Source organism: Schistocerca cancellata, chromosome 9 (genome assembly GCF_023864275.1).
Source record: "Schistocerca cancellata isolate TAMUIC-IGC-003103 chromosome 9, iqSchCanc2.1, whole genome shotgun sequence".
Taxonomy (NCBI): domain Eukaryota; kingdom Metazoa; phylum Arthropoda; class Insecta; order Orthoptera; family Acrididae; genus Schistocerca; species Schistocerca cancellata.
Window position 1 is genome coordinate 26,038,114 of NC_064634.1, and position 261,382 is coordinate 26,299,495.

Genomic DNA, 261,382 nt, shown 5'->3' on the forward strand with positions numbered 1-261,382 from the left:
TTAGTGGGGTATTTTTACATTGCATCTCGTTGCCTTATTTTTTACGCCACTCTTGTGTTTTTATCTGCCAGATTCATTGCTTCTTTTAGATTATATTTTTCTTTTCTGCACCCTCATTTTTGTTTTCCATTTCAGATTTTATTTTCAGTTGATCTCCCAATCTTTCTGGTTAGTTATCTTCATGTTCCATGCTTCATTTGTGCAATGTGGAACAAGTCATTTCACATACACATCACAACTGAATTTTTAAGTATGGCTACTTGCTGAACATATATAAAGATTTTTATGATACTTTAGATAAGTCAGACATAAGTAATCTCAAGAGAAGTGCTGTATGAGCTTTCCCTGATGAAAATTAAGTTAATAGTCAGGATTTTGTTCATTAGACTTGAAAATTACTATTTCTCAATTTGTTATTAAATTGTGGTGAAAATTTGAGTTCCTTGCCTCTTATCCTGAGATGTAGATTTTCATTGACTGTACATTGATCTATTGGATAGAAAGAAGTTATTATAAATACTGAAGATGATGTAATGAAAGGGTACAAATTTAGCAAATGTAAATAAAAGAAACTTTACATCATCTTTCAAAATTCTCTGTATTGTTGGGTCCAGTTTAACCGCACATAGCCTAAGTAAACAATGAAGATGGCATCTAACATTGTCTTATTTAGATATCAGTGGCCACCTTAACAAAAAATGAAAATTGTTTGTACCCCAATTTCTGTTTAATATATTGGGAGGGGGAGGGACCATCTGATCACTTTGTACTAGGGGAAAAAAGTTCAAAAACTGTTGTACTGTTATGCTTGCACTTCTGAAAATTTTCAGAAACTAAGTTCTTTCAGGTTTGTTTAATTATATCAGTTTATCTTGGAAACACAGGAGGAATTTGTTTGAGACTTACGTGTTAGATGTAAAGTTGTAATTGTTTCTATTGACTTATCTTAGTATATTTCCTGAAGTGCAGAAGAAAATCAGATTGTGCATAGGTGTAAGAATTTCTGCAGTATATACTATCTGTATACACTGCAGGACCCAGACCAGAAACTATGTTGCTACATGACTTATACTTTTTATCAGTTCAAGATGAAAACGTGACTAATCACTTAGTAGAAATTAAATTGGATTTAATGTTTGTTGCTTAGTGTACAAAACATTCATGTGGCTCACACATGAGGATTTATGGCTGTATGTTTATTTTACTTGGAACTATGAATCATTTAGTGTACACACTTGTGTCTGTTTTTCTGTGTATAAGAAATGATTCATAAACGGAGAAGAAAATTTAGTTGAGGAAAGTTAATACATTTTTGTTCCTAGTCTAACTATGAGGCACCCCATTTAATTGCTGACAAAGGTTGTCAAGATTCCTAAGTTTATCAGACATACAGGGGATACTAATGACAGTTTATATATCGACACTTATACAAATTGGATTAGTGGTGGTGTGATTGTATGCATAAATGTGTCTTATCCTGACATGCCTGTGGATACACTACACCTCGTCTGAGATATTTATTAAATCTGGCTGAATATGATCTTTGAATATTCTAATTTATAGTCTTAGGAACAACACACAATCACAGTGAATTTGGAGATAAAATGCTAGCCTCAAATTTCTGGACTAGTTGAAATTTCTTTCCAGTATCATAGGTGTTTGTGAATACATATCAACAGCTTGTTGAGTGGTTCCCACAATAGGAACTAGTGACTGTAAAAGATTTTTACATATTCATGAAAACTTTATATGTTTTGCTATGGATAAGTGAGAAACATTGTGCAAACTGAAATCTGTTTTAAGCTTACCTAAAGATAGGAGCACAGACATTACTCAGAGCATTACAGTGGCACCTATCATCATAAAAAAGGATTTAAAAAAGTTTTGCTCTGTGGTTCACATGTGTTCCATATTATGGAATAAGCATAAAATGAAGTGCACCAAGATTTACAAATGGAATTGTCAGATGGATTATTGTGATTCTCTGATTTCACATTCTGTAGATTCATTGCTTGTGTGTTGAAAGAAATGGGCCTAAACCATTAATGGAATGTTAATTCTAAGGAGAACCATTTTTCATATTCTGAAATCTTAGGGCACATACAACTTTAATGACTGCTAATAAGTTTCTAATGCTCTTTACCAGCTAGCCTTATGGTAATAGCTCCTTAAAATATCTTAATTTAACATTGTTTAACTAAAGACAAAATTATTCTGCAATCATGAACTTAAAATTGTGTAACTTTAACAACTGGTGGTTTTTTCCTCATCTAAATTAATAAATAATTGTAATGATAAATTTAAACATTATCACCTCATACTGCAGCTCCAAATGCACTGTTTAAAAAGAAATAAGTAATCTATCGTTTTTACAAAAGCAGAGTAGAAATGTTCAGAAAGTGGAAGAAATAAACATTGTCTGAATTCATTGTGTAATTTACACAGCTATTGCATACCCAATAATGTGATTTTAGTATGAAGATGTGTAGATAATAACTCTATGACTGATGTCATTAGCAAAGTTCTTTTGTGTTATGCTATTCATAGTTAAAGCTTCAACCTTTAAAAGGTTAGTATATATTATTTTTTTCTGTTTAATGTTGAATCTCTCTAAAATATGACATAATTCTGGCACAAACAAATGCTATACATTTATAAAGTAAACAAATTTCTTATTATTCATTATTGCAGAGACATTGTTTTCCTCAAAACTCTCTCTCTCTCTCTCTCTCTCTCTCTCTCTTCTCTGTGTGTGTGTGTGTGTGTGTGTGTGTGTGTGTGTGTGTGTGTGTGTGTGTGTCTTGTGTGTGTGGGCGCGCGCATGCATGCGTGTGTGTGTGTGTGTGTGTGTGTGTGTGTGTGTGTGTGTGTGTAAATTTTCAATAACAACAGCATTCCCTATGTACACAATCTTCTGAAATGGACACCCACACATTAAAATTGTAATCATAATGTGTGTTACTGTGTAATACATGAATATTTCTGTGATATATTCTGATTTCTTAAATTACTGACTATATGTGAATAATATATATCTTTTTATTACAATTTTGCCTATGAACACTACAGTGAGCACAATCTGCAATTATTTTTGTCAGTGATATTTACCGTATATATTTACAACATTGTCAAATAGTTTATTCTAAAAGTATTATCAAACATATCTCAAGTAAGTTAAACTACTGTGATGTATTACAATCCCATGTATTAAATAGCATATGCCTTACAAATGTTGCCAATGCGTATTCTTTGTGCCTTATTATTCAGACAGTAAAGATATGAGATTTCTCATTTGAAACAGTTACTTTGTACTTGTCACTGATACATTGTTAGAAAATTTTAAACAGTGGTTTGGTTCTGTCTCTGATTAACCTTCTGATCATAGGAGGTTAAAAAAAATGAAATTACAGTAGTCTAGCAACCAAGAACCAGGGTTTTGGCCCTAATAATGCGAAATTCATTCCAATGTTAACTTTAATACTCATTCTGTTTTCTCCTCTCAGACAAGCTGACTGCAACATTTAAAATCTCGACATCACAAACTTGTCTGTTGTTGGCAGTTCATGATCCTTTTTCCTCTCACCTTTCTTGCCATGGCTCCCTTTACACAATATCTTAGATGCATCCATAAAGATTTTCAAAATCTGAATTGCATTTACCACATGTGTTCCATAGGTCAAAGTGTGGAATGTTACATTGCCTAATCCCAAAAGTAGATTAGAGAACATATGAAGAGAAATGGATATGTTAAGTTAGATGTAGTAGGAAATAGTAAATTTCAGTTGCTGGAAAAACAGGATTTCTAATTAAATAAGTAAATGAAACAACATTATGAAAAGGATATGCTACTCACCATATAGCGGAGATGCTGAGTCGCAGATAGGCGCAACAAAAAGACTGTAATGAAATAAGCTTTTGGCCAACAAAGCCTTTGGGGGGCAGGGGGGGGGGGACAACTTCCAGAGACTGTGGTCATGTGTGTGTGAGCTGCATTTACGTGTGTGTGTGTTTTGTCAATTTTTTACAGAGGCTTTGTTGGCCAAAAGTTTATTTTGTGGCAGTCTGTTTGTTGTGCCTATCTGCAACTCAGCATCTCCACTATGTGGTGAGTAGCAACTATCGTTTTTATAATATCATTAAATGAGTAAATGGTTATCAAAGCAAATCAAATAAAGATAATACACAAGTATTTGTGCTAATGAACAAGTTAAAAGGAATGTGAGTGAACTACTGTAAACAGCTTAGTGAAATGGTCATCATCATCATCATCATCATCATCATCATCTTCATCAAGATATACACAAAGGCACAACTCATCACACTGTTACAAGTGCAGTGTGTTTCATGTATGACACAGAGCTGTAGCCAGTGTTGTGCAGGAAACGACACTGTTGACATGCGCTCTGATTGCTGCATAATCTCTGTACTCTGGACTTCGGCAAGTGGAGTGTGGGTTTTAGACAAACCAGACAAGTTACAAGTGGTCTTGGAAAAAAGGTCAAGGTAATTTGTCTGCCGTGTAGCACTTCAGCCTAGTGTGTAAGCAGTGTCAGTCATAAAATTGTTTGCAGATTTAAACTGAAACCTCAAAAAGTGTTGGTAGTGTATTTACTTACCAGTGCAGATACTGTAGCTCTCTGTCCATACTGAAACTGGCTGTTACAGTCTGTACAAGATGGAGAGGTTGCTCTTGAAATTCTCTTTTTTTTATGATTAAGCTTGGGTGCATTTATTGGAACATGTGAACTCACTGAAGAGTTGATGCAGGAGTTCTGAAAATCCTAATAAACAGTATGGTTTGTGACATAGCCAGGACAATGTTTTATGTACTAGCCACAATTACCGGCACAATGTTGATTGAGTTGACCCGTACATTGCTGTTTTGGCCAGAGAAGCTGCTAGAGGTACTGCCAATCCAAAACCTAACATATCTAAACAATCCTTAAACCCAGATATCCTCTGCTCATCAGATCAACTAATAACATCTTAAAAAGGGTGGATTTCTGTAGAATAGATGTTGCAACACATCCAACAGTATCACAAGAAGCAACATAACTAGGTTATGAGCATAAGCATTTCGGCTAGTGGTACTGTAGTGATTTTGGTCGCCATTTGTATAATACAAGTTTATTACAGTGAAGAACTGTACAATGCCCAGAATTACCTGTTCATCAGATACCTGTTGCTTGATTTACTGGTATAACAGGAAATACTAAGGAATAATTTAATTTGAATCCTAGAACTAAAAATACGAGTAAAGAATTGATTATAATAATAGTTAGGGGATTCGGATTTGTGAAATTAGCTTTAATTTAAAAATGGGCATATGACATGAAAGGTGAGTTAACATGTACTAGATATCAAAGTGGAAACGTTTGAGGAGGAATTTTATAAAGAATAATGGAATGTCGCATGGCAGAATAGTAATTAAATGTAAGAATAAAATTTTGTTGTAATCGACTTGGATGATGGTACATGGAGTATGCCCGTTAAATATGCTGTGATGGCGTGTTAACACTTTGAGGACCTGAATTACAAAAATTCAGTGAGCTCATTGCCTCAGACTGTGTGAGAGAGAATGGCAGGAACATCTGATTTATATGACAGTGTTGAGCAGATACAGTGCTCTTCTGTAATGGGGCTATATGTAGTAACTTCACATAGGAATGACACAAGAACAAGCTTTGCATAAAGGAATGCTGTGAAGCCCTGAAGTTCAATAGTTGGTTAGCCAGGAGCATATTTGGACATCAGTACATGGTAAACATGTTATCAGCTGTTATACAACCCTCATCCTCCATCTACTTGCTCTCAGAGTCTGGCTGCTCCATTTGCATCACATATACTGGTGGAAGGCTAGCTCTATTAGTTGCAAGATGACTAGATGAACACGAAGAAGTGTCACCAACCACCGTCAGCTTGGGGTCCAGGCTCTGAGTCTGCAGCCATCCAGCTATGGAGAGACTTTAACTCTGCAAGCTGTATTCTTTCTGGCCACACTTGTGACTACCTGAATGTGAGGACCAGGCCAATCTGTGAATGAAGAACTGATCTGCCCATCTACAAGCTGTTCATCTAGGAAGCAGGGCACCTGTGTCACCACTCCTGGGCAGTACAAGTGCCACCTTACCAGCTGCATACTGGGACTGCCTCTCAGACTGTTCTTTGTTTTGCTGTTAGGTTACTACCTACCTGCCATCTTGATAACCGACAACAGGGGCATGCGGATTTCTGGGGCCAAGCCTGAGCACAGCTTCACTCAACGAGAGTGCTGAGGCTCCGACAGACGTCTGCAGCTACACCAAGTTGCAGCGAAGTGCTCGCCACTGTATCATCCTATGACAAGGTTGCAGCATTCACCTCAGACAACAGGGGCCTGCACCAGCAAATTCCTCATTGTGAACTGATGTACTATCTCACGGGTCCGTGCAATGTGGGCTGAGCATGGCCACCATCAGGTCACACTGAGAAGATGACAGAATGATTGTAAAACTCTCAGAAATAAATGACTGTTAATTGTACAATGTCTCATTAGTGTCCCAGTACTCCACCACTGCTCCCCACAAGACTATTGTACACTCACATAGGAGTCTGCATCTGGCAGATTCCTACAGTATTACATGTATAGATGTCAAGGTGAAAAACATATGAAGGTGTAGAATTACATTGCCCACTTTTACTGTTTAGTTTTGGTGTCAATGAACATAATGTTCATGCTCTTCTCTTCTGAATCCTCAAATGAATTGATTACTGCGTGGCATTGAATAAATAATTATCTGTGTTTGTCCTTGCTTCCATCCACACGATATTTCTGTATTATCATGAAATTCTATTTGTATGTGGCACAGCAATGCATGTAATGCAGTCAGTTTCGAGATGCAAAGTGTTTGACATCTCCCTGTTTTATGACATATGGTGCATGGTTGATTTCCAATTATTTTTTATGCCATTGAAATAAGTTTTTGGTATATAAACTGTAAAAGTAAGCATTTTCTTCATTTGTATTCTGGGGGAAATTTAATCATGTGGAAAATTTACTCATGCTATATGCTGCATAAGTGAAAACTAATACCACTAGCTTTGTTGACTTTGCATTGAGGTTATATAACACCTGCATTAACAGCCCCCCTTCCATGCTGGTAAGCTTCAAAAATGAAAAATCTAATTAAATCTAATAGAATGCCTTAAATATAGATGACCTGAAAGGTTACATTAGAAAGTATCTGGAGATAATGCTACATAAAAACCAAATATGCTCACATCTCTCGTCTGAGGGCTCTTATATGTGTTTTGCTACATAGCTGCTCCTAGCACAGCTAATAATTGGAAACATTGTTGCAAGTATTTGGCAACCCTGTGATAGTGCATTTGCTTCTGCAAGGGGTCCTGAATTGTTCCACTAAATTCACTTTGTGTTCCCTTTCCACTTCAATGATTTGTGCTACATAAACCTCATGTAAGATGAGATGCTGAGACAGAAAATTTAATTTGTGGGCTCCAGGAATGCTGTTCGTCTCATAAGTGACAGTTGTTTTTATCTTTACCATTGCATTATTAGACTCATTGACAATTATTGCAATGAGCTATCGCTCCCAGTAGTGTCTTGTTAGCTCAGTAGCTTTGCAATCTCTTGTGATGCACAGGCAGTGTAAGTTGTCAGTTCTTGTTGTCATGCTGCCCATTGCAGTCTAAGCTCTAATTTTCTGCTTTATTTAATAGAGGAGCAAATTGCTTGAAGATATTCTTTAACAAAAACTGAAGGACACCTTTACACTAAATGAAACAACAAGTTTACTGTTACCAGTCACAGTTTTATTTATTTTCACGACGCATTTCAAAGGTTTAAACCTCCATCATCAGGTGGATTTACATTACTTAGTATGACATTTGTGTGTGTGTGTGTGTGTGTGTGTGTGTGTGTGTGTGTGTGTGTGTGTGTGTTGTGTTGTGTTACAATTTTTTGGAGGAACTTGTGGCACTGCCTAGTGGAGAAACAAGACGCTATTTCAGAACATGGTTTTGGATTTCTTCTGTCAAAAAATTAAACTGATATCTAATGGTTGGTTGGTTGGTTTGGGGAAGGAGACCAGACAGCATGGTCATCGGTCTCATCGGATTAGGGAAGGATTGGGAAGGAAGTCGGCCGTGCCCTTTCAGAGGAACCATCCTGGCATTTGCCTGGAGTGATTTAGGGAAATCACGGAAAACCTAAATCAGGATGGCCGGATGCGGGATTGAACCGTCGTCCTCCCGAATGCGAGTCCAGTGTCTAACCACTGCGCCACCCTGCTCGGTGATATTTGATGGTAAACATAAAATAAGGAAACAGTGAATAAATAAAACGGTGACTGTTAACAGTAAACTTGTTGTTTCATTTAACGTCAATAACAGTCACAGTAAAGCCTAACCTAACATGTTCGCATTTAAACACCTTTACACATTAAGTCTTCTCACAAGCTCAGTTCAGAAAGCTGTATTAATGGTCATAGATACCTGCTTTGTGAAAACTAAACTTTTTCTCTATAGAAATGTCTCAGAAGAGCTTTGGCTTGGCCATCAACAATATGAATTAAGAGTTCTGTTTGTCATGTAGGATCCATATGTCAAGGGAAGAGTTATCAAGTGAATACAGTACCTCTGTGAAAAATTTGTGTAACAGCTATTGGACACTCCTTTTGCTGACACTTGTGTTAGCAACTTTCTTCCACTCTGGGTAGATTCAAAAAAATGGCCAATTTTCTTGGTTTACATCTAATTGAATACCTTGAATATCACTTTTGATCAGCTTTATGCACTGCAAGGTATTCACACAGTTTATCACATTCGTTTACCATAAGAAATCAAACAACAATAGTAAAACACATTAAACCACTATTACTCACTGTGGTTTGATGAAAACATATGAATTACTGATGAAAAAATTGAATGAAGGATTGCTTCTAAAAGGGAAAAGCAATGAAATATAAAGTATTATTAATAATAATAACATTAAACAACATAGACTGGTATTCTAATTTGATCACAAACTATAAAATTAATTTGGAGTAATACTCATGCCTTGCATATTAGTGAAATGCAGTACTCGTTGTATTAAAATGGGTCATCTGCCTCCATTGCTGTTGAGTGTGAAATGCATATCGTAGACTTTTTGTGGAGTATCACTCAACAATAGTAAAGCATTTTATACTGTCCAGAGCAACGAGTGGTAGCTGGCACTTTCAGCAAAGGGTGAGGGAATACAGTGCCGCAGCCACTGCTGGTTACCAGAAAATTGTTCCCAGAGAGCTGTGGCACATGAGCCTGTTCAAAGGCGACAGTCTGCTGAGAAATTTTTCAAAGAAATGTTATGGGACAGATCTGTTATTAGTGATGTGTCAGAAATACATTTTAGCTGTGCTATCATTACACTCGGGTTTCCAGAGCCCAGGCAATAGGAGCTATTAAAATATAGGCAATGAGTGATTTCGACCGCTAGATATTGTGATGAGACATCACGCCCTTTGCCGCTGGACCATGGGTGTAGATGTAGCAGAACAGCTCAAACAGAAGACAAGGCTTCCTACAGGAACTGTTGTGGCATACAGTGTAGCCAGTTTGTGCAGATAGCCATGTTATTTGTCTCATGATGTGACTGCTGCAGAATTAGACTCTGCAGTCTCTGGACAATGCACAGGTTTTATGTCAAAGAATGTACAGCAGGATCACTGCAATGTATTGAGGTAATTCGTGTTTGGCAAACTGAGACAAAGAGAAATGAATAATTTGATGCACAGTTTTACATAGCAGTGCTGAGAATTCAGTGGTAGACATGATAAGAAACAAGGAGATCCATCACAGAATTGGTGCAGAAAGGAGTATGAGGAAATCACTGACTCGAAGAAGTGACAGATTGATAAAACATGTGTAAAGACGCTAGAGAAATACTTTCATGGTACAAGAGGGGGCCAAAGAAGACAATAATAGTAGGAGAAGATAGAAGTTGGAATATATTTAACAAATAATCAGGCATGTTAGGTGCAAATGCTACTCTAACATGAAGAGTTTGGCACAGGAGATCAAGCTATATGTCAGATGGATGTGTAATATTTCTAGCTTTACAGCCATCATATTTGACTACAAGAAGCTCTTTTTAGAGCAGTGGCAAGATGACATAATGTGGTGTGAAGTACCGATGACAGGTGGTTTTGTTTGGTACAGGTATTGTGAGGAAGACCACATAAATTGTGGTCCTTCTCCACGATTGGCTGCTGCATGAGGAAGTTGTGTGCCAAAAAGTTAATCTTCTATTATTAATATTAGAAAAACTAAACAGTGTATTTACTTGAATTTCAAATTAAAGCATCTCTTAATAGCATGCCATCATTCCATTATTTCACAAGTATTAATAACCAGCAGAATAATAAACAACTGCTAAATGAAAGGGCAGATGATGTACTTTGGATCACACCTAACTTGGTTGGCGGGCAAGGTGGTTCAGCTGTAAGATCAGACCTGGTTCAGAAGCCTCTGAGGACAGACATGTTGTATGCCATGGTAGGTGTCAGATTAAGACTTTATTAGCAAGTATGGTTTTATGGACATGTGGCTGAGAATAGTGTGATTGTCATTGCAGACATATGCAGTTCATTAATTTGTTGAAGAATAGAAAATATTTGTGACTTTAAAGTAGATGTAATTGTGCAGTTCCTCGTGTTCTGCTAATAAAAAGCAAATGGCATCCCATATAAACAAACTGATTGGAAATTTAATTATTTCTAAAATATCAGTTCCCCATACCTTCAGGATAACAGATTCACAATCTACATGCTGTTTTCTGTGCAAGGGACAGCAGCTGTAAAAGACTGCAGGTTGGTGTATATTTATTAGAACTCGCATTCCACTCAGAGCGGTGGAAGCAAATAGGCACCTCATGTGTACTGCATTCTTAGTACAAATTACATCAGTAACATGTCATCTGTGGTAACACAGAGGAGTTATGAAGGAGAGACACATTTTTGAGGGAAGGGGTTTATAATATGCACATATATATCACCCTATCTCTCACTCTCTTTTTCAACTTGCCATGATGATGCTGCTGAGGATATCATGTGCCATTATAGTAAGAAAATAAGTGACATATGCCAGCTTTTCTACATTTATGATACTTATGACAATAAGGAAAGGATTAGACTGCTACTCACGACATAAAGGAGGCACTGAGTCGCAGACAGGCACATTAAAATAGACTGCTAAAATAATTAAGCTTTAAGGCACAGTCCTACTTCCAAAGCAGAAAAAAACACCCACATTACACAAGAACAACTCTCACAAACATGGCCAATGTCTCTGTGCAGTGGAGCTGACATGCAACTGTGTCTGGCCTGGGGCATAGAGGGGGTGGGATAGCAGAGTAAGGGCGGAGGAAGAGGCCCTGCTGCCTGTGGGAATGTGCAGGGGTATGGTGGAGGGTTGACGGGTGCAGTGTTGTGAGGTGGTGGTAGGGGATGGGTACAGGGGAAGGGGGGGGGGACAGTAGCTGGAGAGAAGAGAAGCAGCAAATGAGAAAAAACTAGTAGCTGCATTGGTAGGATAGAAAATGTGTCTAGTGCTGGAGTGGAAGCAGCTGTAGTCCGTGCAGAATGCCATGGCCAGTAGATGCACAGACAGCCATATGAGTGGGGAGAGCTGTAGTGGTGGGGGTTATGGGCAGGCGTGGCAAGGGAAATGCTTTTCTAAACTGAACCCTATGCTCACGTTTTTTGTAAATATTAAGTGGGCCCCTCCACGCCTACACTTACATGGTGACCATTCAAAAATATCTACTGTCACATCTGCTTTCATTAGTATCTAGAAAGAATGTTGCTGAAAATGCAATGCTTTATTTTTGCCTGCTTTGTTAACTATTTGTATCTTTCAGAGACACATTTCTGTGGTTGCCATTTTAAAATTTGCTTCTTTTGTCAAAACAAGTGGAGTTTACACAGTCTCATCTCCTAACATGTGCAGACACAGTTGTGAGAGACTTGTGAAACCATGGGTTATTAAGTGAGGAAAAGTAAGGTCAGTATCTTATGAAAAAGTACACCCAAAAAAAAAAAAATTGTAATGTCTTCACTTAAATTGTTTCAAAACCCATAGTATTTCTCATTGCCCAGCTGTTGATGGCCGTTAAATATTACATTCTTTCATTGAAAAACTCTGTAATTAGTGGAATAACATGGTAGATAATGAAGTTTTATCATATTAACAGAATCTTCTGTCGGTTCTTGGTAGAACAACATTATAATAAATCAAAAGCACTAGTTTGCTTTCGTTCTACAATATTACTTTTATTGTAGAACAAAAGCAAACTGGTGCTTTTCAATTATTATAATGAAGTTTTACATAATAATACCATGGTAAAATACTCTCCTCTTTGTGTGCTATCATTTGCCTTAATCTCATTTTGATATGTGAGACCATTTATGAAATATGAGGAATGTTGTGGATATTTCACTCTGGTCGCTGGCACAGCATGATTACAAATGAGTGTTTTACATCTGATCAATTTACTCGAGATTGATGACAGATACCTCTACCCAAGTTTGAAGAAATATTCAGTATGAAACTTCCTGGCAGATTAAAACTGTGTGCCCAACCAAGACTTGAACTCGGGACCTTTGCCTTTCGCGGGCAAGTGCTCTACCATCTGAGCTACCGAAGCACGACTCACGCCCAGTCCTCACAGCTTTACTTCTGTCAGTATCTCATCTCCTACCTTCCAAACTTTACAGGAGCTCTCCTGCGAACCTTGCAGCACTAGCACTCCTGAAAGAAAGGATACTGCGGAGACATGGCTTAGCCACAGCCTGGGGGATGTTTCCAGAATGAGATTTTCACTCTGCAGCGGAGTGTGCGCTGATATGAAACTTCCTGGCAGATGAAAACTGTGTGCCCGACCGAGACTCGAACTCAGGACCTTTGCCTTTCGCGGGCAAGTGCTCTACCATCTGAGCTACCGAAGCACGACTCACGCCCGGTCCTCACAGCTTTACTTCTGCCAGTATCTCGTCTCCTACCTTTCCATGATCTAGATGACAACACAGGAGCAGCAATTGTGCCTGGTTTGGCTAGGGATAAGGAAACTTTTCTGTATTGGCGCAGCTGGAAGGAGCAAGGATCCGCAGTGGAGGGTAAAAAGGTATAAAAATATGTGTGGAAAAATCACAAAAAGGACAAAATGGATGAAGGTAGGGAAAAAAGATGAAGCTGGAGGGATTGTAGCATACAGTGAAAGATGAAAATGAACTAAAATTAACGTGAAAACACAATGAGATCAAAGAGAAAAATAAATAAAAGACCTTAATCGTTGGCTCAGGTCACTGGGTGGATATGCTCGAAGAGAGGGAGCATTGGTTGTAACTGGATTAAGTGAGCTCAGTAAGTGTGTGCTGGAACACAAAATGAGGGAAAGAGGGAAAAGTGGGCGGGGGGGGGGATTGAGGGTAAGGTGCAAGGTTCAACGAAGTTTCACTGAATGGTACAGAAAAACAGATAAGGGTGAGGGAGTAAGAGTGATTTACACTTACATCCCCAAAGCCCCCATGGTCTACCTGCTATTGAACACTACCTTTCCTAAAGTCTGGCAGACTCCAAACCTGCAACCTCATTCCTGCTCGCCATGACAAACTGTATCCTCACCCAAAACTACTACTCCATTGCAGGCATCACCTACAAACAAATCTGTTGTCGTAGTGGCCCTTATCAGTTAGAGGGCCTGCACAACAGACAAGCAAGGTGGGCTGCCGACTTCCCTTCAAGAGCTCAGATCAAAACATTGCCACTGGATCTAAACATCAACAGATTTTCTGCATAAACATGACACTACTTTGTGAAAAGCCATGTGACAGAGATCCACCAGTTGGAACTAATGTGTCTACGTGTAGCACTCGCCAAATTGGTGTAATAAGCACACCAGCAGAGTCCAACTGGCAGTGTGTACCCACAGCTGGGACAGCTCCAGCCAAAACCTATGCCGGCACTGGCCTTGTAGACACTCGCTGAAACATTCAGCAGAAAGTTGTGTCTGTGATTGTGTAGCGTAGTATTTTTGTTGTTATTTTCTTTTCATTGTCTTGTACTCTTATCTGGCTTTTGCCACCACAAGAATTGTTGTGCTTATTAGTGTTCTTGCATTTGGAAATTAGTGCATGCCAAGAAGGTGTTTTAGTTAAAATAAACTGTATTCAAACTTGATCGTAAGTTCTTTCCTGCCGACTGCAGGACACTACATTTCCTGGCAACAAGGATAAAAACTTTCATTTTTGGACGAAATGAATTCCTTATGTAACACAATGGATCATTCTGTAGAGCAACGGTGCACTATCAAATTTTGCGTTAAACTTGGGAAGTCCGCCACCGAAACGTTTCCATTACTTCAGCATGCCTTTGGGAATGATTGCTTATCCAAATCACAAGTTTTCTGATGGCACAAGTTGTTCATGGAGGGCCAAGAGGAGATCACCGACAAACCTCACAGTGGATGGCCATCAACCGCACAAGACGATGAAAATGTGATGCGTGTGCACGATTGTTTGAACTCTGACAGATGGCTGAGCCTTCAATTGATAGCACAAACTCTGAACAAGTCAAAAACCACCATTTTCCGCATTGTGACCAAAGATTTGAACGTGAGAAAGGTGTGTGCCAAACTCGTCCCAAAAATGTTGACTGACGAACACAAGCACATATGAGTGCTTCGGTGCCAATAAATGTTGGAAATGTGTGTAAATGATCCTCATTTTTTAAACTCAGTTATCACTGGTGATGAGTCTTGGATTTTTGAGTACGGCCCTGAGACAAAAAGGCAGAGTTCAGAGTGGCACACCCCATTGTCACCTCATCCCAAGAAGGCACGCATGAGCAAGTCCAGGATCAAAACCATGCTCATTGTCTTCTTTGACATCAGAGGCATTGTCCATCACATATTTGTACCTACCGGGACTGCAGTGAACTCAGCTTTCTACTTGGATGTGCTCAAAAGACTGAAAAGAAGGGTCTCGCGCTGTCGAAACAACATCAAGGACACGTGGAAAGTTCACCACGACAATGCGCCGAGTCACAGTGCTTTCATTGTCAACGACTTCCTGGCTAGGACCAAGACCACATTGGTTTCCCAGTCTCCCCACAGTCCTGACCTGGCTCCCGCTGACTTTTTTTTGTTTCCTGGGTTAAAAGGCGTCATGAAAGGTAAACATCGGGACACGATTGAAAGCATCCAGGCGTATGTTACATCAGCTCTAAAGGACATTCCAGAAAAGGCATTCCAGGATGCCTTACAGGCATGAAAACACTGCCTCCACAAGCATATTGATGCAAGAGGGTGCTATTTTGAAATTTTTTGATTATTTGTATGAATATATTCAATAAATGATTTTTATGAATTTGGTCGCATTAATTATGGAACGCACGTTGTAGCTCATAGAGTTGATTCCATTGCATGTAAACTGAACACTTTGCACATGGCGCCACTGACGTTTCTGGCTTTCGATATGTCTGTCAAACCACGGTCAAATTATGTCGAACGGTTGGAACAATATTTACTGGCACAGGGGACCCACGATGAAAATCGAAGTCATGCTTTTTTTTTTTTTTTTTTTTTTTAAGCAACAGCCGATCCACAGGTGTATCATTTAATTCAACAATTGAACCCTGAGCAGTGACCTTGAGATCTCTCATTTGCCCATATTAAGGTCTGCCCTTTTGAGTACTTTGACACATAAATAAACATCACCTCCACCCATCAGACTTTATTTTTTTGTTGAAAGTCCCCAGGTCAGACATATCAGGAATGGATAACGACACTCTAGGGTCTCTCCCGTGATTGCAAATTCCAGTGTGCCAACGTTGCCTGCAAGCAGTCTTATGCCTCTTCATTGATTCATGATATGATGGTGTTTCACACACCAGACGAGGGTCTTTGGGCTGATATTTTGAAGTTACAGGTCTCATCCCTCGACACCTGTCTGCCAGTCATTTGCGTGTTTGAACAGTCCCACCAGCTACAACTGCCGCATCTTGATCTGGCTGTTTTTGTGGCTCGCCAGTTGCCTAGCACCGAGTGGGAGTCATGTTGGTCCGTTGGTACATCCCGTGACAGAAAGTCTTTTGCCCGTTCTCCATCACGTCCAGACTGTTTCTGGACTCACCAATAGTTGTAGTGCCCCCACCGGCGAGCAAGGTGCACGGCTTGCAGCCAAACAGGTCATATCGCCATTGTGTGTCAGGCTTCCTGCGGATGCAGTGGCTCATCACAAATCATCACCGCAGCACTTGGACGCCTTGCATTCCATTGATGAACGACTATCTCCGTCATTCCCCAGTTGGGAGCCTCTTTCTTCCTTACCTTGGAGGTTGCGCATATTCCTGTGCTCTTCCAAATTGACACGGCATCTTCCGTTTCTATTGTGGATGGTGCCACGTACCAACGCTTGGGCTTGCCAGCTTTGTCTCCATACATTCGCGCCTTGCGTAGTTCCAGTAATCACCATATATCTCCTACAGTGGTCGTTCCTTCACCACTCAGTTTTTGGTGGTCAGCTCTCCCGGTGCTACTAACCTTCTGGGTGTGGACATTTTTGGTTGTCTGGGTTTATCAGTGCAGGACAAAGTACAGGGGGTTTTGATCCCCTCCTTTGATACCCTCCTTGCCCCGTTGCTCAGCAGGAAGTGTTGTTCTCATCCTCCACACCAGGAGTGAAGGGTTTCACCATGCATGTTCAGCTACTTCCTTCAGCTGTCCCTCGTGTTTTTAAGGCCAACCTGGTCCCCTCTGCTCTCCGAGACAGACTCCAGGTGGAACTTCGCCACTTACAAGACAAAGGCATCCTTTCTCCCATCGCACACAGTCGCTGGGCAATACCTATTGTGTTAATCGAGAAGCTGAACAGTGCTTTACGCATCTGAGATGATTTTAAGGTCACGGTAAATTCTCAGTCCATCATTGATGAACATCTTGTCCCATATGTGGACGACATACTCACACATCTTACAGGCTCCACCGTCTCTGCCACAATTGATTTGCGCGATGCGTATTTGTAGCTGCTGTTGGACGAGGAATCGCAGCAGATCCTAGTAATCAATACCCCGTGAGGCCTTTTCCAGTAAAACCACCTCCTGTTTGGAATTGCAAGCGCCCCAGCTATTTCACAAAGTTATTTTGAACACCTCAAAAGGCAGGGGCCTGGTGCAGCAAATTATCTGGTTGATGTCATCATTGGCGGGTCATCCATGGTGGACCTCGTGGTCAAGCTGGATAAGCTGTTTCAGGGTCTTCCTGAGACTAACCTGTATGCTGGAAAGAAAAGTATGACTTTTTTGAGTGTGAGGTCAGTTATCTCAGGTTCAAGATTGACGCCCGCGGCCTCCATGCCTCTAAGGAGTGCGTCGAGGTGATTCAGAACCTGCCTCCTCCCACCAACGTGAAGCAACTGCAATCAATCCTCAGTCAAATCAACTATTATTGGCGTTTTATATCCCACGCCACAGAGATTTCGTCGCCCTGACCGGGTTGTCGCACAAGGGTGTGCGCTGGGTTTGGGACGCGGCATGTGGGCAGGCTTTCATGAGACTCAAGTCGGCTCTCTCCCGCCCTCTTTGTCTGGCCACTTGTGACCTTTCCCTGCCCCTCATCGTCCCCACCAATGCATCGGACTCTGGCCTGGGTGTGGTCCTCTCGCAAGTGGTCAATGGCATTGAGGGGCCATTGGCTTTCATATCAAAAAATTGACCAAACGCTCAAACCAAATATAGTCAAATTGAAAAGGAAGCTTGGCACTGGTTTTCACCCTGACGAAATTCTACGACTTTGTGTATGGTCGTCTTTTCACTCTGAAGCCCAACCACAAACCTTTGGTCTCTTTGTTTCACTTGGGTGCCGCAGTGCCCACCTGGACAGCATACTGCCTCCAGCGTTGGGCGCTCTTCCTGGCAACATTCGACTTTGATATTGTCTATAACACCTCTGAACAGCATGAAAATGCTGATTTTCTTTCCCGGTTGTGTGCCAGAGTGGATCCTTAGTTTGACACCTCCCCCTTGGTATGTTTCCATGTGGAACCGGACATCGTCGCAGCTCTGGACGCGCTTCGGTTGGATGCCGATGGGTTCCGGCAGGCCACTGCTCTGGATCAGACACTGCAAGCATTCTGCTGCCAAATTGCTGTGGGTTGGCCAGCCAGCCATTGTGGCATCCGTGATGCAGGGGTCCAGCATTTTTAGGATCATCAGCACAGTGGCGTCATCCTCTTTCTTAGTGCTTCAGACATTCCCCAGGTGGTCATACTGCATGCACTGAGCCACCATGCCCTTGACCTCCTCCATGCGAGCCATTGGGAAATCGTCCTCACCAAACAGCTGTCCCGCCGACACATTTATTGGTGCAGTTTGGATAAAGACATTGCCTCCCTCATGTCGGCCTACACCATGAACCAAACATGTCAGGCAGCACCCCTGTGCCAGTATTTTTCGTGTCCAGATGCAGCTGCTCTGTGGGAACGTCTCCACTTGGATTTCACAGGGCCATTTCATGGTTCCCAGTCACTCATACTGATCGGCTCTGGATCAGAATCCCTTACATATCATGCATTGTGAACACCACTTCTGCTGAGACTGTCAAAATTCTCTGACATCTTTGCTGTTGAGGGACTCCCTAAAATGATCGTTACAGATAATGGTCCACAACTGACTTCAACTGAGTTTAAGCAATTCTGCGCAGCCAATGGGATTTCCCTCATCCACACCGCCCTGTTTCACCCTGCGTCAAACGGCCGGGCAGAAAGTTTTGTGCAGACGTTCAAGACCCAGCTCGATAAGCTGCTGAGCCATCACCTGCTGGCTACATACCGCGCCACCCCCCATGCCGGTAAAATTCCAGCAGAGGTATCTCACGGTCGACCATTCCGCTCTCCCTTGTCTGTCCTAGTTCCCGAGACTTCTCACCCTCCTGCCTGCACTCCAGTACATTCCTTCCACGTCGGGCAGGAGGTCTAGGTGCGGATCTTCTCTCATCCAAGGGCACGCTGTGCGCCTACCGTCACCACCGAGCTCTGCGATCAGGTGATGGTATCTCTCCGGTGGGCCGATGGTTCCACCGTCCACAGGCACCTCAGCCAACTCTGCCCCATCTGGTGGACCATGACGCCCCAGGGGATGTGCCAGTGCCTGTCACCAGCCACCCTGTGGCGGAACCTCTGCTTCCACCTCTGCCTCAGCTGGTGCCTTCACCACCAGCTGCCCCTACTGCATCACTGTCTCCAGCCCCTGCCGGCCACAAACCTATGGACGTCAACCAGGACCCTCCTCCTCCTATGGACATTTGTGGAGGGCCCACACAATGGACAACCAAGATGGGCTGCTGACCTCCCTTCAAGAGCTCGGCTCAAAACATTGACAGTTGATGTAAACATCAACAGACTTTCTGCATAAACACAGCATTACTTCATGAAAAGCCGTGTGACTGAGATCCTCCTATTGGAACTAATGTGACTACATGTAGCACTCAGCATTATAAGCATGTCAGCAGAGTCAGACCGGCAGTGTGTACCTACAGCTAGGATCTCTGGCCAGTACCTATGCCAGCTCTAGCCTGGTAGACACTCGTCGTAACCTTCAGTAGAAAGTTGTGTCTTTGTAATTGTGTAGAGTAGTATTTTTGTTGTTATTTTGTTTTCATTGTCTTGTACTCCTATCTGTCTTTTGCCACCACAAGAATTGTTGTGCTTCTTGTTGTCATTGCATTTGGAAATTAGTGCATGCCAAGAAGGCATTTTAGTTAAAATAAAGAGTGTTCAAACTTGATCACTAGTTCTTTCCTGCTGACTGCAGGACACTACATCTGTGGCACAGCAATAGACACCTGCATGGTACCGTCCTATGCCAACCTATTCATAGGCCATTTAGAGGAATCCTTCCTAACCACCCTGAATCCCAAACCTCATATGTGGTTCAAATTAATTGATGAAATCTTTTTTATGTGGACCTACCCACATTCCTCTAAAACATCAGCACCTCCCCCAATCATTTCACCTTGTCCTCCTCAACCTAACAGGCCACCTTTCTCAATGTTGATCTCCACTTCAAGGATGGCTACATCAGTACCTCCATCCACATCAAACCTATCAACCACCAACAATACCTCCAGTTTGACAGCTGCCACTCAATCCATATCAAGAAGACCCTTCCATAAAACCCAGCTACTTGTGGCTGTTGCTTCTGTAGTGGCAGGCAATCCCTCTTCAAATATGCTAAGTGTCTCACAGAGGCGTTCATGGACTGAAATTACCCTACCAACCTTTTCCAGAAACAGATCTCCCAAACCTTGTCTCTCTAGTCACCTCCCTCCTCCCCAAACACAGGAGCATTGTTCTTGTGACGCAATACTGCCCAGGACTGGACCAACTGAATGACATTCTCTGTCAGTCTTTCAGCTATACCACATTGTGCCCTGAAATTAGAAATATCCTCCCCACTATCCTTCCCATCTATCCCATAGTGGTAGTCCACCCTAGTAGTGTAGGACTGTGTCCAAAATGTTAATCATTTCAGCAGTCTTTTTCATTGTGCCATCTGCACCTTAGCACCTCCTTTATGTGGTGAACAGCTATCTGTCCTTTCCATATTGTTGTTATCCCACCCTGAACTTTCTACTGCTTTATGTCACTTATGATTGACAACATTCATATTGGCATTTCATAGAGTTCTATGATAAGCTTTTGCAACTGAGTATAATCTTAATCCCAAGAATTTAAGATTGCCAACCAGTTACTACCTGTGTGTTGTTAAACTTTATGCATATACTGGCTTGAAACCATGCCCAGATTTTTTTCCCCGTCTCATGATAATAAACTGACTGTGAACCAATTGTTCATGAAATGTCATTAATGTAAATAACAGAAGACAATGGGCCTAAGACAAGGCCTTGTGAGATGCCAAATGTAATTTGTTCGGAATCAGATGAAGACTGATAGCTCAGTGCAGAACTCTTCCATTGACACTCCTTGTTTTCTCTTGCATGGATATTACTTGAAATTTTTCAGGAATTTGATGAAATTTCTTAGTCCCCTTTCTCTTTCAGGACTTAATCCAATCAACTGCAGTTAAACTTTTTTGGATATTTGGTCAAGTAGTCATATGTTGTTCAAACCAGCATTGTGGCCATTGTTCCAAGTCTTATGGCCATATGATGCCTACTTGTTCCTCCAACAACCCTACGATGATTCCATTCTGCAGCTCCCAACCCATTCCCACACCTTATTTGTAAATTATATTCAAACTCTGCTTTGGTGTTATTAACAGATGTCTTCGCTACAGTATCATGAATGAAGATATTGTAATAACTGTTCACATGGTTGGAAAGGCCGCTGCTATTTAGGAATTTGTCCTTGATTTTTCATTTTACTGTGTAATGGTTACACAGATGTCTGTAAAAACTGCATGACCCAGGATGAGTGGCCCAAATGAACCTGTGGATAGTAAATTGTTAGTTATATTCTATGTGATGTTTATATTCTTTGATTAAGCATATTGTCTCTGAACTTTGAACAAATGAATTATACATGGATGGTATTTGCAGTTTATTGTTACATCTCCATCTATACCAAACAAGCCATCTTATGGTCTGTGGCCAAAGATACTTCTCATACCTCTATCATTCATGCATCCCCCTCTTTCCTGTGTGGGAAAAACAAGTGTTGTTAAACATTTCTATGAGCTGTAATTTTTCCGATTTTCTCATGGTCATTTCCAAGACATATGTGAAGGAAGTAATTTGTTGTCAGTATTATTGTGCAATTAATATTGAGCATGTGAGGGCCCCTTTAGTGACTGACGGATGAAAATATGTCTTTGGAATGATTCCTAAGTGGCTTTACCAATGCACAAGAAATCCTGCCACCTCAACACAAGAGTGGAAACTATTTCCCAATTTCAGTAGCTCCCTGCACTCTGCAAACTATGCTGTTTCTTGTGCTTGACAGTTTTTTTTTCTACAGTCATGCATTGTTGGCAGTGCCTCTCAATAAATTTCTAAAACATTTGCCTAAACCAGGAACCATGTTGTTGTGAACCGAGGAAAAGAAAGCCTCCTGCATTATTAATTCATCCTCTTCCTGATGTGCCTCTTAACAGTTATTGTAGACACACCGTCAACTGCCATAGGACTTATATTACAACAGTGAGTACAACATTTTGTTTTCTAAAAAATATATCACCATTGCAAGCAGTTTTATCCATGTATGACCATGGGCTGTATGTGGACTATGTCCTCAGTCAAAAAGTTCACACACAGGTTTGAAAGTAGATGTTTCACTCTTGTCACAGACCATAAGCCACTCATTTTCACCTTCTGTCAGAAGACAGATGAGGCGTGAATGAAGTGCACATTTCACTACAGGTATTCAACTTGTTGAATGCAAAATGAGCCAGTAGACACAGTGTCTCACATTGACACTATTGTGAAGGAACTAGAATTCATAGCACTTACCAACACTCAAGAAGGAGACAGCAAACTGATGTCCCTCAAAGCATCATCACGCTCTGATGTAGTCAAATACCACGCTCGAAAGTAGCACTACAGTGTGACATATCGATGTCATGAGCATGACCATTTGGTACAGCAAATTTCTGGCAGCAAGCAGTTACATCTCTCCTCAACCTCTCTCATCCAGGAATCAGAGGTACTACGTGACTAGTGAAAAGGACACTTGTTTGGCAAATTTCTGAAAGAATGCAAGGCATTTGTCTATCAGTGCAACAAAATACAGCTCTGGTAGATACTTTCATTCCACTGAGTCAGTGATTTGAGAATGTCCATATCGACATCATTGCCACCCCCCCCACCCCCCCTACCACTGTCAGAAGGATTCCAACACTCCCTGACAGCAACAGTCCATTTCTCTCATTAGCTTAAATTGTATCGGAAAAAAAAAAAAAAATGTAACAGCAACAACTGTAGCCAAGACATTTTACTGTGAGTGGATTGTCCAATTTGGCATACTCTTTGCATCCTATTTATCAGGGCAAACACTTCAGATCAAACCTTTTAAAAGCACTCTCAACATTGCTTGGCAGGAACGTGGATCAGGCTTGTACATACCTTCCTTCTCGTAAGTGTCTCATCAAATGGTGCCACTGACAAAGGCTTTGCTCAGACACCTTGTCACAGAGATTTGAAATGTCAGCCTCTCTATAATTCTATGAGATCTCTGAGGAGCTTTCAAAGATGTTCTAAATTAGTATATGGACAAACACTTTGGCTTGTCACGAGAATTCTTCACCAACATGCCAAACAATATAATTGAAGCATCACACTTTGCACAAACATCTCCACTTTCAGATCCACAAGTCCCACCCAGCTGTTTCTAAAAAACATACTATCCAGTGACTATTTATTCCTACAACTTGCATGCCTGTGAAGAGGTTTTAATCTGACACATTACCATTTGAATACTGCACCAGCAACCATATGTTGGCCCACACAAAGTACTAACATACCATGACAGAATGCACAATGTTGACATCAATGATAGTTTCTGTCATAATATCCATTAACTCTTATAAATGACAATTACCCTAACTGAAATTCACACTGGTTCAGAGGCATCAGCTAACACCAAGACATTATATACATGTGATTTTGTGAGGGGACCAGATGCACCCAGCTTTCCCCACCTATGACTCTGCCAGTTGATCTTTGTAGACAAGTCTTTCATAATACTGGAGTGGTCTCTAAACTCTGTGAAAGACTCTTGTATATAGGTATGTATATAATAGATCTGAAAGAAGAAAAGTGTTGATATTTTTCTGTAGAAAAATATGAATTTATATCAAGCTTCAGTTCATTACTCATTTAATTTATGTATAATCTATGAATATTAACATGAATTTCTATTGAACGCATACCTTCAAATGCCACTGACAGTGTCACATTGCTATTGGTGGAAATGACAGGTGGAGAAAATTGATCAAGACCCTTTCCATGTCTATAATTTTACTTCAGCTATAATGAAAATCTTTTATTTTTCGAGGAGAGTGGCCCTTATTTGCTACTGGGAGAAACAATAATTGGCTCTGAGCACTATGGGACTGAACATCTGTGGTCATCAGTCCCCTAGAACTTAGAACTACTTAAACCTAAGGACATCACACACATCCATGCCCTAGGCAGGATTCGAACCTGCGACCGTAGCAGTCTCGCGGTTCCGGACTGAGCGCCTAGAACCGCTAGACCACCGCGGCCGGCGGAGAAACAATAGTGTGTGTGTGTGTGTGTGTGTGTGTGTGTGTGTGTGAGAGAGAGAGAGAGAGAGAGAGAGAGAGAGAGAGAGATTTGTTGCTTTACTATTTAGATTTGACCAGTTTTACATGGTATCATGTTTGACAGTACACTTAACATGTCAGTCTATTTGTGGCAATTAAAGCATTGGGTGCTGGCAGGATGAATGGTGATAATGTTCTCGTTGATATGGTTATGTATTTTTAGAGACAGATCCATGAGCCCAAATTAGACTACTTCCTTTCCACATATGTAAAACCTCAGAGAAGTGTCTAGATTATGGGCTACTTCTCTCTCAGCAGCATATTCTCAGGAGCTGCAACCATGTTCTTCACTACAATGTCCTTATCTGCCTGTAGTTCAAGACAAGTATCTTACACACCTCCTTTTTCTCATTCTGCTTGAAAAACAAGGACAGTTTGCTGTAAGCCATTATAACAATAGCAGCCCTCACATGGATGCTCCTAACCATGCGACTGAGCGGGGCAATCTGCGTGCGCGACTGAACGTGCGCTGGACTGTGGTGCTCAGGTGCATGGAGGGAAGTTTAGGAACATGCTCTTGCGCACGCACAAGTCAGCATTCAGGAGTTCCCCATGCAGGGGTCTGCATGTAAACTGTGAAACACGCGCGCAAGCGTGGCGCATGGAGTTTTGTCAGTTTGAAAATCTTGCTCTAGTTGCAGCCATGTTTCGTGCGAAAGAGGAATGAAGAAGTATTGCTCTCGCTACTACAGCAGTAGGTATTGCAGCCATGAGCATGACCATAAATTAAAAAAAAAAATTAAAAAGAAATTGGTACTTGGGTTAAGGAATATAGGTACTGTCACAACCATACTTCCTTGATTAAAGAACTACGAGACAATTATCCAGATGACTTTTGAAACTATTTAAGAATGGACAGTGGAACATTTGATGCATTGCTGGACAACATCAAGCAGAAAATCAGCCGGAGGGACACTGTGATGAGAAAAAGCATTTCTGTAGAGGAACATCTTACAGCTACTCTCCGATTTTTAGCAACGGGTTGCTCTCTTGAAGATTTAAAATTTGCCACAGGAATTTCTGCACTGTCATTGTCAAATATAATTCCAGAGACATGCAAAGCAATTTATGAAACACTTCGGCCAGAGGTCATGAAGGTAAGCAATTAAAAATATTGACGATGTGCTAGTAATTATTATTTCAGAAGTACCTGTAGCTTATTATTACGTGGTACGAAACTCACAAAAACATGCTGGAACCATTGCTTAAAAAATTAGAAAAAAATCACCACTGTTACTAATCTCTGGTCATATAATGACCATATTGATCGTAATAAGTGTTAATGGAAACAGTGCCTTGATCTGTAACAGAAGTTTGAGACCCTGCTGATGTAGAAGGAGATGAAGCAGAAATAGGTGTAGAAGCTTGGGATGGTGCTGACAATAGCCTGACTTTACAGATGTCATTATCACACAAATCAGTGTGTGGGGTCAAAGTTTTCAGCAAACCTCATGTTAACACTACATTAATTAATGATTCAGCATATATTGCTTGTATGGGCTCCATCTATTCTAATTTATTCGCCACCTTGATACCTGTAGCTTCATGTTCCTTCATATCATCTCTTCCTATCTGCTGCAAAGCACTGGTGCACGTTTGCATCATCTCATATGTGGCCGATGCTATATTACGCTTCTGTTTCCTTTTTCTTTTTTGGCATCTCTGGCAAAGACATACATGTAGGTTGTGTTTGTTCTTGTTCTCCCTGTAAGAGGAGAAATATTAAATTACTATTTTTGGTTTTGCTTCAGTTTCCTAAAAAAATGAGTGTAAAATCTTATGGGAATTAACTGCTAAGGTTATCAGTACCTAAGCTTACCACACTACTTAACCTAAATTATCCTAAGGACAAATACACTCCCATGCCTGAGGGAGGACTCAAACCTCCGCCGGGACCAGCCACACAATCCATGACTGCAATGCCTTAGACCACTCGGCTAATCCCGCGCAGCACAGTTTCCTACAGCAAAAGTAGAATGGATAGACATAGCGAAAGGATTTGAAAAAAAGTAGCAATTTATAAACTGCAGAGGAGCAATAGATGGAAAACATATACGCATTGTGCCACCATCTCACTCCGGAGCCCATTACTTCAACTACAAGAACTTCTACAGTGTCATTTTACTCACTTTGGTAAATGCACATTATGAATTCGTATTTGTTGATGTGGGGAAAAATGGAAGAATGTCTGATGGAGGAATTCTTGAATACACAGAATTCTTTCATGCACTGCTGAACAAACATTTAAATTTGCCAAGTAATGATGAAACTATAAAGAATTTAAATTTTGTGTTTTTGGGTGATGAAGCTTTTTCATTGAAAGAGAAATTCTTAAAACCTTATTCTCAAAGAGAATTAGATCACGACAAAAGAATTTTTAACTACAGATTATTATGTGCTCACAATGTTGTAGAAAATGTTTTTGGTATAATAACATCACAATTTAGAATTCTCCACACACCAATCAACATGAAGATCGAAAAGATAAAGTACATTATTTTGGCCATATGTGCATTACACAATTTTTTACGTAGATGAAGTAAAGGATATATTACAGTTACAGCATTGGACACGGGAGATTTGGTAGACTGTACATTACATGAGGTTGACTGGCGAAAGGGTTTACAGTCTACAGTGTCAAGAAATCTGTCTATACAAGCAAAAGACAATCAAGAAGCATATAAGAAGTATTTTGTATCAGAAGGAAGTGTGCCCTGGCAGGAAGACATGTTTCGTGCTGGAAGAGCGTTATTTGTTTCATTACATGGGAACTGTATAGTAAAAGATATAATATTGTTCTAACATTTTTCTGGAAGTTCTATTGCTATAAAATACACTCAAGTAACTGTTCTCTTAACAATATAAATACACAACCGTTAACTCACTTTTTCAAGTTGTCGTTCATTGTGTTGACTTCCACCATCAATCATAACCTCGTTGACCTCATCACTGTCTTCATTGTCAATTCCATTGTCATCTTCACAGTCAGAGATACCGCTCTGCACACCCACAGAGATATCCATGTTCAAACAACTCGCACTTGGCAGCTCTTGATCTACAGTAAATAAAAGCAAATCGTAGTACCCCGAAGTTGGTACATAAATGTCGTCAAGAGAACTGCCACTGCGCTTACTGTCACAAACTTTCTTCAGCTCCTTTCTAAATGAGCCCCGTAAGCTTTGTATTTTTCTTGCAACAAAGTTGCCGTTCACTTCAGGAAAAACTAGTTTACAAAACACAACCAATCTATCATAAACTTCATTCTTTAAATTCTTATTTATGTAGTCTTTTGATCTCACTTTCCACAAGCACTGTTACTCTTTGTAGATGTTTATAAATTTCGTCAAAAAGTCCTTCGTCCAGCAATGGGAATCTGCCATGATCGTGTCGAGAACTGTCTGTTACTGACAACAACCAGTGGGAGAGCGCACAATAATTCACGTTGCTGTAGGCAGCTAAGGGAAGCACAAGCAGCACAAGTGAGAACGCCACACGCCAGGCGTGTAAGTTTGAATTCGCTGGCTGTCAAGAGTGGGGCGCATCTAACCACCGGCTTGACCGCTCACCTGCGTCTTGAATTTACCTGCAATCACACGGGCGCTCTTGCATGCGGAACTGCGTGGTGCATCCTAAATTGCGCGGTTAGGAGCATCCCTCATGCTCTCCTGTGGTGAAATGTTGTGAGATGTCAGGCATACATATTTGTTTATTTGTCCATATAAATCTCTTTTTCAGTACATATATCGTACACAGGATATTGGACAGAAAACCTTTTTAGTTATTGGTTTTTCAAATGTCAAACATACGTTATTTAAATTTTTATAACAAATTGGATCTATATAGTTAATAATTACAATTTTTTTTAAAATACTTTATATTTATAACTTATTTCTCAATTAAAGATACAAATAATATTTTTTAAAAACAAAGATTCCATGACTTACCAAACGGGAAAGCGCTGGTAGATAGGCACAATAAAAAACCACACAAACACACACACAAAATTTCAAGCTTTCGCAACCCACGGTTGCTTCGTCAGGAAAGAGGGAAGGAGAGGGAAAGATGAAAGGAATATTTTTTCTTGCATAAGATACTGTGAGATTGAATAGTAGCACTTTTTCAGAAGGTAGGCTGTCGCAGACTTTTAAAGCTCTGTACTTCAGGAAGAGATTTTATATGTCTTGGCAATCTGTTGTATAGTTTTGTTCCTGCATGATATACACCTTTTTGGCTGGCATGATGTGGTGTTACAATGATTAAAATGTATGTCACTGTCTGACCTGGTACTGTAATCACGGACACTTTTGTTTTGAGAAAAAAGGTTTTCTTTTCTCAGTACACTTTTTTTTATATGCATGACTACTTCCAGTATATAAATGCAGGGAAGGTTTAGGATCTTTAGATCTTTAAAGAAAGGTTTTTTTGCATGGTTTTTCTCCTGCTCACTTGTTTCATTATTCTTATAATTGCCTTTTGTTTCCTGAAAATTGTTATTGCCTGGTGTACATTTCCCCAGAAAATGATACCAAACTTCAGTACTGAATGTACATGAGCAAAGTATACAGCCCCACCTGTTTCTGCACTAGTATTGTTGCTAAGAATTCTTACTACATAGCTCATTTTTGCTAGTTTTGAATTTAGGGATGTGATATGACTGATCCATTTAAGATTTTCCTGGATATGAATCCCAAGAAATTTAGCTTCATTGACAGCACTAATGTTTTGATTATCTATACGTATTATGGGTTTTGTCGCATTTTTATTTTGATTGGTGTGGAAATTCATGAGTACCATTTTTTAGGGATTAACTATTAGCCTGTTTCTGGAAACCACTCAGACACTCCTTTTGTAATATCTTTTGCAGATGTAGTAAGATTTTCTTCTTTATTCCCTTCAATCAATAGACTGGTGTCATCTGCAAACAGTACTGGTTCAGAATCCTTAAAGTGTGATGGGAAATCATTAATGTACACCAAAAAAAGAAAGGGGCCTAAAATGGAGCCCTGTGGAACACCATGATTTGGTCCATATGGTTCTGAAAGGTGTACCTGGAGTTCATTTCCTTCCATGTACTTAATTTCAGTTACCTGAGAGTGGTATTCCAAATATGATTTAATCCATTGATTTGGCACATGATACTGTTAAAGCTTCCACAGGAGCACAGAATGATCAATCACATCAAAAGCTTTTGTTAGGTCCAAGAATAAACCTGAGATATTATGTAGTTGTCCACTGAATTTAAGACATGGTTTATCAGATTGAAAGTGGCTGTTTCAATTGATCGCTGTAGTCTGAAGCCATGTTGACATCCAGAAATAATATTATTGTCAAAGAATGTAGTTAGTTTTGAAAGGAACAGTAGAGACACAGGCCAATAGTTACCCACACATTGATGATCACCATTTTTTATATAGGGGTATTACTTTTGCCATTTTCAGTTGCTGTGGGAAGACACCACATGATAAGGATGAATTGCATATGTCCAATAAAGGCAAAAGTATTTATCTTGCTGTTATTTTTATAATATTATCTGGACTATCATCAATATCAGTTGAACAATTACTCTTCAGTGAATTAATGGTATTTAGGAGCTCTGTTGGGCCTATTGGACTGAGGAACATGGATATATTATTTATTTCAATAGATGAAAGTTCTTTCCATGTTATATAAGGTGGATTACCAAATTTTTCCTTCACAAATTTTCCAGCAACAGCTGCATAATAGGAACTGAAACTGTTTGCAACTACTCTAGGGTCAGTGACATTCTTGCCATCGTGTGATATCACAATATTTTTGTGAGTTGTCTTCTTCCCCATAAGATCCTGCACAGCTTTCCACATGGACTTAGTTTTATTGGATGACTTCATTATATATTGGTCATTTTCCTTAATTTTTGCCTCTTTTATGACAAGTTTCAAAACTGTCTTGTATTTTTTGAAATAACTAAGAAATTCTGGACTGCTGTCAGTTTTTGACTGCAGAAAAAGTTCCTGCTTCCTTTTACAAGATACTCTAATTCCTGATGTAATCCAGTTTTTGAATCTATCTGTGCTTTTGGAAATCACTTTCCTTTGTGGAAAAGTTATGTCAAAGTTATGCATGAAAATGTTCAAAAATTTTTCCATCTTTTCGTTGGTAATAGAGGTATCATATACTTCCTCCAAGACTGTTCGCTGATTAGATACTGGAAGTATTCAATATTTTTCCTGCTATAAATCCTTTTATGGATAATATTTTGTACACTTGTCGAAATGTGATGTACAGGTATGGTTAGTAATTGTGAAAGGTGGTCACTATAGCAGGTATCGAATTCCGACTGTACAGCCGCTCATTCCTTCCGCAGTACTGTCTGCGCCTGCCATGCCAGCCTTCCGCGTCATTTCTGAAGTGGACAATTTAAGTACTGTGCCTTTAACCTCCGATCCAGTTTACGGGCCTACCTCACGCGCCACTCACCCATTCGTTCCCACGGTACTAACCATGTCTGCTGCGTCGTGCTTCCATGACTCATCAGGGACATTGCAAAAGGCCGTAGTTTGGGACCTGTTTGCTAGTAACATGCCCACGCCAGTAGTGCCAGGTTACAGGACAGCCTATCCTACCACAGGACACCAGGCCTTCCAAGATACACTTGTCACCCTCACCAGCTGTCTGCTGAAGCTACCTCCTTTATATGAGGACAACCACATTTCATGGTTCGTGCTTGTGGAGCACCTTTTCGAGTTACATCAGGTGACTGAAGACAACTCTAAATTTCTATGTCTCATCACACACCACCATGACCACTCAGATTTAAATTGTGACCTCCTCCTTTCGCCACCGCTGCTGCCAAAATACAAGTTCACCAAGAAGACAATATTGGACTGACTCGCCCACTAGCCACAGGAGTTAATAATCAAGATCGTGTACAAGGAACATCTGGGGCCTGCACTCCGTCACAATTCTGGCGCCGCCTTCGGCTACTTGTGAGTGAACACACAATGCCGGATGTTACCCTGTGGGCAGTATGGTCTGCCAAGTTACATACTGACCTGCAGATACACCTGCTATTGCACTGCTTTGAGTCTATTGGCTCTCGCCTTCGCATCACAGATCAGCTGTATGCACTATTCCAACAAAAACAACCAGCACACCTCTCACCTCCGGTTGGCACTACGCCACCTGTTTACCGGCCGTCTGCAAGCAGAGGCAGGGCTTGTTCCACCTCCACGCCATCTACACAACCAGGCAGTACTCGTTCGCTCTCTCCTCTTTCCGAGCACTCAAGAATCGTACACACACCATATGTCCCTGTTTACATTCTGGAACAGATCAACAAGGACAAACCTCCTCTGCTGTCACAATCACCGCCACCGCCACATCCGGCTCATCTGTACTGTTGGTACCACAAGATTTTCAGTGATGAGGCCAAGAAGTGCAGGTTACCTCGACAGCACCCAATCGCCGACCACAGGATCTAAAAGACGCCGAGTCCTGCGGGGAACTTCACAGGCGTCCTCAAACATTGCACTCTGTCCACTCGTCCCCTCTTGGCCGACCACTCATTTATATGTGACATTTCCTCACGGCTTGTTTTCCTAGTCGACACAGGCACTGACGTATCCATCATACCTACATCGTTGGCTCCTCCCATTCCACCGACGAAATCACTTCTGTGTGCTGTCAACGAATAAACATTAGAAACTGTCGGCTCTGCTAAAGTTATGGTGCATCTATCTCCTACTCTACGTTTCCCGTGGAATTTTTACAACGCCGAGATTGACGAACCAATTCTCGGTATGGATTTCTTGCCCCATTACAAACTCTCCCTGAACATAGTCCAAGGTTCAGAGCTACACCACCCTTCTGACATCCAGATAAGTGCTCAGGCACTTGTGCTCGTCATTCCGGTTCCATCGCGACATGTGATTTGGTTTGCGAGTGCTCCACTCTTGCGGACAAAATTGTGACCTGCGTCACTAATCTACTGTCAGAGTACGACGCTGCGGCACAACTCTGTCAGAAAAATGACGAGTTGAAACAACGCATTGCTCACACTTTCAACGAGCTCACTGTGGCTCGTACTTCGCCTGATCGACCTTCATCAGCAGATACCAGCACGGACACTCATCAGGTTAGTTCAAAAACATTCATTGTGTGTGACGATTTGTGTTCAGTGATCTCTGCACCCGCCACACGTCCACTACGTAGAGTCCCACGTGTTTCAAACAGCGTTCTAATGACAGTTGCGCGTGTGATGCAAACATGCCCACAGCGCAGGCAGCCACCCCACGTGTTGGTAAACATTCCCCCTCTCTCACGCGCCAACCACGTGATTTGTCGGCCATCGCCGTTTCCCGCACGATGCCAGTGCTTCTCTCGCCCACGCAAGTTACTCGAGGCAAAGCTAACAACAGAAGGTTGCTGCGCGCCCTGATCCGCTCCGTGCTGCACGCGCTGCTGACCTCTCCAAATAAGCACGTGCCACACTCACGTAACAGGCATGTGACTTTCGTGCTGCCTTTTCCCACTTGCGCTAACGGCTACACCTCATCGCGCCCCATTCGTCCCAAAACGTCACGTCAGGATGTTACTCAGCCTTGTGTGCAGTTCTCAATCTCTTCCATCAGAGACGGATTGACACACAAGATAATTATCCCTGCTGGCCCTCCTATTAGGCACAAGGTTAGATGCCTCAACCCCATTAAGTTGCACACGGCCCGGCAGCAAATTAACGAACTTATGGAGGCAGGCATTCTAGAGCCATTGGGCAGCAATTGGTCTTCACCGATTCACCTTGTCACCAAACACAACAGTTCTTTTCAAATGTGTGGTGGTTACAGACGCTTAAATGCTCATACTGTCATAGATCTTTATCCAGTGCCGAACATAAACGATTTCACCCATATATTATCGCGCGCCACAATCTTCAGTGTGATTGACTGTAAACATGCCTATCATCAGATTCCTGTAGTGCTGGAAGACATTCCAAAGACTGCTATCATCACGCTGTTTGGTTTGTTACAACAGAACTTCATGCCATTCGGTTTAAAGAATGTGGTACAAATGTGGCAACGTTTCATTGACTCAATCTTACGACAGTTCGAGTTCTGTTTTGCATACCTGGATGACATCTACATTTTCAGCAAGTCGACTGAGGACCATGAAGACCATTTATGCTAGGTCCTCCAGACCTTGAACTCAAATGGTGTCGAGGTCAACAAAGATAAATTCCAATTGTGCCAGTCTCCTGTGAAATTTTTGGGCTACACCGCCTCCACAGACAGAATACAGCCTCTCAAATCCCGCGTGCAGGCTATCACGTCATTGCCACCCCCGGCTGCATACAAAGAACTCTGATGTTTCTTGGGTACTATAAATTACTAATGCCGACATCTACCTTCTGTCGCTGCAGTGCAGGCCCTGCTGATGGGCTCGCTGTCTGGCAAATAGACCTCAGGCCTTAAGCCAGTCTGTTGGACTGCACCTATGCTAGAGGCCTTCAGGGCTCTAAAGACAGCGTTAGCTCATGCCGTCATACTTGCCCACCCCGATCTGTCTCCCGAGTTGTTTATCACTACGGACACCACCGACATCACGGTTGGGGCAGTATTAAAGCAACGCAAAGGTGACATGGTTTCACCCCTTCATTTCTTCTCTAAAAAACTGTCTACAGCACAGAAGAAATATTCCACTTTTGATAGAGAACTTCTGGGCGTCTATGAAGCCGTCAAACACTTTCGCCCTGACATTGAGGGTCGTTCTTTCTTCATCCTTACTGACCACAAACCATTGGTGGACGCCTTCTGCAACCCTCCCGAGAACCCATCCCCTCGGCATTTCCGCCACTTTGACCTGGTCTCTCAATTTATTACAGACGTATGCTACATCAAAGCATGAATTTTGAACTCTAACTGCTCTGATGAGCCACCATGTTAATGTTCCAGTCAGCCTTTGTACCTTGTACAGTGTACACAAGTATCTTTCATTGTGCTGAACTATATGTGTGTATAGACATTTATGGAAACAGTTTGTTGCGTATACAGTGATCCGTATTCCTGTTTCCCATATATTGAAAATACTCATTTTGTAACCAATGCTAACAAAACATAAAACTGACACATCTTTCCATTCACTATTGAGGAGTATATTTATTTCATCAACTTTGTTTGTTAATTACTGTACATTCTGGTGTACACTCATCAGTGTGTATTTGCAATTTAATTCTGCATCACATTTTTTTTGTGATACAGTCTACTTCCCTAAAAAAAGTCTTTTGCCCTTTTTATAAGACATCGTATCTTTCTTTATGACCCATATTATGCCTCTTGTGACACAAATTTGCTAAATGACAGATTTCTTCAACCAAAAATTGTTTCCCACTGTGATTAAATGAAGGCCATGGCTGGTATGCATGGACCTGTCCAACGTGCTTACATTTATGAAGTTCACTTACAGAAATTTTTTGCATACATAATCTATCTCTTTGTCTACTCTTCCTATTAATTTATTTACACATGACCAAGGAGGTAGGTCGTATCTGTGTGGTTGGTGTTGCCTAATTTGAAGAATAGTGATGAGTTCACTACCTTTATCTCTGGCAACATCATGTGCAGCTGCACAAAATACGGCCGGCCAGTGTGGCCGTGCGGTTCTAGGCGCTTCAGTCTGGAACCACGTGACCGCTACGGTCGCAGGTTCGAATCCTGCCTCGGGCATGGATGTGTGTGATGTCCTTAGGTTAGTTAGGTTTAAGTAGTTCTAAGTCCTAGGGGACTGATGACCACAGATGTTAAGTCCCATAGTGCTCAGAGCCATTTAAACCATTTTGCACAAAATACGATACAGTCTTTTGGGTTAAGGTTTTCACACGATTTTACCACTGTTTGTGTCACTTCTGCAATGCCTGCTCCTGGTTTGACAAAGGTTTGGACATTGTTTGTGTATCTGCTACTTTTTCTGCTATCTGACATCCATGATTATCAGCAAAAATTAAGACTTTTATTTTTTAATCATATTTCATTGTTAACAATATGACAAGCACAAAAAATTTACAGTGCACGGCTGTTGTTGTTTGTAATTATTATCTGGACTCATATGTTTCTGAGTGACATTGTTCGTAGAATCATGTTTGTCATTATAACTATTTGATGCACTTACTTTATTATTTCCAAGTGTTGTGCTGGTTTCCACAGTCGTTCTTTCTTTGATTATATCTCCGGTAGCCGATATTTCTGTTTGATGAGTTTTACAACCAAGATGTTGCAGCTGTTTCTCCAGTGAGACTACAGTCCTTTTAAGTTCACTGATTTACATATAGATGTCATTGAATTTACATTTGCCATGGTTTTTCCACTAGATTATGATTTTGTAGTAATGATTTTGTTTGCATTTTTCGATTTAACTTCGCAGCTGTAACATTTTCCAGGTAAAACCACGATACTTTTTTTGCACTGAGTACATAAAGACTCATTCTTTTTTGCGTTTTTCGTGGAACTCAATTTTCGTGTACCTTTTTTCACCACCATCTTACTGTGGGAAGTCTTGTCAGATTTAGTGTCGTCAGAAGTCCTGTGTACCACTTATCATAGGGCTGTGGTTGTCTTTACTCATTTTTTATTTATTTATTTTCATCTTGGAATTTCCAGGAACTCAATAATATGTGTTCATTAAACATAGGAGACGTGACTTCTGTCAGATAGAGACAAACAGTTCTATTAGTAGAATAACCAAAACTATAAGGTGCCTGGGCATTTAGTTTCATGGAGGAGCCCCGCCGCAACACTGTGACAGCCTATGAATTAAGGGGAACTATAAATATGACTAAAAAACACACATACAAGATCAGCAATAATATGTACATGGTATATCACAGTATGCTAGATGATGTATTTTTATGGATAAACTTTACATTGTACAAATTATGCTAGTTGAAGGTGTTGATACATTTTTTGGTTAGCTCGATTAACTGGTGGGTATGAAAATGTCTGCTCCTTATGCTTCCCATACATTTATTTAAGTAAGTTTCATACATGCATAACTCTGTCATTATCCCATTCCTGTTCAACACCAACTGACATTATGTTACAGTGTGTAATAATTACTTCTTAATATTCTTAAATATATTGTAACAATATTATGAAAAGGATAATTGTGACTCACCATATAGCAGAGATGGATTATGTTTTTCACATTGTATTGGATACTCTTACAGAGTATTCTCAGTGAGTTTGCTGCCTGATGTGATGTTGCTGTTTCAATTGGATATGGAATGAAAAATGTTTTTTGAAAATACCTTTCATACTCCTCATTGTAAAAAACACATTCTGGAATACAATATGAGATATGTTATTACTATTTCCTTTTATTGTTGATAATGCATCAATCCAAGGACTACATATTTGAGTCCTCTTACGATGGTGGCTGTTGGTTTTCCCTGGACGCGTGACCAAATTGCTGGGGCTTATTTTAAAATATAAATCTGTGAGTTCCATGAGAAGATAAGAAAACATAAAGTAACTCAGGCAGAATGTTGAGTGCCTAAGTAAGCCTGACACAATTGGAGTGTAGGTGGTGCTTCTGAGATCGTCCATTAATACATTTATTACCTCATCAGTCACCCATTCCATCAGCATATAGCACACAATAAGTATGTATAATTGTTGCAGGAAATTTCTGGTGGGAGGCAAATAAAAGCAGAAGTGTTGAGTTGTCAAAAAGACGGACACAAAAAGAAAGATAACTTGCTAGTTTTCAGAGTAAATTCATTGTCAAGACTACAGACATACTGGAAAATATTGCCTACAATTTGATGATTAGGTTTCAAACAATGACCGAGCAAACCACAGGAAGACAGCAGGTAAAACTTCTTCAAATACTGTGACGCCAACTGCTAGCAAAAGTGTGTTACAGATAGTGAAACACAATGACACAAAATGTCATCCTAGCAATGAATTAAGTGCAGCCATGTTGGACTGTTGTGTATTAACCACCATTTTCTGAGAAAATGAAAGAAATAATGTGTGGATTTTGGACAGTCAAACAACAGATTAAATGACTTACATGAAAAATTTGTCACTTTCACTGAGTGTGAGGAGTCAGTAAAAGTAATTGGTGGTTGACATTTGTAAAGTACTAGTTTGGCATTGTATCAGAATAATGGGTAAGACAAACAGTCAGCTTGTACAATATGTTGTACATTCCAGGCATCATGCGTAGTTTTATATTAGTGTCTCAGATGACTGATGAAAGAGAGATGTTATCTTTAATAAAAGCTGAAGCCAGAATCATAAAACAAAGTAAGAAAATATTTATAAAAGCTCCAAAGAAAGGCAATGCATACTACTTTAGGGAAGACAACTCGAGAATTTCACTGCATGGATGTGGCCGTGTGTCAAATCTTATCACTAGTCGGGAAATGGATTTATGGCACCAAGGGCTAAGCCATGTATACATTCATATGCTAAGAAACATGTAAAATGTAGTGGAATAACTCTCAAAGCATCAGATGGCCGAATAAATCTGTTTGTACTGTTTGCGTTGGGGGGCAAGATGAAAGCCAAGCCTTTTCCAAATCAACGAGTTTAAATTTAATAGAGCGGGTAACATTCAAGTTACAGCACTCCTTGTGGCAACTAAAGTTAATTCGGCTGCCATATTTATGGTGGCCAGAACACTGAGAAAAGCCAGCCTATTGTTTATCTGTATGGAAAGTGAATTGCTTTATTTGGTGAATCATTTAATTTTTTGTTGCAATTTGTTTAATGAAATATGAATTAAACATGCCAATTGCATGAATCAAAATGACAGGAGCTACTGAAGAGATGGGTTAAAAATATGAAATGGGACAAACGGTTTCCGACTACAATGAACTACATCTGCCCACATCACTTTGAAGACACATGAGGTCAGAGGTACATTTTGTGCAGCAATCCCAACTCTCTTTTATTTTCCACAACATAATTAAAAGAAAGAAAGAAAAAATTGCTCAGCCAGGGCCCAGAAAGTGAACTTTTAACAATTTAGTCAATAAAATTCTTAATGAGTCATGAGTAGCACATAGTAAGTATGTAATTTAATATTTACACTGCTTGTACATACACTCCTGGAAATGGAAAAAAGAACACATTGACACCGGTGTGTCAGACCCACCATACTTGCTCCGGACACTGCGAGAGGGCTGTACAAGCAATGATCACACGCACGGCACAGCGGACACACCAGGAACCGCGGTGTTGGCCGTCGAATGGCGCTAGCTGCGCAGCATTTATGCACCGCCGCCGTCAGTGTCAGCCAGTTTGCCGTGGCATACGGAGCTCCATCGCAGTCTTTAACACTGGTAGCATGCCGCGACAGCGTGGACGTGAACCATATGTGCAGTTGACGGACTTTGAGCGAGGGCGTATAGTGGGCATGCGGGAGGCCGGGTGGACGTACCGCTGAATTGCTCAACACGTGGGGCATGAGGTCTCCACAGTACATCGATGTTGTCGCCAGTGGTCGGCGGAAGGTGCACGTGCCCGTCGACCTGGGACCGGATCGCAGCGACGCACGGATGCACGCCAAGACCGTAGGATCCTATGCAGTGCCGTAGGGAACCGCACCGCCACTTCCCAGCAAATTAGGGACACTGTTGCTCCTGGGGTATCGGCGAGGACCATTCGCAACCGTCTCCATGAAGCTGGGCTACGGTCCCGCACACCGTTAGGCCGTCTTCCGCTCACGCCCCAACATCGTGCAGCCCGCCTCCAGTGGTGTCGCGACAGGTGTGAATGGAGGGACGAATGGAGTCGTGTCGTCTTCAGCGATGAGAGTCGCTTCTGCCTTGGTGCCAATGATGGTCGTATGCGTGTTTGGCGCCGTGCAGGTGAGCACCACAATCAGGACTGCATACGACCGAGGCACACAGGGCCAACACCCGGCATCATGGTGTGGGGAGCGATCTCCTACACTGGCCGTACACCACTGGTGATCGTCGAGGGGACACTGAATAGTGCACGGTACATCCAAACCGTCATCGAACCCATCGTTCTACCATTCCTAGACCGGCAAGGGAACTTGCTGTTCCAACAGGACAATGCACATCCGCATGTATCCCGTGCCACCCAACGTGCTCTAGAAGGTGTAAGTCAACTACCCTGGCCAGCAAGATCTCCGGATCTGTCCCCCATTGAGCATGTTTGGGACTGGATGAAGTGTCGTCTCACGCAGTCTGCACGTCCAGCACGAACGCTGGTCCAACTGAGGCGCCAGGTGGAAATGGCATGGCAAGCCGTTCCACAGGACTACATCCAGCATCTCTACGATCGTCTCCATGGGAGAATAGCAGCCTGCATTGCTGCGAAAGGTGGATATACACTGTACTAGTGCCGACATTGTGCATGCTCTGTTGCCTGTGTCTATGTGCCTGTGGTTCTGTCAGTGTGATCATGTGATGTATCTGACCCCAGGAATGTGTCAATAAAGTTTCCCCTTCCTGGGACAATGCATTCACGGTGTTCTTATTTCAATTTTCAGGAGTGTATTTTCATACAAACGAAGGTACAGAATTTCAGCACCAGTCACCATTTCTACTAGCTAACCACAATGCGTTTTGAATTTACTCCAAAATCTTCTGGTGGTACCTGATAAAATTGCATTAATTTACATTCAATTTGGGCGCAACAAGAAGTTATTGTGATGGATGAAAATATTTTAAGTCATCTTGCAATTCTACCTACAGCGAAAAGTTTATTCACATTTCTACTAATACTTTCCCTGTTGCTGCTACTGTACACAAAAATCACTGCTGGTTAAAGTTGTTTTGAGAAAAAAATAAAGCTAGCATGAACTGTTTGAGGTTAGTCAATTTCAAGAGATTATGATGCAGCAGACACCCTTGATTACAGATAAAATGGCAAATGAGAATTCAATTTGCTTCAGATATGGAGAATGTGTAGCCACTCTATGAAATTCAAACTCATTGCCCCAAATGGACTGAAAACAGAACAAATGAACCTTTATGTTTGATACACACTGAAGTAATGTCTCTCTCTGGTCACAATCACTTGGTGGAGTGAAATGTTGTTACTTTCATTGACGATTATTCAAAATAAACTAGTAGTATTTGCTTTTAACTAGAAGTCAAGAGTGAAGTGTTCCAGTCATTCAAAAATTACAGTGTGTATGCAGAAAATTTTCAGCAGAAAAGAGTAAGAATGCTATGTATGGACACTGGAGGTCAATGTATGAGAAAAGACTTCATGCATCATCTGCTGTAAGAAGGAATTCAGAGGCAGTTGACTGTCTCTGACACATCTCAGTAAAATGGTTTTGCAGAACAGTTCAACCAAACCCTTGAAATAGTGCACGATGTATGCTGTTGGAGGGAGAACATCACAAAACTTCAAGGACAAAGCAATAGCAATGGGAAATTACCTGCGAAATAGATGTCTGACAACAGCAAATGATAAAGTCCCTACAAATGATGGCATGGATAACAAACATACACTGATTGTCTATCTGCAATTATTTGGATGTCATGGGAAACAGATGTGGAAAATTTGAACCAAAAGGGCAACTTCATGTAATGGTTGGATATTCAAAAATCATTAACTATGTAGTGATTGCCAGGGATGCTGTATTTGATTAAAAATCTTTCCTGCAAAATCGAACAAATATGTTATTTATTTATTTAGATACCATAAATGCAATACAGTGAGACATTCACATGGATGTAGGACGTGTCAGATTATTACAAATTATACAAAAGGGACACACAAAGAACCCTCTTACAAGAGGCAATATAGATATAAGACAAAATACACGTATATGCGGATGGATATGTGTGTGTGTATGTGTGTGCGAGTGTATACCTGTCCTTTTTTCCCCCTAAGGTAAGTCTTTCCGCTCGCGGGATTGGAATGACTCCTTACCCTCTCCCTTAAAACCCAAATCCTTTCGTCTTTCCGTCTCCTTCCCTCTTTCCTGACGAGGCAACCGTTGGTTGCGAAAGCTAGAATTTTGTGTGTTTGTTTGTGTGTCTATCGACCTGCCAGCGCTTTTGTTTGGTAAGTCTCATCATCTTTCTTTTTACATATATTTTTTCCACGTGGAATGTTTCCCTCTATTATATACAAAATACACATTAGTAGACATAGACAAAATTACACTTAAAGATGTTAAAACAAAAGTAGATCTTAATAGCTACATAAAAGGCATAGAAATGTTAACAATGATTCCAACTATCTTAATGAATAAAAGTACATTACATTTAATTAAAAGAAAAATCAATTAGAGTTAACGCATTTGGAATATTCTTCAACTGAATAAAAGGAATTATCTATTAGATAGCATTTGAGCTGTTTGGGAAGCTTGTGGACAAGTGATTTCAGTGATGGGGGGAGAGCATTGAACATCTTGCAGCTCATGTAATGGTCTCCTTTTTGTACAATACTACAATTTTTTAATTCATAATGGAGATCCATTTTCCTCCTCGTATTGTATGGGATGGATCATTGGTTTTGTATAGTTGCTCATTTTTACCAATCAAACATAACAGGAAGTAGATATATTGATATGCAGTTGTCAGGATCCCTAATTTTCTAAAAAGGTTTCTACATGAATGTTTAGGCTAGACTCCACTCATTATCCTAATTACTATATTTTGGGCAATGAATATTTTTTTTGGAACGTGGCTGATTACCCCAGATAACTATGCCATACAACAACAGCACATGGAAGTAACTAAAATAAGCAGTTTTTTAGTATCTCGGTGACAGACAGTGGAAATAAAATGAATAGTGAATGTTGCTGAGCTGAGTTTTTTGAGAAGTTGTAAAATATGTTCAGACCATTTTAGATTGCTGTCAATGGGTACACCCAGGAGCCTGGAGGATTCAACTTGTAGTAACTCACTACCATTACATTTAATACTTATTTGAGCCTCCACTTTTTAAGTTACTTGGAAATGAACAAACTGGGTTTTGTTAACATTTAGTGATAACCCATTATTTTCAAACCAATTAAGTACTTCATTAAAGACAATATTGGCTGATTCCTCAAGATTGTTGTTGGGAGTTTTGTTGATGAGGATGGAGGTGTCATAAGCAAAAAGAGTAAAATGAGTTTTAAAGCTAGTATACAAGGGAAGGTCATTGTAAAGATGAGGAACACCACAACCAGTAGAGCCCCAGCTAGATTACACAGAGTGCCCCTCAGATTCATTCAACATGACCATCCGCTTTCTTCCAGTGAGGTAGGATTTAATCCATGAGCCAGCTGATCCACTTATACCATAATATTCAGCCTTTGCTAGGAGGATTTCATGGTTAACAGTATCAAAGGCCTTACAAGGGTCACAGAAGATACCAACAGGAGATAATTTTTTATTAAGAGACACAAGGAGAAAATAGCTGTTAAAACACCCTGTTGAAATCCAAACTGGCTACTGTTTAACACCTTATAATGAATGAGGTGCTCAATAAGTCTTTTGTGAACCAATTTTTCATGAATTTTAGATAAGGTTGTTAAAAGGGATGTAGGCCAATAGTTGGTAATATCAGTTTTATTATCTTTTTTAAAGAGAGGTTTGACATTAGCATACTTTAATCTCTCAGGAACAGTCCCTTGCTGGATGGATTCATCGAATATATGGCACAGCATTTTGCTCATTGGCTGATAGCATTCCTTCAGTAATCTTGAAGAGATATCATCAGTACCAACAGAATTCTTGCTTTTCATCTCTCTAATTATATTCTCAATTTCATGTACTGTGACAGGAGACATTTTGATCTCCTTTTTTTAAAAATAGCATTTTGAAGGGATAACATGGTTTCATTAAGGGAACATGTTTTTTCCAGTTTGGGCTGCTGGTTCCAAAAAGTGGTTGTTAAAAATGTCAGTAATTATTTCAGCAATTTTATGAATGATATCATTTGTTTTAATTTCTATGATGTTTTCTCCAGCAGGGATTTTACCTGTTTCCCTTTTTATTATATCCCATGTGGTTTTAATTTTATTATTAGAGAATTTTTTCCTTTTCTAGGCTATACCTGGATTTGAGTGAGACACACGGATTCCTTTTCCTTCTGCAGGAGGTTTTGATGCCCAATGTTAACCAGTTTTTATTAGAATGGGTTTCACGTCTGAATTTGGCAGTCCTTTTAGGAAAGGCCACTGTGAATAGGCAGATAAATTCATTTAGAAAAGCATTGTACTTGTCATTAACGTTGTCAAAGAGCTCAAACTGGTCGCAGTCAACTTCTTGTAGGGAATTACAGAAGGTATTGATAGATTGTGTGTCAATTACTCTGAGGGTTTTACTGCAGGAATTGTTCTTACTAAGAGGGCTAACACCTTCAATTGAAAGTAGCTGACCACCATGGTCTGAGAGCCCATTTAATATACTCATATGTTTTACAGTTACGTTTAGATTTCTGCTTCTGTCTAAGATATTGCCAATTCGACTCATGAAATTAGGTGTGACTCTAGTGGGAAAATCCACCAGTGCTGTTAAACTAAAAAGTTCATTAAATGTGGTAAGTCATTTCTTCCCATGTTATCAGTAAGAAAGTCAACATTAAAATCACATAAAATTATAATATCTTTTGTTTTTGCAAAAAAATGAGTTAACAGAGATTCCAACTGTTTTAGGAACATACAAATTTTGCCTCTAGAAGCCCTGTAAAATCAGAAGTCAGTAATTTCAGAAAGTCATTACAGATTGCAGCTCCACAGACCTCACAATGTTGATCAATACAGTACTCACTCAAGTCTAAATATCTATAAGCTATTTTGTTCTTAACATAAATCGCCACTCCATCTTTATCTAAAGTATGTCTACAATAAAGAGCTGCTGGGTTATACTTATTCAGCTGCAGAGTGTCAGAACCAAGTTTCATAGTGTTCAGTAAAATAGATTACATCAGATTATTAATAAAGTCCTTGTCTAGAATGTTATGGATAGCTTATCTAGTTTACTTAATAAGCCTTGAATGCTCTGATGGAAAACAGTGAATTTATTAGCACTGTCTGGAGATTTGAGATGGTTGACTGGGTACTCTCTCTTAAAGTATTAACATTAGGCTTACTTGAAAATGTAGTTGTGACACCATTTTCCTTTCCTTTGAATGATACCATAAAAATTTCTCACTGGGTACTGTGGATTTTTTGGGCCTCTGGCTCCTTCTTCCTGCAGGTGTCCCTTCTCCTTGGGATGGTGAGGAACTCTTGTCTGATGGTTCTGCTAGAGCTGCCACTGATACTCTGGGTGCTAATGGTGCTTCATCTTTCGGCTCTGGAACTATTCTTGACGAGAATATATCCTCCTGAGGTGGTGCTGGGGAAGCCTCTTCTGCTTGTGGGAGTGATGAAATCTCGTGATCTTCTTCTGAAATTGTTGGTAGATCTATTTTACAGATACTGAAATAATTTCTTGAATAAGCAGCTGCAGCTTACAAAAGTGATTGATCTGAAGGCAGCAACTATCACAGATGATGAAGCATTATTACAGAATGTAGATTTTAAGGAAATGGGAGAAGCACCTAACATCAGACAAAGTGATGATTTGTAAATGTGTGGCTCTGAACACACTGAATAGGAATAGGGGACTGAAAGGGAAGACGCGAGCACTGAGAGTGATAACTTCACAAAAATTGATGATAATACCTGTGAAATACAGGAACCTACAATCAAAGAGAACTACACAACATGTTCAAGGTGACAAGTCAAACAACTACAAGACAGATGAAAAGGAGAAAGTATGCACAGTTGAAAAGGAGAATACACCAACAGAAAAAGATATGTGAAGTGTATAGGAAGCCATGTCAGCTGATGATATAGAAAAATGGCAAGAATTGGAAACTCTAACATGAAACCAATGTGGACATTTGTAGCACATACTAACAACACAAAGACAGTATGAACAAAATGGTTTTCAGCAACAATATGGTGAAAATGCAAGAACTGCCGGACACAGAGTGCAAATGGTAGCTTTTGATAATGAGCAACGACCAGGAAGTGATATTGACAAATTTTACAGTCTAGTTGTACAAATGAAAACTATGTGACTACTTATGGGAATAGCAATTAAATGAGATTGATAATTCACTATTTAGATATTGTTGCGGCATATTTGATGGCTGACATAAAAAATCAAGTCTATGTGGAATTGCCCATTGGTTTCACAGTTGCCACTTGAGAAACTACAAAGAAAATTCAATAGCATACCAGATCAAGAGGAACTGAACAAAGGTGACTGGATAAGAGGACTGGAAAGTACATGTATGGGCTGCACCAGTCAGGCAGAAGATGGAATGAAACACTTGATGAATTCCTTCGCAAACGAGGGATCCTGTCATCAGTAGCTGACCCATGTGTTTGTTGTTGTTATGGTCTTCAGTCCAGAGACTGGTTTGAAACAGCTCTCCATGCTCCTCTATCCTGTGCAAGCTTCTTCATTTCCAAGTACTTACTGCAACCTACATCCTTCTGAATCTGCTTAGTGTATTCATCTTTTGGTCTCCCTCTACGATTTTTACCCCCCACATTGCCCTCCAATACTAAATTAGTGATCCCTTGACTGTCTCAGAACATGTCCTACCAACCATTCCCTTCTTCTAGTCAAGTTGTGCCACAAATTCCTCTTCTCCCCAATTCTATACAGTACCTTGTCATTAGTTGTGTGATCTACCCATATAGTCCTCAGCATTCTTCTGTAGCACCACATTTCAAAAGCTTTTATTCTCTTCTTATCTATACTATTTATCGTCCATGTTTTGCTTCCATACATGGCTATCTTCATACAAATACTTTCAGAAAAGGCTTCCTGACACTTAAATCTGTACTCGATGTTAACAAATTTTTCTTCTTCAGAAACGCTTTCCTTACCATAGCCAGTCTACATTTTATATCCTCTCTACTTTGACCATCATCAATTATTTTGCTACCCAAACAGCAAAACCCATGTACTATTTTAAGTGTCTCAGTTCCTAACCTAATTCCCTCAGCCTCACCTGATTTAATTCGACTACATTCCATTATCTTCATTTTGCTTTTGCTGATGTTCATCTTATATCCTCCTTTCAAGACACTGTCCATTCCGTTCAGCTGCTCTTCCAGGTCCTTTGCTGTCTCTGACAGAATTACAATGTCATCGGCAAACCTCAAAGTTTTTATTTATTCTCCATGGATTTTAATTCCCAATCCAATTTTTTTCTTCTGTTTCCTTTACTGCTTGCTCAATATATAGAGTGAATAACATTGGGAATAGGCTACAAACCTGTCTCACTCCTTTCCCAACCACTGCTTCCCTTTCATGCCCCTTGACTCTTATCACTGCCATCTGGTTTCTTTACAAATTGTAAATAGCCTTCGCTCCCTGTATTTTACCCCTGCCACCTTCATAATTTGAAAGAGAGTATTCCAGTCAACATTGTCAAAAGCTTTCTCCAAGTCTACAAATGCTAGAAATGTAGGTTTGCCTTGTCTTGATCTATCTTCTAAGATAAGTCATAGGCTCAGTATTGCATCATGTGTTCAACATTTCTATGGATCCAAACTTATCTTCCCCAAGGTCGGCTTCTACCAGTTTTTCCATTCGTCTGTAAAGAATTCATGTTAGTATTTTGCAGCCGTGCCTTATTAAACTGATAGTTCAGTAATTTTCACACCTGTCAACACCTGCTTTCTGTGGGATTGGAATTATTATATTCTTCTTGAAGTCTGAGGGTATTTCGCCTGTCTCTTACATCTTGCCCACCAGATGAAAGAGTTTTGTTATGGCTGGATCTCCCAAGGCTATGAATAGTTCTAATGGAATGTTGTCTACCCCTGGGGCCTTGTTTTAACTTAGGTCTTTCAGTGCTCTGTCAAACTCTTCAGCAGTATCATATCTCCCATTTCATCTTCATCTGTGTCCTCTTTCATTTCCATAATATTGCCCTCAAGTACATCACCTGTGTATAGAGCCTCTATATACTTCTTAAGTGTTTCTGCCTTCCCTTCTTTGCTTAGAACTGGTTTTCCATCTGAGCTCTTGATATTCATACAAGCGGTTCTCTTTTCTCCAAAGGTCTCTTTAATTTTCCTCTTACCCTAGTGATATATGCCTGTACATCCTTACATTTGTCCTATAGCCATCCCTGCTTAGCCATTTTGAACTTCCTGTCAATCTCATTTTTGAGACTTTTGTGTTTGTTTTTGCTGGCTTCATTTACTGCATTTTTATATTTTCTCCTTTCATCAATTAAATTCAATATCTCTTCTGTTACACAAGGATTTCTACTAGCCCTAGTCTTTTTGCCTACTTGATCCTCTGTTGCCTTCACTATTTCATCTCTCAAAGCTACTTATTCTTCTCCTGCTGTATTTCTTTCCCCTGTTCTTGTCAGTTGTTTACTAATGCTTTCTCTGAAACTCTCTTCAACCTCTGGCTATTTCAGTTTATCAAGTCCCATCTCCTTAAATTCCTGCCTTTTTGCAGTTTCTTCAGTTATAATCTACAGTTCATAACCAATAGATAGTGGTCAGAGTCCACATCAGCCCCTGGAAATGTCTTACAATTTAAAACCTGGTTCCTAAATATCTGTCTAACCATTATATAATCTATATGAAACCTTCCAGTGTCTCCAGCCTCATCCATGTATACAACCTTCTTTCATGATTCTTAAACCAAGTGTTAGCTATGATTAAGTTTTGCTCTGTGCAAAATTCTACGAGGCGTATTCCTCTTTCATTCCTTATCCCCATTCCATATTCACCTACTACGTTTTCTTCTCTTCCTTTCCCTACTATCGAATTCCAGCATCCCATGACTATTAAATTTTCATTTCTCTTCACTATCTGAATAATTTCTTTTATCTCATCGTTCATTTCTTCAATCTCTTTACTATGAGCTACAGCATGAACTCATAGCGATTGCATATGTGGATGATATAATGTTGTGTGAAGAGATGCCAACAAGCTCAGTGGACAGGGTGTATCAAAACGCAGAACCATAATTGGAAGTCTTCTATACTTGGCTACGGGTACAAGGCCATATTTAGCCCATCCAACAACTTATTTAATGCTGGTACGACAGCAATCCAAGGGAGAAGCACTTGTGTGTCATCAAACACATATTATGTTATTTGTTAGAACAATAATGATGCAAATGGTTACCGCAAGATGGGTAAGAAAATTGAAATGCATATCAGTGCAGACTGCGGAGCTGATCCAAATCATCATAAATCCTTTAGTGGATATTTGACAGGTTTTGGGAGTGCAGCTGTAAGTTGGAGCATCAGAAACACTGAACAGTGGCTCTAAGCACAAGCACTGTCGAATCAGAGTTTGTTGTTCTGAATGAATGTGTAGCAGAAATGAAGTGGATGAACAGATTTTCAGTAAGAATGGTCAAGACTGTTTTCTGTCTCATTGTATGAAGATTTTCACCGACAATGATGAAGCGAGGTAACTTGCCGTAAATCGTGTTGAACTCATCGGAAGTTAATGGGGACCAATGACCAAGGGGAGCATTAGTGATGTTGACTACCTTGCTAACTCTGGAGTTCTCACTGCTGTCTTCTTGTTATGATGTATTGTAAAGGGAGAAATCTGTATATACGTTAAAATAAATGCGTACTTTCAACTGTGAAGTGCTGTGCATTTGTGCACGCTCCTGCCATTTTCCTAAAGACGATTTCTGAATGGCAGCCTTCATGCTCGCTACAGCGAGCTACAGAATACATTTACCACAAAAATTTCTGAAGGATTGTATATTTTGTTAAAAAAAATTAATTTAAATTACAGGATTGGTCACAATACATGAAAGTGTCAATCACAATACTCTTTTCCCTCAAAACAGAATATATCTTTGAATGTTATTTATGCACCTTTTGAATTTAAATTCACTCATTCTAAACATTTTAATTCTAAGAATGATACAGTCAAGAACTCATTAATAGTCTATTCACTTGTCATACACTGAGGTAACATCCTGAATAAACTCAAGAGAATACTGTCTTCCCAAGACTTTATTGCAAGATAATTGTGTGACAGTGACTTGCAAACAACAATGGTAGCAAACATAAAAGAAAATATGAAACAAAGGGACAAACTGTTGCGAACCATAGTTGATGATTTACCCCTTCTTCATTTGACCGTGCTGCTTTCTGTAATCCTACCTTGTACTCACATTTCTGTGGATTTTACAATGTTTGCAATTAAAAGTAAATGTTTGTGAAAAAGACTGTACGGCGTTGACAATAGCAAGAGAACAATATAATCATGAAAAAGATAATAAGCTTTTAAATTAATTGATGGAAAAAAAAGTAGTGGTTTGGAGATAAAAAGGTAGCAAGAAGAAGGCTTACTGTAGTGCTTTTTTACAAAAACATAAGGTTATAGGGTGGTGGGGTTTTGGGTTCTGCTAAATATGTGAGGAATCCATTACACGCAGGAGATGGCTACATAGGTAGTGGGGGTTGTGTGATATTGACTGGGCAGTTTTTTTAGGGTAGAGGATCTCAGGGAAACACAAAAATGCTTCAGTCTCACAGAGTGCAGGTTGAACACAGGAAGAATGTGGATCTAGGAACCATCAGTATAACAGTTGTAAATTGTTGTAGCTGTGTAGAGAAAGAATCAGAGCTCCAAACAGCAATAAAAAACACTGATGCTCAAATCATTATAGGCACAGAAAGTTGGCTAAAGCTGGAGATAAGTTCAGCCAAAATTTTTACAAAGTACCTAATGATGTTAAGAAAGGATAGGCTAAAAACAGTTAGTGATGGTGCATTTGTTGCTGTCAGTAACAGTTTATCTTGTAGTGAAATTGAAGTAGATAGTTCCTGTGAGCTAGTGTGGGGATAAGTCATTCATGGCAACTGGAATGAAATAATGATTGGATCCTTTTACCGATCTCCCAGCGCAGATGATACAATTGCTGGAAGGTGCAAAGAAAACTTGAATCTGATTTCAAACATGTACCTGACACATGCAATTTTAGTCGATGGTGACTTCAATTTACCCTCAATATGCTGGCGAAAATACATATTTCAGTTTGGAAGTACGTATAAAACATTATCCGAAATTGTCCTAAATGCATTCCCTAAAAATTATTTTGAGCAATTAGATCACGAGCCCACTCGAATAGTAAGTGACTGTGAAAACGCATTTGACCTCTTAGCAACAAATAATCCTGAGCTAATAATGAACATCAAAATGGGTACAGGGATCAGTGAATATAGGGTTATTGTAGCGAAACTGAATACTGTAACTCCCCAATACAGCAAAAATAAACGAAAGATATATCTATTCAAAAAGCAAATAAAAATTCACTTGATGCCTTCCTAAGAGATGATCTCCACGCCTTCCAAATTAACAATGTAAGTGCAGACCAGACAACAGAGCTGATACACCATGGAACACGAAACAGGTCAGAACACTGTTGGAGAAAAAATGAAAAAAGCATGCCAAATTTAAATAAATGCAAAATCCCTAGGGCTGGTGATCTTTTACAGAAGCTCAAAATTTAGTGCGGACTTGAATGCGAGATGCTTATTATAATTTCCACACTGAAACTTTGTCTCGAAACCTAGTAGAAAATCCAAAGAAATTCTGCTTGTATGTAAAATATGCTAGTGGCAAGACATAATCAATGCCTTCTCTATGCAATAGCAATGGAAATACTATCGACGACAGTGCTGCTAAGGCAGGGTTACTAAACACAGCCTTCTGAAATTCCTACGCCAAAGATGACGAAGTAAATATTCCAGAATTCAAATCAAGTACAGCTGCCAACATGAGTAACTCGGAAGTACTGAGTTTTCTCATAAGTTATTTTGCTCTTTGTTACAGTGGTATCGCAAAGAATGCCTGGAAATGCACCTCCCCACAGCACAGCAACAACAGAGTGGTTGCCAGCCTGTCTGCTTACACACTTCACACACAAGATCATGCACAATATAAATAAACGAGGCTGTGCAGTATACACCATTATTGTCAAAAATCTATTGCCATTTTCCCTGGAAACTTATAAATGCCATTCTTCCAAATTGTGGGGGGTTTTCATGTTGATGAAGTCTTCAAGGTTCAGTCTGCAGTTCTCCCAGGTGGTAAGGCATTTGCTATTCGGGAAATTATGCAGGGAACAGAATAGATGAAAGTCGGAAGGGGCAAAGTCTGGTGAATACGGGGCTTGAGGTAACACATCCCACTCAAAAGACACAGCTTTTGACAGGACACCATAAATGTATGTGGTCTGGCGGTATTGTAGTGAAAGACAACGTTGTGTCCCAGATCCACTCATTTCTCATCAATGGCTGCCTTCAGATGGTCCAACTGTGAACAGTATTGGGAGTGGTAGTCTCAACCAGAAGAAGTTCTTAATACAGGACACATTTGCAGTCCCACCAGATGCATAGCAGAACCCTTTCTCAGATGCAGCCCAGGTTTAGGAACCAATAATGGTGACTGCCCTGTCTTCTGCCACAATATACTCTTCCATGCGTTGTTATACATGATCCACATCTCAGCTCTTCAGTTATCATCCATTCCAGAAAAGGAGCATTGGGATTGTGTCTCAATAAGGAGTCACAGATGGACATTTGCTGGATCAGTTGCTTCATTCAGTTAATGTGGAATCTATACATCACGAATATATACATAAACCAGCTTCTTAATGTTCCAGGCTACAGTAGCACAAGTGACACTGAGCACCAATGCCAACACCAGCACTGTCATTCATGGTTTGTTGGCTATCATGTCATTAAGCTGTCTACATCTGTAACTGTTAGCTGTCTAGATCGAGGTTTATGTGTTAAGACAAAATTCCCAGCTCTAAACTGACTAAACCACTTTTGACATGAAACTTCCTGGCAGATTAACACTGTGTGCCGGACCGAGACTCGAACTCGGGACCTTTGCCTTTTGCGGGCAAGTGCTCTACCAACTGAGCTACCCAAGCACGACTCACGCCCTGTCCTCACAGCTCAGTCGATAGAGCACTTGCCTGCAAAAGGCAAAGGTCCCGAGTTCGAGTCTCGGTCCGGCACACAGTTTTAATCTGCCAGGAAGTTTCATATCAGCGCACACTCCGCTGTAGAGTGAAAATTTCATTCCACTTTTGACATGGTTGAGCTGTTGCTGCATTGTCCCTATATACAGTGCAAATCTTCTGCCAGCATTGTGAGATGGTTTTCCCCTTATGATAGTAAAATAGCATAAGACGTCGTAAATGTTCTTTCTTGCTTTTCACAGCTTGTAAACACATGTTCATGTTGCTCCATCCAGCGCCAGGCACAAACGCACACTGAAGTATCCAATGGCACATCAGGTTGTAGACCTCTACATCGAAGGGCAGCTAGGCAACTGTGTTAACCTGGGGGCCACAGTGGGTGCAGTGTTTGTATGCATTATAGATGGAACAAGCAAGCGAAACAAACGAACTTAAGAGAGAACCCAATAGATATCCTCAGAGTAGTGAAGCAACTTAAATCACTAAATGAAAGCAAGTCTTCCAATCCAGATTGTATACCAATTAGGTTCCTTTGAGAGTATGCTGATGCAATACCTCCATACTTAACAATCATATACAATTGCTCGCTTTATGAAAGATCGATACCTGAAGAGTGTTAAGTTGCACAGGTTACACCATTATTCAGGAAAGACAATAACAGTAATCCACTAAATAATAGCCCATATCATTAATGTCAATTTGCAACAGGATTTTGGAATATATATTGTGTCCGAACATTATGATTTACCTCAAAGAGAATGGCCTATTGATACACAGTGAACATGGATTTAGAAAACATCGTTCTTGTGAAACGTATAGCTCGTTACACAAAATGTTGGTGCTGTCAACAAGGGATTTCAAATTGATTCTGTATTTCTTGATTACCAGAAGGCTTTTGATACTGTACCTCAGCTTGTATCAAGTTGCTTGCTTATGGAATGTCGTCTCAGTTATGCGACTGGATTTGTGATTTCGTCACTGAGGGGTCGCTGCTCGTAGCATTTTATGGAAAATCATCAAGAGAAACAGAAGTGATTTCTGGCATTCCCCAAGGTAATGTTATAGATCCTCTGCTGTTCCTTATCTACATAAATGATTTATGAGATGATCTGAGTAGCTGCCTTAGGTTGTTTACAGATGATGCTGTCATTTATCTGGTAAAGTCATCAGAAGATCAAAATCAATTACAAAAAGATTTAGATAGGATATATGTATAGTGCAAAAATTGACAATTGACCCTAAATAATGAAAAGTGCGAGGTCATCCACATGCGTGCTGAAAGGAATCCATTAAACTTCAGTTATACGATAAATCAATTAAACCTAAAGGCGATAATTTCAAATAAATACCAAGGAATCACAATTACTAACAACTTGCATTTGGAGAGAACACACAGAAAATGTGGGGAAGGTGAACCAAAGACTGTTTTGTTGGCAGAACACTTAGAAGATGCAACTGATCTGTTAAAGAGACCACCTACACTATGCTCGTCTGTTCTCTTTTGGAGTACTGCTGCGCAGTGTGGGATCCTTACCATATAGGCTTAATGGAGTACATTAAGAAAGTCCAAAGAAGGACAGCACATTTTGTATTATCAAGAAATAGGAGAGAGAGTGTCACAAACATGATACAAGATTTGGGGTGGACCTCATTACAAACAAAGTCGTATCTCATGGGATCTTCTCACGAAATTCCAATCACCAACTTTCTCCTCAGAATGCGAAAATATTTTGTTGATGCCGATCTACTTACGAAGAAATGATCTTCATAATAAAATAAGGGAAATCAGAGCTTGCCGTGCGCTGTTTGAGAGTGGAATAATGGAGAATTAGTGTGAAGGTGGTTCGATGAACCCTCTGCCTGGCACTTCAGTGTGATTTTCAGAGTAGCCATGCAGGTGAATGAAAATCTAGAACAGACTAATATAAATTCTACTTTAAATGTAATGATTCAATCAGTGACATTGAAAAACATAGGGAACCATTACAATGCTCCCTACAATGGTAAAAACAATATCTCTTACAATTTTTGGAAGTGCCATTCAATTACAGTACTTGAGCTGAATGTCAGATGTAGAATTGGCATGTTGTGGTAGTAAGTACAGTAGTTACATTTAACTGAGTATAAAGTTGCTTTGCCAAACAAGTGTTTAGTTGTTGGTAAACAATTTTTCGCAAGATGACTGACTTTGTGTGGAACAGCACTTCTTTATTGTTTCAGCCAATGAATGTCATCTATCCAGAACATTCTTGTTCAGCAGTACTGTTAATTGTTTGCTGATATTAAATTGAAATATGTTATTTTACACATGTAATTTGAGCCACTTTACATATTATGGTAAAAATAGGAAGAGCCACAAAAATGGAAACAGAAATATGAGATGAAATACAACTGAATTCCGGCAATAGTGAATTTGCTGAAGCGGTCACTGAAAATGATAAAACCTCACCTTGTGAAACGGAATCAGTTGCTCAGAGCGAGAAAATTAATGAAACTATCGGCCCCATACAAGATCCAAATACTGCCTTGTATCACAGTTTAGTAGATATGATGGGAACAAGTTTACAACAAATAAGATATGAACTGCCAAAAGAAATATGTATTACACATAATGAAGTGTCATCCAGATATGATGAAATGCCTAATGAAATTTCATCCACTCAAGATGAAATATGAAATGAAATGTCTGCAATGTGTAGTGAAATGTCCACTAAACATAATGAGATGTCATTCAAAGAAGAGGAGATGTCCTCTGAGCCAACAAACTTAACATCCACTGAATCAAATTTCATGTTACAACCTGATGCATTAACTACTGAAACCACCGCATTGAAAACTGTGAATCAAAGCATTCCTGACTTTATAAAACAGTCAACTGACAAACAAGCACAAATGAAAGAATTGTTCTTAAACTAGTTATAAAAGTAGAGGATTTTACTGCTTAACAAGAGACAAAGACAAGTATTCAGTTTGCTGCATGAAGAGAAAGCTTTTCTATAGATTTTTCGAGGTGGTCTTCAATTAAGGAAACAAATATAAATGAATGATTAGATTAAGATCTACTGTGTGTTGGAAAAAAAAAATCATGCAGGTTTGTCATCTATGCACTTATCCTATGGGGTGGGGGCAGTACTTTATTTACAGTCAATTTTGCTACATGAATATCTGTTTGAAAATGAACAAGTTCAGGTGTTCACAACCAGTAAAAATAACAACAGGATGCACTTCACTTCTTTCCGCTGCACATAGAATTTTACAGTTGCGGGCAGATCAAAAGACTATCAAGTCAATCCTGTGGCGTAACTGGCAAAACTCTGTTACGAAATGCTCTACTTGCTAAATGTGGCCCACCTAGTCTTATTAAGATAAGGAGTGATGGTAACAGACCAAACTGGTTACCATTGTGTTGGCGTAGGACAGTGCCAAGGACATGACAAAAACAATCACTGGAATGTAAACAAAACATAATTGCACGAAGGTCATGTTGAAAACCATATGATCGAAGGAAATTGCCAATCACAGAATCCCAACATAAATATTATTGAGATGGAGGAAGAGCCATGCCCCATAATCAAAGATTAACAAATTAAATGTAACAAGAAACTGTAAGCCATGGGGTGGCCCGGGGACAATGTAACTAACTCTGTAAATCTATTACCATACAATGACGTTAGGGAAGAATTCACAACTGACCATTGCACATGCTGTAACCATAGTGAAGAGATTGTTCAAATTACTGTACATGCTATCATAAATATGTGACAACTACAATTGTTCTGGACATGTGTGCTATAGTGAATGTTGAGTTGTGCAGTTTATTCAGTAAGATTTGTGAGGTCACAAAAGTATCCACATTTCCTCCACAGAATTGTAAGATTATTGGAGCTATTGGTGTTACGTCATGAGATGTCAAAATGTAAATACAAGTGGAAGTTGAAATACGAAATGGAGTTATAAAATGCCCATTCCCAATAGTAAGCAGGTTAGTCAGTGAATACATTTTTGGCATTGATTTCCTAAGGGATAAGGGCACAGTGATCAACATCTCAGGAAAATATATATCTGCCCAAACTCTTTGCCTTTACAAATGTCTGCTTGTGTCTGTGTATATGAGGATGGATATGTGTGTGTGTGCGAGTGTATACCTGTCCTTTTTTCCCCCTAAGGTAAGTCTTTCCGCTCCCGGGATTGGAATGACTCCTTACCCTCTCCCTTAAAACCCAAATCCTTTTGTCTTTCCCTCTCCTTCCCTCTTTCCTGACGAGGCAACCATTGGTTGCGAAAGCTAGATTTTGTGTGTATGTTTGTGTTTGTCTGTGTGTCTATCGACCTGCCAGCGCTTTTGTTTGGTAAGTCTCATCATCTTTCTTTTTAAATATATATATATATATATATATATAAAGATGATGTGACTTAATAAAAATAAAAAACACAAAAAAATGAAAAAGTTGTTATATTAACTTAAGTATGTTGTTAAATTAACTTAATTATGTCATGTATTGGAAAATTTGACTCATTCCACATCATTACGAAATATCGTATTCATGATCCATGGAACTAGTATTAATCTAATCTAATAAGAGAAATGCTGAAAGCGTGGGCATCAGTTGCATCGTACATTGAAAATCATCATCCCAATAAAGCAGTACAACGCATATTACAAATTTATTTGATGATATTGCTGTGTCGCATTTTTGCCAAGTGTTGAAGTGTCGAAACAAATGACTATAGACAGCTTCCTAGTAAAAAAGAATTATTTATGTATTGTGAATAATAAAGTACATAATACTGTATGTATAATTCTCTTTGAATAATTGGCACAAATAAGATAATGCGTTTAGTACTTTTTCTGCATGGGACGCATTACCATATTTTACATTAATTTATACGGGATAAATTGTTTCGTTTATAGAGTATTTTGCACCACGAGTTTCTGGAATGAATTATGCTCGCCCTGTGAGGCTGCACTGTAACTATGTACTTACTACCATATGTGTCAATGCTATATCTAATGTTCAGCACAGTGATGTAATTCAATGGCACTTCCAAAATCTAATAGATACTGTCTTTCCCATTAAAGGGGGCATTGCACCAAATCCCTGTTTTTCACAGTTTTGGCAACTGAATCTTTATTTTCAAAGTAGAGCTTATATCTGTGAGGCTTTGCAAGGATTGCTGGGGAAGCAAGTGCCGCAATTACCTCTGCGGCATCTGATACTAATACTGCTTGCAGCAGCACTATTCCACCAGATTGCAATCAAATGATTGGAAAGGTTCCTGAAACTGACAAAGAGGAATCAATGGATAATAGTTTGCACTGAATACCTCACTTGCTGCACTGTCACCAAAGATGTAACTGCTGGAGCTCTGGAAGTTTTAAGGTTCTTTGTAGAAGAAATCATTTCGAAGCTAGGAGCACCCTAAGTGACCTTTGACAATGGAAATGATTTCCAGTCAAGACTATTACAGGAGGTAATTTCATATCACCCGGACCAAACAAGCAAGACAGCTGGTTCACATTTGGTCCCTGGATGCCCAAGGACCAAGCACAATGATGCCAAGAACCAGCCAGTAAGACACAGCTTGGGGACTTGGTGTGGATTTTTACACCTACGCAAAAAGTGGGATTATTGGGAAAGTTAGTAAAACACTACCTTTGGGCCATATACCTTTTGTTGCTTGTCCGACGATGCATACTAAGTCGAGGATTATGACCTTCAACCAGACGACAAAAGTGCAGAGATGTCATCCATGTCCTTGGGTGAATCCCTGAGTCCTGAGGCACGGACCGACGATTAGGGCTTCTCATTCAATGAAGCTGAAGGTCCACTCGATGACTGCGAAGTTGTGACAGTTGGCTATCTTCGATGCTCATCCTAGCAAAGAGGATGCAACAACAAGATCCAAACACCATACAGACAATCAGTGAGAGGATCTAGAAGTAGATGGTTGTAATCAGCTGCAATGATAACTTCAGAAACAGCCAGTCACTGTTTCTTCAGGTGACTGAGTAATGCTGTGCTGTGCTATATGCATTGTGAAGTAGCACTTAAGTGTCACTGGCTGGTGTGTTGTGGGTGACCATTTCAAATATAGTCACCAGCAGGTACTTGTTATTTAGCCTATATCTTTCAAGAAGGTTCTCAAAATTACCTATGTTTGGAAGTTCTGAAATATGTTTTGTTCGTATAAATAGCTGCGCATTGCGTCCATGAGGCAGCTCTGTTGTGCTTGTACATGGATGCATATAATAGATGTGCTTTCAGGATAAGTGTTGTATTTCATTGACGACCCTGTTTTCGGATTTAGTCTCGATTGTGGTTACAATGTGATGATATATGAAAAGACTATTACTCTTGTAATGTTTTAATACTGTTGTTATGTAACACATACCAACACTCAGTGATTTGTTTACACTAACTGCTCCTTTTGCATAAATCTGAAATTTGTGGAATTCTTTAATGGAGTTTTTCAGTTTATACACTGTGGTGATAGATCAAAGTAGGTGTGATGCTTATAACTCACAAATGTTCAGTTTTTGAAGAGGAAAAAGAAGTTCTCTGGAAAAACAATTCACAAAAATGGTTCAAAATACTTCAAACAACATTAACTCATTGCTCTTACTTGTGTACAGATCCTTATTGGGATGTAATAAGTGAGCAGCGACATTTTTTTTATGTGGTGTGTTTGTTTGTTCGGAGTGTGATAAAATTCTTTACTGTTATTTCATTTTGGCACGGAATAGTCCCCTCTGGGATTTCAAGTCCCTTCTTTTCACACTGTTATTTCTAAATAGGAGAGAAATATCAATTAACTATTTTGGACTATGACGTGAGGGAGAAAAGGTTTTATGCTGCACTAAATGATCCCAAAATTATCTTGAGAGACAGCTGTAGCAAGTATATCTTGAAACATTTCCAGTAACTAAGGTTTGATTTTATCTCTATCAAGTTCCTGGTGAGAACAGTGATCCTAAGCTGTTTAGGGAGTACGTCTTGCTCCTCAGTACCAGTCTGTCCATGAACAGTTTCTTACTGAACCGGTTTTGTTGCTGGTGATGCATTTGCATTTTGTCCCAATTGTAAGACGAAAATGCATGTAATTGTGAAACTTCATCTATGCCTACATCCTGTACTCTGCCAGCCACCTTCCTGCAATGTGCAGCACAGGGTACGTCATCTGCCACTATTCCTGTTACTTTTGTGAATGGAGCTTGGGGACAATAACTGTCTTGATCTTCTAAGCACATGCATTCTATAAATTTTATTGATAAACTATCATCAATGCAACTGCCCTTCTTGTGGTGTCTGCCGCCCCCCCCCCCCCCCCCCCCAAAGGATTTTGTAGATTTTCGCCATGACACTCTTACAATGATTGAACAAATCCAATGAGTGTGCAAAGAGCTCTTCTTTAAATCACATTTATTAATACTGTGTAGTTACAGCCTCAGACCATCGAGCAACTCACCAACTGGCTGCATGAGGGATTTCTAAGCTGCGGCTGCTCTTACGGCTAAAGTAAATTTTCTTGCAATTTTTCCAATGAATCTTGGCCTGGCATCTTCCATTCGTACAGGTAGTTTCATTTGGCAGTTCCATCTGAAACTGTTCTAGGTATATCGTTGTGACTATTTCCTGTGACTGATTGCTAACGGTTATCAAACAATGTATCTTACCACCCAATTGTGCATCCCATTTGTTTGTGTTAAGGATCAACTGCCAGTCCCTGTGCAAACTGCTGATCCACTGTGTATCTTACTGCATTTTTCTATACTTTTGTGGTATTGTAAGTTTCCTGAACTGAATACAACAACATCATCTGCAGTCAGCACAATGTGGCTTCTGACATTAATTCCCAGTCCTATGACACTCCTCTAGTGCATATAAAAAGGTCTTTCACATTTGAAGGTTCCTTAACCTCGTATTTTGTCCATTACGCAACTACGTGGGACCTTCGAGGAGTTCAAGAAATAAGCAACACCTTGGTTACCACTGTGTACATATATTGCTGCTTGGACCCCGTATGTAAACAGAGCAGCCTGATGTTTTTCCATAAAATTTTTCTGGATTGTGGACCGCGTCATCTTCTAAAATGATGGAACAATGTCTATCATTACTGCAAATGACCTACATCAATGTTTGTAATAGTATATGAAACAGTTTATCTTTTTATAACAGGACATGTTCTACAACCCGGAAGAATTTTTTGGAAATTGAGCCAGGTAGCAGAAGCCTATGAACAAATGAGAGCATGTCTAGTTTCACAGATCCACTGGTTTTCAAATCCATGGTGACCGCTAGAGGCATTTTTTAAGCTTCAAATACATCATAATGTCTAAGCAAAATGTTTGTTTCATGATTTTGTAGTAGATTATAATCATTGTTAAAAATCTATGGCAATAATCTGTCCCTTTTTCCAACTGCCTTTTCTAAATACAACATGCTACTTTAGTTGAATTAAATATTTAATATGACTAAAGAGTATTACTAACAACACATTCTTTTTTGTTTTATTTTATTTATGAAAAGGGAAGTATTACATTGAACAAATAACTGACTTCAATCTAACAGCCTTTCTTTATTCTTATAAAAAGAAGTAATACTTTCAACAAACAGTAACTCGACAAATAACATAATAGCAAATGAAATGGCTGTCTCAATAAAAGTTGGAATGTCAAACAGCAATAAAATGTCAATTCATAAAATCAACTTATGCAGCAACAAATAAATGACTTCAGCATTTTGGACAATATTTTTTCGTAGTATATGCTATTTAAAAATAGAACAGTCAAATCAAATAATATTCAAATGTCTGTTGCCTACAGCGAAGTAATACTGTAGATAAATGCAAATAGAAGAATGTATACTATGAAAATTTAAACTACAAAACATTGATCATTGCAATATATACACAGAACACATTATACTGTGCTATCTATGTACACAATTATATTTCTGTGCACACAAAACAACAAGTGCAAGAATATAATATTTTCTGTAATAAATAAATTAACTAATACAAGTATTTTGAATAAAGATACATACTTATCTGGAAAGTAAATGATTTTAACAAAATGAAAATAAAATTCAATAGGTACACTTGCTTTGGCTAATTGTGTGTCACATAAAAAAAGCACCAGTATATTCTACACACATAACAGCAGCTACTTTCATAAATTTGTTTTTCGTGGAACGATATGTAACAAAGGTCATTTATGTCAAGGGAAGACACACCTCTAAACTTTTGAGTATCAAAAATAGAAATAATGCTGCCATAAACATCACTTTGCATCTGATACACATTCAATAATACAATTCTATAATACTTCTGAGGATTTGGAAGTGTTCAAAACTTGTTTCCCACTCAAATCCGAAATCTGTTCATTAGAACATCAGTACTTGGTAAAGAAAGTGATTATATTGTTAAAAATTACAGCAAATATATTTAACTTAGGAATATAACCTCAGCTGTATATCTTAAAACACTGCTTAAAATGATTTTTTTTTAAATAAATCATGTCTTCATACACTTCTGATGTTTATTGAAGCTCTTGTTGTTATGCAAAGACATTTCAACATCCAACTTCGTACAATGTCAATAAAAAAAATTTATTCCTTTCACAAAAGTAATGGCAAGTAACACTTTGGCTTAACTAAAGAAATGATTAAAGACAGAATGAAGCTCCTGTCCATCTTTTTTCTGATCTTCCTGTTCTGAATAATTTTAATTAATAAAAAACTAAGTTTGATGTCCTGGTATAAGTTGTATCAATCAGCTGCACATTGAACCTTCTCAAAATTTTCCACCATTGCTTAATGCTGTGAACACTCCAAACCTCTAACTATATATAAATGGATTTAAAAACATTTTATAAAACCTGCATTGTACAGTCTTTCTTCATTAAGGCACAGAATAGAGTAAGTAGTACAGAATTAATAAGTTTTTTGATTGTTTACACATAGTTCTAAGCAGGTGCACAGCAATTTTTGTTTGAGCTCTGCTCTTCAACCTTCACTCTACATGTAGCACAACTATCTTCTTAGGAACACAGTAATATTTTGAACATAACTTAAAATTTAATCCAGGAGAAAAGCAACCAAACTTTATTGGTTCATTGTATTTATTTAAAAAAACAGCGAAATTTAGAGCAGGTACTCAGAAAGATCTTTTTTGTGTTATGCTGTGCGTACCATATTGAACTTATGGAAGTACCTGAATAGTCATGAACAAACCACGGTACGTGAGAAGTATTTTAAAATTTAATTTGCGTTATCTGTCTTCCTCTAATCTGTGACTGATATGACCCTATAATTCTGTCTTGTTTCAAGGAAAACATTAATAGACAACTCACTCTCACATAATTTTAAATACAGCAATGTTTAACAATTCACAAGTCAACAGTTTCTAAACCTCTGTGCACAATGCACATTTTCCCGCATCTTGCAATTTTACAAAAGTACATAGCTGCAAACTCTAATAATGAGTGTTTTGTGCTTTATACTCCATAACATATTTCACAGTACCACACTACAAAACTACTTTTTTATAATTTACACAGAACCTTAGTTTGGAGCATGTGATTTTGATGAGAAACAATGGTTTAGAGCAAAGAGGAGAGATTCATTATTCAACTTCACACTTTTTTTGCTTTTAGGATCATACTTCTAAAAGGACCAAAAAACTGTGAAGCAATACTGAGTATATCATTATCAAAAAATAAGGACTGCACTAGAATACGTGAAAAATGTGGTTCACCTTGAGAATGAATGCAGCATTTACATTTCATGCAGCATTGCACATTTTACATGAAAAACTTTAAAAAGAGTTTGTCTTTTCTGGTACTGCAGTTTCTTGTTATCTCTTGCTTTTGTGACCATTCTCTTGACTTGCACGCCTTTTTGCCAACTGTCGCCTGTGCTCATAATCAAAATCTTCTTCAGAAAGATTCAAGCGCAGTATCTGCAATTAACAAAAAACACATTCTTCACATCTTTTTGCCTCTTTGCATAATGTAGGTTTTAAAGTGAAACACCTTGTCTATTTACAAATCTTACGTGTGGAATTAGTACAATACATTCTTATAGTATTCTGGACCTTAAATGGGTTTCAGACCTACCTGGCTGATCATAAATTCTTCTTCCACGACTTCAATTGGTGGATTGCGTAGTACTTCCAAGGTTTCGTACATAGTTGGGCAACTTTTTATAACACCTGGTCTTCCAAGACTGAATTTCAAAAGTACAAGTGCAGTCTTGAAGATCACCTTAACCCCTGAAACCATAAAAATTCTCCTTATTACACAATAATCAGTAGTTTAAAATATATGAGAAGAATGAACAAAGCGAACTGAAAATAAAATGTTCAATGCCTTTGAATACCTATCCACTTTTACATGTACAGACTTTCCTGGCGATCTGTTGACATCTTTATTTCAGATATTCTCGCAGATATCGGCTTTGTTCTTGCACGATATTTTGACAACATGACCCATTATCATCATCAGGTGCTACCCGAGAACGTTCCTCAAGTGGTAAAGGTCCAGTATTTGTACCTACAATTTTCCTCCTCGAAGGTCAGTTCAAGATGTTATGCCGCCTTCTTCCACCAGCAGTGTTCTTGAACGCTTCCTCTTCGGTCTGGAGCTCTATCTGAGGTTCATTCCCCATATCCACACCCTCAGTAGTTCTTTTTGTGGGGTTTTGTTGCTGACCCCCACTACATTTTCGGCAATTCCAGTGCATAATCCCAGGCTCTACTGAACTTTACCCAGTGTCATGATTCATGAGTTTTTCTGTCAACTTCATCTCTACAGACTCTCTTATAACATTGTCTCAGTATCTGGGGGTCTGTGCCAGAATCCTCATTTCACCACAGATCATGGACTGACTGACAGTTCCAGACAATGCTTCAGTATATCCTCTCTTCTCGTTATCCGGCAGGCCTCAACCTCCGCTAATTTCAAGTTGCCGCCACTCATACCTCACCTGTCTTTCAACAACATCTTTGCCTCTTTACTTCCGCCTCGACTGACATCTCTGCCCAAACTCTTTGCCTTTACAAATGTCTGCTTGTGTGTGTGTGTGTGTGTGTGTGTGTGTGTGTGTGTGTGTGTGTGTGTGTGTGTGTGTCTGTGTGTGCGCGCGCGCGGATGGATATGTGTGTGTGTGTGTGTGTGTGTTTGTGTGTGTGTGTGGCGCGCGCGCGCGCGAGCGATAAGAGTGTACACCTGTCCCCCCCCCCCCCCCCCCCCCCCCCCCCAAGGTAAGTCTTTCCGCTCCCGGGATTGGAATGACTCCTTACGCTCTCCCTTAAAACCCACATCCTTTCATCTTTCCCTCTCCTTCCCTCTTCCCTGATGAAGCAACCGTTTGTTGCGAAAGCTTGAATTTTGTGTGTATGTTTGTGTTTCTTTGTGTGTCTATCGACCCGCCAGCACTTTCGTTTGCTAAGTCGGATCATCTTCGTTTTTAGATATATTTTTCCCACGTGGAATGTTTCCCTCTATTATATTCATATCATTAATTTTACTTAGATTGATATATATTCTATAGGTAATTTTTTGTATGCTTGTTTGCAGATTTTACTGGTTTATGTTGTTCATAAGCTTTCACAAAAAGTAACTGAACATTCTGATGAAATAGTTTAAGGCAAATGTTGTTAAAGTGAGCCAAAATAAAATATAAACTGTTAATATACCAATCACTCTCCCATTTTCACTCACATTCACCCACAAAATCATACTACCATTCAGAATAATGAAACTGTTTACAAGGTCAGTGATTTAATAACCATTAAAATGTTGTCAGAAAGTGAATATATAAGTTGAATAGTACAGTCTGCTACATCATCCACCCTGACAATACATAAAATCTTGTCTCTCATAATTTCAAAAGCAAATTGGACATACCTTAAAAGTACGTCTATCTGCAGTACAGAAGAAAATGGAATGGTAAAGCAAACTATGTTCTCATCTAAATACAAACACTGAGACCAGTGTACTAAAATCCTTACACTACAAGCACATTTGAGCATGAGCCCATCAGTCCCTTGAATATGCTAAATTTTCCGGAATTGTGACACAACCTAGCAGAATGACATTTACTTTCCCAGTGAGTTATGTACTGGATACTCTTGGCTTTTTATCTGCTGGGAACATGTGTTGGATTGACTGAATGAGACTATAGCAGATGCGAGATTCCACATTACGAGTAAATTTCATATGCTCCAGTGTGGTACAGATGATATATAATCCTGCAGCAAAAGCAGATAGCTCATCTGGTACACAACACAGCTACTGATGCCTTTTCATTTTGAGAGACATATATGGTTTTTACCACAAATGTTTTAAAAGGTACCACATTCGTCACAGCAAAGATCACAATGAAACAATGGAAAGTCCAGAATGGAATGCAACAATATTATGAAAAGGATAGGTGCTACTCACCATATAGCGGAGATGCTGAGTCACAGATAAGTACAACAAAAAGACTTTCACAAAATAAGCTTTTGGCCAACAAGGCCTTTGTCAAACACACACACACACGACCACCACAATCTTCGGCAGCTGAAGGCAGACTAATTGCTACAAATATAATATTGTTACAAAGAACATAATCGGAAGATACTCTCCCAAAGTCCTATACCTGTCAAATGTCAATGCTATCAAGAAGATTTATAAAAACTCAAGTTTTAGAGATTAATTCAAGTACAAACTGTGAGAATTCTTGAGCAAGACCACAACAGCCACTTAAAAGAAATATTTACATATTTACAGCTACTTCTCTTTTCACTCCCACTTCCATTTTTTATTTATTTAGACTTTCCACAGAACAGAGGTTCCTTTCCATCACAATAATATCCTTAAAACTTATTAAAATTAGTATTACGCAATAATATCTCTTCAAGATGCTCCTCCTTGTACTTCGGTCTTATGGGTTTTATTCTGTGCCATATTTTCTCATTGTCATCTTTACATTTTGAAGCTAGGTAGTCACTGGTCGTTTCCTTTTTCTTTGTTCAGTTTCCCGCCCCAGTATCAGCTTTGGTACGTATTCTTGTTTTCTCCATTCTTCGGAATGTCTGTACAACTGCAATTTACTTTGATCCGTAACATCACATATTCCTTCTTCCACTCCATCATCATTTCAGTGTTCCCTGCGAGGTCTTTCCTTGAGATCACTGAGGATTTTCTCCAGAAATCAATTTCCATACTTTCAGCTTGTTTTTGTGTGGCTGATTAGGTGTCCATGTCTCTGTTCCAAGCAGGAATGTACTCTACAATATACAGTTCATTTCATAATGAACAACCCGATTTCAAAATTCTATATTTAATGATAAAAACACACCTCACACATGGGGTATATTGCAAAATACTCACAAAATCGAAGTTTTAGCTATGTTACTACAAATGCGCTGTGTGTCCACCACCACCACCACCACCACCACCACCACCACCAGCAGCAGCAGCACGAACAACATCTAGCCAATAGTTACATTGGTCATAAAGTTTACACAATATATCAGCTATTACAGAAGTTATGGCAGCTGTTATTCTGTTGTTCACTACTTCTATGTTACGACGTAAAGGTGAGATGAACACACTTCCCTTCACACAACCCCACAAGAAAACAAATTGTGTGGGACCATGTCTCGCAATACTGGAGGCCAAGAATGCAGGGCAGTATCTTGGAGTCCTATGCACCCTATCCAGTGTTGAGGCAGAGTGTCACTGAGAAACTGATGTATGTTGTTGTGCCAGTGAGGTGGAGCTCCATTCTGTTGGAAAATGAAGTCATAAAAGTCCTTAAGTTATGGAAAAAGCAAATTTTGCAGCATCTGGATACAGCTCAGTTTAGGTGAGTCTTTTTCATGGTCAATAATGTTGTGAGGGTTCTAAAGTTTTTGTATGTGCACGTTTCGTCAGTTTACTTTACCACTAGCAGGAAATGTTGCTTCATCACTGAAAATTAAGTGTGGTAAAAATGTATAATCTTCCACGTTCTTTAGTGAAGCACTGCTGAAGTCAATCTATCACCTTTTATCACCAACTCAAAGAGCTTGCACTAATTGTAGTCTGTATTGTTTACAGTCCAACCGATATCGTAACACTCGCCAGATAGTTATGTAAGGCTATGTCAAATCTCTGCTTGTGTGGCAAGTAGACTTTATGTACTCCACTCAAAAGTTTGCCAAATTCGTTCCACTGTGTCATCAGAAGCCTGAGGTCAACCTGGACTCTCAACTTTGCACAAGCACCCTGTCTCTTCAAATTGGCGATACCAACGACGAATGTTTTTCAGTGCAGTTGATCAATACCAAAACGCCAATAAAAAGAATGCTCGGCTGAAATCATTAACTCGCTCTTTGCGTATTTGCAGCACACAAAAAGTCTTCTGTTGAGTGAATGCCATCTTGCTTCTGACTGACAGCAAACTAAGAAGATCCACTGACTGACATCTAATAGCACTGGTGACATGAGCTTGTAAGAAGTCCTAGCTTGTTCTAAATTACTATGAAAGTATATTACCAGTTCTTATTAGGCATATACACTGATAAGCCAGAACTTTATGATCACTGACCTACTATCGATACAAACCTGTTCCGCTGATAGTCGTGACACCTAACAAGGAATGACTGCTAGCCAGACACGCTCACAGTTGTGCAGTATCAGTGAGTGCTGTCTGTGTGTAGAATGGGGAAGGCATGCGATCTACCCAAGTTTGACTTAGGGCGGATTGTAAGGGGCCGCGGCTCAGTATGAGCATTTCTGAAACTGCACTGCTTGTTGGGTGTTTGAGGAATGCTGCGGTTAGAGTCTTCAATACATGGTGAAACCATGTCCATACAACAGGGGTTGGGCAGCCATCCCTCATTACAGATGTCAGACGTCGTAGGCTGGGCAGACTGGTAAAGCAGGACAGGCAGCAAACTGTGATGGGACTAACATCAGTTTTTAAAGCTGGGCAGAGTACAAGTGTGTCTGAACACACAGTGCACTAAACACTCCTGATGAGGGGCCAGTGCAGCCGACACACCATGCATGTACCAATGTTAACCCCTTGAAATTGGTAACTACGACCGAAATGGGCACGTGACCATTGGCACTTGCCATGGGGGTAGTGGCAGAGCATTGCATGAGCTGCTGAATCCCGATACCTTCTTTATCATGCCAATGAGAGGGTGTGAATACGTCATCTTCCAGGGGAAAAGCTCCTTTACACCTGTACTGTGGGACAGAGAGAAGCTGGCGGCAGCTCCATTGTGCTCTGGGGAACATTCACGTGGGCATCCAAGGGTCTAATGGATCTCATGCAAGGCACCATGACAATTGTAGACTGGTTGCGGTGGCATTTTTCAACAAGATGATGCGCCATGTCACAAGGTCAGAAGTGTGATGGAGTGGCTCGAGGAACACAGCAGCGAGTTACAATTGATGTACTGGCCTCCCAACTCACCAGATCTGAACCCGACCACACACATCAGGGATGCCATGTACAGAATGACTGGGTGTTAAAATTATGAACAACTTCAGTTGGAAAGACCACATAGATAATATTGTGGGGAAGGCGAGCCAAAGGTTGTGTTTCATTGGCAGGAAACTTAGAAGATTCAACAAGTCCACTAAAGAGACAGCTTACACTACACTCTTTCGTCCTCTGTTACAATATTGCTGCGCGGTGTGGGATCCTTACCAGGTGGGATTGACGGAGGAAATCGAAAGGGTGCAAAAAAGGGCAGCTCATTTTGTATTATCACGTAATAGGGGAGAGAGTGTGGCATATATGATACGCGAATTGGGATGGAAGTCATTAAAGCAAAGACGTTTTTCGTCGCGGCGAGATCTATTTACGAAATTTCAGTCACCAACTTTCTCTTCCGAATGCGAAAATATTTTGTTGAGCCCAACATACATAGGTAGGAATGATCATCAAAATAAAATAAGAGAAATCAGAGCTCGAACAGAAAGGTTTAGGTGTTTGTTTTTCCCGCACGCTGTTCGGGAATGGAATGGTAGAGAGATAGTATGATTGTGGTTCGATGAACCCTCTGCCAAGCACTTAAATGTGAATTGCAGAGTTGTCGAGTAGATGTAGATGCGATTGAATGTGGTGTCACAGCTCAAAGCCTCCTGGACATTTACGGGAATCAGGTGACTTACTTGAGGAGATGTGATGCCAACTCCCTCTGGCAACCTAAACCCAGCAGGACCTCCCTGCTTCCATGCCACGATGCATCACCTCTGTTATCTGTGCCAAAAGTGGAGATACTGGCTATTAGGCAGGTGGCCATAATGTTCTGACTGATCATTGTATTACCTTAATACATTTCTTACAGAATTTTTAATTAAGGGATCCTCTGTGTCTGCAATATTTAATGCTTTCTAAAGCTCAGTTTCCTTGGGATGGTATCATATGACTTTTGTAAATCTTTGAAACTAGTCCAATACTCCTTAATTTTTCTCTATACTTTTCCAAAATCTGTCGTAATATGAAAATATGGTTTATAGACGGTCTCCTATCAAACCACATTGTTCTTCTTGGGTCCTAAAATTAGTTTCCTCCCCCCCCCCCCCTCCCCCTGTATTATTATTCTTAAAATTCTCACTAATGAGTGTGTAACAAAAATTTCTTGACAGTTCAATCAAATGTTGCAATCTCCTTTCTTAACTATGGTAGCAGTATAACTTTTCTTCTTTCCTTTGATATTACGTCTCCATTAATGTTTTTTTAAGTAGCTGTGATGCTAAGCTGTTTACTTTCTTTCTTCTCGGTGTGGTTCATTTTTACAGCACTAGTTTTTATTTACTCAGGTTAGTACGGAATTTACAAAATAAAAACTGAGGACTTTTAAGCACCTCTTCTTTACTGACAATAACTGCACTCAATGCTGTAGCAATGTCAAGAATAAAATTAACATGCACAAATAGATGATAACTTCAACATAGTATCACTATAATAAAATTCAACAGTATCAGCTTAATAGACATAAGGCAAATTCTCTAACAACTTACAACAATTTACGTCATTACATGTCTGCTTCATCTTTGATAACGTTTTTTCTTATTGAAGTGGTTAAAGTAAGTACATCACATTTTATAGTCCTCTCTGCAGTTTTCATCCAACAATAAAGCTTAAAAGTAATTCCAATGTGTGAATTTTAACAAAACTGAGAATTGTCAATAAGAAAAACTTATAAACAGTAAAAGATAAATTGATTGATTAAAGAAGCTAATGTCTAGATAATATAAAAAAACAGTAAATCATAACATGTTTTAAGTTTGTCAATTTTTTCCTTAATCTGGGTGTCTAATGCTTGAACCTCTTCTTTCTTTTCATAAGTCTTTTTCCTTATTGCATTATTGTAAGCAGTACGAAATGATTCTTGCCTTTTCTGCAACCTCTGAAAGTTCATCAACAGGTATGTGCAATGAAGGAATGTCAGAACTGAGGTGCATTCTTTTCTGTTGTGAACCTTCCAGTTCCTAACGATAAGCCATGTATTGTGTTCCTTGCAGGAGATGCAGATGCCAACAGATCCTTAGTAAGTTGTACATTTCGCACTCTACCACAAAATTTAAGGTGGTCTTTAACTTGCCGCATAGCAACATAGGATCTTTCTGTTGTGACTCGCCGATTATTCAAAGTGCCGCCGCGCAATTACGCACGTCCTCTACGTGCGGCGCTGTCTGCCAGCCATGCAGCAGCTGCGCCACCTAAGCGGCCAGCCGAGCAGCGGACGCTAGACTGAGACTCAGTGTTTAATCGAATGCCGACTTGTACACAGGTCAAATTACTCAGTGACTTATATGTGTGTTGTGTTGTCCGAAAATTGTGTTAAATTTGAAGATATAAAATTGGCGACGAGGATGGGATTTTTCCTTTTCACCGTTGACTCACAGGGTTCCATGGCTACTGTTGAGCAACTATTGCAAAATCTCCTTGAACAGCAAACGCTTCTAACAGCGGCGATCCGCGATATCGTCGCGGCGTCAAATGCGGGGCGTTTCTCGTCGTTGGCTGTACCTCCTTTTCCACCTTACGACGAGACGGCGGAAGACTGGTCTGATTATGAAAAACGTCTTCGACAGCACTTCTTGGCATTTCATGTCACGAACGAACAACCATGTAAGTCTCTGTTCCTTTCCTGGATTTCACCTCAAATGTATCGGTTGTTGTCGCAATTGGCTCCTTTGAAGGATCCTGCGTCTTTGTCCTTTGCTGAAATGTGCTCCCTTCTGTCTGTCTATTTTCAAACGCAAACGCATGTGGTAGCCTCTCGTGTTGCCTTTTATCATTGTCAAAAACAACCAAATCAGTCCTATCGCACTTGGGCTGCTGAACTTCACGGCCTCAGTCGAAAGTGTCAATTTGTTACTGACGTTCACAAAGAATCCTATGCCGATTCCATGGTACGGGATGCTATTATCCGGTCAGCGCCCGACAAAGAAGTTCGGCAACGTGCCCTTCAGTTGGCGAATCCGACTCTCGATGAAGTTCTCTCCATTGCGCAGTCTTTTGAAATTTCTCGCGCCGCTGGGGCGCAAATAGAGGCGTGGGGTGACGTCGGGGAAATACAACCTCTGTGCGCTGTTGACGACGCGTGCGGCGCGTCCCCGCCGGCCGACGTGGCCGCAGTATGCTCCCACGCGCAGCCGCGGCCTAGCCGTAAACAACCCACTAAGAAACTGCAGCAAAATCCCCGACAACTTCCTTCATGTCCGCGGTGTTTTACGAAACATTCACGCGAGGATTGTTCCCAACGTTGGGCTGTGTGTCACAATTGCAAAAAGAAAGGTCATGTGTGTTCCGTTTGTAAATCCGACCGCATACATGATGTTCATGAACATGACGCTGATTCTGTGTTGTCTGTCAATTGCACTTCTTCCCTTTCAGGGAAATTATTCCTCACTGTCCAAATCCTTGGTCAAGATGTTCGCATGCAAGTGGATACCGGTTCTGCTGCCACTATAATTAATTCTCAGACGTATCTTCAGCTGGGTTCTCCACTCCTGTCCCCTGTCACTCTGCAATTACGGACGTACAATAAACAGAAGATTTCTCTCTTGGGACAGTTTAATGCTGAGATATCTTACAAATCCGTCGTTCGCACTGTTCCCATATTTGTGGTCGACCAGAGCACTGCAGAAAATCTTTTTGGCTTCGATGCCTTTCGCGTTTTTGGGTTCTCCATAGATGACTCTGTCAATATTGTCTCTGATGCTATTCCCTATGCCCAGCTGGATTCCTTGTCGACGACATTTTCGTCCCTTTTTTCTCCTGGGTTAGGCCGTGCAAACGACTTTGAAGTTCATATCACGCTCAAACCCACTGCTCGGCCTAAGTTTTTTCGGGCTCGGCCCATTCCTGTGGCCCTTCGTGATCGGGTAAAACGGGAGTTGGATCGTCTCACTGCTTCAGGGGTCTTGCTTCCTGTCACTTCAAGTGAGTGGTCCTCTCCTGTCATTGTAGTTGCTAAGCCCAATGGTGATATTCGTCTCTGTGGCGATTTCAAAGCCACTGTAAATGCTCAATGCCTCATCGACACTTACCCTATGCCCCGTCCTGAAGAACTGTTCACTAAACTCGCTGGAGGACTGTATTTTTCTAAAATTGACCTGTCGGAAGCTTATCATCAACTTCCTCTCGACGCTACTTCCCGGCAGTTTCTGGTCCTTAACACGCCTTTCGGCCTCTATCAATACCAACACTTGCCATTCGGGGTTGCTAGCGCCCCTGCTCTTTTTCAGCGATTCTTGGAACAATTATTGCTCCCTGTCCCGGGGTGTATCAATTACATGGACGACATTGTTGTCACTGGCTCCACCACTGAAGAACATCTCCAAAATCTCCGCACACTTTTTAATGTCTTACAGACTGCCGATCTTACGTGTAATCTTCAGAAATCACAATTCTTTCAGGCATCTATCACGTACTTGGGGTTTCAACTCTCTCGGGATGGTATTCGTCCGCTTCAACACACTGTTGCTGCGATCGATGCCCTTCCTCGCCCTACATCTGTTAAGGAACTGCAGGCTTTCTTGGGGAAAATAGCATACTATCACAAGTTTTTACCGTCTGCGGCGTCGGTGGCTTAGCCGTTGCATCGCCTGTTGCATAAAAACGTGCCTTTTCACTGGTCCGCATCATGTGACGCGGCTTTCCGGAAATTAAAGACTATGCTGAAACAGGCCCCGTGCCTGGCTACTTATCGACCTGGCCAACATCTTGTTCTTGCCACAGACGCCTCTCAATACGGGGTCGGTGCAGTCCTTGCGCACCGTTTTTCTGACGGTTCGGAACAACCCATCGCTTATGCCTCCAAAACGCTCACGGATGCCCAACAAAAGTATTCTCAAATTGAGAAAGAAGCTTTGGCCATCATTTATGCTCTTCATAAGTTTGGTGTTTTTCTCTATGGCTCAAAATTTCATCTTGTTACGGATCACAAACCGCTTGTTTCCTTGTTTCATCCATCAACATCACTTCCCGACAAGGCTGCCCACCGCCTCCAGCGTTGGGCTCTTTACTTGTCCCGTTTCAATTATGAGATTCATTTCCAGCCAACGGCTCAACATGCGAATGCTGATGCTTTGTCTAGCCTTCCCATGGGTCCTGATCAGGCATTCGATAGGGACGAACTTTTGTGTTTCCACCTGGATGTTGCCGAGCAGCGGGTTGTGGACGGGTTCCCCATCACTGGGGACAGGCTGGCGGCTGCTACGGGTTCTGACCCTACCCTCTCCCGGGTTTTACGCTGTATTCAGAAGGGTTGGCCAGATCGCCCGTCCGCTAAGACTTCTGATCCGTTGCGGAACTACTACACTTTGCGCTACCGCCTCACGGCTAGGGCTGGTGTTATCCTCCTCTCCACTGACAATGCTTCGCCGCGTGTTGTGGTACCTGCGTCTTTGCGTGCTTCGGACTTGCGCCTCCTTCACCAGGGGCACTGGGGTGTGTCTCGCACAAAATCTCTGGCACGCCGTCATGTGTACTGGCCTGGCATCGACTCTGACATCGCACACAAGGTCGCTGCCTGCCGCCCTTGTGCGTCACAGGCCGCTGCCCCGAAGTCATCTTTGTCACCGTGGCCTTCGCCTGAGAAGCCCTGGGAGCGCATTCATGCTGACTTTGCGGGACCCTTTGGATACTTATTGGCTCCTCGTAATTGACGCCTATTTTAACTTTCCTTTCATTGTCCGTTGCACGTCACCTACCACCGCGGCAACCACCAGTGCTCTCGCCCGCATTTTTTCTTTGGAAGGCCTCCCCTCTACTCTTGTTACTGATAATGGTCCGCAATTTGCCTCTTCCGACTTTGCGGATTTTTGTGCTCGTCACGGCGTTACGCATGTCACGGCCCCGCCGTTCCATCCACAATCCAACGGTGAGGCTGAACGACTGGTCCGCACATTTAAGGCTCAGATGCGGAAACTTCTGACTTCTTCTGCTGCTGCTGATGATGCGCTTCTCCAGTTCCTGGCGCCTTACCGTTTCACCCCCATGGGCGATCACAGCCCAGCTGAGCTCTTACATGGCCGACAGCCCCGCACGCTACTTCATCTACTGCGGCCTCCCACCTCACGGCCGCGGGTGCCTTCACTTGGCCGGTTCACCGCCGACGACCTCGTCTGGGTACGGGGATATGGCAGGCAGCCAAAATGGAGCCCGGGCCGCATCTTACGACAACGTGGCAGACGCCTGTATGAAATCCAGACGGACGCGGGTGTTGCAGTGTGTCATTCGGACCAGCTTCGGCCTCGGGTGCCAGCAACGCCTGTTCCGAATGCCGCCACACCACCTTTGGCTCTACCTGATGCTCGGGATCTTGGCATCTCTCAATACTCACAACGCAGCCCTCTCACCGTCATCGCGATGCCAGCACCAGAACGGATGCCACCAGGAGACGTGCCCATGCAGGAACCGGAGGACCGTCCTCTGTCAGAGTACATCTACTCGCCTCCTCCTCCAACAGACGCCGACACATCGCCCATGTCTCCTGTCATATCAACTGGACTTGCCGCAACGGGCAGATTGGTGCAGGGGGCCCCAGCAGATTCAACCCCTACGTCTCCTGTCATCTCGACCCGTTATCATCGGGGACATTTCCGTCCGTACGGGAAGCCTCCTCCTCGAGACTTTACGGCGAGTCAAACAACGCCTATGGACGTTAGCCATCTCCAGGACACCTCCATCAAGACCAGTGCAACAATTTCAAAGGGGGGAAAAGTGTTGTGACTCGCCGATTATTCAAAGTGCCGCCGCGCAATTACGCACGTCCTCTACGTGCGGCGCTGTCTGCCAGCCAGGCAGCAGCTGCGCCACCTAAGCGGCCAGCCGAGCAGCGGCCGCTAGACTGAGACTCAGTGTTTAATCGAATGCCGACTTGTACACAGGTCAACTTACTCAGTGACTTATATGTGTGTTGTGTTGTCCGAAAATTGTGTTAAATTTGAAGATATAAAACTTTCTTTCAAATTTTCTACTTCCAGAGCCTTGTTGATTGAGAATCCACTCTCTACTGCTGCCTGACCATGTGAACAGATTAAAATCTTCTTGCAAACATTCCAATTTTTTTTGAAACTTCTTGAATACATATTCTTGTACAGGAAGCAATTTTGAAATTTTAACATCAAAGTCTCTACATTCTTGATACGGAATTTGCTATGCAAAATCTCAAAACTCCAATCAGAGGGAATCACAATTTCCCACCAAAACATGGCCACTTCCAATCAGACTTGCAGCATTAATTTCGTGCTGATCCTGCAACCATTTTCAAGAATAACTTTTGGATCCAGACATGCTTAATTACCTACAAAGGAATAATAGGCAATGGAGATTTTTCAAAAATACTTTTAACTATTTTCATAATAAATGACTGTGCTTTGTGTTTTAAGGTTAGGACATCTTTCCCGGTAATGTTTTCCTCCTTAACAATGCTAAACAAAATATTGTCTCCAATAGAGCCTAAACCTACTTTACTTAATTCACTGAGTGAAAGATGGTTTCGCTTCATAAGTGCCACGCTTATCTGAGGAATCCATTTTCTTCATATCCTCTTTCTTCAGTATATGAAAACTGAGGAGACAATGGTTTACTAATTTTGTGAGGTCATTTGCAAAGAAAGGTGGTTTGTTGGACTGATATATAGTAAAAAAAGGCTGAACAATCTAGGTCATACCAACGAAAAATTGAGGTTTTATGTTTAGTAACTTATCCTCTACTGCTGATGTAGCAACAGAATTCGAACTGGAAGCTGGCTTGTCAATTTTCCCCTTTTCTACATAAGCAACAAGCAGAGAAATGTCGTCCAAAATTTCCAGAGCCCTTGGAGCTGCAGGGAAGTTTTCTTACCACCTATGGTGGCAAAATTTAGGCCAACTTGCTTTGAATTTGAAAGTTCTATGCACGTTTCAAATTTTGCATGTGAGTCTTGAAATAAACAACACAAACTTTTTAAGGAAATATGTCCCAACCAGAAATTGAGCACCTTTATCAAAAGCTTTATTGGTGTGTGTAACCTGCAGGAGCCTAAATCTAATAATTTCTTTCCACGATACTGTTTCATATTCTTCTGCAGCATCTTAATGATTTTTTTATTTACTGCAGGTCCATCCATACACACTTGCAGATGTTTTTGAAGCTTGATAGTTTCCACAGTAGGCATAAATGAATTTTAATATCCTTTGCTGTTGAACATCCATGATAGAAGAAGTAATGTATCTTGTATGAACCTGATTTAAGTATGTGTTCCAAAATCTAACTGAAGCATCCACCTGCTCAGCCTGGGTGGATTTATTTTAAGTTTCATAAAATAAAACTGTGTACTCACCTACACAATCTAAGTATTTCAACAAACTTTGTTCGAAATGTCGTGTAGTACCAAAACAAATTAGATAAGCACATTTTTTTCTCTCCAGTGTTTTGCTATTTCACTATCAGTAAATATGTTTATAAATAAAGACGAAATATTTGTTCATGACTTGAAAGAATAATTTGATCCACAGAATTTCATTATCTTAATTATTTCAGCTTTCAGACGTTCATTTCCCAATAAATATGATTTTACTGTTAACAAAGATGAAAAGCATGAAGCTTCATTTGTTTCTGAATTTGAGTGCAAGTCTTTATAAGATAAAAGCAAATGGTCCACACTTTGTAATGTTCCTGTGGTAGGGTAAAAAAAACAGTAGCATACTTCCTTGCTGTTTCATCAACACGATGTGTTTCTGTCATTGAAGAAAAATGTGTATTATTTTTTAGTAATACTCTTGGTAATTAATATAAACCACTAAATCAGTTTTTAAAAACAATTATTGGCATGTCTTCAGTTTGCGAGTTACGGCAAATTTCTTCTCTCAGACGCGTGCTACAACTACAAACTATACCTCAAAATCTGTAATTTCGTGAGTACATTCTTTTAACAGCTTCCCTGGAATTGGCGTTTTGCAGGTTTTAGGAGCCTAGAAGTCAAAAAAACATGCCTCCAGCCGGACAATTCGATGCCTTCCTGTCACTGCCAACGTTATATCAAATAGAGGTAATATATCATGTTTTCTGTACAGTCTGCTACACGGTCCCCGCAATATTCTTAAATGTGTGTGTCCTGTAGTGTTCCAGTTTCTGGTTAGATCTGCTGGCGGCACAGCTCTCCTGTCATGTACCCAGCTCCATCCTCATTGGGTCTTGATAGTTGCCATTAAACACTCCAGCTTATGCTATATTGACTTTGAACGATTTGGTCTATAATTCATACTTTTTTATCCGAAATCAACTTGCTATGAGAATTCTACGTCTTTGTGCCCAATGTATATAAAGCAAGTGCTTGCGAGATTACGAGTTTTGCGATATAATTTGTGGGTGTAGCACGCATTAAGTGCAGTGCCCAAGTAATTTACCTCAACCTTTGTTACTTTTATTTTTATTCTTTCAATTGTAAAGTACCTCATCTTTCCGATAAATTTTCACAGTTTCGAGCGATCGTGACTGCACACTAATCTTTTACCATTTGTTTTGTCGTTAATGTTTGTTTCATTTATACCTCACCTCTCCCATATATTTTAACACTCACTTTCTCAGATACTAAATATAATTATTATGCAAGTAGTTACATATGAAACATATTACCAACTCATTAGCCATTCCACATAAGTCAAATCATTCTAATAAAGTTACATATGATGTCAAGTAACATTTACTTTTCATATGGGCTTTTAATTAAACTTCTCCCATCATCCCTGCCACAGTTGGCTAAACGCATGCTTTCCAGGCATTTTAATCACAATTTTAAAAAGAAACCAAATGTGTGTGACAAGTAGGGATGGCTGATAAATTGCAGATTGATACTTTGCCACATATATTTTCTTGTCAGAGGTGTACTATTTAGTTAAGGTTTCCGTGCCCCTTGCCATTTCAGCCAATGTATAGTACCATTGCGGCCTACGTATAGTATTATCCTGTACCGGCACTGCAGTAATGAGTTTACATACAGCAAGCAGTGTCAGTTGCCAGTACCGCATGTAATCATACCCCCACTCTGTTCTACATGCCTGTGGTGGGGCAGCCTGCCCCTCTCGCCCTACATGTCATGCAGCTGAGTGACCACCATAACTGCTTTGACCTTCGACACATGCATCCAACCTTTTTTTCACCTTTTTAACTTCACAAGTTAATCTTTTTTTAAGTATGAATACAATTGCCAAATTGAAAATAACAACCTTTAAGGACTGTAATTTTTTAAAAAAATGGACAAAATAAGCACTTATAAGGACTTTTATAGCACAGTATAAAAATTAAGAGCTTTTAAGGACTTTTAAGAAAGGTACAAACCTTGTTGCTGTTTTCCAAAGCCAGAAACACTTCTTTCTAAGTAAACAGTTACTGAGAAAGACTGAGCTTCACAAGTATTCTCCATAAGCTCTCATATCAGCCACCTCAAAAGTACTTTTTCCTTCAACGGACATACAATCTATTATAGATTCATGCTTTCTGGTATTATGCTACCAAATATATTTGTGAATGTACTTGTAGTAAAAAAAACTGTGTTGACGATTTTTTGATCAGTCATTCTCCATTGTCATTATATACTGCTTATTTGGGTTTTCCCACTATCCTACACGATTCCTCATTCCTACTCTTGCATTCTTCATAATAATCAGTTATTTACTTCCTGAGATTTTTAGTTTTTCTCTGTCTCTCTGAGAGGTTTCCCATTCTTCTGGTCATTTATATCACTCATGTGTGCACATACTGCGATAATTCCAACTTTCCTAGCAAATAGTGTCATTTGAACTATATCAATATGTTGCTAATAAATTACCGATTTCCGATTCTTTACTTTTCTCTATCATAATAGAAACTCCTGCTTTGGTTATATCATTCCAAATGTATACATATTTACCAAGCTCTTTCTCTCCTTTATCTTTCAACTTTGTTTAAGAAAATATAGTAACATCCATTTGTTCTGTGGTTAACTCGTTCAGTTTAGCAGAAATACCTCACATATGCCAGCATCCAAACCATATTTTCTTCATTATTAGACTGTCATCCAAAGTTCCAGCTTTTCCAACGCATTTTATCGGGTTTTTCAGCATTTCATTTTTTTTAGGTGCCGAGAAGCTGGCCTGCTACACAATCGCAAACCTGGAGGACCATGTAATTTACTCTCAAGGCTTTCTTCCTTTAGGCTCGCATAAATGAATATCATATTAGAAAGCAGCAGTTGCTTCTTTTGGTCCACCCTCAGTATTCTATTTCCCTGGTACCCACCATATCGGGCGAGAATTCCCTATCTGCTAGTAGGGGAGGTGCCTGCTGGAAGACTAGGAACTTCGTATATCACTAATGTTATTCCGTAGAGATCTATAACAAATATTGCTCCAAATTTCTGTAGCCTATCCTATTATTTCCAAGCAAAGTGTAGGTTAAAATTAGTTATTATGAACTTAATAAAGGCATATATCAAGTTTTAAGGTGACATTATGGAAACAAATTAATAATTATTTTCTAAGTGGTGCAGCATTTTGTTTGCTTACCTTCACACAAGAACATATCCCACACCCTAAGGATTGTGTCCCATGGAAGTGTTCTTGTAAACACACAAAGAAACCATTCAGTCATGTATAAAATAGGTTCAATTTTTTGCTTTTTCTGTAAAAAAATTGAAAGTAAGTAAATGACATGTATTATCAGACTACGCCATTGCTATGACCAAAAACTGCTATACCATACTTACTATGTGTTTATAAACACTTGGAGAAACTTTTTTAAGTAGTCCAAACAAAATTTCACCATCTAGCTGCAGTGTTTCCTGGAAAAAGCAATGGGTTATCATTCACAATCATACAGCTTTTAATTATTTGCTTTAGCACCTGTAATGTATATGCTGTAATCCTGTAATATATACTGTAATCCTACAGTAGTCAGTATGAAACTTTCTGACTCCACCACTGCTATCAAACGGTTTTTCTCACAATAAGTGGTCTATCAGGGTGTATACAGGGACAAGGAAAAAAAATTCCCGGATTTCTCCCGGATATCCCATTTAAAAAATATGCTTTTTCCCGGACGAAAATACACTTTTTCTGTTCTAAGTGACAGTAGGTTTTCCGTAGATTTTCCCTAGGAACTGAAACTTATCAATCCTTCGAATGGTTAACGTTTTATACAATCGCGTAGAACTTCACAGAAAAAAAAGGAAAGACGGGGCAGAGAAGTTTTGGAGAGACTTTTAATAAAAAAGGAGAGAATTTTTGGAAAGACCTTTGATTTGCAGCAACATATACGCTGCATATTTTCGTATTACGAAAGTATAAATTCGAATTGCACCAAACACAGCGCGTTAGTTTCCAGAGCGTTGAAACCGAGGTTGCGATGTCCTTTTGTAAGCGAGTCATATCTCAAGCCACGAGATCTCGCCAGCCGATGACAGCAGCTATTCAGAGCATAGGACACGTGTTATAGTCAGCCAATAACAAGATCACTGGTTACATGCGAACACGCAAGAGGAAAAGTTAACGGTTTACATTAATGCACACAGTACCGTATATCTACAAGAAAAGCTAAGCTTTCACATATAATATTGGTCTCTAAGATTAACACTCTACAACAGAAGCTAAGCTTTCACATCTAATAATGATCTTTTTTGCGTGTGTTATACTTTAAGATACATCACACAAATGTGCCAGTAAACTTAAATTTATGACATAAATGTCTCGGCTCGAAATTCTTGTAAGTGGCTGGTCCTCAAAAAGTTCAGTTTCGAACGCTCTGTGATTTAGAAATCCATCCCACTTTCTCACACGTAACATAATTCACCTTGCGTAAATAGAAATTTACTTTGAAAGTAACGCTTTTCTAACCACCATTCGCAATACTATCCGGAGACTGTTAGAAATAGGTTCGATTTACCAGTTGCCAGAGAGCGCCAGAAAACAGGCATTATTGTGCGTGTGCAACTACAGTGGTGCAGGAAGCCCGCATGTTCGTGTGTATAAAGCACTAGGAGAGCTTACATTACACAATAAAAGAAACAGGGCATCAGAGGATACTCCAAAGAGCATCGGAATTTCGTAAACCAAACTAAAATGCATAATTCGGCTTGAAGCGCAAATTGGCTTTTTCCAGATTCACAATGAAGTAGGTCCCATCTGATATTTAGCTTTTCAGTGTGGTTTTTGGGATGTAAATTTTCTTGGAGTACCAGTACTCTACGATCTCATTTTTGGTTCTTTATTATGGCATAGTGCCATACATGGCAGACGATGATAACGTGCACTTGAAATTCAGCGAACAGTTGGAACTAGCCAGTACTGTAAAATGAAACACTTCGTTTAAAATAAAATGATTGCCTCAGCGGAAAGATTAATAAAGCCAAATTTCTTTAGCAAACTTGGAAAAATAACTTCATTGTTCTGCAAGGCGATTAATGCTTGACTGCTACTAACTTGGAAATAAAATAAAATCGGAAACCTGAAATTAATAATATATTTTTGTCCTCCGTAATTATGTGAATGTATTCTAACTCACTTGATAGCTCCCGGCCACAGAAATCCGTTTTGTTTTCATTTGACATGGGAGCTGTACACGAAGAGAAGCAACGAAATCACTTAACGTAAACACGGGTCACGTGGAGACTAGCTCCCTCCCCACTACAACTCGGACATCTCTGTGGAAGCGCGAATCTGGCAGCTAGGGCGCGCGAGAAAAATTTTTCTCATTTGCACCTGGCTGCTTGCTGCTACTACCGATACAGGTAACAGCCAAACTTCAAGTAGCGGGAAGTGGGAGAAGGTACTGCTTATACACGAGTCAAACGCGCATGCGCAAAAGACCGCTGGCAACTGGTCAAACGAACCTAATGTGAACAGTTGTGATGTCATGCTCATAGCAAGCAGTTTATTGTTACAAAGAATTACAGTCTGCGCCCTACGGCCTTTGACATATTTTTGCTATTTGCAGACGCTTGTGCATGCACGGTGTTTTGTTGTTGTAAATTGCACATTTCCTTTGCCACTAAAGTTTTATTTTTTTTCCCTCTCGTTTATATTTTATTGCTGCAGTATCATTCTCCAGTAACAGGACACAATAACATTCTTTGCTAGAGAATCAATTCTGCAATCAAAACTACAAAAATTTAACTGAAAGCTAAAACAATGAAAAATTCCCGGAACTCCGAAAAATTCCCGGGTTTTTCCCAGTTTTCTCCCGGATGAAAAAATTCCCGGGTTTTTCCCGGATTTCCCGGGTCGTATACACCCTGTCTGTGTAATAAAACACAACACTTTGGTGAACAATGTCATGTGTAGTTCTATTCTGATAAGCATATTTCCTGATGCTTTCTAGTGTAACATTAAAAATGAAAGCCAAAGAATGGTATCAACAATAGATATAGCCACTGACCCAAAATTAAGTTCTGACGTGGTCCCGACATATTTTTGGCAGTCTCTCCACCTCTACAATTGCAAACACCCCATCACTGAAAATTTCTCCCTTATTGTCTGGATACTTTCATACACTGTACACAAAGTCACTACCCACTACAATGATGACTTTGAAAAGGTTATACAAACAGAATGGATCCTTTCTATCTCCAACAAACTTGTTATATCTACTAATTCTCACATTTATTGCAGTAGTCAAAATTAAAGAAGGAAGAAAAATTAAGGTCTACTGTCCTGTCAACAACATGGTTATCACATATAAAGCAAAAGATGGATTTCAAGAGAATTGGAAAAAGAAACAGGCTGTGTTAGTTTTAAAATTTTAAATTTATGGTATTCACTGAAAATATTGGATGGGGATTTGAAACCTGCTGCTCCTGAATACGAGTTTGAAGTCTAAAACACTGCACTGCCTTAGACGGTAACAGCCAAAATGTAATACCACCTTTGACTTCAACAACTTAAATGCACCATCCTGCAGAAATTAAATTACATTTCGTCACATGATAATTAATTATTACGTTTCTTTCCTTTTTCAGACATTATGTCTGGTTAAAAATGGAAAGTGACGCAGACCTTGATCAAGCGTGACTTCCTTTTAACTGTACAGTATATGTTACATTGCATTTAGCAACTTTCCGGTAATTGAACATGTATCAATAATTACAGGTTTCTGTGGTTGTATATACACATTTGGATGTAGCTGTATTGCGTTGATGTACGAGGTGCATTCAAGTTCTAAGGCCTCTGATTTTTTTTCTCTGGACTGGAAAGAGATAGAAACATGCACATTGTTTTAAAATGAGGCCGCGTTCATTGTCAATATGTCCCAGAGATGGCAGCACCGTACGGCAGATGGAATTTTACTGCCAGCGGCGAGAATGAGAACTGTTTTAAATACTTAAAATGGCGACGTTTTCCTTACTTGAACAGCGGGCAATCATTCGTTTTCTGAATTTGCGTGGTGTGAAACCAATTGAAATTCATTGACAGTTGAAGGAGACATGTGGTGATGGAGTTATGGATGTGTCGAAAGTGGGTTCGTGGGTTGCGACAGTTTAATGAAGGCAGAACATTGTGTGACAACAAACCAAAACAACCTCGGGCTCGCACAAGCCGGTCTGATGACATGATCGAGAAAGTGGAGAGAATTGTTTTGGGGGATCGCCGAATGACTGTTGAACAGATCGCCTCCAGAGTTGGCATTTCTGTGGATTCTGTGCACACAATCCTGCATGACGACCTGAAAATGCGAAAAGTGTCATCCAGGTGGGTGCCACGAATGCTGACGGACGACCACATGGCTGCCCGTGTGGCATGTTGCCAAGCAATGTTGATGCGCAATGACAGCATGAATTGGACTTTCTTTTCGTCGGTTGTGACAATGGATGAGTTGTGGATGCCATTTTTCAATCCAGAAACAAAGAGCCAGTCAGCTCAATGGAAGCACACAGATTCACCGCCACCAAAAAAATTTCGGGTAACCGCCAGTGCTGAAAAAATGATGGTGTCCATGTTCTGGGACAGCGAGGGCGTAATCCTTACCCATTGCGTTCCAAAGGGCGCTACGGTAACAGGTGCATCCTACGAAAATGTTTTGAAGAACAAATTCCTTTCTGCACTGCAACAAAAACGTCCGGGAAGGGCTGCGCGTGTGCTGTTTCACCAAGACAACGCACCCGCACATCGAGCTAACGTTAGGCAACAGTTTCTTCGTGATAACAACTTTGAAGTGATTCCTCATGCTCCCTACTCACCTGACCTGGCTCCTAGTGACTTTTGGCTTTTTCCAACAATGAAAGACACTCTCCGTGGCCGCACATTCACCAGCCATGCTGCTATTGCCTCAGCGATTTTCCAGTGGTCAAAACAGACTCTTAAAGAAGCCTTCGCCGCTGCCATGGAATCATGGCGTCAGCGTTGTGAAAAATGTGTATGTCTGCAGGGCGATTACGTCGAGAAGTAACGCCAGTTTCATCGATTTTGGGCGAGTAGTTAATTAGAAAAAAAAATCGGATGCCTTAGAACTTGAATGCACCTCGTACTGGTGGATATTGTGTGGTATGACTCCTGTAGTTGATAGTATAATTGGTATAATGTCAACTACATCCTGATGCCACATGTCCTTAACTTCCTCAGCCAGTTGGATGTATTTTTCAATTTTTTCTCCTGTTTATGGATATTTCGATTAGTTGTGTTAATTTCTTCTTTTTATTGGCAAGTATGATGTCAGGTTTGTTATGTGGTGGTGTTTTATCTGTTATAATGGTTCTGTTCCAGTATAATTTGTATTCATCATTCTCCAGTACATTTTGTGGTGCATACTTGTATGTGGGAATGTGTTGTTTTATTAATTTATGTTGTATAGCAAGTTGCTGATGTATTATTTTTGCTACCCTGTCATATCTTCTGGTGTATTCTGTATTTGCTAGTATTGTACATCCGCTTGTGATGTGATCTACTGTTTCTATTTGTTGTTTGCAAAGTCTGCATTTATCTGTTGTGGTATTGGGATCTTTAATAATATGCTTGCTGTAATATCTGGTGTTTATCGTTTGATCCTGTATTGCAATCATGAATCCTTCCGTCTCACTGTATATATTGCCTTTTCTTAGCCATGTGTTGGATGCGTCTTGATCGATGTGTGGCTGTGTTAGATGATACGGGTGCTTGCCATGTAGTGTTTTCTTTTTCCAATTTACTTTCTTCGTATCTGTTGATGTTATGTGATCTAAAGGGTTGTAGAAGTGGTTATGAAATTGCAATGGTTTAGCCGATATATTTATATGAGTGATTGCTTTGTGTATTTTGCTAGCTTCTGCACGTTCTATAAAGAATTTTCTTAAATTGTCTACCTGTCTATAATGTAGGTCTTTTTATGTCAATAAATCCCCTTCCTCCTTCCTTTCTGCTTAATGTGAATCTTTCTGTTGCTGAACGTATTCTATATTTGTGGCATTGTGATCGTGTAAGTGTATTGAGTGCTTCTAGGTCTGCGTTACTCCATTTCACTACTCCAAATGAGTAAGTCAATATTGGTATAGCGTAAGTATTTATAGCTTTTGTCTTGTTTCTTGCTGTCAATTCTGTTTTCAGTATTTTTGTTAGTCTTTGGCTATATTTTTCTTTTAGTTCTTCTTTAGTATTTGTATTATCTATTCCTATTTTTTGTCTGTATCCTAGATATTTATAGGCATCTGTTTTTTCCATCGCTTCTATGCAGTCGCTGTGGTTATCCAATATGTAATCTTCTTGTTTAGTGTGTTTTCCCTTGATCATGCTATTTTTCTTACATTTGTCTGTTCCAAAAGCCATATTTATATCATTGCTGAATACTTCCGTTATCTTTCGTAGTTCGTTGAGTTGTTGATTTGTTGCTGCCAGTGGTTTTAGATCATCCATGTATAGCAAATGTGTGATTTTGTGTTGGTATGTTCCAGATTCAGAAGGATGTAGGGTTGCAGTGCCAGTGGTTTTAGATCATCCATGTATAGCAAATGTGTGATTTTGTGTTGGTATGTTCCAGATTCAGAAGGATGTAGGGTTGCAGTAAGTACTGGGAGATGAAGCTTGCACAGGATCGAGTAGCATGGAGAGCTGCATCAAACCAGTCTCAGCATTGAAGACAACAACAACAATGTTCCAGTTATATTATATCCATAATTTGTATTATTTAGCATGTTGGATAGTGGGTTCAGAGCAAGGCAGAACCAGAAAGGACTTAATGAGTCTCCTTGGTATATTCCACGCCCAATCTGTATTGGCTGTGATGTGATATTATTTGAATTTGCTTCGATATTAAGAGTGATTTTCCAATTTTTCATTACTATGTTTAGGAACTGTATCAATTTAGGATCTACTTTGTATATTTCCAATATTTGTAGTAACCATGAGTGGGGTACACTATCAAAAGCATTTTGGTAATCAATGTATGCGTAGTGTAGCAACCTTTGTTTAGTTTTAGCTTGATATGTCACCTCTGCATCTATTATCAGTTGTTCTTTATGTCCTCATGCTCCTTGGCAACAGCCTTTTTGTTCTTCATTTATAATTTTGTTCTGTGTTGTATGTGTCATTAATTTCTGTGTAATGACTGAAGTTAATATTTTGTATATTGTTGGTAGGCAAGTTATGGGGCGATATTTTGCTGGGTTTGCTGTGTCTGCTTGATCTTTTAGGTTTCAGATAAGTTATTCCTTGTGCAAGTGTATCAAGGATTGTGTATGGGTCTGCAATGTAACTGTTAAATAATTTAGTTAGATGTGAATGTGTTGAGGTGAACTTCTTTAGTCAGAAATTTGCTATTTTATCTTTTCCACGGGCTTTCCAATTGTGCACAGAATTAATTGCTCAGGTGACTTCATGTTGCAAAATTATCACTTCAGGCATTTGTGGTATCATCTTGTATGTGTGTGTTTCTGCTTGTATCCACCATGCATGCCTGTCATGTTGTACCGGGTTTGACCATATGTTGCTCCAGAAGTGTTCCATGTCTGTTATGTTTGGTGGATTGTCTATTTGAATGTGTGTGTTATCTATTGTCTGGAAAAATTTCTTTTGGTTTGTGTTGAGTGTTTGGTTTTGTTTCCTTCTATTTTCACTTTTTTCTTTTTGTATCTCCTAAGTCGTTTGGCCAATGCTTGTAATTTCTGCTTCTTTTCATCTAATTGCTCTATCGCTTCTTGTTGTGAGATTTTACCTAACCTTCTTCGTTTTTTGTCTGATATTTCATTTCTTATGAATTGTGTTAGCTGTCCGATGTCTTTTTCTCAGTTTTTCTATTCTGATCTGTAGCCTCTGTTGCCATGCTGGTTTCGTGGGTTTCTTCTGTGTGTTGGTTGGTTCTGATCTCTGCCTAGTGTGTATATTTAGTGTAGTGAGTGCTCCTATATAAACCAGTAGTTGTAACTCTTCCATAGTTGTATTTTCATTTATTTTGTTGTGTATGATTGTGTTGATAGTTGTTACAGTTGTTTCGACTTGTGGGTTATTTGGTGGTCTATGCAAGGATGGTCTAATGTCTGTATTTGTGTCTTTGTATTCTATATATGTCAGCTGAAATTTTTCTTCTATATCTAACATGTGTGTCACTTCGTGTTCTATTTGTGCTTGTTCTGGTGGCTGTCTTAAGATTTTGTTTTTCTCTGATTGTTTAATTGATGCGTGTTGTTCTTTGTTTGTTTGCTCTGGGATGTTTGAGTCCATTACTGTATTTTCTTCTTCTTCTTCTTCTTCTTCTTCTTCTTCTTCTTCTTCTTCTTCTGATTTCACATTATTTTGTTCCAGTATTTGTTGTACTTGTTGTTTGATGTTTTCTAATTCTGACTGGGGTACCCTGTTATTTTTTTTATAATTATTTATTTTTATGTTATTTTTGATTATATTATTATTAATTATTATAATTAACTGAAACCCTCAGCTGCCGACAGATGCTGTCGATATACCTTGATGGGGACAGCTGAAAATGTGTGCCCTGACCGGGACTCTAACCTGGGCTCTCCTGCTTACATGGCAAGACACACTATCCATCTGAGCCATCGAGGACACAGATGAATAGCGCGACTACAGGGATGTATCCCTTGCACGCTTCCCGTGAGACCCACATTCCCAACTGTCCACAATCTACGTACGTAATGTTCCTAATAGATACTTGCCCATTTAATCATTATTCGTGCACACTAAGGTGACGATTCCTGTAAGAGTTCGGGCAACCTGTGCACTTCCTGGCCATTGACCTTCGTCTGTGCAAATGTGCACAGGTTGCTCGAACTCTTACGGGAATTGTCTCCTTAGTGTGCATGAATAATGAGTAGATGGGCAAATATCTATTAAGAACATTACGTATGTAGATTGTGGACAGTTGGGAATGTGGGTCTCACGGGAAGCGTGCAAGGGGTAAGACCCTGCAGTCACGCTATTCATCTCTGTCTTCATATACATTTTGTCACACTCTGAAAGGCTGAGAATATTCTGCCTAATATATTTCTTGCATCCCTAAAATTGTTTATCTGCCTCTCCTCCTCCATACCGTACAATATGCTTATACCCTTTTTGCTTCCAACCCAATGGTCCATTGATCATGTACGTATGAAGAACTTACATCCAAGTCCAGCCCAAGCCATCTACCCACTATCTCTTAAATTTGTCTCGTAACAATTATTTATTACTCTAGCAAATGAAAAGGATCTATTAAAACCACCTTGCACAATGATCCTGTTGTCCATTCCAATTAATGGTCAGTCAAAAAATGTTGCCTGGATATATCAGACCACACCAGAACGCCACTTTCAACTCTTATTTTATGGCTAATACCATCTGGGCATTCCCCATATATTAGCTCTTCTGAACTCTCATCCTGTGTATCGCTTCGTTCCAACAATCATCTAAGCAAACTCCAACGTCCCAACTTTACCTCCTGTCCAATATACTGCCCTAAACTCATCTATCCATGTCTTAAAATATTCCCTCTGCTTGGTTTCTGACTTTGCAAATGCTCTGCTCTTGTTTCATTATTTATTTAATTTCACATAACTTATTCAACTTTGGTTTGTTTTTAGGTTTCTTTTCCTCTGTTGTTACTTCCACTGTATACTTATTATCTGGGCAGCAGTATTTCTCTCCTCAAACTCTCCTGGTTTCCTCAACTCCTCATCCAAGAAGTAAACAAACATATTTGTTGTTCTCCAGGAATAATAAAATTTACATGCCTTCATATGCAGTTATCACAAATTTTTACATTCTTATCCACCACAAATCACTTAACCTAGGAGGTAAGTTGTAGTCTATCTTTTCAATATAACCAGTTCACAACTTTACAGACCTGTTCGTTGGACTACATGAAAAATGTATTTCCTTCGTCACTAATCATGCTTCATGTCACTAAACAGACATTTCAAGAAAGTATCAGCTTATTATTCAAAGCTCTTATAAGCATACTTCATTATTAAACCAAGTTTCAACAAGAATAAGATGTAAAGATATGGAAAGGCCATGTCAAATAATTACGAAAATAAAATTAATCTATGTGCTCATGGTTTAACATGTCCACCCATGTGATCTGCAGCCATAACAGGCTCCAGTGGTGCACTGTACATCATATACACACATTTTGCTTCCAAAAAATGTACACACAGAAATGGATGATTTAACTTCCTTAGTGATTTTCAAAAATGCAACTTCATTAGTGATTTTCAAAAATGCATGAAGGAAAACTAAGAATATTGTTGAGGTGTCTATGGGTTCAAAGGTACTTAACAAATTGGAAAACAGAACTATAAACATATTCAATTTCCTTCTAGATAAATTACTATAGATAATTTATTTGAACACACAGAGAACTTAAAACAATGACAAGAAGTTAAAAATTTTGTGTGTGACTGGGAATCAAACTTAGATCCCCAAATCAAGAAAACTCTCTACCACACATACTATACATTAATGATGTGCTTTTGAGTGTTCTGATGAGTTGTTTCCTTTTTATGCACAGTATCTTTACAACAACTGCAATCTACATGAAAATGCTGTGAGGCGATGCAGCCATTTGGATGTACTTTTGATAACTTTTTCTGAAGTGTTGAGCACACTTTTATTTTTCCAACAACCTTGCATGTTTTGACTTTACATCGTTTTCAAAGGCAGTGTTGTGTCAGTCGTATAAAACTGTTCATTTGATACATTTTATCATATCAACCTTCTTGATTGTGAAACAAGCCCCATCATTTAGTGCATACAATGGAAACTACTATTTGGCAGAACACTCAGAAGCACAACATTAATCAATCATGGTCAGTAAATCTGAGACATCATGTACTATACATGCACATAACAGAGGTGCCATCAAAGTTTCATGTCCATGTCTTCCAAGCTTACAACAAACCAAGCTTTCACTGTTACGTGAGCAGTGGAGATACACACACCATTGGTTGAGTTAAACATTTGGAGAGGTTTATCTTCTCATCCTATACCATCTGTCACTCTCATAACAAACTGTATCGAACACAATGTGATTTCAATGTCTCTCTCTAATGTCCAGTGCCTTAAAACACTATATTTTCATTGTTTACAAATTCTAAAAAGCACCAAATACTGCATGTTAGTTGGATCACAATATAGTATCTGCTCAGTTCAGCCCATAAAGCAGAAAGGCATTTCACACTGTACTGATTTCTGTTTTAAAGCACATTGCTGAAATCCAACAAGACTTCAAGCACCGTTCACATTCATGAATGATTTGTAATGTGAAATTTCATCTTATGACATCACAAAACTTGCTCTGTTCCACAACCTTACTACATTTACGTCTCTTTTGTGGATGGTCCTTATAGTTCCAAAAGCATAAGTAGAACAAATGAAGTGATCACAATACAACACAGTATAAGTGGACTGAAGGACCTGCCTACTACAAAACTAAAAATTATGCCATGGTACAGATGGAAAATTTACTGCCAAAATTTAGCAGTGAAAATTTAAACACTAATGAGATTAATGATCCACAAAGGTTTTTCCACTATGAAACCATGTAATAGTTGTAGCTATAGCATCTCTTGGATACAAAACCACCTAAAAGGCATATCTACTCATTTCTAGAGTGTGCAGCTTCAAGCGAAATCTGAATTATGTAAAGATAATATTTTTGACACTAGCATGGAAATTTTTATTATGATTTGACATTAACGCAGAATTCCCTTTTACAAAACCCAAATCATTGGTGTGCTAGAGGAAAATTGTGATCTAAGCTAGTACTAGATTTATTCTAATCCACTTTAGTTTCCATTCCACACTCCCCCAACCCCACTGGCAAATCCCACACCATTACCTAATGTAACACTAAACTCTGTAGTTAGTCAATGTTATGCATTATCTGCCATACTGTGTTTACAGGACTATCAAAGCCATTTCCTATCTGGTTCTTCCAATTTCCATTCTATCAAGATTCTAAGTCAACATATTCTTCAAAATTTCTCCCTCTTTACCTACAGTTCACTTTTCCATTGTGAAACACAAAATGAATGAAACTTTCTACAGATCAATGAAAGTAATTTTAACTGACAGGCATGGTTGAAAGTTCTACTGAGACACATCCACAACTTATAAAGTTGTTATTTTTATAGTAAATACATGTGCTTTTTCATATTTAATTATCAATGTTGCGTAACACAAGAGCGCATAGTAAATACGTGTGCTTTTTCATATTTAATTATCAATGTTGCATAACACAAGAGTGCGTTTCATGACGATGCAGATTATTCTTTTTCACTTCAATTACAGATTAACACAAGTTCTTTTCAAACTTACTTCATTATCTTCAACACCTTGCTTTTCCATCTCTTATCAGTACCTCTCATGTTTCTTCCTTGGGACTGACTCCAAAACAATCCTCTCCCTTTTCTCAAAAATCTAATGAAACAATTTTCTGCAGATGGTTTCATAGGCGCATTACTGTAATCTGCTAACCTATTCACAGTGTGTGAATCTAAGTCCCCAAATCTTTATTTCCAACATACTTTTAATTTTTGTAAACTCTTTTCTATGCAAGAAGTCTCAGTAGCACTATACATACCATTCCTTGACTGTAGTAGCCCACAAGGTACTTGTCACAAATGGAGACTAGACACCAAAATGCTTGTTCAGCTGGCATGTGCATTAGCAGGAAAGCTGCGATTGGAGCTTGTGCCTGGCAGTAGCCAACAGTTTTGTTCATGATTGAGTATGCCTTCAGTACTTGGAACAGTTCTTGCTGCCTGCAAAATACAAAGGAAATATATGCTACAGCACTCAAAAATTATGTAACACAATGAAAGAAATTGAAAATGTAAATGACTATGCCCTCATTACTTTCCTGCCTAAACAAGAAACACACAAAAAGTACGGTATACATTTAGATGCCAGGGTGGCCATATGATAATTTGTAAGTGGGCTAGACCTGGTTACTTAAGTAGCCACAAAAAAGTTTCAGTTCTAACCCTGTTAAAAACCTACGAAATATACTTTTAAATAATTTTCTTGAAAGATTTTCTTTTTTTTTGGGGGGGGGGGGGCGGGGGGGGGGGGGGGGGGGATGCAGTGGCGGCTCCTGTCTTCTCCTATGGTGGTGCTAAGTTTTTTGTTGTGTGGCATTCTTTGCTCCTAAGAGTTTCCTTTTGTTTTCATGCTTTTACTGTATGAATTATAGCCTAAGTTGACCACAACAGATTACAGGACCAGGTTCGAACATTTCAGGTTGTGATAATTATAGTATTTGTTCACTAGACTATTTTTTTATTTACTAGGATACTTGTGAGACTGCAAGATTTGTGGAATGGCAAACACAACACTTAAGATGAGTTATGACATTCAAAGAAGAAAGAAATGATATGAATATAATAGAGGAAAACATTCCGCGTGGGAAAAATATATCTAAAAACAAAGATTTTGAGACTTACCAAACAAAAGCGCTGGCACGTCGATAGACACACAAACATACACACAAAATTCAAGCTTTCGCAACAAACAGTTGCTTCATCAGGAAAGAGGGAAGGAGAGGGAAAGACGAAAGGATGTGGGTTTTAAGGGAGAGGGTAAGGAGTCATTCCAATCCCGGGAGCGGAAAGACTTACCTCAGGGGGAAAAAAGGACAGGTATACACTCGCGCACACGCACACACACACACACACACACACACACACACACACACACACACACACACACATCCGCACATACACAGACACAAGCAGACATTTGTAAAGACGAAGAGTTTGGGCAGAGATGTCAGTCGAGGCGGAAGTAAAGAAGCAAAGATGTTGTTGAAAGACAGGTGAGGTATGAGTGGCGGCAACTTGAAATTAGCGGAGGTTGAGGCCTGGTGGATAACGAGAAGGGAGGATATACTGAAGGGCAAGTTCCCATCTCCGGAGTTCTGACAGGTTGGTGTTAGTGGGAAGTACCCAGATAACCCGGACTTTTTTTTTTTTTTTTTTGCTTGGGTTTAAGGGCGCTCAACTGCTGAGGTCATTAGCGCCCAGTCACTGTTGTTTGAGCACATGGAATCTGGTAAAACTCAAGGGGATGGAGGGGACACCAGAAGGACCCGACAAAGATGCAGACAAAATAAGTAAAAAGATTAAATGTCCTTGGACAAGCCAGTTAAAGTTATAAAACGCAGAATACGAGCAGCTGCTCGAGCGTCATCAGCTAAAACATCCGGTAAAGTAGATGGCAGGGACAGGACAACACGAAATTGACTAAAACGGGGACACGACAATAAAACATGGCGCACTGTTAATGCCTGACCACAAGGGCACTGCGGGGCTGGGTCACCGGAGAGCAGGTAGCGGTGGCTAAACCGGCAATGCCCAATCCGCAACCTGGTCAGAAGGACCTACTCGTGCCGAGATGGTCGGGAGGATGTTGTCCAAGCAGTTGGTAGCGGTTTTACTGCCCGGAGCTTGTTTCCTTGGAGGGATGACCAAGCATCCCACCACAACGACACAAGCCTCTTACAGACATCCCCACGAACGTCGGATGACGGGACACAATGGGAGGCTGGCCGAGGCAGGAGGACTGCAGCCTTGGCTGCAGCATCCGCAGCCTCATTCCCAGGCACTCCCACATGTCCGGGAACCCACAGAAAGCTGACAGAACCACCGTTATCAGCCAAAGAATGGAGGGACTGCTGTATCCGTTGTATCAAGGGATGGACCGGATAGGGAGCTCCAAGGCTCTGAAGAGCACTGAGTGAGTCAGAGCAGAGTACATATGATGAATGGTGGTGGCGGCGGGCATACTGAACGGCCTGATGGAGAGCAAAAAGCTCGGCCGTAAAGCTGGAACATTGGTCGAGGAGCCTGTATTTAAATGTGGCGGCCCCGACGACAAAGGCACAGCCGACACCATCGTCAGTTTTGGAGCCATCGGTGTAAATAAAGGTGTGACCGGCAAGTCGAGCACGAAGTTCGGCAAACCGTGAGCAATACATTGCAGCCGGAGTACCATCCTTCGGGAGTGAGCTGAGGTCGAGATAAATATGAACCGGAGCCTGGAGCCAAGGTGGTGTCGGGCTCTCACCCTCTCTGAAGGTGGTAGGGAGGGCAAAATCCAATTGTCGAAGCAGGCGACGGAAGCGGACTCCGGGGGGCAGCAGGGCAGACACATACAACCCGTACTGACGGTCGAGAGAATCGGCGAAGAAGGACTTGTAAGAGGGGTGGTCGGGCATAGACGACAGCCGGCAGGCATACCGACACAGCAGTACGTCGCGCCGGTAGGTCAACGGTAACTCGGCAGCTTCAGCATAAAGACTCTCGACAGGACTAGTGTAGAAGGCTCCGGTCGCAAGACGTAACCCCCGATGGTGGATGGAGTTGAGCCGGCATAAAAGGGACGGCCGAGCGGACGAGTAGACGAAGCTCCCATAATCCAGCTTCGATCGGACTATGGACCGATACAAGCAAAGCAGGACAGTGCGATCCGCTCCCCAAGATGAACCGCTAAGAACTCTGAGGACATTAAGGGAACGTGTACAACGGGCCGCCAAATAAGAGACGTGTGGAGACCAACACAGTTTCCTGTCCAACGTGAGCCCTAGAAACTTAGTTGTGTCCACGAATGGGAGAACAACGGGACCGAGATGTAAGGATGGCGGAAGGAACGCTTTATATCGCCAAAAGTTGATACAAACCGTCTTTTCTTCAGAGAACCGGAAGCCATTTGCCACGCTCCATGAGTAGAGGCTGTCTAGACAACGCTGAAGGCAGCGCTCCAGGAGGCATGTTCTCTGGGCACTGCAGTAGATCGCGAAGTCATCGACAAAAAGAGAGCCTGAGACATTAGGTGGAATGCAATCCATAATGGGATTGATCGCGATGGCAAAAAGGGCTACGCTCAAGACGGAGCCCTGAGGCACTCCGTTCTCCTGGAGGAAGACGTCGGACAATACGGAGCCCACACGTACCCTAAACTTTCGATCCGTTAAAAAGGAATCAATAAAAAGGGGCAGGCGACCGCGTAGGCCCCACCTGTGCATAGTGCGGAGGATACCTCCTCTCCAACAGGTGTCATAAGCCTTCTCCAAGTCGAAGAACACGGCTACCGTTTGGCGCCTTCGCAAAAAGTTGTTCATGATGAATGTCGACAAGGTCACGAGGTGGTCAACAGCGGAGCGGCGGCGACGAAAGCCGCATTGGACATTAGTAAGTAGCCGTCGAGATTCAAGAATCCAGACTAACCGAGCATGAACCATGCGCTCCATCACCTTACAGACACAGCTTGTAAGAGAAATGGGGCGGTAACTAGAAGGAAGGTGTCTATCCTTCCCGGGTTTGGGTATAGGAACAACAACGGCGTCACGCCAACGCATGGGGACTTGACCTTCGGTCCAGACGCGATTGTAGGTACGGAGAAGGAAGCTTTTGCCCACCGGAGAAAGGTGTGCCAGCATCTGAACGTGAATGTCATCCGGCCCCGGAGCAGAGGACCGGGACAGTGCAAGCGCACGTTCGAGTTCCCGCATAGTAAAGGGGGCATTATAGGTTTCCAGATTCAGCGAGTGGAAGGAAGGTCGCCGAGCCTCTTCTGCCTCTTCCCTGGGAAGGAAGGCAGGATGGTAATGGGCGGAGCTTGAAACCTCCTCGAAAAAGCGGCAAAAGGCGTTGGCGACAGCCACCGGATCAACAAGGACCGCATTACCTGAGGTCAGGCCAGGTACCGAGGAGTGGGCCTTAATACCCGACAGCCGGCGCAGGCTACCCCAAACGACGGAAGATGGAGTAAAACTGTTAAAGGAGCCGGTGAAAGAGGCCCAACAAGCTTTTTTGCTGTCTTTGATGACTCTACGGCATTGCGCTCGGAGTCGTTTGTATTCAATACAATTCGCCAACGTAGGATGGCGGCGAAAGGTGCGTAAAGCACGTCGTCGAGCACGGATAGCGTCCCTACAAGCCTCGTTCCACCAGGGGACGGAAACGCGACGTGAAGAAGTAGTACGAGGAATGGAACGTTCGGCAGCATGGATGATAACAGCCGTGAGGTATTCGACCTGACTGTCACAACTGGGAAAATCGTGGTCCGGAAAGGTCGCCAGGGATGAGTAAAGTCCCCAGTCAGCTTTCAGTATGTTCCAGCTCGAAGGACGTGGGGATGGGGTGTGGTGCAGGAGACGAACGACACAGGGGAAGTGGTCGCTCGAATAGGTGTCAGAAAGGACATACCACTCGAACCGACGGGCAAGAGTGGTAGAACATATCGAGAGGTCCAAGTGGGAGAAGGTATTGAGGCAGACAAGATTGAGATGGTTGAAGACATCTGCCAAGAGTGAGCCTCTTGGACAGGATGCAGGAGAGCCCCAAAGGGGATGATGGGCATTGAAGTCGCCAAACAATAAAAACGGCGGGGGAAGCTGAACGATCAGGTGCATCATGTCAGCCCGACTAACGGCAGACGACGGTGGAGTGTAGATGGTACAAACTGAAAAAGTAAAAGCAGAAAGAGTAATGCGGACAGCTATTGCTTGGAGTGGGGTGGTCAATGGGATGGGATGGTAATAGACGTCGTCCCGAATGAGCAACATGACCCCACCATGAGCTGGGACACCGTCCACAGGGGTAAGGTCATACCGCTCCGAGGTATAGTGGGTAAAGGCAATACGGTCAGTCGGGCGCAACTTGGTTTCCTGGAGTCCAAGGACGAGCGGACAGTGCAGGCGGAGGAGCAGTTGTAATTCCTCCCGATGAGATCGAATACCTCTTATGTTCCAATGAAACAACGCCATCGCTAGTCAAAAAGTTGGGGGAACGAGACGGGGGAAGAGCTGGTCACCTCGACGGCCGCGGAGGGCCAGGTTGCGAGGGAACAACGCTACAACCGACGGGAGGCGGATCCGGTTCCATCGACTGGTCGCCAGCTGCGGCCGCTGTCCCTGGTTGTGTAGGAGGGGCAGCATCATTCGCCGACGAAAGGCCAGCTGAGCGCCTGGCAGCAGAGCGTCCCGGCGAAACTGAGGACGGCCGGGAGCGGCGACTCACGGATGGAGCGTCAGTCGAAACGCGCCGGGGTGGAGAGGGGGATAGAGACTTCTTCTTGGAGGCCTTCTTGGAAGGCCGAGGAGGCACAGGGATGGTGGGCTGGACCCGAAGAAGGTCCTCACGCGCGGGGTCCGTTTTGGAACGCCGGACCTCGGAAGCCGGGGTCCGGAACATGTCCCCGATGGACGCCTGAGAAGAGGATCGCTTCTCAGGTGGCGTGTGGGGAGAAGGAGGAGGAAGGATGGCCCCTGGGGCAGAGGGGGTGGGGGCCACGGGGGAGGAGGATTTGGAAGGGAGGGATTTGGGAGGCGGAGGCAGAGCCCCCTGATGGGCGGAGGAGGCGGAGGGGGGACAGGAGAGGGGTGAGGATACCGCGGAAGGAGTGGACACAACTGAGGCAAATGAAGTGGTCAATGGCACGGGATGGAGGCGGTCGTACTTCTTCCTGGCCTCAGAATAAGACAGCCGATCCAATGTTTTGATTTCTTGTATCTTCTTCTCCTTCTGATATGCGGGGCAGTCTGAGGATCTAGGCGAGTGGACGCCAGGACAATTAACGCACCGAGGTGGTGGGGTGCATGTATGTTCCTCACGAAGAGGACGGCCACAATCGCCACAGAGGGGCTCAGCCTCACACCGTGACGACATGTGCCCAAAGCGCAAACACCTAAAACAGCGCATAGGAGGCGGAACGTAGGGTCGCACGTCACACCGGTAGCACATTACCTTTACCTTCTCCGGGAGAACGTCCCCCTCGAAGGCGAGGATAAAGGCCCCAGTGTCGATGCGACGGTCTTTGGGGCCGCGCTGGACTCGCCGGACGAAATGCACGCCTCGGCGCTCCAGGTTGGCCCTGAGCTCCTCATCAGATTGTAGCAGGAGGTCATGATGAAAAATAACCCCCTGCGTCCTATTGAGTGCCAGATGTGGGACAATGGAGACTGGGATGTCCCCTAGGCGGTCGCACGCCTGGAGCGCCGCCGACTGTGTGGCGGACGTGGTCTTGATAAGTACGGACCCTGAACGCATCTTGCTGAGAGCCTCGATTTCCCCGAAGATGTCCTCAATGTGCTGAACAAAGAACATGGGCTTGGAGGTGGCGAATGTCCCCCCATCGGTTCGAGAACAGACCAAATAGCGGGGGAAGTACTTCGCTCCAAGCCGGCGGGCCTGTCCCTCCTCTCCCATGGAGTGGCCAAGGGGGAAGGGGCAGGAGAACCAGAACCAGAAACGGTACTTTTTCTTTTGAAAGACTCGGCCGCAGAGCGACCCGATACGTGGTGACGTTTCATCTGCGAAACGTCCGCCCCGATACCACCCACTCCGACCAGGGGCTCTCCCCACGGGCGCCACCCAGCCGCAGCAAGGGCCACCTGGCAGGATGACCATTGCCGGGAGTCCTGATGCCCCAAGGAGACGGGCATCTACTCCTTGGCCGACGTGGGGAGGGTGCAGCTCAGGTATCGGCAGTACGATCCCTGTGTTGTCAGGGGGCTACAACCTAGAGGGTACATGACGACCCCACCACAACGGGCTGGCTACCGTGCTGGACTTCTGGTGCCATGGAAAGTCCATCATGATCGCTGGTGCAGATGGAGACGCACTATGGGCGTAACTGGGACAACCCAAAAGGCGTTGAGGCCCAATTTGAGTAATAGTGGGTATGGTTACAACGCCGGTGCAATGCTGAGTGCCAAGGTCTGAGTGCACTTAGGACCAGTGGTACACCACGTAAAGTGTCCTTCCCCAAAAGGCTCGTACTTCTGTAGAAATTTAGAAAAATGGAGGTCAAACCCCAAGGGGGACCATCACATGGAAGGCCGAAACAGTTGAAACTCCTTTTAGTCGCCTCGTACGACAGGCAGGAATACCTCGGGCCTATTCTTACCCCGGACCCGCAGGGGGGAACCCGGACGGTGTAACACTGTGCCAAGATGTGCTGGCCGGGCACCGAGGCATGTTTAGCCACAGGGTGATCCTCATTACCAACAAACACTGTCTGCCTGTGTCCATTCATTCATGCGAATGGACAGTTTGTTGCTGGTCATTCCCACATAGAAAGCTTCACAGTGTAGGCAGGTCAGTTGGTAAATCACGTGGGTGCTTTCACATGTGGCTCTGCCTTTGATCGTGTACACCTTCCGGGTTACAGGACTGGAGTAGGTGGTGGTGGGAGGGTGCATGGGACTGGTTTTACACCGGGGGCGGTTGCAAGGGTAGGAGCCAGAGGGTAGGGAAGGTGGTTTGGGGATTTCATAGGGATGAACTAAGAGGTTACGAAGGTTAGGTGGACGGCAGAAAGACACTCTTGGTGGAGTGATAAGGATTTCATGAAGGATGGATCTCATTTCAGGGCAGGATTTGAGGAAGTCGTATCCCTGCTGGAGAGCCACATTCAGAGTCTGATCCAGTCCCGGAAAGTATCCTGTCACAAGTGGGGCACTTTTGGGGTTCTTCTGTGGGAGGTTCTGGGTTTGAAGGGATGAGGAAGTGGCTCTGGTTATTTGCTTCTGTACCAGGTCGGGAGGGTAGTTGCGGGATGCGAAAGCTGTTTTCAGGTTGTTGGTGTAATGGTTCAGGGATTCTGGACTGGAGCAGATTCGTTTGCCACAAAGACCTAGGCTGTAGGGAAGGGACCGTTTGATGTGGAATGGGTGGCAGCTGTCGTAATGGAGTTACTGTTGCTTGTTGGTGGGTTTGATGTGGACGGACGTGTGAAGCTGGCAACTGGACAGGTGGAGGTCAACGTCAAGGAAAGTGGCATGGGATTTAGAGTAGGACCAGGTGAATCTGATGGAACCAAAGCAGTTGAGGTTGGAGAGGAAATTCTGGAGTTCTTCTTCACTGTGAGTCCAGATCATGAAGATGTCATCAATAAATCTGTACCAAACTTTGTGTTTGCAGGTCTGGGTAACCAAGAAGGCTTCCTCTAAGCGACCCATGAATAGGTTGGCGTACGAGGGGGCCATCCTGCTACCCATGGCTGTTCCCTTTAATGGTTGGTATGTCTGGCCTTCAAAAGTGAAGAAGTTTTGGGTCAGGATGAAGCTGGCTTAGGTAATGAGGAAATGAAGCTGGCTAAGGTAATGAGGAAAGAGGTTTTAGGTAGGGTGGCAGGTGATCGGCGTGAAAGGAAGTGCTCCATCGCAGCGAGGCCCTGGACTTGCGGAATATTTGTGTATAAGGAAGTGGCATCAATGGTTACAAGGATGGTTTCCGGGGGTAACAGACTGGGTAAGGATTCCAGGCGTTCGAGAAAGTGGTTGGTGTCCTTGATGAAGGATGGGAGACTGCATGTAATGGGTTGAAGGTGTTGATCTACGTAGGCAGAGATACATTCTGTGGGGGCTTGGTAACCAGCTTGTCTGTCGTTTGGCATTACCCCCAAAGGCCTCACACTTAAAGTTCCCATCTCTGGCTGCAACCCTCCTTTCCATCAGTCCCTATACCAGTTCCAAACTGAACAATCCATTGCCCTCACCCACCTAATCCTTCACCTACACATCAACTCAGCCAATGAGCTCACCCGTCAACTCCTATCCTTAGTAAAAGTCCTCAATCTTTCCTCTCCCACATCCACACCGGCTGTTCAGAGCATCCTCCTGCAGGCCAACCGCAAATTAAAACAGCATGCCACCCTCCACCTTAAAAAACTATCCAATCTCCTGGTTTCCCACCTCCGGAAAGGCAACTCACTCACCCTTCACCACCTTTCCAGCAAACCTCAAGCTCCTCTCATTGCACACAAACCCAGTCTCTCCCATCTACTCAATCTCCCACTTCCAGCTCCACTCCCTCCAAAACCTCAAAATTCCAATCAACACAATCTGGAACCACAACACCCTAATTCAGTAGTTAACCTTTCCTCCAAACCTCTCTCCCAATCCGAAACCTCTATCATATCCAAAGGCCTCACCTTCAGCCCCACTCCCAGATTCAACCAAACAGCCCTTGTCAAAGATTTACTGTCCTACACCCTTACTCTCTGCTGGAAATATCACTTTGGCAAGAAGAAAAATGATCCTAATCCTACTCCTATGGATCCAACTCCCCAAGACACTATCCAAATTGAACCCTTCCTGGAACAGTTCCGTCCTCCGTCACAGCGGGACCCACCTCCTCTTCCTCAAAATCACCCCCTCCAAACCTTCCAGGAATTTCTGAATTCCAGCCTTGCCTCTCAATCCTTCATTAAAAACCTTAATCATACTCCCAACATCACCACTGCTGAAGCCCAAGCTATCCGTGATCTGAAGGCTGACGGTTTCATCGTCATTCTTCCGGCGGACAAGGGTTCCACGACAGTGGTACTTGATCGTCGGGAGTATGTGGCTGAGGGACTGCGTCAGCTTTCAGACAACACCACATACAAAGTCTGCCAAGGTAATCCCATTCCTGATGTCCAGGCGGAGCTTCAAGCAATCCTCAGAACCTTAGGCCCCCTACAAAACCTTTCATCTGACTCCATCAACCTCCTGACCCCACCGACACCCCGCACCCCTACCTTCTACCTTCTACCTAAAATTCACAAACCCAATCATCCCGGCTGCCCCATTGTAGCTGGTTATATTCATTACATAAATATTGCACTTGACAAGAAGAATAAATTCTTGAAACATGTCTTCCTAAGTATGAAAAAATATGTTACTAGCGCAGAGTTTAAATCAAGAACATTTGAGGCTTTGAGCAACGAAAACTGGGCAAAGGTGTCAGCTAGTGCTACAAGCGGCCAAACGACAAAACATGCTAAATAAGGTTCAACAAAGATGTCATGATGATCAGAACATCCATGAAGCTGCTCATGCGCAGCAGACAGTTTGGAAATGATTGTGACTGGTCATGATACCTTTATTCGAACAAATGATCCTCGTTACTCCCATCAGCCGCCAAGCTGAGTAGAACTTGGCAGCGGCAGGAGATATGGTACGAATCGTGACCTGTTTATCAGTTCAGATGTGTTGTGTAGAACACGACCTTGGTGTCAGGAAACTTAACTATGCAAAGTTTGTATACGCTGAGTGATGTCCAATGCCACGCCAGCGTCATTTTACATAAGTTATATCAGTTTTTTAGTTGGCGGTCATGTGTGCATGAGGTGTGTTTGCTTGTGTGTATGAATGGTGTCTGTGTCTTTTTTACTGATGAAGAGACGAGAGATTTATTAGCTCTTGTTACATGGAGCAATAAACTATACTTTAGATGCAATAACACACTTCACAGAGTAGACAGTTCCAGTGCTGTAAATGGCCTGTAACAAATCATTAAACAAACACGGGAGAATAAGGACTGCTCACCATTAGTAAAGAAGCAGACCACATTCAGTCATAACAGACAAGAGTCTTATGTCATTATCTCTCACCTGTCTTCATAAATACTGCAGTTCTCCAGCTCTGAATTCAATTGGTCATCAAGATTGATGGCTTTTGTACTGAAGCACTAGATTTAATGATTATTACGGTGTAGTGACACCCATGTATTAGATGTTCCAGCACCTCTCATGAACACAATGCTTGCTGTTTCCAAGATGACAGCATCCAAGTAAGGGTCTTCCAACACCAGTACATCTCACAGTGCTTGCCGCACTAATTTTCTCATCACTGCTGGATAAGAGGGCTCTCTAGTGCCTGTTTCCTGATCACTGCTAAAGGCACTTCTGGGTGTCTTTGTCTACCTGTCCGTTGGGGCCTGGATCAGCCAACTACACAGTTTTCGACAGTGTGATACATCCCAATGATTCACCATGAATCATCATCATTTTCTGGAGCGGGAGTGAGGACAGTAACGACAGTGTGAGGACATAATCTCTTGCTATGGCTTCACCTGCAAACAGCGGATTTCAGGCCTCAAGACTTCGGCCAGATTGTTGGAGCGGAAGCCTTAGCACCTGAGCCTACAACAGGAGTCAACAGAATTCATCTGTGTCACTGACACGAGGCATCAGATGAGGCTGACGAGAAGACACACAACTGTATATCTGAATGAATAAATATTAACTCGCTAACCGTGTTTTATTAGCACTGAAAATACTCTACAGGTTCCACAACACCATCCTGACAACATAGAGCTGTTATCACTCGGGACCACCTACACCTGGTTCAAAATAAACGCATTAAAATAGGCTGTGAACTCCCCTAAAAAGACATATTTCCCCACCACATCATGCTAGTACACAAAGTAATACTTACATCTGTGCAAGTGTAAATGTAAACCATGCCAAAAAGCCTTCACAGATCCTTGCTGGTCACATTGCATGGTAAACACACAGTGATACAAACAGGGGCGGCTTCTGAGGTAGTGCTACTGTGCCGTGGCCCCACTTGTATGAAAAAGAAAGAGAAATCTATACGAATTGCGGGCAGTACACTGTTTCAGAGTATGCATATTCTGATTTGAAAAGGTGCGTTTCTCTGCGCGCGCTCTCACAGTGGTTTTCTGAAGCTTGGAGTCAACTGCACACTGGTACTATCTGCTCTAATACGCACTGTGCGAAAGGATCGGCGGTCGGTTTCTATACACTTCTTATGGCGGTGAATGGAGCCACAGCTGTTCTGGCTCAGAGCTTTATGTTCCTTCTGCCAGAGAGCATTACAGTGCAGAACTATAGAAGCACGATCTGCCATTTAGTGATTACGTTAGAATACATCGGGGTGCAAACTTCTTGTAACCCAGTTCTATAATCTTTCTGCAAGCTAATGCTAAAGCATTCCTAAACACAAATCAATGCTTAATTAAATCAAACACTGAAATAACAAACTTAATTATCATTATAAATAGTTATATACAATGTGAAATAATTATGCCCTTAGATTCTGAAACTAAGAGGCTTTATTTCGATATTGGCATATTTCACAACAGCAGGGCTATAGGAACAAAACAAAAAATCTAACGTATTCACCACCTGTTGAGCATCTGTTTTCCAAACAATGATATAGCATTTCTGTTTATACTCTTTGCGTTCATGTAATACAGTTCTGTCCGAATATGTTGTAGTTATTGTGAGATCATGTAATTGACCGTATATAGCTGTGTGCACAGTGTTACCTGTAAGGGAAAATTCAGTTGACTGTGAAAATAGCAAATGTGAACAAAGTAAATGAGTTATTAAAAATGTCACTTAGCGACAGGACTCTCAGCGAAAAAAATTCAGATAAATACACTAGGTAGGCCATTCCTGAATCTGAATCTGCAGTAGCAAACAAAAAATCGATGCTGTAAGTTCAATCTGAAAATTTACCAAAAAACAAATTGATTCGTGGCTGTGAAGAAAGAAACACTGTTTTCCTTGTGTGTTATTTGGGGGAGATGTTCATTGGGGTAAGACTGAAATAACTGATATCGGGCATATATGGTCTAAAATAAAAGTACATGAAATGTCAAAAGTGACACATGAATAATGTGCTTTTCTTTCATTTCTAGCCAAAACCAACATTCAGCAGAAATTAGATTCGCAATATAGACAGACAACTGACAGCCACAGAAAACATCTAGAAAAGACATATTGAATTTAATTGTAAACTGTATTCAATTCTGTGGTGCTTTTGAACTGGCTCTCAGGGGTCACAATGACTCTGATGCCTCTTGAAATAAGGGTATTTTCAGTGAGCTAATTCACTTCAGTGCAGAACAGGATAGAGATCTTCACATTCATCTTAGTCAAGCATCAGTTTTCAAAGGCATTTCTAACACTCTTCAGAACGAACTACTGCAATGCATGTTGGAAGTGTACCATGATGAAGTTCGTAAAGAGATAAAACATGCTGATTACGTTGCAATCATCGCAGATGAAAATACAGATGTGACTTGCAAATTTTGATTGGTTATTGTTTTGCGTTATAGTGTTGAGGGAAACCTGTTGAAAGATTTTGGAACTTTGTTAACCCAGGAAGTCAGAATGTTCATACTATAGCTGAGAATACTCTGAAAGAAACTGAACCATTAATTGGCGATGACTGAGCAAAACTAATAGCTCACAGCTACGATGGTGCAAACATTACGAGTGGCAAGTCCAATCTCGTTCAGAAACTAATTAAAGACAAATACCGAAATGAAAACTATGTTCATTGTTATGCACATCAGTTCAACTTTATTATATCTATGACAGCCTCTGTTAATCGCAAAGCCTGTATATTTTTTGCACATCTTTCAGGTACTTCTTTTTTTTACTCGCCACAAACATCAAAAGTGTGCATAGCATTATTCAAAAAAGCTTGTCCTGTGTGTGTGTGTCAAGAGATGGAATTACCATTCTGTAGTGGTAAAAGATGTTTTTGAAAACAGGGAAGATAATTCCTCATGCAGACGTACTTTTTAATCAGCTCCAGAAGAAGATAACCGAACTGACCAAAGCAAAACAAGACACCCAGAACTTTGAAGTGGTAATGAAAACAAGAGAGATGACACTGACTTAATCCTTAATGATATTAGTTTCAAAAATGATGAAACGATGCCTGCCAAGAAGCCATGGACTTTTGATGGGCATAAAAAAGAGAGATGCTTTGGAAGTGTGCATTGCCATCCTTTCTGAAACAATATTACATTTTCAGTTCACTGGACACCTCACTGCAGCCAACTTACTTGATGTAAATCAGTTTGACAAATACATCACAGATTTTCCACACAAATGCCTTCAAATTACATACACATATACATTTCTGGAAAAAAAGAAATTAGAGGGGTGAGCTTCAAGTCTTCTATGTTAGCTTGAGTTGAGAGCAGTTTCTGGCATAGTTCCATTTCTTTCGCTGATTCTAGAGGATGAACTTTGTGACACATTCGACGAGACTGTTAAAAAATTTTGAAACTGCTAATAACGACACCTATCTCGACATTAGAAGCTGAGAGATGCTTTTCAATGCTCAAGAGAATTAAAATGTTCCTGTGAAACACCATGAAAGAAGAACGACAGAGTGCCTTAGGGATGCTATACTGTGAAAAGTCATTTGAGGGTAAAACTGAAGATTTCAATTTGAGAAGCTTTTGAAGCTGTTATCCCAAAGTCATGGATTGGTTGGTTGATTTAGACGGGGGCGGGAGGGGGGGGAGGGACCAAACTGATAGGTCACTGGTCCCTTGTTCCGAATAAAACAATGCCACAAGGGTGAGAATAAAACAAATGAGACTTACAACACAAAACGGAATGAAAGGAAAAACCACAAGAATGATGGAAGGGCAACAAAAACTTAAATGGACAAAAAAACCACAGAAACAAAAGAAGCAGGTATAAGATATTAAAACGACGAAGGAGATTACCATGGCTGGTTGACCATAAGAATATAAAGGGAGAAGCCAGCCACACTGCGACACATTAAAACCTCCACCATAAAAGCACTAGGGTGGAGGACACAGAGGGACAAAGGACATGTGCTAAAACTTAGATCAAATGATAAAACCCACCTTCATGAAGAAAACATAAAACTAAATCAGCCGATGAGGCGACGTCAGATACAATTAGCGTCAACGAGTCCGGTAACCCAAGATTTCGTCACAGGGCACTAAAAGTGGGACAGTGCACCAGAATATGGGCCACTGTTAATCAGGCGCTGCACCGAGGCGGGTCTTCACGGCATCGGAGGTAGCCGTGGGTTCCCAAGCGTGGCCAATGCGGAACAGGCAGAGTCCCTGCGGGAGGCCCACATGGAGGACTTCCATACATTTGCAGTCTCCTTAACGGCACACAGTTTGTTGTGCATACTGAGATTATGCCATTCCGTCTCTCAAAGCTGAAAAATCTTGCGGCGTAAAAACGAACGCAGGTCAGCTATTGGAATGCCGATCGCCATAAGCGGTTTCCGTATAGCCTGTTTGTCCCCACCTAGTCGGTAGACTGGTTGCCTGGGATTCCGACGTGACCTGGGGTGCAAACAAACACCACCGAACGACTGGACCATTCCAGGGCATAAATGGACTCTTGGATGGTTGCTACCAAATGACGACAAGGGTAGCACTGGTCGATAGCTTGTATGCAACTCAAGGAGTCAGTACACAAAAGAAATGACTCCACAGGTCATGAACGGATTTGCTCAAGAGCGTGAGATATAGCCACCAGCTCTGCAGTGAAAACACTGCAGCCATTGGGCAAGGAATGCTGTTCAATATGTCCTCCATGGACATACGCAAAGTCGAAGCAACCATCAACCATCGAGTCATCAGTGTAAACCACTTTCTGACCTCGGTAAATGTCAAGAATTGAGTGGAAGTGGCTGCGGTGAGGCGCGAGGTTGACTGAGTCATTAGGGCCATATGAAGGGTCCAGGCAAAGACACGGCCTAGATATACACCATGGAGGTGTACTTGAATGGACCTGAAGTATAGATGGTAAAGGTAAGGATTCCAGTTTTGCCCTGACCTGGCCCATCGAAGCGGGAGATGAACCATCGTGGTTGGGAAAAGGAGACGGTAATTCGGATGCGCAGAACTATGAATGTGTGCAATGTAACTGGCGAGCAGTTGTGCACACCTAACCTTCAATGGAGGGACTCCAGCCTCTACCAGGAAGCTGGTCACTGGACACATCCTAAAAGCTCCTGTCGCTATTCGAATGCCACAGTGGTGCACTGGATCAAGTAAACACAACGCTGAGGCCCCCGATGAACCGTAAACCACACTCCCTTAGTCAAGGTAGGATTGAACAAGAGCTGCCTAGAGCTGCAGCAGTGTAGAGTGATCTGCACCTCAGTTGGTGTTGCTCAGGCAGCTGAGGGCATTGAGGTGCTGCCAGCACTTCCGCTTAAGCTTATGGAGGTGAGGAAGCCAAGTCAATCCCATCGAAAAACAATCCTAAGAATTGTTATGTAGCCACTACAGTGAGTGGATTGTCATTAAAGTAAAGTTCTGGTTCCATGAATGTACAACACTGACAGAAGTGCATAACACATGACTTCGCGGCCAAAAACTGGAAGCTGTGGGCTACAGCCCATGACTGCACGTTGTGGATGGCTCCCTGTAGGCGCTGCTCAGCAACTCCAGTACGTTCCAGCAGCTTACAGATAATGTCGGTGAGGCTGATAGGCCGATAGCTATCCACATCAAGTGGATTTTTACTGGGTTTTAGCACTGGAATGATGATGCTCTCCTGCCATTGCGATGGAAAGATGCCATCGCACCAGATCCGGTTGAAGAGGATGACATGTCACTTGTAGTAAGACGAGAGATGTTTAATCATCTGACTACGGATCCGATCCGGCCCAGGAGCTGTAACAGGGAAATGTGCAAGGGCACTGAGGAGCTCCCACTCTGTAAATGGGGTGTTATAGGATTCACTGTGGTGTGTGGTGAACGAGAGGACTTTCCTTTAAATCTGCCATTTAAGGGTGTGAAAGGCTGGAGGTTAATTCTCCGATGCAGAGGTTCGAGCATAGTGCTCAGCAATCGCGTTTGTGTCTGTAGATAACACGCCATTGATGTTAATGCCAGCAACACCTGTTGAGGTCTGGTACCCAAAAACACATCTGATCTTCGTCCAGACTTGTGAAGGTAACATATGGCACCCAATGGTCGAGACTTATCTCTCCCAACACTCCTGCCTCAATCTTTTTATAAGCTGGCAAACGTGGGCAAGGAGCCATTTAAAGGCTATTAGGTGCTCTAGGGAAAGGTGCCGCTTATGTCGCTGAAGCTCCTCAATTGCCTCAGTGACTTCCAGTGACCACCAAGGTACTGACTTTCACCGGGGGCAGCCTAAAGAACAAAAGATCGCGTTTTCCGCCACAGAAACAATCGTTGTAGTGACCTGCTCAACCACAACATCGATGGCACCATGTGGGAGAGATTCAATGGTGACAGCAGAGTGAAGGCTTCCCAGTCTGCCTTGTTGAAAGCCCATCTGGGTAGGCGTCCGTGGACATGACGCCAGGGGAGTGACAGGAAGATGGGGAAGTGGTCACTACCACATAGGTCATCATGTGCTCTCCTCTGTAAAGATGGGCAAAGTCCTGGGCTGCAGAGGGATAAACCAATGGCCGAGTAAGTGCCGTGAGCCACACTGAAATGTGTGGGGGCCCCAGTATTTAAGATGCAGAGGTCAAACTGAGACAGTTAAGTTTCAACATCTCTGCCTTGGCCAGGAAGCACGGTGCCACCCCACAAGGGGTTGTGAGGGTTAAAATCTCCCCAAAGTAGGAAAGGTGTAGGGAGTTGATCAATCACTGCAGCCACTGCGTTCATGGGTACTGCAACATCTGGAGGAAGATATATGCTGCAGACAGTTATTTCGTGCGTCGTCCTTATCCTGACAGCCACAGCTTCAAGAGGAGTTTGAATGGGCACAGGTTCACTACACACCGAGTTCAAGAAAGAGACGCAAACTCCACCCGACACTATTATATTCACTATGGTTCTTGTAATATCCCCTATAGCCATGGAGGGCAGGGGTCCACATTGCAGGGAACCAGGTTTCCTGGAGGGCAATGCAGAAAGAAGGTGTAAAGCTTAAGAGTTGCTGTAGTTCAGCCAGGTGGTCGAAAAAACTGCCGCAATTCCACTGGAGGGTGACGTGCTCGCGAGATTGGGATGGCACGAAACACTCATTGAGGCTGTCTACTCCTCAGGGTCACCTGCTGCCACCGGGTGAGTACTTGTGTGATTGAAATCCATTTGTGTCTGAGGGCCCAGAGAGATCTAGGTCCTCAGCGGACGCAAGAATCTCCACTTCATCCACAGACGCAGAGCTTGTAGGTAGCGGTGGTATGCGTGTCACTGCAATGTCTGGGTTTTTATTCTTTTTGGTTTTCTCTCGCTGCAACTTTTGCTGTACTGGCTGGAAGGGCTTCACTGAGTCAGTCTCAGGGACGGAGGAGGACCATGAAGCCCTTAGATCAGCTACCTGTGGTTGCTTCGGCCACAGGCGGGTGTCAGCTTTGACACTGGTAGGAACGTTTGGAAGGGCGTGATCCAAGGGAACCCTTCCTAACGAGAGGAGCTGAAGAAGATTTTTGCTTCTCCGACAGAAGTGGGGACTGATGTCAAGATGGTTGGAGGGGGGGGGGGGGGTGTTGCCCTGGAGTAGGTGGTGCAGGAGCAACAGAGGGGGAAGTGCCCCCACCATCAAGATGGCAGGTGGAGTCTGACGGCTCAGAGCCAACTGTGCGCCGAGGGGCAGAAGATGTTAGAATCGCTGTCATATCTGCAGCGTAAGTGGACGTCGTATGCACAGGATGTAGCCTCTCATATTTTTGCTTTCCCTCAGTGTAGGTCAGTTGGTCCGAGGTCTTGTATTCCATGATTTTCCTCTCTTTCTGTAAGATCCTGCAGTCTGGTGAGCAAGGTGAATGATGCTCTCCGCAGCTGACATAGATGGAAGGCGGGGCACATGGAGAATCTCGCTATGTGATGGTGGAAGTACAGCGGGAAGACATATGGCCGAACTTCCAGCACTTAAAGCACCGCAACGGGGGAGGGATACATGGCTTGACATCACAGCAGTAGACCATCACCCTGACCTACTCGAGTAATGTGCACCCTCAAAGGCCAAGACGAAGGCACTGGTGGCAACCAGATTATCCCTCGGACCCCGATGGGTGCGCCGCATGAAATGAACACCTCGCCACTCTAAATTGGCGTGCAGCTTGTCGTCAGACTGCAAAAGAAGGTCCCTGTGTGATATAATACCCTGGACCATATTTAAGATCTTATAGGGCGTAAATGGTAACAAATACATCCCCCAACTTGTCACAAGTGAGTAATGCCCTTGACTGGGCAGAGGATGCCATTTTTATCACGACTGATCCTGATCGTATTTTGGACAAGACCTCCACCTCCCCAAACTTGCTCTCTAAATGCTCTACTAAAATCTGAAGGTTCAATGGCATGAAATATTCCCCATCAAGTTTTGTACAAACGAGGTACCGGGGCGAATAAGCTTCACTGCCATCCCTAGCCTGGCGTTCCTTCCATGGTGTGGCCAGGGAGGGAAACAATTTGGGGTCGTATTTCTTAGCACTGAAGTTAGACTTTGACTGCTTAGAGACTGCTGGTGTAGGACCACCAGCAAGAGATGACATACTACGCTTCATGGCGTGTCATCCACCCCGATGCCACCCACTCTAACCAGGGGCCCTCACCAAAGGAGCGCTTCCAGCCTCAGCAGGGGCCACCTGGCATGATGGCCATTGCCGAGAGTCCCGATGCCCCAGGGAGACAGGCATCTACTCCTTGGCATACGTGGGGAGTTAACAGTGCAGGCATAAGCAGAGCGATCACTGTGTAAACAGGGGGCACAACCAACAGGGTACATGGCGGCCCCACCACAACAGACTGGCTACCCTGCTGGATATGAGGTGCGAAGAATTCCATGGTGATCGTCGACGCAGAAAATGACACTGCACAGAGGGTGGAGGTAAACGCACCCAGGAAAGTATCCCTCACCCAAGAGATGGAGAATGAGCAGGACTGCAATGCCACGACGAGAAAGTGGGCTAAATATCTCAATGTATGATGACCATGATGCACCATGTAAGGCGCACTTCCCCAATTGGCTCACTCTTCAGGAAAATTTTGAAAATGTAGGTCAAACTCTACAGGGGACCATCACATAAAGGCCAAAACGTGAGAGACTCCTTTTAGTTGCCTCTTACGACAGGCAGGAATACCTCAGGCCTATTCTAAACCCTGGATCCTGTGAAGTCATAGCTAATTACGCACATAAAATTTTTTTCGTGATTTTCTTTAGATTTCTATTCTTTTTCTTTTGTTAACATGGGCATTTTTAATTGTGATTATGTAACATTCTACTGTGGTTTTTAAATGTAAAGATGTAATTGTGATTATTTCGTTTGCCAATGGACAAGTATGTTTCTCACTTTGTACCTGTGGTAAAGTTTGTAAAGTTCTCTTTTGGAATATTATTAATGGTGAAAAATGCAGACAATAACAATTTATAAAGATTTATGTAATTTACAATAATGATATAACATCTATAGACAGGGGACAGCGATAGTGATATCGATAGTCGAAAGGTTGTTGTGTAGTAGAAGGGATGGTGGATGGTGTGTCTGAAGCGTGCGCAGGAAAAATAATACTGTGTTTCATGAAAAGCATACGTAATTGTATGGACAATGATACTTAACTATCAGATTGTTAATTCTCTTTACCACTGCGGTATGTAATGCCATCGCCAGCAAACTTTAAGAGCAAATAAACCGGACTGTGAAAGTGCCGCTAACATTACTTTGTTGTGGCCAACACGAACTGTGCTTTTATTCGAGTGAACTTTGCTGGTATTGATTTTGGGTGGTGGAACTGTTGTATATCACATTCTATCAAGTCGTGAAAGTGAAGACTTTAATTAACTGTGCAATATAAATGACTTTCAGTGACAGCGTCGAAGTTTGAAATGCGAGAACAGAGTGGACATTGTTTACGGTGTGCTTCACACACAACAACAATTCTATGAACTGTGTATTTGTGGCTATGACTATTTGAATGTGACGAACTGTGTAATTATGGATGATAGCAACGCGGACAGTGCATAAAGTGTAAAAACGAGCGATGTCTACGTCATGTACTTTGAAAGAGAGGACATGTCAACAACGTTCGTATACTGGCGTCTTGTGGTTTGTTAACCACCACGGGGTTAATGGTACAGCTGTGCTGGAACTTTATTTGCGTTTCGCAGGAGAAGATTAACCAGCGGAACTGTCTGTATCCTGCTCTCATCATTGTAACCCGCCGACATCGTGCTGCTCAACGCAACGCTATGTATGCAACAAAAAGTTAAGAGATTTCGCCGAACACTATCCCCTGACCCAGAAACTTTATTTCTCTATTAAAAGTATAAGAATTACAGACTCTATTTAAATAAATTCTTTTTTAGTTTATGTTTGCTTTCTGCTAACAAATTCGGGGTGCACTCAGCCTCGTGATGCCAATTGAGGAGCTACTCGACCGAATAGTAGCGGCTCCGGTCATAGAAAACCATCGTAACGATCGGGAGAGCGGTGTGCTGACCACACGCCCCTCCTATCCGCATCCTCAACTGAGGATGACACGGCGGTCGGATGGTCCCGGTGGGCCACTTGTGGCCTGAAGACGGAGTGCTTTTTTTTCTGCTAACAAAAATAAAATTACAATCAGTGAATTAAAAGTTGCCTGGTAGTCATTGTTGAAACACCAGTAAATATAAACTTCTTCCTCTCATTAGGACTAATTCTCCTTGCATGTCAAAATTATTGTAGTTATTTTATGTAGTTTTATGTATTGTTATGAGACTAGTTATATGACAGTGACTAATAAGAGTATTTTGTCGCAAAATATGGCTTCGCGCGAAAATTACGGAGACCGCCATAATTGCTTGCGTTCTGACCAATAACGTAAAAGCTGCTATTCCCGTATTGGTGCTTTTCCTGATGTGAGTAGGAATTATAAATGTCAGCTGTCAAATCACGTAGGGACTTTTTACCCAGTAATAAAAGTTTTTGATATTGTATTGCTACGAGTCGTAGTATTAAGAGACACTGATTATACTCAGAAGTGGGTATATGTATGGTGAAACCTCCCCGTGTTCATGTGATTATTAACAGTATTGTGTGTGATTCACGAAATTTTGGCACTTTTTCTAATTCCTTTCAGGTATTGTCTTAGATGTCTTTGAAGTTTCAGAGAATATATACACAATTTTGTCAGTTCAGGTTAATTTCAGAGCAGTTTCTTGTGAATATTAGAGTTTTCAGTTCATAAACAAAGTGGGATCGTGACCAATTGAGAAGTATAACAAAGAGTGTGGTTTTCCAACTAGAATCTTGTATGACTTCACAGTTCAGATTTTGATAATTATTTTTCCTGTGGGTTGAGGTCATCACAATCCGCAGGCAAAAAAAGTCATGGAGTCGCTGCTTTAGATGAGTACAGTGCCTTTAGTATTAAATGTCAGTAATTTGATTAAATTTGCTTCACAAAATCCAGATTACAAGTTCGAATGATGCTCTATTATTTCCGGTACTGGCACCCATGTTGTAGCAGACACTTTTCTGGCAGTCGGCCATGAATGTAAAACAAACGAGAAGTTCTAGCTGTCGAGGGGAGAAGAGCGGAGTGGGAGGACAAGCCATGCCTCCCTTTCACAGGGCTGGCAGCCTGCATCCGCGTTCTCTGCTCCTGGAAAGGCAGAACCATTGTAATAATGGACATTGATCACTGATTCCTTCTGGTGTTGTGAGAGTCATATTCGAACCCTGGATTGCTCTCTGCACTCATTTCAAAATAAGAAAAGGAAACAACCAGCAAGCACAACTCAACGCAAAGCAGAGCACATAAATCATTCAGTAACGGATAGAGTGCAATTGCTAGCTGAGACTGGCAGTGTCATTAACATGGTAGTTCACACCTGATTTACACCGGAATCTTAAGCAACCACACATCAAAACACCCCCTACTAATGTCTGCCACGTAAAAGTGACCGCACATGCCCTGTGAGCAGTAAAGAATTGTGCTGTTCGTCGTAAAAGTGACCACACATACCCTGTGAGCAGTGAAGAATTGTGCTGTTTGTATGTGTGTGTGTGCACGCAAGCATATGTGTGTGCGAGAGAGATTTTCTGAGTCCGTGTTACATTTTATCTCTCATGCAGACATGGAAAAAAGATAGCTAAAGCACCCTCCCCTCACTCACTCTCCCCCCCCCCCCCTCTCTCTCTCTCTCACACACACACACACACACACACACACACACACACACACACACACACACGTTTGCTATCATGTTCTTCAGGAATATATCAAACTCTCACTGTGCATAAGATAGATGCTGTTGTAGTAAGTGTTTATTTCTGTTTCCCTATACATTTTGTTTGATGAATTATTGACGAAATGCCATAATACGTTCTATGCTACTAAACTATTTTTTTTTTGCACCGCCAATGGAAGGCCTCAGTGGTCGCCACTGGGTACAACAAGAAACCAGGGAAGTGTGCCCTAGCATCGGTGACAGGCTGTTCCATGTCAACAACAACAAACCTATGCACAACTCAGCTTGTCTGCCTGCATCCCTGTTGGGCGGCTGAGCACTGCATTGGACAGAGTGAGGGAACGGAGTGAGGGATACTGAAACACCAGAGGCAGGCACTCACACAGCACCAAGCTGATGATGAATGGTGAGCACAGTGTTGTATCGAGCCAAGCACAAGGCAATAAAATGCCCAGGTTCTACAGGATGCTGGATACCTTGTTTCACCTTCAAAAGGACTGAGGTTACTATTAATATTGTCTGCAAGGTCATTAATATGCAACATGGACAACAAGGATCCCACCAAAGTTACATCTACATCTTCCAATGACCCTCTATCCCAGATAATGTGCTATGTCCTCCCTAACAAGTAATTCACAATCCAGTCACACACTTAATTTGATACTCAATATGACTCTACTTATGATAATAAGCATACGTGTGGTACTGAGTTAAATGCTTTTTGAAAGTCAAGACATAATCCATCTGGTTGCATTGATACATGGCTTTCAGGATGACATGTGACAAAAGCGCAAGTTGGGTTTCACATGATCGAAGTTTTTGGAATCAATGCTAGTTGGCACAGAGGTCTTTCTGTTCGAGATACCTTATTGCAGTTGAGCACAGAAAATATTATAAAATTCTATTGTAAATTGATATCAAAGATAACAGATGGCAATTTTTTGGGTCACTTCTGCTGCCCTTCTTTTAGATCGTTGTGACCTGTGCTTTCTTCCAAACACTGGGCATGCTTTTTGTGTTCAAAAGATCTATGGTATATGATGGTTAAAGACAGTCTCTAACTTAGCTGAAATTGTGGTATAGAGTCCAACAGAAATTCTACCAGGTCATGGAGGACAAAATGGCACAAGTCAGATGAGTAATAGCTGATGATCCTTTGTATTTTAGATGGAAAAATTGACAAGCAGAACAGATTTCTATTGAATATTAGAGTGAGAACCCTTGAATGGAGACCAAATTAAACCCAGGTTTTGCTGACTTGATTTCTTGAGAAGACAGACAATGCCACCGTGATGCAAAGTTTCAACAATGCACAATTTGTGTTGTGGCTTGACGGAATAAAATATGATTGATTATGCATTTTCGAATCTGTGTTCTGTATTTAAAACGTGACCTGCATGAGATTAGAGTTTGTGAAACATTAAAAGAGGAATATTCATTCACGAGAGAATCCTGCATTAATGTAATCCAGAAAAAAGCTCCTGTCATAATACACATACATACAGTTGACTGGAAACAGCCCTGCTTATTATAATCCGTTCATCATAAGAAGAAACCTGATGTAAACATTGCACTGTGTGGTCTTCCGCGTTTGCTGGAACCTCATTGGATTTCCGGTTCACGCGGGACTGCAGCCAAGCTGTTTCAAGTACTGTCAAGTACGGTAATAAGGGTATGTTTTGTGCTGTGCGTTACATGCACATCGACCTAGCGATAATATGGGATAACAGCTTTACCAGCACATTTAACTTGAACAGCACTGGTTGGTCAGCTGGTAAAGCTAGCCTGCAGTGACGTGGTCAGCTACAGTTCACATGATAAAAAGAGACAAGCAGAGGAGTAATACAACTTCGAATGTCATTTAATTTTTAAGCAGAATGAAATAATACACTGCAAAAATCTCCCACAACACGCTCCTTAGACAACTAGACAAAAACCGCAACATGTTATTGTTTTTAGCTAACGTACTATTGTAATTAAAAACAAGACTGATGAATCCAGAATGAGATTTTCACTCTGCAGCGGAGTGTGCGCTGATATGAAACTTCCTGGCAGATTAAAACTGTGTGCCCGACCGAGACTCGAACTCGGGACCTTTGCCTTTCGCGGGCAAGTGCTCTACCATCTGAGCTACCGAAGCACGACTCACGCCCGGTACTCACAGCTTTACTTCTGCCAGTATCTCGTCCCCTACCTTCCAAACTTTACAGAAGCTCTCCTGCGAACCTTGCAGAACTAGCACTCCTGAAAGAAAGGATATTGCGGAGACATGGCTTAGCCACAGCCTGGGGGATGTTTCCAGAATGAGATTTTCACTCTGCAGCGGAGTGTGCGCTGATATGAAACTTCCTGGCAGATTAAAACTGTGTGCCCGACCGAGACTCGAACTCGGGACCTTTGCCTTTCGCGGGCAAGTGCTCTACCATCTGAGCTACCGAAGCACAACTCACGCCCGGTACTCACAGCTTTACTTCTGCCAGTATCTCGTCCCCTACCTTCCAAACTTTACAGAAGCTCTCCTGCGAACCTTGCAGAACTAGCACTCCTGAAAGAAAGGATATTGCGGAGACATGGCTTAGCCACAGCCTGGGGGATGTTTCCAGAATGAGATTTTCACTCTGCAGCGGAGTGTGCGCTGATATGAAACTTCCTGGCAGATTAAAACTGTGTGCCCGACCGAGACTCGAACTCGGGACCTTTGCCTTTCGCGGGCAAGTGCTCTACCATCTGAGCTACCGAAGCACGACTCACGCCCGGTACTCACAGCTTTACTTCTGCCAGTATCTCGTCCCCTACCTTCCAAACTTTACAGAAGCTCTCCTGCGAACCTTGCAGAACTAGCACTCCTGAAAGAAAGGATATTGCGGAGACATGGCTTAGCCACAGCCTGGGGGATGTTTCCAGAATGAGATTTTCACTCTGCAGCGGAGTCTGCGCTGATATGAAACTTCCTGGCAGATTAAAACTGTGTGCCCGACCGAGACTCGAACTCGGGACCTTTGCCTTTCGCGGGCAAGTGCTCTACCATCTGAGCTACCGAAGCACGACTCACGCCCGGTACTCACAGCTTTACTTCTGCCAGTATCTCGTCCCCTACCTTCCAAACTTTACAGAAGCTCTCCTGCGAACCTTGCAGAACTAGCACTCCTGAAAGAAAGGATATTGCGGAGACATGGCTTAGCCACAGCCTGGGGGATGTTTCCAGAATGAGATTTTCACTCTGCAGCGGAGTCTGCGCTGATATGAAACTTCCTGGCAGATTAAAACTGTGTGCCCGACCGAGACTCGAACTCGGGACCTTTGCCTTTCGCGGGCAAGTGCTCTACCATCTGAGCTACCGAAGCACGACTCACGCCCGGTACTCACAGCTTTACTTCTGCCAGTATCTCGTCCCCTACCTTCCAAACTTTACAGAAGCTCTCCTGCGAACCTTGCAGAACTAGCACTCCTGAAAGAAAGGATATTGCGGAGACATGGCTTAGCCACAGCCTGGGGGATGTTTCCAGAATGAGATTTTCACTCTGCAGCGGAGTGTGCGCTGATATGAAACTTCCTGGCAGATTAAAACTGTGTGCCCGACCGAGACTCGAACTCGGGACCTTTGCCTTTCGCGGGCAAGTGCTCTACCATCTGAGCTACCGAAGCACGACTCACGCCCGGTACTCACAGCTTTACTTCTGCCAGTATCTCGTCCCCTACCTTCCAAACTTTACAGAAGCTCTCCTGCGAACCTTGCAGAACTAGCACTCCTGAAAGAAAGGATATTGCGGAGACATGGCTTAGCCACAGCCTGGGGGATGTTTCCAGAATGAGATTTTCACTCTGCAGCGGAGTGTGCGCTGATATGAAACTTCCTGGCAGATTAAAACTGTGTGCCCGACCGAGACTCGAACTCGGGACCTTTGCCTTTCGCGGGCAAGTGCTCTACCATCTGAGCTACCGAAGCACGACTCACGCCCGGTACTCACAGCTTTACTTCTGCCAGTATCTCGTCCCCTACCTTCCAAACTTTACAGAAGCTCTCCTGCGAACCTTGCAGAACTAGCACTCCTGAAAGAAAGGATATTGCGGAGACATGGCTTAGCCACAGCCTGGGGGATGTTTCCAGAATGAGATTTTCACTCTGCAGCGGAGTGTGCGCTGATATGAAACTTCCTGGCAGATTAAAACTGTGTGCCCGACCGAGACTCGAACTCGGGACCTTTGCCTTTCGCGGGCAAGTGCTCTACCATCTGAGCTACCGAAGCACGACTCACGCCCGGTACTCACAGCTTTACTTCTGCCAGTATCTCGTCCCCTACCTTCCAAACTTTACAGAAGCTCTCCTGCGAACCTTGCAGAACTAGCACTCCTGAAAGAAAGGATATTGCGGAGACATGGCTTAGCCACAGCCTGGGGGATGTTTCCAGAATGAGATTTTCACTCTGCAGCGGAGTGTGCGCTGATATGTGAGTCGTGCTTCGGTAGCTCAGATGGTAGAGCACTTGCCCGCGAAAGGCAAAGGTCCAGAGTTCGAGTCTCGGTCGGGCACACAGTTTTAATCTGCCAGGAAGTTTCATATCAGCGCACACTCCGCTGCAGAGTGAAAATCTCATTCTGGAAACATCCCCCAGGCTGTGGCTAAGCCATGTCTCCGCAATATCCTTTCTTTCAGGAGTGCTAGTTCTGCAAGGTTCGCAGGAGAGCTTCTGTAAAGTTTGGAAGGTAGGGGACGAGATACTGGCAGAAGTAAAGCTGTGAGTACCGGGCGTGAGTCGTGCTTCGGTAGCTCAGATGGTAGAGCACTTGCCCGCGAAAGGCAAAGGTCCCGAGTTCGAGTCTCGGTCGGGCACACAGTTTTAATCTGCCAGGAAGTTTCATATCAGCGCACACTCCGCTGCAGAGTGAAAATCTCATTCTGGAAACATCCCCCAGGCTGTGGCTAAGCCATGTCTCCGCAATATCCTTTCTTTCAGGAGTGCTAGTTCTGCAAGGTTCGCAGGAGAGCTTCTGTAAAGTTTGGAAGGTAGGGGACGAGATACTGGCAGAAGTAAAGCTGTGAGTACCGGGCGTGAGTCGTGCTTCGGTAGCTCAGATGGTAGAGCACTTGCCCGCGAAAGGCAAAGGTCCCGAGTTCGAGTCTCGGTCGGGCACACAGTTTTAATCTGCCAGGAAGTTTCATATCAGCGCACACTCCGCTGCAGAGTGAAAATCTCATTCTGGAAACATCCCCCAGGCTGTGGCTAAGCCATGTCTCCGCAATATCCTTTCTTTCAGGAGTGCTAGTTCTGCAAGGTTCGCAGGAGAGCTTCTGTAAAGTTTGGAAGGTAGGGGACGAGATACTGGCAGAAGTAAAGCTGTGAGTACCGGGCGTGAGTCGTGCTTCGGTAGCTCAGATGGTAGAGCACTTGCCCGCGAAAGGCAAAGGTCCCGAGTTCGAGTCTCGGTCGGGCACACAGTTTTAATCTGCCAGGAAGTTTCATATCAGCGCACACTCCGCTGCAGAGTGAAAATCTCATTCTGGAAACATCCCCCAGGCTGTGGCTAAGCCATGTCTCCGCAATATCCTTTCTTTCAGGAGTGCTAGTTCTGCAAGGTTCGCAGGAGAGCTTCTGTAAAGTTTGGAAGGTAGGGGACGAGATACTGGCAGAAGTAAAGCTGTGAGTACCGGGCGTGAGTCGTGCTTCGGTAGCTCAGATGGTAGAGCACTTGCCCGCGAAAGGCAAAGGTCCCGAGTTCGAGTCTCGGTCGGGCACACAGTTTTAATCTGCCAGGAAGTTTCATATCAGCGCACACTCCGCTGCAGAGTGAAAATCTCATTCTGGAAACATCCCCCAGGCTGTGGCTAAGCCATGTCTCCGCAATATCCTTTCTTTCAGGAGTGCTAGTTCTGCAAGGTTCGCAGGAGAGCTTCTGTAAAGTTTGGAAGGTAGGGGACGAGATACTGGCAGAAGTAAAGCTGTGAGTACCGGGCGTGAGTCGTGCTTCGGTAGCTCAGATGGTAGAGCACTTGCCCGCGAAAGGCAAAGGTCCCGAGTTCGAGTCTCGGTCGGGCACACAGTTTTAATCTGCCAGGAAGTTTCATATCAGCGCACACTCCGCTGCAGAGTGAAAATCTCATTCTGGAAACATCCCCCAGGCTGTGGCTAAGCCATGTCTCCGCAATATCCTTTCTTTCAGGAGTGCTAGTTCTGCAAGGTTCGCAGGAGAGCTTCTGTAAAGTTTGGAAGGTAGGGGACGAGATACTGGCAGAAGTAAAGCTGTGAGTACCGGGCGTGAGTCGTGCTTCGGTAGCTCAGATGGTAGAGCACTTGCCCGCGAAAGGCAAAGGTCCCGAGTTCGAGTCTCGGTCGGGCACACAGTTTTAATCTGCCAGGAAGTTTCATATCAGCGCACACTCCGCTGCAGAGTGAAAATCTCATTCTGGAAACATCCCCCAGGCTGTGGCTAAGCCATGTCTCCGCAATATCCTTTCTTTCAGGAGTGCTAGTTCTGCAAGGTTCGCAGGAGAGCTTCTGTAAAGTTTGGAAGGTAGGGGACGAGATACTGGCAGAAGTAAAGCTGTGAGTACCGGGCGTGAGTCGTGCTTCGGTAGCTCAGATGGTAGAGCACTTGCCCGCGAAAGGCAAAGGTCCCGAGTTCGAGTCTCGGTCGGGCACACAGTTTTAATCTGCCAGGAAGTTTCATATCAGCGCACACTCCGCTGCAGAGTGAAAATCTCATTCTGGAAACATCCCCCAGGCTGTGGCTAAGCCATGTCTCCGCAATATCCTTTCTTTCAGGAGTGCTAGTTCTGCAAGGTTCGCAGGAGAGCTTCTGTAAAGTTTGGAAGGTAGGGGACGAGATACTGGCAGAAGTAAAGCTGTGAGTACCGGGCGTGAGTCGTGCTTCGGTAGCTCAGATGGTAGAGCACTTGCCCGCGAAAGGCAAAGGTCCCGAGTTCGAGTCTCGGTCGGGCACACAGTTTTAATCTGCCAGGAAGTTTCATATCAGCGCACACTCCGCTGCAGAGTGAAAATCTCATTCTGGAAACATCCCCCAGGCTGTGGCTAAGCCATGTCTCCGCAATATCCTTTCTTTCAGGAGTGCTAGTTCTGCAAGGTTCGCAGGAGAGCTTCTGTAAAGTTTGGAAGGTAGGGGACGAGATACTGGCAGAAGTAAAGCTGTGAGTACCGGGCGTGAGTCGTGCTTCGGTAGCTCAGATGGTAGAGCACTTGCCCGCGAAAGGCAAAGGTCCCGAGTTCGAGTCTCGGTCGGGCACACAGTTTTAATCTGCCAGGAAGTTTCATATCAGCGCAGACTCCGCTGCAGAGTGAAAATCTCATTCTGGAAACATCCCCCAGGCTGTGGCTAAGCCATGTCTCCGCAATATCCTTTCTTTCAGGAGTGCTAGTTCTGCAAGGTTCGCAGGAGAGCTTCTGTAAAGTTTGGAAGGTAGGGGACGAGATACTGGCAGAAGTAAAGCTGTGAGTACCGGGCGTGAGTCGTGCTTCGGTAGCTCAGATGGTAGAGCACTTGCCCGCGAAAGGCAAAGGTCCCGAGTTCGAGTCTCGGTCGGGCACACAGTTTTAATCTGCCAGGAAGTTTCATATCAGCGCACACTCCGCTGCAGAGTGAAAATCTCATTCTGGAAACATCCCCCAGGCTGTGGCTAAGCCATGTCTCCGCAATATCCTTTCTTTCAGGAGTGCTAGTTCTGCAAGGTTCGCAGGAGAGCTTCTGTAAAGTTTGGAAGGTAGGGGACGAGATACTGGCAGAAGTAAAGCTGTGAGTACCGGGCGTGAGTCGTGCTTCGGTAGCTCAGATGGTAGAGCACTTGCCCGCGAAAGGCAAAGGTCCCGAGTTCGAGTCTCGGTCGGGCACACAGTTTTAATCTGCCAGGAAGTTTCATATCAGCGCACACTCCGCTGCAGAGTGAAAATCTCATTCTGGAAACATCCCCCAGGCTGTGGCTAAGCCATGTCTCCGCAATATCCTTTCTTTCAGGAGTGCTAGTTCTGCAAGGTTCGCAGGAGAGCTTCTGTAAAGTTTGGAAGGTAGGGGACGAGATACTGGCAGAAGTAAAGCTGTGAGTACCGGGCGTGAGTCGTGCTTCGGTAGCTCAGATGGTAGAGCACTTGCCCGCGAAAGGCAAAGGTCCCGAGTTCGAGTCTCGGTCGGGCACACAGTTTTAATCTGCCAGGAAGTTTCATATCAGCGCACACTCCGCTGCAGAGTGAAAATCTCATTCTGGAAACATCCCCCAGGCTGTGGCTAAGCCATGTCTCCGCAATATCCTTTCTTTCAGGAGTGCTAGTTCTGCAAGGTTCGCAGGAGAGCTTCTGTAAAGTTTGGAAGGTAGGGGACGAGATACTGGCAGAAGTAAAGCTGTGAGTACCGGGCGTGAGTCGTGCTTCGGTAGCTCAGATGGTAGAGCACTTGCCCGCGAAAGGCAAAGGTCCCGAGTTCGAGTCTCGGTCGGGCACACAGTTTTAATCTGCCAGGAAGTTTCATATCAGCGCACACCTTGCTGCAGAGTGAAAATCTCATTCTGGAAACATCCCCCAGGCTGTGGCTAAGCCATGTCTCCGCAATATCCTTTCTTTCAGGAGTGCTAGTTCTGCAAGGTTCGCAGGAGAGCTTCTGTAAAGTTTGGAAGGTAGGGGACGAGATACTGGCAGAAGTAAAGCTGTGAGTACCGGGCGTGAGTCGTGCTTCGGTAGCTCAGATGGTAGAGCACTTGCCCGCGAAAGGCAAAGGTCCCGAGTTCGAGTCTCGGTCGGGCACACAGTTTTAATCTGCCAGGAAGTTTCATATCAGCGCACACTCCGCTGCAGAGTGAAAATCTCATTCTGGAAACATCCCCCAGGCTGTGGCTAAGCCATGTCTCCGCAATATCCTTTCTTTCAGGAGTGCTAGTTCTGCAAGGTTCGCAGGAGAGCTTCTGTAAAGTTTGGAAGGTAGGGGACGAGATACTGGCAGAAGTAAAGCTGTGAGTACCGGGCGTGAGTCGTGCTTCGGTAGCTCAGATGGTAGAGCACTTGCCCGCGAAAGGCAAAGGTCCCGAGTTCGAGTCTCGGTCGGGCACACAGTTTTAATCTGCCAGGAAGTTTCATATCAGCGCACACTCCGCTGCAGAGTGAAAATCTCATTCTGGAAACATCCCCCAGGCTGTGGCTAAGCCATGTCTCCGCAATATCCTTTCTTTCAGGAGTGCTAGTTCTGCAAGGTTCGCAGGAGAGCTTCTGTAAAGTTTGGAAGGTAGGGGACGAGATACTGGCAGAAGTAAAGCTGTGAGTACCGGGCGTGAGTCGTGCTTCGGTAGCTCAGATGGTAGAGCACTTGCCCGCGAAAGGCAAAGGTCCCGAGTTCGAGTCTCGGTCGGGCACACAGTTTTATTCTGCCAGGAAGTTTCATATCAGCGCACACTCCGCTGCAGAGTGAAAATCTCATTCTGGAAACATCCCCCAGGCTGTGGCTAAGCCATGTCTCCGCAATATCCTTTCTTTCAGGAGTGCTAGTTCTGCAAGGTTCGCAGGAGAGCTTCTGTAAAGTTTGGAAGGTAGGGGACGAGATACTGGCAGAAGTAAAGCTGTGAGTACCGGGCGTGAGTCGTGCTTCGGTAGCTCAGATGGTAGAGCACTTGCCCGCGAAAGGCAAAGGTCCCGAGTTCGAGTCTCGGTCGGGCACACAGTTTTAATCTGCCAGGAAGTTTCATATCAGCGCACACTCCGCTGCAGAGTGAAAATCTCATTCTGGAAACATCCCCCAGGCTGTGGCTAAGCCATGTCTCCGCAATATCCTTTCTTTCAGGAGTGCTAGTTCTGCAAGGTTCGCAGGAGAGCTTCTGTAAAGTTTGGAAGGTAGGGGACGAGATACTGGCAGAAGTAAAGCTGTGAGTACCGGGCGTGAGTCGTGCTTCGGTAGCTCAGATGGTAGAGCACTTGCCCGCGAAAGGCAAAGGTCCCGAGTTCGAGTCTCGGTCGGGCACACAGTTTTAATCTGCCAGGAAGTTTCATATAAGACTGATGAAAATTTCTGACTTAACTACAGGGTAGTTTTTCTGCATAAGCAGTGTGTAATGTAAGAGTATTGAAGGATTTCACCATACAATCAAATATTGAAGCCACTGAAGGTATTACTTGCAGTCAGTCGTCTTGTAATCTCTTAGCCCCTTCCTTATCCGAATGCGACAAATACATTTCAGTTCTGGAAGTGTCACCTACTACGTTGATAATGAGCCTATCAACAACAGAATCCACAAAGCCAACAGGTGCAGCATTTTCTTTTCTTCTTTTATCATGAGCCGTTCTATATCCCACCAGCGTTCGGTAGTGAAGTGTTAAAAAGCTGTGTGTGTTAGTTCCAGTACGTCTAGCAGCTTAACAGTCTTGTTACTTCTCAGGCCAATCCCGCCACTTGGCTCCAGATCAGTTCTGTTGGGTTCATATTGTAATGGTACAGCAGCAAATGTAAAAATGCAGCATTTGTGTGATGTGCTTGATGCCGTGAAAATGATTGTTTTTCATGTTTCTTCGATACTTATTTACCTCTGTGGTATAAAACGATGGACATAGTCCAAATAGAGACAATATGGTTTTTGATTTTTGCCTTAAAAAATTAAATTGTTACATTTTCTTAATTTAAACAACTTTTATGAACTGTCTTTCATAAACCATTGATAATTAAGAATTTGTATTTGAAATGGAAAGAGGAATTTTGCATCCAGTATGTAATTAGAAACAAGATGTGCATTATTCATAAAAATGATTATGAGTTTTATAATGAGATGTAGAAACTTCAAATTGAATGATAAATATGGTACTGGGGAGATTTGAACCACTGGACAAATAATCACATTTGGTTACATCACATTACGCTACCAACTAGGCTACATGTTTAATACAATCAACTGCATCAGATACAACTCTGGTAGAAGTTAAAAGCCGATTATCTCCGTAAATTTATGAAAAACATTAAGAGCAGCCTATTTCTAGGCACTTTTTAACCATTTTCCACGTGCGTGTTTTACTACAAAACAGAAAGCAGCTTCAGCCATTTTTATTCTGTGCATTAACAGCATGACAATCAGAGCACAACACTGCAGAGGCTGCGACTGTACACCAATTTTGAAATAAAAACTATGTAGCTAAAGTGTGATTAAGAAAAACGTTGATGGCTGTTAATAAATTTGAATATCTTAAAGTTTCATTTAACGTAACGTAGTAATAAGATATCTAATACATAATTATGACCTACTTCCAACAGTGTAACAACACTGGTGTACGTGTGCTAAGGCTTCGACCCATCATCACATTTGTGTTTGTTTATGGTGGAAGAACTATCATATAAACATGAACTGCAAGATGAATTTTATGCCATACATAGACTCTCCTTCCTAATAGCAGATACGAGAAAACTTGACATGGTAAGTTAAATGAGAACCTTTAGCCATGGTCTCCATTACTAAAGACTTTCTAATTTCACAAGCTGCTTGTAAGCAATACTCTCACTAGAAAAGAAAATGGTACAAACAGTTCTTATACTTCATTGTCTTACAACAGCAAGTTTTGAACTTTGTGACATACAGAAAACAACTTCATATTCCAAACAAACTGCTGAGATAAATGTCTGCCACCTCAAGCTGTTAAATGTATGAACAAATAGTTGGTAACACAGAGATGAAGCTGGTAAAAGCCACAAGTAACAAAACACAAATCATCATAATTCAAAACACTCCAAAGAGCTACATATTTTTCAGCATCTGGAAAGAAAGTAGCAGCAAGTGTAATTCACAGTGTTTTCCCAAATAGAGCATGACACACAGAGGCAATGTTCACGATTTACACAAACACTGCCCCCCCCCCCCCCCCCATGATAATACAGGACTTAGCCACAATGTCTTATAGTATACCAACAATGAATGTGAAATATGATGTGAAAAACTCAGAATGAAGTTTTCTCTTTACTGAAACGAAATGTAGTTTATTTAGATGCATTGATTTACACAAATTAGAGAACTATTTATCTAAATAGGACTGCCCATGACAAATAGACATATTCAGCAAGTGTAACACCTATAAATTGTGCCTGTGTGTATCAAAGATGTTACAGTGTTCTATATAATATAACACAAAAGACATAGATATACTGACCCAAGTCCATTCTGGTCAACAAACATCTCATGGTATGGAAACTGCCGATGAAGGTCTTTGCGTATATCATCAACCCACTTAGGATCTCCTTCTTGTTTAATGAGGGCTGCATATTGCTCTCGACACTGATCTTGAACTAGTTTGCCACCACAAAGATAGAGCCAGGCACGTGGTCTGACTGATGGAGGGATACCTTTGCGACAGCGTTCTCTCACCTGAAAATGCAGTAGTTAGGCAATCATTTCTTCACGTATGAGTAACAATGCTACCAATGCTTTATGCTATAGACATCTACTGAATGTATATACTACGTATTTATTTTTAACATATATAATTGATTTCCACAAATGATATTAACATTTAAAAAGAAATGTTAATAATGTGAGATTACTAAGGCAAATAAAAATGATATTGTATTTGTAAATAATAGATTTCAGCTATCAGTCATGATGTACAAAGCCAGACCAACAGGCATTACATGCATTGACCAGAAAGGATAGTGCATTGAGAATGGCTAGTTGCTAGCCAAAATCTAGATCTGCCAATAAATATTCCAAAGGACGACTGATAGCTGAAATCTATTATTTACAAATCAAAATAACGGTCGCTGCGTGCAACAGCCTCTGAATGGAGGATAAACTGATAAAAACGATATTAACAGCTTTCATGCTCTGTAACATGCATGTTGAGAACTAATTCACTCTTTAATTTCATAAATAAGTGTTGTTATAAAGTATATTTTAAAAATCACTTGTAATTATGTATTCCAGAAAGTTCTCAAAAGAGGTAAGGCCATTATTTCCACTAGGGCATTCAATTATAGTAGCTGTAGAAAACCACATTCACATTTTGTACCTCATAATATTTTGACAAAACACACCATTTACAAACAACTACCCTTACAAGGAGTTTGGTAGCTTTCAGAACTATTCAATTCATGATCACTGTTTTTTCATAAACACTGTGTTGACCAATGTGCATACAGAAGTGTAGGGAAATGGATGAGAAAGAAGGTTTGAAGCAAAATATACATACAAGGAATATGAAGAGTTCTTTTGCAGTCCCTATAGAATATACTATTCTTTGTAATTATGCCTGTTAAAACCAAAATTGCCGATCAATCTATCATCATATATTTTAAGTTATTTATTTGAAGTGTCAGTGGGAATTGGGACATTTTATTTGGAAGTAACAGTATTCAAATCATGCACCCATCCAAAATTTAAGGTTTACATTGTTTCCTCAAACAGTTATAAGCAATTGCTGGGATATTTTCTAAAAGATGCTACAGCTGCTTCGCTCTCCAGCTGAGATGTCATTTCTGAAAGAGACAACCCCAACCTTCGTTTCAATTAAATACCAAATAACCTTCATTACGTATTTTATTTTTCAGATCCAATTTACACAATACAAATTGCTCATATTAAAAGAAAACAATACAGTTTTATGATTAGCCAGTTGTATTAAACTCTTTATGTACATTACGAAAAACTGAAAACAGAAAATTATTTTAGTTTCTTTTATATACAATGTCTATTAATGTCAGTGAATAAAAAAACTTATCAGATTTAATTTGACTTATTTTCTCTCAGAACATCTTTCGAAGCTTGCAATGCACGGATTTGGACAGATCAGAAGTTCACTGGCATGTAACTGCAAAGAGGTTGCAAGCATTTTTCAGTTGCTGAAATTGTTAAATCATTGCTGATGAATCACCAGAACTGGTCACGACTGCGAAACATCTAGTGGTACACAGTGGAAGTGGAAGTACATGTAAGATTTGTTGCTGGCAAGGCAAATACCGAATATTCATTGGGAAATTCCGAAGGAAATGGAATTCGCCCCAATGAGATTCAATTACAAAACTGCCTTATCAATACTTCAGTACTGTTTCTAAATCTTTGACATGTATATATTTGGATGAAAGAAGAACTGTGCAATGGCATGTTTATGTAGCTAGCGTAAGATACCACAGGAAGGAGGGAGTGCACTACATAACGGCTTAACTTTAAATTTCTAAAAATGACTGTTCCAAGAGTCAAGAAATAGTCTCTCTCTGCTGTATACAATTTGCACAATGACTTATGGTGGAACGACCTAAGGTGGACTTGTAAGGAGGCACATCAACAACCATTCTCACTATGACGTAATTTTCAAATAGAATATAATGATGATAGTTGTGTGTGTTGAGTGGGAGTGGGGTTGTGAGTACAGATGCATGCTTTGATGTTGAGAAACTATTTTAAATGAGATGATAGGTTATAAAGTTATTAATACATTTGCAAACTGTGAAGCAGTTTAAGAAGCTGGCACAAACTGAAAAAAAGCATTAATAGTACAGACCTTCCTATAGTGTTTGTTCATCATTTTCTCCCAATTGTTGAGCATGCGCAGCCATTTTCTTTCACGGCGAAGTATGACACTTGGAGGAACAGTCAATTTCCTGAAATTGAAAGACAGATTTTAAAAGAAGAGTTGGATTCTGTGGTAGAACTTAAAATTTCCACACAAATATGTTAACACATTTAAAATTCTAAAAACAACATAACCATGCAACTACAATGAATAAATTGTTTTTGTGGTTATTTTTTTACGAAGTTTCCCCTTATGAAATACGCAGAAAAACTAAAGCTAATTGTTATCAACACCATCACCTTGAAGGTATGATCTGTCTATACATCTAAACAGAAAGCCATTTGATTTTATGCCACACACATTTTGCTTACTTTTATTTATTAAGCATCCTCAGTGGCCTATAATACATTTTTGGTGTATGTATGTATATAATGAATGTGCTATGTTTTCACATATGCTACTAAATTACAGTTTTTTCATTGTTCTCTTATTGTTATTTAAGAAAACATTTTGGAGAGTAGGTTCCCTAAGGGTAAATCCATACCAAGTGGTCCAAGCACTGGCTGCTTGCCCATTTCAGAAAAATTTTATATTGGCTGGGTGGATTCCCCAATGTTTTGTAATGACAAAAATATTTTTAAAAAATTCATTGTTTATTATTTTGAAATGGCGGCCATATTTGTTCCAGGCCACATTCATTTTTTCGTATTTGCAAGCATCTACACTTTTTACAATTACTCAATACTGGATTGTCCTAAGCCTTTCAGATAAAATGCATTTAGTTCAACACACTCTGGGCTACAAATTAACATCATTATCACTTAGCTGAATGTATTCTTTAATATATTTTTAATAGTTCAAAGTTATCAGCCACAAATTAAGAAAATTCAATTTTTGAACAGTAGTTTTCTAAAGAAAGATTAATTTCTCAGCTTTAATATTTTTTCTGCTATTACACTGTACAGTATAGTTGCTTTTTATACAGTATCAATGGAGAGCAGCTTACACTTAAAAAAATACACTATTTTAAAAAATTGTGTTTTTTATTTTTCCAATTTTGTGGCCTGCAATATCTTTGTTGGAGGACCAAATAAAAATCTGAAAATTTCACAGTTAATAGACCTTTATGACATCAAACTTCAGTATAAATTTCAACTTTGAGACTCAATTGCAAGTTATTGAAAAAAGATTACACACACGAGTCAAAAATACAATTTTTAACATCTGTGATAACTGGTAGGCTAATCAAATAAAGTATACCAATTGCATAAGGGTCAGGCCATGCTATTTTTTTGTTACGGAAGGACACTTTTCTGTGAAATCTGGGTAAAAAAAACTTTAATTAGAAATGTAAAACTAGGGCATAACATATATTCTGCAAACTGTTACAAGCAACAGGAATTTTTTTATGCATTTAAATAGTAATATTATGTTTCCATATTTTCAATAGTAATTATTTTACTGAGCATTACGGAAGGACAAGAAAAAGGACAGCTTTTTTGATACTTGAATATAAAGATTAATTCCTGCTCTGATGTTCGTTTCATTAAGCAAATTTTTTAATTGGTTAACTGCACCTGTTTAGTACATAAATAAGGGCATAATAGATTTTTTTAGCTCTTAGATTAAATCCTGCATCCAAGAAAGTGAATAGCTGCAGTGTTACGGAAGGACATTTTTTCCCGGCTATACAAATTTGACTTTTAACACAAAATACATGGTTATTTATTGAATTTTATAACAATAAATGCTATCATACATGTTACATATTAATTTATTACTGAAATTAAAATTATGTAGCATAGGAAAGTGAAATTGTTGTTAGTAAAATATAGACTTTGTACATACATAATTTAAAACACAGTTCTGAGAAAGTACCCTTTACATTTAATAAAGTAACACTGGAAAATGGTTTATAAACGTCAAAATAATTGAAAAAATATATACTTGGGCATAATTACTTGCTTAAGAAAGCATGAGTAATGTGAAAATATATAAGTAAGTCTTTCAGAACTACCATTAATATGTGGTTCACTTAACACAGAAATAATGTCAGCAGGAGAAATATTAAAGACATCATTCTGGAAAATTTTAAATGTGTTTTTAGTATTGTCTGTTGACTTCATTCCCATCACTTCATAAATGTCTTTATCAGCATGAAACTTCTGAATAATGCATGCATACCTGTATACAACAGCTGTATCACTAAACACTTTGCAAAGTAAAAATGACCCATTAGACAAGACTGAATCATTTGTTAACTTGCTTTGAACTAGTTGGTTCTGCAGCTGCTGCTTGAAAACATTTGCACTCTGAATAAGTTTGTAGGTCCTTCCACTACTATGCTGCCCAGAAAAACAGAATTTTCCAAAAGTGTGACATGTTTTTTATCATAAGAGGGTTGTGCAAAATGATATTTTCGAAGGCCACTTATAGGCAAACAGTTATTCCATCGGCTTTCCAACATTTTCTTTACTGCTTCAATTCTTGACTCTGGAACGTAAATCACAATAATACTTTTGGCAAGATCTTTTGCAGCTGTTGCAAATTCTTCTGCACTATTTACTACTATTTTTTTTCTGGAGTATGGAATGAAAAATGACACTCTTCAGTTCTCCTCCAATGCCATCATGTGGACCCTTTCCATTAGCTGTTTCGAAGTAACTTCGATCAGCTGTTTTGGAAGTTATGGTATGCAATATTGACAGTTACAACTGTATGATCAAGGGAAAATGTGAAAATTGTTCAGGCAAACAAGCCTTACTTGACATGTTTGATGCCTGACAATATAAAATACATACAATGGGTGACAAGACAGAACTGAAATGGCGACGGTCATAAAATCACGAGAAGAGTTTTTTGAAGTGTTGGTGGCTAACCTTGAAAATTTTATTGCAAAAGCTCAAAGTAAATTTTTGAAAGAAAAAAGCAAACCTTGGCAGCTGATGAATGCATAGTTCTTGCTGACTTTTCGGAAAATTATTCCCTTGTTGTTCAAGATCAAGTACAAGGGCACCACTGGGTAAACAAACAGGCCACAGTTCATCCATTTGTATTCTATTATAAAGATGAAGATAAACTAATGAGCCACAGCTTTTATGTCATAAGTGGCTACCTTGAACACAACACTACAGCAGTGCACATTTTTCAACTAAAATTAACAAACTACATCAAACAGCAGCACCCTTAAAAAAAAACTGATTTACTTTTTGGATGGGGCAGCACGTCAACTCCATCAACCTCCTGACCCCACCGACACCCCATACCCCTACCTTCTATCTACTTCGAAAATTCACAAACCGAATCATCCTGGCCGCCCCATTGTAGCTGGTTACCAAGCCCCCACAGAACGTATCTCTGCCTATGTAAATCAACACCTTCAACCCATAACATGCCGTCTCCCATCCTTCATCAGACACCAACCACTTTCTCGAACGCCTGGAATCCTTACCCAATCTGTTACCCCCGGAAACCATCCTTTAACCATTGATGCCACTTCCTTATACACAAATATCCCGCACGTCCAGGGCCTCTCTGCGATGGAGCAGTTTTGATCACGCCGATCACCTGCCACCCTACCAAAAACCTCCTTCCTCATTACCTTAGCCAGCTTCATCCTGACTCACAACTACTTCATTTTCGAAGGCCAGACATACCAACAATTAAAGGGAACAGCCATGGGTACCAGGATGGCCCCCTCATACGCCAAACTATTTATGGGTCGCTTAGAGGAAGCCTTCTTGGTTACCCAGGCCTACCAACCCAAAGTTTGGTACAGATTTATTGATTACATCTTCATGATCTGGACTTACGGTGAGGAAGAACTCCAGAATTTCCTCTCCAACCTCAACTCCTTTGGTTCCATCTGATTCACCTAGTCCTACTCCTAATCCCATGCCACTTTCCTTGATGTTGACCTCCATCTGTCCAATGACCAGCTTCACACATCCATCCACATCAAACCCACCAACAAGCAACAGTACCTCCATTATGACAGCTGCCACCCATTCCACATCAAACGGTCCCTTCCCTACGGCCTAGGTCTTCGTGGCAAACGAATCTGCTCCAGTCCTGAATCCCTGAACCATTACACCAACAACCTGAAAACAGCTTTCACATCCCGCAACTACCCTACCAACCTGGTACAGAAGCAAATAACCAGAGCCACTTCCTCGTCCCCTCAAACCCAGAACCTCCCACAGAAGAACCCCAAAAGTGCCCACATGTGACAGGATACTTTCCGGGACTGGATCGGACTCTGAATGAGGCTCTCCAGCAGGTATGTGACTTCCTCAAATCCTGCCCTGAAATTAGATCCATCCTTCATGAAATCCTCCCCACTCCACCAAGAGTGTCTTTCCGCCGTCCACCTAACCTTCGTAACCTCTTGGTTCATCCCTATGAAATCCCTGAACCACCTTCCCTACCCTCTGGCTCCTACCCTTGTAACCGCTCCCGGTGTAAGCCCTGTTCCATTGCACCCTCCCACCACCACCTACTCCAGTCCTGTAACCCGGAAGGTGTACACGATCAAAGGCAGAGCCACGTATGAAAGCACCCATGTGATTTACCAACTGACCTGCCTACACTGTGAAGCTTTCTATGTGGGAACAACAAACTGTCCATTCGCATGAATGGACACAGGCAGACAGTGTTTGTTGGTAATGAGGATCACCCTGTGGCTAAACATGCCTCGGTGCACGGCCAGCACATCTTGGCACAGTGTTACACTGTCCGGGTTATCTGTTACTTCCCACTAACACCCACCTATCAGAACTCCGGAGATGGGAACTTGCTCTTCAATATATCCTCTCTTCCCGTTATCCACCAGGCCTCAATCTCCGCTAATTTCAAGTTGCCGCCACTCATACCTCATCTGTCATTCAACAACATTTTTGCCTCTGTACTTCCGCCTTGACTGACATCTCTGCCCAAACTCTTTGCCTTTACATATGTCCGCTTGCGTCTGTATATGTGCAGATGGATGTGTGTGCACGAGTGTATACCCCCTAAGGTAAGTCTTTCCACTCCCGGGATTGGAATGACTCCTTACCCTCTCCCTTAAAACTCACATCCTTTCGTCTTTCCCTCTTTCCTGATGAAGCAACCGTGGGTTGTGAAAGCTTGAATTTTGTGTGTGTGTTTGTGTCTCTATCAACATATCAACACTTTCGTTTGGTAAGTTACAACATCTTTGTTTTTAGATATAAGAACAAAAAGAAATTTATTAACATCTCATTTCATAAAGAATATTTTGGGTTTGATGTAGAATGGCACTTTTTCACTTCATACCATGGGAAGAATGCTTGTGATGGTGTCGGGGGCACAACAAAGCGAGCTGTCACGAAAGAAAGTCTGCAGTGGACCGATGACAATCATATCATAACACCTCAAGAAATGTTTGAATTCTATAAAAAACATATCAAAGGAATTACCAATGTTTTTGTACAATTTGAGGAAATACAGGAAGTCTGTGACTGTGTCTTGAAGGAAAGGTACAACACTTGTCAGAAGATTAAAGGCACTCAACCTTTCCTTTTTTTGTATCCCATTCAAATAACTGACGTGTAAGATCACATCAAGTTCGCCTGATAGTGAACATCAGTGTGAAAAACTTGTACAACTGGTTCTTGAAAATAAAGACACAGTGGCTTGTGTTTACGATGAACAGTGGTGGATTGAAGAAGTTGATAATATTGACTGTCAAAACCAAGATGTACATGTTGTATTTTATTACCATCCAGGACCAAGGACATCTTTTAAAAAAATTGAGAAGGATCAAGTTTGGATGCTACTTAAAAATGTACTAAGGAAGCTGTCTCCCATGTAATTTACAACTGTGGCTGGGCGAACTTATAATCTAACACCCAAACTGAATGAACAAATATCTCAAATGATCAATGAGCAATGTAATTAAAAAATAACAAGAGAACAATATAATGTAATTAGTAGGCTTTTTTTCAATAAAAAAGTAAGTAATCATAGATATGATTAAATTATATATTGTAACTGATACATCTGATTCCATACGTCTAGATATCACAGATGTTAAAAAAACATATTTTTGACTCTTGTTTGTAATTTTTTTTCCATAAGTTACAATTGAATCGCAAAGTTGAAATTTATACTGAAGTTTGATATCATAAAGGTCTATTAACTGTGAAATTTTCAGATTTTTATCTGGTCCCCAACAAAGATATTGCAGGCAAAGAAAAATGTATTTTTTAAGTGTAAGTATCACTATTGATACTCTATAAAAAGTAACTATTAAGAAATATTAAAGCTGAGAAATTAATCTTTCTTTGGAAAACTACTGTTCAAAAATTGAGCCTTTTTAATTTTGGGCTGATAACTTTGAACTATTAAAAATATATTAAAGAATACATTCAGCTAAGTGATAATGATGTTAATTTGTAGCCCAGAGTGCGTTGAACTAAATGCATTTTATCTGAAAGGCTTAGGACAATCCAGTACTGAGTAATTGTAAACAGTGTAGATGCTTGCAAATACGAAAAAATGCATGTGGCCTGGAACAAATATGGCCACCATTTTAAAATAATAAACAATAAATTTTTTTAAAAAATATTTTTGTGACTACTAAACACTGGGGAATTCGCCCAGCAAATATAAAAATTTTCTGAGATGGTCAAGCAACCAATTATTTTTTTTCTTGGACCACTTGGTTAAATCAAATTATCAAGTTTTTTGAAATTTTTATCATGTACTGCGAATTCAGAATTTGCTAAATTCATATCACTGTCTTCATTTCACCTTATTTGCATGACTTTTTTTAGTGGCTAGTAACTGATTTTGTAACAATTTACCTGCCTAAAAGACAGTCCTGAATCCGAGATGACAGCCTCCCCTTTTTTTTAAAAACCTCTTTGAGAAATATTTATTTTTAACACAGTCTTACTAATCAAAATTAAAAACTGTTTTACAGACATAAAACATTGGTCTAAAAAAATTAAAATTATACCTATTCTAAACTTATGACATTATTGATTTTCTACATCATGGTAATACAAGGAGAATTCAACTAACGAAAAGAAATAGTTTACATTACTTTTCATCTTCAATTACTTTCCTGCTCACTTTTTAAGTGAGTAGTCTGTGTTACTACTAGTTTTTAACCATCACCACTTGTATCATCTTCATTTGTAAGCCTACTGTCATTTCTTCCTTCCTGCCACTCCTCCCATATTATGTCATCTTTTGAGTCATCCATAGCACTGGATATGCAACACTTTTTGAATCTTTACATTATAAATTGAGTCGGGATTGTGTGCCAGGCAGTAAAGATCTATTGGTCCAGCATAGATACTGAGAGTTTCTCTGACTTACCCCCTGGTATGATGGGCTGGTCTCCTTGAAGAAGCCAGTCACTGTAAAGCTGTCGCAGGTGAGCCTTAAAATGTGTATTCACACCATAATCTATTACTTGCAGCTGTGAGATCATGCCACTAGGTATCTGTGCTGTTCTTTGATCAAATTCTTATGTACCTGGTGAGATGTCCCCTGAGAGAATCCAGCACCAACATTTTCCTTCTGTTAAGCAAAATGTCTTGTTTTCTGTTACAAATAACTTTTAGGCAGTCTAGTATTGGGTCATTTGCCATCCATCCCACTTCTCTGCCTCTGAAGATAACACCTGCAGGCAGATTTTCTTTTGGTATGGTTTTCCATCTGTTAGTGCCACCAGAATTACTGTTATATTGATCTCCTTATTGTCAGAATTTATAGGAATGCTTTTAATGTTCTTCAAGTTTACAATAAATTTTGAAGGGCATGTCACAATAAACAGGCATCTGATCAGGTGGCCTAGCAAATAGTCACACCCTGTTATTAGAATGATCATACAACATTGATAAGCAAGTAGGTTTTAGTCAAATGATGTAAGTCACTGGGCTAGCGATGTTCTCTCTCGTAAAGTAAGCCCTGTCTTCTTCATGATCTTTATGCACCAGCCAATACTTTCTTTGAATTCCACAAAGCATGCAGTTGGAAAATTCCTCCTACCTTTAGTGCCTTATTTCGAATAACTTCGCATAATCAGGAAGCCTCATTGTGTATCTCTCACATGTACTAAACAATCTGCTGCTCCAATTAATGAAACCTTCAAGACCACTGAATGTCTAGCAAGTAGAACTGGTGTTCTTTAATTTATTCCTCATCTGACACCACCTATGAACATTTGCTTCTGCGACACCAAATTTTCTTCATGTTCCACAGCTGCTTGTTGTTCCTCCTACACATGTCACTATCAACTTAAAATTAGTGTCGTATCACCTGTATGAGCTAACTGTGAACACTTGGATATAAGTTCCTCAATAGAGGCTATTATTTGCATCCTTTATCACTTGCTACAATTACAGTTCTTGTACATGTGCCAACTTCCCAGCTGATGAATAATGTTCACACGAAAATATACACTCCTGGAAATTGAAATAAGAACACCGTGAATTCATTGTCCCAGGAAGGGGAAACTTTATTGACACATTCCTGGGGTCAGATACATCACATGATCACACTGACAGAACCACAGGCACATAGACACAGGCAACAGAGCATGCACAATGTCGGCACTAGTACAGTGTATATCCACCTTTCGCAGCAATGCAGGCTGCTATTCCCCCATGGAGACGATCGTAGAGATGCTGGATGTAGTCCTGTGGAATGGCTTGCCATGCCATTTCCACCTGGCGCCTCAGTTGGACCAGCGTTCGTGCTGGACGTGCAGACCGCGTGAGACGACGCTTCATCCAGTCCCAAACATGCTCAATGGGGGACAGATCCGGAGATCTTGCTGGCCAGGGTAGTTGACTTACACCTTCTAGAGCACGTTGGGTGGCACGGGATACATGCGGACGTGCATTGTCCTGTTGGAACAGCAAGTTCCCTTGCCGGTCTAGGAATGGTAGAACGATGGGTTCGATGACGGTTTGGATGTACCGTGCACTATTCAGTGTCCCCTCGACGATCACCAGTGGTGTACGGCCAGTGTAGGAGATCGCTCCCCACACCATGATGCCGGGTGTTGGCCCTGTGTGCCTCGGTCGTATGCAGTCCTGATTGTGGCGCTCACCTGCATGGCGCCAAACACGCATACGACCATCATTGGCACCAAGGCAGAAGCGACTCTCATCGCTGAAGACGACACGTCTCCATTCGTCCCTCCATTCACGCCTGTCGCGACACCACTGGAGGCGGGCTGCACGATGTTGGGGCGTGAGCGGAAGACGGCCTAACGGTGTGCGGGACCGTAGCCCAGCTTCATGGAGACGGTTGCGAATGGTCCTCGCCGATACCCCAGGAGCAACAGTGTCCCTAATTTGCTGGGAAGTGGCGGTGCGGTCCCCTACGGCACTGCGTAGGATCCTACGGTCTTGGCGTGCATCGGTGCGGTGCTGCGGTCCGGTCCCAGGTCGACGGGCACGTGCACCTTCCGCCGACCACTGGCGACAACATCGATGTACTGTGGAGACCTCACGCCCCACGTGTTGAGCAATTCGGCGGTACGCCCACCCGGCCTCCCGCATGCCCACTATACGCCCTCGCTCAAAGTCCGTCAACTGCACATACGGTTCACGTCCACGCTGTCGCGGCATGCTACCAGTGTTAAAGACTGCGATGGAGCTCCGTATGCCACGGCAAACTGGCTGACACTGACGGCGGCGGCGCACAAATGCTGCGCAGCTAGCGCCATTCGACGGCCAACACCGCGGTTCCTGGTGTGTCCGCTGTGCCGTGCGTGTGATCATTGCTTGTACAGCCCTCTCGCAGTGTCCGGAGCAAGTATGGTGGGTCTGACACACCAGTGTCAATGTGTTCTTTTTTCCGTTTCCAGGAGTGTACATTGTTGAATATGGCTACTACAGCAGACAGCAAGGCAAATACAGATCTGATAGTGTTTCTAGACAGGGATCTTCTGTTTCTTTATTTATCATGACTAGTTATGCTATGGCATGGAAATGAAGAAGGAAGACAAAAGGAAGTGTGGGTTGTAGTGAGGGATGGTCTAAAAGAAGAGGTACAGATGATAATGAAGATCAGAATAATAACAAAAGGAAGTATGGAGTTGGTTCAGGTGTACGCCCGTTACGTGGTTTAGGAAAAAAGATCACCACAAAGTGAAGTGGTAGAGCACAAAACTCGCACAGAAATCTTTGGGGGATTACATGTTCTACGACTGGGAAATGAAGAAGACTGTAACGGATATAAAGGTACTACAATCAGAGGCACTGGACAGTGACCACTGGCTACTGGTGATGAGCATGAGAATTATGAAGGAACAGAAGAAGACAGAGAACCAAGAGATGGAACTCTTAGTATGAAAATTGAAGGAAAAAGGAAGTCAAGTAAGAATACCTGGGGATTATAGGGGAAAGGTTACCGAAGAACGAAATAGAAACGGGAAGAGAATAGGGACAGTTTAAGTGCTATGGTAGAAACTGCAGAAGCTGTATATGGAAGGACAAGTGGCAGCAAATAGTGGAAGGGGACACCATGGTGGAATGAGAGAGTCACAGAGGTAGTGGGAAGGAAGAGCAAGGCTGTCAGACTGTTGTTCTGAGAAAAGACTGAATTAGCAAGAGAAGAGTATGAGAAAAAGAAGAAAGAGGCAAATAAATCAGTGGCTTGTGAGAGAAGGAAGTGACTGGAAGAATGGCCAAAGATGATGGAGGAAGGAAGTAGAAGAAGTAGGAAAGTATAATGGAATGGTCAAAAGTAAGAGGAGAGGCTTGAGAGAGGATGCAACAATGATGGACAGAAATGGGAATGAGGTTAATAATAGAGAGACACTGGATATAGTGTGGAAGGAGTACTTTGAGTATGTGCTAAATCTGAAAAGGCTTGAACATGGGGAAGTATGAAACCGGAATTTGGTTGCAATAATTACATGTCTGTTGTTTGAAACTGATAAAAAAACATTTTATTCAAAATAATCTCCATTGCTACTCATACATTTCTCTCACCTCTCCGGCAGACTATGAATGCCATGCCAAAAACCAGTTGTTCTTTTCAAGCGACCCAGTCAGCAAGCCATTTTTGTACATTTTCACACGAATTGAAGTGTTGTTAAGAGCACATCCCAGGAATGCAAATAGATGATACACAGACGGAGCCAAGTCTGGAGAATAAACCGCATGCCCTAGTATTTCCCACCTGAATGCCTCGATCGTTTCCCTGACCTGTTTTGCTGTGTGTGGTGGGGTGTTATCATAGAGCAATATTACTTTGTGTTGCCTTTTCCCATATTCCCGTCATTTTTAACATAATGCTCAATTTAAATTGATCATTTGCGACCAGTGTTAACAGTTTCACCAGGTTTTAGCAGCTCATAATAGATGACACCCTTCTGATCCCATCAAACTCAGAGCACTGTCTTCTTTCTAAAGCGATCTGGTCTTGCAGTGGATGTCGATGGTTTGCCTGGATCCACCCCTGATTTACGATGCTTAGAATTCTCAAAATAGATCCCTTTCTCATCGTCTGTCACTATTTGATGGAGAAACGACTTTCTTTTGTATCTGGCGAGCAGCATTTCACAAGTGGTCTTTCGATTTGCTTGCTGTCTTTCAATCAGTTCATGAGGGACCCATTTTCCCACTTTCTGCGCCTTTCCCATAGCTTTCAACTGAAGAGAAACAGCTTTCTGTGCCACAATCAATTGTTCAGAGAGTTTCTGTTGAGTCTGAGTATTATCTTCATCCAATAAGGCCTGCAATTTGGTGTTTTTGAACTTTTTCATTGGTTCCCCGTGTTTGTTGTTTCTCATGTAAAAATCACCACTTTTAAATTTTTTGAACCACCCAAAACACTGTTTTCCCAAGAGCATGTTCACCATAAGCTTCAACAAGCTTTCAATATAACTCTGCAGCATTTTTATTCTAATAATAACCAAATAACAACAGAAAACCAATTCTGTTTGCAAATCGTAGTTCATAGGCACAACACTCTTACATGTTTACAGGTATGAAACAGATATAAATGTATGGAACTCGGGTTACTGTGTGTGTTGACACTCGTCGTCAGCCATTAGAGGAAGCAGGTGGCACTACAGACGCGGTCTCACACACCCTACACTGACGGCTGACGCCATATATACAGAAATTCTGTTTCATACTTCTACACCTGGTAGACTACAGGAGTTAGAAGTAATCTCTCGGAGGGAAAAGGACCTGACAGAGAAAGAAATGGAAATGGCACTGGACAAGATGAAAGTAGAAAAGGCAGCAGGTACAGATGAAGTAAGTGTCGAAGTGGTGAAGGCAGCAGGGGAGGTTGGGAAACAGTGTACTGGGTGACAAGGATGGTGTAGAACGAGAAGAAGACTCCAGAAGATTGGAAGGGGGCACTAACTGTCCTTGAGTTTGAGAAAGGGAACAGAAAGGATTGCAGAGTTGTGTGAAAGTGGGAAATGAAAGGATGGATTGGTTCCAGCGAACAAGTGGTGTGAAACAGAGCAGTGAACTGTCACCTCTCCTCTCAACTGTGGTCCTGAATGAGATAATGGTTAAGATGTCAGAAAAAACTACAAAGACAAGATTACAGCAATGGTGTTCGCAGATGACTTGATGATTTAAGGAGACGGAGAGGAGGAGATTCAGGAACAGGTGGATGCTTGGGAACAAACAGTGACGGTATGGAATGAAATATAATGTTAACAAATGTGAGATCCTAGTTACAACTAGAAAGAAAGCTAGGTCAACTAATGGAATAAGGATTGAAGGTGAACAATTGAAGGAGATGGAAAGCATCAAATATTTTGAGAAGTGTGACAGATCAGTGAATGTGGCAGACAGGCAAAAACATTCCTACAAAGTGTTAGGAGCCTGATTGGAACAAAGCTATCCCATAAAAAACAAAGAAGTAATATACAGACTTTACCACATACCTATACTGACCTATGCAACTGAAACATGTGTAATCAAGGAAAGAGATATAACCAAATTACAAGCATGTGAAATGAAGTTCCTCGGAAGTAGGACAGGAGTAACAAGAAGAGAGATTGAGAAATGAAAGGGCAAGCGAAATAGTGAAAGAGAAACCTTTGTAGAGCATGATAAGAACACCAAAGATAAGACGGTATGGGTACTTATAAAGAACGGAAAACAAGAGGAGTCACGAGAAGATACAAGAAATGGAAACGTGAAGGAAATGACCAAGAGGAAGACCGAGGGACAGATGGCCAAAAGGTGTGGACGAGTGTGTTGAAGAAAGAGGCAAGGACAGACCAGAGTGAACACAGAAGGACGGTGGGAAAATATGTTCCAAACAGAACCAGCATGTGGCTGGAAACAGTTCAAAATGATGATGATCTATGGTACAAATGCGTGCTAATAAAGTTTACTTGAATATTATTTGTTTTATTTTTTATCTGTTTTGTATTACCTTGATATATTCCCTCAGGCACCTGTAAACCACACTGCAGGCTTCAGGAATCATTTTTGATAACAACTATGGAGGGACAACAGCACTGAATTTGAAATCCTCATAATTTCTTCAGTGGTTAGACACCAAATGTAGCTAACAGCCTCTCTTCACAACTTATCGCATCTCTCATGATTGTATTCTTTTTCGTTAAGAATGGTTTCATGACATTCAGCAGCTCCGAAAAGCACATTTCATCCATTCTTACATATTTATGAAAAGCAATGACTCCCAGCACCTTAACTAACAAAGCCTGGGTGAATTTCTTTCTTTGCATAAGCCACTTCCTTGTCCACAGCTTTCTCTCGGCTTTTCTTGGCCTTGTTACATCTAAAATAGCCAAGGCAAATCCCAGTTTTTGTTTCTAGCTTTTCTTTTCATAAGAGCAGTAGCAGCAGCTTGTCGAACATGTCCTCAATGAACTCACTATAAACATTTGTAACCAGTGATAGTAACAGGGCAGCACTGCAATTGTTTAGTGCATTTTGTTGGGACATGTGTAGGCTGCCACCAAACCAGTTGTTTGCTTGGTTGACCGGGCACTAAACTGATATGTTTGTAGTGCCTTTTACAGAACTGACAGTATAAGCAAACTCTATGACAGCACATAGCTCCTTACAGCTGAATTGACAGAAACTGTGCCACTTCAGAGTAAAACTATTACAAACTCAACATACTACAGAGCAGTGGCAGCTTTACTGCTGTTGTCAAAGCCTAAGTTTCATTTTTTGTGCTGCATTTCAAGTGTTTAGCAAAAACATTTTCTTTTTCAGTAATAATGTTTCAGTAGAAACATATAGGCTGTTACTGTTGAGTAACTGCCCAAATTGAAACTCAGTTCAGTTCCAACTGCAAGTAGATGCAGGTGAACTGCAATTTAAGCATGGTATTTGTTTGTTTTGTTTTAGGCCATATGCACCCATGTCAAAACCTTGTACCACTACGGCGAAAAAAGGAGTTAGAAGCAACTACATATTAATTCCAATTGATGGAAGGACAGAGAGCTAAGAGCAAAGGCTTCCTCTTGGAGAAAGGGCCACAACATATGAGGTAGAGACAACGGAGATCCGGATCTAAAGATTAAATGTCCTTCGCCGTACTGATATGACAGATAAAAAGTAAAACGTGGTCAACAGCCTGTGCATTGTACACTAAAATGGCTGATAACTCAAGACAGCAGATAGACATTAGAAAATAAGTAGTCAGAAAACGGGCATTCAGTCAGGAAATGGCAATCTGTCAAAGGCTGATGAAAATGAGCACAATGTGGTGGAGGATCACCACTTACTCATAGCAAGAGGGCCGAGAGGAGGTTGGCCAAGCCACTGGGAGAGGTTTAATTCCCTGGAGCTTGTTCCCATGAAGGGAAGACCAGTGGTCATGACAAAGCAACACCACCTGCTGACAGTCAGCAACAAGATCATCGGAAGGAATGGAAGAACTAGTGGGTCAAGATAAGGAGGACTGCAGTTTTGGGAGCAGCGTCAGCATCCTCGTTTCCCATCAGACAGACGTGACCAGGGACCCACACAAACATCACAGTGGCTCCATCAAGAGTGAACAATTGGAAGCTTTCTTCGACCTTTGCCCTAAGGGATGGACTGCGTACAACACAGTCACGAAGATGGCAGGTAGTGCGAAGTTAAGCTGCCGGAGCAATAGTCAAAAGAGAACTCTGAGAAGAGGGATGTGCCCCATCCTGGTGGCCAAAGGAGCCTGCGAAGGATGAGGCAATGGATGGGTGGCCGGGCATGGCATATCCGCTGAGGAGAGCATCACATCGGTACGACAGTGATAGTTCGGCAGCTTCTGCATGTTCTCAACTGGGCTAGAGCAAAAGGCGCCAGTGTCCAAACGGGTTCCACGATGGTGGATTGTATTTAGATGGTGTAAGACAGATGGACGTGCAGATGTGTAAGCAAAAACCCGTAGTCTAATTTCAAACGGACAAGGAATAGGTACAAATGGACGACGGTGGTTTGATCTGCTCCATTGGAAGTACCACTTAGCACACAAAGGGCACTGAGAGACCAGGTACAGTGTGTGGCCAGGTAAGACACATGGGAGGACCAAGAAAGTTCCCTATCAAGCATGAGCCCCACCAATTTTGCAGTTTCAGCGAACGCAAGAGCCACAGACGGTAGAAGAAACTCACTGCACCACCAGAAATTTATACAGACGGTTTTGTCATTGGGAAAGTGAAAACCACTGTTGATGCTCCAGGAATAAAGACAATCGAGACATCGCTGAAGATGCCGTTCAAGGAGACAGGTTCTTGGAGACTGCAATAGATTGCAAAATTATCATCGAAAAGGGAGCTGGAGATACCTGGTGGGAGACAGGCCATAACCAGGTTAACACTTAGGATGGAGCCCTGAGGCACCCCATCTTGCTGGATAAAGGTGTCCGCCAAGGCAAAACCCACATGTACCTCAAAAACCTATCTTTCAAAAATTCCCAAAGAAAAAGGGGCTGACAGCCTCAGAGAAGCCCCAAGTGTAGAGAGCATGGAGGATACTAGTCCTCCAGCAGGTGTCGTAGCCTTTCTCAAAATAAAGAAAAAAGTGGCCGCAGACCCACAATGGAGGAGGGAGTGGAAATGCTGAAAAGAACTAGTAAAAGAAATCCAGACAGCTTTTTTGCTACACCGAAGAATGAGACGAGACTGCACATGCAACTGTTGTTAACTAATGCAGTTCGCCATTGTAGGATGACCGTTAAAACTGCAAAGAGCATGTCTCCGCATGCAAATTGCAATGCAGCACACCTCAGTTCACTAAGGGACTGAGACATGATGTAATAGAGATGAAGTGTGAGGAATGGAACATTCTATGGCAGTAAGGATAACATTTTTAAGGTATTCTACTTGGTTGTTCGTTGAAGGTTGCCAGGGAACAGTAAAGCCTCCAGTCGGTCTTAGAGAGCTGCCAACGGGGTTTACACGTAGTTGGGGTAGGAGTCAGCAAATGTGCAGCAAAGGGGAAATTGTTGCTCGAGTATGTGTCACAGATAATGGACCACTCGAAACAATGGGCAAGCTGGGCAGTGCAGAGTGAGATGTCCAATTGGGAATAGGTGTGCTGAGTTGATTGAGAAGGGCAGCCAAGACAGCACCTCTCTGACAGGTTCTGAAGGAATCCAAAAGGGAATGTTGTGCATTAAAGTCACAGAGCAGCAAAAAGGTGTGAGTGAGTTGCCCAATAAGACAGAGGAAGTCTGCCCTGGTGACACAGAATATTGGAGACGATACAAAGACAAAGCGAGGAAAGAAAATGCGAACTGCAACAGCTTGCAGCAGGGTGTTCAGCAAGATGGTTTGGTTATGAACGTCATCCTGGATGAGCATTATGAGCCTGCTGTCCGCAGGAGAGGGGGCGAGGGTGACTGCCGAGTGCCATCCTTCAACGACTCATTGCTATCGGGTGCAGAGGCTGGAAGGGATGGCACTGTTCCATGAGATCTACAGAGGCATCAGCATTCTCACTGGGTCAGCCTGCGGATTCCAGGGCAGAGAAACAGTTGGTGGTGTGTACTGGTAAAACTGAGGTTGGTCTGGTGAGGGTACCACAACAACACTGTTGACGAGGATCTCAGAGTCAGCGAAGGAGAGGATCGTTTGCTTTGATCTCTTGGAGCCTTTGCAGTTTGCAAACAAAGAGTCATATGTTTGTTGGCTCGACGGATGTGAAAAGTCTTTGTGGGAATATTCCTTCTGTCCTTCTGTTCTTTCCAGTCTGACAGTTGTTTAGCAGGCAATTTTGCCACTGGATTCGGTGGCTTGTTGCACAGTTGGAGGGGGAGGAGACTGAGATGCTACCTTGACATAGGGTGATTTTACAACTGCGGTGCTCAATTTGAGATCGCAAGTCTGCGTGTCCGTGTCCGTTGTGGAGTGAGGTGTTGCAAGAACAGTAGTGTAAGTGCCAGATGGTAAAACATTAGTCTACCGTTTAGCAAACAACTTGTGAGTGAAGGGTAAGGCACTTTTTCTTTCAGCCGGATATCCGGGATGGCCCATTCATCGAGATGTACGAGACATTCTCAAGAGGAAGCTGCATAGTCACCATTGCATTTGATACAGCAGGTAGAAGGAGGTGAGTGATCATCCTCCATGAGCATCCCTACCACTAGTAACACATTTTGCCCCATTTCGACACGACATTTAAGTGTGGTCCTAAAATTGACACTGGTAGCAGCACTTTGAGTTTGGAATGTACAGTCAGACCGTAATCACTTCATAGCCTGCTTGATCTTTGACAGCAGCACTGCTCTATCAAACATGAGAGCAAGAGTGTGTGCAGGTACTAAAGCTGCATAAACCCTTTTCATTACCCGATGGACTGCATTGACGCCCTGATTGGAGAGGTAAGTTTGGATTTCCCCCTCACTCAGATCATCAAGAAGCCTAGTGTACATACACAATGCAAAGAATTCAGTGTTCGACAGGCCTCAACATGAACAGGATAGCAACGAGGGAGTGAAGCTGCAAGCAGTTGTTGGACTTGAGAATCAAAATAAAGTGCCATTATGTAAACAAGGGCAGGATTTCACAGGCCCGGCAATTGCATCAATGTATTTCTAAATAATAAACAGATTAACTGTAGCAAAGTACTGACCTCCTTCAGTACATGATACCATGAGGAAACGAAGTGCAGGTAGGAGGGTCTTGGAATCTTTAGCCTCATTCCATTTACATGTAGTATATGTACACTGAGATGGTTATAGGCTCATTGCAAAAAAATTTCCCATGATTGCGGGTGTCTCCGATGGCGCGTTCCTTGCAACTGGGGGTCCCCCTCAGACGGAGGCTCACCTACCTTGGGTGGTTGTTCACAACTCAAGTCACACCTTCCAAATTCCTGACAGAGGGACCAATTGGTGAATTGGGGAGATAACAACTCATGCAATTACCCCTCCCTGGGCCTGGCCTGTTCCAGGGGGTATGTGCGAACCCTACCAGTCAACCCACAGCTGGAAATTATTTATTTTCCAGTCACCTGTTATGTATAGGATACATGGGCCAGCCTTCAGGAGCGCACAGGGAGAAAGAAGAAGCAGGGAGGAACATCAAGTGCCGAAGTGGAGGAAGGATAGGAAATGGAGAATGAAGAAAGAAAGAAAAACCAGAGGAGGGGCTGTTCTGCTGTCAGGCTACTAAAACTTAAGAACATATTCCCACGAATATACCAGACATGTTCCCCAAGGAAGGGGGAAAAAAGAATAGCAGGAGGATAGACAAGCTTTCGCAACCAACGGTTGCTTCGTCAGGAAAGAGGGAAGGAGAGGGAAAGACGAAAGGATGTGGGTTTTAAGGGAGAGGGTAAGGAGTCATTCCAATCCCGGGAGCGGAAAAACTTACCTTAGGGGGAAAAAAGGACAGGTATACACTCGCACACACACACACACACACACACACACACACACACACATATATATATATCCATCCGCACATACATAGACACAAGCAGACATTTCTGTCTTGGAGATATATATATATATATGTATATATAAAAACAAAGATGATGTGACTTACCAAACGAAAGCGCTGGCATGTCGATAGACACACAAACAAACACAAACATACACACAAAATTCTAGCTTTCGCAACCAACGGTTGCCTCATCAGGAAAGAGGGAAGGAGAGGGAAAGATGAAAGGATGTGGGTTTTAAGGGAGAGGGTAAGGAGTCATTCCAATCCCAGGAGCGGAAAGACTACCTTAGGGGGAAAAAAGGACGGGTATACACTGGCGCGCACACACACACATATATCCATCCACACATATACATACACAAGCAGACATATACAGAGGCAGAGAGTTTGGGCAGAGGTGTCAGTCGAGGCGGAAGTGCAGAGGCAAAGATCTTGTTGAATGACAGGTGAGGTATGAGTGGCGGCAACTTGAAATTAGCGGAGATTGAGGCCTGGTGGATAACGGGAAGAGAGGATATATTGAAGAGCAAGTTCCCATCTCCGGAGTTCTGATAGGTTGGTGTTAGTGGGAATTATCCAAATATATATATTTGTGTATAAGGAAGTGGCATCAATGGTTACAAGGATGGTTTCCGGGGGTAACAGACTGGGTAGGGATTCCAGGCGTTCGAGAAAGTGGTTGGTGTCTTTGATGAAGGATGGGAGACTGCATGTAATGGGTTGTGTTAAAACCCACATCCACAGCTACTGGTTGAATCCATTTATGGAGCAGAGGATCAGATGTTAACATTAGAGCATGATTTTAAAGTTTATCCTTACAATTACCTTTAATACATTCCCATAGATGAATAAAACCATTGAGTCTCAGTCAAGCATTATTGAACTACAATAATTTTTCTTGAAGCTTCATCTTTGTCAAAAATCAACTTGCACATGAATTTGTTTTCATATTGTTCTTCCTGAAAATGATTCAAGTTGTTTCCACAGCATGTGTATTAATTGAGTGTGCATTTGAGACTCTGTACTAAATTTCAGAGGTGTGTACCCCAAGAAAGCAGCAACAATTCATGCTTTGAATAATGCCTAACTTTTGGGCAACTTAATTTTTAGGAGTACACTGTTCAGAAGAAATTTGTCATACTTGATTCACTTGTTTTTCAGTTAACATTTACTTAAAATTAGGTCAGCCGTGGTTTTATGTTTCTTACTGTATTTCAAATGGTGCTGTGCCATGTTACATTTTTCATATGTGAGCTACTTTTGCAGTAGATCGATTTTAGTGTAGCTTCTCAGTTTATTTTGTAATTGCACAACTTTTAATTCCTTATACTTTAGTATACTTTCTGATCAGACTATCACTGCATCTGGTACCGATTCATTGCTGCTCATTTTGAGCAGAATAAACACTGGCAGACATCACAGTGTCTTCTAATGTACCATGCCCTCTGCCATAACTTGCCTTTAGTAAATATTTTACTGGTTATTGTATTTAGATAATCGTTGGGGTATATAGTTTGGTGAAATGAGGAATATCTCTTGCTTTGAAAGACCATCGTTCTCTAGTGCTGGAGGGACCAGCTTTTCTGAACTACCCAGATGCAACATATTCTTCACTCCTGTAATCCTTGTCTCACACCCTGCAAACCGTCTGCAACAACACTTCTACTAGAGAGAGAGAGAGAGAGAGAGAGAGAGAGAGAGAGAGAGAGAGAGAGAGAGCGCACGTGTGTGTGTGGGTTTGGAGGGGGGGGGGGGGGATTGCAAAATTTTCATTCTTTTTTTTGTGTGTCCTTACAGTGTTTTTTCCACTGAGATAATGTAATGTGTTGCTTCCCATGTGCTCCATACTGAGGATGCATGATTGTGGTATGTACTTTGAGGGAATTGACATATCATGAGAAGTGAAGAAAAGTAATATTTGCTTGAAGCAATAGAGCATAATAACAATTAATACATCTAAAAAGAAAGTACACACAAAATTCTAGCTTTCGCAACCAACGGTTGCCTCATCAGGAAAGAGGGAAGGAGAGGGAAAGACGAAAGGATTTGGGTTTTAAGGGAGAGGGTAAGGAGTCATTCCAATCCCGGGAGCGGAAAGACTTACCTTAGGGGGAAAAAAGGACAGGTATACACTCGCGCACACACACACATATCCATCCGCATATACACAGACACAAGCAGACATATACAGAGGCAAAGAGTTTGGGCAGAGATGTCAGTCGAGGCGGAAGTACAGAGGCAAAGATGTTGTTGAAAGACAGGTGAGGTATGAGCGGCGGCAAATTGAAATTAGAAATTAGCGGAGATTGAGGCCTGGCGGATAGCGAGAAGAGAGGATATGCTGAAGGGCAAGTTCCCATCTCCAGAGTTCTGACAGGTTGGTGTTAGTGGGAAGTATCCATATAACCCGGACGGTGTAACACTGTGGATATCTATCTTATAGATACTAACTCAAGTGATTATCCAGCTAGAGCAAGCAAGAACAAAAATTATTGCAGCTGACAGTCAATTACATAAAAAATTGGGTATTTCTAGGAATTACTTGCTCTATACCAAACCCAAATATAAAAACAGCAGAAATTGGTATTTTCAGATATTTTTGTGGTAAAACTGATGTAATTTTTCATGATGAGAAGTTTAACTACAATTTTTATCCATATGATAATTCCCCAGATATGCAGGACTGAAAATTTCCCACAAGTTAACTTCCACTCATTTGGGTCAGGCATCATATCAATGAATGAACATGAGATGTGCTCTGTCCAGTCACTCAGTTGTGAAGAGCATAAAATTCTTCGGGGAAATAAAAGCTATAGGATTTGAAGGTAGTAAAACAACAGAGGAATTCACAAGCGATATGAACAACTTGGTGGATGTATATAACTTATTTCCCTAATGGCGCCTTGTGTAACAACTCAAAGGCTCACAAAGCCTTAAGTAAATCTAGAAACTTTCTTGCCGATAAATGTAACAACTCTGCTCCCAAAAGACATATCCAGTCTTTATGAGTAACTTTTGAAAGTATACCTGATTAGGTACAGAAAATGTTTCAGAAATATGTTGAAAAAAAAAAAAAAATTTAATCATGCTAAACTTGAACGTCATTTCAGCATCATAAAGTCCCCTAGTTTCAATGATCATTCATCAGCAACAGACTTCCTCAATTTTGCACTTGTCCCTGTAAAACAGTTCTTACATTCTAATACAAACTGAGATATGTATGTGAATGTTCCTTGACATCATATGTAAGCCAAATGTGGGCTTTAGCTAAACTTTTGGAACAAGGTAACAAGACAGTTTTGGAATCGGAAAATGTAATCAATAGAACACTGTGTGTGTGTGTGTGTGTGTGTGTGTGTGTGTGTGTGTGTTCTATATGTATTACCACAGAACCCGGTCCAAATGACAACATATGCTGTAGATTTTGAAAGCAACTCAACAAAGAAATGTTTGGTTTATAACATGGCAGCTTATATGGTTAATCATGCAAAAGTTACAAAATGCCTTAACTTATAGCAAAGAAAATAATCAACTATTGATAATATAATGAAATGGACAGATAAAAAAAAAAAATATCTACTCACCAAGCGAAAGCTTGTGAAAGTTAAATTCTTTTATCTGTGTGTGTTCCCCTGCTGCCGCTTGGTGAGAAGATTTTTTTTAGTCTAAAATGCCCTAAGTGTGAAGTTGTCTGATATACCTTTACTTACATCTGAGATTATGGTGCTACTGGAGGAAAGACAATGCTCATATATCCACCAAAAGGTGTCTTCAATGTTCCTATTCAGATGTAAATGTCTTAGTACTAGACTCCATTCTAACATTTTATGAGGCGACTTTAATGCAAGTGCAGCTAGTTGGATTACATCACAGCAGAAATTTCCAATGTAGGCTGCTGCAAAGATCATGTGACGAAAATAATTCCTAAGCTGAGTACTTATTACACAAAAAGCCGGTTTTTCACAAGCATTAACCTCTGGATGCATAAGTGAGCTCTTTTTGATCCAGCAAACTTTCATCTTTTCAAATAAGTGTCGCAAAAATTGTTTATTTTAGTTCATGCTCTGTAAAATCTTCAAATTTATTTTACTTTTTTTTTGAGGGGGTGGGGTGGGGGGGACATTATTTGTGCAAGTCAATTTTCTGGATTAATTTTGTCATACTACGCATATAATGAATGACAGAGGTCTTTTAGGCCCCTTAGTGAATTGCCATCTTTCAAATAACCACAGGCAAATAAGCCAAAAAGCTATAAATGGGGGAAATAATTTCTTAAGTTTTGAAACTTCAGGAAGATGCTCATATGGGATGTAGTATTCATTGTAGTGGCCTTCAGTCCGAAGACTGGTTTGATGCAGCTCTCCATGCTACTCCAACCTATGCCAGAGAAAGTGCTCCTGAAAAGCAGTGAAGCTCACAATACTAGATACAGTAAGCTGGTTGAAACCCGCAATTCACAGCAATGAGATTTTTGGGGAACATTTAATTGCATGTCAAAAGGATAGGCAAATGAGAAACAGAGGTTGTGTATTTGTTGCGATACACAAGAAACTCAAATCCATGTGAGATTGTTTGGGCAAGACTCAGTATCAGGGATGGGCATAAAATGATAATTTGATCTTTTTAACACCAACTCATCTCTTGATGTACCCAAAAACTTAAGAGAAAAGTTCGCTTGTACCTAATAGTTCCCCTATCTTACTGTGGAGACTTTAATCATCAAACAATCAACTGGAAAAAATTACAGTTTTGTTAATGGTGGACATAATAAGATGTCCTGTGAGATATTACTAAATGCCGTATCTGGAAAGACCTAGAACAGATAGTTCAGAACCCCACGCATGATGGAAATATACTGGATCTACTGGCAATAAACAGACATGACCTCTTTAAGGATGTCCATATCTAAACTGGTACCAGTGACCATCATGAGGTTATGGAAACGATGATTACCATAGTACAAAACAGATCTAAAAGAAGCAGATAGGTATATATGTTCAGTAAATTAGATAAAAAAAGTAGTAGTGTCATATACCAAAGAGGAACTTGAAACTTTCAGCACATGGCAGGAGTATACAGAAGTAGTATGGCTCAATTTTAAAAGAATAGTTGGCCATTCACTGGACAGGTATGTACCCAGTAGAACAGTTCATAATGGAAGAGACCCTCCATGGTATATGGTCACTGCTAAGAAACTGACTCCAGCATAACATATGTAAAACACAGTATATGACTATAGATAGAGAAATGCTGAATGGAATACATTTGGCTGTCAACGGAGCAAAGTGCGACACCTTCAATGACTACCATAGCAGAATACTATCAAATGATTTATCACAAAACCCAAAGAAATTCTGTTGTATGTAAAGGCTAACAAATGACATAGGAACTGGAATTGAGTGTAGAAAGCCAAAATGCAGAAATGCTTAAGTCCATTAATTAAAATCATCCTTTATAAGGGAAACCCCAATTTAATTCTCAAACCACTGAAAAGATGAGTGAAATGCGAAATCAGTATTAGTGGCAGTGGTGATGGTGGGAAGGTGAGGGGTAGGGGGGGGGGGGGGATGTCAAGTAGTTGGAAGAAAGCACACCAGGTTACAAGAATGTTCGTAAAAGTGATCCACAAAACTACCACCCAATATCGATTTGTAGTTGAATCTGAGTTCAAGCACAATGAGGTACACTTTTTGATCAAAAGTATCCGGACAAATCCAAAAACATAAGTTTTTCATATTAGGTGCATTGTGCTACCAGCTACAGCCAGGTACTCCATATCAGCAACATCAGTAGTCATTAGACATTGTGAGAGAGCAGAATGGGGCGCTCCGCGGAACTCACAGACTTCGAACGTGGTCAGGTGATTGGGTGTCACTTGTATCATATGTCTGTACATGAGATTTCCACACTCATAAACATCCCTAGGTCCACAGTTTCTGATGTGGTAGTAAAGCGGAAACGTGAAGGGACACTACAGCACAGAAGTGTACAGGCTGACCTCGTCTGTTGACTGATAGAGACTGCCGAAAATTAAAGAGGGTTGTAATGTGTAATAGGCAGACATCTATCCAGACCATCACACAGAATTTGCAAACTGCATCAGGATCCACAACAAGTACTATGACAGACAGGCAGGAGGTGAGAAAGCTTGTATGTCACATTCGAGCAGCTGCTCATAAGTCACACATCACGCCAGTTAATGCCAAACAACACCTCACTTTATGTAAGGAGCGTAAACATTGGACGATTTAACAGTGGAAAAATGTGTGGAGTGATGAATCACAGTACACAATGTGGTGATCCGATGGCAGGGTGTTGGTATGGTGAATGCCCGGTAAACATCATCTGCCAGCGTGTGTAGTGCCAGCAGTAAAATTTGGAGGTGGTGGTGTTATGGTGTGGTCGTGTTTTTCATCTAGGGGGCTTGCACCCCATGTCATTTTGCATGGCAATATCACTGCACAGGCCTATATTAATGTTTTAAGCACCTTATTGCTTCCCACTGTTGAAGAGCAATTCGGGGATGGCAATTGCATCTTTCAACATGATCGAGCACTTGTTCATAATGCACGGTCTGCGGCGGAGGGGTTACACGACAACACCACCACTGTAATGCACTGAGTCTTGGCCTGAATCCTATAGAACACCTTTGGGATGTTTTGGAATGTCGACTTCGTACCATGCCTCACTTACTGACATCGATACCTCTCCTCAGTGCAGCACTTGTTGAAGAATGGGCTTAGAAACCTTCCAGCACCTGAGTAAATGTATGCCTGCAGGAGAGGAAGCTGTCATCAAGTCTAAGGGTTGGCCAATACCACACTGAATTACAGCATTACTGTGGAGGGCAACAGGAATTTGTCAGTAATTTTCAGCCAGGTGTCCAGATACTTTTGATCACATAGTGTACTTGGATGCAAAACTTTGAAGGGATATGAAATTGGATGATAACAGACTTGAGAAAAGCAGATAGTGGACTTCAGTTTACTTGTAGAATACTGCAAAAAAATTCAAAAGGTTTACAAAGGAGATTGCTTACAAATCATTTGTGCAACCCATTCTGGAATATTGCTCTAGTATATTGGATGCACACCAAATAGGACTAACAGGAGATACTTGAATGTATACAGTGGAGGGCAGCATGAATGGTTGAAGGTTGGTTTGACCCATAGGAGTGGGTCAGAGAGATGCTGAAGAAACTGAACTGGCTGACGCTTGAACATAGACGTAAACTACCCTGAGAAAGCCCACTTACAAAGTTTCATGAATAGTCTTTAAATGATGACTCCAGGAATATACTTCAATCTAGACTTGGCCACTGTTTCTATGTTTCGATACAGTGTATCGATACGTGGAACTGTTTCAGTGTTTCGGAACGGTTGTGGTTCACTGTTTCGAAACAGTGGTGTTTCATTCCGCCCCTGTGTCGGACCAGATTCGATCTCGAGCCAGACACAGAAACTGTATCGTTGTTTCAAAATAAGGCTGTTTCAGTCCACCTGTGCCTGGAACGGACTAATTGTATCGAAACAGTGATGTTTCATTCCACTCTGTGTCGGACGATATTCGGACTCGGCACAGGTACTGAAACACAACATACCACTTCATGAAACTCTTTCAAGAGTGTCGAAATCTTTTTGACAAGCAATAGCATGAAGCTTAAGATATCCGAAAATAAAGCTTCGTTTCTAGCTGACTGTCCTGTTTCGAAATGGTGTAACATCTGCTTTATAAACACTAACAAAACAATAAAACAACGCATACTATTCACATCCAAAATAATAAATATGTGAAAATCATTCAGTTAAATTACACTTTTTTTAAAACATACGCTTCTCTGTTCATGTACAGTAATCATATTAGGAAACGCAAGTAAGCTTACAACATTTTGAATAAAAAAAGGCGTAGAGTGACAGTTATTAGACATATACATAAATTTGATGTAAGTATAATTGCAAGCAATCTGTTTGACAAATCACTGATAGTGTAATGGTGTACGGGAAGGGCTGGGAAGCATGGTGAATTTATAGTAACGGTTCGAAACACCTTGAAAGACAAAAAAAATTTCTGTTATATTTTGTTATTTATTCAAATTATTTGGCGTTATTTGTGAGTCTATAGTCACTGTGCCTATTATCCACAATGATTCCCCTTGTGTAGATGAAAATTAGCAGGATGGGTATACTACCCATACTAACGGAATGTGTGTTTCTGCAGTTTGCTCCCACCCCCAGTTCCGTTCGTAGTGGTTCTTCTGTCTTCAGCCAAGGCTGTCCTCAGCCAATTGAAAAGTATGAAAGTCACGCGACACGAAAGCAGCGCATTTGCTGCAGGAAATACGAAACTGCCAAGACACCTAAGTGATAGTTTCATACTTTCTGCAACATGATTAGCACTCTGGCACCTCATTTGTGTTTATATGGACATACTTATACAGTAGACATTCAAGATGATAAAATGTGTAGGTTTATTAGAATACAAAACGCAAACTGTTTCACTGTTTCGAAACAACGTATCAGAACATTACATTGTACTGTTTCATTTGTTTCGAAACAGTTACGTGTTTCAGTTTGCCCATCTCTACTACAATCTCTCACAGATGGACTGTGATGGACAAGAGTAGATCAATTACAGCATAAACAAAGGCATTTAAACAATAATTCTTCCTGTGCTCAATACGTGAATGGAACGGGAATGGAGCTGGCAAAATGAGACGCATGTTCTGCCATGCGCTTCACAGTGGTTTGCAGAGTAGAGATACAGATGTAGATATTGTATGCATACTGGAATCCTACAGGTGGTTTACGTAACCATTTTGATGTTAGCATGGGTCAAAGCATATGGATGGTATTGGTAGGTTCAATATCTTGGAGAATAACAAGGAAACAGTGTGAACAGAAGTACAAAGTTTTCATTTATCACTGATAACACTACTGATTTTTATTGCACAGAAGTGTGAAGCTGCAAAAGCCAAATGTCCTGATGGCATCTGCATTCCTCTTCTTCAGAATATTTCCTGAAAAATTTATGGTGGGGAAATGAGGGTCCTTAGAAGAAGGAAGATAAGAGAGACCTGAAAAGTTATAGAGCATTCCTGTTGTTCTTTGGTTTCTCTAAAATATTATGCAAGGAACTTGTACACTTACAGAAAAAAAAAACAATTATTTTTTAGCTCGCAGTATGAATTTCAGAAATGTTACATCTACAAAAAGTGGTATCTTTCATTTTACCAATGATGACCTGACTTCACAGGTTTATAATGAACACATAATGTCTGTATTATCAAATCTTACAAAGGTGTTAATGAAGGAGTTAATGCCTACAAAATTGGAACTTTAAGTATACAGAAACAACGCACAAATGGGTACTGTCCTATCTTCAAAACAGCAACAAAAAGTGTAAGTCAATGTACAAGAAAGAAACATGTTACATGTTTAATCCCGTTCATGATTTATGTGGTCTATAGTTAACCAGTCCACATCACTTGCTTCTTAAATTTGAAGATGACGATCAACCTACTAATAAGAAGGAAGACTGCAAATAAGGTACATGGTGAAATGGAAGTATGTGAATCGCATATACAGAATTTGTCCAAAATTACTCTCATAATAGATGCAGAAAAAAGCCACAGTTTCAATTCATTTACATGACTTTAAAAAAGCAAGTTGAAACTATGAATACCATTAAATTACACAGTCCGCGGATAATCTAAAAATGGGATGAACATGTGAACTACAGTTCTACAAACAAATTAAAAACCATATGTTACCACTTCAAAATTCTAACATAGCAGATTACAAAAAAATGTATAGGATAGGCCTACTATGCAAGAGTGACATCACTGTTATGGTATGGAGTAATTTTTGGGGGGAAATTCTCTTGCAGGCCAAAGCTGGTTTATAAAACAAAAAGTTAACACTGTTCACGAACTCGGATCACCCAATGTTTAAAAATACAAAAACTTCTTGTATGGCCTTCCTTACACATTTTGAAGATGGCATTATTTGTGAGGAAAATGACAGCAGAAACCACATCACCTACCAGACAAAAAGCTGTAACTACATGCACAAATCATTAACACACAAAAAATGAAGCAAGATGGACAGCTGCAAACTGGGATAAAGCTTTGCAATAAAGTAACTAAACTAACTAACAACAAACTATTACAGTGAAGACGAATTTTTTTATGGTATAAAGTGCCGCATGTTGTTGGCCTTTCAGATGCCATGTATGTATTCATCTTGGTAAATTTAAATATTTTGTAAATATGACCTATTTTAGTGATAGTAAATAGTGTAATTCTTCTCTTGGGTGTGTGTTTAGCCAAACAGTAACTCTCGGGGGTACCTACTCACTTATCGACAGACTTTAGTACTGTTGTTGTTGTTGTTGTGGTCTTCAGTCCTGAGACTGGTTTGATGCAGCTCTCCATGCTACTCTATCCTGTGCAAGTTTCTTCATCTCCCAGTACCTACTGCAACCTACATCCTTCTGAATCTGCTTAGTGTATTCATCTCTTGGTCTCCCCATACAATTTTTACCCTCCACGCTGCCCTCCAATACTAAATTGGTGTACTTTAGTACTAAAACTGTTAATATAATATGCTGGAAAAATTAGCAAACAGTTAGTCATTATTCATGATAGTAAAAAATATTCATGATATCAGGAAACTTGTACCCACTGTAAAGTCTAGGACTCATCCAATATCACACTGTAAATGTGTATGTAGCCTATAAACATAAAAGAGTAGGCCTAATGATAAAATACTATTCTATTTTGTAGGCTAATAAACAGCATCAGCATATTTCGTCATGCATCTGTACTTAAAGAGAGAATCATTAACCCTAGCAATACCAAAATATTTTTCATAATGCACATTAATAAAGTGGGGGGTGGGGGAGGGGGGGCGTGCTTTATGCCAACTCTAAAGTTTCAAAAAGGTAAAATTCTTCAAGTGTTGTTCACTTATATTAATGACATGGTTTTGTTTAAGATGTACTGTTGTGTTAAGTCTGGAACCTGAGAAACATCTTTTAGCACATTCCTTGCAATTTCAAGACATTGTCAATAATGTGTACTATCCAGCTGGTGGCACTTTTTTTTTTTTACGAGCAGCACAAAAAATTCAAAACGCGAATTACGTTAATTGTTATTGGCTTTTACACACAACACATTAAAGAGCTATTGATGAGCAGAAAATGTTGCATGTGCCGTTGATTGTGGCAAGTGACATCTATTGATAAAACTTAAATTTTTGGGCTAATTTTAATGAAAAAATTTAAAACATTTATGGAACCTGGTAGAAGAATTCATCATAAACAATGAAGGTATTTTTTCAAATTATAAAATAACTGACTAGATTACAATATCTTCAGAAGATAGGCGTAAGTGTCCTCTCTCCCCTTCGTATTTGGTGAGTTAAAGGTGGAACCCATTGGGTTCTGAACACGGGCTGTTTGATGCCTGATTATCAACAATAGTAAATAACTTAAATGACAACAAATAACAAAGTCCACCGACTGAATAAAAGTACAAATTACTTCTAAACAACGAATAGTCACAAATAATTATTATCAACGGGGAATCTGATAAACTTACGGATCAGGTGTGTACTGCGAACCTCCAAGAAATCCGTGACGATCAGGAACTGTAGAAATCACTGAACCATTGTGTACTGCGCTGCTCGCCTCAGAACACGTATCATCATCATCTTGTTGTTCTATTGCCGATGCCATTTCGATGTTACATTCTGAATACGGAAAAAGTAGAAGCGATTGTTTTATTTCTTCATAAACTAAATCAAAACGTTGATCCCTAAACTCAATAACAACAATATTACTGCTATACTTATTTTAGCCACATTCTGGCGTTTGCAATGACAACCAACATGCATTCAGGCATCACTCCGTGTAAATATAGCAGCATTCCTGATGTCACGTCATATGAGGGTGCGGCAGAATCCTAAAGTTACTGTCCTGTACTTGTTCCCGGAACACGAAAATTTATGACACAAGGGGTGCAATAAACTTACGGAGTAACACCGAAATCTGATTTTACTTTCCATACTGCTCATACCACGTAATACTAGTATGTGCATTAATGTCATAAATAATAGGCTGCCTTTGCTCATACACATGACGAAAAAAAAGAAAACGATAGAAATGTTGATACGTGACAGCATTATCAGAATCTGGAGCCTTAAGTCGCTGAACAGTCAAGGCTAGTGAGCTTTATGAATAATGATTACCTCATAAACTATTATACATTTCATAAGCCACGATACATGTGTACATGCACAGAACGTGACCAATACACTATCTTCGTCTGGTGTCAACAATGTTGTTCTGCACAACTTCCATCACACATACACCCCTTACCTGTGATTTAAAATTTACGTTTGTTTTCTTTTCTCACATGTCGTCGACAGAACACTATGGCTGAAAAGTTTGCGTACCATTCGTGTAAAAACTTGCACTTACAACCGAGTAGAAAACAACAGAACAAAATTCGCAACGCAAATATTTACGCATTAACACTGCAGCCAATGACCACCTCACAAACGCACCGTGACCCAGCCTTAAGTTTTCGGATAAATTACCAACTCTTGCCGACGAAAAATAAAATAACACTGACGGCAATCTGTGGCTTGCAGTCAGCGCTGTGAGCGGCGAATTCGGGAACTTGATAAGACGCTTACGACAGAACGGAGAAAGTACTACGGTGCTGCGGTACCTTGTGCGGCTACTGCACTTGGAAAACGGTTATTTTTATTACTTGTAATAGCATAGCTGTAACAATTACTCTAAGGACCATTAACTTCTAATAGAACATTTCTTATCTTATAAGGCATGCGATTCGATATTGCCTGTTAGTCTTACCGAATGAAAGATAAGCAATAGCAGGTGTACCATAGAATTATGATTTTCACCATTCTGTTCGAACGAATATTTGTTTTTTTATACAAATGATTCACTTCAGGCGAAGTATGACCCTAAGCACAAGGTGATTTACCATTCTGTAAGAAGCAATGGTTCTTTAGTTTTTCTAAATAGTTTTATATGTAAATAACACTTTTAATGGTACGTTACGCCGTAAGATTAATAAAATAAATATTGTGTTTTGTTTCAGCTATTTTTATTATACAATGATGACCTAACTCCGCAGCACAACTGAATGTTTGAAATACCGTACATAGAGTAGATGTACCTATATTTTTCCGTGTATAAAAATTACTCAGGAATAGTAATGATTCGACAGTACTAAAATTGTACCGGTAACTGTAAGTGCATCTGCGAGATGCATTATTTTAGTAAGAACAGAATTTTATCACGTCGTTCAGGGGGTGGAGAAAAAGATGAAAACGCCACAAACGTAAACATTGCAATGCCTATACGGTGTAGGAAAACCATTGGCATTCAAGACAGCTTCCAGTCGTCACGTAATGGGTAAACACAGTTCCTGCATGCATTACAAGGGAATCATATACTACTGTTCCTACAAAATAGTGGCAAGTTTAAAGAACGATGAGGGAAGTGTGTAACGAAGATTACTAAGGCTCAATAATATTGAGATCTGGTGACTGTGATGGTCACGGAAGAGGCGACAATTCGTCCTCTTGAGGACAGAACCAGTCCTGTACGTTGCGAGCTGTCGTCTTGGAACACAATATCACCATTGAGGAAAAAACCCTGTACTGTGGGATGGACCTAATCAGCCGAAACGTCACATAATCCTTAGCAATAATGCGACCTTGCGAAGTAACCATGAGGCTCGTGAAATACCACGGTTTGGCTGCCCAGACGATCACCGAATCCCAGCCATGTTTCACTCTTGGGACGTACACTAGGCCAAAAGTTGGAAACATGTGAAACGAGACTGATCCGATCAAGTGACACTCTTCCACAGTTCCATAGTCCAGATTTAACGGCCTCGGCATCTCGTTTTCCAGTTACGGGTGTTCACATCAGTGATGAGTGGTCTAGGGATTTGAGCTCACACTGAAATTCCCTGCTTATGGAACTCCCTTCTTGTTGTTCTGGTGCTTCACGAATGCGACATTCAGTTCTGCAGTGATTTGCAGCTGTCGTCCTCTTATTTTTCGTCTCAATCTCCTTCAATGACCGTCTGTCATGATCACTGACACACACTTTCGTCCGCGTTGTGACTTTGCGGCTAATGTTTCCCTGCATTACCTGTCTCTGCTGTAAATCTGAAACGGTGCCTCCGCCCAAACTCTTCCGCAACCTGGTTTACGGGAGCAGCCACCGTACGGACACCAACAATTTCCATACGTTCAGATTCACTGAGTTCCTACGTAATGCACTGACAACTGCAGAGAAAACTGTTCAGAGCACGACTGACACGATCTATTGAATACACTGCACACAATCCGTTCGTGGTCAAATACAACAGCACAACCAAACATCTGCATTTATTTCAACATGGACTTTCCGCGGTTTTTCCATATTGTTGCCCAGCTCCTGTACCTACGGTAACAAGGTATGTGTGAATCCAAGAAAATTACAACAGAACACATTTCACCCCAGATAGCATGAATCTCTTTGATGAGGCCTCTTACTGTCGCCATTTATTACCAATGGTAAGTAACTGATTAGTCCACGACGAAATGAATTGATCTGTTACTGTCGCCATTTATTACCAATGGTAAGTAACTGATGACGAAATGAATTGAGCTTGGCTTACGTTAAATCATAATATTAATTCAACAATAAATCTGATGTTGTACTAAGACTTAAAATACAATCACAGATGCCATAAGGAGAAGGCATGGTAAGATTGGGGGGGGGGGGAGGAGGAATCTGGAATACAGTGTTTTAATTCGCTTACTGAATGGGTAACCACAAATTCTCTGCGATATTATGAGTTTTTTCTGTCACCGATTAAAATTTAATTTTTGTGGCATGAAATAACACGGAACTGACCAACTAAATTATAAAAAAAATTGCAATTTAAGAGTCATGCTACCACCACCTTCATGCATTACCACTAGAAAGATTTCTACAAACACACGTGTACAACACTGGTGTTGCTGTTAGTGTCTTAGCAAAATGTCTGAAGGATAAGTGATTGTTACTCCTGTTGACGATGGCAGAGATAGCCGTCCAAAGCTTGAGTATTCAAACTGAAGCGATTTGAAAACTAAGAAGATTTTTCTCAATCTTAACAATAGTTGCTATCTCTACTGATACTAAAATATTGTCTGTTCATACTCTAAACATTTTCAGTATCATCTTATGTCTTCATTAATAGACGTTTTGGTCTGTGTAGAGTGTCCTTATTTTGAGTGTTATGGTGGTGAATTTTATCTCTCTTGCTGCAAATTACGGTTCAGTTTCGCATGTGACGCAGAGGAACAGTGGAAACACATTGGATGAAAACACTCAAGATACGTATCTTTTTCTTTTTAATAAAGATGGGTTTGCAATAAAACTAAACTTTGGCTGAACACGCCTCGGAAGACCGACCGACCGCCGTGTCATCCGTAACCTACAGGCATCAGTGGATGTGGATATGGAGGGGCAAGTAGTCAGCACACCGCACTCCCGGCAGTTGTCAGTTTTCGTGACTGGAGTTGCCACTTCTCAGTCAAGTAGCTCTTCAATTGGCCCCACGAGGGCTGAGTGCACCCCGCTTGCCAACAGTACTCGGCAGGCCCGGGCCGTCACCCATCCAAGTGCTAGCCAAGCCCGACAGTGCTCAACTTTGGTGATCTGAAGGGGTCCGGAGTTGCCACTGTGGCAAGGCCGCTGGCTCGTTTACAATGGGCCGTTAAAACGATCTAATTATCCTCACTGCCTTTTTGTGTAGCAATATCATGTTCGTCCGACTGCAAAGTGCCCCAATGTCTGTAGCTCATAGCTGACATTCCTGTAAAATAGTACGTAAGTCCTGTACTCTTCAGTTATTAGCGAGCATGTTGGCGCAGTGGGAAGGCACTGGGCTCCTACTTTAGGGACGACTAAAACTTAAACTAAACTCCGCCCGAACAGGCCATGATGGTCCAACGGTACCGACCGGCCGCCGTGTCATCCTCAACCCACAGGCGTCACTGGATGCGGATATGGAGGGGCGTGTGGTCAGCGCCCCGCTCTCCCCGCCGTTTTGTCACTTTACGAGACCGGAGCCGTTATTTCTCAATCAAGTAGCTCCTCAGTTTGCCTCACAAGGGCTCAGTGCACCACGCTTGCCAACAGCACTCGGCCGACCGGATGGTCACCCGTCCAAGTGCTAGCCCAGCCCGAAAGCGATTAACTTCGGTGATCTGACGGGAACGGGTGTTACCACTGCGGCAAGGCCGTTGGCTGTATTTTACGGATGACAGCAAGCCAAATATCCAGGTTTAGATTTTCCCTAAACCGCTTAAGGCATTTTCTGTATGGCTGTACTGAATGAGCATGGCTGGTTTATCTGAGCTTGTACTCCGCCTCAAATGGCTTCGTCGTCGACGGGGAGGTGAGGCCCAACGTTCGTCCTTTACTTCTGTTATAAAAGGTTTTAGTTTTCTGAGGAGATTAAGAAATCATGAAAGCTTGGCGAACACACGTGTGGTGTGCACTTCCCAAATTAATTTCCTGACAATGACGAAGACCATAAGTTTAACAGCTCCTATGTCATCGAGAGCTCCTGTGTCACATAGTTTACATGGCGCCCCTGCTCTATGTTTTCGTTTATTTTCGTCTTATTCGCACTAAACCCGCCTCCGAACCGAGGTTAGTCGACTTGAAGGTATGCCAGTTCTAATCTTGGAATTGGAAAATTTTCGCTGCCAGTATTTGGCCAAAAAGTAGAGGAGAGGTAGTGACTTTAAAGGGCCCCACAAATGACATCTAAATTTTTGACTCGGACAACGTTCCTAGCGCAGGACGCTGCCCCAGAAACAAATTAAAACAGTTCCAATTCCCCAATTCCGACCAATGCTTTTCGGGAGTTTCCCTTGGCTGTCAGGTTCGTATCGGAACTAGTAAGCCTTTCCGATTTATTCCAAATTGCGAACCCTCTATGCCTTACCATCAGCTCTTTTGGTAATTGGTTGAATAGACCTACTGTTCTTTAATGAACTGGCTCTCAAACAGTCCGCTCCACTCCTTAGTTATTGTTGTTGTGGTATTCAGTCCTGAAACTGGTTTGATGCAGCTCTCCATGTTACTCTGTCCTGTGCAAGCTTCTTCATCTCCCAGTAACTACTGCAACCTACATCCTTCTGAATCTGCTTAGTGTATTCATCTCTTGGTCTCCCTCTACGATTTTTACCCTCTCCCTCTACGATTTTTACCCTCCACGCTGCCCTCCAATACTAAATTGGTGATCCCTTGATGCCTCAGAGCATGTCCTACCATCCGATCCCTTCTTCCAGTCAAGTTGTGCCACAAACTTCTCTTCTCCCCAGTCCTATTCAATACCTCCTCATTAGTTATGTGATCTACCCATCTAATCTTCAGCATTCTTCTGTAGCACCACATTTCAAAAGCTTCTATTCTCTTCTTGTCCAAACTATTTATCGTGCATGTTTCTCTTCCATACATGGCTACACTCCATACAAATACTTTCAGAAACGACTTCCTGACACTAAATCTACACTCGATGTTAACAAATTTCTCTTCTTCAGAAACGCTTTCCTTGTCATTGCCAGTCTACATTTTATATCCTCTCTACTTCGACCTTCATCTGTTATTTTGCTCCCCAAATAGCAAAACTCCTTTACTACCTTAAGTGTCTCATTTCCTAATCTAATTCCCTCAGCATCACCCGATTTAATTTGACTACATTCCATTATCCTCGTTTTGCTTTTGTTGATGTTCATCTTATATCCTCCTTTCAAGACACTGTCCATTCCGTTCAACTGCTCTTCCAAGTCCTTTGCTGTCTCTGACAGAATTACAATGTCATCGGCGAATCTCAAAGTTTTTATTTCTTCTCCATGGATTCTAATACCTACTCCAAATTTTTCTTTTGTTTCCTTTACTGTTTGCTCATTAGACAGATTGAATAACGTCGGGGAGAGGCTACAACCCTGTCTCACTCCCTTCCCAACCAATGCTTCCCTTTCGTGTTCCTCGACTCTTATAACTGCCATCTGGTTTCTGTACAAATTGTAAATAGCCTTTCGCTCCCCGTATTTTACCCCTGCCACCTTCACAATTTGAAAGAGAGTATTCCAGTCGACATTGTCAAAAGCTTTCTCTAAGTCTACAAATGCTAGAAACGTAGGTTTGCCTTTCCTTAATTTAGCTTCTAAGATAAGTCGTAGGAGTATTGCCTCACGTGTTCCAATATTTCTACGGAATCCAAACTGATCTTCCCCGAGGTCGGTTTCTACTAGTTTCTCCATTCGTCTGTAAAGAATTCGCGTTTGTATTTTGCAGCCGTGACTTATTAAACTGATAGTTCGGTAATTTTCGCATCTGTCAACACCTGCTTTCTTTGGGATTGGAATTATTATATTATTCTTGAAGTCTGAGGGTATTACGCCTGTCTCATACATCTTACTCACCAGATGGTAGAGTTTTGTCAGGACTGGCTCTCCCAAGGCTGTCAGTAGTTCTAATGGAATGTTGTCCACCCCCGGGGCCTTGTTTCGACTCAGGTCTTTCAGTGTTTTGTCAAACTCTTTACGCAGTATCGTATCTCCCATTTCATCTTCCTCTACATCCTCTTCCATTTCCATAATACTGTCCTCAAGTACATCGCCGTTGTATAGACCCTCTATATACTCCTTCCACCTTTCTGCTTTCCCTTCTTTGCTTAGAACTGGGTTTCCATCTGAGCTCTTGATATTCATGCAAGTGGTTCTCTTTTCTCCAAAGGTTTCTTTAATTTTCCTATAGGCAATATCTATCTTACCCCTGGTGAGATAAGCCTCTACATCGTTACATTTGTCCTCTAGCCATCCCTGCTTAGCCATTTTGCACTTCCTGTCGATCTGATTTTTGAGACGTTTGTATTCCTTTTTGCCTGCTTCATTTACTACATTTTTGTATTTTCTCCTTTCATCAATTAAGTTCAATATTTCTTCTGTTACCCAAGGATTCCTAGTAGCCCTCGTCTTTTTACCTACTTTGTCCTCTGCTGCCTTCACTACTTTATCCCTCCAAGCTACCCATTGTTCTTCTACTGTATTTCTTTCCCCCATTCCTGTCAATTGTTCCCTTATGCTCTCCCTGAAACTCTGTACGACCTCTGGTTTAGTCAGTTTATCCAGGTCCCAGTTTGCAGTTTCTTCAGTTTAAATCTACAGTTCATAACCAATTAGAGTAGGGAATAAAAAGATAGAAGAGAAAAAAATGTACACACACTCATCAAGTCGTCCACACGACACTTAAATACAATTGACAATAACAGGTTGGAGCCAGGCAACAGAAAACCACTTCCACTAGAATTTACCTAGAGCAGATGCATGATTTCAGCGTCTTCTCCCCTGAGCTCGTTTCCTGTGTACGCGACATTTATTAATTTACTATTCACGTTAAGCGACTTGTTTAGCAAATCACCCAGGATATGTGCTTGTTATACATCTACATCGAACACCGTAAGCCATCCCCCCTACTATGTTACACTCGTGGATGGCGCGTGGCAAGAATTATTGTCGCTAAGCCTCAGTATTAGGTCTGATTTCTTGTATTTTCTAGTTGTGGTCATTTCGCGTGATGTATTTGGGAGGAGGAGTTTGTTGTCTGACTCTTCCCAGAAAGCGTTCTCCCGAAATTTCAATATCAAACCTCACCGCGATGCACAGAGCCTCTCTTGTAATGTCTGCCCCTGGAGTTTGTCAAGCATCTCTGTAGCGCTCTCGGGGCCGACTAAACTATCTCGTGACGAAACGCGCCGCTCTCCTATTGGTCCTACCTGGTAAGGATCCCGTGTCGATGAACAGTACTCAAGAATCAATTGAACAAGCGCCCTATAAGCCACCTCCTTCATGGATGAGCTACATTTCCTTAACATTCTTCCTAAGAACCTATTTTTCCTACCATATGCTTAATGTGGTCATTCCACTTAAGGTCGCCCTGGAGAGTTACTCGTAGATATTTTACGGTACACACTGTTTCCAGCATTTTGTCATTAATAGTGTGGTTGTACAGCAGTGGATTACTTTTCCTACATATGCGCAATACGTTACATTTATTCACGTTCAGGGTGAACTGTCAGAGCATGCACCATTCATCAGCCCTCTGCCGGTCATTGTGCAATTGGAGACTATCTTCTGGCGTTCCTAATTTGTTAGAGACAACAGAAATATCTGCGAACAGACTGAAAGTGCTTCCGACGTTTTGCATCTGATGATTTACATACATAGTAAACAGCAAAGGTCCTACTGGAGTGCTCAGGAAATTAACGTAATTCTGTCGATTTTTTTCCGTTAAGGGCGGGTTGTTGAGTTCTGTCTCCAAGGAAGTCTTGAATCCACTCACTAATTTGGTCCGATACTTGGTAAGCTCTTATTTGTTCACTAATCGACAGTGCGGGGCAATGCCTTTCTGAAAGTCAAGGAACACGGCATCAACCTGAGCGTCGTCATCTACAGCGCTAGGGATCTCGTGGAGGAACAGGGTGGGCCGAGTTTCGCGTGCCTCTGTTTGCAGAACTGCCTGAATGTCACTCTTTCCGCTAGAGAACGTTGTTACATCATCTGCAAAGTACGGGATGTGTCCAGTTTAGCTGAAGGCATAAAAAAAGGCGCTAGAATAGATCATGGAGGCACATCCGGTGATAACTCAAGTTTGTATGAGACTGTGGAGGTACAGGGAAGTGGTGGGGTTCGGTTGAGCTGTTAGAGAACATAAAAAATTAACTTTTTTTAGCACCATTTTTAGTTTGCAGCAAACCGTAAATCACTCTCCAGGATGGCAAATAAAAACAAATATTTAGTGACATAGCGAGGCTTGCTCAGTCAAAGCAGAATGCAAAAGTGATTACAAGAATGTTTAAAATCGAAGATAATATGATGAGGTCCATAATCCGTAGTGAGACGATGCGAGAGACCCGCACCGTCGACTAGCCAAGGTCCTAGAGCAGGTGGTTTGCCATTGCCTTCCTCCGTCCGTAATGGGGATGAATGATGTTGATAAAGACGACACAACACCCACTCATTTAGACCCCGCCGGGGATCGAACCTGTGACCCCGTGCGCGGGAAGCGACCACGAGTTGCTAATATGACATAATAAGCCCCAAAAGATGAAAGGGATAATAATCACAATATTAAAAATGAGATGATTAATTTATCCCGGGCAAGGCCTTGGAATAAAAACGATTCAAAGAGATTGTACAAGATTCATAAGAAGCTCAAAGCAAATGGAACCAGAAGGTAAAATAGTAATCACACTCTACAAGAGACACAAAATACACATGTAAGTTATTCTAGTTAATCGTGCCCATAGGCCATTCGAAATTACAGAATGACAAGAAACAGAAGTGTCAGTAAGACTAATTTACCCCAAAACGACTTTATTACTCAGATGCACACGCATCATCACCCACAAATGCAGTTTGTTTCCCTAAATACTGCTGTATGAACAGTCCGAAATAATCTTATCCCGCGTAGTCAAAAGCAGACGTGATCACACACAAGCAAGTAACTTACGGCTGTGTAGTACTGTTATAGTCAACCGTACACAGTTACGGCCCATGTACGCCACCCAGTACTAACGTCTGTTCTTTCCTGTAGCCGCGTGGTCTCGGGCGCATTGTCACGGTCCGCGCGGCTCCCTCCGTCGGAGGTTCGAGTCCTCCCTCGGGCATCGGTGTGTGTGTTGTCCATAGCGTTAAGTTAGTTTAAGTTAGATTAAGTAGTGTGTAAGCTTAGGGACCGATTACTTCAGCAGTTTGGCCCCATAAGACCTTATCACAAATTTCAAAATTTCTTTCTTACGAGGGGCGTTCAATAAGTAACGCAATACATTTTTTTCTTTTTTTCTTTTTATTTTTTAAAGCAGGTTGGTTTTATGGTTCAAATGGCTCTGAGCACTATGGGACTTAACATCTGAGGTCATCAGTCCCCTAGATCGTAGAACTACTTAAACCGAACTAACCTAAGGACATCACACACATCCATGCCCGAGGCAGTATTCGAACCTGCGACCATAGCGGTGTCGCGGTTGCAGACTGAAGCGCCTAGAACCGCTCGGCCACAACGGCCGGCGCAGGTTGGTTTTATTTAGGATTTCAATATACCATATTACTCCCCACTCCTTTGACTACGGAACGCTATTTTTCAACATTATCTCTGTTCAATAAGACGGCCTTACGCCACCTTACTGACAAGGGAACCTCCCCATCGCACCCCCCTCAGATTTAGTTATAAGTTGGCACAGTGGATAGGCCTTGAAAAACTGAATACATATCAATCGAGAAAACAGGAAGAAGTTGTGTGGAACTATGAAAAAAATAAGCAAAACATACAAACTGAGTAGTCCATGCACATGATAGGCAACACCAAGGACAGTGTGAGCTGAGGAGCGCCGTGGTCCCGTGGTTACCGTGAGCAGCTGCGGAACGAGAGGTCCTTCATTCAAGTCTTCCTCGAGTGGAAATTTTGCATTCTTTATTTTCGCAAAGTTATGATCTGTCCGTTCGTTCATTGACGTCTCTGTTCACTGTAATAAGTTTAGTGTCTATGTTTTGCGACAGCACCGCAAAACCGTGCGATTAGTAGACGAAAGGACGTGCCTCTCCAATGGGAACCGATAACATTTGATCGCAAGGTCATAGGTCAACCGATTCCTCCACAGGAAAACACGTCTGGTATATTCTATACGGCACTGGTGACGGCATGTGCGTCACATGACAGGAATACTTTGTCGACCCACCCAACTCGTACACTTGGCGAATGGGTAAAAAGATTCTTCTACCTTGCCCGATTTAGGTTTTCTTGTGGATGTGATAATCACTCCCAAAAAAGTGATGAAAATATAAGAGTTTGTCACATAAACTGCAACAAATGAATGCAACAGTTTCACAGTCGCACAGTTTTACCTGTGCTCTGTCAAATATATATTTTTAACGTTTTCAAATTTTTCCGTGTGTAGACCGTCAAATTCTGCATATGTCCAAGCAAATCTGAACATGTCCTGGAATTTTGGAGAGCGAAGTTGATTATGTGTGAGTGCCTGAACTTGGATAATTGTCTGAAAACAAAAAAGTAAACTTTTCGCTTGAGCGGAGACTTGAACCAAAGACCTCTCGCTCCGCAGCTGCTGACGCTAACCACGGGACCACGGCGCTCCTCAGCTTGAACTATCCTTGACGTAGCCTATCTTCCATATGTACTACTCAGTTTGTATATTTTGCTTCGTTTTTTTTTTCATTGTTCCACACAACTTCTTCCTGTTTTCTCGATTGATCTGTGTTCAGTTTTTCAAGGCCTATCCACTGTGCCAACTTATAACTAAATCTGAGGGGGGTGCGATGGGGAGGTTCCCTTGTGAGGTGGCCTGTATGCCCGCATGGTACCACTCCGCTGTCCGCCTGCTTAGCTGAGTGGATACCTGCTTGCCTCCCATGCAGCAGGCCCGGGTGACAAGTTCGACGTATGTGCCATGACCGACACCCTCGATCACCGATTCACCTGCGGGAATGCCATCAACATCTGGGAAGCGTGCTAGCAGTTGGTGGCCCACATCAACAGAACGACGCCGGGAAGCATCACCGTGGAAGCGATCACCGCCCCAGACTGCAACCCACTTCCACGGCCCGAGCGACTGGCGACTCTCTGGATCCTCGCCATGACGGCACACGCCATCGCAGCGCGGAGGCAGACCGACCAGCTGGCCTTCCTGATGGACCTCTGCGAGGAGAACAAGACGGCCCAGCAGCACAGGCGAGAACTTCAGAAACTTCCTGCACATTGCACTGCAGACAGCAATCGCCAGAGTCCTCCCCAGCCTGTGACCCTCAGCACCGCCACCAGCCACCTCACCACAAGAATAACGTGTGCAGCGACAGTGAACAAGTGAAACAGACAAGATAAAGTGCTTTCTCCTCTCGCATCAAATAGTGAAGTATAGTAGTATAAAGTGTTTCTTCTTAGTGAAATCAGTGATTCAAAGTGCTCCTCACCAAACATCTGTCATGTTCGCAACCAAAACAGTGCAAAAGTATGCCCAGTAGTATTACCAGTTTTTTAATTAATTTTTTTTCATTATTTGTACTACATTGTATAGGAGACAAGCATTACTTAGTGGAAAGTGCTAACCATTCATAATTATTATTATTATTTTAAAATAATTTGCTTTACTTTGTGCCTATAAAATTCTATTGTTTACTTACACTCTCCTTTCTGCATCTCTTATACACTCCTGGAAATTGAAATAAGAACACCGTGAATTCATTGTCCCAGGAAGCGCCTGTCGCGACACCACTGGAGGCGGGCTGCACGATGTTGGGGCATGAGCGGAAGACGGCCTAACGCTGTGCGGGACCGTAGCCCAGCTTCATGGAGACGGTTGCGAATGGTCCTCGCCGATACCCCAGGAGCAACAGTGTCCCTAATTTGCTGGGAAGTGGCGGTGCGGTCCCCTACGGCACTGCGTAGGATCCTACGGTCTTGGCGTGCATCCGTGCGTCGCTGCGGTCCGGTCCCAGGTCGACGGGCACGTGCACCTTCCGCCGACCACTGGCGACAACATCGATGTACTGTGGAGACCTCACGCCCCACGTGTTGAGCAATTCGGCGGTACGTCCACCCGGCCTCCCGCATGCCCACTATACGCCCTCGCTCAAAGTCCGTCAACTGCACATACGGTTCACGTCCACGCTGTCGCGGCATGCTACCAGTGTTAAAGACTGCGATGGAGCTCCGTATGCCACGGCAAACTGGCTGACACTGACGGCGGCGGTGCACAAATGCTGCGCAGCTAGCGCCATTCGACGGCCAACACCGCGGTTCCTGGTGTGTCCGCTGTGCCGTGCGTGTGATCATTGCTTGTACAGCCCTCTCGCAGTGTCCGGAGCAAGTATGGTGGGTCTGACACACCGGTGTCAATGTGTTCTTTTTTCCATTTCCAGGAGTGTATAATATGACAAAAGTTTCTCTCTTCATCAATTTAGGTATAATCTGTAGTATATGTAAAAAAGTTTCTTCCACTTCTGCTCCATCTATCATGGTGATGTTTCCCTCATACTGTCCCACCTAACAGTGTAAATTAGAGGAAGAGATCAAACCAGAATACACAATGTGTCTGTGGCATCACAAGTGCATTACATACAGAAACATGAACTAAAAAACAATGCATCGATGCTAAATATAAACTGTTATGCCTGTCCTGCAAAGTCTACCCCAAAAAAAAAGATGACAAATGGCCATGTAAAAGGGTTTAAGGAACAACAATAAGAGAAAAACGAAAAAGGAAAAATATAAGAACGAAAACCTATAAAATGACAGTAATATTAACCAACACTAGAAATATAAGAGGTTAATAGAATAAAATGTCTTTTTTTTAAATGTATCGTTGTTAATATATTTAAATAAATATATATGGTTACAAAAAAAAGGTTCGATTCTCGGCCGGGTTGGAGATTTCTCCGCTCGTGGACTGGGTGTTGTCCTCATCATTATTTCATCCTCATCACCGGCGCGCAATTCGCCCAGTGTGGCGTATACTGAAATACAGGGTTATTACAAATGATTGAAGCGATTTCACGGCTCTACAATAACTTTATTATTTGAGATATTTTCACAATGCTTTGCACACACATACAAAAACTCAAAAAGTTTTTTTAGGCATTCACAAATGTTCGATATGTGCCCCTTTAGTGATTCGGCAGACATCGAGCCGATAATCAAGTTCCTCCCACACTCGGCACAGCATGTCCTCATCAATGAGTCCGAAAGCATCGTTGATGCGAACTCGCAGTTCTGGCACGTTACTCGGTAGAGGAGGTTTAAACACTGAATCTTTCACATAACCCCACAGAAAGAAATCGCATGGGGTTAAGTTGGGAGAGCGTGGAGGCCATGACATGAATTGCTGATCATGATCTCCACCACGACCTATCCATCGGTTTTCCAATCTCCTGTTTAAGAAATGCCGAACATCATGATGGAAGTGCGGTGGAGCACCATCCTGTTGAAAGATGAAGTCGGCGCTGTCGGTCTCCAGTTGTGGCATGAGCCAATTTTCCAGCATGCCCAGATACACGTGTCCTGTAACGTTTTTTTCGCAGAAGAAAAAGGGGCCGTAAACTTTAAACTGTGAGATTGCACAAAACACGTCAACTTTTGGTGAATTGCGAATTTGCTGCACGAATGAGTGAGGATTCTCTACCGCCCAGATTCGCACATTGTGTCTGTTCACTTCACCATTAAGAAAAAATGTTCCTTCATCACTGAAAACAAATTTCGCACTGAACGCATCCTCTTCCATGAGCTGTTGCAACCGCGCCAAAAATTCAAAGCGTTTGACTTTGTCATCGGGTGTCAGGGCTTGTAGCAATTGTAAACGGTAAGGGTTCTGCTTTAGCCTTTTCCGTAAGATATTCCAAACCGTCGGCTGTGGTACTTTTAGCTCCCTGCTTGCTTTATTCGTCGACTTCCACGGGCTACGCGTGAAACTTGCCCGCACGCGTTCAACCGTTTCTTCGCTCACTGCAGGCCGACCCGTTGATTTCCCCTTACAGAGGCATCCAGAAGCTTTAAACTGCGCATACCATCGCCGAATGGAGTTAGCAGTTGGTGGATCTTTGTTGAACTTCGTCCTGAAGTGTCGTTGCACTGTTATGGCTGAGTGATGGGAGTGCATTTCAAGCACGACATACGCTTTCTCGGCTCCTGTCGCCATTTTGTCTCACTGCGCTCTCGAGCGCTCTGGCGGCAGAAACCTGAAGTGCGGCTTCAGCCGAACAAAACTTTATGAGTTTTTCTACGCATCTGTAGTGTGTCGTGACCATATGTCAATGAATAGAGCTACAGTGAATTTATGAAATCGCTTCAATCATTTGTAATAGCCCTGTATACTCGCAGTCGGCGGAAGATCTTCCACGGATGGGGCCTCTCGGCCAACAATGCCACGTGCTCATTTCATTTTAGCACTCCACTGGTCAGCGTATTTCTGCACCAACAATCTCCCAAGCTTCTACGCACTATTTTCTGCAGAGTGCATCATTCATTGAGCAAACAGGTTAAGTAGGAAGGTTCGAGATCTGGGCTGTAGGCTGGATCAGGAAGAACAGCCCAGTGGAGTTTGGCGAGCTCCTTTCGGGTGCACACACGTGTGAGAAGCCTTGTGTTGTCATGCAGAAGGACGGGTTCGTTTGCATTTTTGTGACGACGAAAACGCTGAAGTTGTTTCTTCAATTTACTGAGCATACTACAATACACTTCCGAGTTGATCTTTGCCCCATGAGGGAGGACATCAAACAGAATAACCTCTTCAGATCCCAGACGTTCGTCGCCTTACTTTACCGGCTGAGGGTGCCATTGAACTTTTTCTTCGGAGGAGAGGCGTGTGGCGTCACTCCATGGATTGTCCGCCCCGATAGCTGAATGGTCAGCGTGAAGGATTGCCGTCCTACGAGCCCAGGTTCGATTCCCGGCTGGGTCGGAGATTTTCCCCGCTCAGGGACTGGGTGTTGTGTTGTCTTCATCATCATTTCATCCCCAACCGGCGCGCAGGTCGCCCAATGTGGCGTCGAATATAATAAGACCTGCACCAAGGCGGCCGGAGCTGCCCTGCAAGGGGCCTCCCGGCCAATGTTGCCAAACGCTCATTTCCACTGTTCACTCCATGGATTGACGTTTTGTTTCCCGTTAGAAGTGACGATCCCGTGTTCCATCGCCTGTGACGATGTTCGACAAAAAACTGTGTCGATCACTTCGTAAGGTGCAAGCAATTCCGCACAGATGGTCCCTCGTTGCTCTTTGTGGTCTTCTATCACGCGGCGAGAAATCCAACGGGCACACATCTTTGAATAACCCAACCGATGGACGAGTGTGTCAGCTCTACCAACAGAGACGTTCAGTTATGCAGCGAGGTGTTCGACTGTAACCCATCTATCACCTCGAATGAGAGTATATGAAGATGGTATCTGTTTTTTCGGACATGTCCGGAAGAACAGATACCATCGCTGACCATGCAGCTCTCTTAGAATGAAATGATAATTAAATCAAGACCCTAAGCTGTCGACAGCGTTGATGTACATCAATGGGGACAGTTGAAAATGTGTGCCCCGACTGGGACTCGAACCTGGGATATCCTGCTTACATGGCAGACGCTCTATCCATCTGAGCCACCGATGGCACAGAGGATAGTGCGACTGTAGGGATGTACCCCTTGCACGCTGCCCGTGAGACCCACATTCCCAACTTAATGTCCACACACTACATTCGTAGTGCCCCTGCCCATTATGCTCATTACTCGCAGCAGACAATCTTACCGAGTCCCGTAAGAGTTTGGGCAATGCGTGTGTATCCAGCACAGAAGAACAATGTCAATGGCCGGTTAGCCTTAACTATATGAAAATGGTATCTGTTCTTTCGGCTCAGATGGATAGAGCGTCTGCCATGTAAGCAGGAGATCCCATGTTCGAGTCCCAGTCGGGGCACACATTTTCAACTGTCCCCGTTGATGTAAATCAACGCTGTCGACAGCTTAGGGTCTTGATTTAATTATCATTTCATTCTAAGAGAGCTGCATGGTCAGCGATGGTATCTGTTCTTCCGGACATGTCCGAAAAAACAGATACCATCTTCATATACTCTCATTCGAGGTGATAGATGGGTTACAGTCGAACACCTCGCTGCATAACTGAACGTCTCTGTTGGTAGAGCTGACACACTCGTCCACCGGTTGGGTTATTCAAAGATGTGTGCCCGTTGGATTTCTCGCCGCGTGATAGAAGACCACAAAGAGCAACGAGGGACCATCTGTGCGGAATTGCTTGCACCTTACGAAGTGATCGACACAGTTTTTTGTCGAACATCGTCACAGGCGATGGAACACGGGATCGTCACTTCTAACGGGAAACAAAACGTCAATCCATGGAGTGAACAGTGGAAATGAGCGTTTGGCAACATTGGCCGGGAGGACCCTTGCAGGGCAGCTCCGGCCGCCTTGGTGCAGGTCTTATTATATTCGACGCCACATTGGGCGACCTGCGCGCCGGTTGGGGATGAAATGATGATGAAGACAACACAACACCCAGTCCCTGAGCGGGGAAAATCTCCGACCCAGCCGGGAATCGAACCTGGGCTCGTAGGACGGCAATCCCTCACGCTGACCATTCAGCTATCGGGGCGGACAATCCATGGAGTGACGCCACACGCCTCTCCTCCGAAGAAAAAGTTCAATGGCACCCTCAGCCGGTAAAGTAAGACCACGAACTTCTGGGATCTGAAGAGGTTATTCTGTTTGATGTCCTCCCTCATGGGGCAAAGATCAACTCGGAAGTGTACTGTAGTATCCTCAGTAAACTGAAGAAACAACTTCAGCGTTTTGGTCGACACAAAAATGCAAACGAACCCGTCCTTCTGCACGACAACACAAGGCTTCTCACACGTGTGTGCACCCGAAAGGAGCTTGCCAAACTCCACTGGGCTGTTCTTCCTGATCCAGCCTACAGCCCAGATCTTGCACCTTCTTACTTCAACCTGTTTGCTCCAATGAATGACGCACTCCGCAGAAAATAGTGCGTAGAAGCTGGAGAGATTATTGCTGCAGAAAACCGCTGACCAGTGGAGTGCTAAAATGAAATGAGCACGTGGCATTGTTGGCCGGGAGGCCCCATCCGTGGAAGATCTGCCGCCGACTGCGAGTATATTTCAGTATACGCCACACTGGGCGAATTGCGCGCCGGCGATGAGGATGAAATGACGCCGCGGACACCACCCAGTCCACGAGCGGAGAAATCTCCAACCCGGCTGAGACTCGAACCCGGGCCTGCTGCATGGGAGGCAAGCACGTAACCACTCAGCTAAGCAGGCGGACAGCGGAGTGGTACTATGCGGGCATGCAGGCCTCTCAGTAAGGTGGCGTAAGGCCGTCTTATTGAGCAGAGATTATGTTGAAATCTAGGGTTCTGTAGTCAAAGGAGTGGATACTAACATGGTGTATTGGAATCCTAAATAAAGCCAACCTGCTTAAAAAAAGAAAAGTATTGCATTTCTTATTGAACGCCCCACGTCTTTGCAAGAAGAAATTTGGAAATTTGTGGTAAGATCTCATGGGACCAAAGCGCTGAAGTCATCGGTCCCTAAGCTTGCACACTACTTAATCTAACTTAAACTAACGTATGCTAAGGACAACACACACACCGACGCCCGAGGGAGGACTCGAACCTCCGACGGAGGGAGCCGCGCGAGTTGTTACAAGGCGCCTTAGACAGCGCGGCAACACCGCACGGCTGCAAGAAAGAACAGACGTTAGCACTGGGAGGCGTACATGGGCCGTAACTCTGTGTACGGTTGACTGTAAAAGTACTACACAGCCGTAAGTTACTTGCTTGTGTGTGATCACGTCTGCTTTTGAGTACGCGGGATAAGATTATTTCGGACTGTTCATACAGCAGTATTTAGGGAAACAAACTGCATTTGTGGGTGATGATGCGTGTGCATCTGAGTAATAAAGTCGTTTTGGGGTAAATTAGTCTTACTGACACTTCTGTTTCTTGTCATTCTATAATTTAGAATGGCCTATGGTCACGATTAACTAGAATAACTTACATGTGTATTTTGTGTCTCTTGTAGAGTGTGATTACTATTTATCCTTCTGGTTCCATTTGATTTGAGCTTCTTATGAATCTTGTACAATCTCTTTGAATCGTTTTTATTCAAAGTCCTTGCCCGGGATAAATTAATCATCTCATTTTTAATATTGTGGTTATTATCCCTTTCATCTTTTGGGGCTTATTATATCATATTAGCAACTCGTGGTCTTGTGGTAGCGTTCTCGCTTCCCGCGCACGGGGTCCCAGGTTCGATCCCCGGCGGAGTCCAAATGAGTGGGTGTTGAGTCGTCTTTATCAACATCATTCATCCCCATTACGGACGGAGGAAGGCAATGGTAAACCACCTCCGCCAGGACATTGCCTAGTCGACGGTGCGGGTCTCTCGCATCGTCTCACTACGGGTTATGGACCTCATCATATTATCTTCGATTTTAAACATTCTTGTAATCACTTTTGCATTCTGCTTTGACTGAGCAAGCCTCGCTATGTCACTAAATATTTGTTTTTATTTGCCATCCTGGAGAGTGATTTACGGTTTGCTGCAAACTAAAAATGGTGCTACAAAAAGTTAATTTTTTATGTTCTCTAACAGCTCAACCGAACCCCGCCCCTTCTCTGTACCTCCATAGTCTCATACAAACTTGAGTTGTCACGGGATATGCCTCCATGATCTATTCTAGCGCCTTTTTTATGCCTTAAGCCAAACTGGACACATCCCGTACTTTGCAGATGATATAACATTGTTCCCTAGTGGAAAGAGTGACATTCAGGCAGATCTGCAAACAGAGGTACGCGAAACTCGGCCCACCCTGTTCCTCCATGAGATCCCTAGCGCTGTAGATGACGACGCTCAGGTTGATGCTCTGTTCCTTGACTTTCAGAAAGGCATTGCCCCGCACTGTCGATTAGTGAACAAATACGAGCTTACCAAGTATCGGACCAAATTAGCGAGTGGATTCAAGACTTCCTTGGAGACAGAACTCAACAACCCGCCCTTAACGGAAAAAAATCGACAGAATTACGTTAATTTTATGAGCACTCCAGTAATACCTTTGCCGTTTACTATGTATGTAAATCATGTAATGGAAAGCGTCGGAAGCTCTTTCAGTCTGTTCGCAGATGTTTCTGTTGTCTATAACAAATTAGGAACGCCGGAAGATAGTCTCCAATTATAGAATGACCGGCAGAGGGCTGATGAATGGTGCATGCTCTGACAGTCGATGCTGAACGTGAATTAATGTAACGTATCGCGTATATATAGGAAAAGTAATCCACTGCTGTACAACTACACTATTAATGACAAACTGCTGGAAACAGTGTCTACCGTAAAATATCTACGAGTAACTCTCCAGAGCGACCTTTAGTGGAATGACCACATTAAGCATATGGTAGGAAAAATAGGTTCATAGGAAGAATCTTAAGGAAATGTAGCTCATCCACGAAGGAGGTGGCTTATAGGGCGCTTGTTCAATTGATTCTTGAGTACTGTTCATCGACACGGGATCCTTACCAGGTGGGACCAATAGGAGTGCGGCGCGTTTCGTCACGAGATAGTTTAGTCGGTCCCGAGAGCGCTACAGAGATGCTTGACAAATGCCAGGGGCAGACATTACAAGAGAGGCGTTGTGCATCGCGGTGAGGTTTAATATTGAAATTTCTGGGAAGAGTCAGACAACAAACACCTCCTCCCACATACATCTCGCGAATTGAGCACAACTAGAAAATACAAGAAATCAGACCTAATACTGAGGCTTGGCGACAATAATTCTTGCCACGCGCCATCCGCGGGTGTAACATGGTAGGGGGGATCAAGTAGTGGTACCAGAAGTACGCTCCCCCATGGCTTACGGTGTTCGATGTAGATGTATAACAAGCACATAGCCTAGGTGATTTGCTAAACAAGTCGCTTAACGTGAATAGTAAATTAATAAATGTCGCGTACACAGGAAACGAGCTCAGGGGAGCAGACGCTGGAATCATGCATCCGCTCTAGGCAAGTCCTTGTGGAAGTGGTTTGCTGTTGCCTTGCTCCAACCTGTTAGTGTCAATTGTATTTCTGTGTCGTGTGGATGACTTGGTGAGTGTGTGTCCGTTTTTTTCTCTTCTATCTTTTTATTCTGTACTCTATGGTGTGGAGCGGACTGTTTGAGAGCCAATTGGTTAAAGAATTGTAGTTCTATTCAGCCAATTAACAGAAGAGCTGATGGTAAGGCAGAGAGGGTTCGCAATTGGGAATAAGTGGGAAGGGCTTACTAGTTCCGACACGTACCTGACAGCCAAGGGAAACTCCCCACAATCATTGGTCGGAACTGTGGGATTGGAACTGTTTTAATTTGTTTCTGGGACAGCGTCCTGCACTGGGAACGTTGTCCGAGTCAAAAATTTAGGTGCCATGTGTGGGGCCCTTTAAAGTCACAACCTTGTAACGTCCCGACAGATAAATAATATGAATAATATTCACATTTAGTGTAACCTCCCAACAGTAAAAGTTCCGAAACCTCCCAACAGTAAAAAGTATAACCGTAACATTGACATTTTGCGTAACCTCCCAAAAAATAAATTGCGTAATCTATCCATAATAAAATGTGACTAATCTCTCAATAAAAAATTGTGGCTCACTTATAACCTTTCAATAACTGACTGTGAATTTAAACTGGTAAATTTTGGACGTCACCAGTGCTGCGTCATGGCCCTGAAAATTCATTCTGCATAAATTGAAAAATCTTACCTCAATAAGGTCGCCGGATAACGCGTATATATCTGCTCCTATAAGAAATTTTTCTGGCACAGCCGAGTGCAATGCTGGCCGATAGATTTGTCATGTATAAAAATAAACAACTGATTTTTCTTTTCAATAATCGTGATGACCAAGGATTGAAGAAATTAGTAAATTCTTTAAATTGAAATGAAAGATTGTGAAAAGTTACTTTTTCTGAGAAAGATTATTTTAAGAGATTTCTTTTTAAAAGCATTTACATGGCACTTGATATAACAATCTACATAAGCGCGAGGCTGCTTTTACCTTATACTACAACGCTCAGGCTCTGTCATCTCTCCACACGACCGGCCCAGCCAACTCCATACGCACGACTGCTCGCTAGCAACTACTACTACAACTGCTACAGGCACTGCTCTTACTGCATACAACGCTGCTCTCTGGTGTGAGATTCTCTTATAGCTTACATATCGCATGCAGTGCGTGAGCAATCCATCGAAATTACATCTGCTCGAGTGCGCTAGCAACAAATTCGTTGCCGGTCGGTGTGGCCGTGCGGTTCTAGGCGCTTCAGTTTGGTACCGCGTGACCGCTACGGTCGCAGGTTCGAATCCTGCCTCGGGCACGGATGTGTGTGATGTGTTTAGGTTAGTTAGGTTTAAGTAGTTCTAAGTTCTATGAAACGTCCCCTTAGAACATTTGTACATGACTGTGGTTAAACTGACACAATATTTTTTTTTAGCGCAACGCAATCTGACTATCAAAGATCCCTGCAAAAGAATGGCCCTGAGTAACATTAAACTATACCTTTCAGAAATCACTTACCTCACAAAAATCTTCATTACTCGAACTACTGCAATACAGCGAGCGCCACTACTGCCAGCTAAATAAAAGATTCAAACTACGGAAGGCACTAACTACTGATAGGGATAGTTAGCAAATGAAAGATTTTAATAAAGAACGAACAATGTATTTACCTTAATAGTCATAATATATGATATCCAGTATTACAAACTTCAAAACTCCGCCATCTCTCTCCCCACATCCACCACTGCTGGCGGCTCACCTCCAACTGCGCAACGCTACGCCCTGTTCACATCCAGCTGCCGCTGCCCAACACTACAATGGCAGACAACAATGCAAACTAGCCACAGACTGCACACAGCACAGCCAGTGATTTTCATACAGAGCGCTACGTAACGTTGCCAATAAGAAAACATAAACAGCCTACTTACATAAAGAAAACATAAACAGCCTACTTACAGTTCTAGGGGACTGGTGACCACAGATGTTAAGTCCCATAGTGCTCAGAGCCATTTGAACCATTTTTGAACAAATTCCTTAATCGTGGACCTCTTACAACCTCTCTCATTTTCGGCCAAATACTGGCAGCGAAAATTTTCCAATTCCAAGATTAGAACCGACATACCTCCAAGTCGACGAACCTCGGTTCGGAGGCGGGTTTAGTGCGAATAAGACGAAAATAAACGAAAACATAAAACAGAGGGCGCCATGTAAACTATGTGACACTGGAGCTCTCGATGACATAGGAGCTGTAAAACTTATGGTCTTCGTCATTGTCAAGAAAATAATTTGGGAAGTGCACAGCACACATGTGTTCGTCAAGCTTTCATGATTTCTCATTCTCCTCAGAAAACTAACATCTTTTATAACAGAAGTAAAGGACGAACGTTGGGCCTCACCTCCCCGTCGACGACGAAGCCACACGAGGCGGAGTACAAGCTCAGATAAACCAGCCGTGCTCATTCACTAGAGCCATACAGAAAATGCCTTAAGCGGTTTAGGGAAAATCTAAACCTGGGTTTTTGGCCCGCTGTCATCCGTAAAATACAGCCAACGGCCTTGCCGCAGTGGTAACACCCGTTCCCGTCAGATCACCGAAGTTAATCGCTTTCGGGCTGGGCTAGCACTTGGTTGGGTGACCATCCGGTCGGCCGAGCGCTGTTGGCAAGCGTGGTGCACTGAGCCCTTGTGAGGCAAATTGAGGAGCTGCTTGATTGAGAAATAACGGCTCCGGTCTCGTAAACTGACAAAACGGCCGGGAGAGCGGTGCGCTGACCACATGCCCCTCCATATCCGCATCCAGTGACGCCTGTGGGTTGAGGACGACACGGCGGCCGGTCGGTACCGTTGGACCATCATGGCCTGTTCGGGCGGAGTTTAGTTTAGTTTTAGTCGTCCCTAAAGTAGGAGCCCAGTGCCTTCCCACTGCGCGTTCTTGCTCGCTAATAACTGAACAGTACAGTACTTACGTATTATATATTACAGGAATGTCAACTGTGAGCTACAGACATTGGGGCACGTTGCAGTTGCACGAACATAACATTGCTACACAAAAATGCAGTGAGGATCATTAGATATTTTCAACGGCCCATTGTAAATGAGCCAACGCCTTGCCACAGTGGTAACTCCGGACCCCTTCGGATCACCGAAGTGGAGCACTGTCGGGTTTGGCTAGCACTTGGATGGGTGACGGTCCGGGCCTGCCTAGCGCTGTTGGCAAGCGGGGTGCACTCAGCCCTCGTGGGGCCAATTGAAGAGCTACTTGACTGAGAAGTGGCAACTCCAGTCACGAAAACTGACAACTGCCGGGAGTGCGGTGTGCTGACTGCTTGCCCCTCCATATCCACATCCACTGATGCCTGTAGGTTAAGGATGACACGGCGGTCGGTCGGTCTTCCGAGGCGAGTTCAGCCGGAGTTTAGTTTTATTGCAAACCCATCTTTATTAGAAAGAAAAAGATACGTATCTTGAGTGTTTTCAGCCAATGTGTTTCCACTGTTCCTCTGCATCACATGCGAAACTGAACCGTAATTTGCAGCAAGAGAGATAAAATTCACCACCATAACACTCAAAATAAGGACACTCTACACAGACCAAAACGTCTATTAATGAAGACATAAGATGATACTGAAAATGTTTAGTGTATGAACAGACAATATTTTAGTATCACTACAGATAGCAACTGTTGCTGAGATTGAGAAAAATCTTCTCTGTTTTCAAACCGCATCAGTTTGAATACAATACTCAAGTTTTGGACGGCTATCTCTGCCAACGTCATCAGAAGCAAAAATCGCTTACCCTGCAGACCTTTTGCTAAAACACTAAGAGCAACACCAGTGTTGTACAGATGTGTGTCTGCAGAAATCTTTCCAGTAGTAATGGACGAGGGTGGTGGTAGCTTGACTCTTTAATTGCCTTTTTTGTTATAAATCAGTCGGTCAGTTTCTAGCTATTTCATACCACAAAAATTAAATTTTATAGGTGACACAAAAAACTCATCATATCGCAGAGAATTCGTGGTTACCCATTCAGTAAATGAATTAAAACACAGTATTCCAGATTCCCTCCGCCCCCCCCCCCCCCCCGCAATCTTACCATGCCTTCTCTTTATGGCACCTGTGATTGTGTTTTAAGTCTTACTACAACATCAGGTTTATTGTTGAATTAATATTATGATTTAACGTAAGCCAGACTCGATTCATTTCGTCGTGGACTAACCAGTTACTTACCATTGGTAATAAATGGCGACAGTAACAGACCTCATCAAAGAGATTCATGCTATCTGGGGTGAAATGTGTCCTGCTGCAATTTTCTTGGATTCACATATCCCTTGTTACCGTAGTTACAGGAGCTGGGCAAAAATATGGAAAAACCGCGGAAAGTACATGTTGAAATAAATGCAGATGTTTGGTTGTGCTGTTGTATTTGACCACGAACGGCGTGTGTGCAATGTCTTCAATAGGTTGTGTCAGTCGCGCTCTGAACAATTTTCTCTGCATTTGTCAGTGCATTACGTCGGAGCTCAGTGAATCTGAACGTATGGAAATTGTTGGTGTCCGTACGGTGGCTGCTTCAGTAAACCAGGTTGCGGAAGAGTTTGGGCGGAGGCACCGTTTCAGATTTATAGCAGAGACAGGTAATGCAGGGAAACATTAGCCGCAAAGTCACAACGCGGACGAAAGTGTGTGTCAGTGATCATGACAGACGATCATTGAAGGAGATTGAGACGAAAAGTAAGAGGAGGACAGCTGCAAATCACTGCAGAACTGAATGTCGCACTCACGAAGCACCAAAACAACAAGAAGGGAGATCCATATGCGTGATCTGAAATTTCAAGACTACTCATCACTGATATGGACGTGTCGGGTGTCGCATTGTCCCGCTGTAATTGCCAAACTCTGTCTGAATGGACAATGGATACGAATGGATGCAGGTGATCAGACAGGATACTTACGTACCTGTCACCCGTCAGCGTCGTATCTAGAGTATCAAGGGTCCTATATCACTCCAACGGCACATGCCCCACACCATTGCGTAGCCTCCAACAGCTTGAATAGTCCCCTGCTGACATGCAGGGTCCATGGGCTCATGAGGTTGTCTCCATACCCGTACACGTCAATCCGCTCGATACAATTTGAAACGAGACTTGTCCAACCAATCATCAACGGTCCAATGTCGGTGTTGACGGGCCCAGGAGAGGCATAAAGCTGTGTGTCGTGCAGTCATCAAGGGTACACGAGGGTCCATCGGCTCCGAAAGACCATATCTATGATGCATCGTTGAATGGTTCACACGCTGACATTTGTTGATGTCCCAGCATTGAAATCTGGATCAATTTGCGGAAGGTTCTGTCACGCTGAACGATTCTCTTCAGGCGTTGTTGGTCCCGTTCTCGCAGGATCTTTCTCCGGCCGCAGCGACGTCGGAGATTTGATGTTTTACCGGATTCCTGACATTCAACCGGCCTAGGTGGCCGTGCGGTTCTAGGCGCTACAGTCTGGTACCGCGCGACCGCTACGGTCGCAGGTTCGAATCCTGCCTCGGGCATGGATGTGTGTGATGTCCTTAGGTTAGTTAGGTTTAATTTCTTCTAAGTTCTAGGGGACAGATGACCTCAGCTGTTAAGTCCCATAGTTCTCAGAGCCATTTGAACCTGACATTCACGTTACACTCGTGACGTGGTCCTACGGGAAAATCCCCATTTCATCGCTGCCTCGGAGATGCTGTGTGCCATCGCTCGCTCCGACCATAACACGACGTTCAGACTCAATCAAATCTTGATAACCTGCCATCGTAGCGGCAGTAACTGAGTTAACAACTGCGCCAGACACTTGTTGTCTTATACAGGGTGTTACAAAAAGGTACGGCCAAACTTTCAGGAAACATCCCTCACACACAAAGAAAGAAAATATGTTATGTGGATATGTGTCCGGAAACGCTTACTTTCCATGTTAGAGCTCATTTTATTACTTCTCTTCAAATCACATTAGTCATGGAATGGAAACACACAGCAACAGAATGTACCAGCGTGACATCAAACACTTTGTTACAGAAAATGTTCAAAATGTCCTCCGTTAGCGAGGATACATGCATCCACCCTCCGTTGCATGGAATCCCTGATGCGCTGATGCAGCCCTGGAGAATGGCGTATTGTATCACAGCCATCCACAATACGAGCACGAAGAGTCTCTTCATTTGGTACAGGGGTTGCGTAAACAAGAGCTTTCAAATCCCCCATAAATGAAAGCCAAGAGGGTTGAGGTCAGGAGAGCGTGGAGGCCATGGAATTGGTCCGCCTCTACCAATCCATCGGTCACCGAATCTGTTGTTGAGAAGCGTACGAACACGTCGACTGAAATGTGCAGGAGCTCCATCGTGCATGAACCACATGTTGTGTCGTACTTAAAAGGCACATGTTCTAGCAGCACAGGTAGAGTATCCCGTATGAAATCATGATAACGTACTCCATTGAGCGTAGGTGATGAACACTAACCTGTTGATGCTACGTACTGATGTGCTTGATGCTAGTACTGTATAGCAATGAGTCACATGTCAACAAAAGCACCGAAGTCAACATTACCTTCCTTCAGTTGGGCCAACTGGCGGTGAATCGAGGAAGTGCAGTACATACTGACGAAACTAAAATGAGCTCTAACATGGAAATTAAGCGTTTCCGGACACATGTCCACATAACATCTTTTCTTTATTTGTGTGTGAGGAATGTTTCCTGAATGTTTGGCTGTACCTTTTTGTAACACCCTGTATAGGCGATGCCGACCGCAGCGCCGTATTCTGCTTGTTTACGTATCTCTGTATTTGAATACGCATGTCTATACCAGTTTCTTTGGCACTTCAGTGAATATCACTGGACGAGTCATACTTCGGGAGATATGGCGTCATATACACTGGGCGAAGTTCGCTTGAGATGCAGGTAAAATGTGTGTGAAATACGAGGTTTGACCGGAAAATACGTATAAAAGTTGAATGATGTCTTTATGTTACAAGTTGCAATCACCGCCAGGTGGGACTACTGCTGTAATCAATCCCATCAACGCTCAGTTCGAGTCAGAGCAGCTTGTTGACAGTTACCCTTTTTCACCTGCCGCCGGCATGGAGCTCTCTCTGATTGAGGAACAGCGCGTCAACATCAAGTTTCTTGCAAAGCTAGGCAAGAATGGCCGTGAGATTTTTGAGTGTTTGAAACAGGTTTACGGAGACAATTCTCTGAAGGCACCAACCGTGAACAAGTGGTTAAAAAGGTTTCGGGATAGCCGAGAAGAAGTGAACGATGACCCTCACCCAGGACGCCCGTCGACATCGAGTTCCGATGCAAATGTTGAACGAATTCGGGCTTGTGTTCTTAAAGACCGTAGATTGACAGTCAGAATGATTGCTGACGAGCCGTCAATCCCCAAAACAATCGTTCACGCAATCCTGACACAAAAACTTGAAATGAAGAAATTGTGTGCGAAAATCGTACCGAAGCTCTTGACGCCAGAACAGAAAGCAAAGAGGGTTGAGTGCTGTGAGGATTGGTTGGAAGCAGAGGAACGAGGGGACTTTCTCAACCGAGTCATCACTGGAGACGAATCCTTGGTTTTACGAATTCGATGTGGAGCTCAAATCTCAAAGCAAGGAATGGAAACTAGCAGGAGCACCGAGAACAAAAAAGTCGCGAAAATCAAGGTCCAATGTGAAGACAATGTTGATTGTTTTCTTTGATTCTAGGGGCATTGCTCACAAGGATTTTGTCCCTCCCGGCCAGAGAGTGAACGGAAATTTTTACATTGTAGCTCAGACACGTCTCAGAGCTCGTGTGGCCCGAGTTCGACCGGAGATGGCAAAAGAGGGCAGGTGGATCCTTCATCACGACAATGCGCCCGCTCACACGTCGCTCGTTGTGCGCGAGGTTTTGGCCCGAAGCTGAATCACCGTGACAGACTACCCGCATTATTCATCCGATTTAGTCCCGTGTGACTTCTTCATGTTCCCGAAATGCAAAATGGTGCTTCGGGGGCGGCACTTGGGAAACGTGGAAGCCATCAAGGCGGAAACGACACGGCAACTGAACAACATCACAACTGAAGACTTTCAGCAATGTTATCAACAGTGGAAACGGCGTTGGCAGAAGTGTATCGCGTCTCAGGGCGAGTACTTTGAAGGAGACCATATTATAATACCTCTATAATTGTAAAATAAAGTTATTAGTCAACTTTTATACGTATTTTCCGGACAAGAATGGTTCAAGTGGCTCTGAGCACTATGAGACTTAACTTCTGAGGTCATCAGTCGCCTAGAACTTAGAACTAATTAAACCTAACTAACCTAAGGACATCACACACATCCATGCCCGAGGCAGGATTCGAACCTGCGACCGTGGCGCCTAGAACCGCACGGATTTTCCGGACAAAACTCGTATGTTAGATATAGGTGAAATATCTGTGACATGTGCGTACCCGGGCAAAGCTACAGGTAAAAAGCTTCTCCTAAACTCCTGTATCGATTTCAACTAAATCTGGTAGACACATTACTATCTGGAAAGAAATATTATGGAGGTAAGAACCATCAACTTCGTCTTGGGGTGGGAATGATTATCGCGTGATGATGGGAGAGGGTGGAGGGGGATACAGAGAAGGGGAAGGAGGACATGGACACTGATAGGGGGAGGAGGAAGTGGATAAAGATGCGGGAGAGAAGGGTATGGACAGAAAGAGGGAGAGGAGGGGACAGATAGAGAAAGGGAGAGAGGGGTATAAACAGAAAGAGGGGGAGGAGGACACAGGTGGAGAGAGGTGGTAGGAGGAGAAGGAGGGGCGACGAGCAGATGTACAGAGAAAGGCGGGAGGAGGAGATAGACAGAGAGACAGGGGGGAGCAGGTGAATAGAGAGATGGAGGAGGAGCAGATGGACAAAGGGAGCAGGAGGAGAAGATGGGCAGAGGCAGCAGGAGGAACAGATGGACAGAGAGAGGGAAAAGAGGAGGTGAACAGAGAATGGGGATGAAAGAGGTGGACAAGGGAAGAGGGGAGGAGGGGACGATCAGAGAGGGGGAAGAGGAGTTTGGCAGAGAATGGAGCAGGGACGAGATGGGTAATATAAGAGTGGAATAAATACATAGCGAGGCAAAGTCTGCTTATAAATGATTCCTAATACAACTGCTTCTGTGCATCATTCACATCACAGTACTATTAAACAGAGGAAATGTAGAGAGGAATCAGAAAACAAATTACTACTACTACTTCTCACACATCTTCTTCATAATACACAATTTCATCAGCCGTGAATTCGATCACTACAATTTCTTCTTTATCAGGAGTTCCATTAACTGCGAGGTTGACAACTGTAAAAAAAAAAAAAAAAAAAAAAAAAAAAATTAGAAAATAGTGAGATAATGTATCTACCAACCGAATTCGAATTTATTTATATCAAAGCTGTGAAGCCTTAAATTTCCAACAAAGGTATAATTTCGTTCTTTGCTTATTCGTGTGTTCAAGCAGCTTTTAAAACCAGTTTCTATGGTCCTCAGGAATTCGCGTGTGTAACAGAAACAGAAAGACTTACATAAAACCGATTATGCTTATCGAATACGGATATTTTAGAACTGTGACTTTACTTGAATGTAAATAAGTTATACAAAACTGCAACCAGTCACTTTTTTGAATAATTATGTTTTACTCCATGCTTAAAATCCCAATGGACACAAGTGAAAGACAAAAAGAAACAGAAATTATTCAATCAATCGCCTCCAGCAATGGGTACAACCTTGCAATTATAGACAAACTAATCCATACAGCAAAATTAAATCAACCAACTGCTGAACAATCACCCACAAACAAGAAGACCACATTTATAAATCTGCCTTTCCTAGGGAAGATTTCTCACCAAATTGCCAACCTCTTCAAGACAGACAGCATAAAAATAAGCTTCTTCACCAACAACAAAATACAAAATAAAATCGTACACAGCACCAAAATCACTATACAACAGTATCAAATATACTGTATACAAGCTCATTTGCAACTCATGTCCAAGCTTCTACATTGGACAAACTGGTAGAAGCTTCACAACCAGATTTAAAGAACACATACATGCACTACGTCTTAACACCCTAAATAAATCCAGATTTGCCTCACATCTTGCCCAACACAACCATTCTGCAAACATCATGGAACAAAATCTCCAAATACTTCATTTTGCCATCAAAGGCACGATTCTTGACCTTTTTGAAGAAAGTGAAATGTTTATCCAAGCAAATACAGCACCTGACTACCTACTCAATGACCAAATTAAACTGAGAAACAAATTTTTCCTTCTGAACTTTGAAGATCTACTAGTTCAAAACAAGTAACCACTCAACCAACCCTACACCGCCTCCCCATCTCCCCCCTCCCTAACGACCCTCCCCTCATCCCTCTCCCTTCATCCTAACTACACTAGTATCAATGTAATATCCTACCACCATTTCTAAATGGTAAAGCCCTCTACTGTTAACATAAATCAGTACTTTTATATATAGTACTTGTAGCCTGAACAAATAGAATCTGCCTTTACCAATATTCCAGATCACTTTAATGTAAGAACAAAAATAAGTCAACAGTTCACTTCAACTTTTATTCTTGGTCTTTAAATATAAAGTGTACGGTCATACAAGCAGCCTTAGTCCATTACAAACACTATAACTTTTACACATACAACTTTAGCTAAAATAAACAGAATCTACTCTTGATGATATCCCATATCATGTTAATGTAGCAACAGAAATAAATCAACAGTTCATTTGAAGGTTTGTTATTGATTTAAAAATCTTGAATTTAAATATAAAGGTCCTAGTTATACAAACAGCTGTATCTCATTGCAAATACAATAACTCTGTATCATTCATTCCTGGGCATTCATGTTAATGCCAATCGTGATTAAATTATTTGCTATAATCTGCCTGTATTATACATTAATATACAAATAGAAATTAGACATCAGATCACCTGAAGTTTGTTTTTGTAGTCATTTATTTATTTATTTATTTTGTGCTCTCACGTTGTCGCCTGTCTGATTAAAATATTTGCCCTTATATCGACTTAAATACATGTAAAAAAAGAACAAATTACATCTCTGTGCAAAGTAGGCCTATGCCACATCTTTTTGTCAAGATCTTTGTTACAAGCAACAGTTGTAAAGCGCATGCTGGATGCTGGTAAACTCCCAGGAAACGTTAGCGACAGCCCCGGACATTTTCACAAGCCCCGTCCATTTATCCCCCTCCACACCTACCCCCAGCCACACCAACCAAGAGCGCATCAATATGATCTTTGGTAGTCCTCGTCGCTGTCGTGTTTTTGTTCGTCGTTTTTTGTTTTACCGTGGTTGTTCATACTAGCAGTGTTGTGCTGTTAGTACTTCTTAGCAGTTTGTGTAATACTGTCAAAATGAAACATAGATATGCACTCTCAATAACGTTATCTTACACAAGGTACCTAATCTTGACTGTTGTGTCCAACTGCTGTCAAAACTGATACCTAACAGACATTAAAGTGCGATAAGAGGTGTTGGAATGACACTGACGAAATTATGTACATATGTTTAACAATAGGCAGCTCTAAAGCTCTCAAACACTGAAGAAGAACTCAAAGTAATCTCGTGTCTGCTATAGGCAAGCAGTCATAAGAGTTCACAAGTAAAAATTCACCCATTACACAGGCAAATATTAATGAATGTCACTGTATAAATATCTGACTGCTTGCATTACGCACTTCTACATTATCCCACTCTTATATTCTTTAGTCTTAATGAGGTAATCAGAAACAAACCAAGACATCGACTTTGCCTTGTTTATGCACAACATTGACTTTAGACAATCGAGATAATGGACAGCATCCTTGGCGATACTACCAATTAATATTTCCCGAAATAAAAAAGACAGTGTGAATACCATTTTTATTTTTCTTTCTTATTGATGATTTTCAACTCGCATATTCAATGAACACATTTCTAATTCTTTTCACAATGGTACCCGAAAAACTGTAATTCATACCAACTACTGATTTTCTCCCTTGTTATGACTGGCATATCTGTGATAAGAACAACTTTGATGATGGAACATGCGGCAGACCATGGGCGGAGCTTAGGGTATGGATTGGTGTGGAGGGGGGGTGATTGGGTGGGACTTGTGCACCGTCCGGGGCTGTCGCTAACGTTACGTGAAACTCTCGCTGTCAGAGTGTAAATTAATATAGTTTGTGTGAAAGTGTGTGTGGTGATATAACAACTGGACATCAAAATGGAGGCAGACAAATGGACACTAACGAAAAAAGCCGCCCATACTGTCGCAGTAAGCGAAAAACTAAATTTACATCCATAACGACAGATAAGCAATAATCATGGCGATACGAGGTGCATTCAAGTTCTAAGGTCTCCGATTTTTTTTCTAATTAACTACTCACCCGAAATCGATGAAACTGGCGTTACTTCTCGACGTAATCGCCCTGCAGACGTACACATTTTCACATCGCTGACGCCATGATTCCATGGCAGCGGCGAAGGCTTCTTTAGGAGTCTGTTTTGACCACTGGAAAATCGCTGCGACAATAGCAGCACGGCTGGTGAATGTGCGGCCACGGAGAGTGTTTTTCATTATTGGAAAAAGCCAAAAGTCACTAGGTGCCAGGTCAGGTGAGCAGGGAGCATGAGGAATCACTTCAAAGTTGTTATCACGAAGAAACTGTTGCCTAACGTTAGCTCGATGTGCGGGTGCGTTGTCTTGGTGAAACAGCAAACGCGCAGTCCTTCCCGGACGTTTTTGTTGCAGTGCAGGAAGGAATTTGTTCTTCAAAACATTTTCGTAGGATGCACCTGTTACCGTAGTGCCCTTTGGAACGCAATGGGTAAGGATTACGCCCTCGCTGTCCCAGAACATGGACACCATCGTTTTTTCAGCACTGGCGGTTACCCGAAATTTTTTTGGTGGCGGTGAATCTGTGTGCTTCCATTGAGCTGACTGGCGCTTTGTTTCTGGATTGAAAAATGGCATCCACATCTCATCCATTGTCACAACCGACGAAAAGAAAGTCCCATTCATGCTGTCGTTATGCGTCAACATTGCTTGGCAACATGCCACATGGGCAGCCATGTGGTCGTCCGTCAGCATTCGTGGCACCCACCTGGATGACACTTTTCGCATTTTCAGATCGTCATGCAGGATTGTGTGCACAGAAGCCACAGAAATGCCAACTCTGGAGGCGATCTGTTCAACAGTCATTCGGCTATCCCCCAAAACAATTCTCTCCACTTTCTCGATCATGTCGTCAGACCGGCTTGTGCGAGCCCGAGGTTGTTTCAGTTTTTGTCACACGATGTTCTGCCTTCATTAAACTGTCGCACCCACGAATGCACTTTTGACACGTCCATAACTCCATCACCACATGTCTCCTTCAACTGTTGATGAATTTCAATTGGTTTCACACCACGCAAATTCAGAAAACGAATGATTGCACACTGTTCAAGTAAGGAAAACGTCGCCATTTTAAGTATTTAAAACAGTTCTCATTCTCGCCGCTGGCGGTAAAATTCCATCTGCCGTACGGTGCTGCCATCTCTGGGACGTATTGCCAATGAACGCGGCCTCATTTTAAAACAATGTGTATGTTTCTATCTCTTTCCAGTCCGGAGAAAAAAAATCGGAGGCCTTAGAACTTGAATGCACCTCGTACATTAAAGCGTGTACCATCTTTTTGTCATAGAGCCAGCACCCAGCATTATGCTAGAAATAATGATGTAACTTCGAGATACGATCTGAAGATGAACCTGAAAAGGTTCGAAAACCGGTTCATGGAGTAAAACATAATTATTCAAAAAAAGTGAATGGCTGCAGTTTTATGTAACTTATTTACATTACGTGAAACCACTTTACACAAGATTCTTCAATTTCTCGCATAGGATGCAACAGTATGTAACATCCATGCTAAAAGCTGGGAGTATGATAGATGTGTGTTGTGTTTATGTAATCCTGAGCTGCTTAGGATGATTGCTACATGTCTTTCTAATGCGACGAGTGCTTATTCGATCGAAAAATTCTCAACTACATCGCATAATGGATATGGTGGCGGCACGGATGTCTAGATATCGGGAGGTGCGTCTGTGTGAGACCTGCTGCATGCATCGCTTACGTTACTGGAGCTTTCTATTGACGACCTTGGAAGCCAGCTGCGTCAGCATGTGGTGTCCACCCGCCTGTCTGCAAGCTTAAAATCCTCGAATACTTTCTATTGCCAAATATGATAAGAGCAAAATCAGCGCGTGGTATGTCGCCCCACCTATCTGCAGGTTGTCACAGGAAGAAAAGTCACCTTTCTCGTATAAGCAACGTGAACACCACTAACTTCTTCTTCGTGTGCGTAGGAACAAACGCGTGTAGAACTAAACAGGACATCTTCCTGCATAACAGTAGTTTAGCATGGATCAACTGTGAAAGAATCGTACTATACACGTTATGCAAATGAGCATTTATTTTCGCCTTTTGCAGTGTATCCTTCATCGCCCTCTGAACTTATGATGGATACTATTATACGGAAGGCGAAATGATGGTTGTATCATGATGGTTGTATCATGATGGTTGTATCATTTGTCAGAAGAGGGTTAAAATCAGCTGACAGGGTGAAGTAATAATGATTAATTGACAACGTGATATAAAGATGTGACTTATATAAAAAAAGACTGAAATTTCTTCTGTGAAAAATATTTCAAAGTGTGATAATACCACCAATTTTACAGCACATCATAGATTCAAATTCAGATTCGAGAAAGTTTTTATTTTGACATAACATAAAATAGCAACATCTGACATGTGATACTCGTTACAAACGACTGAAATGCCTTTGCGTTTATCTCTTCAAAGTTTGATGTTCGGAGGGCATCTGTATTTCACTACAGTCTTCTGACACTGTAGGAACTGACTGCATCTTATGTTCGAACAAAGACTTTTGTAAATGAGTAAATAAGTGAATGATCCGTTTGAAGTTTTAATAATGCTGCATTATGAATGATATTTCTATAAACCTTTTCATTTTTTTGTAATGCAGCTCACGACATTGCGTCTGACTCTTGGCTTGTAGAATGGCGCACGGAAAGAATGATTGTTGGTAAGCCTACTTAGTAGCTCTGATTTCTCAAATTTTCTTGTCGTGGCCATTTCGTGAGATACGTGTGGGAGGCAGTAATATGTTGTCCGACTCTTCACGGAAAGTGCTCACCTGAAGTTTCAGTATTAAACGCCTCTCCGTGACGGCCAACGCCTCTCGTGTAACGTCTACCACTGTAGTTTGTCCATCATTTCTGTAACGGTCTCTCGCCGACTAAACGGACCAGTGACGAAACGCGCCGCTTTTCGTTGGATCTTCTTTATCTCTTCTATGAGACCTGCCTGGTAAGGACTACAGAACGATGAACAAAATTGGGAGCAGATACTCACGGCTGATTATTTGATGCTGAACCATCATAGCTACCGTTTCAACGCTTTTTTTTTTTTTTTTTTTTTTTTACGTTTTGGACACGCAAGCAACTCTCCAAAAATGAAAAATGTAAGTCTAACGAAAATTACTGTTAACAGTCTAATATTTTGTCACCTACTGATTACTTTCTGTAACTCAAGGAAGGCTTTTTACTGATTGTTGCAGAATCTGCACCAGATCAGAGCAGTGGCTGAAGAATTGCATTGGCCATCGTCAACGTACTAGATCGTGAGGAAAATTCGACAAGTGCGGCAACTCTCCAAAAAATATAAGTCGTACATGTTCCACCTACTGATTCTTCTTCTTCTTCCTGAAAGGTTTTCTGCTTATGCAGATCGTTGACAATGTCCCTTGCATTAATACAGATCCGCAGCTCGTGGTACTGCGGTAGCGTTCTCGCTTCCCGCGCACGGGGTCCCGGGTTCGATTCCCGGCGGGGTTAAGGATTTTCTCTACCTCGAGATGACTGGGTGTTGCGTGTCTTTCATCATCATTTCATCACCATTGACTCGCAAGTCGCCGAAGTGGTGTCAACTAAAATGGAACACCCCGCATGGTGTTTCCCGACCAACAATGCTGTACGATCATTACTATATCTATTATTGTAACTACATTGTCCCTTAGAGGCCACGGCGAAGGTCCTCCTTGCCCAATCCATCTTTGGACATATCCGTACGTTAGATGTCTTCTCACCATAGCAGCAAAATGTGCAGGTGATCCATCATGCATGTACCACATGCTCTGGCGTTGTTCTAAGGGAGCATCCTCAGGCAATCCTAAAAGATAATGCCATGGAAACCGAAGGTAATTCCACCGAATGAATTTTTTGGTAACACTTACGGCTCCGTTAGACGATCATATAGCATCCTTAACCACATATTCAACGAGAAACGTCGCTGATGTCGAGACTCATGCACAGCATGTAGGTTGCAGACCAGATGACTCCAAAGGTATGGAACCGAGTGAACCATGCTTCATCCGTAAATGAAACGTTATTGTCAAACGTAGGTTTGCCTACAGCTTGTTGTTGCATTCACCGACAAAGGGTTGGTTTAGGATCAAAGTCGGCCTCACTCGTTGGAGGTGGTACAGGTTCACTGCATTACGAAGTATTACTCTCCAAACACTACTGTGGCTCATTCCAGGAATTTGTATGGAACGTCTCCTTGTCAAGGGTGATGGGGAGAGTTCGGCTGTTTCCAGTACCACATCTTCAGGCACAGGTGTAATTCGAGCAAATCTACCTGCTCCCGGCAGGCTTAGCTGCTCTCGGAGGCGGTTGATGCCCCCTTATGAACTTTCGACCCTTGGGGTGCCTTCGAGCAGCGTAAGCTTCTTGGTACAACCTGCGGCCTCTTATGCATTGCCGTTAGAACTAGCATACATGAAATGTATGTCCGCATACTCCTTGTATGAAACGTCCCCTTAGAACAATTTTTACATGACTGTGCTTAAACTGACACACAATATTTTTAGCGCAACGCAATCTGACTTTCAGAAATCCCTACAAAGGAATGGCCCTGACTAACATTAACCTGTACCTTTCACAAATCACTTATCTCACAAAAATCTTCGTTACTCAAGCTACTGCAATACAGCGAGCGTCACTACTGCGAGCTAAATAAAAGATTCAAACTACGGAAGGCACTAACTAATGATAGGCATAGTTAGCAATTGAAAGATGTTAATGGAGAACAAACAATGTATTTACCGTAACAGTCATAATATATATAGTAGTTCATGACATCCAGTTTTACAAATTTCAAAACTCCGCCATCTCTCTCCCCACATCCACCACTGCTGGCGGCTCACCTCTAACTGCGCATCGCTACGCGCTGTTCACATCCAGCTGCCCAACACTACAATGGCAGACGACAATGCAAACTAGCCACAGACTGCACACAGTACAGCCAGTGATTTTCATACAGAGCGCTACGTAACGTTGCCAATAAGAAAATATAAACAGCCTACTTACATAGCCCCCATGCTCCCCACAAAAAATTTTACAAATTGTTTTGGGCAGTGGCCAATAATGATTTGATAAAATTTTTCATAATTACAACAACAAATAAATCAAATGCACACACTTATTGATACACTGTTGGTCAAAAGCTAAAATTTTCTCACAGTCCCATAAAGACAGTCCTGATCATACATCACAGTATTAATTACCATTTTATGCACAAAGTCTGAGCAGTAAATGAAAATGCACACGGAAGTACTGGATTTCCATGCAGTCTTGTAGAAGTAGTGTTGTCCTTCCAACGGAAAGACAGTGCTGACTCTTGACATGCAGACAAGTAATGGGCCACAACAGAGCAAACCCACAGCAGAGTCATTCGAAGTTTTGAAGAATATTGGTAGGTAGGTCATCACAGAGCAGACCCACTGTAGTCCTGGTAGAGAGTATGGTATTGGTGGGCCACCAGAGGTGCAGACCCACTGCAGTCCTTGTAGAAATAATGGTATTGGTGGGTCATCAAAGGTGCAGACCCACTGTAGTCCTTGTGCTATGTAAGTAGGCTGTTTATGTTTTATATTGGTAACGCCACGTAGCGCTCTGTATGAAAATCACTGGCTGTGCTGTGTGCAGTCTGTGGCTAGTTTGCATTGTTGTCTGCCATTGTAATGTTGGGCAGCGGCAGCTGGATGTGAACAGCGAGTAGCGTTGCGCAGTTGGAGGTGAGCCACCGGCAGTGGTGGATGTGGGGAGAGAAATGGCGGAGTTTTGAAATTTTTAAAAATGGATGTCATGAACTACTATATATATTATGACTGTTACGGTAAATACATTGTTTGTTCTCTATTAACATCTTTCAATTGCTAACTATGCCTATCAGTAGTTAGTGCCTTCCGTAGTTTGAATCTTTTATTTAGCTGGCAGTAGTGACGCTCGCTGTATTGCAGTAGTTCGAGTAATGAAGATTTTTGTGAGGTAAGTGATTTGTGAAAGGTATAGGTTAATGTTAGTCAGGGCCATTCTTTTGTAGGGATTTTTGAAAGTCAGATTGCGTTGCGCTAAAAATATTGTGTGTCAGTTTAAGCAAAGTCATGTATAAATGTTTCTAAGGGGACGTTTCACTTGTTACTGTAATGTTCAACGAACCTCCAACACTCGGACAACACAACTGATGCTCGACAAACAACTGACATGAGTGGTACTATGACTGTACTGTACTGTACTGTCTCATCCATACCATTTACAACTTCACGTCTCGAAAATGCAAACAAAGACCACAATAAGATGCCGTGTTACACAGAGTCACGTCAGGAATGGCTGGTAGCCTCAAAGTTGCAATTATCTAGCATACGGTTCGTTTGCGGACCTAATGTTTACAGAGATTTTTTTGCTTCTGGGTCGTGTAGACTATTTTCAACGGTGTGCGTGTACGCCATTAATTATAATACGCCCTGTATAATCCATGTAAAATTATAGCTACTTCTAAATAGCTGCCAAGCCGTGAAATAATGGTCATAATCTGACTAACCATAGGAAATATAGTCGTCACACGATTTCAAAATCCGCAACTTCCACAGAGTATCTAGAACTTTCTAAAAGTAAACAACTGTCATTTCCGTGTAATGATTTTAAATCATTAAATGACCCAAAGTTGCTATTCTTGAACTTCCACAAAGCGTATACGATAACAAAATTCACTTCAATAAATGCAATCGCCGGCCGCGGTGGTCGTGCGGTTCTAGGCGCTCCAGTCCGGAGCCGCGCTGTTGCTACGGTCGCAGGTTCGAATCCTGCCTCGGGCATGGATGTGTGTGATGTCCTTAGGTTAGTTAGGTTTAATTAGTTCTAAGTTCTAGGGGACTGATGACCACAGCAGTTGAGTCCCATAGTGCTCAGAGCCATTTGAACCAATAAATGCAATCCCCAAATTACAAATATAAGATTTTAACTGTAAAACAGTGACGTATATTCTTCAAATTCCATCCATACAAGCATGCAATGGTGCCCAAAATTAAAGACGTAACCAGAAGTCTGGTCCATCAGCACCGGGCAACAGCCGCACATGAGGTCCCAAGATCTAATCGCGATACCTGACAGCAATTAAACCTTGCCGGTTTACCCATGAAATTTCATGAAGAGGTGTTCGTTTAGTCAACATAATCCCTGCCCACACCACTAAGGATTCTCCTCGATATCGGTCTCTTTCCACAATGTTTGGATTCCGAAATCGTGTTCCACGTTCCCTCCAGATGAGAATCCATCGAGAATCACGCTCCAGACCAAATGGGGACTCATCTGCGAAAAGAACATTGACCCACTGTTCGATTGTCCAGGTGGCAATTTGACGACTCCGCTCTAGACGTTCCCATCTGTAAAGACGCATCAGAGGTAAACATACAGAAGGTCTCCGACAGTAAAGGCTACTCTGCCCTTTGTCTCGATACAACACGTCTAGTGGATGTTGCGAAGTCAGATGCCAGTTGCCGTGCAGTACTAAGGCGGTACTGTCGCGCCTTTATGGCCAAATGACGGACTTCTCTTTTTGATATCACACGTGATCGGCCCCTGCCCTGGTCTTCAGGATACAGTTTCGGTCACTATAAATTGTCACCACATCCGAGAAACAACAGAACCATTCACATTAACCCTTCGGCCACACCACTTTGCGACTGTCCTGCTTCCATTCTTCTTATAGCTCACCACCGCAGTGAGTGTGGTAGGCGTCTTCTTTGTTCCATAGTCCGCCGTTTGTGACTGTATACAAAGCTGTTGTGGATGTGGGACTACATGGCAGACACTATCCCGTTTGGTAGCTGCCCTGACGTCATCGTTGACGTGGTTTTCCATTGGCCGGAATGCCATCTTCTGTGCAGAACATGATTGTACCGATATCTGTTGACATTTTATTTGATTATACCGTCAACTAGACTCGACATGGGAAAACAGAGGTTCGTTTCTTTAATTTTGGACATAAGTATACACTGCACCATCTCTGTACCTAACTATCATTCAGTCACGTACATTACTGAAACACAATCACAATTAAATCGGGTTAGGCGTTGAGTAGTTCGCAGTATAGCAGATCATACAGAACTGAATATATACTATAATTTTTATTAAACCTGCAACGGCTTCGACTGGATTCTTCGACATCTGCGGCGTTATCACCATGTTGTCGGATGTTTGCCGCTATTTATCGGTGCTGTCAGCCCACAGATCGTATCTTATTGCACCGTAGCTCTCTCTGTTAAAGTATTCTGTTACATTTTCATATTAATTAATACACAGAAAGTTCCCCAAGCTAGCAGTTTGTTGGTCCCTCAGCAGATGTTTTATTGAACATAATTTGGGAGCTAGATCGTGAGGTCAGCTATCAGAATAAGTCAGGACGACAGCAATAGGCGATCCATTACTAAGTTGCTGGTCGAATTCGCACATATCAAATACACAAGAATTGTGCTCCGGTGTGTCTCGTAGGACGAGAGGAATATGTTTCGTGTTTCAAACTCCATGAGACGACCAACCGAAGTATCGTTCCTGTAACTGGGTAACCTCTTTTGATGCTAGTCAATCGTCAGGATGAGCATTACTGCAAAGGGCATTTGATTCTAAAGCATTATGTCAGGGTGAAAAACACTAAATAAATTACTTTTTCTCTCTTAAGGGGCTCCGGAACGCCCTATACTTGCAATGTTAAAATAACGCTTATAAATTACATCTTTCCTCACAAAGTATTTGAGGTAGGAAGTTGAACTTTTTACAGATTATTTATTGGAATATGGGCTACAACTTAACACAGGGATTTTACAAAATTTTAGTTCAGTTATTAAAGATGATTTTTTTTCAATTGTAATGAAAATTCACAACATTTTTTTGCAATTTTTTATTTATATATTCAAAAATATACAGTTTTTTGGAAAAAGGCTGTGTTAAATTATGCAGAAGGTACTTTGTAACATTTACTGAAAGTTTGAAACAAATATGTTTGGAAGATCCTTAGAAAACATGTAATTAGTATGAGAAAATAAAAGTTTTGGGAATCGAGCGACAAAGATTGGATTAACTTTTTAGTGCATTCCAGGTCCATAGGGTGGATTATCTTCATCCTCTGCAAACTCCTCCTCCAGCTTCCTCTTGTTCCTCCTCCTGTTTACTCTTGCTTGTATTTCTAGACTCTTTACAGCCCTGTCTGCAGCCCGAAGGCGTTCCTTGTCTAAAGCAAGCATCGCTCGTACCATGTTAGAACCTATCTTCATTCCCATATTTCTAAATACCTTGCACCTTACAATGTTGCCATCATTGAAAGTCGCAACAGCATCATACACACCAAAGTGAAGTGTTTCTATTCCAACAAATACAGTCTTGGGGATTCTCGACCATATAACACTATTTACACTTTCATTGGGGTTTTGAGTTTTTCCGTGAATACACTTTTTCAACAGTTCAGGTATTGCTAAGTCTCTGAAAATAGGTTAGCCACAACACATACTTTATCTCACATCACTAAAATGTACCTGATGAACACGGACGTTAATAATAACACCATTTGACAGCAGTTTAACAGCGCAACAGTGGGTCACGCCCATGTAGAACACATTTCAAAAAAAAATTAAAAATAGTTGTAGTCTTCGGAATTGAATAAATTATATATCTATTAAAAGGTAATAGTCTGCAGATTCAGAAAACGCAAAAAAGTAAAAATTGAACTTTTCATGATTTTGAGGCTTTCCGGAGCCCCTTAACAACATGTGGGCAGGGTGGGTTCTTCCTTGGCTCGGGTATGAGGTAGAATGAAACAGCATTTTTACATAAGATAACTTTTATTGAAGACATGTACAATGGTTTCCTTACTGGATTGTTCTGGTTGCGAGAGCGGCAGCTGTGTCGTTTGCGAAGCCTTCTGCTGCGGCAGCGGCGGCGTCTGATTACGCCTGGCGGCGTGTATCTCGTGTCGCCGTCTCGCCCAATTGACTGGAGACGCGCAGCGCGAGGTGGCCCGTTTAATTATTGAGAACGAAGTCGTGAATCGGATGGTGATACCTTGGATGTGGCGTCCCAGTGTTTCTCTCTCTATGCGGCCACGTGTGACAATGTTGTGCGTCGGCCAGCGGAGCGGCGCGGCGGGGGAAGGCCAGTGTCCCGGACTCGAACAACGGACTCCAGCTTGCCAGTCTTCGGCTGTCAGATCTTCATCACCAGCTCACAGGTGACTGCTGATGTGAGGCCGTCTCCTTCCCGTCCTCACGAGTCACCCGGCTACGTAAAAATCAGTCTTCAAATACCTTCTAGCTTCTGTCTTCTGGCGGCGAGGCTGCTACTTGCTATTCCATTACAGCGGCGGACTTGGTGCTACTGTGTACGATGTAGTCTCTACCTGCCTGACTGTCTTCAGCACCGACTGAACTGTACTGGAACTGAAAACTACTCCTGTCGGGCCCACTGCGTCTCGCGTATTTATTTACTTCAGTTCACTGGAGGTGAACGAGTTCACGATCATTGCCTCTTCTGTCACGTTGAAAAGCTTCTCGAAGATTCTTCTTAAGGTCGGTCATTGGCTCTTGTAATGTAGGCGAGCGCCTTTGATCACATATGACAGTTGAGAAACACGTGAGCCGGTCAGGTGATGCCCTGACGGCTGAATCGACAGCTTCCGCTATGTGGGGAGGGCGATGGCTTCTCCTGAATGTGCTGACTTCACGGTCATTGCCTCTTCTGCTCTGCCCGCTGTTTGCCAGTGTGTAATTCTTCTAAACTAAACTAAGTTTTTCGTTTATTTTCTAATTTCTACTTCACTTCACATTTATTTCACTAATTTATTTACCTATCTTAAGTACCACTCAACAGTTCCAACAAGAGTCACCAACACATTAATTGTCCACATCCCGCCCTCCCCCTTCCCCCCCCCCCCCCCCGTCTCCCTCACCTCCGTCCACATATGTCTCGCGAAATTACCACGACAAGGGAACCACAGAAATTAGAGCACATACAGAGGTTTATCGACAGTATTGCACGGAAACTGGTATGTAAGCTCGCAACATCCTCTGGACGTGTTGTACCGAGGCAAACGGTGTGCAGAAGGCTTCGGCGGAGACATGCTGTATGTCTACTTCTGACTTTCCTTCACTGAAGGGAAGGTCTAGAATGGAGTCATCAATATGCCACCTGGGCGCTCGATCATTGAGCCAATGTTGTTTTGTCAGATGAGTCCCGATTTAGTCTGGAGAGTGTGAAACGTCCCCTTAGAACAATTTATACAAGACTGTGCTTAAACTGACACACAATATTTTTTTAGCGCAACGCAATCTGACTTTCAGAAATCCCTACAAAGGAATGGCCCTAACTAACATTAACCTGTACCTTTCACAAATCACTTATCTCACCAAAAATCTTCGTTACTCGAACTACTGCAATACAGCGAGCGCCACTACTGCCAGCTAAATAAAAGATTCAAACTACGGAAGGCACTAACTATTGATAGGGATAGTTAGCAAATGAAAGATTTTAATAGAGAACAAACACTGTATTTACCTTAATAATCATAATATATATAGCAGTTCAATTTCAAAACTCCGCCATCTCTCTCCCCACATCCACCACTGCTGGCGGCTCACCTCCAACTGCTCAACGCTACGCGCTGTTCACATCCAGCTGCCCAACACTACAATGGCAGACAACAATGCAAACTAGCCACAGACTGCACACAGCACAGCCAGTGATTTTCATACAGAGCGCTACGTAACGTTGCCAATAAGAAAACCAAAACAGCCTACTTACATAGCCTCCATGCTCCCCACAAAAAAATTTACAAATGGTTTTGGGCACTGGGCAATACATATTTGTTAAAATTTTTTTCACAATTACAATAACAAAGAAATCAAATGCATACACTTATTGATACAATGTTGGTCAAAAGCTAAAATTTTCTCACAGTCCATATAGACAGTCCTGATGATCCAACACAGTGAAACTGCCGTTTCTTTTCTCAAAGTCTGAGCAGTAAAAGACAATGCACACGGAAGTAGTGGATATCCATGCAGTCTTGAAGAAGTAGTGTTGTCCTTCCAACGGAAAGACAGTGCTGACTCTTGACATGCTGACAGGTAATTGGCTACAACAGAGCAAACCCACAGCAGAGTCATTCGACGTTTTGAAGAAGATTGGTAGGTAGGTCATCACAGAGTAGACCCGATTGTGGTATTGGTGGGCCACCAGAGGTGCAGACCCACTGCAGTCCTTGTAGAAATAATGGTACTGGTGGGTCAGAAAAGGTGTAGACCCACTGTAGTCCTTGTAGAAATAATGGTATTGGTGGGTCATCAAAGATGCAGACCCACTGTAGTCCATGTAGAGACGGCCAGCAGCCATCTGTTGCAACTGTGCAGGTGCACAATCACCATTGAAGAGTCTTGCGGAGAATATAGCAAGTCCATAACCACCACTTGTGCACTCACAAAGTTTTTGGAATTGTCCTTAGAACCAGCAATGCTGTTATCCAGTCCCTTGCTGAATTATTAACACACGTGCAAACACTATCAGTCCCTACTTCTCACATATTGTCCATATACTATGACCAACAGAAACGTGTGCAGTGAAATGGAACTTACAAGTTAATAATATGATGAACTGGTGTCAATTACAATTTTATAACATAAGAATACAATAACAAAGGTACAAAATACATCATTAAAGAACATAACAATACAGATAACATTTGTAGTACAAGCTTTACAGAAGAATCGAACTAACATATACATCAATGTTACAGGAATTATGACATAAGTACATACATAAAAGATCAGAATAACTTTTGAAACATCAACTTTACACATAAGCATTAAAACAAAACAGAATAAATAATGTCTAACATCTTTACAAAGTAAATAACATTATTAGTGCAAATTATATTTGAGGATAACAGTATTCCTCATCATAGTTCATGTAGGGTTCGCATCTGGAGGGAACGTGGAACACAATTTAGGGACTCCTTGTGGAAGGAGACCGATATCGAGGAGAATCTCTAATGATGTGGCCAGAGATTGTGTTCATCACTCGAACCGCTCCTCATGAAATTGTGCGGGTAAATCGGCAACGTTTAACTGCTGTCAGGTATCGCGACGAGAACTTGGGACCCCATTTGCGGTTGTTGCGAGCTGTTGTGGGTGCAGACTTCGTATTGATGGACGATAATGCTCGACCTTACAGAGCAGGGGTCGTTGATGTTTTCTTCGAAACGGAAGATGTTGCACCCACGGCGTGGCCTGCTCGCTCTCCCGATGTGAATCCCATAGAGGATGTCTGGGTTGCACTAGGGAGATGGCATGTATCACGTTAGCATCCACAAAGCACTCTCCTGGACTGCTAGCAACTCTGCAGGAAGAATGGGCGTTATTGCCTCAACATGGGACTGATGACATAATTCACAGCATAACCCGTCGTTGTCAGACCTGTATTACTACCAAAGAGGGTCACACCACATACTGAGCACATTAACTAGTTGTGTGTCCAAATCCGTTAAGTTGGAGAAAACGAAGAACAGTTTTGTCTACCGTTACGCATTTTGCAGTTGTTTACGTTCTGAATTCTTTGCATTGTTTCTACTTTACTATCAACTGTTTACACTATTTTGCAGCAAAATAAAAGCAACCTTACAAAATTTCCGTTGGTTGCTTTAATTTTGGACGCCAATGTAAATCGTCCTTACATTTTGCAGAGCAGTGTACCTTCGACCGATACGCTGCTCCGAAAGATCTCTAACTCATCTCATAGTCGTGTCTTAGTCAGGAGGTATGGAGATGCTGAAGCTAGAATAGGACATGTGCACATTTTAATGAACGTTTCACGCTGTCAATAGTGATATTTGGTTCTAGAACATCTGTTTAGCTGATACAGAAGATAAGCATTTTATGTGAAAGTCCCTGCACTGTAAAATGATCCACAAAAGTGTAACTAATACGGTCCTGTCATATACTACCAGTGCTGCATGGTAAAGATAGTGTAAGGCGTGAAAGATAGTTTTGAAGTTGGAGATGTTACCAGAACGTGACCAGCGGGCTTCTGCGGGAGAAATTGCCATCGTTTGAAGGGAGGCACGAGAAGCACCCCCAGGGATCGATTGTCTTTGCCTCGGATTATTACGAAGCTACTTAAGCTCTGACCGCATCAGAATCCGTCCTCCAAACGCTTGTTGCCTTCAGAGTAGGCTGAAGAGAATTTCATCCATTTTACAAATTATTCCGACAGTTTTGATTCAGTAGAACAGTGGCACCTAGTAAGCAAAATACGTGTATAAAGGATGCTTCAGGAAGTTAACAAGTGGCCAGAAAATGTTTCGACAGACAGAATGGAGCATGCCAGACGCGAATGTACATACAGCTCTGCTCCGACGGGACGTGCAAGGTCCACACACGATGGCCAGGGTGTCGGAGAGAAAGCCGATCGTGTCTGTCAGTCATAGAAGCCGACAGGCGAGCTCGTAGAAGAATGGGTAACGAAGTAATTCTGAAGTGGTCAGAACTTAAGAGCTGGACTAGAGTGGTACTGCGAGAAGGGATTTTTCACCGTGCACGGCCGGGAAAGGCGCGGAACTGGCTAAGCCATAATTCGCTTTACGGCTGTCACACAACTAAAATCCGAACGGATAAAGTTAGGAAAAGGGCAAGAACAACAAAAGAAAGATGAGATGAGGACATGAAGTACAAGTACCTACTGTGCAGGCCGGCCGGTGTGGCCGAGCGTGTAACCTCCCCCTCACTTATCGACCTTAATGACAGTGAAAAATTAAACCGCGTGTACCTAATGGAAATTTGGGAAAAGCAATCGTCACCGAAGTTAATCTGTCGGTAAAGACGGGGGAAAGGGTTACATCTTGGTGAAAGGAAAAATGCAAATGAAACTGGTGGAAATTAATTTTGAAAAGGGGTAAAGTTAATAAAGAAAGTAAATGTGCGGCCGTTACGTTAACAATCAACTAGCGGTAATTAGATATTTGAGATTTGGGGGAAATTAAGGTCGCCAGTCCTAAGGACAATTACTATAGTAACTGAAAAAGAAAGGTTATTATACATATAATTAGCACTAGAAGCGTGGCAACTGAAGGTTGACAAGTGTAGTGTGAAAACTGAAAGTTTGTCAGAAGTAATAAATTTCGCTACACTCTGACTTAATTTAGCAAAAGAATTAATAAAACCGGAAAATCGAAAGTTAATTTAGTGACTGAAGTTAATAGTGAGCTTTCTTTCTGAAGCACATCGAAATTCAGTAAAATACGGTTAGTCTTCGACTACCTCAACAATCATTTCAAAAGCTACTTGAATCTACGCAATTTAGAAATAAGAGATTTAACTTTGATCTTGAATTAAATGATTCTGAACAATTAACAATAGTAAAATTTAGTACGTACCAAGCTGAGCTGCAGTCACAGGTAACTAAAACACGGTAACAAAACTCGCACTCTTAATTTGTGCTTCTGCAATCTAAATATTGTAGCCAGTTATGAATACCTTAACTGAACTTTGAAATTAAAGCAGTGGAATCGAATGGTGCTGGCGTTTGAATTTCAACGACACTCGGGTTCATTTCGGAAAAGGAAGAGACCCTGCTTGGTAATGCAATTGGGACAATGAGCAACAAAGGTTCATGCTAAGTTGCTGTAATTTTGTGATGCAACAATTTTAAAAGTTTGAAAAGCTGAGGTCTGCCATACAGTTCTAAAACTTTACGTGCTTCCAGTCTTCCTTGTTGGTTGATTGAAGGTTTGAAGCCGTCGATCGAGGAGGTGGCGACAGTCGCTCATTGTCAGCCATCGCTGTTGCAGAAGCTGGATATTGGCGCGCCTTCTTCTCGACACGGTCACCAGACGAAACGGGCTCTTGATGTGCGCCAGCTAATGCTTCCCGTCGGCGACACCATGTCAGAAACTATAATCGCTGCCAAACCCCTAAAGCACGGCAACTCGCGGGAGCGTCACACAACACACCTGCTCCACTGCACCACCCCAGCCAAACTCTCCCTCTTCCCGCGCTCCACGCAACAGAGTTAACACTACCAAAGATCCTAAACACTTTGGTTCTCCACACGACCTATCGATGTATTCGTTCGTTAGCATAGTTTTCCCTAGGCCAGACCCAGCGTATAAATACAAATAATATTCACAAAACAAATCAACATAAATGCATAAATATATATATACAAACAGTAAAACAATTACAATATATAAAGACACAGAAATGTCATATCTTCAGGTAACAAAATAAGGAAAAAAATTTATAGTGCAGCAGATGGAAATAGGAGGATATGCATTTTCGGCGTTACAAGCGGTTCTAGGCGCTTCAGTCTGGCACCGCGCTACCGCTACGGACGCAGGTTCGAATCATGCCTCGGGCATGGATGTGTGTGATGTCCTTAGGTTAGTTAGGTTTAAGTAGTTCTAAGTTCTGTGGGACTGATGACCACAGATGTTAAGTCCCATAGTACTCAGAGCCATTTGAACCATTTGAACCTACTGTGCAGGTTAATTATACTCGAGACAAAATTAGAAGGACTAAGAAAGAATTATCCGAATGGAACGGAAAATCGGTAGATGTAATGGATATGTACAAACAAATGATTACAGTTTCAGAACAAAATGATGATTGATTTATTCAAGAGAAAGAGCTTCACAAATTGGGCAAGTCAGTAAGGTGTCATTGCACCGTCGGCCCCTATGCAAGCAGTTGGTGCATTAGATCGTCGAGATCCCAAGGTGATCTAAGGGCCACGCTCATACTGCTCTAAACTTTCATTTTTGGTAGAGATCTGGCAACTTTGCCGGCCAAGGTAGGGTTTGGCGAGCGCCAAGACAAGCAGTAAAAACTCTCACCGTGTGTCGGGGAGCATTATCTTGCTGAAATGTAAACCCAGTGAGCCGTGCGTGGCTCGTGTTCGTGTCATCTCTTGTTTAACGTCCTGTTTTTGCCGTACTGCCACCTCGTTACGTTAGTTTCAATTACTTGTGTCACTGAGTTGCTGCTTTGCCTGCCCGTGAGCGGCAGCAGCAGCGCTTATCGATTTAAACTCTGCTGTATTATCTTTGCTGGACTGCTATTACTTCCCAGACGTCGTGTGTCGACGAGTTGAGTTGGAACGTGCCAGCAGTTAGTTCGGACCTGGCAGTGTTTTGAGTTGGCACGCAGCACAAGTTCAGTCGGAGCGTGGCAGCAGTGGGGTCCGGACCACCATGACTCACCTGACGGTTGCCGACGCACATAGTTGAAGTGGCGACGACTTTGGTTGGTCGTCGGTCGATCGTCTTCCCGGACGACGTGTATTTGGCAGGCGATCGCTTATGTGTTGGCTGTGGGGGCCGACTCGTGATTCGTCGCTGTTATTGTACAGTCACTGCCGCTAGCATTGTCTGGTTCTTCGTGCAAGTGTTCGTGAAGCTGTGTGTAGTTTGTGTGAGTTGGATTGACAAGTTATTTTAAATGTTGTTGGCGTACTGGCTCTCAGAGTCGGTCGGTTGGCGTGGAGCAGTGAGGATTTCTCGGCGGGGCGTAGTTTGCCGGGGCCCGCTGGCAGTCTCTGCGCGGTGTCTGAGTGTGTGGCGCTGTCCCCACTGCTCACCGACCCTGGACGCGAAAGTTGAGATTTGATTTAACCTAGCAGCAAGTCAAGACTGTTCACATTGTGTCGTTTGAAGTTCGTTGTCGGGTGTTGGGATATTGCCGCGAGCAACAACGTGGTTTGCAAGTCGGAAAATTCTAGCCACCCTCCGGTGGAGTTTCACTGTATTTGTTTATTTGAATTGAAGTGCACTAGCGGAATCTTCCGCCTTGTGGCCGTTAACGTTCCGGTTACCTGCCCTGGGCGTTGACGTAAATTTCAGGCAGTGTCATTTTCTCATCGTGTTGTTGCTGTCCAGCACGGTGTTTAGTTTGACAGCTCCGTATATGATTGGTTGTGGGCGCCAATATCTTCTACATTGTTCCGTTGAACTCTCTGTTGTGCCCTGATCGGGTGAAGTGGAAGTTATCTTGTCGGTGGGTCCGGTGACTGTCAGTCGGTTGGGTTGTCGTCGGATCGTGAATGGTTGGCCCGACTGCTTGTCTCACCTAAGCGAGCGTCAGTGTTGGAATTACAGGCCGACCCTCGAACATCTGGGCGCCCTTGTGTGTACTGCCTTATTTTTAAAATTTTTTCTTGGTATTGGTATTTCTATGGCTTCTAACGGGTTTGTGTTTAAAATTAGAGTTGTTTTAGTCTGAAGGCCTTCAGCCTAGTTTAAAGTACTGTTTCACATTAGCCCTTTGGTATTTAAATTTTTTTTGAATTTTTAAGTCTTTGCCCTTCAGCCGGTTTGAGTTTCAGTTGTTTGTTCTTAAGGCCTTCCGCCTAAATTAAAGAACTGTTTCACGTAAGGACTTTGGTATTCAAGAAAAAAATACTGTTTTGGAGTTTTAAGCGTTTGGCCTTCAGCCGATTTGAATTTAACTTGTTTACTTCAGCCTAACTAAAGAACTGTTTTAAGATAAGGCTTGCCTTTTAAATTTCTGATTATGCTTGTGTTTTACGTTATTGGCCTACAGCCGTTTTTAAATGAAAGTGGTTTTCAGCTGGTAATTAAGTCCCAAATACAGGGTGATTCAAAAAGAATACCACAACTTTAGGAATTTAAAACTCTGCAACGACAAAAGGCAGAGCCAAGCACTATCTGTCGGCGAATTAAGGGAGCTATAAAGTTTCATTTAGTTGTACATTTGTTCGCTTGAGGCGCTGTTGACTAGGCGTCAGCGTCAGTTGATGCTAAGATGGCGACCGCTCAACAGAAAGCTTTTTGTGTTGCTGAGTACGGCAGAAGTGAATCGACGACAGTTGTTCAGCGTGCATTTCGAACGAAGTATGGTGTTAAACCTCCTGATAGGTGGTGTATTAAACGTTGGTATAAACAGTTTACAGAGAATGGGTGTTTGTGCAAAGGGAAAAGTTCTGGACGGCCGAGAACGAGTGATGAAAATGTAGCACGCACCCAGCAAGCATTTGTTCGCAGCCCAGGAAAATCGACTCGCAGAGCTAGCAGAGAGCTGCAAATTCCACAATCAACTGTATGGAGAGTCCTACGAAAAAGGTTAGTTATGAAACCTGAACGTCAACTACCTGAGGCGATGGATCGGCCGTCAGGCAGCCCGTGACAGAGCACTTCATCACTGGCCTCCAAGAAGCCCTGATCTTACCCCCTGCGATTTTTTCTTATGGGGGTATGTTAAGGATATGGTATTTCGGCCACCTCTCCCAGCCACCATTCATGAGAAATAACAGCAGCTATCCGAACTGTTACGCCTGAGATGCTACAGAGAGTGTGGAACGAGTTGGAGTATCGGGTTGATATTGCTCGAGTGTCTGGAGGAGGCCATATTGAACATCTCTGAACTTGTTTTTGAGTGAAAAAAAAACCTTTTTACAGACTCTTTGTAATGATGTATAACAGAAGGTTATATTATGTTTCTTTCATTAAATACACATTTTTAAAGTTGTGGTATTCTTTTTGAATCACCCTGTATTAAAACTGTGTGTATAAAATTTTTTTTTTGGGCTCTTGTAATGTTTGATCGAATAATGAAGTTGTATGTTCGAGTGTAACTGACAGCCCCTTATTTCGGCCCATTTCCACAATTTATTCTATCTGTCCTGTCCTGCGGGTTAAGAGGGACGTTTCACCCAGGATGGCTTGCCATGAAGGACAACAAAACGGGGTGTAGAATGTCGTCGACGTACCATCCTGTAAGGGTGTCCCTGATGACAACAAAAGGGGTCCTGCTATGAAAAGAAATGCCGCCCCAGACAATCTTCGCTCCTGGTGTAACGTCCCCTTAGAACAATTATACACGACTGTGCTTAAACTGACACACAATATTTTTAGCGCAACGCAATCTGACTTCCAATAATCCCTACAAAAGAATGGCCCTGACTAACATTAACCTATACCTTTCACAAATCACTTACCTCACAAAAATCTTCGTTACTAGAACTACTGCAATACAGCGAGCGCCACTACTGCCAGCTAAATAAAAGATTCAAACTACGGAAGGCACTAACTACTGATAGGGATAGTTAGCAAATGAAAGATTTTAATAAAGAACGAACAATGTATTTACCTTAATAGTCATAATATATGATATCCAGTATTACAAACTTCAAAACTCCGCCATCTCTCTCCCCACATCCACCACTGCTGGCGGCTCACCTCCAACTGCGCAACGCTACGTGCTATTCACATCCAGCTGCCGCTGCCCAACACTACAATGGCAGACAACAATGCAAACTAGCCACAGACTGCACACAGCGCTACGTAACGTTGCCAATAAGAAAATATAAACAGCCTACTTACATAAAGAAAACATAAACAGCCTACTTACATAAAGAAAACATAAACAGCCTACTTACTTAAAGAAAACATAAACAACCTACTTACATAAAGAAAACATAAACAGCGTACTTACATAAAGAAAACATAAACAGCCTACTTACTTAAAGAAAACATAAACAACCTACTTACATAAAGAAAACATAAACAGCCTACTTACATAAAGAAAACGTAAACAGCCTACTTACATAAAGAAAACATAAACAGCCTACTTACATAAAGAAAACGTAAACAGCCTACTTACATAAAGAAACCGTAAACAGCCTACTTACATAAAGAAAACATAAACAGCCTACTTACATAAAGAAAACATAAACAGCCTACTTACATAAAGAAAACGTAATCAGCCTACTTACATAAAGCCGGCCGCGGTGGTCTAGCGGTTCTGGCGCTGCAGTCCGGAACCGCGGGACTGCTACGGTCGCAGGTTCGAATCCTGCCTCGGGCATGGGTGTGTGTGATGTCCTTAGGTTAGTTAGGTTTAAGTAGTTCTAAGTTCTAGGGGACTTATGACCTAAGATGTTGAGTCCCATAGTGCTCAGAGCCATTAGCCATTACTTACATAAAGAAAACGTAAACAGCCTACTTACATAAAGAAAACATAAACAGCCTACTTACATAAAGAAAACATAAACAGCCTACTTACATAAAGAAAACATAAACAGCCTACTTACATAAAGAAAACATAAACAGCCTACTTACATAAAGAAAACATAAACAGCCTACTTACACTGGTATCCCAGTACTGGCAGGGGCGTCTGCAGACACGCCTGCGCTTGTCACTGGGGCTCAGTGCGAAGCGGGACTCACCAGCGAAGACAACTCGACTCCAGTCAATCAGATTCCAGGCCGGAAAAGTGTCTAGAGACAGCGGTGGGACACCAACCCGACCGTCGTCCGCCATAAGGTACGAGAATCAGGAGGGATGGTCAGGGGTGTCAAAATTTTCATAGCAAGACCCCTTTGGTTTGTCATCCGCAGCATCCTTACAAAAAATGGTTCAAATGGCTCTGAGCGCTATGGGACTTAACAGCTGTGGTCATCAGTCCCCTAGAACTTAGAACTACTTAAACCTAACTAACCTAAGGACATCAAACACATCCATGCCCGAGGCAGGATTCGAACCTGCGACCGTAGCAGTCGCGCGGTTCCGGACTGCGCGCCTAGAACTGCGAGACCACCGCGGCCGGCCAGCATCCTTACAGCACAGCGGTACGTCGAGGATATTCTACGCCCCGTGTTTTTGCCCTTTATGGCAAGCCATTCTGGGCTTACATTTCAGGAAGATAATGTCCACTTGCACACGGCGAGAATTTCCCCTGTTTGTCTTCGTACTTGTCGGTCTCTCCCTTGACCAGCAAGGTTCCCGTGCCCAATTAACGGGAACAGGTTCCTTCAATCAGATTGGGGTTTTGACGAGCTACATCTACATCTACTGTTGTGGATTGGCAAGACAGCCAATCCACTATGACAGGAAGCCGAAAGGCACGCGTTTAAGCTCACACAGGCTGGCGTGACACCTGGAACAGGACAAGGTAATTATAATAGCAAATAACGTACGTAGCTGCTGGAATACTTAACTTTAATCCATAATTGGTGAACATCGCTCTTGACGGTACATGTTTTACAGCATCAATAGTAACTGGTAATGGCGCCTTGCTAGGTTGTAGAAAATGACGTAGCTGAAGGCTATGCGAACTATCGTCTCGGCAAATGAGAGCGTATATATTCAAAAATATACAGTTTTTTGGAAAAAGGCTGTGTTAAATTATGCAGAAGTTACTGTGTAACATTTGCTGAAAGTTTCAAACAAATATGTTTGGAAGATCCTTAGAAAACATGTAATTAGTATGAGAAAATAAAAGTTTTGGGAATCGAGCGACAAAGATTGGATTAACTTTTTAGTGCATTCCAGGTCCATAGGATGGATTATCTTCATCCTCTGCAAACTCCTCCTCCGGCTTCGTCTTGTTCCTCCTCCTGTTTACTCTTGCTTGTATTTCTAGACTCTTTACAGCCCTGTCTGCAGCCCGAAGGCGTTCCTTGTCTAAAGCAAGCATCGCTCGTACCACGTTAGAACCTATATTCATTCCCATATTTCTAAATACCTTGCACCTTACAATGTTGCCATCATTGAAAGTCGCAACAGCAACTTTACTTTTACTCATTATTATACTTCAACAAAACAGAGACTCAAGAAACAGAATTAATTACGAATATTTTCGAGATAACGACAGAGTAAATAAACATGAAACAATCGACAATCACACCAACGATATATTTTGAACCATCACAGGTTAGCCACAACACATACTTTATCTCACATCACTAAAATGTACCTGATGAACACGGACGTTAATAATAACGCCATTAGACAGCAGTTTAACAGCGCCACAGTGGGTCACGCCCATGTAGAACACATTTCAAAAAAAAATTAAAAATAGTTGTAGTCTTCGGAATTGAATAAATTATATATCTATTAAAAGGTAATAGTCTGCAGATTCAGAAAACGCAGAAAAGTAAAAATTGAACTTTTCATGATTTTGAGCCTTTCCGGAGCCCCTTAAGCAACTGGCATGAAATTTGAGTAGACACCATCTCTCAGATGTAGAAACGCGTATACCAACTTTCGTTTACGTCGCACATCTCCTTGGTGTTGAGACTTTTTTTCCGTCAGTGTGTGTTGTCCGACTCTTCCCGGAAAGTACTCTCTCGAAACTTCATCAGCAAGCATGCCAGTGACTCACAACGCCTCTCTCGTAGCGTGTACCACTTGAGTTTGTTGAGCGTCCCTGTAACGCTGCCGTGCCGACCAAACGATCCTCTGACGAAACTCGCCGCTCCTCGTTGGATCTTCTCCATCTGTTCTATCTTTAATGACCATCATCAGTTCTGTTCCATACAAAATAAAAGTTCTAATGTACTGACTTTGTTTTTATGAAACTGCTCTGATGATGGTCATTAAAGACCGAAACCGGTAATCTGTTAACAAAACGTTTGTGACCATAGACGTAAATTAAAGGAAACTTATTACATATACGGGTCACTCTTTTATCGCGACAATGTCGCAGCTTGTGAACCAAGAAATTGTGTCTATTTCATAAGAGCACATGTGAGGCACCGACACAGCAGTTAACAGCCTGTTAAATCAAAGTAGCAGGAGGACACATTCAATCATTCCGAACCGAGCTTTGTGTCACAGCCTCACAGTATCTCCCGTTAAATACTCCAGCTCTCACCATGAGTTGAACATTCCGATCGATGACAAACTGCCTATTGGCTTCTGTCTCGGGTTCTTCGGCCGACGTTCATCTAATGATTTTTCTGACGTTTCGCCAGCACGAGTGGCTGGCATTGTCAAAGCTTCACCCTCCATTGCCGGTGGTGAACTGGAGGCGAGCTCGCGGCCGCAGCCTATATGTACCTGGCGCGTCAACGTCCGAGGGCTTCTCCGCGGTCATTTCCGGTGCGGTTCTCTTCTTCCTACCTGCGACGGTCGTTCGCTGCAGTACGGGAAGCCAGGATCCGTTTACCTTAAGACTTTCCTCTTTCTTGTTGAAACTGTTCGCGTGTTTTTGTATTTCTACAGCTTCTCTGAACAAGCGCGTGTGATAGTGCTTCTCTACAGCTAGAACTTCCGTGTCGGCGAATTTTATTATGTGGTCGGTCCCATTCAGTGCGTGCTCTGCCACGGCCGATTTCTCCACCTGCCCCAACCTGCAATGTCGCTTGTGCTCTTTGATCCCGGTGTTTATTGATCGTCCAGTCATTCCGACTTAAACTTTTCCGCATGTGCATGGTATGCGGTATATTCCCGACATTGCAAGTGGGTCTCTTTTCTCCTTCGCCGATCTAAGACACTCTTTGATCTTCCTTGTCGGTTTGAAAATCGTCTTTACGCCATGTTTGCGCAATGTACGGCCGATTCTGTCCGTCACACTGGGAATGTATGGCAGAAAGGCCGTACCCGACATTTCTTTTTCTGGTTTCTTACTTCGCCGAGTGTTGGGCTCTGTTACACTTCTAATGTAATTTGTGGAGTACCCATTGCTCCTCAGAACAGTTTCCAGGTGTTGCATTTCTCGTTTGAGGTGTTGCGGCTCACATATTCGTCCTGCTCTCGTTACGAGCGTACTAATCATGCCTCTTTTCTGGCTCGGGTGGTGGTTTGACAGTTTGTGCAGGTATCACTCCGTGTGTGTCGGTTTTCGATACACGCTGTGTCCCAGGTTTTCGCCTTCCCTTGTGACCAGCACATCTAGAAATGGCAGTTTCTTGTCCTTTCCTACTTCCATGGTAAATGTTATGTTGGCATGGAGGCTGTTCAAGTGTCTTAGGAAGTCACCGAGCTGTTCTTCACCATGGCTCCACACCACGAAAGTATCATCGACGTACCTGTACCACACCTTAGGTTTGCAAGTCGCCGAGTCCAGTGCCTGTGCTTCGAATTGTTCCATGAAGAAGTTGGCCACCACTGGACTGGGAGGACTACCCATGGCGACGCCTTCCAGCTGTTCGTAGAAATCGCCATTCCACGTGAAATAGCTCGTGGTGAGACATGCATGGAAGAGCTTTTTGATGTCTTGCGGGAACATGGAACCGATGTGCTCCAGAGCGTCACTGAGTGGCACTTTCGTAAATAACGAAACAACATCAAAGCTGACCAGGATGTCGTTTGGTGCAAGTTTCAGTTTCTTCAGCTTCTCAATGAAATGTCCTGAGTCCTTAATGTATGTGTCGGTCTTCCCCACGTGTGGCTGGAGCAGAGAGGCCAAGTGTTTTGCCAGTTTATATGTTGGTGAGCCAGGAGCGCTAACGATCGGTCTCAGTGGAACGTTGTTCTTATGGATCTTGGGTAATCCATACAGCCGAGGTGGTAGGGCTTCCGTGTTGCGCAGGTTTCTCTGTATGTCCGCCGGCAGAGAAGACGCCTTGATTAATCGATTCGTATTCCGAGTGATACGCTGCGTCGGATCTGCGCTTAGTTTTCGGTACGTCGTCGGATCTAATAGATCTCGGATTTTTTGCTCATAATCTTCGGTCTTCATTACGACGGTCGCATTCCCTTATCGGCAGGCAGTACCAAAATACTCTTGTCGGCGTTGAGATCCTTAATGGCTTGTGCCTCTTCTTTCTTCAGGTTGCAAGCTGGTGGTTTTGCTCGGCGCAGTATCCTGGCTGTTTCCGTGCGTATTTCCTCTGCCCTTTCACAAGGAAGGGTCCGAATGGCTGCTTCGGTGTTGGCAATGATGTCCTCCATAGGAATAGTTCTCGGGACGATAGCGAAATTCCCTCCTTTTTGAAGAACAGACACTTCCTCTTCGGACAATTGTCGTTCAGTGAGGTTGACCACTGTGTGTGACATGTCGGGAATCGCCTTGTTGGTCTGCTTCCGGCATCTTTCAAACTTTTTCTTCTGCCGCTCGGTGCAGCGGTCGAGTTCGTTCTGCATGCTCCTGTGAGTGATTCTGTCGATCTTGTCCCAGTCGTCTCGATGCATTCTGCTACTTAGTTGATAGAAAATGTCCAGAAGTTCCTGATCCGTTCTCCGTGTTGTATGTATTCGCTCACGAAGAAAAGGTCGTTCCATTCTGTCGTAGATACGATGTGCTTGGGCGGTGGTGAATAGGCGCTTACATCTCAAGAACTTCGGTGTAGCACATTCATCTCGGCACCGTGACAGAAAGGCGAGAGAGGACATCAATCGCGCTTTCTTCTTCCGTCGTTGGTCAAGGCGTCGGTACAATCTGCAAATCTCCTCCCCGTAGAGGCGTAATACAAAATTGTTAAGGCTTTCGTGGCCACTTGTTGACAAACTGCCTATTGGCTTCTGCCTCGGGTTGGGAAACGTCAGAAAAATCATTAGAAGAACGTCGGCCGAAGAACCCGAGACAGAAGCCAATAGGCAGTTTGTCAACAAGTGGCCACGAAAGCCTTAACAATTTTGTATTCCGATCGATGATCGATGGCATTCACAGTAATAGCGCTCGATTCCATGATTACGATACTGTAGTCTATGTACTAGATGCACCAGCACAGTTTATGAACTAGCCGAAAATGTATTCAAGATTAATGGTCCTCACCGGACGACTTCATATGGTCGCCGCCTACCATCTGATGATGGAGAAACTGGCTGTCTTCCGACAACAGCACATCGCAGAGTGCAGCCAATACCAAACTTCAAAGTGGAAGCCAGCAACCGCCCTTTTGGAGTCAACGTCCCTGTACAACACTCAGGCGTCTTCGGGTGCTGGAACCACGCGGGATGGGAGGAGATCAACCGACCACACGAATACGGCAGCGGGTACATCGCAGACTTCGGAGTGGGACCGAATGGACTCCGTAGCCGGCGCGAGGACCACCTCGCATCGGGCAGCTGCCGCTTCGTTCGCCGGCAGCCTCCGCGGCTCTCCAGGGCCGCCGGCATTGTTCCTGGCCGTGCAGACGCTGAGCCGACTCGACGGGCGTCAGCTGGAATCCAGCACGCAACTGAAGTAGCAACAGGGCAGGCTGTTGCAGAAGACTGATGACTTGTTAACACTGAGAATAAACAACTGAACTCTAATAATGGCCGGCCGCGGTGGTCTAGCGGTTCTAGGCGCTCAGTCCGGAACCGCGCGACTGCTACGGTCGCAGGTTCGAATCCTGCCTCGGGCTTGGATGTGTGTGATGTCCTTAGGTTGGTTAGGTTTAAGTAGTTCTAAGTTCTAGGGGACTGATGATCTCAGATGTTAAGTCCTATGGTGCTCAGAGCCATTTCTAATAATGTACAGAGAATAACAAAAACAACCAGTAGCTTCTTGCCTGTGTTTGTGTGCTAGGACTGTGGTTAAACCTTTCCTTTGTGTTTCACTGAGAGACGATATAAACCTGAGCTTTTTGCACTGGACGCCGACTCTCTTACATCCACTCGCATAGTTTCTGTCCACGAGATGACTCCACGGCGCAGTTATACACTGCTGGGGATTAGAATTGCTACACCAAGAAGAAATGCAGATGATAAGCGGCCATTCATTGGACAAATATATTATACTAGAACTGACATCTGATTACATTTTCACGCAGTTTGGGTGCATAGATCCTGAGAAATAGGTACCCAGAACAACTACCTCTGGCCGTAGTAACGTCCTTGATACGCCTGGGCATTGAGTCAAACAGAGCTTGGATGGCGTGTACAGGTACAGCTGCCCATGCAGCTTCAACACGATACCACAGTTCATCAAAAGAAGTCACTGGCGTATTGTGACGAGCCAGTTGCTCGGCCACCATTGACCAGACGTTTTCAGTTGGTGAGAGATTTGGAGAATGTGCTGGACAAAGCATTTACAGTACAGATACACTACTTTGCTTTGAACCAAATCATGACATCAAAGTTTCTACAAAGAAAGGAGTATACAATTCTGTGTTATCTATTCAATCAAACACATTTACAAAAGCTCAACGATATAATATTAAATAAAACAAAAGCAAAATAAATCAGTACAGCATTAGAGCTATGGTGTTACAGTGCATTATCCTGCTGAAATGTAGGGTTTCGCAGGGATCGAATGAAGGGTAGAGCCACGGGTCGCAACACATCTGAAATGTAACGTCCACTGTTCAAAGGGCCGTCAATGCGAACAAGAGGTGGCCGAAACGAGTAACCAATGGCACACCATGCCATCACGCCGGGTAATACGCCAGTATGGCGACGACGAATATACGCTTCCAATGTGCGTTCACCGCGATGTCGCCAAACACGGATGCAACCATCATGATACTGTAAACAGAACCTGGATTCATCCGAAAAAATGACGTTTTGTCATTCGTGCACCCAGGTTCGTCGTTGAGTACACCATCGCAGGCGCTCCTGTCTGTGATGCAGCGTCAAGGGTAACCGCAGCCGTGGTCTCCGAGCTGATAGTCCATACTGCTGCAAACGTCGTCGAAGTGTTCGTGCAGATGGTTGTTGTCTTGCAAACGCGCCATTCTGTTGACTCAGGGACCGAGACGTGGCTGCACGATCCGTTACAGCCATGCGGATAAAATGCCTGTCATCTCGACTGCTAGTTATACGAGGCCGTATTATCCTCCTGAACCCACCGATTCCATATTCAGCTAACAGTCATTGGATATCGACCAATGCAAGCAGTAATGTCGCGATACGATAAACCGCAGTCGCGATAGGCTACAATCCGAACTTTATCAAAGTCGGAAACGTGATGGTAGGCATTTCTCCTCCTTACACGAGGCATCACAACAACGTTTCACCAGGCAACGCCGGTCAACTGCTGTTTATGTATGAGAAATCGGTTGTAAATTTTCCTCATGTCAGCACGTTGTAGGTGGCGCCACCGGCGCCAACCTTGTGTGAATGCTCTGAAAAGCATTTGCAGCATCTTCTTCCTGTCGGTTAAATTTCGCGTCTGTAGCACGTCATCTTCGTGATGTAGCATTTTTAATGGCCAGTAGTGTAGAACCACTATGACTCTCATGCATAAATGAATCGATGCTGTGCTGCCTCGGAATATCTTGAGTAACTCCGACACACTGATCGATTTTAGTTGAGAGATGCAACAAAATTCACCACAGCGAACAGTACGAACCGAACTCAGATATGGTGTTCTTTCTCAAATCTTCCAGTTTCTCATACTTAACACTGAGTTGATCTCGACCGGCTTTCGCAACGGTGGGGTGTTGAAGCAAAGTTCTTCCCTTTTATCTTCCCCGACAACCTCGTAAAAGTGAATAATACCCCCGACTGCATTTTGTCAGGCATGCGACAATTCGTGGGAAAGGAACGCCCTCGAATGAGTGGGTGATGCGGCGCGGTCGTTATTCAGTTTAAATTGCGTCACGTAAATTACACCTAGTGCGACGCTGGTGTAAGCCTTCCAGCAAGGAAGCGCTTTCGGAAGGATTTACGCGGAGGCTGTGAAATATGTACGCAACGGACAGAAGCGAAATGCAGGAAGATCTGCAGCGGATAGGCACTTGGTGCAGGGAGTGGCAACTGACCCTTAACATAGACAAATGTAATGTATTGCGAATACATAGAAAGAAGGATCCTTTGTTGTATGATTATATGATAGCGGAACAAACACTGGTAGCAGTTACTTCTGTAAAATATCTGGGAGTATGCGTGCGGAACGATTTGAAGTGGAATGATCATATAAAATTAATTGTTGGTAAGGCGTGTACCAGGTTGAGATTCATTGGGAGAGTCCTTAGAAAATGTAGTCCATCAACAAAGGAGGTGGCTTACAAAACACTCGTTCGACCTATACTTGAGTATTGCGCATCAGTGTGGGATCCGTACCAGATCGGGTTGACGGAGGAGATAGAGAAGATCCAAAGAAGAGCGGCGCGTTTCGTCACAGGGTTATTTGGTAACCGTGATAGCGTTACGGAGATGTTTAACAAACTCGAGTGGCAGACTCTGCAAGAGAGGCGCTGTGCATCGCGGTGTGGCTTGCTCGCCAGGTTTCGAGAGGGTGCGTTTCTGGATGAGGTATCGAATATATTGCTTCCCCCTACTTATACCTCCCGAGGAGATCACGAATGTAAAATTAGAGAGATTATAGCGCGCACGGAGGCTTTCAGACAGTCGTTCTTCCCGCGAACCATACGCGACTGGAACAGGAAAGGGAGGTAATTACAGTGGCACGTAAAGTGCCCTCCGCCACACACCGTTGGGTGGCTTGCGGAGTATAAATGTAGATGTAGATGTAGAAGAGAAAAAACGATTAGACAATTCTAAATTTTGCCTTCCGGATAGTGACAATGATAAGAGTTAGCAGACAATATGAAAGAACTTGACCCGACGAAAGCATGAGACAGTACAGTCAATAGAAGTGTCGAATTTTTGCCATACATAATGCTTTAAGGAGAGATGTTGAAACTGAAACGGAACCGGCAGCTGTGAATGTTGTCGAAGAGCCACACTCTAGTACTGAAGGAAAGCCACGTAGGAGCTAATTATTTGCAATTATGACAACATGAAGACAGCAGCTGAAAATCAGATCCAACCTAAGGTCCCTATAAGATAATCTAAGGACTCTTTTGTGACTAATTTCGTGTAGATCATTATTTTTGTAGTGTCCTCAACAGACACTAAAGTTCGTTTCAAGACTGATAAGTTACGGGTCTGATGCTGGCTACAGTCCTAATATGCCACTAAAGTAATACATTAAAAAATACGTTAAGTCATCTAAACGGCATTATTAGCAAAATATCATAATGATCGTTGGTAACTTTGGCAGGGATTTCAAGACGTGCTACTAGGACTGTAAAAGATCTGGATATTACGCACTAAAGTGTAATAGAGATGTTCAGAAAATTAAAATGCGTGTCGATGGAAGAACGGGGATGTTGTTTTCGCAGAATCCTAATGAATAAATCTAGATTACTGGTGTTCGAGATAGACTGTGCTACAGTTTTATATCTCGGTTTGTTTATCTTGCGTAGGAAGAAAACGATTTACTGACACATAATAAGTACGGTTTCAGAAAATGTCGTTCTTGTGAAACACAACTAGCTCTTTATACACATGAAGTAATAAGTGCTATCGACAGGGGATGTCAAATTGACTCCATATTTTTAGATTTACAGAAGGCTTTCGTCACCGTTCCTCACAAGCGTCTTCTAACCAAACTGCGTGCCTACGGAGTATCGCCTCAGTTGTGCGACTGGATTCGTGATTTCCTGTCAGAAAGGTCACAGTTCGTAGTAATAGACGGAAAGTCATCGAGTAAAACAGAAGTAATATCCGGCGTTCCCGAAAGAAGTGTTATAGGCCCTCTGTTGTTCCTGAGCCATATTAACGACATAAGAGACAATCTGAGTAGCCGTCTTAGATTGTTTGCAGATGATGGTGTCATTTACAGTCTTGTAAAGTCATCAGATGACCAAAACGAATAGCAAAATGATTTAAATAAGATGTCTGTATGGTGCGAAAAGTGGCAATTGTCCGTGAATAAAGAAAAGTGTGAAGTTATTCACGTGAGTACTAAAAGAAATCCGCTAAATTTCGATTACGCTACAAGTTACACAAAGCTGAAGGCTGTAAATTCAGCTAAATACTTAGGGATAACAATTACAAATACCCTAAATTGGAACGACCACAAAGATAATGTTGTGGGTAGAGCCAACCAAAGACTGTGATTCACTGGTAGAACACTTACAAGGTGCAACAGGTCTACTAAAGAGACTGTTTATACCTCGCTTGTCAGCCCTTTTCCAGAGTATTGCTGTACGGTGTGGGATCCGCATCAGATGGGACTGACGGATAACATCGAAAAAGTACAAAGAAAGACAGCTCGTTTTGTATTATCGCGAAATAGGGGAGACAGTGCCACAGACATGATACGTGAATTGGAGTGGCAATCATTAAAAAAGGCGTTTTTCGTTGCGACGGGATTTTCTCATGAAATTTCAATCACCAGTTTTCTCCTCCGATTGCGAAAACATTCTGTTGGCACCCACCTACATAGGGAGAAATGATCATCACGATAAAATCAGAGAAATCAGGGCTCGCACAGAAAAATTTAAGTGCTCGTTTTTCCCGCGTGACGTTCGAGAGTGGAATGGTAGAGAGACAACTTGAAGGTGGTTCATTGAACCCTTCGCCAGGCACTTTATTGTGAATAGCAGAGTAATCACGTAGATGTAGATGTAGATGGGAGCGGGACAACGGGGTTGGGGAGATTAGGAGACAATCAGAGGACAGTGTAGGACAGTGTTCACTACTGTATGAGTTACCATCGATTATAATTATTTGTTTACTTCATAATTGCTGCAATTTTCGAGATATTAAAATGAATACCATCTATTTAAACCTCCTATCATTATCGACGTCAGACTGCATTTAGTTATGCATTTCGAGCACGAGGGACTAAATCTACGTCTTGTCATCTAGTATATGGGATAGTCATCTGAAGCATGACGTCTCACTGCGATGAAACCACGTAACAGCTATGGCGCTACTGATGTATTTCAATATGTCACGTTTTAAATGGAAGCATTCTGTCTCAAGACGGGGGGACACCTGTAAATGTAAACGGGATTATCGAATGGTTCAAATGGCTCTAAGCACTATGGGACTTAACTTCTAAGGTCATCAGTCGCCTAGAACTTAGAACTAATTAAACATAACTAACCTAGGGACATCACACACATCCATACCCCAGGCAGGATTCGAACATGCGACCGTAGCGGTCGCACGGCTCCAGACTGTAGCGCCTAGAACCGCTCGGCCACCCCGGCCCGCCAAACGGGGTTATTCTCTACCACTCTCACTTTTTAGCCACTGATACACAGCTCGTAGTCCTTTGAAGGGATTAAAGGAGAGGCGGCGCATCTGACGTGCATCTTAATCTCATTAACGCCATCAATTTTTTTAAGTAGATTTCGAAAATTTTGATCGCGCTGTAGACTGCCATGGCATTTATCAACTTATCAAATCACAACCTTTTTATTGGAATAGAGTATTCGTCACTAGAGAAAAGGCATGTTAGAGGGGTACGTCCCATTGTACCAGTTATTACAGTTTTTTCCCGCTCGGTTCACGTATGAAGCATGGGAAGAATGACTATTTAAATGCCTCAGGGCGCGCTGTAATTAATCATAACTTGTCCTTCCGATCCCTACGGGAGCGATATGTAGGATGTAATAGTATATTCTTAGAGTCATCATTTGAAGCCAGTTCTTGAAACTTTGTAAGTAGGCTTCCTCAGAATACTTGACGCCTACTCGTATCTTCAAGTGTCAAGCGTCCACAAGTTCATCTCTGTGACACTCTCACGCGGGCCAAACAAACCTGTGAACAATCTTGTTGTCTTCTGTATACATTAATTACGTTGATAATTATTACTTTGGATCCTTCTAATTGTTGATGTTGTTGTGGTCTTCAGTCCTGAGACTGGTTTGATGCAGCTCTCCATGCTACTCTATCCTGTGCAAGCTCCTTCATCTACCAGTACCCACTGCACCCTACATCCTTCTCAATCTGCTTAGTGTATTCATCTCTTGGTCTCCCTCTACGATTTTTACCCTCCGCACTGCCCTCCAATACTAAATTGGTGATCCCTTTATGCCTCAGAATATGTCCTACCAACCGATCCCTTCTTCTAGTCAAGTTGTGCCACAAGCTTCTCTTCTCCCCAATTCTATTCAATACCTCCTCACTAGTTATGTGATCTACCCATCTAATCTTCAGCATTCTTCTGTAGCACCACATTTCGAAAGCTTCTATTCTCTTCTTGCCCAAACTATTTATCGTCCATGTTTCACCTCCATACATGGCTACACTCCATACAAATACTTTCAGAAACGACTTCCTGACCCTTAAATCTATACTCGATATTAACAAATTTCTCTTCTTCAGAAACGCTTTCCTTGCCATTGCCAGTCTACATTTTATATCCTCTCTACTTCGACCATCATCAGTTATTTTGCTCCCAAAATAACAAAACTCCTTTACTACTTTAAGTGTCTCATTTCCTAATCTAATTCCCTCAGCATCACCCGACTTAATTCGACTACATTCCATTATCCTCGTTTTGCTTTTGTTGATGTTCATCTTATATCCTCCTTTCAAGACACTGTCCATTCCGTTCAACTGCTCTTCCAAGTCCTTTGCTGTCTCTGACAGAATTACAATGTCATCGGCGAACCTCAAAGTTTTTATTTCTTCTCCATTGATTTTAATACCTACTCCGAAATTTTCTTTTGTTTCCTTTACTGCTTGCTCAATATACAGATTGAATAACATCGGGGATAGGCTACAACCCTGACTCACTCCCTTCCCAACCACTGCTTCGCTTTCATGTACCTCGACTCTTATAACTGTCACCTGCTTTCTGTACAAATTATAAATAGCCATTCGCTCCCTGTACTTTACCCCTGCCACCTTTAGAATTTGAAAGAGAGTATTCCAGTCAATATTGTCAAAAGCTTTCTCTAAGTCTACAAATGCTAGAAACATAGGTTTGCCTTTCCATAATCTAGCTTCTAAGGTAAGTCGTAGGGTTAGTATCGCCTCACGTGTTCCAATATTTCTACAGAATCCAAACTGATCTTCCCCGAGGTCGGCTTCTAACAGTTTTTCCATTCGCCTGTAAAGAATTCGCATTAGTATTTTGCATCCGTGACTTATTAAACTGATATATCGGTAACTTTCACATCTGTCAGCACCTGTTTCTTTGGGATTGGAATTATTATATTCTTCTTGAAGTCTGAGGGTATTTCGCCTGTCTCATACATCTTGCTCACCAGATGGTAGAGTTTTGTCAGGACTAGCTCTCCCAAGGCTGTCAGTAGTTCTAATGGAATGTTGTCTACTCCGGAGGCCTTGTTTCGACTTAGATCTTTCAGTGCTCTGTCAAACTCTTCACGCAGTATCATATCTCCCATTTCATCTTCGTCTATATCCTCTTCCATTTCCATAATATTGTCCTCAAGTACATCGCCCTTGTATAGACCCTCTATAAAATCCTTCCACCTTTCTGCTTTCCCTTCTTTGCTTAGAACTGGGTTTCCATCTGAGCTCTTGATATTCATGCAAGTGGTTCTCCTTTCTCCAAAGGTGTCTTTAATTTTCCTGTAGGCAGTATCTATCTTACCCCTAGTGAGATGAGCCTCTACATCCTTACATTTGTCCTCTAGCCATCCCTGCGTAGCCATTTTGCATTTCCTGTCGATCTCATTTTTGAGACGTTTGTATTCCTTTTTGCCTGCTTCATTTACTGCATTTTTATATTCTCTCCTTTCATCAATTAAATTCAATATTTCTTCTTTTATCCAAGGGTTTCTACTAGCCATCGTCTGTTTACCTATTTGATCCCCTGCTGCCTTCACTATTTCATCCCTCAAAGCTACCCATTCTTCTTCTACTGCATTTCTTTCCCCCATTCCTGTTAATTGTTCCCTTATGCTCTCCCTGAAACCCTGTACAACCTCTGGTTCTTTCAGTTTATCCAGGTCCCCATAAATTCCCACCTTTTTGGAGTTTCTTCAGTATTAATCTACAGCTAATAACCAATAGTCTGTGGTCAGAGTCCACATCTGCCCATGGAAATGTCTTACAATTTAAAACCTGGTTCCTAAATCCCTCTCTTACCATTATATAATCTACCTGATACCTTTTAGTATCTCCAGGGTTCTTCCATGTATACAACCTTCTTTCATGATTCTTGAACCAAGTGTTGGCTATGATTAAGTTATGCTCTGTGCAAAATTCTATCAGGCGGCTTCCTCTTTCATTTCTTAGCCCCAATCCATATTCACCTACTATATTTCTTCTCTCCCTTTTCCTACTCTCGAATTCCAGTCACCCATGACTATTAAATTTTCGTCTCCCTTCACTACCTGAATAATTTCTTTTATCTCATCATACATTTCATCAATTTCTTCGTCATCTGCAGAGCTAGTTGGCATATAAACTTGTACTACTGTAGTAGGCGTGGGCTTCGTTTCTATCTTGGCCACAATAATGCGTTCACTATGCTGTCTGTAGTAGCTTACCCGTACTCCTATTTCTTTATTCATTATTAAACCTACTCCTGCGTTACCCCTATTTGATTTTGTGTTTATAACCCTGTATTCACCTGACCAAAAGTCTTGTTCCTCCTGCAACCGAACTTCACTAATTCCCACTATATCTAACTTTAACCTATCCATTTCCCTTTTTAAATTTTCTAACCTACCTGCCCGATTAAGGGATCTGACATTCCATGCTCTGAGTAGTCGCCGCCCGGAGATCCGAATGGGGGACTATTTTACCTCCGGAATATTTTACCCAAGAGGACGCCATCATCATTTAATCATACAGTAAAGCTGCATGCTCTCGGAAATTACGGCTGTAGTTTCCCCTTGCTTTCAGCCGTTCGCAGTACCAGCACAGCAAGGCCATTTTGGTTAGTGTTACAAGGCCAGATCAGTCAATCATCCGGACTGTTGCCCCTGCAACTACTGAAAAGGCTGCTGCCCCTCTTCAGGAACCACGCGTTTGTCTGGCCTCTCAACAGATACCCCTCCGTTGCGGTTGCACCTACGGTACGCCTATCTGTATCGTTGAGGCACGCAAGCCTCCCCACCAACGGCAAGGTCCATGGTTCATGGGGGGGAATGAAACAAATTTTACGCGTCGTACATGTGTAGCCTTAATTGTTGTTTGCAAGGCATCTTCTGTGGCCTGAAACGTATACATATTTGTGTTTATAATATTTCATTGTACGTACTTGACATTAAATACTTGTCTGGTCGTTTACCACCTACTTGTTCTCTGTAATGGCTCTCTGAATATGGTAGTTTTCCTGAGTTGGTACAAGGCATTTGCTGTGGTTATTTATGCTGATTGCAGAGCACTTAACGCACCACAAGCTCATCCTACCAACTTAAAACAAAATATGAAAATCATCAGGATAAAGATCCACAGTAACTCCACTGCACACACTCACGCTATAAGAGATGTGAAGTATACTTTCAGGTTTCGTTATCAACTTTATATGTATTGGTGGTAATCATGTATTACCTAAACGTATGTTCAAGAAGCTCTTATATTCCTAGTTGCGCTATGTAAGTTTTTCTTACTCCCGAAAATGTCATTAATCGAAGTCACATCGCGTTGTTATTCATTCATAGGTCAAAATTTTGTACTTTCAGGGCATTAATGCAAAGATCCTACCAGTTATTTACTCATGTTAAAATTAACATAAATACTGGCAATCAACAAAGACAGGACACAGAATGGCAGCTTAGTATTAAATGATCAAACTGTTTCCTTTCTCTCACGTTCTGAATTTTTTAGTTACAAATAATTGATCGAAATTGTAAATTCAAAATATATCTCCTGAATTCAAAATATATCTCCAAACAAAAACCTTTGTTTCCTTTTTTTAGTTAATGTTATAATTTCTGTGTACCAAATAATGCAGTTCTTTCCTACGTAAAAATCCTACGTCATCATTTTTGTATATTTTGTGTAAAAAATGACATCTGTGTCGGTCGCAGGTTCGAGTCCTGCCTCGGGCATGGATGTGTGTGATGTCCTTAGGTTAGGTAGGTTTAAGCAGTTCTAAGTTCTAGGAGACTGAGGACCTTAGATGTTAAGTCCCATAGTACTCAGAGCCATTCTTTTATTTTGACAACTTTGTAAGTAGCATATCATTTTATCTGTTTTTGCGACATTCGGTTGTCACCTAAAGATCACCTAACAACCCGAAAGCCGGTTCGTGACCGAATATATACAGGGTTATTACAAATGATTGAAGCGATTTCACAGCTCTACAATAACTTTATTATTTGAGATATTTTCACAATGCTTTGCACACACATACAAAAACTCAAAAAGTTTTTTAGGCATTCACAAATGTTCGATATGTGCCCCTTTAGTGATTCGGCAGACATCAAGCCGATAATCAAGTTCCTCCCACACTCGGCGCAGCATGTCCCCATCAATGAGGTCGAAAGCAACGTTGATGCGAGCTCGCAGTTCTGGCACGTTTCTTGGTAGAGGAGGTTTAAACACTGAATCTTTCACATAACCCCACAGAAAGAAATCGCATGGGGTTAAGTCGGGAGAGCGTGGAGGCCATGACATGAATTGCTGATCACGATCTCCACCACGACCGATCCATCGGTTTTCCAATCTCCTGTTTAAGAAATGCGGAACATCATGATGGAAGTGCGGTGGAGCACCATCCTGTTGAAAGATGAAGTCGGCGCTGTCGGTCTCCAGTTGTGGCATGAGCCAATTTTCCAGCTTGTCCAGATACACGTGTCCTGTAACGTTTTTTTCGCAGAAGAAAAAGGGGCCGTAAACTTTAAACCGTGAGATTGCACAAAACACGTTAACTTTTGGTGAATTGCGAATTTGCTGCACGAATGCGTGAGGATTCTCTACCGCCCAGATTCGCACATTGTGTCTGTTCACTTCACCATTAAGAAAAAATGTTGCTTCATCACTGAAAACAAGTTTCGCACTGAACGCATCCTCTTCCATGAGCTGTTGCAACCGCGCCGAAAATGCAAAGCGTTTGACTTTGTCATCGGGTGTCAGGGCTTGTAGCAATTGTAAACGGTAAGGCTTCTGCTTTAGCCTTTTCCGTAAGATTTTCCAAACCGTCGGCTGTGGTACGTTTAGCTCCCTGCTTGCTTTATTCGTCGACTTCCGCGGGCTACGCGTGAAACTTGCCCGCACGCGTTCAACCGTTTCTTCGCTCACTGCAGGCCGACCCGTTGATTTCCCCTTACAGAGGCATCCAGAAGCTTTAAACTGCGCATACCATCGCCGAATGGAGTTAGCAGTTGGTGGATCTTTGTTGAACTTCGTCCTGAAGTGTCGTTGCACTGTTATGACTGACTGATGTGAGTGCATTTCAAGCACGACATACGCTTTCTCGGCTCCTGTCGCCATTTAGTCTCACTGCGCTCTCGAGCGCTCTGGCGGCAGAAACCTGAAGTGCGGCTTCAGCCGAACAAAACTTTATGAGTTTTTCTACGTATCTGTAGTGTATCGTGACCATATGTCAATGAATGGAGCTACAGTGAATTTATGAAATCGCTTCAATGATTTGTAATAGCCCTGTATTATTTTGCAGAACATTAGGAAGTGTTTCCTTTTTAATATTACTGACATTAAATTGAAATAGGAGTAGGAGGATCACTGAGTAAAGTGGGCCCCCGAATGTCAACAATATAGTAAAATTTTATTGACCACTTTGAGATAAGATTGACGGGTGTGAGTTATATTGTACGATATATTTTTGGATCTACTGAAATCACATTACTATTGCGCAAACTGGTTGCATGTATAGTCTCTGGTTAATGCTGTATATGTTGACAGCTCAGCCCTGTATGAGAAACAGTTTATTTTGCGTCACTTTTTGTGTGGTGTAAACCGAGCTGTTTAAACAGCTTCGAGGCCTACGGAGTGCATATTCACTTAATAATGATTGGAAACCTGAACCCTGTAGTGGTTTGTCAGCCTTATGGTGAGCAAAATAAGAGGAGTATAGTAGCCACCAAACGAAAACGGAGCAGTACGATCAGTTGTTCTCGAAATGTATGGAAATGTATCCGGAAAGGAACGTGCAACGAAAAACGAGGCTGGAGCTGACGAGAAACTGGAGCCAACATGTGGTACTTTCGATGTTTTGAACTTTCTGCGAGGACAAGAAATCCACTCCAATTGATACAACCACAGCATCATTGTTAGATACGTGTTTACAGCTTTCCTTGTATGTCATATTTCAAGCTTTATACGAGGGCGTTCAATAAATAATGCAACATATTTTTTTCTCGGCAAGTTTCGGTTGAAAAACTGCGGAATTTGTTGTGGGCCATCGTGGGATATTCCTGCTTCAGCCCTTATAATTTCATGAAGTTCAGATAGGCAGTGGTGTTATACGTAGCGTTCAAAACAGCATTTTTTAATGGAGGTGCGTTCCAAGGAGAATGCTGTCAATGACTTACTTTTGGAGGGAAGCCAGAGCATCAAAGATATTTACAAGCACTAGCAGAACGTCTACGGAGACTTGGCAGTGAACAAAAGCACATCGAGTCGTTGTGAGAGGCGTCTGTCATCATCGCCAGCAGGTCGTGCATACCTGTCCGAGTCCGCAGCTCGTGGTCTCGCGGTCGCATTCTCGCTTCCCGAGCACGGGGTCCCGGGTTCGATTCCCGGCGGGGTCAGGGATTTTCACCTACCTCGAGATGACTGGGAGTTTGTGTTGTCCTCATCATTTTCATCATCATTCCTGAAAGTGTGTAACGCCGGAAATGCATATCCTCCTATTTCCATTTATTGTACTATAAATTTGTTTTCCTTATTTTTGTTACCTGAATATATAACATTTCTGTGTCTTCGTATATTGTAATTGTTTTACTATTTGTGTGTATATATTTATTTATTTATTTATTTATTTATGCATTTATGTCGATGTATAATTGGTTTGTTTCGTAAATATTATTTGTATTTTTACGCTGGGTCTTGCCTAGGGAAAACTGCTATCGAACGATTACATCGATAGGTCGTGTGAAGAATCAAAGTGTGTAGGATCTTTGGTAGTGTTAACTCTGGCGCATTGTCCGCCAATCGTGGTCTCGCGGTAGCGTTCTCGCTTCCCGAGCACGGGGTCCCGGGTTCGATTCCCGGCGGGGTCAGGGATTTTCACCTGCCTCGAGATGACTGGGTGTTTGTGTTGTCCTCATCATTTCATCATCATCCAGGAAAGTGGCGAAATTGGACTGAGCAAAGATTGGGTAATTGTACGGGCGCTGATAACCACGCAGTTGAGCGCCCCACAAACCAAACATCATCATCAACTCTGGCGCGTGGAGCGCGAGCAGAGAGAGAGTCTGGCTGGAGTAGCGAGTGGAGCAGGTGTGTTGTGTGACGCTCCCGCGAGTTGCCGCGCTTTCGAAGTTTGGCAGCGTGTAATTGCGCTCGGCTCGCGATGATACACTCCTGGAAATTGAAATAAGAACACCGTGAATTCATTGTCCCAGGAAGGGGAAACTTTATTGACACATTCCTGGGGTCAGATACATCACATGATCACACTGACAGAACCACAGGCACATAGACACAGGCAACAGAGCATGCACAATGTCGGCACTAGTACAGTGTATATCCACCTTTCGCAGCAATGCAGGCTGCTATTCTCCCATGGAGACGATCGTAGAGATGCTGGCTGTAGTCCTGTGGAACGGCTTGCCATGCCATTTCCACCTGGCGCCTGAGTTGGACCAGCGTTCGTGCTGGACGTGCAGACCGCATGAGACGACGCTTCATCCAGTCCCAAACATGTTCAATGGGGGACAGATCCGGAGATCTTGCTGGCCAGGGTAGTTGACTTACACCTTCTAGAGCACGTTGGGTGGCACGGGATACATGCGGACATGCATTGTCCTGTTGGAACAGCAAATTCCCTTGCCGGTCTAGGAATGGTAGAACGATGGGTTCGATGACGGTTTGGATGTACCGTGCACTATTCAGTGTCCCCTCGACGATCACCAGTGGTGTACGGCCAGTGTAGGAGATCGCTCCCCACACCATGATGCCGAGTGTTGGCCCTGTGTGCCTCGGTCGTATGCAGTCCTGATTGTGGAGCTCACCTGCACGGCGCCAAACACGCATACGACCATCATTGGCACCAAGGCAGAAGCGACTCTCATCGCTGAAGACGACACGTCTCCATTCGTCCCTCCATTCACGCCTGTCGCGACACCACTGGAGGCGGGCTGCACGATGTTGGGGCGTGAGCGGAAGACGGCCTAACGGTGTGCGGGACCGTAGCCCAGCTTCATGGAGACGGTTGCGAATGGTCCTCGCCGATACCCCAGGAGCAACAGTGTCCCTAATTTGCTGGGAAGTGGCGGTGCGGTCCCCTACGGCACTGCGTAGGATCCTACGGTCTTGGCGTGCATCCGTGCGTCGCTGCGGTCCGGTCCCAGGTCGACGGGCACGTGCACCTTCCGCCGACCACTGGCGACAACATCGATGTACTGTGGAGACCTCACGCCCCACGTGTTGAGCAATTCGGCGGTACGTCCACCCGGCCTCCCGCATGCCCACTATACGCCCTCGCTCAAAGTCCGTCAACTGCACATACGGTTCACGTCCACGCTGTCGCGGCATGCTACCAGTGTTAAAGACTGCGATGGAGCTCCGTATGCCACGGCAAACTGGCTGACACTGACGGCGGCGGTGCACAAATGCTGCGCAGGTAGCGCCATTCGACGGCCAACACCGCGGTTCCTGGTGTGTCCGCTGTGCCGTGCGTGTGATCATTGCTTGTACAGCCCTCTCGCAGGGTCCGGAGCAAGTATGGTGGGTCTGACACACCGGTGTCAATGTGTTCTTTTTTCCATTTCCAGGAGTGTAGTTTCTGACATGGTGTCGCGGACGGGAAGCATTAGCTGGCGCACATCAAGAGCCCGTTTCGCCTGGTGACCGTGTCGAGAAGAAGGCGCGCCAACATCCAGCTTCTGCAACAGTGACGGCCGACAATGAGTGACTGTCGCCACCTCCTCGATCGACGGCTTCAAACCTTCAATCAACCAACATGGAAGACTGGAAGCACGTAAAGTTTTAGAACTGTATGGCAGACCTCAGCTTTTAAAACTGTTGAAATCACACAATTACAGCAACGTAGCATGAACCTTTGTTGCTCATTGTCCCAGTTGCATTACCAAGCAGGGTCCCTTCCTTTTCCGAAATGAACCCGAGTGTCGTTGAAATTCAAACGCCAGCATTAAAGTTATATAGCTAATTCTATTTCACTGCTTTAATTTCAAAGTTCAGTTAAAGTATTCATAGCTGGCTACAATACTCAGATACACAAGCACAAATTAAGAGCGCGAGTTTTGTTACCATATTTTAGCTTACCTGTGACTGCAGCTCAGCTTGGTACGTACTAAATTTTACTATTGTTAATTGTTCAGAATCATTTAATTCAAGTTCAAAGTTAAATCTCTTATATCTAAATTGCGTAGATGCAAGTAGCTTTTGAAATTATTGTTGAGGTAGTCCAAGACTAACCGTATTTTACTGAATTTCGATGTGCTTGAGAAAGAAAGCTCAGTATTAACTTCAGTCACTAAATTAACTTTCGATTTTCCGGTTTTATTAATTCTTTTGCTAAATTAAGTCAGAGTGTAGCGAAATTGATTACTTCTGACAAACATTCAGTTTTCACACTACGCGTGTCAACCTTCGGTTGCCACGCTTCTAGTGCTAATTATATGTGTAATAACCTTTCTTTTTCAGTTAATATAGTAATTGTCGTTAGGACTGGCGACCGTAATTTCCCCCAAATCTCAAATATCTAATTACCGCTAGTTAATTGTTAACGTAACGGCCGCACATTTACTTTCTTTATTAACTTTACCCCTTTTCAAAATTAATTTCCACCAGTTTCATTTGCATTTTTCCTTTCATTTAGATGTAACCCTTTCCTCCCTCTTTACCGACAGATTAACTTCGGTGACGATTGCTTTTTCCCAAATTTCCATTAGGTACACGCGGTTTCATTTTTCACTGTCATTAAGGTCGATAAGTGAGGGGGAGGTTACAAGTGGCGAGATTGGACCGAGCAACCGCACAGTTGACCGCCCCACAAACCAAACGTCATCATCAAACCTGTCCGACCTGGGACGTGCCTGCCGGCTGTACACAGCTGTCTCCCGCACTGTTAGAACATGCGGACACTCCCACGGGGGGTGATCGCAATCAGCAATCAGACACCTCGCTGCACAGATGGACGTCTCTTTAATGGTGCTGACACGCTCGTCCGCTAGTTGGGGAACGCAGGGGTGTGCGACGCTGGGTTTCTCGCCGCCTACCAGAAGGGCATAAAGGGCAACGAAGGGCCGGCTATGCCACGGGCGGGCAAACGTTGCACGCGGCTCACGAGCGCACAGCGCTGCACGTGTGCTGCTCGCGTGCAGGCGTCGACCGGCGCTCTGGCGACAGCCGACAGGTTGCGGCAGTGTAGCGCCAGGCTAAGCTGCGGACGTTGATGCGAAGCGAGCACTATGTAGTGAACGTTGTATGTCAAGGAACGGAGAAGTGGAGATTTGCTATCTTTTAAAAAGTAATGGGAGAATCATTTTTTCTTTGTGCAAAAACGTGAAAATTCGAAATGTTTAATATGTGGCAGTATTCTTGCTGGTCAACGGAAGTTTAGTATTGAAGGCCATTATAATAAATTTCACAAGGACGAGTACAATTTATTGTCGGATTCTGAGCGGATGGGGAATTGACTGAGTTTAAGAAGAGCGATCTGACGATACCAGATGAATCTGTCGTAGTTGGCCGACCGGTGTGGCCGAGCGGTTCTAGGCACTACGGTCTGGAACCGCGCGACCGCTACGGTCGCAGGTTCGAATCCTGCCTCGGGCATGGATGTGTGTGATGTCCTTAGGTTAGTTAGGTTTAAGTAGTTCTAAGTTCTAGGGGGCTGATGACCACAGCAGTTAAGTCCCATAGTGCTCAGAGCCATTTGAATTTGTCGTAGTTGCTGTTGTCACGAGAGATCTGCGACTTTCTCTCGTCATGTCTCTCATCTAACTGATTTAACATTTTATGGAGCACTGTTTTCAAGTTTTCAGGACGACAACAATAATAGCCCAGCGGTATGTGCAAGTTATAAGACTGCGCTTAATATAGCGAGAGCTGGAAAACCATTTGCAGAATTAATAAGTCTCGGTTAAGAGCAAACATCAATGATGAAAATTTACGTAACTGTTTGTGTTTGTCTGTATGTAGAAATTTTGTTCCAGATATTAAACGTGTTGTAAACTCCACCTGTGATAATTAAATAAAACGTATCGTAGGTAATAGGTACTCTTTCAAACCATGATTTCTTTCAAGCACTCCTTCTAACCTTATTCATTCACTCAATAAAGCAAGCTAGGAAACAAAACGCATTACAGAGGAAGGAGCGGGCAGAAGGTATGGTGGGGATGGGAGATAAGCGGGTGGCCAGCTTGCCCCTGTGTGCACGCGGAACACCTGTTAACTGCACGCGTGCAAGTGCACCGCACATGTGCAGGATTCCTGCCCGCCCCTGGTCCATGCGGACTTGCTTGCGCGTTACGAGGCTGACTGCGGCAGTTTTCTGTCGAATGTCGCCACAGGCGACGAAACATGGGTTCATCACTCCGAGCCGGAAACAAAGCGGCAGTCCGTGGAGTGGCACCATGCGATCTATCTTCCGAAGAAAAAGTTCAAAGCTGCACTCTCAGTCACTAAAGCCAAGGCGACGGCCATCTGGGACTCTGAATGGGTTATTCGGTTTGATATCCTTCCTCATGGTGCAACGAGTACCTCGGAAGTGTATTGTGCTACCTTCAGGAAACTGAATAAGTGACCTCAGCATGTTGGTTGCCATAAAACTGAAAACGAACTTACCCGTGTCAACGCATGGCCCCACACAAGTCTGCTCACTCGAGAGGAGCTCAGTAAATTTCATTGATAAAGGTCTTTTTTTTTTTTTAATTACCGCTACCAGTCACAAACTTTGTCATCTTTTGTATTGCTTCATTTTTCAGCGACATGTTTCGAGGGTTAAACCTCATCTTCAGGCTAAATGGCATTACGAAAACAACTTTACAGTAAGGTCATACTGATGTTACATAGTCTTTTCGTAAATGCTGTGGTCATCCTGCAGAATAGGAGAAAAGTTAGTAAGAGGCGATGTCACTTTGGAAGCTGGGCTGATGTCTGCACGAAAATGTTTTGTAACGGTCACTCACAGTTCCTCTGGCGTGGCAGTCTCGTTGTGATGCGTTGAGGTGTTTCCATTTCCGTGGCTCTCTTGGTCACTGTTCACAAATTGTCACTAAGATAGCAGTAACTTGGAAACACGATCACAAACAGTTGTGTAGTGCAGTGGACAAGATGGCGGTCGAAATACAGCTGGTTTCGATTTGACTATCGATTTGTCGATCTATGTGGTGTCATATGTTTACATGTTTTCTGCACGTCATGTTATCGTATTACGTGCAGACTTTGACACGACACATAGGTTTACTTGTTTATGAGGTTTTGTCTCCTTTATACATTTATCACCTTCTACAGTTATTTTGTCTCTTAGTAGGTTATTTCAGGGTTGTGCAGATAATATATGTCCGACTGGCCAATAAAAATCATGAATAGTTATTTAAAGAAAGTTTAAAAAAATAATATGATTTTACAATGTATTGAGTGCAAATTCAGTATGGTATATTTTAAATAGTGACAATGGATGTATCTGTTTTGTTCTGTCAAATGTTTGCTGTAGATACACTTGTAGAATGTTGTCCTTGTTTCTATCTTCCGTTTTTAATCTGTTGTTATGTTGCTTGATTGATGAGTTGATAATGCCATCGTTACTGTATCTAAGACGAAACAAGGCCCCGGGAGTAGACAACATCCCATTAGAATTAATGACAGTCTTGGGAGAGCCAGTCCTGACAAAACTCTACCATTTGGTGAGCAAGTTGTATGAGACAGGCGAAACACCCTCAGACTTCAAGAAGAATATAATAATTCCAATCCCAAAGAAAACAGGTGCTGACAGATGTGAAAATTACCGAACTATCAGTTTAATAGGTCACAGCTGCAAAATACTAACGCGAATTCTTTACAGACGAATGGAAAACCTAGTAGAATGATCAGTTTGGATTCCGTAGAATTGGAACACGTGAGGCAATACTGACCCTACCACTTATCTTAGAAGCTAGATTAAGGAAAGGCAAACCTACGTTTCTAGCATTTGTAGACTTAGAGAAAGCTTTTGACAATGTTGAGTGGAATACTCTCTTTCAAATTCTGAAGGTGGTAGGGGTAAAATACAGGGAGCGAAAGGCTATTTATAATTTGTACAGAAACCAGATGGCAGTTATAAGAGTCGTGGGGCATGAAAGCGGAGCAGTGTTTGGGAACGGAATGAGACAGGGTTGTAGCCTATCTCCGATGTTATTCAATCTGTATATTGAGCAAGCAGCAAAGGAAACAACAACAAAAAATACGGAGTAGGTATTAAAATCCATGGAGAAGAAATAAAAACTTTGAGGTTCACCGATGACATTGTAATTCTGTCAGAGACAGCAAAGGACCTGGAAGAGCAGCTGAACGGAATGTACAGTGCCTTGAACGGAGGATAGAAGATGAACATCAACAAAGGAAAACGAGGATAATGGAATGTAGTCGAATTAAATCGGGTGATGCTGCCGGAATTAGATTAGGAAATGAGACACTTAAGGTAGTAAAGGAGTTTTGCTATTTGGGGAGCAAAATAACTGATGATGGTCGAAGTAGAGAGGATATAAAATGTATACTGGCAATGGCAAGGAAAGCGTTTCTGAAGAAGAGAAATTTGTTAACATCGAGTTTAGATTTAAATGTCAGGAAGTCGTTTCTGAACGTATTTGTATGGAGTGTAGCCATGTATGGAAGTGAAACGTGGACGATAAATAGTTTAGACAAGAAGAGAATAGAAGCTTTTGAAATGTGGTGCTACAGAAGAATGCTGAAGATTAGATGGGTAGATCACATAACTAATGAGGAGGTATCGAATATAATTGAAGAGAAGTGAAATTTGTGGCACAACTTGACTAGACGAAGGGATCGGTTGGTAGGACATGTTCTCAGGCATCAAGGGATCACCAATTTAGTACTGGAGGGCAGCGTGGAGGGTAAAAATCGTAGAGGGAGACCAAGGGATGAGTACACTAAACAGATTCAGAAGGATGTATGTTGCAGTAGGTACTGGGAGATGAAGAGGCTTGCACATGATAGAATAGCATTGAGAGCTGCATCAAACGAGTCTCTGGACTGAAGACCACAACAACAACACAACTAGCTCTGAGAACTTATGGGACTTAACATCTATGGTCATCAGTCACAACACAACTGTTTTATGCGTTCAGGCGTGAAGATGTCACATTGAAGCGTTGAAACTGATTGCAACAAAATAAATAAAATCATAAGGACGGCTTTAGGCGTTTTACTTTCACACAATAGTAAACGGCCGTAGTCCCACAGACCTTATGTCAAAAGGATGGACATACAAAGCATTGTTGACAGTTTAGGGGTCGCTCAAAAGAATCGGCTGAATAGAACAAGTAAAAAATGTGTCGGTATCGAGATGCAAGTACTGGATACGGAGAAGAATCGATAGTTTTCCCGTGATACCCAATAGTGGGTCGACGCATGGCAGAGGACGGGCGGGCTGCTATATTCAGCCTGCAGTCAAAAATTAATGTGGCTTGTCCTACATTTCCACCCCAGCCGAAGCGCATGTTGTGTGCGCCTCTTTGCCCTGTTGGGGAGTTCCGCTGCGTCCGTTTTTGGCACGGTGTTAAAAAAAAAAAGATTCCCGGACAGAGGTGGTGCTCTCTGGCAACGAGGCTTACTGGGAAGTGAGGTCAAAACGACGTGTACTTGTCCACAACCAGTGTCGACTGCTATCGAGTTTCGTGGGCGCGTGGAATTTCACGGAAGTAAAGTGTGTGAGTGGACCATCAGAAATCACGGTAAATTAAGAAATAAACAGCCAAATGAGGCGTCCAGGCGCAAACTGCTGTAAATCCACTTTTTCTCGAAAATGAGATGGTGCCACCGTTTTGTTCACTGTGCTGCTATCTATCGATTACGCTCTTAATACACGAGCAAAACAGTTTTTTTGCCCTAAAGTGTACCTCGAAAACCGTCTACAGATGCAAAACTCTGTCTTTCCACTTATGGTTGCAAAACAAAACTGAGTGAATCCATCGTATGAGAAAGAAGCAGAACTTGGTGTATATTTAGCATGCGCCATTATTATAAAGGTTTGAAGATACAGAACTTGCTTTGTACACATTATGTATTTTGTCCGAATAATACAGCCTTCCCAGCTTATTACGTCATAAACTTTACTTTTGAGCCTATGGGTGACAATTTGTCAAGTTGTCCCTACTGCAAAGTAAAGTGAAACAAAAAGCAGTAGGACGTCAACTGCTACCTAGCAATATTGGCGCGTTTCTCCTGGCTTGGCTTGTTCGTGAGTGCACGGAGAGCGTTTGTTGGATAAAATACGAAGAGTGCTTTATCATTTCCTCTATAATCATGGATGTTACTGATGGAAGACATGTACAATCAGTTCCAAAAGGAAAAGGCCGTAAAAAATGGGCCAATCTTTGTGCTATTTCACTGCATGGAAATAATAAGAACTTCATTACCAACATTTCTGTAAACAATAAGTTACACTGTGATGTTTTAGGTTTATGTTAATATAAATTATGGTCATTTCATATAGCTGCAGTCAGGAACGATTTCCTTGAATGAACAGTGCGTCATTGATTTTATAATCATTTGTTTAGGACAACGTAGTACAGTATATGATTTTTTTAGTGCATCATCCTAGCTTTCTCCTTATTAGTACTGTTCTTTGGTAGATATTCTGCAAGTGCGTTTCCAGTTCGCCCCCATTACAAGCATGCAGCTTCATCAGTATACCAGTGTACAAGAGTATCAATGCAGGATATAAGGAGATCACATCAGGCCTTTTATAAAGTGACAGACAAAATTAAATAGGACGAGTTTATAATTATACACACATCAGTCGAATCTCCGACGAGGCGTCGGATTGAAGCAGCAGATTCCGGGAAAAACATAAATACTTCAATTAGATACTATTTGCCCCATCTGAAAGCGGTAAACCAAACTCAGCAATTGCGCGTGTGCCAAAAGATGTTTACTAGTCTTCTTGTCATATCAACAGCGAGAATACAAAGAGTCTGTAGACGATACTTACAGACAGGAGAAGATCCAATTGAAAGACGAGGCGGAGACCGAATGTCGAATATTCATCAAGGAAAACGAGGTGCGGTTAAGGAGTTTATTGGGAAGCTGTGTTGGAAGGATGCAGCTGCTGATGTCACTAAGCCACCTCGTCAATGGCCCTTCAGATTTGCCCCTGTAAAACGGGTGGTGATCACCAGAAAAATGGCTCTGAGCACTATGCGACTTAACTTCGGAGGTCATCAGTCGCCTAGAACTTAGAACTAATTAAACCTAACTAACCTAAGGACATCCATGCCCGGGGCAGGATTCGAACCTGCGACCGTAGCGGTCGCTCGGTTCCAGACTGAAGCGCCTAGAACCGCACGGCCACTCCGGCCGGCGGTGATCACCAGAAGAAAACAAAGAAACGCACTAGTAAGAGGTGAAGCGGCTTATGGAATGGACGCTGGTGAAGGAAGAGGAATATACAGACGAAGCAAAGACTGCTCGTCCATGGAGCCAAACGTTATCAGAATTGCAAGAGCCTTAAAGGAAGCTACGGTGAGGGATATTGATTTCCTGCTCAAAAAGCATTTCGGGCACAGTTCGGAAGAAAACTAAAAACTTGCTTTCTACCAGAATGTAATCCTTTGTCAGGCAGCTGGCAACAATGCAGATGAAGATTCAGACTTTGAAATTCATCCAGAGGACAATGAGTTGCCAGTGTAATTTAGAGGGGACGGGACAGGACTTGAAAGCTTGTGACGTATTAACTACTTTCAAACTATTGTTTAATGTCACACACTTTGTAATCACTTTCAGGTTTAGTCATTAAATCTTTTGTAACAGTATTAAGGTGTCCTTTTATTTTTATGTAATGATAATATATGCACATCGATCTCTACAGAAGCATAACTCTGTAGATCCCTGGGAACAGAGGCAAAACTCGGTGAATCCAAATTATTTTAGATAATAACTAGTAAAATAAAAGCCGAATATTTCAGGCATTTTGAGAAATATACTCCTTAGGTAAGCATAAATCTATGATGAACGGAATTTCGAATATCTGCGATATGAAGTAAGTAAGAAGTTTTTTGCCAATCTGAAGAGACACGGCCAAACTCACGCCAGAGGAAGTGCGCTCTTACATTTAAATAACTTCGAGTATTGCAGAATACGCTTCGTTTAGATTAATAAGGAAGTCTCAGAACCTTTTAAAAATATGAAAATCTAAAACAAATATTTGAGTATAGCAAGGTGCAAGTTTACTTTCTGCCATTCCTACAAGTTGATCACCTCGTCGACCATAGTGGTGTGTCAATAGAGGACAGCAAAAGAAAATCTGAAGTTTTAAATTACACTTTTAAAAAAATCATTCTCACTGGAGTATCGTACAGACATGCCATCGTTTGACTATCGCACAGACTCTTGTATGGAGGTCACAGTAATAGGCATCGCTGGTGTAGAAAAGCGGCTAAAACGGTTGAAAACGAATAAGTCACCAAGGGTCGGATGGAATCGCAGTTCGGTTTTCGAAAGAGTGTCCTACGCGTTGGTCCCTTACTTAGCTTGCATTTATCGCGAATCTCCCACGCAGCGCAAAGCCCCAAGCGATTGGAAAAAAAGCACAGGTGACTCGTGTATGTACGAAGGGTAAATGAACGGACCCGCAAAATTACAGACCAACATCTTTAACGTCGCTTTGCTGCAGAACTTTTGAAAATGTTGAAACGTCCCCTTAGAACAATTTCTGAATTACTGTGCTGATAAACCTCTTACATTATTTTCTTTTCAAACAGCTGAGCAAAACTGAACGTAATCAAACATTCACTAAAGTGACACACAATATTTTTAGCGCAACGCAATCTGACTTTTAATAATCCCTACAAAAGAATGGCCCTGACTAACATTAACCTATGCGTTTCACAAATCGCTTACCTCACAAAAATCTTGGTTACTCAAGCTACAGCAATACAGCGAGCGCCACTATTGCCAGCTAAATAACAGATTCAAATTACGGAAGGCACTAACTACTAGTAGGCATAGTTAGCAAATGAAAGATTTTAATAGAGAACAAACAATGTATTTACCTTAATAGTCATCAAAAGTCATAATATATACAGCAGTTCATGACATTCATTTTTACAAATTTCAAAACTCCGCCATTTCTCTCCCCACATCCACGACTGCTGGCGGCTCACCTCCAACTGCGCAACGCTATGCGCTGTTCACATCCAGTTGCCCAACACTACAATGGCAGACAACAATGCAAACTAGCCGCAGACTGCACACAGCACAACCAGTGATTTTCATACAGAGAGCGCTACGTAACGTTGCCAATAAGAAAACATAAACACCCTACTTACATACCCACAGACTGCACACAGCACTGCCAGTGATTTTCATACAGAGAGCGCTACGTAACGTTGCCAATAAGAAAACATAAACAGCCTACTTACAATGTTCTGAGACCGAATGTAAAAACATTTCTTGAGACGGAAGAGCTTCTGCCCACAAATCAAGCACGGATTTGGAAAACATCGCTCGTGTGAAACTGAGCTTGCCCTTATCTCACGTGATATCATGCGAACCGTGGATGAAAATGGAAACAACCAAATTTTGTATTCCTAGATTTCCGAAAAGCGTTTGACAAGGCGGCCCACTACAGACTGGTAACGAAGGTTCGAGGACATGGCTTAGGTTCCCAGACATGTGAGTGGCTCGAACACTTCTTAAGTAAAAGAATTCAATACGATATCCCCGACGGCAAGTGTTCATCAGGGACAAGGTTATAGTCAGGAGTGCCCCAGGAAGTATGATGGAACCACTCTTATCCTCTATAAATAAAAACGATCTGACAGACGGGTAAGCCTCAATCTGTGACGACACTGTTCCATACCTGAAAGTATTGGTGTTGAGTGACGGTAGAAAGATGTAGAATGACTTGGACACCATTTCTATTTTCCGTGAAAAATGGCAGCTTGCTCTGAATTTAGAGTATGTAAGTTAATGCAGGTCAGTAGGAAACAAAAAAAGACCCATAATGTTCGAATAGAGCATTGGTAGTGTGATCCTTGACACACTCTCGTGATGACTGGGTGTTGTGTGATGTCCTTAGGTTAGTTAGGTTTAAGTAGTTCTAAGTTCTAGGGGACTGATGACCATAGATGTTAAGTCCCATAGTGCTCAGAGCCATTTGAACCATTTTTGAACCTTGAAACACTCACATCGATTAAATGAATAGGCGTAACACTGCAGAGCGACCTGAAACAGAACGGGCATATAAGGGTTGTAGTAAGAAAGGTGAAACGTCCCCTTTGAACAATTATACATGACTGTGCTTAAACTGACACACAATATTTTTAGCGCAACGCAATCTGAGTTTCAAAAATCCCTACAAAAGAATGGCCCTGACTAACATTAACCTATACGTTTCACAAATCACTTACCTCACATAAATCTTGGTTACTCGAACTACTGCAATACAGCGAGCACCACTACTGCCAGCTAAATAAAAGATTCAAACTACTGAAGGCACTAACTGCTGATAGGCATAGTTAGCAAATGAAAGATTTTGATAGAGAACAAACAATGTATTTACCTCAATAGTGTTCAAACGTCATGATGTATATAGCAGTTCATGACATCCAGTCTTACAAATTTCAAAACTCCGCCATCTCTCTCCCCACATCCCCCACTGCTGGCGACTCACCTCCAACTGCGCAACGCTACGCGCTGTTCACATCCAGCTGCCCAACATTACAATGGCAGACAACAATGCAAACTACCCACAGACTGCGCACAGCACAGCCAGTGATTTTTCATACAGAGTGCTACGTGGCGTTACCAATAAGAAAACCTAAAAGCCCACTTACAAAGGTGAATGGTCGACTTTGGTTTATTGCGAGAATGTTGGGTTCAAATGGTTCAAATGGATCTAAGCACTATGGGACTTAACATCTGATGTCATCAGTCCCCTAAGGACATCACACACATCCATGCCCGAGGCAGGATTCGAACCTGCGACCGTAGCAGCCTAGAACCGCTCGGCTAGAATGCTGGGAATGTGTGGCTCATTTATAAAGGAGATCGCATATAGAATATTAGTGTGACCCATTCTTGAGTAGTACTCGGGTGTTTGGGATCTCCAACAGGTCAGATTAAAGGAAGACATCGAAGCACTGCAGAGGCGAACCGATAGATTTGTTACTGGTAGACAGATACACCCGAGTATTATAGAGATGCTTTGTAAACTCATACCGAAAACTTCGAGGGAAGAAGACATTGTTTTTTGGAAATACTATTTAGAGAACAGGAGGTCGAAGCTAACTGCTAATGATTCCACTGCTGCTAATGCGCATTTCATGTAAGGACCACGAAGGCAAGATAAGAGAAATCAGGGTTCGTTCGTAGGCATATAGACAGTCGTTTTTCCCTCGGTCTGTTGGCGAGTGGAACAGGAAAGGAAATCACTAGTAGTAGTACAAGGTACCTTTCGCCATGAATTTTAGGGATTTGTAAGTACATGTAGATGTAGACTAGAACACAGTGAACACATGCAACATTCAGCAACCTTAGGTTCTAATGAATTTCATCATCATCATCATCATCATCATTTAAGACTGATTATGCCTTTCAGCGTTCAGTCTGGAGCATAGCCCCCCTTATACAGTTCCTCCATGATCCCCTATTCAGTGCTAACATTGGTGCCTCTTCTGATGTTAAACCTATTACTTCAAAATCATTCTTAACCGAATCCAGGTACCTTCTCCTCGGTCTGCCCCGACTCCTCCTACCCTCTACTGCTGAATCCATGAGTCTCTTGGGTAACCTTGCTTCTCCCATGCGTGTAACATGACCCCACCGTCTAAGCTTGTTCGCCCTGACTGCTACATCTATAGAGTTCATTCCCAGTTTTTCTTTGATTTCCTCATTGTGGACACCCTCCTGCCATTGCTCCCATATACTAGTACCTGCAATCATCCTAGCTACTTTCATATCCGTAACCTCAACCTTGTTGATAAGGTAACCTGAATCCACCCAGCTTTCGCTACCATACAACAAAGTTGGTCGAAAGATTGAACGGAGCACAGATAACTTAGTCTTGGTACTGACTTCCTTCTTGCAGAAGAGAGTATATCGCAGCTGAGCGCTCACTGCATTAGCTTTGCTACACCTCGCTTCCAGTTCTTTCACTATGTTGCCATCCTGTGAGAATATGCATCCTAAGTACTTGAAACCGTCCACCTGTTCTAACTTTGTTCCTCCTATTTGGCACTCAATCCGTTTATATTTCTTTCCCACTGACATTACTTTCGTTTTGGAGATGCTAATCTTCATACCATAGTCCTTACATTTCTGATCCAGCTCTGAAATATTACTTTGCAAACTTTCAACCGAATCTGCCATCACAACTAAGTCATCCGCATATGCAAGAGTGCTTATTTTGTGTTCACATATCTTAATCTCACCCAGCCAGTCTATTGTTTTCAACATATAATCCATAAATAATATGAACAACAGTGGAGACAGGTTGCAGCCTTGTCTTACTCCTGAAACTACTCTGAACCATGAACTCAATTTACCGTCAAATCTAACTGCTGCCTGACTATCCATGTAAAGACCTTTAATTGCTTGCAAAAGTTTGCCTCCTATTCCATAATCTTGTAGAACAGACAATAACTTCCTCCTAGGAACCCGGTCATATGCCTTTTCTAGATCTATAAAGCATTCCCTGTTCCACTCATAACACTTCTCCATTATTTCCCGTAAGATAAAGATCTGGTCCTGACAACCTCTAAGAGGCCTAAACCCACACTGATTTTCATCCAATTGGTCCTCAACTAATACTCGCACTTTCCTTTCAACAATACCTGTGAAGATTTTACCCACAACGCTGATTAAAGAGATACCTCTGTAGTTGTTACAATCTTTTTCTGTTTCCATGTTTAAAGATAGGTGTGATTACTGCTGTTGTCCAGTCTGATGGAACCTGTCCCGACTCCCAGGCCATTGAATTTAATCATAACAAATCCTACCAAGAATGACGTGTTTGTAATAAATCTACAGTGCGCCGTTGCTTCTAAATGGCATACTTTCATAACACGCAAGTTAAAATACGAAAATAATGAAATGCGAGATCTCCGTATGGCACCTCCAAACATCTTTATTTGTCGATTGCTGTCCAGTTCCGTTTTCGCACAGACTTCACAATACGTGAGGCCCACGAGGCAGACAGGCCGTGGCGTGACACTGCAGGCCTTACAAGTGGCAGCAGCTGTCTCCGGCGGGAAGCGAGTAACTATTTCAGAGGAGTTTAACAATTCTCAACTGTGTGTTTAAATGCATCCAAGCTCTCAATAGCACACGAAAAAGTTGAGGCCCCTCCCCCGCCATCTCTGCCTTACTACCTCCTCCCCCTCCCCTCCCTCTAACTTCTTTATCACCAAGCGAGTGGTTAGCACACTGGACTCACATTCGGAAGGACAACTGTTCAAACTCGCGTCCGGCCATCCAGATTTAGGTTTCCCGTTATTTCCCTACATCGCTTCAGGCAAATGCCGGGATTGTTTTTTGAAAGGGCCCGGCTCGCTTCCTTCCCCATCCTCCCAAAATCCGATAGGACTGATGACCTCGCTATTTTGTCTCCTCCCCCCAACTCAACCAACCAACCCCCTTTATCTATCTACCCCAAGAACACACTAACCCGTTTGGAAAATTTATTACACTACTGGTCATTAAAATTGCTACACCAAGAAGAAATGCAGATGATAAACGGGTATTCATTGGACAAATATATTATACTAGAACTGACATGTGATTACATTTTCACGCAGTTTGGGTGCATAGATCCTGAGAAATCAGTACCCAGAACAACCACCTCAGGCCGTAATAACGGCCTTGATACGCCTGGGCATTGAGTCAAACAGAGCTTGGATGGCGTGCACAGGTACAGCTACCCTATTTTTCAGCTTCAGCACGATACCACAGTTCATCAAGAGTAGTGACTGGCACCTTGTGACGAGCCAGTTGCTCGGCCACCATTGACCAGACGTTTTCAGTTGGTGAGAGATCTGGAGAATGTACTGGCCAGGGCAGCAGTCGAACATTTTCTGTATCCAGAAAGGTCCGTACAGGACCTGCAACATGCGGTCGTGCATTATGCTGCTGAAATGTTTGGTTTCGTAGGGATCGAATGAAGCGTAGAGCCACGGGTCGTTACACATCTGAAATGTAACGTCCACTGTTCAAAGTGCCGTCAATGCGAACAAGAGGTGACCGAGACGTTTAACCAATGGCACCTCATACCATCACGCCAGGTGATATTCCAGTATGGCGATGACGAATACACGCTTCCAATGTGCGTTCACTGCGATGTCGCCAAACACGGATGCGACCATCATGATGCTGTACACAGAACCTGGATTCATCCGAAAAAATGACGTTTTGTCATTCGTGCACCCAGGTTCGTCGTTGAGTACACCATCGCAGGCGCTCCTGTCTGTGTTGCAGCGTCAAGGGTAACCGCAGCCATGGTCTCCGAGCTGATAGTCCGTGCTGCTGCAAACGTCGTCGAACTGTTCGTGCAGATGGTTGTTGTCTTGCAAACGTCCCCATCTGTTGACTCAGGGATCGAGACGTGGCTGCACGATCTGTTACAGTCATGCGGATAAGATACCTGTCATCTCGACTGCTAGTGATACGAGGTCGTTGGGATCCAGCACGGCGTTCCGTATTACCCTCCTGAAACCACCGATTCCATATTTTGCTAACAGTCATTGGATCTCGACCAACGCGAAAAGCAATGTCGCGATACGACAAACCGCAGTCGCGATAGGCTACAATTCGACCTTTATCAAAGTCGGAAACGTGATGGTACGCATTTCTCCTCCTTACACGAGGCATCACATCAACGTTTAACCAGGCAACGCTGGTCAACTGCTGTTTGTGTATGAGAAATCGGTTGGAAACTTTCCTCATGTCAGCACGTTGTAGGTGTCACCACCGGCGCCAACCTTGTGTGAATGCTCTGAAATTTGCATATCACAGCATCTTCTTCCTGTCAGTTAAATTTCGCGTCTGTAGCACGTCATCTTTGTGGTGTACCAATTTTAATGGGCAGTAGCTTACTTGTGGGGTTTTATGTTTTTGATATGACCCCTTAATAGGTTTCCGCTTTATATTTCATTTTAAATCTGTTCCAAACTAAAAGAGATATACATTTCTTTTCTGTTATGTGCAGGTTTGCACACAATGTTTCCTCTTCTAATAATACGTATTTGAATAATGTCATGTAGTTGCATATTGTATTTTAATAAATTACGTATTTGCGTATTGCATTTTCCATTCCCCTTTCCTCCTGTTGCAGCCTTACCCCATACCCTCCAAGTAATATGCTCAAATGACACTGTTGTGCTTGTAAACATATTCATGAGATTTCAAGACGTTTCAGCTTCAAAGAGAATGATATATTGCAAAAAACCATGGTCATTTCTGTTATAATGTAACTTTAAATACCATTTTGTTTGTTATATAATTTAATGAAAAATGTACCATCATTGGGGTAATATCCCCTCCCCCTTCCTTCCAATGTCTCAGTTCTCTCCCTCCCCTCCTTCGCCGCCATCTCTCGCCCATTTTCCTACTCTCCTCCCCCTGTCCCTGCCACCCTATTAATTCAACATCTGCCTCATATACCCCTTATCCTGCCCCTAGTACCCTCTGTCCCAACAGTTTCTCGTTCCTATCTATCCCCAGTCCAATCTGAGACTGTTGAAAAAATTTTCTATTTTGTGATAGTGGCCTCAATAGGTTGAAGTTTGTTTGTTTGTTTTGTTTGGAAAATAGCAATTAAAATTATATTCTCATCCTTTATAATGATGGTCTTTACATTGGTCTCTCTTTCTCTCTCGATGGAATATTCCTAGTGTGCTGTACGATCCTTTTATATGCCCCACGATAGATTTTGATTCATAACGTATTCTATCATTCATTTCTGATTGACGATATGACGCTTATTATAAAAAAAGCTAATGTCGTAAGGAATATTTACGTTGTTTTGTATATTATAAAAGTTATGTCCTGGTTTGTTTCGATCTTTAAGATCAACGCCATCTGGCGCCAAGTTGAAATAATACGACCATCGAATCTGCTGTTTTCAGTCTGGCATGCCACGTCTCAGAATAACATCTTTTGCAGAAACGATTACGCCTAACGGTGATTGCACATGATATTCTACGTTTTTCTTGTATTTCTCACTTTTATGAGCTTCGCTAAGCCAGTCTTATGAGCTTTTGACAATGTTGACTGGAATACTCTCAAATTCTGAAGGTGGCAGTGGTAAAATACAGGGAGCAAAAGGCTATTTACATTTCGTACAGAAACCAGATAGCAGTTATAAGAGTCGAGGGGCATGAAAGGGAAGCAGTGATTGGGAAGGGAGTGAGACAGGGTTGTAGCCTATCCCCGATGTTATTCAATCTGTATATTGAGGAAGCAGTAAAGGAAACAAAAGGAAAATTCGGAGCAGGTATTAAAATCCATGGAGAAGAAATAAAAACTTTGAGGTTCGCCGATGACATTGTAATTCTGTCAGAGACAGTAAAGGACCTGGAAGAGCAGCTGAACGGAATGGACAGTGTCTTGAAACGAGGATATAAGATGAACATCAACAAATGCAAAACGAGGATAATGGAATGTAGTCGAATTAAATCGGGTGATGCTGCGCGAATTAGATTAGGAAATGAGATGCTTAAAGTAGTAAATGAGTTTTGCTGTTTGGGGAGCAAAATAACTGATGATGGTCGAAGTTGAGAGGATATAAAATGTATACTGGCAATGGCAAGGAAAGCGTTTCTGAAGAAGAAAAATTTGTTAACATCGAGTATAGATTTAAGGGTCAGGAAGTCGTTTCTGAAAGTATTTGTAAGGGGTGTAGCCATGTATGGAAGTGAAACATGGACGATAAATACTTTGGAGAACAAGAGAATAGAAGCTATCGAAATGTGGTGCTGCAGAAGAGTGCTGAAGATCAGATGGGTAGATCACATAACTAATGAGGAGGTATTGAATAGAATTGGGGAAAAGACGAGTTTATGCCACAACTAGACTAGAAGAAGGGAACGGTTGGTAGGACATGTTCTCAGGCATCAAGGGATCACCAATTTAGTATTGGAGGGCAGCGTGGAGGGTAAACATCGTGGAGGGAGACCAAGAGATGAATACACTAAACAGATTCAGAAGGATGTAGGTTTCAGTAGGTACTGGGAGATGAAGAAGCTTGCACAGGATAGAGTAGCATGGAGAGCTGCATCAAACCAGTCTGTGGACTGAAGAGCACAAGAACAACAAGTAAGCGTATTGTAACAACACTCATGTTCAGAAAAAATAAAACATCTCGGACGACTAGAGATAGAATGTTCGTATTCAAAGGAAATGTACATTAGTTGGGTCTGCAGGAATGATTACCATTTGAACCATGTCGGCCCCCAGGTTCGAGATCAACATCGATATGGCGGCACAACACCACGTACCGGTAAAATGTGCCTGCGAGTCTCCTTGCTGCTGTAAACCGAAGGTAAGGGATGAGAGTGATTTGAGCAGACGTGCAGGATGCCTCGCAGACGTATGCGCGACCAGTACCGTCAAATCAATGAGTTTGAAGGAGGGGGCATTGCTGGCATGAGAGAAAGTGACGCATCCATCCGGGAAATACTGTAGCTGCTCGTATGGAACGAAGTTCTTCGGCAATGCAACGGGTGTGTGCAGTGTGGTTCACGGAAGGGCTTAGAACGCGACGAGATGAGTTATCCAGCTCATTCCCCGAGGAGATCGACACCTCATCCGAATGGCACCGCAGGACAGATCTGCGTCCATCTCGGCTCTGGCGCAACAGTGGAACAGTGTATCACATCGTACACTATCAGCGTAACAGTCCGTCGCCGTTTATTACGGCATGGATTACGTGCGCGTCGTCCACTTCTCCACCTACGTTTGACGAATGTGCAGAAATATGCTAGACGGCAATGGTGTATGCAACGACGTCAATGGAGACAGATATGGCATCAGATAATGTTTTCGGAAGAATGCAGGTTCTGTTTGTTTGAAAAATAATCGCGGCGTTTGGTTCGCCGCAGACGGGGGAAGCGGCGTCACAGTGACTCCATTCGCACAAGAGATACAGCGCCAACTCAAGGCCTTATGGTGTGGCGTGCTATTGGGTACAACTACAAACCACAGTTGGTGCGTGTCCAGGGCACTGTGACCAGTGTGACCTACATGAATGGCATCGTGTTGTAAGCGTGTTGTCATATCGCTGGCTTAGTTATGGAGCATCTTTGCGGGCAGCCGCGTCTGTCGAGTCGAGAGCGGGACACGGAACTGTTATGTCGTGTAGTGTGTAGCTCTGCATGTGAGAGGCATTGTTAGTGTGGTGTCACCGCCAGACACCACACTTGCTAGGTGGTAGCTTTTACATCGGCCGCTGTCCGCTAGTATACGACGGACCCGCGGGTCGCCACTGTCAGTAATTACAGACCGAGCGCCGCAACACGGCAGGTCTAGAGAGACTTTCTAGCACTCGATCCAGTTGCACAGCCGACTTAGCCAGCGATGGATCACTGACAACTACGCTCTCATTTGCCGAGACGATAGTTAGCATAGCCTTCAGCTACGTCATTTGCTACGACCTAGCAAGGCGCCATAGCATTTGATATTGAGATTATAACATGTACCGTCAAGAGCGATGTACACCAATTGTGGATTAAAGTTAAGTATTATATCAACTACGTAGTTTATTTGCTACTATTAATTCCCTTAACTGTTCCAGACCTCACGCCAGTCAGCGTGTAATTAAACGCGTGCATTTCGGCCTCCTCTAGCAACACAGTGTTGGCTCTTCTGCCAACACATCAGTTAGGCCGGTATTACACTATCAAATTTCTTTGTCCAATATCTTTGTCCAATATCTTTGTCAAAGATATTTGATAGTGTAATAGGGACTTTGTCAAATGTCGTCCAATATTTGATCAAATCTAGGGCCTTGCTGTATATTTGATCAAAGAAACCGCTTGTCTTCTGTTCACTGTAATGTGACATGTTACCATATGGAGCGCTAGCATCGCTGCAGCGTTCTGTCGTCTGTAGTGTTTTTATAACCATTGCCGGTAAATACAATTGGTGTGTGCCGACAACTACAAAATTAATAAAGATGTCTGAAGCTGATGAGGCGCTTTACAACGTGAGGCACCCTGAATACAAAAATAGATTAAGAAGATTGGAGACCTGACCAGAACTGACCTGACCTAACCTAACCTAACCTAACCCTCTCCTGTAGCAAGGAATCGGAGTGTTACAGCGAGCCTGTCTTCTGAAGATGTAGCAGTTCTTAATTGAATATTGTACTTTGTGATATGAGGATACACTTCATTGAGCACATACAGAAATGTATGCTCATCCATTCTTAAGTAATTGATGTACGACTTGACGTCTTCCACTGTAAGCTCACGTAACAAGTTTTGTTGAATGCTTTTATCGTGTCGTCGTAAAACCCACGGCTTCACCCAGATTAGATTAGTTTTTCGTTCCATAGATCCGTGCTGAGGAGATCCTCGTGGATGTGTAACATGTCGATTTTTTTAAAGCTGAAATAACAATACTAATAGTATGAATAAATACAATACACCATTTGTTTCTATTAAAAATTTCGCCAATGGAGTAGAAGGAGTTGGCTAGTAGTAAGTTTTTCAGGCTCCTTTTAAACTGATCTTTATTTCTAACTAAATTTTTTATGTTTCCTGGCAAATTATTGAAGATGAGTGTTCCTGAGTAGTGGACCCCTTTTTGAACTATAGTAAGTGCTTTTAAGTCCTTGTGCAGATCATGTTTGAACTGAGTTGTTTGTTGGAAAAAGAGATAATTATTTACGACAAATTTCATTAAGAAGTAAATATACTGAGAGGCAGTAGTTAGTACATCCAGTTCTTTGAAGAGGTTTCTGTAGGACGTCCGTGAATTTACTCCACAAATAATACGTATTACACGCTTTTGGACTCTGAAAACTTTTGTTTGACTTCAAGATTTACCCCAAAATAATATCCCATATGACATTATGGAATGAAAGTAGGCAAAGTATGCAAGCTTTTTCATTTTTATGTTGCCTATGTCTGCTAACATTCGAATTGCAAATACAGATTTGTTAAGGCCTTTCTGCAGTTCTGTGGTGTGCTCCGCCCAACTGAATTTATTATCAAGTTGTAATCCCAGGACTTTAAGACTGTCAACCTCGTATGTATGGTTCCATTTTTCCCCCACTTCTTTTCCGCGTGTGCACACAATGCAATTGGGGTACGTACAACTGCTGCGGTTAATAACAAGTTGTTGTCAGCCATCTTGAACTTTGACGAAAACTTTGAAGACAGTGTAATACCCCTTCTAGCGCTACGTCAAAGATCTTTGTCAAATATATCGGACGGAATATTGGATCACATCTTTGACCAAATCTTTGACAAAGAAATTTGATAGTGCAATACCGGCCTTAGTATGGAAGTTGAAGTGTTGCTACAAGTGCTATTACAGTAAAGTGATAAAATAAGCAAATGATTCAGAGGAAAGTGCGTCAAGAAGTAATTTAAAAATCAGCAGTGCTGCTGATAACGTATTTGTGTATCGTCACGTTGCGCGTCGCACCTTTCATCAATCATCCGCGCCGTGTTCGGTTTCCAACAATGAACTAATGTGAATCAGTAATACTATTTACCACAAAAGAGAGCATTTAAGTGCCAGTGTCTTGTAGCGAGCGTGTGAACGTGCGTTCGATCATCGCCTTCCGCATCATCAACAATCAACCGCGCCGCGACGGTTACGCGCACGCTCGTACAACGGAGAACTCTGAACTGTAAATTTAACTTTGTGGTCAGTGTTAAAATATATTACTAGTGTCAAGGAGGACTGGTACCAAATATGTGCGTATGCGTGACGAGCGTAAGAACTTTCGTGCGATCATTCGGCTTCTGCATCATCAACAATCACCCGCGTCGTGTCGGTTATGCGTACGCTCGTCTGAGTGATATTGTGGACAGATAATCATCCATAATCACTTATGAATTAGAATGTAAACAGTGCGACCTGCGACTTTCTTTCATCGTCTCAGAATATAGTTGTTCATACCAGAGGTAAAACAGTGATGTGTTCTGACGCCGAGTGGCTCTCCTAAACCCGGTTGCATATTTCGATAGATAATTCCAGGCAAGCCAGCAGCAGTGTGGAGCAGAACAGTACGACCGCCGCGGGATTACCAGGTACGTGGAGTGGACAGGGCGCACGGTCAAAGGCAGAAACGACAACCAGTTTAAAGGTACCCTCCCCTGCCATTTGTACTACCGGGCGTGTTACAGTGTGGCCCGTAGCCATCCTCTTTCTGCACAGCACCCCAGACGCCATTTTTCAACAAGACAATGCACGACAAATGTTGCTGCACGAACACGTGCCTTCTTACAAGGAAACCTCCCCATCGCACCCCCCTCAGATTTGGTTATAAGTTGGCACAGTGGATAGGCCTTGAAAAACTGAACACAGATCAATTGAGAAAACAGAAAGAAGTTGTGTGGAACTATGAAAAAAATAAGCAAAATATACAAACAGAGTAGTCCATGGGCAAGATAGCCAACATCAAGGAGCACGTAAGCTCAGGTGCGCCGTGGTCCGGTGGTTAGCGTGAGCAGCTGACGAACGAGAGGTACTTGGTTCGAGTCTTCCTTCGAGTGAAAATTTTACTTTCTTTATTTTCGCAAAGTTATGATCTGTCCGTTCGTTCACTGACGTCTCTGTTCATTGTTATAAGTTTAGTGTCTGTGTTTTGCGACCGCACCGCAAAACCGTGCGATTAGTAAACGAAAGGACGTGCCTCTCCAATGGGAATCGAAAACATTTGATCGCAAGGTCATAGGTCAACCGATTCCTCCACAGGAAAACACGTCTGATATATTCTATACGAGACTGGCGACAGCATGTGCGTCACATGACAGGAATATGTTGTCGACCCACCTAATTTGTACACTTGGCGAATGGGTAAAAACATTCTTCTACCTTGCCCGGTTTAGGTTTTCTTGTGGATCTGATAATCACTCCCAAAAAGTTAAATTTTTCACTCGAGGGCAGACTTGAACCAAGAACCTCTCGTTCGGCAGCTCCTAACGCTAACCACAGGCCCACGGCGCTCCTAAACCGAAGCTATCCTTGAATTTGCATATCTTCGCTATGGACTACTCAGTTTGTATATTTTAATTATTTTTTTCATAGTTCCACACAACTTCTTCCTGTTTTCTCAATTGTTCTGTCTTCAGTTTATCAAGACCTATCCACTGTGCCAACTTTTAACTAAATCTGAGGGGTGGCGATGGGGAGGTTCCCTTGTTAGTGTCACAGGTTGTCAGCCTTTTACCCTGACCCGCCAGATCACCAGATTTGTTGTCAATCGAAAATGTGTGGGTACGGCAAAACGGCAGGTGCAGTTATGTGTCCCAATGTCAACCACCGAAGGCGAACTTTGGAATCAGGTGAATGCAGTACGGACGGCTATATCACAGGACGCCATTCGCACCTTATGCGCGTGCAAAAAGTTATCAGGGCCACATGCAGAAGCCGGCCGGTGTGGCCGTGCGGTTCTAGGCGCTTCAGTCTGGAACCGCGTGACCGCTACGGCCGGAGGTTCGAATCCTGCCTCGGGCATTGATGTGTGTGATGTCCTTAGGTTTAAGTAGTTCTAAGTTCTAGGTGACTGATGACCACAGATGTTAAGTCCCATGGTGCTCAGAGCCATTTGAACCATTTTGAACCACATGCAGAAGTGAGGCGACTGAAATGCTAATCATTTCTGTAGAGTATACTACTGTACCTGTCCTGTGAATACGAACGTCCTTTCTCTAGTCCTTAAGGGTGTCCTGTTTTTTTTTCCGAACATGAGTGTATTTGTACTCAATATGTACTTCCGTTCCTGATTTTACATTTGCCTTGTGATATTTTCCTAAAAGTTTCTATAATTTGTTTTTTGTGTAAGATTTGCCGCCGGCCGGAATGGCCGAGCGGTTCTGGGCGCTCCAGTCTGGAACCGCGCGACCGGTACGGTCGCAGGTTCGAATCCTGCCTCGGGCATGGATGTGTGTGGTGTCTTCAGGTTAGTTAGGTTTAAATAGTTCTAAGTTCTAGGGGACTTATGACCACAGCAGTTGAGTCCCATAGTGCTCAGAGCCATTTGTAAGATTTGCCGCAGTTATCTGATGATGAATATTCGAAACACGTCATATATAAAGGTTTTAGCGATCGAAGCGTTTTCGTGGAGTTACTACATGTAAAGTCGAAACCTTTAGCGAGTACCTTTTCATTAACGTACTGATTTCCCGTGGTTCCTGCACGGAGCCGAGCGTTCAAAATGTGTGGTGGGCAAGGCGACCGGAGTGACGTCACACCAGTTCGTCGCGAGGCTCGTATTTCTCGCGTGCGGAGACCAGCTGCTCCCGGCAGCGAGTGGCTGTAGCCGCGTCCCGTGCCAAGGCAGGCAGCAGTGTTGCAGCACGCGCAGTATGTGGGACACGGCCCTCAATTGCCCGCTGCCCCTGTCGCTTCCACTGGCGCCGTAAACTAGATCTTTCCGTCAGCCGGCTGCCGCCGCGCGTGCCCTTGCCTCGGTCACACGCAGGCACACCTACCACCCGACCGCAGAATCACTGCACTTGGCCTCCCGTGGCCGTTATTGGAAACACACGGTAACGTTATAGTAAAAAAATACAGTGCAGTAAACAAATACGGTATATGGAAATTTTATCCATTCCGAGAGTGGAGGATATTTACGATTTTTGTCTGTAAATAAATGTACAGGGTGTTTCAAAAATGACCGGTATATTTGAAACGGCAATACAAACTAAACGAGCAGCGATAGAAATACACCGTTTGTTGCAATATGCTTGGGACAACAGTACATTTTCAGGCAGACAAACTTTCGAAATTACAGTAGTTACAATTGTCAACAACAGATGGCGCTGCGGTCTGGGAAACTCTATAGTACGATATTTTCCACATATCCACCATGCGTAGCAATAATATGGCGTAGTATCTGAATGAAATTACCCGAAACCTTTGACAACGTGTCTGGTGGAATGGCTTCACATGCAGATGAGATGTACTGCTTCAGCTGTTCAATTGTTTCTGGATTCTGGCGTTACACCTGGTCTTTCAAGTGTCCCCACAGAAAGAAGTCACAGAGGTTCATGTCTGGCGAATAGGGAGGCCAATCCACGCCGCCTCCTGTATGTTTCGGATAGCCCAAAACAATCACACGATCATCGAAATATTCATTCAGGAAATTAAAGACGT

At 42.5% G+C, this 261,382-nt stretch overlaps 1 protein-coding gene, 1 non-coding gene and 2 pseudogenes across 3 annotated transcripts; 1 reads left to right on the forward strand and 3 right to left on the reverse strand.

Annotated features, from left to right (window-relative positions):
• Positions 1-52,163: 52,163 nt before the first annotated feature.
• On the reverse strand, positions 52,164-52,238 carry Trnal-caa (transfer RNA leucine (anticodon CAA)). The gene has a single exon. It is a non-coding gene; the product is annotated as a tRNA-Leu (tRNA).
• An 8,750-nt stretch (positions 52,239-60,988) lies between these two features.
• LOC126100469 (TBC1 domain family member whacked) lies at positions 60,989-161,878 on the reverse strand. Of its 2 annotated transcripts, none has more exons than XM_049911076.1 (9): positions 161,480-161,604; positions 160,831-160,981; positions 130,355-130,454; positions 128,012-128,226; positions 92,785-92,965; positions 80,519-80,593; positions 80,319-80,433; positions 63,405-63,559; positions 60,989-63,247 (listed from the first exon to the last, which is right to left on the reverse strand). In XM_049911076.1, exons 2-9 carry the CDS (start codon positions 160,965-160,967, stop codon positions 63,143-63,145), a joined length of 1,083 nt encoding a protein of 360 aa, XP_049767033.1. In that variant the 5' UTR covers positions 160,968-160,981; positions 161,480-161,604; the 3' UTR covers positions 60,989-63,142. The 2 variants fall into 2 exon arrangements, with proteins under 2 accessions (XP_049767033.1, XP_049767032.1); XM_049911075.1 differs by lacking the exon at positions 161,480-161,604 and adding an exon at positions 161,610-161,878 and having other exon boundaries at positions 61,025-63,247.
• A 3,559-nt stretch (positions 161,879-165,437) lies between these two features.
• Positions 165,438-165,555, reverse strand: LOC126102367 (5S ribosomal RNA; annotated as a pseudogene).
• Positions 165,556-184,477: 18,922 nt separating this feature from the next.
• On the forward strand, positions 184,478-184,595 carry LOC126102405 (5S ribosomal RNA; annotated as a pseudogene).
• The last annotated feature ends 76,787 nt before the right edge of the window (positions 184,596-261,382 follow it).

What these genes read in the sequence shown, in the direction of transcription:
- LOC126100469 (XM_049911076.1), bottom strand. Translation starts at nt 160,967, where the DNA reads ATGGCATCGGCAATAGAACAACAAGATGATGATGATACGTGTTCTGAG. An exon ending in TCGCAGTACACACCTGATCC is followed by an intron (nt 130,455 to 160,830) that starts GTAAGTTTATCA and finishes TTTCAATTTCAG; the next exon opens with GAAATTGACTGTTCCTCCAA. An exon ending in CAAGTGTTTATAAACACATA is followed by an intron (nt 80,434 to 80,518) that starts GTAAGTATGGTA and finishes ATTTTTTTACAG; the next exon opens with AAAAAGCAAAAAATTGAACC.